General features: G+C 35.4%; 1 protein-coding gene, 1 long non-coding RNA gene and 1 pseudogene across 4 annotated transcripts; 1 reads left to right on the top strand and 2 right to left on the bottom strand.

Moving 5' to 3' along the window:
• Nucleotides 1-271: 271 nt before the first annotated feature.
• On the bottom strand, nt 272-4,327 carry LOC124089884 (uncharacterized). 2 transcript variants are annotated; one of them, XR_009226420.1, is made up of 4 exons: nt 4,143-4,327; nt 3,734-3,855; nt 2,659-2,791; nt 272-1,844 (listed from the first exon to the last, which is right to left on the bottom strand). It is a non-coding gene; the product is annotated as an uncharacterized LOC124089884 (long non-coding RNA). The 2 variants fall into 2 exon arrangements; XR_006850878.2 differs by lacking the exon at nt 2,659-2,791.
• Nucleotides 4,328-4,416: 89 nt separating this feature from the next.
• Nucleotides 4,417-144,976, top strand: Dtwd2 (DTW domain containing 2). Of its 2 annotated transcripts, XM_046440101.2 has the most exons (6): nt 4,417-4,634; nt 32,494-32,584; nt 36,079-36,173; nt 36,506-36,698; nt 131,609-131,737; nt 141,822-144,976. In XM_046440101.2, exons 1-6 carry the CDS (start codon nt 4,417-4,419, stop codon nt 141,978-141,980), a joined length of 885 nt encoding a protein of 294 aa, XP_046296057.1. In that variant the 3' UTR covers nt 141,981-144,976. The 2 variants fall into 2 exon arrangements, with proteins under 2 accessions (XP_046296057.1, XP_046296062.1); XM_046440106.2 differs by lacking the exons at nt 131,609-131,737; nt 141,822-144,976 and adding an exon at nt 120,648-122,743.
• Nucleotides 144,977-183,820: 38,844 nt separating this feature from the next.
• LOC124089912 (L-lactate dehydrogenase A chain-like) lies at nt 183,821-184,830 on the bottom strand (annotated as a pseudogene).
• Between the last annotated feature and the right edge of the window lie 58,963 nt (nt 184,831-243,793).

Raw genomic sequence — 243,793 nt, 5'->3', positions numbered from 1 at the left:
TGAGAACTTGTATTAAATACAAGCATCACTAGACTCACTACTAGACTCACTACTAATTCACATAAGACTAGAAAGTTCATCCAAGAAACCAGGGAATGGTGCTGGGGTTTCTGTTCTCACGACTAAAAGGCTCAGGGGTCACTCTAGTTAAACTGGGCTAACTGGGCTGCATGAAATAACCACACAAGAGACACAAATACCTTTTTCTTTGGGGTTGCTGTGACGGCTCCTCTGACCTTAAGGGTCCACAGAAAGAGACAGAGCGAGAGCATGCGCTGACCCCTTTTATTGAGAAGCTATTCAAATGAGGCAAGGAGTCAGGTTTCAGGGGGCTGAGTGTATCTTCATGATGTCCACTGTCAGCAGGTTGACTGACACCTGGGTAGGCCACACCCAAGGGCACAGTAAGAGGAGGGGACACACACAAGGCACTTCCATGGAAGATTCTATCCTAAACAAGGCAAGGGGTTATATTATAAAGGAACAGGTCAGCATAGTTTCACCCATGGGGCTGTAGCAAGACACACCCATTTCTGTGACTGAGCGCCTCAGCACCCAGCTGGGGAGTGTAACTCAGTCACCCGGAAGGTTGGCCTCCCACACAATGGAATTAATGAAACTGTTTCTACTTGTATTACTTGGAACTAGTCAGATAATTGGATTTATTTATTTATTTATGGTACCAGGGACAGAACCTAGGGGACCCTTAACCACTGGGCCACATCTCTGCCCTTTTTGTTTTGATACATAGCCTCACTAAATTGCTTAAGGCTTTGTTAAATTGCTGAGGCTGGCCTCCAACTTGTAATCCCTTTGCTTTATCCTTCCAAGTTGCTGGGATTTCAGGCATGCCACCATACCCACTGTAGATGATTAATTTTGATATCTAATATTCCACATTTTTCTAAAAATACTGCTTACATGTTCATTGTGTAGAATATAAGGGAAAAAAAATGAAAATAGACCCCAACCTCAGCATCTTGATAGAAATTTGATATTCTGTATACAATTTTCCATATGTAGTTTGTATGAATTTGCATCATAAATTTAGTTGAACAAATTTATGGTGGGCAGAGGCATGATTTTTACCTCAGGTGAACATATTACTTTATAAAGTAAAAGGGAATTAAAGCTGCTGCTGGGGCTGGGGTTATGGCTCAGCGGTAGAGAGCTCTCCTCGATGTGCAAGGCCCTGGGTTCGATCCTCAGCACCACATAAAAATAAATAAATAAAACATTATATATATATAAAGCTGCTGCTGATTTGACTATCCTGTCTTAGCTATGTGCAAATGGAAGTGGTACAGAAAGAGACGGTTGGTCAGAGAAAGGTATTGGAAGAAGCAGAAGAGTTTTGAAAAATGAGAGGACTCAGTCTACCATTGCTGGCCTTTTAAGATGGAGTAAGGGGACAATGAGACAAAGAACATGGGTGACATTTAGAAGCTGGATATAGTCCTCAGGTGATAAGCCAGAAAGAAAATAACAAGGAACTGAATTTTGCCAACAACCTAAATGAAAAAGGAAATGGATTCTTAGAGTCTCCAAGGGAATACAGTCTAATATCTAGATTGCAGTTCTGTGCAATCCATTATCACATTCCTGACATATAAAACTGTGTGTTGTTTTAAGTCACTAAACCTGTGGTAATTTGTTACAACAGTAATAGAAAATGTACATAGCAAAAAAAAAAAAAATATCATCTTTGTTTCGTTTAAATCAAGGTTTATCCAGTGCTGAATTCACATTTTCTTGGATTTGCAGGATATTCAATCCTTATCATTATCATTATTTCTTCTCCCACTGAAGTATCCTCTTCTTCCCATAAGACCAGGCAAGGTTGTCTTCAAACCACACAAAGACCCATGGAAAGAAGTATAATGGTTAGGTTATCTACTTGAAAGATAAACAAAATATAAGTTAACATCTTACTAAAATGTCTTGCCACAGGTAAATTGGTTATATCTCATCAATGATATTTTATTCCCCTTCCTAGTGCCTTGGAATTTTCCAGAAGGTGGGTCACTGATAATCTTTATTCTGAAACCAAGTATGCCACTGGTAACATCACATTTTCTCAGTTTTTTCAAGATCAAAGCTCATAAATCTGGATAGTGGGTGATTTTCCTGCCTCCGAGAGGGGAAACTGACTCTCTTTTCTGACTATATCTTTTTTTTGTTGTTGTTACTAGGGATCTGGAGATTGAAGCCAGGGGTGCTTTACTACTGAGCTACATCCCCAGTCCTTTGTATTTTTTGTTTTAAGACAGGTTATTTTTTGTTTTAAATACAAAGGTATTTTTTGCTGATGCTGGCCTCAAACTTTTGATCCTCTTGCCTGAGTTGCTGGGATCACAGAGGTGAGCCACCAGGCCCAGATTAGGGGTTGTTCTTTAAACAGACCACATATATAACAATGGAAATAGACTATGCAAGATGAGAAAAACACGAACAAGGGAAAAAGTAGTGGGAGAGCTAAATGGCTGGATTTTAAATCCTTTGCAGGGTAGTCAATGATCTGATATGGATGTTAAAGAGAAAGCCAAAGATGACTCATTTGCTGTCTCACAGCAATGTTGGGAGCTTAGAGAAATCTTAAATGACTTAAGAGAATATTTCTTTTTTTTGATACTAGGGATCGAACCCAGGGACACTTACCATGGAGCCACATTCCCAGCCCTTTTTAAAATTTTGAGACTGGATCTTGTTGAGTTGCTATTGCTGGCCTCTAGCTTGCAGTCTCTGGCCTCAGCCCCCAAATCATTGGGATTACAGGTGTATGCTACGGTACCTGGAGAGAGCACATTTATGGAAACTAGAGAGGAGCAGATTCCTTTGGTTTAGATAGTCACACAAAAGTGTACTTATGCAGTTAACAAGTTGTTTCCCCACCAGGACATAATGGCATGTGTCTGTAATCCCAATGGCTCAGGAGGCTGAGGCAAGTGTATTGAAAGTGGGAAGCCAGCCCAGCAATTTAGTGAAACTCTCAACAACTTAGAGACCCTGTCTCAAAATACAAAATAAGAACCAGGGACACAGTTCAGTAATAATGCAATGCACCCCTGGGTTCAGTCTCCAGTACTAGGAAAAAAAAAAGGAAAGAAAAATTTAAAGCTCATTCTCCTAAATCTGTAGCCAGGGTTTATTTAAATTTTGGTTCATCTTCTTTCCTATAGTCTCTGTGTTTAATTTATCTCCCAATTCCAACTGGTTTAAGTGTCAATTCTTTTTCTCATCCTACTACCATCAAATGTGGCTTTTCCAGACATTTTCTAACCTTATATACGGTACTCCAAAAGAAAAGAGGGGTGTTGTTTCCAAGGGAAAATAGTGCAGAATAGCTGAAAACAACAACCCTGTATTCTATTCACAAATATTATTTTAAGATGACTGAGAAAACTGACAGAGAAACATTTTAAGAATTATAATATTACTCCATTATATTATTGGTAGTCCGTTTTATTAATTCTTCTTGACAAAAAAATTAATATAATTGTGTTCATAAAACAACTCACATGATTGATGAAAACCAAGTTTAATTCTTTAAATGTTGTATATTAGCAGAAATAACAGGAAACATTACAAATGAAAAGAAATCAGCACTCATTTTGGGCAAGAAGCATTTCTAACCTCATTCTAAGTAAGATTACATTTTGATTTTTTAAAAAACTGAGCTACCTGGCTATTTCAGTTAACCAGAAGCTATAAAACATTGGGGTAAGGTAGTTACCTTTTATGGTTTTTTTTCAACCATAAAACCCATATATACTCCAGTCCACGGCTCCTGTTGCATCTTGATCCCAAGGGTCTCGGACAATTTAAAAACTTCATTTAACAACTATTTGGTGTGTACTGTGGAAGAGTATGAAGAAATATCAAAGGATGGGGAACAGGACATAGTATGAAACAGAGCAGCAGAAGAGTTCTGTTTTCAGTAGGCCTTTGTTGGCCATTTAGCTACCAAGTACTTCAACTAGCTGCTAAAACTACTCTGGATGCACCTTACCCTGGGAATTCAGTAAATTCTTATAAACTGTAGCCAGAAGGTAGGAAATGCAGAATTCCATCTTATCCTTAGTTTTATGGGTATTACATTCAAATCTGGTTATCTGGAGTGCTTTGGGAGAGGACGCCCTTACCTGTCTTAGGGATGCGGCCTAATTTCACCTACAGTGCCACACAACTCATGCTTTCCTACCTGGTGGCACGTCCCAAAGGGCCCTGGCCAATAGGCTCGTTCCTTCCCCGCAGCAGGGCGGGACTCCAAGCCCTGGCACCGGAGACCCGCCCCCATACGTGGCGTGCGTGAATGCGTGCTGCGTGGCGCCAGCGGCGTAGGCTGGTTTTTATAGTGCGTAGCGCCCTCCAGCGTCAGTAAGTCCTCAATGCGACGGCCTGACCAGAGCACTGGCCATGGAGCCGCAGAAAGAGGCGCGAACACCCCCGGACCTCATCGTGAGGCCGTCAGGGGCCTTGAGGTCTCAGACGCTTAGTGAGGAGGAGCGGCAGGAGGGCGGTGCATCGCTGGTAGCGTCCACCTTGGGCGCAGAGGCCGATAGCGCGAGTGCGGATGGCCTGTGGGAGTTGCCTGTGGAGCCGGCTGAGCGGAGGCCCGAGTGCAGCCGCTGCAGGTGACCGCGGGGCCGGGGGGCGGGGACTACAGCAGGTGGCGGCCTTCAGAGGTGCAGCGCTCCCTGTCGGGTAGGAGGACTCTGGCAGCGCGGTGCTTGGTGCGGCAGTTTACCTTGGTGGACCTGGAGTCACTGAAAACGCCTAACATAGCTCTTTAGTAAGAAGCCACTTATTAGGTTCGATTATTTAGCCTGACGTCCAGCAAGATATTGGCGTATCATGGGATCATCAGGCATAAGTTCCGTTTCCAAGAAACTTGAGAGTCTGAGAGGGAGCTCTTAAAGGTGTAATGACAATACTTGCAGTGCTTAAGTAGCATAGTCTTCTTACAAAAAGCAAAGTAAAGCAAAACAAAACAACAACAACAAAATGGATTGGAGGAGAGGGACAAGCAAGAAGGCTACTACAATAATTAAGGTTGTTATTCAGAATTCTGTATTTATTTAGAAATACTTACTGAGCACCTGAAGTATGCAGGCTCTATTTTGGGTCCCAAGAAAGCAGTGATGAATAAAGTATAGTCCCTACTCTGCCTGGGGGTACTTAGAGTTTAATGGAGAGAAAGTTTTTTAGACAAGCAAAATAGCAACAACATTGAATGCTCATAAAATGTCTGTTTACATAGTTTTTGGGGTTACCTCCGTGGTCTGGTGTATTTTGGGATTGTGAAATTTGCTTCCTCTGCTTGGTTATTTTCAATATTTTCAGATATACCAGTCTTTTTACCTCCTGTGTGTACCTACAAGTCATCTCTTTCCCTGATTACAGCAGATCTCTATCAGTCATCAGCAACCTCCATGTGGATCCTTTCCTTTTTTTTTTTTTTGTCTGCTTTCCCTTACTTTGACAAAATACCTGAGATAATCAACTTAAAAGGAGGAAAGGTTTATTTTGGCTTATGGTTTCAGCTCATGGTCACTTGGCCCTGTTCCTTTGAGCTTGTGGCAGCACAGTACATTATGGTGGGGAACACTTGGAAGTGGAGGAGTCCTGTTCACTCCTGGCAGACCAGGAAGTAGAGAGAAAGAAAGTGGCCTGAGGTCCCAATATCCCTTTCAAGGTCATGTTCCCATTAATCTAATTTCCTTCCACTAGGTCCCATCTTATTTCCACTAGCCCCACTTCTTAAAGATTCCACCATCTCCCAGTAGTGCCATGGCCAGTAGCCAAGCCTTCAACACATGGACCAAACTAAATTAAACCAAACATTTCAGATCCAGACTAAACCATGCCTCTATTTCCTCACCTTGGAATCAAAATTGTGCAGTTTGCCATTAGATATAACACTGCCCCAAAATAGCTCTCACTAAAGACATCAGCAACATCCTTAGGGAACTTTTCCTTTATTTACCCCATGTTAGGGATTGAATATAGGGCTTTGTGCTTGCTAGGCAAGAGATCTGTAACTGAGCTACATCCCCAGCCTTTAATTATTATTATTATTTTTTTTAAGACTGGTCTCACTATGTTGCCTAGGCTGGGCTCATACTTGGTGATCCTTCTGTTTCTCAGCCTCTTGAGGAGCTGGTTTTACTGCACCTGGCTCACTTTTTACTCACTCTTTTGGCAGCATTCTGGAGTTGAATACTCACTTCTTGAAAACTTACTTCTTTGGTTTCCCTTTGATTTTATTTGGCTTTTCTAACTTAGTCTCCTTTGCCTATTCTATTCAAACTCTAAATATTTGGTTTCCTGAGATCTGAGTTCTAAGGTTTATTACTCTTCTAACCCTACACAGTTTCAACTTGTGATCTTACCAGGTTTCATGGTTAGGGATTGCCCATATCTCAGTTTTTCTAGCCCAGACCTTTTTATCTGAGCACCAGACCTACACATTCATATTTTATTGTCTTCTTTGCTAATCACTGACAATACAGTGGAATCCATGTCCATGTGAGTGTTTATTCTCTTACTGGATACAGACAATTAAACAGCAAATAATCATCCAAATGTGTAATTACAGACTGGGAAAAAAAAGCAATGATGGAAGAGAATGGGAAGCTATGATAGAAAATACCTAAGTGGTGTCAGAAGAGATCTCTGAAGAGATAACATTTCAGTGGTTCTGAATAGTGGTTCTGAATAGTAGTTCTGAATAGACTAAAGAGTACATGATAAAGCTTGCATAAAATCTTTAACCAAAGAGTCTTCCTTTCACCATTCTATTGAGTCCTCTTCCAAGATTTCTAAATGGTATCCTCTAACCCCCTTAGACAACTGGTTCAAATGAGCTTCATTCACATACTTCTTTGTGCAAAACATGGTCCTTTCTAGTCACAAATTATCCATTTGAAAACAGAGGTTTGGAGAAAAGCATTCTAAGATGAGCAGAAGGACAGAATGTGGTTGAATGTCTTTAAGAAGTACTTTACTTTGGACATTTTAACCTTTTCCCCGGACTAGATTGTATGACGTCAGAGGAAGGTATTGTGAATGTAAGGATAGTTGTATATTTTCTAGATGTACTCTGTACAGATGACCCTTCATTTAATGATGGTTTGGTTTACAGTTTTTCAACTTGGTAAGAGTGCAAAAGCCATATGCATTTAGTAGAAACTGTGCTTCAAATTTGAACTTTGGTCTTCTGCTGGGCTAGGGATATGTGGAACTTTTCTTTAGATTCTGGCTGCAACAGCTCCCGGTCAGTCTGTGGTCATGACCAATACTCTATGTATACTGTGTTCCTAAGTTATTGTGTTCTTTAGGTTACGCTTATTAAACACATTTTTGACTACAGTATTTTCAGTGTAATATGGGTTTATCAGACCTAATCATATTGTAAGTCAAGGAGCATCTCTGTATAATCAGGAGGATGGAAAATTTGTGACTAGAAGGGACCATGTTTTGCACAAAGAGGTATGTGAATGCAACTCATTTAAACAAGTTGTGTAAGGGGGTCAGAGGATACCATTTAGAAATCTTTGAAGAGGACTCAATAGGATGGTGAAAGGAAGAATCCATGGTTAAATTTTTTGCAAGCTTTATCATGTACTCTTTAGTCTATTCAGTCTATTATGAATGCTGTTTATAGTTTTTTTTTTTTAAAATTAATCGCATATGGTTAGTAGATATTTATTTTTTTTTAAATAAAAATGACTTGCTGGATTTTGTTTCCATTGACTTTCAGTTAATACTTTAGTATTATAATTCATCCTAACATTTCTTTACTTTGCTTATTTCTCATGAAATTTCTTTTAAAAGATTTTCTCCTCCTTGGCATACATTTTATTTGCTTTGATTGAATAGAAGAGAACATAGTTCTAGAAAAAAAATACAATTCTAGAATTAGGGAGAATGTTTAGGTGCTATCAATAATGTATAAATGAATTGATGGCTACTTATATTTTATTTGATTGGCCTGCTAGAATTCTACTAGTTTCCTGGATGATCTTTATATTTGTGCTTACAGTATTTTAAAAAATGTATTCTTAGAGTTGAGCAATCAGTAAATCTCCATTATTTGGCCATCAACTTACATAGTATTCATTTTGCTAAATACATTACTATAATTGTCACTGCCTAGGGAGTCCTAGAAATTAGGTTTGTTTGGGAAATACAAACTCAATTTAACTTCTCAGCATAATCTTGCTCATTAGAAATATAACACATCTTAAACATGAGTGGAATATTCTTTAAAAAAATCCCAAACTTATTTATTATTACATAGTATAGATTCTATAAATGTATTCTTTTCTTTATGTGTTTCTTGTTTATAGTTCATTATAATATAAATGCTATTATACATGCTGATCACTCTGCCAGGAACATACTGTTCCCTCCCTCAACTTCTAGTTTCTTCCCTAGTTAACCATAAATATTAGAAGCCAGATTAAATATTTTTATATTTAATGAACTACAATAAGATTTTTGTTCCTCACATACACATGTATGTACTACAGAATGCATTTGGAAAGAGTTTGAAAATCATTGAGGTCCCAAGGCTCTGAATAAAATAGGAAAAAGACTCTTTTGAATTTTTCAGAGCAAAAATCTTTATGATTTTGCTTAGATTAAAATCCTTTTGCAGCTGGGCTCAGTGGTACCTGACTATAATCCCAGTGGCTCAGAGGCTGAGGCAGGAGGATGATGAGTTTAAAGCCAGGCTCAGCAAAAGTGAGGTGTTAAGCAACTCAGTGAGACCCTGTCTCTAAATATACAAAATAGGGTTGGGTATGTGGCTCAGTGGTTCAGTGCCCCTGAGTTCAATCCCTGGTTAACCACCCGTCCCCCCCCCCCCCAAAAAAAAAATTCTTTTGCAGACTTTTAAAATCTTACTTAAATTATATAAGACTAGAATGGGAAGTTTTAAATTCTTTTATAAGAATATGATATCCTTTTGCAGTCTTTAAAATCAGGACATCATGGGAATAAGAGCCAGAAGATAAGAGTACACATATTCAAGTTATTAGTGCTTCACAAATATTGATAGTCTTTAATTTTGTTAGAAAATCACATGTAGTATCTGTGTTAAGTATGTTGTCCTTTTCTTGTTGGATTCCGCAAAATTAGCTTCTTTCACAGATGATATATGCAGTATGTTTTAGGAACACATAAGGACATGTACCAAATTATGGTTATTTTGAGTTGGGATATGGGGAAAAAGTCATGGAAATCTTGGAATTGATATCTAAGCTGAAACAGAAGGACATAGGGAAAATATTTAATCTGGCTTCTAATATTTATGGTTAACTAGGGAAGAAACTAGAGGTTGAGGGAGGGAACAGTATGTTCCTGGCAGAGTGATCAGCATGTATAATAGTATTTAGAGAATTTTACAGAAATGAGGCTACAGAGATTAGTGACAGTTGGACTAGAAAGGGCCAAATAAGCTCTGTCAGGATGTTTGGGTCTAATGCTGTAGAACCTGCCAAACCAGCCACTGAAATAACTACTATTTTGAATGGTGATGGCAATTTTGACTTTTTAAAAAATATATATATGTTAAAGATGTTGATGGATCTTTCTTTTATTCATTTATTTATATGTGGTTCTGAGAATTGAACCTAGTCTCTCACACATGCTGGGCAAGTATGCTACCACTGCGCCACAACCCCAGCCCAAGTTTGGCTTTTATAGGGGACTTTTAGCTATATAATTTATACTTTAATTAATTAATTAAAAAATATTTTATTTTACGTGGTGCTGAGGATTGAACCCAGTGCCTCATGCATACTAAGCGAAACACTCTACCTCCAAGCCACAACCCCAGCCCATTTACTTTATTTTATAGAAACATGAAACTGAATGATGATGTAATGGTAAAAGGCTTCACTAGAAGAGTTATTCCAGAAAGACAGGAATCCTAATTACGCATCTTCTGTGGCTATTGCTGTGAGTTTGAGGAGAAGTCATATACCACTTAGAAATCATCATTCAGAATAATAATTTCTAAAAACTGTGTTAAAATCTGTTCAAGTGAAGAAACAGCAAGGAAAGTGTTCATTCATATTGATTCAGACCTTGAAACAAGTTTTTCTTTCTCAAAGCCTTTCTTCTCAAGAAAAGTACAAAGTTTTCAGGATTATAATAAACCACATCTATGAATTTAGCACCCATTTATGAACCATCAGCCATCTTCTAGGGACACACCAGACCTCCATACTTTGCATACTATATTTTATTACTTCTTGTAACAACTTTTTGGAATTGATGATGCTGTTCACTTTATTATACTTTCTTACTGTATTTTTTCCCCTGTGCTGGATATTGAACTCAGGGTTTACTGTTCACTTTTTAATACTCAGGAGGTAGAGGTAATAGGCGAATTGCAGAGTTGAATCTTTAGCTTCAGGCAACTTGGCTTCCAAGCTCATACAAGTACCTAATTTCACACTCCTGTGGAAGAGGTCTTAGAATTTTATTTGCACAGTAGGTATAGTTACTAGCGAAAGTGGGTCACTAAGGCTGCAAGAGTAGTTGTGATTTTTCATACTTTTTACCCCCTTACTGGGTATTGAACCTAGGGGTGGTCTATCACTGAGCCACGATCTCTAGCTCTCTTAATTTTTATTTTGAGACAGGGTTTCACTGAGTTTCTCAGGCTGGCCTCAAGCTTGTCTTGCTTCAGTCTTCTTAGTCACTGGGATTATGGGTGTGTGCCATCTTGCCTAGCAGTTTTCATACTTTTAAAGTTAGTAACAAATGCCTGAACTTTAATATTTTCTCTAGTTCTTTTACTTAATGTATCTTAACTTTTCCCTATTCTTTATGCATGAGTAATCTGGAGAAAAAAGTGATGTGGATACCAGTGTTGTGGGGGTAGGGAGGTAAGGATGAAGGTGAAGAGGAGGAGAGAGAGAAGGGAGAGGGGAAAGAGAAAGGACTGCAAATGGTTAGGAAGAATGCAGGAGCCACAAACTGCCATCCTACAGATGTTTTACACTGTATTTTTACAGCTTTTATGTTAGTTGCTAACAATTAAAGAAAATAAGATTTTTATATAAAAAAATCTATTTTCTGGCTTCCAAGAAAGTAGGAAGATCTGGCAACTCAGGGACTACTTCCCTGAATAGTAGTTTGTTGAGCTGAATATTGACTGTGCCTGTAGATTGGGCATGATCTGTCCAGGTCCTCTTAGCTCTCAAATCATTCCTGCCTAACTCATTTGTGTCCCCAATAGACATTTTTGTTTTGTTTCTGGGTCTCATGTATATCTTTGTGCCTAGTTTGACTGAGCAGTAGTGTATATCTGTTTGTATGTTTGGGTGGGAAAAGTGAAAAATGGCAATTTTAAGGGTAATTGATTTAGAATAATTGAAACTGTTCACTTGGCATCAACACTTGGGGGAAAAACTACTTTGGCATGCTTAAAGACAACTGGATTATTAAGGATAATTTTTAGGATAAAAATTAGGGATTCTAAACAGCATACTACAGGGACAAAGCCACATCAATGTGTATAGCAGCACAATTCACAATAGTTAAACTGTGGAGCCAACCTAGATGCCCTTCAGTGGATGAATGGATAAAAAAAATGTGGCATATATACACAATGGAATTTTACTCATCAATAAAAGAGAATAAAATCATGGCATTTGCAGGTAAATGGATGGAGTTAGAGAAGATAATGCTAAGTGAAGTTAGCCAATCCCCCCAAACCAAATGCTGAATGTTTTCTCTGATACAAGGAGGCTGATTCATAGTGGATAGGGATGGGGAGCATGGGAGGAATAGAGGAACTCTAGATAGGGCAGAGGGGTGGGAGGGAAGGGGAGGGGGCAGGGGATTAGCAAGGATGGTGGAATGTAGTAGACATCATTATCCAAAGAACAGGTATGAAGATGTGAATTGGTGTGAACATACTTTATAGAGGTATGAAAAATTGTTCTATATGTGTAATAAGAATTGTGATGCATTCTGCTGTCATGTATTTAACAAATAAAACTCACAAAAAACAAAAACAAAGACAAAACAAAAAAATTAAGAGATTCTGAAAATTTGACCTTTTGTATACATCAGAATATCATATTCCCAAAAGAAAATCATCAGCAATTTGTTCTTTCCTGTTATATAGAAAATAATATTTATTCTTTGAAGTAGTTTATTCATAATACATGTGCAAAGCTAACTGATTTTATAAATTACTGTGGAAGCTAATCATATGTTCAAAGTTGAGCAAAGATGATATGTGTCAAGAGAGAATTTTTTCCTAAATCTTAATTAAGTCTCCACAGGGGAGTGACTAGTTTTAAAAAACACATTAGAGCTTTCTAAATGTTTATTTTCCCTAAGAAAACTAAGAATTATATTAGAACCCTCAAATAGTTTTCTTCAAACAACATCAGAACACATAAATTCCTTAAGTTCATTTGAAATTTGGTATTGTTTAAAAGGAGTTCACAAGTTACAAAGTGCTTTTGCATGTACATTTTTATTTAATCCATGAGACAACCTTGTGATTAAAATAGCATTTTTCCCTTTTATAGAAGATGGTCAAGGTCAGGCGACTAATAGGAGGCACAACTGCTTTAGTTTTCATGTTTTTATTGCCATGCTACATAATAATAAATTATGCTTAAATGAATAGTATGACAGCCTTTATTTTCCTATTGACTACGATAAGTATTTGCAGTGAGGTGTTTCTTGGTCATCTTCTACATAGAATCCTTTTTCCTTTGGCTATGGCTGCTTTTAATAATTTGAAATGAACAGTTTTTAATTCTTCTCCCCTTTAAGATCCAATCTGTATCTCTTCAATCTCGTACTTGCCTATGATCAGGTTCTCATTTCTTTTGATGGTTTCTCAGTTTGCAGTTAGAAAAACATGTTTGAAGATATTATTGATAGGAATTGATTATTTACCTTCTGCTGAATTTTCATTTGCTTGATTTTTGTTTTTCTCTGTTGAAAGCTTAGTAAAAAGATTATGGGGAAAGAGGGAGCATGAAATGAAATAAGTGGAAGAAATGTTCCAGTGCTACTCAAGGAAAACAAAAATGAAAAGGCATGCAATAACCTGTTGACCTTGTGAAAGGTTACAGGGATTGACCCAGTGGTAAATCTCTGATCTGTTTGTTTGTGTAAACAAGTTATTTGTCAGGCTAATCTTTCATTTTTTTGAATTGTGGTATTGACATGGCTCCCTGGTTGCCAAGCTGCACAATCAGTCCAGTCAATCCAATAATCCCTGCTGAGAAGCGGTAGTGGAACATTGGAATGCCAGAGCAGCAGCCACAGTCTGGGTGGAGTCCAAGAATGATCACCGACTGCTGCAACATAGAGTCGGCCATGTTGGTGCAGTGTGCCAGGGCATGCTGACTTGCCACCCCGTGGGCTCTGAGCTGGTGAGAACACCTGCTGCATAATCTGACTCCACACAGCACCAAAGCTCTGAATCCTGAGCATTCCCGATTCTTGATCTCAATCTCCTGGGAAGCTGTGATTGCAGGCCAGCACAAGAAAATAGAAGTGGGACAGACCTGAATGAATGTTCAGACTCAAGGGTTAATTAATAGCATAGTACTTTTCCAAACCCTGATTAGCATAAATTTGGATCAATAGGTACTTTTCTAAACACGGATTAACAGACATTTGGACCAGTAGTGTTGACCCAAGTGCTATATAAACCCCTAGACCAGCACCCTCAAGCAGCAACCTTCTTGAGTCCACTCTTACCCTGTAGGAATTCTGTTTCTATTCACACTTAAATAAATCCTACTCTTACACTCATTCTTGTCTGTGATTTCATTATTTGAATTCTCAAGAGAAGAACCCAGAAAGATGAAGTTGGTGGTGAGCTGCTGTGGTCTGCTGCAACATTGCAGGGCATGGAGCTACAGTATGTTCCTGCACTCTGCAGAGGACAAAGCTGTGGAAAAACTCTGGTTTCAGTATCATATTCATAATATATATATTTTATTTTAACCATCTGTAAGTTTACAATTCAGTAACATTAGACACATAATATTCTTTTTTTTTTAAATTTTTTTTATTGGTTGTTCAAAACATTATAAAGCTCTTGACATATCATATTTCATACATTAGATTCAAGTTGGTTATGAACTCCCAATTTTACCCCAAATACAGATTGCAGAATTACATCGGTTACACATCCACATTTTTACATAATGCCCTATTAGTAACTGTTGTATTCTGCTACCTTTCCTATCCTCTACCATCCCCCCTCCCTCCCCTCCCATCTTCTCTCTCTACCCCATCCACTGTAATTCATATCTCTCCTTGTTTATTTTCCCATTCCCCTCACAACCTCTTATATGTAATTTTGTATAACAGTGAGGGTCTCCCTCCATTACCATGCAATTTCCCTTTTCTCTCCCTTTCCATCCCATCTCATGTATCTGTTTAATGTTAATCTTTTCTTCCTGCTCTTCCTCCCTGCTCTGTTCTTAGTTGCTCTCATTATATCAAAGAAGACATTTGGTATTTGTTTTTTAGGGATTGGCTAGCTTCACTAAGCATAATCTGCTCTAGTGCCATCGATTTCCCTGCAAATTCTATGATTTTGTCATTTTTTAGTGCTGCGTAATACTCCATGGTGTATAAATGCCACATTTTTTTTATCCATTCATCTATTGAAGGGCATCTGGGTTGGTTCCACAGTCTAGCAATTGTGAATTGTGCTGCTATGAACATCGATGTAGCAGTGTCCCTGTAGTACGCTCTTTTAAGGTCTTCAGGGAAAAGTCCAAGAAGGGCAATAGCTGGGTCAAATGGTGGTTCCATTCCCAGCTTTCCCAGCAGTCTCCATACTGTTTTCCAGATTGGCCGCACCAGTTTGCAGTCCCACCAGCAATGTACAAGAGTACCCTTTTCCCCACATCCTCTCCAGCACTTGTTGTTGTTTGACTTCATAATGGCTGCCAATCTTACTGGAGTGAGATGGTATCTTAGGGTGGTTTTGATTTGCATTTCTCTGACTGCTAGAGATGGTGAGCATTTTTTCATGTACTTGTTGATTGATTGTATGTCCTCCTCTGAGAAGTGTCTGTTCAGGTCTTTGGCCCATTTGTTGATTGGGTTATTTGTTTTCTTATTGTTTAATTTTTTGAGTTCTTTGTATACTCTGGATATTAGGGCTCTATCTGAAGTGTGAGGAGTAAAAATTTGTTCCCATGATGTAGGCTCCCTATTTACCTCTTTTATTGTTTCTCTTGCTGAGAGAAAACTTTTCAGTTTAAGTAAGTCCCATTTGTTGATTTTTGTTATCAACTTTTGTGCTATGGGTGTCCTATTAAGGAATTTGGAGCCCGACCCTACAATATGTAGATCGGAGCCAACTTTTTCTTCTATCAGACGCAGAGTCTCTGATTTGATATCTAGCTCCTTGATCCACTTTGAGTTAACTTTTGTGCATGGCGAGAGGAGGGGATTCAGTTTCATTTTGTTGCATATGGATTTCCAGTTTTCCCAGCACCATTTGTTGAAGATGCTATCCTCCCTCCATTGCATGCTTTTAGCTCCTTTATCAAATATAAGATAGTTGTAGCTTTGTGGATTAGTCTCTGTGTCCTCTATTCTGTACCATTGGTCCACCCTCCTGTTTTGGTACCAGTACCATGCTGTTTTTGTTACTATTGCTCTGTAATATAGTTTTAAGTCTGGTATCGCTATACCGCCTGATTCGCACTTCCTGCTTAGAATTGCTTTTGCTATTCTGGGTAGACACATAATATTCAGTAATCACCACTCTGTACCCCAATTTTTTTTATCATCCTAACATAAACTTTACCCCCAGTCACTTAGCACTTTCTCAGCCCTTGGTAACTTCTATTTTTTTTTTAATAATTTTTTTTCTTACTGCTGCTGCTAAGAAAGGATTATATGTATTTATGTGGTACCATGTGGTGTTTATACATTGTATAATATATATACATTGTGTAATGCTTAAATCAGGGTAAAAAATACCTATCTTGATTTTTTAAATGATGAAAACATTCAAAATCCTTTATTCTAGCTTTTTGAAATGTATAATACATTCTCCTTACCTGTAGCTATTGTACTGTACAATTGTAACCTACTACCCATTGATCAAGTTTTTATTCCTCCCTCCGTGTGCTGTCTCTGTCTTCTGTTAACCTCCATTCTACTCTCAACTTCTAGGTTACTTTTTGTTTCTGTGAATTCACCTATTCTAGATATCCCATATAAGTGGAATCATATAATATTGTTCATCTGTTTTTGCTTATTTTATTTAACATAATTTTTTCAAGTCTACCCATTGAAGTATGTATCAAAATTTCATTACTTTTGTATGTGCAGTCCATATTTTGTCTACTATTATTCACCCATTTGTTCATAAACACTAGTTGTTTCTACTTTTTGACTTCTGTGAACAGTGTTGCTTCAATATCTGTTCTAGTGCCAACATTTAATTCTTTTGGATATGTACCTAGGAATTTCTGGGTCACATGTTCTGTGCATAATTTTTTGAGGAATTGCTAAATTGTTTTTCATAATAGCTGCACCACTTTATATTTCTACCAATAATGTATGAGGTTTCTGATTCTCATATCCTTGCCAGCGCTTATTGTTTTTAACCAGGAATTCACACATTCCAGGAAAGTGCTGTACCCCTGATCCACAGCCCTGTCCTCCTTTTTTTTTCAATAGTTATTTTAGTAGTTGTAAAGTGATAGCTCATTGTGATTTGATTTGCATTACTTCAATTATATTGAACATCCTTTCATATTTTTACTGGCTATTTGCATATCTTCTTTGAAGAAATGTCTATTCAAATCTTTTCTACAGAAAAATTGTAATGAATGGGCTCTTAACTAAAGTTTGACTAACTGGGTTTGAATCCTCACTCTCTGACATTAAAGAAGTCACCAGATATTGTGTACTTCAGCTTCACCAACTGTAAAGCTGAGATAATCATAGTTGTCTACTTCATAGTGTCCTTAGGGGAATCACATAACTTAAGATGGCCAGAGTGCATTTTGTATAATAAATACTCAAGAAATGTTAAATATATTTTTAGGAAGCTGCTTTAGCTTAAAAGAAAGGTGAATTATAGTCAATGTAGAAAAAATTTTTTGAGCTTCAAAAACCTTTTTTTGTTGTAAAATATGCAAATCACATAAACTTTGCCATTTTTATCATTAGAAAATGTAATAAGACATTGTTATATAGTGGTAAGAGCACTGAACTGAATTCATTTTTCTTTACTAAGGAGAAAGGAGAACCTGATCATAATAATATCATAATGATGAAGTCATCATTGCTATTCTAGAATGGGTATATGTTAGATCAGGTTATAACTTTTAATTTTTTTTAAAGAGAGAGAGAGAGAGGGAGAGAGAGAGAGAGAGGAGAGAATTTTAATATTTATTTTTTAGTTTTCGGCGGACAGAACATCTTTGTTTGTATGTGGTGCTGAGGATCGAACCTGGGCCGCACGCATGCCAGGCGAGCACGCTACCACTTGAGCCACATCCCCAGCCCTATAACTTTTAATTTTGAAATAATTTTATTTTTAGATGTTATTTTGAGACAAGGTCAAGCAGAGGCTGGCTTTGAACTTGCCAGTCCTCCTGCTTCATCCTCCCAAGTAGCTAGGGTAAAAGGTGTGGGCTATTACACCTGGTTGAAATTATTTTAGACTTACTGAAAAGTTGCAGAAATAGAAGTTACCAGGGGCTGAGGAAGTGGGAAGTGACTAGGGGTAAAGTTTATGTTAGGATGATGAAAAAGTTTTGGGTACTGAGTAGTAATTACTGAACTCTGTATACCTTTCACCTAATAACAGAGTAATTGCACATAACTAGGGTAATATTATTAGGGGACAGATAGATGAGAATGGTGGGAATACAAGGTTAAGAGAATAATTCTATAAAATGGACCCACTGTGCTGATCCCCACATACTTTCTTTGCCAAAAAGCAATTTGCCTGCCGCCCTACCTGGTCTAAGTACACAGGATATATCACATTCCTCAGCAGACTACCTGTTATCTGCAAGGAAATGAAGGAAGGAAATAATGTTGATAAGAAGAACCCAGATTATTTTGAAAGGAGAGACTTTTGTGAACAGTGCTGCTTGAGTATCTTTTCTAGTGCCAACATTTAATTCTTTTGGATATGTACCTAGGAATTTCTGGGTCTTTCTTTTCACAGACTAGATTCTGGGAGATAAGGATAGTTCTTTCTAGCCATAAACTTTGTAAGAATGTATGGTTAAGAATCCAATTAGTACTGGTCAGCATGGGCCAAGGTGACCCAGAGTTGCCATGACAGTGGGGACTTGAATGTCTGATGTTATACTGCTGTCAGTCAAAACTCAAGAGGTGTGGGCTGGGGATATAGCTCAGTTGGTAGAGTGCTTGCCTTACATACACAAGGCCATGGGTTCAATCCCTAGCACCAAAGTCAAGAGGTGTACCTGGGTGGGACTCTCTGGAAACTTCTCTGGGATCCCCAATAAAACTGAAGTTCAGGTAGCATGAGCTTTATGTTTGTGTCAGTTCTCCTTTGTTCTGAGAAGACTCACTCTCTCCCTTGAGAGTATCTTCTTTTTCTTTTCCTATTCATTCAATAAACTCATAACTCTTTCTCTGAGCGACATGTCTGAAATCTTCTTTCTGACTTGGTTACAAGAATAGGGGTTTGAAGAGGGGGTCTTCATGCTGCCTCAGTTTCTCAGAAGGCCCTAGTTCTGTAATAATATCAAAAACTGTAAAAGATCTGAGATTTTATCCTGTTTGCAAGTGGAAAAGTTAATGTGCTTATTTTTAAAATGTGAAATTCCTGGGTCAAAGATGAAGGCTTTAATAACTCATGACACGACAGGTAGCATGAACTTTCTGTTTGTGTTATTTCTTCCTTGCTCTCCCTTTCCACTCCAGGTCCTATAGGGGTTTCACAGAGAATACAAGTTGGATGATGGGCGCACAGTGGGTTTGCATCACAGCTGCATTTATGGTTCCTGAATCTTTTATAATGGATCGCAAGGAAAACCTGTCCTTTGCTCCAGAAGAACAATTTACCTGTGTATTCTGAGGCTGTTCACATAAAGACATCTTTGAAAAGATACTCCAGAACAAAATCTAGTGTCTGACTCAAACATACAGAAATGTAAGAGACTCATGGAGTAATCAAAATTAAGAAAAGAGCATTGGTACACTACTAACTATGTTCAGAATTCACCAGTTTCTCCACTGAAGTTCATTTTTCTCTTGTTTAAAATATAAATCAAAATCCCACATTTATATTCTTTTTTTTGAGGTTTACCTTTGTAAATTTGCTAGAATAGTAGAGAAACAGTGATAGTCTGCTGTATGTCTAGGAAACTGATATAGATGTTCAGAGACATTGTGGAATTTTGATAGTATCAATATAGCTTTCTGGCCAGGATACCCAGGAGTGTCAGTGATATCAATTTCCTCACAGGAGACATTACTAGATGAATAAGGCACAGTAGCAACTGAGAAGATATTAGGAGATACCATCCTTGGGTCTAATGTTTTCTTAGAGCTACCAGTACAAATTATTACAACCTGGTAGCTGAAAACAAAAGAAATTTGTTCTCACAATTCTGGAAGGCACAAGACTAAAATTAGTGGCTACTTGGTAATTCTTGATGTTTCTTGACTTATAGACTCATTGCTGCATTCTCTGCCTCTTTTTCAATTTGATCTCTCCTCTGTTTATAAGTTCTCTCTTCTTTTTTTTTTTTTATAACAATCACTCTATTGAATATCACCCTAAATGCTGAGATACTTAATTACATTTACAAACACGTGATTTCCAAATAAGGTCACATTTACAGATACTAAGGATTAGGACTTAGACATCTTTTTGGGTGATACTGCTCAATTCATACAGTCTTGTATGTCTACACCATCATTTGAGTTTGCTACAAATTCAAGACCAAGGATGTGTTTACTTGGGCCATTTTTTTAAGATTGTATTGTTACTGAGCAACCTTGAAAGATAAGATCTTTAAGAGGAGAAATACATATCAGGCAATAATTGTACTATAATATGAAAAATGTGATTTAGGAGCACAGAGGTAAAAGGAGGGAATCACTACTTTGAGTTTCACAGGAGAGTACTATTTAAACTCCTCTTTAGAATCTGGTTTTTCTCAGTGCTGTTGTTCCATCATGAATTTTTATGATTCTGTACTTATTGTCATAGATTCCCAAGCTCCATTCTGTCATCTATCCAATTCCCTTTCACAAAGTTTATTCTAAACATCTGGGCCTGCTCATTTTATTCCTTTCTTGGAGACCTTCCATGCTTATATATTATGTAAAGAAAAGAGTTCAGACACTCTGTGTGACATCTAGTCTTGTAGGTTAATCCTTAGCCTGTCCACTTGTCCCTTTCTTTGCCATACTTTCACATACCCCATTGTCCATTGAACTGCTCTTGAAAGTTATTTTTTTTTTCTTTTTTTTTTAAATGTTTGGGTCTATACCTTTGTTCTGTATTTTTTTTTCTATATGAAAAGCTCCTTCCTCATTTCTTTGTGTGAAAACCTACTCTAGTTCAAGATCCAACTCTGATGCCACTTGCTGTCTTTTAACCTTTGAATATTTCTTTTCTCTACTGTAAGCTTCCTGTGGGATTGCCTCTATGTAGTTCTTTTGGTATCTAATCACATATATTTAATTATTTTTAGCCATTTTGTTCTGGAGAATTTTATAAATGTTTGGACTTTGACATTTTCCTTCTAGATTCCCTTTCAAACTAAAAGGATATTTTTTAAATTTTTTATTTATCTTATCTCCAAATGTTTTAATTCTAATGGTAGGCATTCTGGGGCCTGAGGTTGGAGACTAGAGTTATGTGTTAAAATATTTCATTGAGGATCCAAAATGATGGGCCAGAGGGAGGCAGCATTCTGTGTTGCTCCCTGACCTGGGACTCAAGTAGTGAAAATACTGCTTCTCTGCCAATGATATTCCTGCTCCCATGTGGGAATCATAGTCACTGTGCCCGTTTAGGGCTACAGGCCACAGCATCAGAGTAGGTCTCCCAGCTACTCGCCCATGCAGGACTACTGGGTAACTGAGAGGGCACCATCAACATCCTCACAGAACTTTTGGCCACCCACCTGAGCAGAAATCACCAACACCACTCCCACTCAGGACACCCGGCAGCATCCCACATGCAGGAACTCTGGCCTCCACTCCCATGTGGACCCCCATCTACCATTGTGGGGCTCCCCTGGTTGCTACCATCTTGGGACTCTGCAGCAGCAGAACTTCATGCAGTAGCCTACCTGCAACCTCTCATAGGCTCCGACGTCAGCTGACAGCCACACATTGTACACCACAGAGCTCGTCTCTGAACTCATCGTCCAATGCCATTGCTCGGCTCCCCCAACATGACCTGACAGCCCACTGCTGAAAGCAGGCACCTCTATCTTGGGTCACCTTCATCACCATCTTCGGGGGGGGGACACCCAGTTTGGAACTCCAGCTGGCCAGGTACCCAGTTTCTAACTCCCCTCTCCTCAGCAGTCTTGCTACACCAGCACAATGACACCCTGGTTACCTTCACCATTCTGAGGGCGGAGACCAGCTAACAACAGACAACCCCACCTATTGGATGAGAAGGGAAGCAGGAAAGATATAGATTTCCAAACAAAATAATCCTGTTTTTTCCTTCAAGATTTTTTTCTCCTCTCTCTCTCTCTATTCTCTCGCCCTCACATCCCCAACATATGCAAAACCAAGTATTTTGCATGAATTAAGATTTTGAGGACTGGGACTTCTGAATAGTATATTACAGCTGTGTTGTATATTCTTTTTTTTCTTTTATCCCACCAATTTCTACTATTTTAACATTTTTTCTTAATATATAGTATGTGTTTGTTTTATGTACTCTACTGTCTTCCCACTTTCTTGTAAACCCAAAATTACTTCCATTCCCTTCTTCTGCTACTAATCTTCCTCTCTAGATTTCTCTTTCACACTTCCTAAGATACATTAACTCTATGTCCTCATCTCCTATCTCCTCAGCATTTCATCCTACTCCTTACCCCTAGTCCTTTGTCCACCATCAGGAACTGTAAACCCTTTTGCAAACCTGATGTATTGTAGATGGTAATTCAGTTCACCATTTCTATATACTGTGCCTAAACTATAAACATCTTAATAGCAAACATTTGTTTTTAGGGTGTATACTGTTATATTAGGATCTGATAATATTGTCCTTCACCTGAAAGGCGAGGTATTGGATCCCTACAAGGGCACTATAAGCCTCTAAGGTATAAACAGTAACACCTCAGATCCACAGTGCTAGAAGGGAAGACATACAAGCAATATGAAAAGACAAGGGAAGAAAGTGCCCCAAACATATTAAGATGCCACATTATTAGAATCCATGGCCAGCTAAGCAGAAGAAATTACAGAGAAGGAGTTCAGGATGTACATGTTTAAAATGTTCTGCGAATTAAAGGATGATATAAGAGAGCAAATACAGGCTGAAAAAGATCATTTTGACAAAGAGCTACATAAACAAAGCAAAAGATTGCATCAATACGGAGATAGAGGTTCTAAAACAAACAAACAAACACATCCTTGAAATGAAAGAAACAATAAACCAAATTAAAAGTTTAATTGAAAGCATCACCAACAGATTAGGCCAGTTGGAAGACAGGACCTCAGACCACGAAGTCAATATAATCTTGAAAAGAATGTAGACTACACAGTGAAAATGGTAAGAAACCATGAGCAGAACATTAAAAAAATATGGTATATCATGAAAAAGACCAAATTTAAGAGTTATTGGATAGAGGAAGGCATAGAGTTCCAAACCAAAGGAATAGGCAATCTATTCAATGAAAGAATTTCAGAAAATTTTCCAAACATGAAGAATGAATTGGAAAACCAAATTCAAGAGGCTTACAGGATGCCAAATGTACAAAATCACAACAGATCCACACCAAAATACATTATAATGAAAATGTCTATAGAATAAAGAGAGAATATTAAAAGCCACGAGAGAAAGGAATCAGATTACATATAGGGGGCATATGAATTTATTATTGTTATGTTAAGGAATCAGGTTACATATACACATACAATTAGATTGTATGCAGATTTTTTAACCCAGACCCTGTAAGCTGGAAGATCCTGGAACAACTTATATCAAGTCCTGAAAGAAAATGGATGCCAACCAAGAATCTTATATTTAGCAAAATTAAGCTTTAGATTTGATGATGAAATGAAAACTTTCCATGATAAATAATAGTTAAAATAATTTACACTATTGAAGGAGAAACCAAGTTAAGTAAAATATCAAAAGTAAACAAAAATGGCTGGGAATACAAATCATATCTCAATAATAACCCTGAATGTTAATGGCCTAAACTCACCAATCAAAAGACATAGACTGGCAGATTGGATTAAAACAAAAGACCCAACAATATGCTGCCTCCAAGAGACTTATCTCATAGGAAAAGACATCCACAGACTGAGGGTGAAAGGTTGGGAAAAATCATACCACTCACATGGACTGCAGAAGCAAGCAGGGGTTTCCATCCTCATATCAAATAAAGTAGACGTCAAGCCAAAGTTAATCAAAAGGGATAAACAAGGACATTTCATACTGCTTAAGGGAACCATTCACCAACAAGACATAACAGTAATAAATTTATACGCCCCAAACAGTGGAGCCTCTATCTATGTTGATCAAACAAACTCTTTTCAAGTACAAGAGTCAAATAGACCAGAACACAATAATTCTCGGTGACTTTAACACACCTCTTTCACACTGGATAATCATCCAAACCAAAACTCAATAAAGAAACTATAGAACTCAATAATACAACCAATAATTTAGACTGATAGGTATAGAATATATCATACTTCAATGAATGAATACACATTTTTTTCTCAGCATCACATGATCCTTCTCTAAAATAGACCATATATTATGTCACAAAACAACTCTTAGTAAATATAAAAAAGTAGAGATACTACCTTTCATCCTATCCCATCATAATGGAATGAAATTAGAAATAACTGAGCAATTGGACAGATGAAAGAAAGTAAAGGGATACACATAGGAAAAGAAGAGCTCAAACTAGCAGTATTTGCCGATGATATGATTCTATACCTATTAGACCCAAAAAATTCTACTAGAAAACTGCTAGAACTAGTAAATGAATTCGGCAAAGTAGCAGGATACAAAATTAACACCCATAAATCAAAGGAATTTCTTTATATCAGGGACAAATTCTCTGAAAGGGAAACTAGGAAAACTGCCCCATTTATAATAGCCTCAAAAAAAAAAAAAAAGAAAAAAGAAAAAACTTGTGAATCAATCTAACAAAAGAGATGAAAGACCTCTACAGCAAAAATTACAGAATGCTAAAGAAAGAAATTAAAGAAGACATGGAAAGATCTCTCTTGTTCTTGCATGGGCAGAATTAATATTGTAAAATGACCATACTACCCAAAGCATTATACAAATTTAATGCAATTCTAATCAAAATCCCAATAACATTCCTCATAGAAATAGAAAAAGCAGTCATGAAATTCATCTGGAAAAATAAGAGACCCAGAATAGCTAAAGCAATCCTTAGTAAGAAAGAGCGAAGCAGGTGGCATCACTATACCAGACCTTAAACTATTCTACAGTGCAGTCATAACAAAAACAGCATGGTATTGGTACCCAAGTAGACTGATAGACCAATGGTACAGAATAGAGGACACAGAGACTAACCCACATAATTATACTTATCTTATATTAGACAGAGGCACCAAAAACATACACTGGAGAAAAGATAGCCTCTTCAACAAATGGTGCTTGGAAAACTGGAAATCCATATGCAACAAAATGAAATGAAACCCCTCTCTCTCAAGGACCTAGGAATTAAGTCAGAGACGTTGCATCTAATAGAACAAAAAGTAGGTCCCAAACCTCCATCATATCAGATTAGGCCCCTACTTCCTTAATAAGACTCCTAAAGCACAAGAATTAAAATCAAGAATTAATAAGTTGGATGATTCAAACTAAAAAGCTTCTTCTCAGCAAAAGAAACAATCAGTGAGGTGAATAGAGAACCTAAAGCTTGGAAGCAAATTTTTACCACTTTCACATCAGGTGGAGTACTAATATCTAGGGTATATAAAGTACTCAAAAAGCTACCCCCCCCCCAAATAACCCAATCAATAAATGGGCCAAGGAACTGAACAGACACTTCTCAGAAGGTGATATACAGTCAATCAACAAATATATGAAAAAATGTTCAACATCTCTAGCAATTAGAGAAATGCAAATCAAAACTGCTTTAAGATTTCATCTCACTCCAGTCAGAATGGCAGCTATTAAGAATACTAACAAACAATAAGTGTTCTCAAGGATGTGGGGGAAAAGGTACACTCATACATTGCTAGTGGGAGTGCAAAATGGTGCAGCCAATATGGAAAGCAGTTTGGAGATTCTTTAGAAAACTGGGAATAGAACCACCATTTGATCCAGCTATCTCACTCCTCAGTCTATACCCAAAGGACTTAAAAACAGCATTCTACAGGGACACAGCCGCATCAATATTTGTTGCAGCACAATTCACAATAGCTAAATTGTGGAAGCAACCTAGATGCCCTTCAGTAGAAGAATGAATAAAGAAAATGTGGTATATATACACAATGGAATATTACTCAGCAATAATCGAGATTAAAATCATGGCATTTTCAGGTAAATGGATGGAGTTGGAGAATATATTGCTAAGTGAAGTTAGCCAATCCCCCCAAAACAAATACTGAACGTTTTCTCTGATAGAAGGAGGCTGATTGATAGTGGGGTTGGGAGGGGTAGCATGGGCAGATTAGATGAACACTAGATAGGCAAAGGGGAGAGAGGGGAAAGGAGGGGGCAAGGCTGTAAAATAGATGGTGGAATGATATGGACATTATAACCCTAAGTACATTTATGAAGACATGAATGGTGTTAATGTACTTTGTATACAACCCAAAATATGAAAAATTGTTCTTTATATGTGAATTGTAATGCATTCTGCTTTCTATATAACAAATTAGAATAAAATATTAAAATAATATTTCATTGAACATTAAGTGTGTATGTGATGTGGAATTAATAAAATGTATTGTAAAGGCATGTTCTATAAACAACTGTATTCCAGCTCTATCTTTTTTTTTTTTTTTGGAGGGAAAATTATTTAACCTCTCTAAGTCTTAGTTTCTTCATCTGTAAAGTAGGACAATGATACTATCCCCCTTTGACAGAGAATTAAATGAAGATAAAGCATTTAGCATAGTTTGTCACCTAAAAGTATATAATAAATGTTAAGATCTTCCTCTTTACTTTTTCTCCTGCCAGTCTTCCTCCTCCTCCTTTTCTCCTTTCCTTGCCTTTTTCCTCTTCTTTTCCCTTCTGTGAAATATCATGACTATTTATGAAGTTGGTGTGTTTTTTAATAATCCAACTTCTTCACTATTAGGGTAGTTTTTCTATAGGCAAGTTAATAATTTTATATGTGTTAATGCTGCAGGTCACCAGAAATAAATTGCCTCATGATGGAGATTTTTTTCATCCTGAGACTTTCAGTAATATTCACTTATCAGCTGTACATAAATATTGGATTGGTGAAATTCGCTTTTTTTTGCGGGGGGGGGGAGGCCATCAAAATCCATGGATTATTCATAGCAATATTATATTCTTTTATGTATATACTAACCCCAACCTAAATCTTAATATATTTTCTCTATCTTGATGCCAAGGAAAATTCTCAATTCTTTTTATATTCTTTTGTGGGAATGGACATTTATATAACATTAAGCTAAATGCTCTCCCAATAAATTATCCACATAAATCTATATTTTAAAACACAGATAGTTCTTAGATATGGGAAGGGGATGAAATAATGAGCAAAATGAAAATGTTTATTAGTGTTATTTTCTGTAAAATACCTTTTTGATTTCTTGCTTATAAATATGTATATTCATGTTGTTCCCTTTCGCTGGCCAGTGGGTAAGCAGCATAGATTTCTGCTGTAGATCTTAATTTATAAACAAGCAAACAAACAAATAAATAAAGTTATAAAAGAAAGGCAATGTATATAATTAGGGTAAGATTTATAATTTATATGTAACTCAGTAGCAGAGCAAAAGGTTTAATCCTCAGCACTGCAAACAAAACAAAAACAAGGTAGTAAATCATGTGGGTATTCTTTATCCATTCACTCATTATTTATTCCATATCTAGTTCCCAGTAATGTACAGTTAGGATCGCATGGAATGATGAAGAAATTGTTTCTGCTGGGATTATAGTGAATTAAATGTTAGAGAAAAATTACTAAGTAGTAAATCATAGGATAAATGAATATACCTGATGATGGTAAGATTCTCAGTTGATTTGTCATTTTTCATTACAGTTTTTTTAGCTGCTGAATATGGTCATCTCTCTGGATGCAAGAATTTTGGTCAGCAGACATCTGGCATCTCTGAAGATTTCTTTAATTAGAATAACACTCACAGAAACTTTCCTTAATTATAGATCCAGTATAAGAACAAGCTTATTTCCAGGCCAGTAGTAAAGATTATTTTGATGACATACCACAATTGAATAAAAATAGTAGGCTACATTTCTAATATGTATACTTGTATTTATAATTACATGCATTTATTACATACTGATGATGTGGCTTATATAAAAAAATAGATACTAAGAAGGAATAAATGATGATGAAATAAATGATTTAAAGTGCTAAATAATCATAGTATTATGTATTATTATTATTATTCTTAGTGACTTCAAAGCACTGTGAAGGTAGTGGCATAAAGCACTGGTTTTGATTCTCAGCACCACATAAAAATAAATAAACAAATAAATACATAAAGTTATAAAAAAAAGCACTATATATAATCAGGGTAAGATTCATTGTTAGCAGCAGAAAGATATGAATCTACAGTTTAGATGATCTTGCTGATTTCTCCACTGCTCTAGTCATGCTTTCTAGGGCACAGGTCTCTGAAACTCTCATCTAAAGATATTTATTGTTATAAAATTACTACCTATTTTACAACAGTGATTTTTTTTCCTTTTAAGTCTGTCTTTCCTTCACTCCTGAAGTCAGTTGTAAGATAAATTTATGAATCTAATTTAAAATAAATTGGGAGTGGTATATTGTTATTTTTACATGAAGCAGTCAAACATGGAAGATGTTACCTACTTTTCTTTGACTTGTGAAATGAAAATTCATTATAATATTATATTAACAATTTATGAAGATCTTTCTTTTTTCATTGGTTATGATGAGTAAGTAATTTCAGAAATTTAAAAATTAGCATTTATCTTAAGGATCATCTTGGTTTCTTTAAAAGACAGCAGAGGGCACTGTGGTATTTTCTTTTCCAAAGCCTATTAAAAATAGAAAGCTGTTGCCATTTTTATGTGTAATGCAGTGTAGATATTCAACTAACCCAATGAAAAAGCATACACCTTTTTGTTCTTTGTCTTTTCACTTTGTTGGGATTATAAAAATTTATTGCATCCTGGAAAATTTGAGATGCACTATTTTTCTGGGTTCTACATTTGCTTTTGTTGAGTGGATAAAAGAAATCCTTTAAAGTAGTAATTATGCATCTAATTACTAATCTTTAAAGTTTATTTATGTGAGATTATCTTGGCTAAAATCAGTACTTATGAGGAAAAATCTTTCAGTGAATATTATGTATGAAATTTAAGCTTTACAAAGATGATTTATTTTATATATATATATTTTTAGTTGTTGATGGACCTTCATTTTATTCATTTATTTATAAGTGGTGCTGAGAATTGAACCCAGTGCCTCACACATGCTAGATAAGCACTCTACTACTGAGCCACAACCCCAGTCCACAAAGATGATTTTGTGGGTCCCAGCATCTCTAGTTGTATGTCAGATATAATTTTATTATCCCACAGGCTGTCATAGAGTGCATGCTCAGAGTGACAGATTACCCTTGTATTGGGTACAAGGCAAGTCAATCTTATTCATTTCTACATATTTAATGAGAAAAGAAGAAAAAAACTTACTTTATAAAATTCCCTTAGGGAAATTGTTTGAAGCTTCCATTATATTTTAAGAATATAATTAGCATTAATTGTGTTGTATAGATTTTGAATAACATAAACTCTAGTGAGTAGAAAAACATTATTTAAAATACATTTATAACCCTGTAAATGTAGTGGATGGAAAACCTCAGTTCTTATTTTGGCCATTCTGTTATAAATTAGCTCAAAAACTAGACATTGATGATTACATTTTTATATTTGCTTGTATTCAGTAATTATTCCCTAGAACGTTCTTGGTGTCTCATTGTTAGTAGTTTTATCAAGAAGTACTTTGGAAATGTGGGACATGCCCAAGACAATGACATTGTCAGTGACACATTTTGGTAGTTATTCATCAACCCTCTATCTACTGACCAGTTTTTGTTTCTTTAGATTTCTTTTTAACTCCTTAGAACTATAGAAAATTTAAAAAAAAAAAAAAAGAAATCCTAGAAGTAACTTGATTTTTATTTTAGAATGAATGCTCTTTATTTACTGATAGTCTGTTTAGGTGTGAAGTTTGTGATTGTTAGTTACCTGTCAAATATAATAGTTCATAGGAGGCAAAGAGTGTTCAGAAAATTCTTTCTGGCAGAGTGAGAACAAATAAGCTCCATAATAGCAGGAGTCTTTGCTTATTGTCTCAAGCACTTAATGTCAGGCATGTGGTTAGATGTATAGTAAATATTAGAATAAAAATTTGTTGCATTTAAAGTCATTTAGTCTGTTTTCCATTTGTAATATTTAAAACTTTGAGTTGTGTTTGGGTGTTGGGTGATATTTTTGTTCTTTGAAAAAAGATTCTAGAATGAGGTTAGCAATTACTCTGCACTTATTTACTAGTTTAGTAAGAGATGGTTTAATAGTTGGAGACCTGTTCACTATGATAATGCATGCAGAGCATGTAGAGGAGGAAAGCATGAGAAGGATTAATATTAAGGTAACAAGCACAAGTTCTGGTTATAAAGTAACTTGCTAAATATGAAGTTAGTTGAAAAAAATAAAGTGTTTTAAAGAATTATAATTTTATTATAGTAATTTTAATTAAAATTAGGTTAATAAAAGAGATATGCTTTAGAGAAAATAGGTAATGATATTTTATGAAAATATCAAAACATTAGCCAAAGCTATTAATTTTAGCTTAAATCACATTTAACACTGTTACACATAAAGTGCTTGTGTTTTTCTTTAGTAAATATTTTCTTCAGCAAATAATTTTGCCTCTTATAGACTGTCACTTGTTAAAATGATTACGAAATATAATAGGGAAACCTTACAGTCTGGATTTCATTTATATTACAAACTAATTGCGCAAGTGCTATAGAGGACATGGAAGAGAGATCAAAATTTGTTATGGAAGAAAATAAAAGTATAGGATAGGAAATTGTGTTGTAGGAGAAATGCATCCCAATGTGAAGGTAAGAGGGAATGTAGAGATATTCCTTCCTGTGTTCAACAATGTTTTTGAGAGCCTACTCTACTAATGCTAGGAATATAGCAGTGAGAAAGGTAGGCCAATTTCTTGTTCTCCTGTAACATACATTGCAGGAAAGAGAACATACATCCTGATGATATAATGCCAAATAATGATAACATTATGAAGAAAAATCAGGGTAAGGAGATTGAGGGTAATAGTGGGAGAAGAGACACTATTTTAGAAAGGGGCATTGGTGCAAAGACCACAAAATGCATTAAACTCTGTAGATATCTGGGATAGGATGCCAAGCAAAGCACCTGGCAGCAGGTGCTTAACAAAACTATAGACCACATATGTTGCCAGAAATATAACATATAGGACAAAAGCAACAGCTTGCATTGGAGCAGCCTTGGTTCTTTTCTCTTGTGGCAGTCTAGCATAGAGGTCCATGAGTTGGAAGATGATTTTCCACACTGATTAGTAATGGGAACCTACATTGCTATTTTCCAGGAGCCAATATCTCCTGTAACTCTCTAGCAAATTTCTAGGGTCCTAATTTAGGGAAGCTTAAAGTAAGGTATCCCCATCACTTTATAATTCTCCAGTTTATATGCTGTCTACCAGTTGGATCATTTTAATCACATACAGTGTTGCTTAGCAATACAGTTGTCAGATAGCCAGGGTAACAGAACTAGTTAATTAGTGAAGGTCATATTTTCAAGTAGAGGAAAATGGTCTGGTTAATTTCTTTGCCCACAGCTTTGTAGTTTGTTTTTCTTTCACTACTGCTCACAAAAATTTATCAGGCTTTGCCAGTCCTCAGGTGCATGTATAGGTAAGTTGGAAGGATTTAGATACGAATGAATTCAAAGTTACTTAAATTAAAAAAAAATTCACTTGGGTGGACACCTCTAGTGACTTGCATTTCAAACTGGTCTTTTTGTCTTTCATGACCTTATTCTTCCCCCATAGGCAACATCAGCACCATCCAGGAACTTATTAGAGATGTAAATTCCCAGACTTACTGTATTTGAAGCTCTAAAGGTGTGAGACTCAGCAGTCTAATGTGCCCTCTAGGTGATTCTGATATAAGCTGAAGTTTGAGAAAGACTACCCTGGATGATACAAACTTAAATGAAAAGCATGTTCTTAGAGGGTTCATTGTCTGAAAGAGAAAAGCATATATGAAAATAAAATAAATCATAAGGGTAGTCAAGTTTTAAAATAGAAATATAAGTAGAAGCATAAAGGAAATATATATGACTATAATTAAAGTGAATTCAAAAATTCTGGGAGTAAGAGAAATTTGTAAATAAGAGGAGAGAGGAATGTTTTACAGCATGAACAGAATTGTTCTGCTTAGATACTGTACTTAAAAATGTTCTAAATATTGCAGAGATTTGTGGATTAAATCAGTGTTAGTGGTGTGGGCTAAGAATTTAACCAACTTCAGACAATCAACTTTTAATAGAATTTTAGAGCACAGTTGGTAAATATTAATGGTTTTAAGATATTGAGATAACTTGATTTCTATAGAGTTATATTTAATTATTTAGATTTTTCAAAACTACATTTTAAAAGGCCATAATGTTTCAATTCAATTTATTATTTAAAAAATTAGTCTCATTGGACCTTTTTACTGAGGCCATTAAAGGTAAATTTAGCGTGAAAGTTAGAAAAAGTGTTTCTTCATAAATAAAAGTCCATGGTGACTTAAAAGTATTCGTTCAGTAAGAAGACTCTTTGAGGTACTTTAATTTGTATGAATGATAAAGAATTTACGTAAATCTCTTCCCAATTTTCATGTCTAAAGACTGAGTAATTAAGTTTATTCTTGGTGTTTCATTTTGAAAAGACTACAGCTTTAGCAAACCTCTTTATATAACATAGTGGGATTATGTTTAAGTATTAGGATATCGTCATATCATTATATTTTACAAATTTACAGGTTGTTTTCTTTTTTGCTCTTTAGCCGACCTCAGAAAGTATGTTTGTGTCCATTTCTACCAGTACACCCTCTGCACATCTCTACCCATTTGTACATAATTCAGCATCCAGCAGAGGTAAGATTTTATAAACCATACTATTTCAGATAGAATATGAGTGCACAAGAGGAAACACAGAGATAAATACTCATCCCTCCCAGCTTTTTAGCATTTCAAGAAGAAGTAGTTGATAAATGCTTACTTTTTTTGAAGAAATTTTTTTATGTATTATATGATAATATAGAATCAAGTGCTTTAGAAACATGTTTCATAAAATGGTTTTATTAGTGTGCCGCAGTCTGGCTGGGCACAATCAGGAGCCACTTGTCAAAAGAAACTAACTTTATTTTTAGAACCACACACGCCAAACAAAACAGCCTCTCAGGAAAAACCTTCAGAGCCTCAACTGCCACCACCGGCTTTCCACAAGCCTCTCTCTCCCACACAAGCTTCTCTCCACCTCCCACAATCCTCCTGCTCTTGAGGCCGATTGGCTGGGTCACGTGGGCGGAGCCAAAAAAGTCCCCCAATGAGCAGCTCCGTGGTCTGAAAGGGCAGGGAAACAGTCCAATGAGCATCACCGCAGAGGAGCCAATCAGCTAGATGTTGCTGGGGCTGCTGTGAGCCAATCATCAGCCGGCAGCTGGAAGTTTGCTGGCAGCTGGAAGTTTGCTGGGGCCCCTTAGGCTGTGGCTCTCAACATTAGTGTATACATTTAGAACTCCAACAACTTTTGTATGAAGAAAAATGTAATTTTGTAAGTAAAGAGCTAAGAAAATCTTTCCTTTAAAAATTTTGGTCATAGCTTATGTTTCTTCATGTCTTTTCTTGCTAAAGTAGAAGTAGCTTTGGCATTCTAGTCATACAAAGTAAAAAAGTAGAAGTAGCTTTGGCATTTTAGTCATACAGAGTAAAAAAGTAAAAAAAATCTTTAGTTTCTTCAAGATGAATAGAGCAAATTTATATTTTATAATATGTGTGATATATTTAAAGATGTTTAATTAATTTTTTTATTCTGGTTACAATTATATTGTGCCATTGTATATATATGTTTTTAACCTTTGATTAACTACAGTAATGAGAGGGGAGGGAAGGAGATTATAGGAAGCTTTTAATTAGTTAATACAAAATTACTCATTGCATAGTATGAATGAATTTAATATAAACTGAAGCTTAAACTGAGTTTGTAGGAAGTCAGGACATCTTAAATTCAATCTGGCTTTTACAGAAGGAATTATTATGTAGTTCTAGACATAAGATGGCTTTTAAAATGTAGGTGTTTTCATTAACTGGTGGAAATTTTAATATATTTCAAATCTCTTAAATTTTTTTTAACCATAGTTAATCCACAGTTTAGATGATCCATCCAAAATAGTGCATGCTACATATGTATTGTATGCATACACAAATATCCCCATATTGCTTTTCTTTATCAACAAAGTAACTTTTCAGTCTTTCTGTAATTTAGTAATTCCGGGCTGCCTATGTTTATCTTCAGGACACTATTTTTGGTAAAAAGATGTCAATTTGATGAATGTCCCATAAAAAAGTGAGTAAAAAGCATTTGGATAGGCTCAGAAGGGGGCTTTGGGAAAAGAAGACTTGTTGGAGATTATATAGAGGTGATAGGATAGAGCATTTTTAAGAGCAGGTATATATGTATGTAGAAAATGACTTTAGAAAGTGACTAAATCTATGTCAAAAACTCACAGTGATGTTAAGGAGGAAAGTGTGTTATGAAATAACATAGTTAAACATCTGTCTTAACAGGATTTAAGATAGAATTCTTGTGGTAACAAGACAGGTGGTTCCCAATGTTGAAGGCTAGAATATTGGAAAAAAATCACTGATGATGGCTAAATGAATGGAATTTTCAGAATCAGTCACTAGATTTCTCCTCTTCAAAGTTATTTGGTTCTGTTTCCATTCTCTCTATTCTTTGGAAGCAAGGCTATAATTCTAGTCCACATTGAAATGGGAGGGAGACAGCTTCACTTTTTGGAGTGGGGAGTATTTACATTTATTATTTGGAATTGTACTGTAAGGAAGATTTGTTTTTTTCTCCCCTATTTACTTATTTATTCAATCATTTATATCATTCTAGTCCATATTATACTTTGCTTTATAGTCGAATACTATGTTATTTATTTATTTTTTCAAATTGTTCCATTTTGAGCATCAGGAGCTCTTTTTTTTAAACTTTTTTATTTATATATGACAGTGGAATGCATCATAATTCTTATTATACATATAGAGCACATTTTTTTCATGCCTCTAGTTGTATACAAAGTATATTCACACCAATTTGTGTCTTCATACATGTACTTTGGATAATAATGATCATCACATTCCACCATCATTTTTAACCCCATGCCCCCTCCATTCCCCTCCAACCCCTCTGCCCTATCTAGAGTTTGTCTATTTCTCCCATGCTCCCTCTCCCTATTCCACTATGAATCAGTCTCCTTATATCAAAGAAAACATTCGGCATTTGGTGTTTTGGACTTGGCTAACTTCACTTAGTGTTATCTTCTCTAACTCCATCCATTTACCATGATTTTATTCTCTTTTATTGCTGAGTAATATTCCATTGTGTATATATGCCACATTTTTTTATCCATTCATCTAATTTAAGGGCATCTAAGTTGGTTCCACAGTTTAGCTATTGTGAATTGTGCTGCTATAAACATTGATGTGGCTATGTCCCTGTAGTATGTTGTTTTTAAGTCCTTTGTGTATAGACCAAGGAGACGGATAGCTGGGTCAAATGGTGGTTCCATTCCCAATTGTCCAAGAAATCTCCATACTGCTTTCTATATTGGCTGCACCAATTTGCAGTCAGAGCATCTGGAACTCTTTAAGATGGGCTTCTGTGACCATTTGGTATGCCCCATTGTTTTGTTTTTTGAGTATTTTCTTGCTGTCCAGTCATAAAGATCTGGGCGGTTATGTTCAAGCTGATATAGTACAGAATGTAGTTATTATTGAAATTAAATCCTTGCCAAAAAAAAATTCAGTTTATCTAAACACAAATTTATGTTTTTCATAATCCTATTATATAGATTGATATTATTTTATTGGATAAGTAAACCTATGAACATATCTACATAGAATAAAAACATATCTACATACATTAAAAAGATATACTTATATTATGCTAAGTGCTGATATATCAGAGAAATTTTTACCTCTTATTAAACTGTGGTCTGTAGTAAAAGATTTATGAAAATTATATGTAAAGTTATAAATCAAATGTTCATAATTAAAAAAAACTTTTTTTGTTATTTTAGTTATAGATGGACATATTACCTTTATTTTTATTTATTTATTCTTATGTGGTACTGAGCTCAAACCCAGGGCCTCATGTGTGTTAGGTAAGCACTCTACCATTGAGCTACAATCCAGACCATAGTTTTTTTTTTGTAGTACTGGGAATAGAAACCAGGGCCTTATGCATACTAAGCAAGTTTTCTACCATTGAGCTCTAGCCTCAGCCCCTGCCTCATTATAAATGTTTTAAAAGTGTGTTTAAGTAAAAAAATCTATGTCTCCATTAATTTTTTTCATTAAAGGAAAACAAAGTGTTGCGGACAGTTCCTCTCCTAGCAGCATGCCTCCCCCAGGACAAGTGTAAAGTAAAGATTGGTCGTCGCTTTAGTGAAGAAAGGTAAATGAATTTTAGGGCAATTTAAGATGTTTCTTTTCTACACAGATCTTTCTTTGGGAGGGTTAAAATTATGCCCTTGGCAATTGGATAGAAAAGTCTAGATGGAGAAGAGTAGTGAAGACTGGGAGGCTGGTAGAATTGTGGCTAACGAATCAGTAGAGTACACAAAATTGTGAGACACTTAACCTATATTTTATGAACTAATTAGTATTTTTATTTGATTAGATAAATAACTAGGTAGAGAGGAACTTTTATTAGGAATTCAATGAATATCATAAAACTTTTGTTTTCCCCACAGCTAATAAAGATAATTTAAATATATTGTTTTTTAGAGATGTTGAACTTTCAACTGTCTGCCGGAAGTCTAGTACATTAATATTATATCCAGGGGCTGAAGCTACAGATTTGGAAGAATTTATATTAGATTCTCCTGTTTATCCTTCTACAATCATCATCATTGATGGTACATGGAGCCAGGCTAAGGATATTTTCTATAAAAATTCCTTGTTCCGACTTCCTAAACAGGTAAAACTAGTGTTTTGACAGAAAATAAATACAAATGTATAATTATGTATATTATTTATATTTTCTGTGAAGCAATACATACATTTTAATATATTAATTTAGTGGCATTTATATGTGTTAATCTAGAGGAAAGTGGTAGAATTGATTACATGTGCTTTGTGTATTTGAATACGTTTATGTGTGTGTATATATGCATGTATATATACATATATATGATTCCAAATTTGTCATCCCTTTTCAATTCCTATAGTCATATAGGAATATAGGCATTTGTATATTAAGAGTCTCGTATAATGACACATACCTGTAATCCCAGCAATTTGGGCTGCTGAGATAGGAGGATTGCAAGTTTGAGGCCAGCCTGGCAGTTTAGTGAGACGCTGTTTCTAAACAAAAAGGGTTAGGGATAAAGGTTAGTGGCCTAGTGCTTGGCTAGCATGCATGAGGCCCTAGATTTGATCCTCATTACTAGGGGAAAAAAAAAAGTCTCTTAGACATTTAATCAGAGAAGTATTCCAGGATTATTTTTATGTATATATAATGTTTTTCATTAAGATTATACTTAAATACTTTAATTTACTCACTAAATTACCTAGTTCTCATTAGGAATGATTGAATTTTTTAATAGTGCTATTGTATTTTTTTATACTTTTATTTTATTTATTTTTTTGTGGTGCTGAGGATTGAACCCAGTGCTTCACATGTGCTAGGCAAGCACTCTACCACTGAGCCATAACAGCAGCCCAGGAATGACTAAATTTTTTAACAAAATACTTTTTGTTACTCATTATTATAATCACATGGTTTATTCTTTAATTTTTCGATGTAATTATTTATGATGATATATTTTCTAATATTGAGCCATTCAATTGTTCTTGGAATGAACTCTTTTGAGCTCATACTTTTTTGTGGTAATTATTCAAGCTTTTTACTTGTATTTGGATCTGTTTTCTTAATAACTTTTATATTTCTCTAAGGAATTCTGTTTTTCTTCTAAGTTAGTACATTAGTTGCTGTATACTAACATATATTCTTAAATAATTATTTTAATTTCTCTGGAATCTGTTTTTTGTTTTTAATCACACACACATACACTTGTGTGCACACACATACGAATAATTTTTCCATGAAGAGTTAGGAGAGGTTTCTTTATTTTTTGAGTTTTAAAAAGTGTAAGATTTCGGCTGGGGTTGTGGCTCAGTGTTAGAGCTCTTGCCTAGCACATGTGAGGCACTGGGTTCCATCCTCAGCACCAAATAAATAAATAAATAAAATAAAATAAAATAAAGTTATTATGTTCATCTACAATTAAAAAGTAAAATAAAAAGTAAGATTTTAGATAGTTTATAATGGCTACTTTATTTTCATTTCATTAATTTTTTTCTTTTTTTATTTGTTCCTTTTAGATATATATGATGGTAGAGAGTATTTTGACATATTATATACACATGGAGTATAACTTTTTCTAATTAGGATTCTGTTCTTGTGGTTGAACATGATGGGAATTACACTGATGGTATATTCATATATGAATGTAGGAAAGTTATGCCTGATTCATTCCACTGTCTTTCCTGTTGTTATTCTCCCCTCCCTTCCCTTCATTCCCCTTCATTTAATCCACTGAACTTCTCTTCTCCCCATACCCTTTGTTGTTAACATTTGTATATCAGACAGAACATTTAGCCTTTGGTTTTTTGGGATTGGCTTATTATTAATTTCTATCTTGGTCAGTTTTATTTTTAATTTTTAGTTTTATTTTTAATTGGCACAAAATAATTGTACATATTTATGTATTACATGTGATGTATTGATACATGTATACATTGTGTAATATTTAAACCAAGGTATTTAGCATATCCTTTACCTCAAACATTTGTTATTTTATTTCTTTGTGGTGAGAACATTCAAATCATTGTTATAGCTATTTTGAAATATACCATTCATTATTGTTGATTATTGTGCAATAAAGACCAGAATGTATTTCTGCTAACTGTAAATTTATTCACTGACATCTCTTCTCCCTCCTTCCATCTCTCTTTTCTTCCCCAGTCTCTGGTGACCACTACTTTACTGTCTGCTTCTATGAGTTCAGCTGTTTTTAGATTCCATAGAGGAGTGTGATCATGTGGTATTTTCTCTCTGTGCCTGGCTTATATTGCTTATTTACCATGATTTCCACGGTCATTCATGTTGCTGCAAATTACACAATTTTGTTCTTTTTTTTTAATGGCTGAACAGTATCCCAAGAAACACACACACACACACACACACACACCATTTTCTTTATCCATTCATCTAATGATGGACTCTTTTATTACTTCCATATTTTGGCTATTATGAATAGTACTGCAGTGAACCTGGGAGTACAGATAACTTTCCAACATACAGATTTCCTTTCCTTTGGTTATAATAGGTAGTGGTGGTATTGCTGGATCACATGATAATTCTAATTTTAGTTTTTTTGCAGAGCCTCCATACTGTTTTCCATAATGGCTCTAGTAATTACATTTCCACCTAGTGTATAGGAGTAGCCTTCCCCCCATATACATACCAACATTTGTTACTTTTTGTCTTTTTGATAATAGCCATTCTAATTGAGGTGAGGTTACATCTGTTGTGATTTGCTGTTCTCCAGTTAGTGATCTTGGGCTTTTTTTCATGTACTTATTGTTCATTTGTACATCTTCTTTTCACAAATGTTATTTGGGAATTTTGACTGGATTCTTTTTTTTTCCCCATGGAGTTGCTTAGTTTCCTTATATACTCTGGATATTAACTCCTTTTGTTAGATGCACCATTTGCAAATATTGTTTCTCATTGTATAGGTTATTTCTTCACTCTGTTGTTTCCTTTGTTGTACAGAAGCTTTTCAGTTTGATGTAATCCTATTTGTCTATTTTTGCCTCTGTTTGTGCTTTTGAAATCTTATTCAGAAAATCTTTGTCCAGACCAATTTTGTGAAACATTTCCCCTGTTTTCATCTAGTAGTAGTTTTATAATTTTGGATCTTATATTTAAGTCTTTAATTCATTTTGAATTGCTTTTTGTATATGGCAAGAGATAGGGCATATTTTTATTTTTAATTTATAGGATGTACAGTTTTCCCAGCATCATTTAAGATTTGAACTTCAGGTATTGCTGTGGTCTGAATTTTGATCCTCCCTTATCACACTCATAAGTTGGAACCCCAACTCCCAATGTGATAGCATTTGGAAATGGGGCTTTTGTGAGATAGTTAGGTCGTGAGCATGGAGCCCTCATGATGGAATTAGTGCCCTTAAAATAAGAGACATAAAATATGTATCTCTTTACCCTGTCCCTCTCTTTCTCTCTTCCATAAGAGGATGCAGCAAGAAGACTTCATCTGCAAACTAGAAAGACAGCTCTCACTAGGACCTGGAGCATACTGGTACCCCAATCAGATTTTCCAGCCTCCAGCACTGTGAGAAATAAATGTCTGTTGTTTAAGCCATCCAACTTTTTCTTTTTTTGGTGGTGGTTTTGGGGCCTGAACATGAGGTGCTTCACCAATGAGCTATATCCCCATCCCTTTTTATTTTGAAACCGGGTCTCACTAAGTTGCCCAGGCTGGCCTCAAACTCAAGATCCTCCTGCCTCCCAAGCAATTGGTATTTCAGGCATGTGCCTACCTCCAGCAAATCTGATCTTTTTATAATAATTAAGTTCCTTTGTTAAAGTTTCTAGTTCCTTCTTTAATGATAAAGAGAAGGAAGGCTGCAATATTTCTTCTTAGTTTAACTTTTCATTGCATCCTATCATTTTGGGTTGAACTGTTCTATCTATAGCATTGAAATAATTTATTATCTTGATTTCTTTTAATCTGTGGATTATCAATGAGTTCTTAATCACCAAGTATAATAATATTTTTTCTTTTATTTTTATTTCTGATTTTGTTAAATTATGATCAAGAACTTTGGATGCAGTATTTTGAATAAGTTTATGATTTCTGTGTGGAAAAATACATGATAGATTTTTGTTCATGTTCTATGAATATAAAAATATATAGTCTCTAGTCAATAAATATTTCATTATTGTTTTTAATTTTATTAACTGCATTTTATGCATTCTTTTTGGTATACTTGAGCTGTATATGCTGAAAAAATATGAATGAAAAACTTCGGTCCTTATGTATTTTTAATGATGTTATCTTTGAATTCCCAGTAGTTTTCATCTGCTCTGCTGTTGGTGCATACAAGCTATGCACTTAGTGAATAACAATGAAACCCTGACTTCTGAAGTTTTTATCTCAAGTTCTTTGATTCCCTTTGACCAAAATGCTGACATAGTTTTTAGATAATACTTAAATAAGTTCTAAACAGTTTTAGAAAGTAGCTGCTGAACTGAGTGCTTTGAATGGGCCACTCCCAATTCCAAGTGCTTTATATATATTAATTAATTTACTGTTTCTTCAGATCCTATGAACTAATATCTGTTGAGGAAACATAGATAACAGCTGAGAAAACTGAGACACAGAGATCTTAAAACTTACTTTTTATTTTGTGTCTCTTTTATAGCTGCAATGTAAACTTGCTTAGTTTAGACCAAGGCTTGTGTTCTTAACCATACCAAGTTGTAAACTTTTATGTTGAAATAACTTGAAACTTACAGAAAAGTTTCAAGAATAGTAATTAAGTACCCTTGAATGTCAATGACAGACTGTATATAGAACAGCAGTCTTATAAGATTGTATCAGCCTAGTGACATCATGGCTGTCTTATGTGCATTCTTTGATGTTTATGCAGTGTTTACATTGATTTTTTTCTGTACTGAGGATTGAATGTAGGGCCTTGTGCATGCTAGGCAGGAGCTCACCACTGGGTATCTCACATATGCCAGCCTTCACACAGTGTTTATAAACAAAATAGTCTAATGATTCATTTTTAAGAATGAATTCCTATTGGTTAAGTGATGTATGAATGTATATAAATGGAAAAATAGATAAATTGAGTTGAAAAAGGTATTGGTTTTTGAAGTAAGTGTAGACTTATTTTTAGACATCGATACAATTGTAAAATGATACTGATAATTGTTATGGTTTTTACAGTGAGTTCTGAACTATCTTGTGTAACACTTAAAATTAGTTCATTTTAAACATTGTCTAAGTTTTGAAACATTACTCATTTATATGTGATGATTTTTAGTGTATGACAATATTCAGTTCATTAGTAGCCCTGTTTTCCAATTTTTTAGGAAGAAAAATTAATTTATTTTATTACATAATAGACATTGTTAGGGCCCTGCTTTAATAGACACAAATAAGTAAAAAAAAATGACTATTTCATGTGTAATTGACAGAAATTCAACTTTAACTAACTGAAACATGAAAGGAAGTATTATATAGGTCATATACCTGGGAAGCTCCAAGTAGCTAGAAATGTCTCAAGCTGTGCTAGATCTGGTTATCAAACAGCTCTGTTTTTGAGGTTTGCTTTCTTTTGTGTTAATCTGTTTTTCTCTTATGAATGGACTTCTCACCTTATATTGGAAGTTGTCTGTAGGATGCAGCAGATTAATCCTGTTTTAATTTGGCCTAATCCAAAGATGATTTCTCTTTCCCACAGTAGAATCCTGGATATCCCTGCAGTTAGGGTTGATGGAGAATGATATTAACAGAACTGCCTGAATTAGGAAGTTCCTCAGAGTACATGAGCTGTTGTTATCAGAAAGGTGACTTAAACAGGTGTCTGGGCAGACAACAGACTCTCTAGATACTATAGTCTGCTACATATTAATTGTTTATTTGAAATCAAGGTATATGCTTGCTTATACATTCCTTGGTTGAATTAAAGTTAGTGCTCCATATAAATTTTAAAATAATTATTTTATAGTGTTACAAAGCAAGAAATAAAATGAATTTTTGTCTAATTTTTCAAAATTTATAAACATTGTAGTAAAAATCAATTAGATTTTATTCCTAAATGCGATTTGTTATCTTTTTATCCCATTTTCAGTGCACATATAACCTTACATCTGTTTTTTCATAGATTGGTCTTAGCTGTTGCTCTTAATTTAATTGACTCATTTGTTTCCATAATAGGATAAAAATTTTACTCCAAATACATAAGTGAAAAATGTTGGAAAGAAAACAAAAATTAGCATCAAATATTAAAGTCTAGAGTGTTGTTCTTGTTTTAGGGGAGGGGATTGAATTGAGGGTCTTGGGCATGCTGGGTAAATGCTGTACCACTGAGGTACACCCTAGCCCTTCTTAATAAATTTTGTTTTGACAAAGGGTCTCACTGAAGTTGCCTAGGCTGGCCTTAAATTTGAAATCCTCCTGCTTCAGCCTTTCAAGTAGCGGGGATTATAGGGCCGTGCCACCACAGCTTGCTGTATTGCTTTCTTTATAGAAAAAAAAATATTTTTTTTCTTCTAATAAGCAAGTAACCATATGTGAACTTCATACTTACATAATTAAGGAATGAAAGAATTGTAATTCAAACCTATTAATTTAGCCTCCTTTTAATCTGGACTTTGAACATATTCAGACCATTTGTCAGTGAATCTCTTCCCTCAGAGGAATGTAACACACGAGACTTTTGACATTTGCTAGAAATAAATCCAAGGTGAGTATGGAAATGTTTGCAGAGTCCCTGGCTTTCTTCATGAACATATTTCCACGGAGTATTTGCATATCCTTGCTTTGCTGCCTTAACGACATCTACTAAAGCGTAATTTCTCACTTGCTAAGCAGAGTACTATTGGGAGCACACATTGGATAAGGGATTTTCATGACAACTTTTTCTTTTGTCCACATATAGTTATTATGGACTAGTTTATGTTACATATTTGATCTCTTGCCAAATTCATTATTGTCCTTTTTGTTTCATACAAAACTATTTTCTTTTAATATTTCTATCAGCATTGGGGGGTTGGTTTACTTTTTAATACCCCTTTTTCCACATCAAAAGAAGGTTTTTATATTTTTTTCCCACTTCAACTGAGTTGATAATGTAAAAGATTCTGGAAAAGTAGAGAGCAGTGCTGCCTCATTGACATATAGATTTTGAGTAGCCTGTTGTACTAGGTGTTTGTTAAATGACTTCTGTATTGTAGTTTCCAGTATCATCCTTATATTAGTGCCATGGCAAAATACGTAATTGTAAAACTTTAGTGACCTTGTGATACAGCTAGAACAGTTGAATGTTAAATCCATAATACCAAAGGCCTCCCATATCAGTGATTTACTTTATAATTTATATACCATTGTTAAATTTGTTGACATATTTGTACTTTCTAGAGTTTTCTGGTTCATTTGTTATAGTGTTTTGTATTCTTCATAGGCAATCAGGGCGATTTCTGAACCTGTAGGTAGTATTTACATATAGAAGTGGAGTTAGCTTGAACACATTTGCGTTTATTTTGTTGTATGTGTCTAGGTGATAAATAGGATGTGGTAGGCACTATGGTATATATATATAAATAAAAATTTAAAAATGGTTATCAGAATTCTAGGCATGGAATTTCCTGTGCTTCTTCCATTTGTTCTTTATTCAGTTCTTAACTGTGATCTTACTTCTCTTATTGGGAGAAATTCTCAAATCCCTTGGCAAGTAATAATATAATTATATTAATTTTTGAACTGGAAGGAATCTTAAAGATTACTCCTCAGATTTCAAAAATGTGGAAGCTACCGACCAGCAATAAATGACCCAGTTAAATGGAGAATTTGTAGTAGAATCTGTATCTTCTGCATTCTAATTCAATATATTATGCTTAATCTAGCATATTCTAATTTAAAAATCTGTATTTAATTTTATTTTAGAATTTACTGAAATTTGCGATTATATGTCACAAATCATTTGTTCTAATGTAGTTCCTTAAATTTAGGAATTTTTATTTTGAAATATAATAAATTGTGTAGAGATAAGTGTACAGTAGCAGAATGTGAAAGGATGTGCTCTGCTTTCCTTCTCAAACTGTGGTCCGTGGACCAGCAGTAGCATTGTATCATTCGGGAGCTTAGAAATGTATAATCTCAGTTCCCACCTCAGAACTACTAAAAAATTTCATTTTAACAAGATCACTAGGTGATGCTTTGAAGTAGGAAAGGAAACTGCACATTCCTGGTATGTGTGGTAATTTAGGAACTGTTAACTGTATAGGTATACCTAATGCCTGAACAGTTATTGTCTAACCTGAATATATGTGCCTGTTCTGATATCCAGGTAAGTAAATATTATGTGTGTTTTGGGTCTTAGTGTGTATATTTTCCTTTGCTCAACATACCTTTTATACAAACAGAGATATGATAAATTGTGGTATAAAGGTGTATTAAGAATTGTAATGCAAAAAAAAAATCAATAAGAGAGCTCAGGTATAATGGCATAATTTGCCATGAACATACTTTATATACAGAGTAATGAAAAATTGTGCTGTGAATGGATAATTATGAATGTAATGCATTCCACTATTGTCATGTATGAAATAAATAAATTAAAAAAAGGTAGGCTGCAGAAACTTCTAGAGTTTTGATGCAAAATCTTGGAGTTATAACTGTTTTGTATTTCTACAAAAGGACCTGCAATTCCAGGGCTGAAAGACCCATTTTGTATTGTGCTATTGTATAAGGCATAAAACACATCAACCATTTAAAAAAAAGGATTGATGCTTTTAATTTTTGGAAAAATACTTTTTGTTTAAGACTGTGTTGAGTATTTTTCTTTGCCCTTTACATTTTGAAAATGTGAAAAAATATAGAATAACTATAATATAGGAATTTTTTCTCTACATTGCAAATGATTTGAGATAAATTCTGCATTTTTTGTTTTTTAAAACATTAGCTTTATTGATATACAACTTATATACAATAAATTATCCATTTTAAACATGATTTGATGAATTCTGGCAAATGAATACAATTGAATCATTGTCATAATTGAGATATAGAGAATATTTCTATCTTGAAAAGTTCCCTTCATATAAAGCCAGTATTTTTTTCTGCAAAGAGGCATGTGTACCTATACAGTATTTGGATATATTAGCACTTAGAAAAGTAATTAACAGAGCAATATAAAATTTATTCTCTCTACATAAATGAAAAAAGAAAATAAACTCACATTGGATCAACTCTAACCATTTAAGACAGTATAAATTGTTTGCCTTATTCCTTGATATAGTTAAGAGTTCAGTGAATATGGTTATAAATTGTATCCTGGCTCATAAAACCTATTAGTATATAAAACCATAATATTTCTTGAATTTTCACTTTTATTGAAATACACAGTTCAGTAATTAATGAAATCATGTGATATCATTTTTTGATGCTAAAGAAGATAAAATTCAAAATACCTTTTTTTGGGGAGTACCGGGGATTGAACTCAGGGACACTTGACCACTGAGCCATATCCCCAGGCTATTTTGTATTTTTTGTTACAAACAGGGTCTCACTGAGTTGCTTGGTGCCTTACTTTTTGCTGAGGCTGGCTTTGAACTCGTGATCCTCTCGCCTCAGCCTCCGAAGCCGCTGCGATTATAGGCCTGTGCCACTGCACCCAGCTCAAAATATATTTTAAATTTAAAAATATCTTCTCAGATTTAGAAGGATGTGCATTTGCTTGACTTATTATTTATTTTTTGAATTTTTTTAATATTTATTTTTCAGTTTTGGCAGACACAACATCTTTATTTTATTTGTATGTGGTGCTGAGGATTGAACCCAGCGCCATGCGCATGCCAGGTGAGCGCGCTACCGCTTGAGCCACATCCCCAGCCCACTTATTATTTTTTTAATATATTTTTTAGTTGTAGATGGACATAATACCTTTATTTTATTTATTTATTTTTACATGGTGCTGAGTATCAATCCCAGTGTTTCACATGTGCTAGGTGAGGGCTCTACCCCTGAGTCACAACCACAGCCCCAGCTTAACTTGTTTTTTGAAGCAAAGTAAAAGTAATTATCTCTGCTATCCTTCTAGATAGCATTCCACTGCCTGCCCCATATCTTTAGGTGTTGAGTTACAAGTATGTTATGTTTGCTTTTAACTTTTTCCCTGTATTCATGTGTACTGTATCAACATATATTAACAGATAGAGGATCTTTGATTTATTTCTTGAAATAAAAAAAATAAACAAGAAATAAGATGATAATACAATGTAAATTTATTCCCATATTTCCTTTCCATGGGAGTGTTTCTCCAGATGGATGCATATAGCTCTGTCTTAGTTGGCTTTTAGTCCTTTTGGGTTGCTCTGACTAGACTGGATGGTTTAAACAACAGAAATTAATTTCTCACAGTTCTAGTGGCTTGGAAATTCAGATCCAGATGCCAGTTAATTTGGTTTCTGGTGAAGGCTCTCTTTCTGACTTGCACATGTCCTTGAATGGAAAAGAAAGAGAACTCTGGTGTTTCTTTTTCTAATTAAGCCTTATGAGATAGAGCCCCACCCTTAACACCTCATTTAATCTTTATTACCTCTGCACAGGCCCGGTCTCCAAGTAAGGTCACATTGTGGGTTAGGACTTAATGAATTTTGGAAGGATCTTATTCAATCCACAGAAATATCTGATTTACGTTTCATAATATTCTATAACATGAATCTACCTAGTGGATTAAGTTATCAGTGATTTCCCTAAAGAGATGTATGTTTGTGTTTTCTCAAATAGTATAGATTATAAATTATAAATCTCCCTCTGATGAAATAAACACTTTTGACATTTGTTCTCAGTCAAGATTTACTGTGATATTTATTTTTATAGGATACTATCCTAAAAGTACGATTATAAAATCAAAAGGAATACACATTTAAACTTTCAAGTAAGGGATATTATGAATATTTGCTGGTTTGATGAGTAATTGATAGCTCATTAATTGAATTTTCATTTCCATTCTTTTACTGAGGCTGAAGACCTTTTTAGTCTTACACACTGTGTTAGCCTTTCATCATTGTGACCAAAACACCTGACCAGAACAACTTAAACGAGGAAAAATTTATTCTGAGCTCATGATTTCACAGGTTCAGTCTGTGGTTTGCACACTCTATCCATTTGGGCCTGAGGTGAGGTAGAACATAATGGCAGAAAAGTTTGACAGAGGACATCTGCTTACTTCATGGCAGCTAGGAAGCACGAAGAGAAAGGAGGATCCAGGGAATAATGTATAATTTCTGAAGGCATGCCCCAGTGGCATACTTCCTTTAACTACTGCCTGCCTATCTGCACTTACCACCCAGTTAGTCCTTTCTAATTACTAATCCATCAAATGGCTTAATCCACTGGTTAGTTTACAGCTCTCACACCTCTTGTATTAACATAGGAGCTTTTGGGTAACACCTCGTATCCAAACCATAAGACAGACTATTTATATTTCTTCTGTGAATCATTTAGTTATATATTTTGCCAATTTTTTTGTGATGGTTAGGAAGGGTTTATTTATCATTTTTTACCAGTTTATAGCCCTCTTTCAAAGAAGATAAACCATTTTCTCTTGTCTCATGCATTTCACATACTTTGTCTTATAAAGGTTAAAGTCCTTTGACTTTGTTTCTAGTTTATTTTGTCCTGTAGAAATAATCTAAATATATGTGGTTAGATTTTTCAGTTTACTTCTTTATGGAGACTGGCATTTCTCTCTTACTTGGTTCTTCCACATCCAAAATTTACATTAATATTTTCCTAATTTTTTAATTTTTAGTTTTTCATTTTTTATGTACATTTTGATGTTAAACCATCTATAATATATCTGCTAAATGATATGAAGTAGGTGGTACTGTTATTAAAGACTTTCATGTGAGGAAGATGAGATTTCAAATAGTTGAGGAATGTTATTAATTAAATGCTGTTGGGACAATTGTGGTACTTTTTGGAAAAAATAGATTTGTACTTGACATGATATTTGGGAATAAATTGCTAATGGGTTCATGTTCATAGCAGCACAATTCACAATAGCTAGACTGTGGAACCAACCCAGATGCCCTTTAATAGATGAATGGATAAAAAAAATATGGCATTTATACACAATGGAATATTACTCAGCACTAAAAAATAATAAGATCATGGCATTTGCAGGGAAATGGATGGCATTAGAGCAGATTATGCTAAGTGAAGCTAGCCAATCCCTAAAAAACAAATGCAGAATGTCTTCTTTGATATAAGGGGGGCGACTCAAAACAGAGCAGGGAGGAAGAGCATGAGAAGAAGATTACCATTAAATAGGGACAAGAGGTGTGTGGCAATTGGAGAGAGAAGGGGAATTGCAGGGAAGATGGTAGGAGACCCTCATTGTTATGCAAAATTACATATAAGATGGTGTGAGGGGGAAGAAAAAAGAGAGAGAGAGAAATGTGTCACAGTAGATTGGGTAGAAAGAGGGGAGGGAAGGGGGGGGATTGGAAGGGCAGCACAATACAATAGACACTAGTATGGCCCTATGTATAAACGTGGCTGAATAACCAATGTGATCCTGCAATCTGTACACGTGGAAAAATAAGATTAAGATTACGTACCCCATTTGAATCAAATGTATGATATATCAAGATCATTGTAATGTTTTGAGCAACTAATAAAAAAATTAAAAAAGATTGCTAATGGGTTCAAGAGTACAATGTCTTTTAATATGATGAAATAATTAACAATGAGATAGTTATCAAATAAGTGGGAAAAGATAGTGGCTTAATTAATTATAGTAATTCAATTTAATATTAGATTTAAAAATCATGGTCTTGAGTGGTGGTTTTTAAGCTCCCTGAGTCTTAGACATGTTGTGAAAACCATTCCAAGCTGCCTTTTAGGATAAGTGTAAAGTGGGGATTTATTGTTGGGGCTCCTTGTTTCCTACCATCATTTCAAACAGTATAGCTTCAAATAAATATAATTCCATTGTTTGTTAGAGACTTAAATTACATGAGAATATGTTCAACAGAGGCAAAGCATACTATGAGATGATCTTTAGTTCAATATAAGTATAGATGCTGTAAGAAAAATAAATAGGAATGATAAAAACATGAAATTTTAAATAGTGATGTAGTTACCATCAATAATGCTATCATCATCTTCTGGGAATTCCCTTTTGGTGGATTTTATATATGAAACTTAGAGCTTAAAGTTTAAAGTTTAATTCTCCAGTATTTGGAAACAGCCCACTGTGTGTGTGTGTGTGTGTGTGTGTGTGTGTGTATTTATATATATTCATTTTCAGGTCTTTTTGAGCACAAAGCACTGGCACCTCCCTTTAAGGTCATTTGGATGTTGTATGTTTTGGAAGTTGGAGATGATGTTTTGACCCAGTATCATTTGCTTGCATTCTAAAGGTGATATACTTAAAAGACCCTTGTCATTTATTTTCACTTTAAGGGTTTTAAAACCCATAGCCATTTTCTTATATTTCATAGGTTGTCCATGCCTTCTTCCTCACATAGACAATTTGTTTACATCCTACAGGAAAAGAGGAATAGATGTGCCAGCAGTTCCTGTATAACCTCTGAGATTCATAGTTTTGGAGTTCCTCTTCTTTCAGGCTCCTTCTACATGAGCACATGACCTCTGCTTTCATTGAGTTGCTCCATAGTGTGTTGGGGGAACTGATAGAAGATGTTTTGTGAGTAATTATAAATCTCTCTGTGATCTAGAAACCCATGTTTTCTGTCAGGATAATTAAATAAATATAAATTATGAGTACATTATCCAGTCTCTTTTAGTAGTCAGACAAATTATCTTTACTTATCAGGTCAGAGCCCCCTGTGAGTAAGATTTTGGCAAGTGAGAGGAAGGGCCCTTATGTGAAATCTCCATTTTTAAGGTATGGGTGAGTGGTGGCGAATATGTCTTGCTTTTGAGAAAGACAGAAGCAGTTGCAATGGTAGTTTCTCACTGTCATATTCTTGATGCAAGAGTGACATTGGCATTGGAGACAGTAGTAGTTACAGTAACCTTGGGTTCCTGGCATTTGATAATAACAGAGAAAAGATAATGTCTACATCATGCCATTTCTGTGGTGGCCTTGGGTATTTGCTTCTGGAAGTTTAACTTTGAGTCTGTCTTTCTAATTCTCTCAATGATGTTTGAATTGTCTAGTGGCTTGTAATAAGATCTGGTTCTATTTACATATGTCAGATTGGTTGGTGTTTTTATAAATAAGAAATCTGATTGATACTGTTGTCATCTTTTGGTGGTGAGATTGTCCATTTGATGTTTCTTGCCTTTTAAAGTTTTCCAGACAGCTTCAGTGAGCAGTATATACTTGTGTATTTAGGAAAAGGATGAAAAGACTAAAAGGATTCGTAACATCTGTGCTACATCTGTGGAAAATCTCAATAATTAATAGATTAATCACTGAAATAGCTTTTATTCTTGAATTCAAACATAGCTGTACTTATTTTAATAAGTCTTTAATGTAACTCAAAAGGATTGCTCTGAATCTTTCTCAATATTATTGTTAGTGACAAAAAGTTGAACATTTAATGTGACTAAGTTGAGAAGACAAATTTTATTATAATATAATTTCCTAAACTTTTTAAATTGTACATATATGAGGAAAGGTTTATCTATATGAAACTTAAAGAAAAATAATTTCTGGTATTTATTGGATTTAATTTTTCAAAATATATTTTAGTAGACTAGTGGTATGTTATAAATTATGGTGTGGAATTTCTTATTAACAGTAATTGAAAAAATAATGATCATGAATACACATCCTTTTTATTTCTAATTTTAAAGAAAATGTGAGCGTAAACATTGAAAGGTAACTGCCAAGTCAGAAAGGCAACAGAATTAGCATTTTTATACACTTAAAACATTTTTATCCAACAATCTTTATATATAATGTGTGGATCTGGGTCTGAATACAGCTTTGAGGTATCAGCCTTGAGGTATGTCTTTCTTTATTCCTGTTGGCTGAAATCTTCCTTTCAACCAATTTCTTATGTATTTAGGACTTGAGTGGCTTCATCTGCCAGTGTTATGCTTCTCTCAACCTCAGTCCCTTAGAGGGAATTTACTTTTTCATTGTCGTCTACCCAACATCATCTTTGTGAGAATGAGGATGTTCATATTGTAATACTGTTTGTGAAATTACTTCCATTGGATATAAGAACTTCCTTTAAACATTTAAAACTATTTTTCATATGTATAAACAGTCCATAGTAAAAGAGAGGGTGACCAACTCAGATTCGACAATGCCTAGAAAAGCCATCAGCTGCTTTCCTTTTAACTCACACCTGTAGTTGGAATTCCTAGTGATTAGTTAAAATTCCAGTCCCCAAAAGTCAAAGGTAGAATGTTTTCTCTGATATGAAGAAGCTAATTGAAATAAGGAGGACAGGATTTTAAAAAAAGGAATAGAAGACTTTCATTACTTCTGTTCAACATACTTCTTGAAACTCTAGCCAGAGCAATCAAGCAATCAGGGATACAGATAGGAAAAGAAGATCTCAAACTATCTCTGTTTACCAACAACATGATCCTGTGTGTGTGTGTGTATGTGTGTGTGTGTATGTGTGTATTTTAATGTGTGTGTGTGTGTATGTGTGTATATATATATATATATATATATATATATTTAGTTGTACATGGACACAATATTTTAATTATTTATTTTTATGTGGTGCTGAGGATCAAACCCAGTGCCTCACATGTGCAAGGCAAGCACTCTACCACTGAGCTACAACCCCAGCCCAATATGATCCTATATTTAGAAGACCTAAGAAACTGTACCAGAAAACTTCTAGAACTCATAAATGAATTCAGCAAAGTAGCAGGATACAAAATTAACACCCACAAATCAATTGGATTTCTGTATACCAATGATGTATCAGTTGAAAGAGAAATTAGGAAAACTATCCCAATCACAACAGCCTCAAAAAGAATACTTGGGAATCAATCTAACAAGAGAGGTGAAAGACCTCTAAATGAAAACTATAGAACACTAAAGAAGGAAATTGAAGAAGACCTTGAAGATGGAAAGATATCCCATGTTCTTGGATAGGCAGAATTAATATTGTCAAAATGACCACACTACCAAAAGCCCTATACAGATTTAATTCAATTCATATTAAAATTCTTCATCCTTCATAGAAATAGAAAAAGCATGAAATTTATTTGGAAAAACAGGAGGCCCAGAATAGCCAAAGCAGTCCTTAATGAGAAAAATGAAGCAGGAGGCATTACAATACCGGACCCTAAATTATAGTACAGAGCTATCATAACAAAAACAGCATGGTATTGGCAGCAAAACAGACATGAAGACCAATGGAATAGAAGAGAAGATACGGAGACAAACCCACATAAATACAGTTATGTCAGACAAAGGCACCAAAAACATAATTGTAGAAAAGATAGCCTTTTCAACAAATAGTGCTGGGAAAACTGGAAATCCATATTTAGTAGAAAAAAATTTAACCCTTTTTTTCTTACCCTTTACAAAACTCAACTGAAAGTAGATTAAAGACTTAGGTAGACCAGAAACCATGCACCTGGGCCCAACTTTCCATCATGTGGGCTTGGGAACCAGCTTTCTCAACAAGACTCCTAAAGTGCAAGCAGTAAAATAAAAACATCAATAAATGGAATGGTATCAAACTAAAAAGCTTCTTCATAGTAAAGGAATCAATCAAGGGTGTGAAGAGAGAGCCTCGAGAATGGGAGAAAATCTTTGCCACCTGCACCTCAGATAAGGCATTGATCTCCAGGATATACAAAGAACTCAAAAAGCCTAACTCTGGGGCAGGGAATATATGTCAGTTGGTAGAGTGCTTGCCTCACATGCATTAGGTCCCGGGTTCAATGCCCAGCGCCACCACCAAAAAAAAAAAAAAAAAAAAAAATCAAAAAACAACTCCATCCATAAAAGGGCCAAGGAACTAAGTAGACACTTCTCAGAAAGAAATACAATCAGTCATCAAATATATAAAAAAAAAGTCCAACATCTCTAGCAATTAGAAAATTGCAAATTGAAACCACCCTGAGATTTCACCTCACTCCAGTCAGAATGGCAACTATCAAGAACACAAGTAACAACCTGGGTGTGGTTGGTGCATGCCTTGAATCCCAGCAGCTCAGGAGACTGAGGCAGGAGGATCACAAGTTCAAAGCCAGTCTCAGCAAAAGCAAGGCATTAAGCACTTAGACCCTGTCTCTAAATAGAATACAAAATAAGGCTAGAGATGTGGGCCAGGGAGGTAGTTCAGTGGTCGAGTGCCCCTGAGTTCAATCCCTGATATCCACCCATCCCTCCACTGCAATAAAAAAAAAGAATACTAGTAACAATAAATGTTGGTGAGAATGTGAGGAAAAGGGTACCCTCATATATTCTGGAGGGACTGCAAATTGGTGCAGCTAATATGGAAAGCAGTATGGAGATTTCTTAGAAAACTTGGAAAGGAACCACCATATGACCCAGTTATCCCACTCCTCAGTGTATGTCTAAAGGACTTAAAATCAGCATTCTACAATGATGCAGTCACATCAGTGTTTATAGCAGCACAATTCACAATAGCTAAGTAATGGAACCAACCTAGGTGCCTATCAACAGATGAATGGATAAAGAAAATTTGCTATATATACACAATGGATTATTATTCAGCCACAAAGAAGAATGACTTTATGACATTCATCAATAAATTGATGGATCTGGAGATTTTCACGCTAAGTGAAATAAGCCAATTCCAAAACACCGAAGGTTGAATGTCCTCTCTGATATGTCGACACTAACACACAACAAGGGTGGGGAGGGGAAGAATAGAAGTTAAGTGGATTATGCAAGGGAATGAAGAAAGGGAGTGGGGATAGGAATAGGAAAGACAGTGAAATCAATGGGACATAACTTTCCTATGTACATATATGAATACACCACAATGCATCTCAATATTGTGTACATACAAAAGACTGGGATCCTAATTAGAATAAGATATACTCCATATTTGTGTAAATATGTCTAAATAGACTCTGCAGTCATATGTAACTAAAAAGAAGAAGAACAACAACAATAACAACAACAAAAACAAATAGAAGAAAAATCAGTGGAGTAGACAAAGGGGAATGAAGGGTAGGGAAGAGAGATGGGATAGGGAAAGACAGTGAAATGAATGTGGCCTAAATTTCATATATTTATATATATATTACAGTGAATGTTACCATTGTGAACATCCATAAGACACTAATTAAAAAATAAGTAAATAGCAGAAAGATCGGCTGAATAGAGGGAAGGGAACAGGAGGAGGAAGAAGGGAAGGGGAAATGCTGGGGGACTGAATTAGAACAGATTATATTCCACTCTTTTATAAAATTATGTTAAATGAATCCTCTTGTCATGTATAACTAAAAAGAACCAATAAAAAACTTCAAAAAATCCTACTTATTACACATGAAAAAGTTTAATAAAATTCAGTTAAATTTTGAAGATTATATTTGTGTATATTGGGAGTCTTTATTTCATTTCTGATTTTATTGGAAAGTGTTCTTGTTTCTGTTACTAAATATGATCTAGGCTTTTTTGCACTAGATCATTTATATGTTTGTTTATATATTCACTCATTTATTTGATCATTAAGTAATTCACATATCTGTTTTATAATTCTTTAAAAATCCAGGAATAATAATAAAATTTATAAAATGTATATATGCAGCATCCATGGTGATAAGCTGTATGACCTTAGTCCTTTGATTGAATGAGTTAGTGAATTTTGTGACTATTTGCTAATGTTGAGCTGTGTCTGCATTCCTGGAAGGAAACTTCCTCCAGTTGTTCTATATCATCTTTTTAGTATATTGCTGGATTCTTTTGATTAAATTTCACTATATTTATTTCCTATGATATTGTAAGTTCTAGGAAAGCAGGAATTGTGTCTGTTATATTTATTGTTGCAGCCAAGGGTTTTACATCATGCTATGCTCTATAAATATTTAAAGAAGTGACTAATATCACTGATATTGGTGTGTCGTAGTCCATTTCTGTTGTAACAAAATTCCACAGACTAGGTAATTTATAATGAACAGAAACTCATTGGTTCATAGTTCTGGAGACTGTGAAGTCCAATATCAAGGCACGAGCAAGTTTGGTGATTCTAAGTTGGTACCTTAAACACTTGCTCCTCACTTTGTCCATTTTCAGCTAATATTTGTTTATTTGGAGTTTGATAAGGCCTAAACATTTTCTGTTTGCATGTGGATGTCTGGTTTTCTCATCATTATTGAAGAAACTTTTTAAAATTTGAATGATTTTTCTCATGCCTCATTTATGTTTTTCTTCAGTTTCAGTTCTGCTTTTTAGAAAATGATACTTTTAGTCCTTATTTTTGTCATAATTTCAGGTAATTTAATTCCTTACATATTCTTTTATCTTACTGATTGTTTCATAGGTTAATATTTATTTTTTTTGAACGGGCAGAGAAGTTGTAGTATAAATTTTTTTCCTCTGCATTAAGTCTTACAATGTGTTTTTATTTATTATTTATGTTTGTTTATATATTCACTCATTTATTTGATCATTAAGTAATTCATTTAAGAATTGATTTTTGAATGCTTACCTGTATTCTGTCATCTACTTGGATTGTTCACTGTTTTATTGGTGAACTAGAGTAGAGTTGATATCTGTCTTCATATAGCTTACATTATAGACAGAAAACAATATGAGTACCCTCAGTAACAAACAATTACAAATGTGGTGTTCTTGCCCTCTTTCATGTATTTTGTGTTCTTCCTTCAACCTGGCCAATGGCCCTATTCGTGGTGGGGTAAGAAGGTGAAATCCTTAATAGCTATAGTTTTGGAGCTTTGTTCCCTTGCTTTCTTCCTAGATTTCTTGACCACTGCTCTTGAACTAATTCCAGTAGATTTGTTTGCTATTCTTTCTTGTAGAATAGTGCACTCTACATTTTTCTTTGTTACTTCATTTCAGGTACATAGTTTTTTTTTCTGTGAGAAGTTGAGCTAGAATGATGATTCTTGGCTCATATGTATATATTTTTTCCTCATGGATCCTAACATGTTTAAGACAAATATGTTAGTTCTATGACTGTGAAATATATTTGCCAATTCTAAATCCCCAGAATAGGAAATTGGTCAGAAAAGTGAACCACTGTTTTGGCATCAGATTTTCCTTAAACCTTACTTTCCTTGCTCATCTGCCATTGCAGAGAGGACTCCAACTGGCAATACTTTCATCCTTCCCTAGTGTTATGATTTGTCCTCCACAGTCTAATGTGTTTGAAGCCTTTATCACCAATGCAACAGTATTCTGAGGTTGGGTTTTGGGAAGTGATCAGATTATGGAGGCTCTGACCACATCCAATGCATTAATCCATTGGTAGCTGAATAAACTACTGGGATGTGGTGGAAATTGTAGGTGTTGAGTCATGGTTGGAGGAAGTAGGTAGCTAGGAATGTACCCTGGAAGGGTATTTCTTGTAGTGGCCCCCTTCTGCCCCTCTTTCTCTGCTTATTGGCTACCATGATCAGAGTACCTATGATATTTTGCCTTCTGCTATGATATTTTGCCTCTCTTCAGACCCCATGGAGCTAGCCAACCTCAGACTGAACCCTCTGAAACCAGGGGTCAAAATAAACCTTTCCTCTCCTCAGTTGTTCTTTTTTTTAAATTTTTATTGTTGGTTGTTCAAAACATTACATAGTTCTTGACATATCATATTTCACACATTTGATTCAAGTGGGTTATGAACTCCCATTTTTACCCCGTATACAGATTGCAGAATCACATCGGTTACACATCCACTGTTTTACATATTGCCATACTAGTGTCTGTTGTATTCTGCTGCCTTTCCTATCCTCTACTATTCCCCCTCTCCTCCCCTCCCCTCCCATCTTCTCTCTCTACCCCCTCTACTGTCATTCATTTCTCCCCCTTGTTTTTTTTCCCTTTCCCCTCACTTCCTCTTGTATGTAATTTTGTATAACAATGAGGGTCTCCTTCCATTTCCATGCAATTTCCCTTCTCTCTCCCTTTCCCTTCCACCTCTTGTCCCTGTTTAATGTTAATCTTCTTCTCATGCTCTTCCTCCCTACTCTGTTCTTAGTTGCTCTCCTTATATCAAAGAAGACATTTGGCATTTGTTTTTTAGGGATTGGCTAGCTTCACTTAGCATAATCTGCTCTAATGCCATCCATTTCCCTGCAAATTCCATGATTTTGTCGTTTTTTAATGCAGAGTAATACTCCATTGTGTATAAATGCCACATTTTTTTTTATCCATTCATCTATTGAAGGGCATCTAGGTTGGTTCCACAGTCTTGCTATTGTGAATTGTGCTGCTATGAACATCAATGTAGCAGTGTCCCTGTAGCATGCTCTTCTTAGGTCTTTAGGGAATAGACCAAGAAGGGGAATATCTGGGTCAAATGGTGGTTCCATTCCCAGCTTTCCAAGAAATCTCCATACTGCTTTCCAAATTGGCCGCACCAATTTGCAGTCCTACCAGCAATGTACAAGTGTACCCTTTTCCCCACATCCTCACCAGCACTTGTTGTTGTTAGACTTCATAATGGCTGCCAATCTTACTGGAGTGAGATGGTATCTTAGGGTGGTTTTGATTTTCATTTCTCTGACTGCTAGAGATGGTGAGCATTTTTTCATGTACTTGTTGATTGATTGTATGTCCTCCTCTGAGAAGTGTCTGTTCAGGTCCTTGGCCCATTTGTTGATTGGGTTATTTGTTATCTTATTGTCTAATTTTTTGAGTTCTTTGTATACTCTAGATATTAGGGCTCTATCTGAAGTGTGAGGAGTAAAGATTTGTTCCCAGGATGTAGGCTCCCTATTTACCTCTCTTATTGTTTCTTTTGCTGAGAAAAAACTTTTTAGTTTGAGTAAGTCCCATTTGTTGATTCTAGTTATTAACTCTTGTGCTATGGGTGTCCTATTGAGGAATTTGGAGCCCGACCCCACAGTATGTAGATCGTAGCCAACTTTTTCTTCTATCAGACGGCGTGTCTCTGATTTGATATCAAGCTCCTTGATCCATTTTGAGTTAACTTTGTGCATGGCGAGAGAAAGGGATTCAGTTTCATTTTGTTGCATATGGATTTCCAGTTTTCCCAGCACCATTTGTTGAAGATGCTATCCTTCCTCCATTGCATGCTTTTAGCCCCTTTATCAAATATAAGATAGTTGTAGTTTTGTGGATTGGTTTCTGTGTCCTCTATTCTATACCATTGGTCCACCCGCCTGTTTTGGTACCAGTACCATGCTGTTTTGTTACTATTGCGCTGTAGTATAGTTTGAAGTCTGGTATCGCTATACCGCCTGATTCACACTTCCTGCTTAGAACTATTTTTGCTATTCTGGGTCTTTTATTTTTCCATATGAATTTCATGATTGCTTTATCTATTTCTACAAGAAATGCCATTGGGATTTTGATCGCGTTGCATTAAACCTATAGAGAACTTTTGGTAATATCGCCATTTTGATGATGTTAGTTCTGCCTATCCATGAACAGGGTATATTTTTCCATCTTCTAAGATCTTCTTCTATTTCTCTCTTTAGGGTTCTGTAGTTTTCATTGTATAACTCTTTCACCTCTTTTGTTAGGTTGATTCCCAAGTATTTTATTTTTTTGAGGATTTTGTGAATGGAGTGGTTGTCCTCATTTCCATTTCAGAAGATTTGTCGCTGATATACAGGAATGCCTTTGATTTATGCGTGTTGATTTTATATCCTGCCACTTTGCTGAATTCATTTATTAGCTCTAATAGTTTCTTTGTAGACCCTTTTGGTTCTGCTAAGTATAGAATCATGTCACCTGCAAATAGTGCTAATTTAAGTTCTTCTTTTCCTATTTTTATGCCTTTAATTTCTTTCGTCTGTCTAATTGCTCTGGCCAGTGTTTCGAGAACTATGTTGAACAGAAGTGGTGAGAGAGGGCATCCCTGTCTTGTTCCAGATTTTAGAGGGAATGCCTTCAATTTTTCTCCGTTTAGAATGATGCTAGCCTGAGGCTTAGCATACATAGCTTTTACAATATTGAGGTATGTTCCTGTTATCCCTAGTTTTTCTAGAGTTTTGAACATAAAGGGATGCTGTACTTTGTCGAATGCTTTTTCTGCATCTATCGAGATGATCATATGGTTCTTATCTTTAAGTCTATTGATGTGGTGCATAAAATTTATTGATTTCCGTATATTGAACCATCCTTGCATCCCAGGGATGAATCCTACTTGGTCATGATGCACGATCTTTTTGATATGTTTATGTATCCGATTTGCCAGAATTTTACTGAGGAATTTTGCATCTATGTTCATTAGAGATATTGGTCTGTAGTTTTCTTTCTTTGAAGTGTCTTTGTCTGGTTTAGGAATCAGGGTGATGTTGGCCTTGTAGAATGAATTTGGAAGTACTCCCTCTTTTTCTATTTCCTGAAGTAGCTTGAAAAGTATTGGTATTAGTTCTTCTTTAAAGGTTTTGTAAAACTCTGCTCTATATTCATCCGTTCCTGGGCTTTTCTTAGTTGGTAGTCTTTTGATGGCTTTTTCTATTTCCTCAATTGATATTGGTCTGTTTAGGTTGTGTATATCCTCCTGACTCAATCTGGGCAGATCATATGACTTAAGAAATTTATCGATGCCTTCACTATCTTCTATTTTATTGGAGTATAAGGATTCAAAATAATTTCTAATTATCTTCTGTATTTCTGAAGTGTCTGTTGTGATATTGCCTTTTTCATCCCGTATGCTTGTAATTTGAGTTCTCTCTCCTCTTCGTTAGCATGGCTAAGGGTCTGTTGATCTTATTTATTTTTTCAAAGAACCAACTTTTAGTTTTGTCAATTTTTTCTTTTGTTTCGATTTCATTGATTTCAGCTCTGATTTTAATTATTTCTTGCCTTCTACTTCTTTTGCTGTTGTTTTGCTCTTCTTTTTCTAGGATTTTGAGATGAAGTGTGAGATCATTTATTTGTTGTTTTTTTCTTGTTTTAAGGAATGAACTCCAAGCAATGAATTTTCCTCTTAGAACTGCTTTCATTGTGTCCCATAGATTCCGATATGTTGTGTCTGTGTTTTCATTTATCTCTAAGAATTTTTAAATTTCCTCTTTGATGTTTTCTATAACCCATTGATCATTCAGTAACCTATTGTTCATTCTCCAAGTGATGCATGATTTTTCCTTCCTTCTTTTATCGTTGATTTCCAGTGTCATTCCATTATGATCAGATAGGATGCATGGTATTATCTCTACTCCTTTTTAATTTCTAAGAGTTTCCCTGTGACATAATATATGATCTATTTTTGAGAAGGATCCATGTGCTGCTGAGAAAAAAGTGTAACTGCTTGATGTTAGGTGGTATATTCTATATATGTTAATTAAGTCTAGGTTATTAATTGTATTATTGAGTTGTATAGTTTCTTTATTCAACTTTGTTTGGAAGATCTGTCCAGTGGTGAGAGAGGTGTGTTGAAGTCTCCCATGATTATTGTATGGTGGTCTATTAGACTCTTGAACTAGAGAAGAGTTTGTTTGATGAACATAGCTGCACCATTGTTTGGGGCATATATATTTATGTTTGTTATGTCTTGTTGGTGTATGGTTCCCTTGAGCAGTATGTAGTGTCCTTCTTTATCCCTTTTGATTATCTTTGACTTGAAATCTATTTTATTTGATATGAGTATGGACACTCCTGCTTGTTTCCGAAGTCCATATGAGTGATATGATTTTTCCCAACCTTTCACCTTCAGCCTATGTATGTCTTTTCCTATCAAATGCGTCTCCTGTAGGCAGCATATTGTTGGGTCTTGTTTTGTGATCCATTCTACTAGCCTGTGTCTCTTAATTGGTGAGTTTAAGCCATTAACATTTAGGGTTATTATTGAGATATGGGTTGTTCTTCCAGCCATATTTGTTTATTTATGTTACTAAACATGGTTTGTTTTCCTCTTTGATTATTTTCCCCCCTTTAGTGTCCTACCTCCCACTGTTGGTTTTCATTGTTATTTTCCATTTCCTTTTCCTGTAATGTTTTGCCTAGGATGTTTTGAAGAGATGGTTTTCTAGCTGCAAATTCTTTTAACTTTTGTTTATCGTGGAAGGTTTTAATTTCATCTTTCATCCTGAAGCTTAGTTTCACTGGATACACAATTCTTGGTTGGAACCCATTTTCTTTCAGCATTTGAAATATGTTGTTCCAGGATCTTCTAGCTCTCAGAGTCTGTGTTGAAAGATCAGCTGTTATCCTGATTGGTTTACCCCTAAATGTAATCTGCTTCCTTTCTCTTGTAGCTTTTCAGATTCTCTCCTTATTCTGTATGTCGGGCATCTTCATTATAATGTGTCTAGTTGTAGATCTCTTATGATTTTGCACATTTGGCGTCCTGTAGGCTTCTAGGATTTGGGATTCTGTCTCATTCTTCAAGTCTGGGAAGTTTTCTTGTATTATTTTTTTGAACAGATTGCTCATTCCTTTGGTTTGGACCTCTATACCTTCCTGTATCCCAGTGACTCTTTAGTTTGGTCTCTTTATGTTATCCCATATTTCTTGGATGTTCTGCTCATTGTTTCTTAACAATCTCGCTGAGCTGTTTATGTTCTTTTCAAGTTGAAATACTTTGTCTTCATTGTCTGATGTTCTATCTTCTAAGTGTTCTACTCTGCTGGTAGTACTCTCATTTGAGTTTTTATTTTGGTTTATTGCTTCCTGCATTTCTAGGATTTCTGTTTGTTTTTTATAACCTCTATCTCCCTGTATAGTTGATCTTTTGCTTCTTGGATTTGTTTATGTAATTCATTGTCGAAGTGATCTTTCATTGTCTGATTTTGCTGTCTAATGTCTTCCTTGAGACTCCAGATCATCTGAAGCATGTATATCCTGAATTCTTTATCTGACATTCCATCTGCTGCAGATATTACCTCTTCTAAAGTTGAGTTGACCTGCATTGCTTGTGGTCCTTTCTTTCCTTGTCTTTTCATACTGCTCGCATTTCTTACTGCTTGGTGAAACTGTTGTGTTATTGAATTTTCCCCCTATATATTCATATTGCTCTTGTATAGTTGCAAAGTCTCTTTTTGTGGAGAGAGACAATGTTAACAGTTTTCAATATCAATAGTACATCATCTAAGCACACGTTTTCCTTATTGCTACATTTATAGCTAGACTCTATGTCTACAAATATTGGTTTCGATTATCGTTTACAAATATAGTCATTAGTTTCATGAAAGGCATACCGTTTCTGGTAGCTTTAAGAAAACTGAATTTCAGGTGTAGGATGTTATGTTTAAGGGGAAAAGAGTGAGGGTATGGGGTTAATCTAACTTAGTTACTTTGGAGAGCTCTAACCAATAGATGGGTAATTACTGAAGAATGTGTAGATTCAAATTCCTATCTGTATTTATAAGATTACCTTACTTATGAATAGTAAAATTTAGGGGGTTGCAAGTGGGATAGAGGGAGTAAGAGGGAGGAAAAGAAATAACAAGAAAGGAAGAGAAAAAAGAGATTGAAAAAAAGAAAATATGAGAAAAAACAAAAGAAATAAAAAGGGGGAAGGGAGGTGGGGCATATGCAATTCCTCTATAGTTTATTATTCTGGTGATTCAGTTGTTAAAGACCTTTTTTGTGCACAATTTTTGGTTTCATATATGTTTAGTTTGCGAAGACCCGAGGGTGAAGGGTAGAGGAGACTGGGTGAATGGCTGAAAAGAGAGAGAGAAGAGAGTAAAAGAAAGAATAAAGAAAGAAAAAACATGTCTCTCAGAACTCTGTTTTCATTTCTTCCAGCTGGTGGTGTTGTCTATTCCTAGCTTGAGTCTCTGGGTTCAGAATGGTGGTGGTAGTCAGTGTGAGAGGACTTGAGCTTCCACTTGTGGCCTCTCTACTCTTATTCTCTGAGATGTAAACCAGGTGCCTGATCCGCTGCAGAACCGCACTGGTAGCCACGCCAGCCAACCGGTTGGTGGGTTTTAAGGGTTGGTGGGATTTTCCTAGATGAGTTCCATAAGTTTTTCTCATAAGGTTTTTGATGAGATGGGGGTGTTGGGGAAACCTTATGTTTGTCAAGAGCTCAGTCAGGTGACCGCACAGGCGGGCGACAGGGCCCCTCCTCCAGTTGGAGTGGTCTGTCTACCCCACCGGCGGGAGGCTGGGCTCCTCCAACTGGGGAGGTCTGTCTGCCGTGCAGGCGAGCCACTGGGCCTGTTCTCCAGGTCGCAGGTCTGCCTACCGTGCAGGCGCGGGCGGTGGCTGGGCCCGTCCTCCAATTGGGGTGATCTGTCTACTGCACTGGCGGGCCACTGGGCCTGTTCTCTAGGTCGCAGGTCTGCATACCGTGCAGGCGCGGGCGGCGGCTGGGCCCTTCCTCCAAATGGGGTGATCTGTCTACCACGCAGGCGGGCCGCTGGGCCCCTTCACCTCCTCAGTTGTTCTTGACAGGTCACAGTGATGAAAAACTGATCAACACACCTAGTCAGTATGTCTCTGCCTGCTACCCTTTTAAACTAGGGATATTAGAATATACCCATTAGTGGTTTCTTCCCCATAGTAAATATAGTCTTGATTTATGCTTTCAAACTAGTTCTTATCACCAAGCAGCCACTTTGATTTTTGATCAAATTAAGTTGCATCTTATTAATAATTTTAGTATGTTTAATTTGTGTTTATTACTTTTGTTTTCATTATAGATGATTTATTTACTTTAAAAAATATTTTTAAAGTTGTAGATGGACACAGTACCTTTATTGATTTATTTATATGGTGCTGAGGCTCAAACCCAGTGTTTCACACATGCTAGGTGAGAGTTCTACCACTGAGCCACAACCCCAGCCCCCTTATTCACTTTTTAATCTGTACATTTATCCAAATCATTTGAGCTCCATCTAGAGCCTTCTAATGACATAAGTTGCAAATGAATTCTTTTTTTTCCCTCATGGACTTGGAAAAGAAAGACAAAAATTAACAGGTGATAAATGAAATATTGTTATATATATTTCTAAGGAAATCTCAAAGTACTGAAATGGAGAATACATGGAAAGGAGACGACCTCTCAGAGGAGGTGACACTTGTTCTGAATCCTAAAAGATGAGGAGGGATTATCCATGAAGTAAGTTGTGAAAAATATTCCAGTAGAATAATATGGTCAAAGCCCCTGAGGTAGAAAAAAGGCATATTTGAGGAACTGAATTAAGACCAGGGTGGTTGGAACTTAGTGAGATACAGACAAAATCAGTCAAGATGGACTTGTAGGGATAGATGTGAGCTAGATGCAGGGCCTTGCAGCCATTGTAAGAAGTTTTTTTTTTTCCCCCTAGGTATTGGCATTTGTTGTTTTTTGCTATGCTCTCTATATCCCCCTGTCCTTTACTAAACCCTGCTGAGCTTGATTTGGGTGGGGAACACTGTTGTCACTTTCAGTCCAACTACTTCAGCTGAGCTTGTTTCATCCAGACTTTTTAGTATGTGGTGATTAGTTCAGAGATAAATCTGTGTCCTAAATGAAAGCAGTTATATTTAATGGAAGCAAGTCCTGGAACTGTGAGCAAAACCTCTGCTAGCTTACTTATATTCTGTCTGTATGAGAGCAGTTACCAATTAGTGCCCTCTGGATGATTGAATTTGAGAAAGGTGCCCTCTTCTGTATAAGTTGCTAACAGTGTCTTATTGTGAAGAAAAAATATGCATCCTTCTCTGAAGATGCAGCTCTATGCCAGGATTACCTGGGATTTTGGTTAGACTTGGTTCCCCTTACTCCCTTGGTCCAGCACCTTGTGCAATACATTAAATGCACACTTACACATGGACTCCTGATAAATATTTGGAGTTGCTGGTAGCCAACTTGCCACCATAGATAGTTGGTCTGTGAGAGTGGCGCTAAGAACAGAGATAATAATTGGAGGAAGACAATATCCTATGTTATTGCAAATGGCAGTACATTTCATTTTTACAGTTGAATAATATTACATGGTATGTAGTCACCACACTTTCTTTATTCACTCTTCTGTTGAAGGACATTTAGGTTGTTTCCATATGGTGGCTATCAGGTTCATAATGCTGCTATGAACCTGGAAGTGTAGATTTCTCTTTGTGACCATGTTTTCAATTCTTTTGGATATATAATCAGTAGTGCATTGATGGGAAGTTCTGTGTTTTTTCTTTTCTTTCTGAGGAACTTCCATACTGCTTTCCACACGTGTAACAATTTACATTCCTACCAACAATGTGCAAGTATTCCCGTATCCTCACCAACATTTCTTATCTTTCTTTGTTTTTGGATGACACCATTTTAACAGGTGTAAAATGTTATCTTTGTGATTTTGACTCACATTTCCTAAAAAAGAAAAAAAAAGAAATGTTGTGTACCGTTTCATTTGAGAAGTGTCTGATTAGGTCCTTTACCTGTTGTTTATTGGGTTATTTGTATTTTTGATAATTGGGTTGTGTAAGTAATTAGGTCATGAGGGTTCTGCTTTCATGAGTAGAATTTGTGCTCTTAAAAAAGAGATCTGAGGTACCTTGTTTGTCCTGTCCGCTCTGGGAATGTATAGAAGGTGCTATCTATAGTACCTATATCTATCTGACACTGCATCTACTAGTTCCTTGATCTTGGACTTGCCAGCTTTTGGAACTGTGAGCAATAAATTCCTTTTTAAAAATACACTTATTTTTAAAATTCAGTCAGGTACATTGGTGCATGCCTGTAATCCCAGACGCTGGGGAGGCTGAGGCAAGAGGATCACAAGTTCAAAGCCAGCCTTAGCAAAAGTGGGGCACTAAGCAACTCAGTGAGACCTTGTCGTTAAATAAAATCTGAAATAGGTGATGTGGCTCAGTGATCGAGCACCCCTGAGTTCAATCCCTGGTACCAAAAAAATAAAACAAACAAACAAAAAAACACATGATTCAGTCTAAGGTATTTTGTCTTAGTAACCTGAATGGACTGAACAGATACTGGTACTGAGAGGTGGGGTATTGCTGTAAGAAATACCTTTAAGAATGTGGAAAGAGCTTTGGAATGGGGAGAGGTTGGAAGAATTTGGATGTGCTTGCTAGGAAAAAAAAAAAAAAAAAAACCTCTGTTGCCATGAGTGGAGCACGGAGGATGATTCTGGAGAGGGCTCTGAAGAAGAGGAGAACCATAGAGAAAGTCTCTGTCATACCTGAGTAGTCATGGTCAGAATGTGGGTAAAAATATGGAGAGTAAAAGCCATTATGATGAGGACTCAGTTAAAACGAGGAATACTATTAGACACTGGAGAAAAGATCATCCTTGTTATAAAATGACAATTCAGATAAATTGTGCTCAGGTCCTAGTGCTTTGTGAAAGGTAGAACTTCTGAGTAATGAAAAAGGATGTTTTGTTTTGTTTTGTTTTTAATGCTGGGGATTAAAACTAGGGCTAAGCATGCACTCTATTACTGAGCTACATCCACAGTCTCAGCTGAGTGAGGATATTTGGTAGAAGAAGTCTCCAAGTCAAGTGTTGAGGGTGTAGCATGGCTTCTCTTGACTATTTATAGTAAAACATGAGAATAGAGAAATGAATTAAATGTGAAATTTATAATAAAAAGGGAAGCAGAACTTAAAAGATTTGGGCAATTATTAGCTTTAATATGCTTTAAAAAATGAAAGTGTGTTTGGGAGGGAACTTCAGTAGTGCAGCCAAGGAATTTTTTGTTTGATAAGGACTAGTGTGGATAAACAGAAGCCAGGTGCTATTCACTAAAACAATGGGAGAATGATTCTGAAGGCATTTCAGAGATGATTGCATCTGCCACTTCCACCACAGGCCCAGAGTGCCAAGGCCTGGGGGGTGCTGAGCAGAGTGTCTGATACCACTTTGGGTATCTAAGGGACTGCTGTACTTATTGCCTTGTGCTACCTAAAGTCTTAGCTCTGTGTGTTCTGGCACAGTACTCCTCAGCTGCCCCAGGTGTGGCTCAAATGGGCCCAGGTGTGACTCAGACAACACCTCTGAAGAGAACAAGTGGTAAACTTTGGTCTTATCCTAATATGCTGTCTTTACCAGTGTGCAGAGTATCTGAGCTATGGGGGGTATAGCTACCTCTACTTAGCTTTCCGAGGTTTCCTAGGAAAGCCTGAGGGCCCAGGCAGAGGACTACCACAAGGTGGGGTCACCACAGAAATCCCCTACTAAGGCTATGCCTAGTGGAGCCATGGGAATGGAGCCACTCCCAGCAGCCACAATTGTTAGAGCCACCAGTGTGCAGCCTAGGAGAGCCATGGCACAGGTCTCTAATCTCTGAGAGTTGCAGCATGAGCCACATCTAGCAAAACCATTAGAGAAGTTCTGCCTAGAGGATTGAGGTCCTAATTCCTGCCCCAGTGTTTGCAGAAGGTGGAATATTGGGTCAAAGGAGATTGTTTTCTATCCTTAAGATTTAATATTGTTGCCATGTGGGGTTGTAGACTTACCACCCCTTTATTTTCTCCATTGCTCTCTTTGGAATGAGAATGTCTGTCCTTTGCTTGTCCCTCCATTGCATTTTTGGAAATAGATAACTTGTTGAAAGGAATTTTACCTCAGAATGAATCATAACTGAAGTGTCACCCAAATCTGATTTAGATGATATTTAAATGATACTTTCAACTTGAAACTTTTGAATTGATGCTGAAACAAATAAATAATACATTTTGGGGGTTATTGAAGGCATCTGTTTTGCATTTTAGGGCATGACTTTTTTGGGGTGCAGAAATTTATTACAGTTCTAGAGCTTGGGAAGTCCAAGATCAAGGCACCAATAGTTTCAGTGTCTGCTGAGGTCATTGTTACTCTTCTACAGCGTCTTCCTTGTGCCCTCATGTGTCAGAAAGGGTGAATAAATCGCTAGGCCTCTTAGAAGTACACTAATCTCATCCATGGAGCAAAGCCCCTCATGATACAATAACCCATTAAAGGCCCTACCTCTTAATACCATCACTTATAGGAGTAAAGTTTTAATATATGTACATTTTTTAAATTATTAGTTTTTACTTATATACGACAGCGGAATGCATTACAATTCTTATTACACATATAAAGCACATTTTTTCATATCTCTGGTTGTATACATAGTATATTCATACCAATTCGTGTTTTCATACACGTACTTTGGATAATAATGACCATCACATTCCACTATCATTAATAACCCCATGCCCCCTCCCTTCCCCTCCAACCCCTCTGGCCTATCTAGAGTTTGTCTGTTCCTCCCATGCTCCCTCTCCCTATCCCAGTATGAATCAGCCTCCTTATATCAGAGAAAACGTTCAGCATTTGGTATTTTGGGATTGGCTAACTTCACTTAGCATTATCTTCTCTAACTCCATCCATTTACCAGCAAATGTCATGATTTTATTCTCTTTTATTTCTGAGTACTATTCTATTGTGTATATATGCCACATTTTTTTTTATCCATTCATCAATTGAAGGGCATCTAGGTTGGTTCCACAATTTAGCTATTGTGAATTGTGCTGCTATAAACATTGATGTGGCTGTGTTTCTGTAGTATGTTGTTTTAAGTCCTTTGTGTATAGACCGAGGAGAGGAATAGCTGGGTCAAATGGTGGTTCCATTCCCAATTGTCCAAGAAATCTCCATACTGCTTTCCATATTGGCTGTACCAATTTGCAGTACCACAAGCAGTGTATGAGTGTACCTATTTCCCTACATCCTCACCAACACTTATTGTTGTTTGTCTTCATAACAGCTGCCATTCTGACTGGAGAGACATGAAATCTTAGAGTGGTTTTGATTTGCATTTCTCTAATTGCTAGCGACGATGAACATTTTTTCATATGTTTATTGATTGATTGTATATCATCATCTGAGAAGTGTCTCTTCAGGTCCTTGGCCCATTTATTGATTGGGTTATTTGTTTCTTAGGTGTTTAACTTTTTGAGTTCTTTATATACCCTAGAGATTAGTACTCTATCTGATGTGTGAGGGGTAAAGATTTGCTCCTAAGATGTAGACTCTCTATTTACCTCACAGATTGTTTCTTTTGCTGAGAAGAAACTTTTTAGTTTGAGTTCATCCCATTTATTGATTCTTGATTTTAATTCTTGCACCAAAGAAATCTTATTAAGGAAGTTGAGGACTAATCCCACATGATGGAGATTAGGACCTGTTTTTTCTTCTACTAGACACAGGGTCTCTGATTTTATTCCTAAGTCCTTGATCCATTTTGAGTTGAGTTTTGTGCATGGTGAGAGATAGGGGTTTCATTTCATTTTGTTGCATATGGATTTCCAGTTTTCCCAGCATCATTTGTTGAAGAGGCTGTCTTTTCTCCAATCCATGTTTTTGGCTCCTTTGTCTAATATAAGATAATTGTAATTATGTGGGTTAGTCTCAGTGTCCTCAATTCTTTACCATTAGTCTGTCAGTCTGTTTTTGTGCCATACCATGCTGTTTTTGTTACTATTACTCTGTAGTATAATTTAAGGTCTGGATAGTGATGCCACATGCTTCACTCTTCTTGCTAAGGATTGCTTTAGCTATTCTGGGTCTCTTATTTTCCCAGATGAATTTCATGATTGCTTTTCTATTTCTATGAGTAATGCCATTGGGATTTTGATTGGAATTGCATTAAATCTGTGTAGTGCTTTTAGTAGTATGGTCATTTTGATAATATTAATTTGGCCTATCCAAGAACAAGGTAGATCATTCCATCTTCTAAGGTCTTCTTTGATTTCTTTCTTTAGGGTTCTGTAATTTTCATTATATAGATCTTTCACCTCTTTCATTAAGTTGATTCCCAAATATTTTTTTTTTTTGAGGCTATGGTAAATGGGGTACCTTTCCTCATTTCCCTTTCTGAGGATTTGTCACTGATATACAGAAATGCCTTTGATTTATGGGTATTGGTTTTATATTCTGCTACTTTGCTGAATTCATTTACTACTTCTAGAAGTTTTCTGGTGGAACTTTTAGTGTCTGCTAAGTAAAGAATCATATCATCAGCAAATAGTGCCAGTTTGAGTTCTTTTCCTATATGTATTGCTTTACTTTCTTTCATCTAATTGCTCTGGCCAGTGTTTCAAGAACTATGTTAAATAGAAGTGGTGAAAGAGGGCATTCTTGTCTTGTTCCAGTTTTTAGAGGAAATACCTTCAGTTTTTCTCCATTTAGAATGATGTTGGCCTGGGGCTTATCATAGATAGCCTTTATGATGTTGAGATATGTTCCTGTTATCCCTAGTTTTTCTAGTGTTTTGAACATAAAGAGGTGCTGTATTTTGTCAAATGTTTTTTTTTCTGCATCTCATGAGATGATCATATGATGATTACCTTTAAGTCTATTGATCTGATGATTATATTTATTGATTTCCGTATATTGAATCAATCTTGCATCCCTAGGATGAATCCCACTTGATCGTGGTGCACGATCTTCTTGATATGTTTTTGTATTCAATTTGCCAAAATTTTATTGAGAATTTCTTCATCTATGTTCATTAGAGATATTGGTCTGAAGGTTTCTTTCTTTGATGTGTCTTTGCCTGGTTTTGGAATCAGGGTGATATTGGCCTCATAGAATGAGTTTGGAAGTGCTGCCTCTTTTTCTATTTCCTGAAATAAATGAAAGAGTATTGGTGTTAGTTCTTCTTTAAAGGTCTTGTAGAATTTAGCTGTGTATAGTTCTAGTCCTGGGCTTTACTTCATTGGTAGGATTCTGATGGGGTCTTCTATTTCACTGCTTGAAATTGATCTTTTTAACATTGTGTATATCATCCTGATTCAATTTGGGCAAATCATATGACTCTAGAAATTTGTTGATGCCTTTGATATTTTCTATTTTATTGGAGTACAAGTTTTCAGAATAATTTCTGATTATCATCTGTATTTCTGTAGTGTCTGTCGTCATTTTTTTAATCACATATGTTAGTATGTTATTTTTAAGTCCTTTGTGTATAGACCGAGTTTTCTAGTTTTCTGTCTCCTTCTCTTCGTTAGCATGGCTAAGGGTCTGTAAATTGTATTTATTTTTTCAAAGAATAATTGTTCTGTTAATTTTTTAAATTGTTTCTTTTGTTTCAATTTCATTGATTTCAACTCTGATTTTAATTATTTCCTGTCTTCTACTGCTTTTGGTGTTGATTTGTTCTTCTTTTCCTAGGGCTTTGAGATGTAATGTTAAGTCATTTATTTGTTGACTTTTTCTTCTTTTAAGGAATGAACTTCATGTAATGAACTTTCCTCTTAGAATTGCTTTCATAGTGTCCCAGAGATTTTGATATATCTGTGTTCTCATTCACCTCTAAAAATTTTTTAATCTCTTTGATGTCTTCTGTAACCCATTGTCATTCAGTACCATATTATTTAGTCTCCAGGTGTTGGAGTGCATTTTATTTCTTATTTTATCATTGATTTCTAATTTCATTCCATTATGATATGATAGAATTCAGGGTAGTATCTCTACTTTTTTACATTTTCTAAGAGTTGCTTTGTGGCATAGTATATTGTCTATTTTAGAGAAGGATCCATGTGCTGCTGAGAAGAAAGTATATTCTCTCATTGAAGGATGGAATATTCTATATTTGTCAGTTAAGTCTAAGTTATTGATTGTATTATTGAGTTCTATAGTTTCTTTGTTCAGCTTTTATTTGGAAGATCTATCTAGTGATGAAAGAGGTGTGTTAAGTCACCACACAATTACTGTGTTGTGGTCTATTTGACTCTTGAAGTTCAGAAGAGCTTTTTTTGATGAACATAACTGTTCCATTGTTTGGGGCATTTATATTTATAATTGTTAAGTCTTGTTGGTGTATGGTTCCCTTGAGCAATATGTCATGTCTTTCTTTATCCTGATTAACTTTAGTTTGAAGTCTACTTTATTTGATATGAGGATGGAAACCCCTGCTTGCTTCTGCAGTCCATGTGAGTGGTATGATTTTTCCCAACCCTTCACCTTCAGTCTGTGGATGTCTTTTCCTATGAGATGAGTCTCCTGGAGGCAGCATATTTTTTTTTTTTAAGAGAGAGAGAGGAGAGAGAGAGAGAGAGAGAGAGAGAGAGAGAGAGAGAGAGAGAGAGAATTTTAATATTTATTTTTTAGTTTTCGGCAGATACAACATCTTTGTTTTTGTATGTGGTGCTGAGGATTGAACCCGGGCCGCACGCAAGCCAGGCGAGCGCGCTACCACTTGAGCCACATCCCCAGCCCGAGGCAGCATATTTTTGGGTCTTTTTTTTTTTTTTTGATCCACTCTGCTTGTCTATGTCTTTTGATTGGTGAGTTTAAGCCAGTAACATTCACGGTTATTATTGAGACATGATTTGTATTTCCAGCCATTTTTTGTTTATTTTTGGTATTTTACATGACTTGGTTTCTCCTTTGATTAGATTTTCCTTTAGTGTAATCCCTCCCTCTGCTGATTTTCATCATTGTTTTTCATTTCCTCTTCGTGGTATATTTTGCTGAGGATATTCTGTAGTGCAGGCTTTCTAGTTGTAAATTCTTTTAAATTTTGTTTATCATGGAAGATTTTTATTTCATCATCGAATCTAAAGCTTAGTTTTGCTGGCTATAAGATTTTTGATTGGAATCCATTTTCTTTCCCAGCTTGGTATATATTGTTCCACGATCTCCTGGCTTTGAGTGTCTGGTTTGAAAAATCTGCTGAGATAAGAATTGATCTCTCCATATATGTGATCTGATTCCTCTGTCTTGCGGCTTTTAAGATTCTATCCTTATTCTGTAGGCTAGGCATTTTTATTATAATGTGCCTTGGTGTAGATCTGTTGTAATTTTGTACATTTGGTGTCCTAATAAGTCTCTTGTATTTGGTTTTCTAATTCGTTCTTCTTGCTTGGGAAATTTTCTGATATTATCTCATTGAAGAGATTGTACATTCCTTTGGTTTGTAACTCTGTGCCTTCCTCTATCCCAATAACTCTTATATTTGGTCTTTTGATGCTGTTCCATAATTCTTGGATGTTCCGTTCATGGTTTTTTACTATCTTCACTGTGTGATCAACTTTATTTTCCAAATTGTATACTTTGTCTTTATCATCTGACGTTCTTTCTTTTAAGTGATCTAGTCTGTTGTTTATGTTTTCTATTGAGTTTTTTATTTGACTTATTGTATTCTTCATTTCAAGAATTTCTGATTCTTTTTTCAGAGTCTCTATCTCTCTCTTGAAGTACTTTTTTTGCTACCTGTTTTTGCTCTCTTATTTCTTTGTTGGAGTGATCAGTTTTTGCCTGTATTTGCTCATTTCGGTCATTCTTTAATTCACAGATCATTTTAATTATGAACCTTCTGAACTCCTTCTCTGACATTTCATTAATTTCGCTGTCCATGGGTTCTGTTATTTATTTTGGGTTTATTTGGGGCACTTTCCTCCCTTGTTTTTTCATATTGTCTATGTGTCTTCCTTTCTTGCAGTGTGGATCTGAGATATTACAGTTTCTTCCCTATATTCTTGAAGTATCTGTGCAGATTGTCAGTACCTCACCTTGATGTTGGGCTTCCAGACCCTGCTGGTGACCCTCAATGTATGCTACTATATCTAAAGGTGGTGGTGGCAATAGCTGAGGTAACTTCCCCAAAATGGAAGCAATGTCTTACAGAGATGGGGCTGAAAGGGTGGGCCTCAATCTCCCTTTGAGATGCCTGCTCTGAGATGTAGCTGCTCCTAGGCCCTGTCTCTTGTCAAAAAGTTGGGGGCTACTGTGTGGGGAAGGCTATGGCAATGACTGCAGTGTCCCAAGATGGGAGTGGGTTAGGCTTAGGCTCCCAGTTGTGTGTGGGGGTGAAAACTTGGCCCTACCCTGGACCTGGGTCCTGTGCAAGTTGGTGTGGACTGGACCACTGGATCTGGGCTGGGCCTGGGCTCCCGTGGTAGTCTGCTGGTCGGAAGAGGTAGTCCTGTGCCAGAGGCTGGGCTCCAGTGGGTGCCTGCCAGTGGAGGGGTGGACCCAGGCCTACTGTGAGCCTGGCTCCCCGACAGGCTTGTATGGGTGGTCTCAATACAGTACATTGATGTGGATACAAACATTCAGGCTGTAGCACTGTTTTGTGTAATTGTTCAAGTGTGTTATTTAGTTTCCACAATCGCCTATCTTAAATGTGCTTATGGAACATGAACAGAACATGAATATAAAGTTGTGTAAAATCATTGAATATACAGCCTGCTTTATAATAAAGTGTTGTATGTCTCATATAATTCATTGAATATCTGTATCCAGAGAACATTTGGCAGTAAACTGCAGAGTATAATTTTTTTTTTTTTACCTTGTGGACATATGACTGACTAGGAGCTGTGGCTCACTGCCACTGTCCAGACACATAAGAGAGTATTGTACCATGCAAATTTCAAAATTTAAAAAGCTTTTGCACATTTATAAAGTAAGTAAAAAACTAAGTCAAATGATTGTAAATTAGGAAATATCTGTAATTGTTTTTATATATTTAAATGTAATTGTTTTTATATATTTCATGTTGGGTGCATAAATACTTAAAAATTGTTATATCTTCCTTTTGTGTTGAGCTTTTTATCATTATATAATGATAGTATATTGCTAATGACAGTTTTTAATTAAAACCAATTTTGTCTATTATAAGTATAGCCACCTCTACTTTTTTTTCATTGCTTATTGTATGAAATATCTTTTTCTCCATCTCTTCACTTTTAGTATATGTCTATTCTTATATTGAAAGTGAGTATCCTGTAGGCAGTCTTCTGTTGGATCTTACTTTCTAATGAGTCAGCCACTCTTCATCTTTGAATTTGTAATTTTTAATCCCTTTACATTTAAAGTGATTATTGATAGATAAGGACTTACTTTTGTCATTTTGTTATTTTTTGTTCTTTTTTCAATTTATTTGATTTTTTAATTTGTTCTAATTAGTTATTCATGACAATAGAATGCATTTTGACACATTGTACAGAAATGGAGCACAACTTATCATTCCTCTGGTAGAATATGGTGCAGAGTCATACCAATAGTGTAACCATACACATATATAGGGTAATAATGTCCATCTCATTCCACCGTCCTTGCCATCCACATACCCCCTCCCCTCCTCTCATTCTCCTTTGCACAATACAAAGTTTCTTCATCCCTGTCCCCATTATGGATTAGTCTCTGCTTAGCAGAGAAAACATTTGGCCTTTGTTTTTTTGGGTTTGGCTTATTTTGCTTAGCATAATGCATGATATTCTCTAGTTCCATCCATTTACCTGCAAAGGCCATAATTTCATTCTTCTTTCATGCTGAGTAATACTCCATTGTGTACGTGTACCACATTTTCTTTATCTATTCATCTGTTGATAGGCATCTAGGTTGGTTCCATAGTTTAGCTATTGTGAATTGAACTTCTATAAACACTGATGTGGCCTTTTTGCAATTTTTTTGTTCCTCTCTTCCCTTCTTGTTCTCTTTTTTTGTTACTTGATCAATTTTTGTAGTAGTTTTGTTAAATTCCTTTTTCTTTACCTTTTTGCATATTTATTACAGGTTTTCCTTTTATGGTTATCATGAAACTTGTATAAGTATTGTATTTATAATGATGTATTTTAATTTGATAACAACTTCAGTTGCATATAAAATCTCTACATTTTATTATTCTACTCCCATATATGTTCTTGAAATCAGAGTTTACTTCTTTTTATTTTATTGATCAAATTTTAGTAGTTATGTTTATTCTTAATACTTTTTTATTATAATTTTATATTAGCTATGAATAATTGCCATGCCATCATTGTAATGTGTAATGATGTGTAACACAGTCAGATTATTCTGTATTCTATCATATATTTAGCTTTACCTGTGAGCTTTATATTTTCATATGCTATACATTGCTGTGCAGAATGTTTTTTAGTTTCATTTGAAGAACTTCCTGAACATTTCTTGTAAGGCAGGTTTAGTGGTAACAAACTGTATTTGGGAAGGAAGGCCTTTATTGATAAAGCACATCTTTGCAGAATACAGGTTCTTTGTGGGATTTTTTTTCCATTCCTTTGAATATATATCCTACCTTTTTTGGTGTGCAGGGTTTAGGGTTTCTGTCCCTGAAATTTACCAATGGTTTTAAGGAGGTTCCCTTGAAAAATTAGTTTTCTCTTGTTGCTTTTAAGTTTCTCCATTTGCATTGATTTTTAAAAGTTCAATTATAATACATCTGAGTGTAATAAACCTCTTTAGGTTCAGTCTACTTGGGGTAGGTTATGATTTGGATATAAGGTATTCCCCAAAAGCTCCAGTTAATGCAGGTATCTTCAGAGGTGAAATGATTAGATTATTAGAACCATAATCTAATCAATCCAACCTAGTTTGAGTGGACTTTTTTAATGTCTGTAAGCAGATGTGGTATAGCTAGAGGAGGGATGTTTTAGGAGGTGTGCCCTGGAAGAGAATATCTTTGGCCCCTTTCTTGTTGTTGTTGTTCTCCTCCTCTTCCTCTGCCTCTTCTACCTCCTCTTCCCTCCCGCCTCTCTGCTTCCTGACCCTGCTATGAGCTGAGAAGCTTTCCTCTGATGAGCCCTTCCCCCATGATGTACTGCCTCATCTGGGGCTCAGAGCAGTGGAACTGGCTATCCGTAGACTGAGACTTCTGAAACTGTGAGCCCCAGATAAATGTTTCCTTCTCTAAGTTGTTCTTGTTGGGTGTTTTGGTCACAGTGATAAAAAAGCTAACTAAAATAGCCCTATAGGCTTACTGAGTCTGGCTCTTCTTTCTTCCAATTTGGAAAGTTTTCAATTATTATTTCTTCTGTCACTATATCATCTCTCTCTTCTGAATCTTCCATCTTATATGTGATAGCTTGATAATATCTTATAAATCCTGTAGGTTTTCTTTACTTTTTGCATTCTTTTTTTCCCCCTGAAACTGGATAATTTTAAGTGATCTATCTTCTAATTCACTGATTCATTCTTCTAATTCATCTAGTTGGCCATTGAAGTTCTCTGTTGGATTTTTCAGTTCAATCATTGTTTTTTTCACATCCAAAATTTCTGTTTCTTGTTTTTGATCTCTTTATTAAATGTAGGATTTTGCTTCTTTATTGTTTTCTTGATTTTGGTAAATTATTTATCTGCATTCTCTTATAGCTTGCTGGGATAGTTTACAACAATTATTTTGAATTCTTTGGCAATGTGTAAATCTCCATTTCTTTGGAATTGCTTACTAGACATTTATTTCTTTAGTGGTGGTGTATGTCTTTGATTCTTCTTGATCTTTGAAGCTTTGGGTGTTGGTGCATTTGAAGACGTAGTTACATTTTCCAGACTTTATGGACTGGATTCAATAAGGTAAAACCTTTACTTCTGTTGAGGAAGGGATGATGGGAACATTGAGAGGGAAACATTGTAGTATACTTTGGTACTGGGACTAGTGGCATGGGGGGCTAAGTGTAAGACAGATGTTGGCTCCAGTCCAAGGCAAGGATGTCTTATGTCTTAGGCAAGGATGTCTTATGTCCTTGTCATTGTCTATCACCTGATTATTTGTGGCAAGAACTGTGTGTGTGTTGGTGGGAGGGGAGTGTCTGGAAGGCTGTGAGGGTTGTTGTGGCTCTTATCAGTATCCTTGAGTCCAACAGTGGGTATAGGGCCAGAGTATATTTGCATAGCTGCAGGCTTTAGCTGTGGGAGTGTGCATTTTTGTGGTTGCCCAAGCTGGTTGTAGGGCTCTGGATTGCACATGTTAGCATGTGTGCTGTGGATGCCTGGGTATCGAGACTGGGTCATTGTGGTGGCATTGTCTGGGGGTGGCTCAGCTACTGAAGGTGAAAGTTACAAACTACTAGGCCCTCAGTGGCAAAATCTTCTGTTGATTTTCTCTGTGGTGAAGGGTCTCAGTAATGAATGGTGCTGGGATCATCTGCTGAGCTGACCACTGGAGACCCTAGTAGCACCTGCCCTGTGACTGATGCTGATAGCTCATTCACTTTTTGTTTATGTTGTTGTTTCTAGTTGTCTACACATCACTTAGTTATTCCAGTCCGTCCAGTGATCACTCTGTTGGAGTAAAACCTATCTAAGTCCTTCCGATAGTAACCCCAACTGGTAGGGAAGTTGATTGATCACCCTATTCTACTTTTCTCTGCAGCGAGATCTTATTGGCCAAAGAACTTTCTATTATTGCTGAGCAATGCTAGCCTCAGAGATGAGATGATATAAACAAAATGAGAGTTTTTCCACCTTTTTGGGGACGGTTATTCTTAGGTTTTTGTTTCACTGTGTTGTATTTCTTCATTTGACTTCTGAGCTCTTGTAGAGATTTTTTTTTTTAAATGGATAGCTACCTAACTACTATTTTTTTTTTTCCTGGATGGAAAAAAAGGCTTGCCTCTCTTATTCTGCCATCTTGCTGATATTCTCCTTCAATTCTGTTTTTGCTGAAGTGATCTGAATTGAATTTTCTGTCATCTTCAGTGGAAAGATTTCAAGTGCAGAAATGATAATGTCTTTGGATAACATTTTCTACTCTTTTTTCCATTTTGAGGGATATCAATGAATAATTATTTTAATCAAATTTTAATTACTATAACAAAATATTTGAGGCAGATTAACTTTATAAAGAAATGAGGTTTGTTTAGCTCACAGTTCAGGAGATAACAAGGGTATGACACTGGCATCAGTTCAGGTCTATAGAGGGCCTTCCTGGCTGTGTCACATCAGGGGAGAGGCATGTATAAGGGAGAGATTTTATCTTGAAGCGGGAAGCCAGAGAAGTTAGGTGGGGACAAGCTTGGACTTTTATTACCACCCTATTATAAGAATTAGCCAGAATCCCATGACCTTTCTAAGAAGATGCCCCTGAATAACCTCAGGATCTCCCACTTTCAAAGGCCCCATCTTTCAAAGGTTTGGGACTACCTCCTAATACCACTAACCTGGAACTAAGCTTCTCATACATGACCTTGATGGATAAACCACATTCAAACCATAGCAGTGATTTTTTTTATTTGATGCCGATGGTTGTGATATAGGATGCATTGTTCTGCTATTTTCCTTTGAGATTGGTTTACCTTGCACTAATAATTCAATCTCTTCAAGTTAGACCTTACACATTTTTTTTTGTCTCTTTTGTTCTGTTTTGATTTGGTACTGGAGATTTTATCCAGGGAAGATTTACCACTGAGCTACATCCCTAGTCCTTTTTATTTTGAAATAGGGTCTTGCTAAGTTGATGAGGCTGGCCTTGAACTTGATGATCCTTGTGCCTCAGTTGCTGGGATTATAGGTGTGTGCCACCATGCCCAACTACTCAACTCATGTTATTTGCCATAGGCTATATAATATATAGTCAGTATAATAGCTTTGACATAAAAATATGAATTTAAGTTCTATCTTTTTAATTATTAGGTCTTTGTATTGTCCTCCAAATCTCAAGAGCTATATTATAAGTAGTTTGTGTATACATGGTAGAAGATATCTGGAAAATTACTATAGACTGATGAGTTCCAGTAATTATTGAATCTACTGTGAATAAAGTATTGATTACCATAAAAATAATAAGCGTATTTTTCAAAATATATGTTTGCAGGGATGATTGTGATTGTAGAAATGTATTTCTTGTTTTTATCATCTGCATTGATCAGAAACTTTTAAAACATATATATTCTCTTAAACATGAATAGAACCCAGTGAGAATTTTATATTGGAGAAGAATTATGATAAATGTTTAGATGTAACTAAATTTTAAGTGTAAAAGTTCAGTCTTAGATTAAAATATAATTTTTTGGTTTATAGAAATCTAGATACTCTATTAGTTTATGATCTATTATTTTTCTTTTTAAAGGTATAAATGGGTTATGGTCATTATATATTCAAGTGCCTTATAATTTAAGTTATACATTGCACAGGCATACCTACATACATTTCATTTATCCTATAAATATATGTTGAATTTCTACTGTGTTCAAGTAACACAAAAGAATTTTTTCTTTATGCCTTTGAATATGTGACAAATGATATTTCAAGTAGCATATTTGTAGCTCTCCAAGTTTACTAGTTATAGTTTTGTAAATTTTGTTTCTCAGCTGATCACTAGGTACAGTGATCTATGAGAAAAAGCGTGTTATGTGATCAAATAGGCATATCATCAGATCCTCTTTTAAAAGTTCTATCAGCTCCCTGGGGCCCATGTCTTTAACACATGGGCCTTTGAGGTACATTTAAGATTCAAACTATAGCACATCTGATTTAATTTTGAATTTAGCTTGGATTAAAAATAAACATTTCTAGATAAGTCATTTTAATCTCTTGATGATCAGAGGTGATCTACTTTCTGAATAGTTAGGGCATATTTAAAGAACTTTCTGCCAGATACGGTGGCACATGACTGTAATCCCAGTGACTTGGAAGGCTGAGGCAGGAGGATTGCAAGTTTGATGCCAGCCTCTACAACTTAGTGAGACCATATCTCAAAATAAAATATCAAAAGGCCTGGGATATAGCTCAGTGGTAAAGCACCCTGGGTTCAACCTCCCATGTCTTACAGGCATGCAAAAAGAACTTTTAAATTAAATTTATAATGACAGATCTTAGATATAACATGTGGTCCATGGTAATACTTACTATGTACAATAAATTTCCTTCTTTAAATACAGAAATGTACTCTTATACAATGTATACTAATATATAACATTTTTTTCAGTTACATAAAAGGCATGGCTTAGGCAAGATAGCAAGCTTTAGAGAAAGAATCATCAAAAGCATTCCAGTATCTGCATTTTAATTTGATTCTTTTTAAAAACTACAAAATTGTTAAAAAATAACTGATAAGGATTGTGAAACTCTAGTGTCTGGTTTCCCTCAAATTTGATTGTTTCAATGTTGTTTTTTATTATTTTGTGAATTTATAGATAGAAAGGCAAACATTGTATGATGTACTCGTGAATTTGGAATCCTCATTTTTACTCTTTTGAATTTTGTCACTTAAAGGGCAATCATAATTGATTGTCTTATGGCTACTAAAAAAATATAGGTATAGTTTTTAGTATTAGAATAACAAACTTTAATATAAGTAACTATAAATTTAAATATATTCACATGCTTTATAGTGTAGTTGAATCCTGTGATCCCGCCCATCCCATGGGGGGTGGTGGGAATGAGGTTGTCCTCAGTGGAATGGGCTGGCTGAGAAATAAAAGCTAGGAAAAAATAGAATGGTGAAAAAAACCACAGAATACAGAAAATAGTTTCAAAAGTGGGGGCAGGATGGGCAAGCTGATCAGACTGATGAAGCTTTTGGCAAAATAGTGCTGACACTTAAATTATTTATATCAGGAGACAACAAAGGCCTTCAATAGAACATTCTTCTCCAAAAAAGGTTAAAGTTGGACTGTTCAGTTCCTAACGGTTTATGCCCATCTTCCGAACTACTATGAGGAACCTTCCTAGCAGAGTGGAGGGAAAGGTCACGTGCATTGGTCAATCTGTTGCCATGGGAGAGCCACAGAAAGTTCTCAATGCCAGGTCTATCTCTCCCTGGTTACCATGCCAAGAGAAGGTCCTCATGTATTTCATGGATGGCTTCCTGAACTGTGATAATATAAAATATATGTGAACACAGAAATTCTGAGGTAGTGGTATTGATTTGAAAATAATTGTCATTGATAACTTCTGCTTATAAGTACAGTAGGAAATATAATTGGGAGTAGTTTTTCCTTTGTTGATTCTAAGTTTTTTTTAATCTGTTAATTCTGTAATCTAGTACATTTTAAAATAAAATATTTTATGTTGTTTATATATCTGTATTATGTCTATAGTTTTTAGATGAATAAATTTTTTTCTTTCTATAAAGTGAACTATTTTTGTGCAATTTATTGCCACAAATTTGCCCTCTTTATGTTCATTCTCACTCTGTCTCTGCTAACTTGTATACAGTTTCATGTTTTTCAGTTGTTGATTTAGCAACATTCACAACAATAAGTACTTCTTTTATGTTTTCATATAAAAGTGGAAACTTTTAAAAAATATTGGGTGAACAAGTACAAGAATATTCATATTAACACTATATGAGAGACCCTTTCCCATTAATAATAGAAAAGACAAACTTTTCTATTATTTACATTTAATGGAATAATCTAGAATGGTAAAGATTAAATTGCACATAAAAACATGAGTGAGGGCTGGGGATGTGGCTCAAGTGGTTACACGCTCACCTGGCATGTGCAGGGCGCTGGGTTCGATCCTCAGCACCACATAAAAATAAAATAAAGATGTTGTGTCCACCGGAAACTGAAAAATAAATATTTAAAAATTCTCTCTCTCTCTTTCTCTTCTCTCTCTCCCTCTTAAAAAAACATGAATGAATTACATAAACACAACGTTGATGTAAAAAGCCAAACATAAGGGAATATGTCATATGATTCCAGTTTAAAGTTTTAAACTGGCAAAACAATGGTTTTAGATGGCAGAGTTGTGGTTTCTTTTGCTGGGCATAATGACAAAAAACAGAACATGAATTGGTTTCTGGATTCTGGTTATATTCTGTTTCTTTCTCTTTTTTTAATATTTATTTTTTAGTTGTAGGTGGACACAATCCTTTTATTTATTTATTTTTATGTGGTCCTGAGGAGCAAACCCAGGGCCTTACGTGTGCTAGGCGAGTGCTCTACCACTGAGCCCCAGCTCCAGCCCATGATTATATTCTGTTTCTTGATTTGGGTATTGTTTAGACTTTGTGAAGATTCATGGAACTAAACACTTATGATTCAGGCACTTGAATGTATATGTTCAGCTTCCAGAAAAAGTTTACATAAGTAGTTGATTCTTTTATTTATTTATTTTTTTAGTAGTTGATTCTTGTTATTTGTGATAGTTGTGTTCTATAAAGTTGCTATAAACACTGAACTGGTGAACCATTGCCCCCAGGAGAAATACAGGAAAAAGTTCTGCAGGCCGTTGATTGTAACAATTTTGTCAATTGATCAATACATAAATCCGTTTTATGTGTATTTCTGTTTACATACACCCTTTTTATATGTACCATTGATTCATTAGCATTGAACTCACAACCAACAGTACTCTAATTCATGCCTAAATAAAGCTTATCTAACACATATGCTCTTTGTAAGATATATCACAGCTTTTAAAAAATTGATGCATACACAATAGTGCATACATAATAGTGGGATTCATTATGCTATATTTGAAAATGTACATAACAAAATTTGATCAATCTTCTTCCCCAGTTCCTTCTTTCTCTTCCCTCTTTACTTCCCTGATCTGCTTACTCTACTGAACTCCTTTCTATTATTATTATTATTATTATTTCACATTAGTGCATTATAATTATATACATAAGAAGTATTCATTGTAATATTTATACATAGACATAACATAATTTAATAGATTTTGTTTTTCAGTACTTTTCCATCCCCTCCCTACTCCCTCTCTCTCAATCCTTTTCCTCTTCTATTGGACTTCCTTCCATTCATGAGATCCCCCCACCCTTTTTCCTCTCTCTAGCCTCCATGTGTGAGAGACGACAATTGACCCTTGTCTCAGTCTGGCTTATTCAAATCAGTACAATGTTCTCCAGTTGCAACTGTTTATCAGCAAATGACATAATTTTATTCTTCTTTTTGACTGAGTAAAACTCCATTTATTATAGTCTTCTTGAACTTAAAAGCATTAGATAACACTTCAGCACTACACTTGGGGTTTAAACCATAAAATCATGAAAGAACAAAAAGCACAAAATGCAAACATGTGGCACTAATAGGCTGTGAAAATGATGCATTTACGGTATGAGAGCTGAAAAAAGAAGGTAAATCATGGCTGATTTCTACTTCAGCTGAGAATGTGTGTATTGAATCATTCATTTTTCCCCTCTTATTTGTACATTATAGTTGTATCAACAGTTGGGTTCATTTTGACATAATCATACATGCATGGAATTTAATTTATTTCAGTCCCTGGTACCTCCCCTTCCCATTTTCCTCCCCTCCTTTCTTTCCTATTCCTCTTTTTCTATGATACTGGTCTATCTTCCACTCTTTTATATATTTTTAATTTGGGCTTTATAGATATACATAAAGGTGGAATTTATGTGTCATATTTGTATATACACATAGCATATTTTGGTCAAATTCTTTCTGGTCCCTCCTGCCCCCCGCCCCCAGCCTCCATCTACTTTGCTGATTTTCCCTCTGTCTTTATGATATCTGACCTTGCATCCTGCTACTTTGATGATTTTTTTTAATTGAATTTATTTATTCTCTAGTGCAGTTTTTTTTTTTTTTGGTGTGTGTGTGTGTGTGGGGGGGTCTTCTAGGTATAGGGTCATGCCACCAGCAAACAGAGATAATTTGATTTCTTATTTTCCTTTTAATGTCCTTTTAATTTCCTTTTCTTGCCTGGTGGCTGTGCCTAGAGTTTCAAGGACTGTATTGAATAGGAGTGGTGAGAGTGGACATCCTTGTGTTGTTCCCAATTTCAGAGGAAATGCTTTCAGTTTTTCCCCATTTAATATGATATTGACTTTGGGTTTCTCATATTATAGCCTTTATAATGTTGAGGTAAGTTCCTTATGTCCCTAGTTTTTCAAGACTTTTTAACATGAGTGGATGTGGGATTTTATCAAAGGCCTTTTCTGCATATATCAAGATCATCATTTGATTATTTTCTTTAATTCTATTTACATGATGAATTCCATTTATTGATTTGTGTATGTTGAAGCAACCTTGTATCCATGAGATGAAACCCTCCTGATCGTGGTGTACTATCTTCTTGATGAGTTTTCAAATGCTAATATTTTATTAATGATTTTTGCATCATGTTCATCAGGGATATTGGCCTGTAGTTTTCTCTCCTTGATGTGACTCTGTATACTGGCTTCATAGAGTATATTGGAGAGTAGTTCCTTCTTTTAAATTTCATGGAATAATTTCAGGAAGACTAGAGTTAGTTTTTTTTTTCTTTTCTTTTTTAAGGTCTGGTAGAACTCAACTTAGAATGCATCTGACCTGGGCTTTTCTTCATTGGACACTTTTAATTTCTGTTTAATTTCATTGTTTGGTATTCATCTGTTTAGATTTTCTTAATCTTCTGGTTCAATTTGTATAGGTTATGTATATCTAGAAATTTGTCATTATCTCCTAGATTTTCCAGTTTATTGGAGTTTACTTCTAAACTTATAAATAGCTTCTAATAATCCTTTGGATTTCATTAGTGAATGTAGTAATATTTCCTTTTTCATCTCTAGTTGTCTTAATTTGGATCTTCTCCCTCTTTCTCTTGGTTAGTTTGGCTAGGGGTTTAATCAATCTTGTTTATTTTTTCAAAGAATCAGCTCTTTATTGCATTGAGCCCATGTGTTGTTTTTATAGTCTCAGTGTCATTAATTTCAGCTCTGATCTTAATTATTTTCTGTCTTCTACTGATTTTGACATTAGTCTGTTTTCCCTTTACTAAGGCTGTAAGGTGTAGCATTTCATTATTTACTTGGGATCTTTCTATTTGTTAAATGTAGGCTCTTAGTGTTATAAAATTTTCTGTTAGAACTGCCTTCATTGCTGTTCCTCAAACTTTGATATGTTATACCTGTTCTCATTTGTTTCTAAGAATTTCTTCTCTCATTTCTTTTATGATTTATTCCTCATTTAAAACCCTAACCCCTAAAAGAGTATTTTTCAATCTCCATGTTTGTGTGTTTATGGTTTCTATAATTTTTCTTATTGTTGATTTCTAGTTTCATTCCATCATGATCTGATAGGATGCGTGGGATTATATCAGTGCTTTGGTATTTGGTAAGACTTGCATTGTGACCTAGAATATGATCTGATTTTGAAAAGGTTTCATGAATTGCTGAGAGGAAAGCAAAGACAGCTGTTTGGGGTGAAATATTCTATAGATGTGTTAGGTTCACTGACATTTGTGACATAAGCATTTACTATTGTTATATTTTCTTTTTTGGATTGTTCTTTTTACCAGAAAGTAGTGGCCATCTTTGTCTCTTCTGATTAATTTTTGCTTGAAATCTGGTTTTTCAGATATGAGAATAGTTACTCCTATTTGTTTTTGGACTCCTTTTGCATCTTTTAACTTTTAGCTTATAAATTTCTTTGCTTAAGAGATGAGTCTCTTGTTAACAGCATATAGTTTTATGTTGTTTTTTGATTCATTCTGCTGATTTATGTCTTTTAATTGGAGAGTTGAAACCTTTTATATTCAGTGTTGTTATGCATAGATGTTATTTCCTGCCATTTTGTTTTGTTTGCTACATTTAATTCTGTCTTGATTTTCATTTTGTTCGTTGCTCTTCTAGTGAACTTCGTCTGTTGGGAGCTTTGGGTTTTGCTTTTTGGTTCCTCTGTATACAGTATATCTTTCAGTTTTCTTTATAGTGCTGACTTGATGGTCATGAATTCTTTATTCATATCATGGTTAGTTTTTGTTTCCTCATTTATTCTGAAAGATAGGTTTGCTAGATACAGTAATCTTTGCTGGCAATTGTTTTCTTTTAAAGCTTGACATCTCATTTCAGGGCCTCCTTTGTTTTAGGGTCTAGTTGAGAAGTCAGAAATGAACCTTATTGTTTTGCCACTAAATGTGGGCTGACATTTTTTTGTAGCTTTTAATTTAATGTTCTTTCCTTTTTTATATATTAGGCTTTTGATTATTATGTGTCCTGTGAAGGTTCTTTTTTGATCTTATCTATTTGGGCTTCTATATGTATCCTATATGTGGATGTGTATCTCATTTTTAAGGTGAGGCAGATTTTCTGCTATTATTTTTATGCATTAGTTTGTATCTCCATATTCTCTTCTGTCCCAGTGACTTTCAGGTTTATTCTCTTGGTGCTGTCTCAGAGTTCTTGCATATTCTAATCATGGTCTTTTATCCCCACCCCCTTATTATACCCTCTTTTCAAGGCCCAAGGTTTTGTCTTTGAGGCTTGAAGTTCTTTTTTTTATGCAATCTGTTCTGTTGATGATACTTTCAAATGATGTTTTATTTATTTATTTTTTTTAAGAGAGGGGAACTAGGTTCCTTTATTTTATTTTTATACAGAGTTGAGGATTGAACCCAGTGCTTCACAGGTGGTAGGCAAATGCTATGCCACTGAGCTGTAGCCCCAGCCCCTCAAATGAATTTTTAATTTGATTCATGTGTTTCTTTCATTTTCTGGAGTTCTAATTGTTTTCAATATCTCTTTTCTTTATCGAAATGGTCTTTCACCTACTGTACTTATTCTTAATTTCTTAGATCATTTACTTGTTTGATATTTGAATAATCAGGTTTTTTTTTTTGTAGTCTTTCTCTGGAAATTTGTTCACTTCCATATCTGTGGTTTTCTTTACTATAGGTTTTGAGAGGAAATTTGCTGATTTCCTCATATCTTGGACTTGTATGTCAGTTGTGTTGGATTCCTCATTCTCTTTTATAAGTGTTTCCTGTGGTATGTAGTTATCTTTTTGTTCTAGGAACTTCTCTCTTGTTTTAGCAGTATGAGTAGATGTCCAGGAGTGTTGCTTGGTAGCAGCATCTGTACTCTGTGAGCTTGAAGTGTCCCAGTTACTTCCCCTCTCAAAGAAAGACAGAACAAGGACTAGGAACAATGTTAACAACTGATGTAAAGTCTTAAAATAAAGATTTGATGTCTAAAGATTTGCATCTATAATACTAACTACCACCCTGTAGAGGAATGGTGTGTCAGCATTTTACATCTGTGTCAACAATAAACTGTGAACTAGATCACACATTAACTAGCAGGTGTCCACTATGTCATACACTATATTAAAAAGCACAACAGTATGAATGGGGTAGGGGTTACATAAGCTATACAATGCTGATAGTGGAACTGCAGTTCCTTAAGTGAACAGAAAATATGGTAGGAAGGCAAGAGAAAGTTTGAAATATTTAAAAAATGAACAGAGGAAAAGCAGGAGATAAATAGCAGATGATGGCTATAAAGAGGGAGGAAAAAATATAACTAGAAGTCATAAAATAAAGACAGAAAAGGGAATAGAAAAAATTTGGTCCTTTGTGGGGGAATATAGTGAAGAGAGGTAATAAGAAGAATAAAAACCAAGGTATAAGCAAATAAATAAAAGATCAAAACAAAACAAACCCATGTAAAATTTTACTCCACCAAAGTCAAACCAAGGCTAAATAATAAATGGGTAAAGAAGGGAGCAATTAAAATAAAAGGAAAATAATGTGAATCTATACTATAGTTTTTTAAATCTATCTGCAAAAATAACACACATGAACACACGTACTCTCCCATACACACACACATACACACAAATCACACAGAATCAAAGGAAAAAGTCAATTAAAATAATAATAATAAAATGTAAAATTTTCAAAAGAGAGGAAAAAGGTTGGAGGGCAGGGAAAAAATTCTTAATGAGAAAACAAAGGGCCAGGGGCAATGGCGCATGCCTATAATCCCAGCAGCTCAGGAGGCTGAGGCAGAAGGATGGCAAATTCAAAGTGAGCTTCAGCAAAAGCAAGGCTCAGTGAGACTGTATCTCTAAATAAAAATACAAAATAGAGCTGGGGATGTATCTCAGTGGTTGAGTGCTTCCGAGTTCACTCCTTGGTCCCCCCTCCCCCACCACTCTGCCACCCGCCAAAAAAGAGCTTGTTTCCACTGAGGTGGTCCAACTTTCTGAAAAGATGTTCATTGCTTATGCTGTTGTGCCACTCTTTGTATTTATTTTTGGGGGGGCTCTGCAACCTTTAGATCAGAGATGGGGGTTTATGTTTCTCCCCAAGCTGCCAGTCATTGTGGCCAGGAGCTAAAATTGGTTGTAGTTGCTGTTTTCCCATCTCCCAGTATAGGATGGGATAGGCTGGGGAGAGTTGACAACAGGTGTTTTCCTATAGTGGGGCTGATGTGGTATTCTCAGAAGTCTGGTAGCTGGTGTTTGGACTTGACTGACTCTTGTAATACTGTTGGTGGGTATTTGAGATTTGGTCAACACCTTGCTGTTGCTGAGGAGATGCTGATCTCTGCTGGATGTCTGGGTCTCAGGGGTTTCCTGAAATTTCCACTTTTAGGGTGAGGAGTATAATCCTTGACAGGCTTCACATATTCCATCTTCATAGTTGTGAATTATCCAGGATCAGTCCTAGAATATAGATATCCCTGACTGTCAGGTTACTGGCATCTTCCCAGATGCTTATATGGGATGACAGCCATGAAGTGAAACTCTCTCTTAGGTATCCCCACCCTGTGTTGCTTTAGGCACAGTCCTCTCTGTGCCTGTTTCAGTCACACTGTTCCAGACATACTCTAGACCCCACAATAGGCAACTGCTTGGTCAGGCTGGCAACTTCCTTTATGATTTCCCAAACTCCATCCTCTGCTTGTTGCCTCTTGTCCACTCAAAAATGTTCCCCTCTGTCATGACACTGATTGTGGTTGAACTTGCCCTGCTTTTCATCAAACAACTTCCCCTACCATCTCTGTCAGTTAAGATCATCCTCCCTCTCATACCACAGGTTCCTTCAGGCCAATTTTATTTGCCAAGCCTTCCTCTCTCTCTCAGCCTGTGCTTCCTATCTCTTCTGTGATGGGCTGGTGGTGTTGATGCTGCTGCAGCCACCAGCCAAGCTGGAGTGTCTCTAATGTACTGTTTCTTATGTTCTAAGTTTCTGACTTTCTGGGTCTCTGTGATTATTTTGTTATTCAATGTTGAATTTCAGTGAATTCCCTTAGTCACTTGTCTCATTGAGGAGCAGTCCTCCTGCTTTTTAAATCTTGAGCTGAGAAACTGCTGGGAAATGCACCCTTCATTTCATCCGCTGTCTTTAGCCCTGACTCAAAATTTACTGCTCTCTTCATGCACATATTGGTGTTACAAATAAATTATAGCAAGTAGGAAGTTTTGCAAATATGCAATCTGCTAATAATGATATATTTATAGATCTATTAGGACCTGAAATATTTATTTCTAAATTGTGTTTACAAATGGGCTACATATCACTTTATCCTCTTAAATATCTTTAAAATGACAATTTTTTGTGATTAAAATTAGAAAAGTAGTAGATAACCAATGTAAATTTTTTTGTACTAGACTATAATTTCAAAAATTACTAATTTTAAAATTTCTATTTTTTAAGGTGAAGGGGATACAGTCTAGTGGTTTGCACATGCTAAGGAAGTGTCCTACTTGAATTATACTCTCAGCCTTACTCCAGTAATTTTTGGCCAGGGCGGGGGAACCAGGGATTAAACTCAGGGATACTTGGCTACTGATCCACAGCCCTATTTTGTATTTTATTTAGATACAGGGTCTCACTGACTTGCTTAGTGCCATTGCTGAGGCTGGCTTTGAATTCATAATGCTCCTGTCTCAGCCTCCCGAGCTGCTGGGATTACAGGGGTGCGCCACTGCGCCTGGCTACTCCTGTAATTTTTTATGTCAAACCTTATTGGATTTAAAATTTTATCTAATGATTCTTTGCTGATCAGGGATTCATTGTAACATTGCACATTGATTTTTTCCTCCTGGTAGCAAATGATCATTAGGTGATTGCATTTCAAATAGTGTTATGTTTTCTTCAAAATAAATTTGTATCAAGGTTCACCCTAGGCAGCTTGAAATGTACTAGCATAAAAGACTGAGGTTGAATTAATTTTCAAATATTAATTTTACTTTGGGATAATTTGTAATGATGCATATTTAAAAATAAATATTTATTATATTTTGTTTTAATACTGTTTATTTTGTAGTACTTTAACTTAATTTTCTCACAGGAACAGGAGTTAGGCCATTTTAGGTCAGGTTAGATTAGTGATTTTTATAGCCTACATTGTTTTTAACAATGATATGTGGCTGTTGTTCCAGTTTTCCGTTGCTGCAAGTACAGAACAATTAACATAGCAGGTCTGAGTGTGCTCTCCTTAGAAACATGCTTTTAAGGGTGATCCTTCATTGGCATCTGGGGATGTGAATGGTAAAGTTTTCTGCTTTACTATAAAACCTTTTTCTAAGTGATTTGAGTGACTCACTGTACCTGAGGTGTTTGTGGAAGCATTGTTGTATAAGATGAACACTGGCTTTCTTCTGGGAATCTGAAATTTTTATATGTGCTGAGCAGAGAGAACCTACATGACTAACCTCCAATAAAAACTGTAGGCACTGTGTTTCTAATGAGCTTCTCTGCAGACCACACTACCCATTTTGTCACCATTTACTTCCAGAGGATTTAAGTATATCTGCTATGATTCCACTGGGAGGGGATTCTTGTAATCTTGTTTCTTTTTTATCCAAACTGTCATGTGTCTTTTTCTCTTTTCTGATTTTGCTTTGTTTTCTTTTGCTGCGATAAATTGTAGTCATGACTTTGACTGTATCCTGAGTTCTTGACTCCTAGCAAATCACAGATCATTGTGGGTGGTCATGGGAACCCCAGACATATTTCATAACAAATTTCCATAAAATTTAATTTCTTGAAGCAATAAGCATTTTAGCAATCTAATGAATTTTTGTTTTTTTTTAAGTCAAGAATTTGACTTGCTAAACTAAAGTTTGACTTGGTGTTGACAGAGCTTTCTTAGTGATTTTCATATAATGGTTGACCTGCGCTAGAGGGTCCGAGACATCTATGACAGGGATTGAGGGAAGGCTGCACACAGCTGGGACTATTGACTGGAATGTCTACATGTGGTCTCTGCGATATTAGGGCTATGAAATGTCAGTTCAGAAATCAGATTACCCTGACTAGAGAGATTATTCTTTCATCTGTACTTCTGGAATAGCTTGTATTTTTATTATTAGCTAGAATAATTGGAGTAACAAGTTCCCTATATTACCACATGTTTTATAAAGTTGTTAATTCCTTCCTTCCCCAAACTGTCTTTTCCAAATGTTAGCCATTTCTTTTCATTCTTTGAATAATTGTGTTCATGTTATTCATGCCTTCTGTGGTTTTATTAACATGTATTTGGCTCTTATGTTTCTAAGAGAATTAATGTTTTTATTATATCCTCCATAGGAAGTGTCTATTCTTTTTCAGGTTCATTTTTAAAAAATTGAAAATGAAAAATCTGACCTACATATAGTATTATGGGATCAGATTCACCATAGTTTTTGTTCTCTAGAATATATATGGAGGCAAAATTCTCTTTGCAGAAAATACTATTGCTTTTTGTGACTAGAAATTTTTCTTAATATGGAATTTTTTCTAATGTGATTAGAAATGCTTCTTGTTTACTCACTGGTTTGTAGCTTCTACAAGCCCTTGGGAACTTCTTTTTGAATAACATGAAAACTCCTTGAATCTTGTCAGTAGCTATTACATACTTTAGGTTATAGTGTGATATTTTTACATTTGAGTTCATTCATAACTCTTGAGTGTTATTCAATCTTTATTTATATTTAATAATTATGTCTGTTTTCAATATTAACAGTAAATCACATCTTATGGGATATTATTGTGTTTTAGCAAAAAAATTTGCATGCATTATATAATTTCTTTAAACAAATTCTAAGATGATTTACATAAGTATTGTTAATGGTTACATGTCATAAATGAATAATTGAGGCTTTCTGGGTAACCCCCACTTACCATTAATAATACTTCCTTGAAAAAGAAAGAACTAGAATGAAAACAGAGGTGTTATGATTCCAAATTCCACTGCTGGTCTTTACCATTTATAAGTATCTATTTAGTTTTAAGAGCACCAGAATTGGTTTTGTTTTTTGTTAGTTTTGATCAAGGCAGTCAAGAGGATATTAGGCACTTTGTTATTAGAATTTGGAATATTTCTTATTTTAAAAATTTTAATGTATTTTTAACTGATACATAAAAACATCACTTGGACATATTAGTGGAGTCACATGTAATGCTTACTGTGTACATTCTGTAATGTTTACATCAGGTTAAACATTTATCTCAGCCAATAGTTATCATTTCTTTACAGTGAAAACTTTCAATATCCTTTCTTCTGCCCTTTTTTTAAAAAATATTTTTTCATTATCAATGAACCTTTATTTTATTTCTTTATATGTGGTACTGAGAATTGAACCGAGTGCCTCACACACTCATTAGGCAAGCATTCTTCCACCGAGCTACAATCCCAGCCCTCTTCTGCCTTTTTGAAATGTAGAATACATTATTGTTATGCGTTAGGAATATTTTGATGCCCTTAGCTTTGTGTTTGAAGAGGGGATGAACCTATAGCACTTGCAATCATAGTGAGCCACCCTTCTGCTTTCCTTCACTGGGAATGCTCACTCCAGATTAATGACTTTCAGCCTTAATTTCTGATTTTACATTCCATTTTACCCACTGGGACTTGAATTCTACTTAGTGTAATATTTTCTAGTGCTTTCTTTTACAAATTGTATCACTAAAATTTCATCCACTGTCTTGGATCTTGTCCTAGATATACAGCAATGATGGCATCTACCTCTGGATTCTACTTACTTGCCCTGTACACTAGATGGAGTAATTTTGTCTAATAAGCACTATTTTGATGCCACTGAAAACATGGTAATTTGCAGTGTTAGTACCTGTTTTTGTGGCAACTGTACATTCTGAACTCATTTATACCTACCTTCTTCCCTTTTCTCATTGGTATACATTGAAATTAAGGCCACAAAAAGAATTCTTAAGCTCTTTCCATTAGGGCATACCACTTCCTTATGAGAAACCTAAAGTATTAACCAGGTGTAGAGTGTTTGTGCTTACCATATTTTCATTTGTGTTTTCTGAGCTATTCCCAGTTAAAAGACATTGAGAATTCAGAATCTCTTTAAAGTAATAATTCTCTGTTTTGAGTTCAAAGGAGTGGTTACAGCTTGTCAGTTTTTTCCAGCTAGGTGCTAAGGGTAGCCAGGGTATGAATGATATTAACTGGAATGAGAATATAAAGTAAAAAGAAAAGAGTATTTAAGATGGACTTTGAGTAACTTTGATATTTAATGGCCAGGGGAGAAGGATAAAATCCTAAAGGAAAATCCTAAAGGAGAGAGAATAAATAACCAGAGAGATAAAAGGAAAACCAAGGGAGGCTGGTGCCTTGGGAACAAGGGCAGAGAGTGTAACTAGAGGTGAATGTTTTTTGAGATGAGTTAAAATGAGGACTGAGAAGTGTCCGTTACTTTTAGTGACATGATGGTTGTTGCATTGTTGTTTTAAGTAAGACTATTTTAATGGGGTGATAGAATGGATACTGGGCATTCTGACTTAAGGAACAAGTAAAGGTGAGGGAATTATTCCAGTTAGTGTAGAAAACTGTTTTGACTGGTTTGGAAAGAAAAGAAGTGAGGTGAAAGCTGGATGTAATTGTGAGATTCGTAGTACGTGTTTATTTTTTCCAAATAGGGGAGACTTGTACATGTTTAAAAGTAACAAGAATGATTTAGTTGAGAGGGAGAGGCCAAGTATAGCATAGATAGAAGGGATATGTAATGTTTCTAAGAATGCAAAAAGAATGGATGGAACTGCTTTGAGCATTCATTTATAAGTCCTTTTATGTCATAGGTTTTAATTTATCTCAAATACATTTAGGAGTGGAATTTCTGTGTCTTTTGTTTATAAGAAACTGCAGTTATCCAAAGTAGTTATACCATTTTATTTCCTGTTAGCATTGTATACATCTTACAGTTATTCTACATCCTTGCCAATGCTTGTCACTGTTTTTAATTTTAACCCTGATATCTCCTGGTTTTAATTTGCATTTGCATCATTATGATAAATGATGTTAAGCATCTTTTTGTGTTTTTATTTTCCATCTGTATTTTTAATTTAGTGAACTGTCTATTCCATTTCTATTTGGGGGAGATTATTTATTACTGAGATGAAAGAGTTTAAAATATATCCTGCAAAAAATTCTTTATCAGATTTATGTATTGCAAATATTTTTATTCTAATCTGTCTTGCCTTTGTATTCTTTAATGTTGGATTTTGAAGAACAGATGTTTTTAATTTTAATGAAGTTCAATTTCTCTATTGCTTTGTATTTTAACAAGATATTTTTTATTAGCACTAACAAAGATTAATTTTTTATATAAAATTTGTGGGTGTGTTCATGATGTGTAAAGTTAAGAGATGCTTGCTTGTGTCTTAATTCAATCACTAGTAATTTCTTGGTAATTCTGACTGCTTCAACCATCCTGTTAGGTTTATAATACATTTTTTGTATTTATTAATTAGTAGCCGTGATTCAGTAAATCTTACTGGGTTGCATCATATCTGAAAGCATCATTACATGAGATGACTTTGTGTTTGTATATATCCATATCTATGACTTCTGGTATATACTAATGTTTTTTAAAAATAAAAAAAATATGCATACACACACACAGACACATACACATATTAGTTGCAGACGGACACAATACCTTTATTTATTTTTTTGTGATGCTGAGGATTGAACCCAGGCCCTCATGTGTTCTAGTCAAGTGCTATATCACTGAGCTACAACCACAGCCCTGCTGATGATGTTTAAACCTCTGATTACTTACATTTTTTGGAGGAGTACATTAGTTAGAGATGTTTTGCATAACCATAGTTCAGAGTACACTGTGAGCAGCAATGTATGCATTGTAGACTTTTGTGCAACAGCTGTCACGGTTGGCAAAGGTAATGCTGGAGAAGCACTGTATTAAATTGATCCAGTGGGCACAATTAATTCAGAAAAAGAAGAGCTGTGTGCATGGCAGCCATGCTTGGCATAGTTAGGCAGCTGGTATGATTATGTGCCTCAATTATAGGGTATGAGGGTAATATTGCCTCTGTTTATGAAGTGATAAGCATTGCATAGTGGGAACAGATGACTAAAAAAATACTTGACCTTCTAATACCTTGCCATACGCATCATGAAATTATTTTTTACAGTATCAGGAAAAACTTTTATATAGGTATTGAAAACAACCTGAATACAAAGGGAAGAAATTTAGCCAAATTTAAAAAGAAGAAAGAAAACATATTTTTAAACACTCTCATTATTTTTAGAGGTTACTAATGAAATCTCATTGATTGTAAATGTTACATAAATATTAGGTATTATTTAACCAGCAGAATTTCACAGCTCTCCATGTATTTCTGCTCTGTTCTTTTACCCACTTACTAATTACCTATGCACATTTTATTTATTTATTTAATAAGTACCATGGTTTCAACCCAGGGGTGTTTAACCACTGATCTACATCTCTAGCCCCCCCACTTTTAAAAAAATATATTTTTAGTTATCAATGGACGTTTATATATATATATGTGGTGCTGAGAATTGAACCCAGTGTCTCACACATGGTAGGCAAGTGCTCTATTGCTGATCTATAACCCGAGCCCTCCCCAGTCTTTTTTATTTTTTATTTTGAAACAGGGTCTTGCCAGGTTCCTTAGGGCCTCACTAAGTTTCTGAGGCTGACTTGGAACTTGTGATCCTCTTGTCTCAGCCTGCTGAGCCACTAGGATTACAGGTGTATGCCACTGTACCCAGCCCTACGCACATTTTCCACACATTTTTTTAATCTATACATTTATTTGAGTTCTGAATTAAAGATAGTAATTCATATATTTAGGGCATAAAACTTAGGTTATCAAGATTTTGTGTTTTGATGATTGCCTTAATTTACATCCTTAATGTTACATTGTCTAAAATTAAGGTCTGCCTGTTTTCAAAGATATATGTGCTTAAATAATTAATTAAAAATCTAAAATCTTCAGAGTTTATACAGTGTGAATTATTGATATGTATACAATGTTATCTGATTAGAACTCTATTATCCTATTATAATGAAATGTGTAGGACAAGCCATATGGCATAATGCTTAGGAGCCCAGGCCCTGAAGGCAGACTGACTTTCTTTATATTTGTCTTCACAATTAATTTGTAGTTTAAGAAAAATTGTCTCTCTGCCCTTTGTTTCCTCATTTGTAAAATGGTAATCATAATAGCATTTACTTAATAAATGTTTGTGAGATTTAAATATGGTAATAAACCCTCATGTCCTTTAGAGTTTCTTTGAGAAATATGCTGTTATTTTGATGGGTTTACCTTTGTAAGTGACTTGGTATTTCTTTCTTGCAGCTTTTAATATCTTCATTTATTCTGATTTTTTGTCATCTTAATTATAATGTGTTATGGCAAGGTTCTTTTCTGTTTGGGTCTTTTTGGGGTCCTAAATGCCTATAATACCAGAGTGTCCATCTCATTCCCAAGATTTGGGAAATCTGCTAGTGTTTTACTGAATAGGTTTCTTATGCTGTTAACCTGTATTGCTATTACTCCTTTAAGATTTGACTCTTAAGGTAGCTCTTTTAATGTTGTCCCAAAGATCTTGTATATTCTTTTCATAGTTACCTATTTTTTTTTAAATTACTCTCTGCATGTTCTAGTTCATTTATCTTGTCTTCAAGTCCTGAAATTCTCTTCTGTTGAATTCTATGTTAGGCTTTTTACTGATTTTTTTTCTTATTTTTTCATTTCTAAGATTTCTGTATTGTTCTTTTTAGTATCTCTATCTCATTATTGGATTTTCATTCATATCTTGCATTGTCTTCCTTAATTTGGTCATTTGCTTTTTTGTATTCTCTTGGAATATATTGAGTTTTAAAAATCATTCTTTTGAATTCCCTATCAGGTGGTTCATCCACTGCAATATCTTTAGAATTAGTTGCTAGTGAATTATGAACTTTGGATTGTGCCATATTGCCTTGTTTGTTTGTATTTCTTTTATTTCTATGTTGAGGTTTGCACATCTCTTGGGTCGGATTTCTCTTCCATTTTTATGTTAGGGCCTGTTTAATGCACAGCCTTCTCTGGATGATAATGTGTCTTGGGAAATCCAATTGTTGGGATTTGCTGAATATCTTTCCAAATGGATTTTGTACTATTTCCCTGCTGCTGCTTTGGTGGCAGCTAGTGTACTTTGACACATTGTACATTGTTGTAGACCTTCAGGATTCCACTTTCCCTGTAAGTCTCACAGAGGTGGGTCCTTATAGCATATAAGAAAATTGTATGGTGGACAGTGGAGTAAATGGGATACACCCTCTGATTACTCTTTTAGTTTTATCTACACTGTATATTCTAAAAGAGGATAGGAGTAAAAATCTCTGTGTTGTTTCTCTCTGCTGTTTCTGTAGGAGCAGATGTCCAGGATGAGGTCTTTAGCCACTCCCTCCCCTGCTGCAAGCCATAATCTACTGCAGGCCTGCTCATCAGCTGGGGATTTTATCTTCCTTTTTTTTGTTAAAGTGTTTGCCAGTGTTTGAAAAGGGTGGGGTTATGAGCGTAGCAGTGTGTACTGTCTCTTAACTCATCTATGAATGAAACTCAGTGACAGAGCATCTACCCTACAAGCTGAAAATGTCATATTAGATCCCCAGTACCTTGCAAAAAGGGAGGAATGAAAATCAGTAACAATAATAAATAGCAGTGAACCAGATATAGCATTAAGATAAATACCAGGTGCCAATGAAGACATATACAACATTAACAACAACACCAAGGGGAATGATGGGGGCAGACATTATGTAAACCAAACCATTTTTAAATGATGAAAATACAATTAAGAGAGAGGACATGGGAAGAGGAAGACAAAAGAAAAGTTATGATACTAAAAAAAATGGAAAGAGAAAGCAGAGAAAGGTAGAAAGTGAAGGTTATTAATAAATAAAAATTAAAAATTTTAAGTTAAAAAATGAAATGAAGTTAAAAAAGATGGAGAGAACAAGAAAATCTGAGTACTGGAAGGAGAAGAAAAAAAAAGAATAACAAAAAACTGAAAAAAAAACCCCACAAGTAAAGATTACAAGAAAAACATGTATGTGTACACATGAATGAGTAAGCAAATATAAAAAAGATATTAATGAAAAATGAAAGAATTTTCTTTACTGAAATGATTGAAAATGTGAACAAGAATGGATATTTACTACTTATGCCAATCTCTTCTTCTTTCTATATCTTTCTGGGCTGTGTACCTCCTAGAGAAAACATGGGCTGGGGGTATTAACCCCTTCCTCTTTTTGCATTGCTTGCTAGTCTGCCAGGTAGAGTGGCCTTGAATCAAAGCAGGTTGAAATCGCTCTTAACTTCCATGCTCACCAGCACAAGGTGGCATGGATTGGGAAGTACTATGCTCTGGAGTTTACTCCAAAAAGATTAGAACCTTACACTCTCAGGGACAAGCTAATGATGAACTCTGAACTGATTATTCCCTTGGTTGGAGTCTACTCTGGACAGATTAAATCCATATACCCCCAGGGTTGGGCTAATGCTAATCGCTCTTGTGTGATTGGGTCTTGGCTAGATCTCCTTCCCATAGAATCTTTCTCAAAAAGGCCTTTCAAGGCCCAATCCATGCATGCAATCACGTATGCCTGTGCAGTTTCCCAACTCTCTTCAACTGGCCTGAGCCATTAGACTCAAAAGGAATGTGATCTGCACTCCCTTTCATATTTCCAACCTGAATTTCACTTCATATATTCTCTTTGCCTGCTTCAGTGGTATTCTACCAGGGCCTCATTTAGTCACAGGTAGATGCTGGCTAAGACAGTGTGGCAGTATTTGCTGTTATCTCCAAGGTTTCCAAAGTAGCAAGCCCTAGTGTGACTTCCACAAGATGGTTCCCTGCCACAGCCCTCCGCCTATAAATTAACAAATGCTGGGCACTTTACAAGCTCTACCCTGCTATGCAGCTCCTGGATCAGTTAAATTCAGACAGCCTATCTGTTCTGCAGCTGTTTCTATACCAAACTTCTTCACTGTGCTTTTCTGTCTTTCCCTTTGTGTTACTCCTCCTCTCCGTGATCACTACAAACTCTGCATTGATGCATTCTTTTTTACCTTCTGTACCAAAGACCAACATTTCCTAATCTTTCCAAGTCTCTGAATGTTCAGTATTGAATGTCCATGAATTCCCTCGGTCACCTCACTGAGTAGCTGTTATCCAGATGTTTGGATGCTGGGCCATGGAGAGCTAGTTAGCCTCTCTTCAGCCATATCCACCCCCCCACCACTTAAATACTTGTTATAAGGCTATAATTAGCATACAGTTGATTAAATTTGTAAAATTTGATTTAATTTATAGAAGTAATACATTTATATGGCAAAAAATTCAAAAGATAAGAAAACATGCAGTGAAAAGTATTCTTCCCACTTCCATGCCCCATTTAAGTAGAGTCCTTCTAGAGGCAACCAATACATTAAGACTCTTGTGTATTTTTCCAAAGTCATTTTACTTCCATGCAACTTAATATATATGTACATGCTTACTACCTTAGATATGTGGTAAGTACTTGCTGTTACATGGGTTGCTTTTTTCATTTAACAATGCATTTTAGGACCTGTTCTTTATCTGTATGTGAAGAGCTTATTAATTTTTATTGTTATTTTTAATTTCACGTATGGATGAACTGTAATTTATTGCTTGATGTTAAATTATTTGTCCTTTATCATTTGTTTTTCCTATTCAATTTTCTACTTATTTTTTCTGGTAATAGCTTTGTATAGATCCTGTACTGATTAGTTGACTGATTACTCATTTTTATGTTAGGTGAATTTTTCTTGGATTGGTTTTTGCAAGAGGTACCTGTGAGTGAAAAGACAGGACCCTAGGAAGAATTTTCTTTATGACCTTGGGTTTGTCTAAGATTTAAAAACAACAACAACAACAACATGATCCATAAAAGAACAAATAGACTTGTACTTTTATCAAAATTAAAACTTCTTCAAAAGACACAAAACATATATACTTATTTTAAGAGAATGGAAAGACAAGACACAGATGAAGAGAAAATATTTGTCCAGAATAATCTGAGAAGAAATTTGCATTCACACTATATAACGGACTTTGAATAGTTTTCAGTAAGAAACATTTCTGTTAAAAAATAGATAAAAATTGTGAACATTCACTTTACCAAAGAAGATATATAAATGTCAAAGACGTACATGAAAGAATGCTTAACAACACCAACAAGAGAGCTTAACATCATTAGTTATTAGAGAAATGCAGATAAAACCCAATAAGATATCATTGTACACCTGTGAGAATGACTAAAATTAAAAAGACTCTATACTATGTATTGGCAAAACTGTAGAGCAATTGAAATGCTCACACACTGTTGGTGGCAATGTGGATGATATTACTCTCTGGAAAATGTTTGGTCACCTTCTTAAAAAGTTAAATAGACACATAACATATGAGCTAGCCAATTTACTCCTGGATATTTGACAAAGAGAAATGAAAATATATGTCCAAATAAAGAATTGCATATGAATGTTCATATCTGTTTTAATTGTCATAGTCTTAGGAACAGCCTAAGTGTCTATTAACAAGTGATTGCATAAAGTGTGATATTTCATTTAATGAAAAGCTATTGATTAGAAAAAAGCAATTAATTATTGATACACTCTATAACATGGGTGAATTTGAAAATATTATTTTGATTCAAAGAAGCTATATAAATATGAATATACATTGTGCAATTCCACTTACATAAAACTAGTGAATTTAAACTAGTGTCAGAAAGCAAATCATTGCTCGCTTTGATAGGGTGAAGAGGAGGGGAGAGAAAGGAGAGGTAAGAAGAGATTATAAAAGGTTAAGAGAGTTAGGACTATGTTTATTATTATGATTGTGCCGATGGTTTTACAGTATATGTGTAAGTCAAAACTTAGAAGATTGAATACTCTAAATTTATGCAGTTTATTCTATATCAATGTTAAATTCAGCGAAGTTCTAAAAGAAAAACAAGAAACACAAAATGAAGCAGTTGAAAGGTCAGCAATATAGTGCCAGACCTCAGAATTTTTGCTAGGATGTACATAGTTGCAGATGATATTGTCCCATGAGTAACTGTCACTTTAGAACTTTTGGAAGTTCAACCATTCGCCTTCAGGCCTAGTCTTTTATATATAAAAGGCTAGAGCAGCATGCTGATCTGGATGTGTGGAAGGCACCATTTCATGTGGCCAAGGCTACTCCATGTGTCTCATAGTTAAACAGTATGTATCCTTATAGTGCAAATATTCACACTGGAATGTGAACAGTATTCATTGATCACCTTTGGTCTTCCCAAATAATCAGAAGTGGTGCAAATATATCATAAGTCTCTATGACTGGAATAAGTTTTGTGTGCTATGGAAACAGTACCTGGTTTGTCTGAACTTAGTGTCAGTCATCCAGAACAAGAGTCAAATTAACTGAACATCTCTTTAAATCATGCTTTAGGCCTTTGGATCAATTTTATTAAAGCTCATTCCTACATATCATATTTTCATACAGACTTTTAAAGGATAGACTATTTTCAAAAATTTAAGATTGAAAGATGTACTGAAAGATTAGGTAAGTGGCAGATCTAGGTTGAAACCCACCTAAAGCTCTCATTCATTCAACCATACCATTCAGTCACACAAACTGGCCAGAAATTTTTTTTTTATTAATAACAGCAATTTCAATTTTTTTCTTTACTAATAACAGCAATTTCAAATTGCTTTTTCTTAACTTCTTCCTTTTGGGAGGATGTCCAGAATAAATAAATTAGACTTTATTTTTCCTACTGTCAAGTTGGATTTCTTGAATTAATATTAATGACTTACATAAAATTCTCACCCTTATAAAATTATTAGAACCAGGAAATCAAAGGATTATATTTCCTTACTAAAATTGTTCTAAAATGTAATTCTAATTAATTTTTTAAATCACTACCTAGCTTTTTAAAATAAAACTTTTTGTGGGAGATAATTAGAGAATCACATGTAGTTGTAAGACATACTTCTGAGAAAATTCACCTATTTAATCAAAATAATTTCAATATAAACTGAATATTCATGAAATAATATTGGACAGAAATATATCATGTAGTATACAGCATCATCTCTGTCCATTAGCTGTTTGAACTCCATTTTTATTACTAAGAGACTCTGTGGTTCTGTCACTTCTACTTGAATTCTCTTCTTGATTTTACATGCCATTCCTTGTTTTTGAAAGTCCTAAACACATTACTCAGATTAACTTACATTTTTTTCTATAGGCTCAATACTTGTCTATCATTTTCCCCCAAATTGCTTTCCTTTATATGCATTAGTGGAGATAGGCATTTCCTCCTATTTGTTTCCATAGTGCCCACAACATATTCCTGTCACAGGGATTTACAATATGCTGTGATAACTCTCTATTTATTTGACCGTATGTCTTTCTAGACCACAGGATAATTGAGAAAGAGATTTTCTTCTTGTACACTCGGAATCTTCAATGACTGCAAACATTTTAAAGGCAAATATTTCAGTTATTTTTTCCAGTGAGCTAGTACAGTGCCTGCTACATAAAGTAGCTCAGTAAATATTAGAGGATGAATGGATGGATGGGTGGATGAGAAATTATGGAACAGAGACAATGATTATTTGATCACTAATTTCATTGAATAAACATAGTCTGTGATAAAATATGGTAAAATAAAACATAAACCAGATTAGATTGTGGTTGTGTGTGGATCTGGCTTATTGGGAATTTTTTTTTCCTGTACTGGAATCTGAACCCAGGGTCTTGCATGATAGGCAAGCACTCTACCACTGAGCTACACCCCAGCTCTTTTAAATTTTATTTTGATATAAGGTCTTGCTAAGTTTCTTAGACTAGCCCTGAACCTATAATCCTCCTACCTCAGCCTCCTGTGTAACTGGGATCACAGTCATGTGTCACTGCACTCAGCCTCGTTAGGAATTTTTTTTTAAAGCAATGATTTTTAAAAAATTCTTTTTTAGTTATAGACAACACTAGGATACACCTTGATATAATCACAAAAGCATGGAACATAACCAGCTCCAGTTCAGACCCTAGCACTCCCCACTTCCTCCAGTGATCCCTCTTCAATCCATTAATAATTTACTTTTTTTTTTTTTTTAATAAGTGGCCTGGGAATAGCACTTATGCTGGGACTCACTGTGCCACATCCATGCATGAACATATGGAAGTTCTGTCAGAATCATTCTACTATTCTTTTTCCTATCCTGTGCCTTCTTCCTTCTCCTCAATCCCCTTCATCTACTCTACTGGTCTTTCCTCTATTTTGTTTTTTAAAGTGTATTTTAACAGCCTGCAGATATGGTATAGGAAGTGTTAGGGGATATTTGAAACAGTAGTTTTTGTGAAGAGGAAAAGCTAAATGATTTTTAAAAAGTTTTAATTGGCTGGAGTAGAAAGTGGTGAATTATTTTCTGGAAACAAATTTTTTCAAGTTTGGCAAAATAGTAGAGTCCACTATACCAAAATAAATTTCAATATGTATTTGATGAAATTTGTATATAAGTATACAAAAAAGTATACTAACTAAAGTAGTTCAACTTTAGCTAATGCAAAACTTGCATAACATGGAACTATTTTTTAGAGTTATTGTTGTGATTCCTAGACATCAGTTTCTGAAGAACAGATTAATAATATATCACACAGTTAATGTTTCTTGACTTCATATTAAGGGAAATAGCATAAAATTTCTTGAAATAGTTAACAAAAATAAAGAATTTAGTATTCTGGTTTTGTGGGTGAGTTTTTGAAATGCATACAAAGGGATCTGTGGTGGGGTATATGCATATAGATTAAGAAATCTGCTAGTGAAGTGAGGTGTACATTCTGTCAAATGTTAATGCTTTGGAAAAATCTTAGAACATTATAGGTTTGACTAAACAGAGATGATATTTACCATAGTCTCCATATTTCCCTTGCCTGTACCTTTCTTATCTGGTAACTACAAAATCATCTACAGAAAAAGATACTATACATTTACAAAAATGTGATATGTATTCTGAAACTATAACTATTCTAGCTCTTCCACTTTTAAGTACTACAAGTATTTGTAAAGTTCATATCATAACCATAAGTCTCATTTTTATTAGCTTTATTTTCTACCTGTTTACTATAAATTTTTTTTCAGGTGGTTTTATTCTCTAAACTAGTCATGTTTGATCTTTTGTCCTTTTTGAAGAGAAATATTGAGTTTCTAGAAAAAATATGAGTTTCATATTATGTTGGTAGTCATTAGAAGAAATATTTTCAAATTATTAATATGCTTATAAACCATGCTATTTATTAGGTTTATGAACGTTTTAAGTACTCAAATCTCATTCTTTTTTTAAAAAAGAATTTAATCTTGATTTTTTTTATTTGTTTGTTTTTTATGTGGTACTGAAGAGTGAATCCAGTGCTTCACCTGTGCTAGGCAAGGGCTCTACACTGAGCTACAACCCCAACCTTCAATTCTCATTCTTTTAAATAAGCAACTCATTTTTTAAAAAATGGCATCTTAGATTATGGTATTTAGAGTCATATAAATCTCTTGTAGAAGAGAAGGCAAAACTAGCATACTAGCACTTGAATTATATCCTTGTAAAATTCGTGTGATTTAACTGATATTTAAAAAGTGGTTTTTAAGCTGGGTTTAGTGGCATATACTAGTAGTTCCAGCTCCTTGGGAGGCTGTGGTAGGAAGATTACTTGTTATTTTCTTTAGAGCATTTTCTATTCAAGATCTGTGCCCATTTTTAATCAGGCTGTTTTTTTTTGTTGTTGTTGTTGTTGTATCAGAGATGTTCTTACATATTTTGTATATAACATTTTATTAGATATATGATTTGCAAATATTTTCCCCACTCTAAATAAAATACAAAAATGAGTTGGGGATGTGGCTTAGTGGTTAAACCCCCTGGTTCACAGTATATTAAAAAAAATTCTCTACAATACATAATGAAAATTTCAATGAATATCTTGCATTTTCTTATATAATCTTCTAAACAGAGCTGTATATTTAAATTGTAATTGGAACATACAGAAACTTCCTTTTTGGACAGATTCAGCTAAAGTTTTTTCCACATTTAATTATTCTAGTTTAAGACTTCTGTTTAGCCCAAGAACTAAAATACATTTATATTTTCCAAGTTTTCTTTACTATATTTCAGTGTATTCATGCACAGAGTTTATTAACAAATAATATTTGTATCTCCCAGTGTCTTTTATTCATTAACTAGGTAAAATAGGATAAATATTTTAATTTTAACTATTTATGGCATATAATTTTGACCTAAATGTTTCTTATCTTCTCAGATTCAAATACTTGCAAATTCTAATCCTTGGCAATTGACAAGTCTACATTTTATTAGTCCCCAGACATTTGCCTACTTGCTTTATGAGATTCAGGAAAATATTTATTTTCCCTAATTGGGGTGATTTTTGTTTGTAGCCAAAAGGTTACAAAGAAACCTTTTTGCACCTTGTTTACATACTTAATAATGTGGGAAAGGTATCAAAGACATCACTTGAGATTTGAATATTTTTGTTTTAGTGTTAATATTTTAAAGTAATGTTTATTAAACTCCTTTGGTTATTGCTGACATATAATTATTTTTTTTGTATAAGTGAATTCCTTCCCATCTCTGTGTCCTTTTTCCGGTTAAACCATATTTTATTTTGAACAATCATTTCAATAATTGAAGCATATAATCAATAGAAGTATTTAATATAGTTGACAGTTATTAAAAGTCTTAGAAGTATCCCAAAGCTATAATGTAAGTGGAAAAAAAGCCCTTCTCCACAAAAGTTTGCAGAATAGTATATATAGGATAGTACCATTTAGGTAAAAATCATATTTGCTTTCAGCACAAAATATCCAAGTATTATTAAATTAAAATATATGTCAGAAGAAAACTACTGTAGGAGAAGATAGGAAATACTATTTAGGCTTCAGAAAACAGTGTCAGTGCATAGATTTAATTGACATTGAAATAGTCCACTTTTCTTATGGATTTTAATTTTTTTGCAGCTTGGTAGAGTGTGCAGTTATACTTTCTTTTAAATTGTAAGCCTTTATTCTTATTTTTCACTGATTTCTTATGTAGGTTTAAAAAGAGCTTATTTTGGAACAGTTTTATGGAAAAGTTGCAAGGACAGTATGTGGAGTTTCTGTACCTGTCATTTGACTTTCCTTAATATTAACATAGTAAATAACCACAGTGTATTTGTCATAGTTAACAATTTAACATTTGTACAGTATTATTAGCCAAACTGCAGACTTCTTCAGATATCACCAGTGTTTCCTGTGAATATCTTTTTTCTGTTCTAGGGCCAGTTCAGTATACCGTGTTATTTAGTCATGTCTCTTTAGTCTCCTCTAATTTTTAACACTTTCATAGTCATTGTTTTTCATGATCCATGTCTTATTTGACCTTAACATTTATGAGAAATCCTAATGAAGTACTTTTTGCTTAATTTGGGTTAATCTGATATAGTTTCACAATTCCAGTGTTACAAATTTTGATAAAGAATAGAACAGAGGTGAAGTACCCTTCTCATCATACCAGAGTACATGATATCAACTTGTCTCTGGTGTTGTTAACTTGGATCATTTGTTTAAGGTGGTATCTGCTGTTTTTCTCTGAAAATTTACACTTCTATTCCTGATTCATTAGAATCAAATCAGTAAATCCAGCTCACATTGAAGGAAAAGGGAATTAAGATCCATCTTCTGGAAAGAGGACTATCTAAATATATTATGTGGGATTCTCCATAAGGGAGTATCTGAAAGAATCTTCTGTTCTTATTCCAATGTTTAATTATTTATTCTTTTCCACATTGACTCATGGGTATTTGTTTTATTCTTTGGGATATAACCCAAATCTACAATATTTTGTTGCTCAACTTGTTTTAGCTTTGGCCATTGGCAACTCCTTTAGGTTGGTTCCTCTGTCCTTTTAACATATCCTCCCTCCCTTCCTCCTTCCTCTCCTTCCTTCCTTCCTTCCTGGGATTAAACCCAGGGGTGCTTGACCATTTAGCCACATACCAAGCTCTTTTTATTTCTTTTTTATTTTGAGACAAGGGCTTACTAAGTTGCTGAGACTGACTTTCAACTTGTGATCCTCCTGCCTCAGCCTCCCAAGCTGCTGGGATTTCAGGCTGTGCCACCACATGTGGCTTACATCCTCTTTTTTAAGCACTTCCTTATTTTCTGTTACTACAACACGGTACAGGCTCATCTGGTATTTTCCTGCCTCAGTCCTAAAATCAGTCAAGGAACACAGGTTCCTTTTATTGATAAATTGTATTTGGAAACCAAGGTATGGGATCTAGGTATGTTTGTTGCTACTTAGGGTATTACTACTTCTAGGTTCACTTAGTTGATAGCTCTGGAAAATATATCAATGTGTGCTGTCCCATGTATACACACATCTTTAATTATTTTGTTATCTAGTTGTACATATGTATTAAATATTAATGTATTGAGTTAATAAAATTTAAAAATATTGATATACTAATATTAATTTTTAGTATATTTTAATTAATAGTTACTACACACATGAAGATAAATGAGTTCAATATCTCCAACTCTAATCCAGCACCACAAGGTTCATTTTAGCCTTTCCCCTTTGATATTTTATATCACTTTTAATTATTAAAAGTTTGGTGCTACATAAAATAATACATTACATGATAAACTCTGAAATATAAGCAGAAAAGTATATAAGAAGGAAACTTTTTCTAGCTCTCATTTAAAACAATGTTTTAACACAGACCCATTATAAGATTTTCATGGCATATGTATATTTAGTTTGTTTCTCTGAGTAGCAGTTTTTTTAAAAAAAAATATTTATTTTTTAATTGTAGTTGTCAATACCTTTATTTTACTTATTTATTTTTATGTGGTACTGAGAATTGAATCCAGGGCTTTGCACGTGCTAGGCAAGCACTCTACCACTGAGCCACAACCTCAGCCCCTCTGAGTAGCAATTTTTAAAATGAAATTATTGTTTTATGTATACCAACTTTAATACTCTTTTGAAGTATAGGTATGAACAGGAGTCTGAAAGATATCTCTGATTGTAATAGATATTTTTTTCTAAAATAGAATATCATGTAATTTTCAGATGATTATTTTGTAGAGTGATAGCACATTAAGAATGAATAAACCCATTCTGTGTTTTTTGTCTGTTTAATCTTATCTAGTTTGTCATTATTTATAGTATCACTGTAGAAAGCAGTTCTTTAACATGCATATTTATTTTAAGATTCTTTTGATGTTAAAAATGTTTTTAAGCAAATCTTCTTACTGATGTTGGATTTTAGTATTTACATAATGGTTGTTATGGTGAGATTCCTTGCCCTTTCCTTACTTTGCACAGCAGCTCTCATAACACCTGGAAAATCTATTTGGAGCCATGCAGTAGTTTATAATTAAAAGCACTTCTGTGGACCTGTGTTATTTTGTATACATTTCACCCCTCTAATTATCATGAAGTATCTTAGTTCAGAATCCACTTCTTTGTCTGATGTAATTTTCATAAATATTAGATATTTTTCTGTTGGTATAAATGAAATCCTATTCCAGGATACTTTTCTCTGTGATTGGGAGAAAAGGATTCAAAGAATTAAAAGGTAAAGCTCCTGCCTTCCTTGTGAATGGAATGTGACTGATTGGCTAGGCTGTTTGTTCGCTTGCACATGTGTTTATTCACCATGTTCATGTCTGTTCCCTTTGTTTGGCACCACAAGTGCAAAGATAGAGAGAAAGTAACATTTCTGTACTTGAAGGAACATGCGGAGCAGAGAGGAAGTAGATAACTGCATGAATATGATTATCAAGCAGTATTCCAAGAAAAATGATAGTAGGTATTTTGGGAGAAGAGAAATATCACATATCCTGACAGGAGAAATTACAGTGTGTTTCCTAAAGAAGGGATATTACCTAAGGAACATGTAAAAGTCACCCAGGGGAAGAGGAGAAAGGAAAGGAAAGAACACTTATAAAAGAAAGGGAGGATATAAGTAAACTCTTGTAGGTGAGAAGGAACATCATGTATAAAAGAAACTATAGGCAGGTCAAGGTCCTTGGGAAATGAGGAGCAAGTAAAGAAATGGCAAGAGAAGAGGCCACAGGGTTGGATAGGACCCATATTGTAAAGGACTTTTTAATGTGATCTTTGGTAATAATTTCTGACATTATATAATGAACAGATCCTTGTCTGGACAGAAACTGTTATAATCTTTTCTGTTTCATTAGCTAATTGCCTTGAACATTCTGTATAATTATGTTTTTGAGCTTTAGTTTCTTAATTTGGAAATAGGAGCAAATGTGTATATATATATATATATATATATATATATATATATATATACATACATACATATATATATTTCAACTATATATATAGTTATTCAACTATATATTATATATATATTATTGTATGTGTATATATATGTATACACACAAACTATATATATATATATACACACACATCCACCTTCATTAATCAAATCATTGAAGCTAGTTAAATGGTAGAATATTTATAAAAGGCAAAGTACATATTAGTTGCTTTGTAAATGTATAATGTCATGGCTTTGGATCTGCTTCTCATGTGAAAGTGCCTAAAATTAACTTTCTCCTTTCAAACTTCATGTCTTCTAAGTATAATGTACAATAACACAATTACTCCAAACCTTTTTGAAATTAAAATTTCTTTATTAACTTGAAATTATAATCATAGTTGTCCCTCCTGTATGAAGTCTCACACACATAACTACTCACAAAAAATTACAGTAGTTTGGAGCTGGGGTTATAGCTCAGCGATAGTGCTCGCATATGTGAGGCACTGGATTCTATCCTTAGCACCACATAAAAATAAAATAAATAAAGATAATGTGTCCATCTTTAAAAAAATTTACAGTAGTTCTATTAAGAATTTCTTTATACAATAACTATGTGATTGACTCAAAAGAGTAAAGTACTATTAAATGTATATTTCCTTTTATAGGAAAGGACTTGTTGAATAAGATGTATTTCCCTGTAATTTGGTGCTGGAGTGACTGGAAGAAGTAGGTCACTTCGGTGTGTCTTTGGGGTTTATATTTTGTCCCTGATGAGCAGAGCTCTCTCTTTGCTTTCTGTCATGTTCCAAGCTGCTTTTCTCTGCTATTCCCTTTTGCCTAAATGTTCTGCCTCACCTTTGACCCAGAGTTATATAGATGGCTGACCATAGATGAACCTCTGAAACTGTGAGTTAAAATACTTTTTTCATTCTCTAAGTTGTTCTTGTAGGGTATTTTGATCATAGCAACATTAAGCTGACTAAAACATTGCCCTTAGACATATGAAAAAGAGGCTGAAGCTCAGTCCTAACAATGATAATGCGTATTAAAATGCATATTAAATATGGGTTAAAATTATCCAGATACCATTTCTAAACTGTCAACTCATCAAAAATCCCAAACAGCATACTCCATTATTAAGCCTGTAGGTAAACCTGGGCTTTCATGTATCATTTGAAGGAATACAGAATGTTACAATACTGTTAAGGGTAATTTGATGATATTTAGCAAATACTCATATATATATTTCCTCTTTGATTCAGTGATTGCTAGGAATCCAGGGAAAAGATTAATGCAATACTACTTATTGTGTTTTTTTTCTTTGTAAATAGCAATGACTGTACAAACAATTCATTCATCAAAGGTGGACTGGTTGCATAAACTATAGTATAGCCACATGATCAGTTTGTATTTAGTTGCAAAAAAGGAATATAAGGAAGAATAACATGTAGATATTTTTAAGAATAAAGGGGAAAGTGTGAGGTGTTAAACAATGTTTATAATATGCTACATTTGGTGTAAAAAAAGGAAAGTGTGTATTATATTCATTTAAGGTTATAGTATATTAAAATTGATATATATTATAAACAAAGTATTCCTTTACATAACATAGTACATAGTAATATAGCTAGTATAACATATGAATACAAAATATATATTTCTACATAATACACATTGTTTATATTTTCATATAAAGCAAGAGAAGGATAAATCCAAAATATTTACTTATGAGTGAGGGAAGGAATAGGTAGAGGGGCAGATGTTGAAGCAAAATTTCTGTAAGCATGTCTTGTTATACATATAGACTGGAACTGTGTAAATATTTTACATGAACAGATAATTATATCAAGAAGAAAAAAATGACAGTCATTAAAAATGAAAGAAAACAAATGAACCCAAATATTGGTGTCAAGAACAAAGGTAGCATCAAAACTAATGACATTATATTAAAAAGATACAGAAGCCAATTAAAGTGGCCCAGAAGATGGGAGAATCTAAGTATCTAAAATACTAATTTCTGGATCACAACATTTAAAAATGTTTATTATCTGAAACCTGCAAAACATATGCCATGAATTCATGATACTAAAAATGCAAATGATAAATCAAATATTATTCTTTATTGACATTCATTAGATTGTCAACTCATTATTCTGAAAATCTGTAAATACTCTATTCTTTCCCTTTATCCCATCTTTCTTATGGACGACTGTATTTCAGGGTTACTAAATAGTTAATAGGAAAAGGTTTTCTTTATATACAAATTCTAACTAATAAATGTGAGGAAATCTAGACGTAGATAAATTACAGTCTTGCAACTCTCCACTGAGATAATGGTTCTAGGTAGTGATTACTAATGGATGCTAAATGAGTAGATGAGTAGAAACTCTCTGATGGAGAAATCAGAATGTTGACATTTAATTAGTGATGAATTTCTATTCCCATTGTTGACTGTGGGGTGATGAGATATTGTGTGTCTCATAATGGGAAACAATGGAAAATACTGGCTTACTATCTTTGAAATAGTCTTACTTAAAAGGAGGAATTGGACCTTAAATGTGTGGACCTTATTTATATCATAATTTGAAAAAAGTAATTATAAACATATTTTTGAGACAATTAAGAAATATAAATAAAAATTGGTTATTTGATAATATGAAAGTATATTTAGTAATTCTGTTAAGTATAATAAAGGTATGGTAATGATTTTAAGTCTTAATCACCTATAGTTCCACATGGAAATGTTTAAGAATAGAATAGCACAAAATTTGTAATTTGGTTTAGCATTTTAAAAAATGGGAGGAGGAGAAAAAGAGAGGATAGACTGAAAAAATTTGGCAAAATGTTGATAATTGTGGTGTCTGAATATTGCAAAAGTATATGATTCATTGTATTATTTTCCTTTTGGGCATATTTTAAAAGTTGAGGTTTTTTTTTTTTTAAATAGTTGAGGAGCCTCTAACATACACAATTTTGAAGAACACACTGGGAAGACAATCACATATTTCTCCAGAGAAACTATTCTCACCAGCTCCAACAGTCTTAAATCTCTGTTGAAATTAGTAACCTGTATAGGGAAATCTGTTTTTGAAATTAGCTTATCTAACTTCAGTTTTCTTTTCTGAAACCCTAAGTACTTTATCTTTAAGTCTTCTTTCTTTCTTTAAATGGCAGAAAAAAAGATCTCATTTTGAAATATCACAAGGCTTTACAATCTCTCTAAGGCCAAACTCTTTCATGTCATATGAATGTTTATTTGGTTTTATATTGCCTCAATAATGCTGTGTATGCACAAAATCAAAGTAGCATATAGCAGTAATTTATTGTGCACACATAGTGGATCCGTGAGATATCTTTTAGGTGAAGTCTGTTGATATTGATTGAGCTTACTCTTATAATTAGCATAGGCTGGCTGGACCACTGATGTGATTCAACTATTCACTTGCTTCTCATCCTCCTGTAGGCTATACAGGGCATATTCTTGATGAATAACAGGGTAGAAAAGGAAGCAAGCAACTCGAGTTGCTCACTTTTCAAGTGCTTACTCTAGACCTATTTATTCTTGATTATAAGATAATAAGGCCCTTCTGTATATCAAATTCAATACCCTGTGCATCATGAGATTTTTTATTCTGGCTGGTGGGAAAAGAAAAATGCTCAGCACTGTGTCTGCCAGTCAGTGTTTAGATGTTTGCCTCTCATCACTTTAGGTAACTTCAGTATGTGAGGTTTCTTAAACAAAAAACAAAAGATTTATAAATTAATTTCATTAAAATTATCTTCTAGATATAAAAAGATGTTAGAGTGAAAAATGTAATTCACAGTGATATCTATAATACATAAGAGATTCTACAAATTAATAAGAAGGTAGAAAACCTAATATTGCAAAAATTGGCAAAAACTTGAATAGTTGCTTATCACCGCCCCTCCCACAATGACCACATGGTCGTTGACCACAATGGTGAATGAACATATGACAAGATTCATAAAAGTGTTTGTTAATAGGAAAGTAGAAATAAGCCACCAGATGGCCAAAATAAAATCTCATTTTGTAAAAATATATTAAGTCCTATACATATTAAGACTTTGCATTATATATGTTTACATACATAACATACCAATTATATTTCATTAAAAAGAGAAAAGCAGGCTTGGGATATAGCTCAGTTGGTAGAGATTTTGCCTTACATGCACAAGGCCCTGGGTTCAATCCCCAGCACCACACACAAACCAAAAAAAAAAAAAAAAGAAAGAAAGAAAAAGAAAAGCTATCAACACATGCACAAATAGGAAGTACAGTCACCTAGTTAGTGGCAGGTAGAGACTATTATTAAGGTCTCCTAAATTAAAAAAAAAAGTTTTAATGAAAAGAAAAATGCATGCATCCACATTTCTTTGTTAAAAAATAATAAAAATCTCTCCTTGGCTTCACTGGAATGAAAGAAAGAACATTCAGGAGTTTCATAAGCTGAAGAATAATGTAGAAAAAAGGAAAAATACAAAATACCCACAAAGATAATTTTATGACCCAGATTGGCAAAACATTATTAAAAGTCTAATAATATCAAATACAGGAGATGTTATGAAGCAAAGGGAACTCTTTATTCCCTACTAAAAGGCATATAAAATCTTACTACTTTGGAACACAATTTGTCAGTATTTCATGAAGTTGCAGATTTTTATAGACCAGTACTTACCAGTTCTACTCTGAGGCATGTACTTCAGTGATTTTCCTGCACTCCTAGACCAAGGTACATGAATTTTTATTACTTTTCTTATAAAAACAAGTAACTTTAAAAATCCCAAATGTTTCAGGGACTATATAGGAATACTGAGAGACAGAAATGAAAATATATAGAATACTGCTAAAAAGAGAAGACACAGAAGAATACCTGCTGTTTTCAAAAAAAATAAAGATTAAAAATAGGCAAAATTGAATGATATTTTATGTGTGATACCTAAAAGTAAGAGAATTATAAAAAATGTAGAGTAGTGTTTATCTTCTCCCTCTCCCCTTTTCTCTTTCTCTCAGTATGTGGAGCATGTAGTAATAAGCATCCTGAGAGTGGCAGTCATTTTGATTTATTCTATTTCTTAAATTAGTTATTAGAGTTTCCAGAGGTATCAGTTTTAGCCTTATACTTCATAACTCAAATATTACCTATTCTTTTTTGTAGATGTTAAAATTTTCATAATTATATTTTAAATTGAAGTGTTAGAAGCATAAATTCCATAAAGTAAATAGTTGTTATCTCTAGATGGCTTTTCAACTTTTATGCTATATATTTCTATATCTTGTAAGTCTTTTATAATTAACACAATTAGGATTTTCATTCATTTTTTACATTAACATGCAGCGCGATCAGTAATTCCCTGTGGATTCAAGAGTTTCCAAGGGTATTTTCCTACAGCTTCTATAATACATGCATAATGTTCTTGGCCAAGGTAATCCTGCTGCATTCTCCATAAGCTCACTTTTAACAAAATATTCCATGTTCAAGAGGTCTAGGACCAACCTGCTGCAGTCACACAGAGAGGTACCCAACATGGTTCTTTATGTTGAGAAAAAAAAGTTGCTTATGTTTAGAAAATACAATGATGATAGAAAATACAGTGATAATTATAGGAATTAAAAGCACAAATGCAAAATTTTCCAATTGTTTACCATGTAAGGAGGGTGCTAACCTTGAGTTATATGCTATCCTATTAAGCCATCATGTCAGACTTAATACCAAGAATATTATTTTGAAAATCACCAAATATTTACTCTTATTTCAGACTTTGAGATAAGCATCTTTATTTTCATTAGTATCTTAGTAAGTTAAATTAGGATTAGTATTTTCTCTATGAGTATAATGTGCTTATTCACTTGTACACAATATTATTAAGTAATTCCAAATTGTGCATCTTTAGTAAAAGTTTATTTTTAAAGTTGTACAGTAAATATCCTTTGTCAGCAAGATACTTCCTCTTTTTTAAAATAAATTTTTATCATCTACAACAAAATGTAAATATGTTATTGTAAGAAATTTGGATAAAATATTACCAACATTTTAATGTTTTTAAGAAGTTTTTCACAATACCTTCATTTTATTTATTTATTTTTATGTGGTGCTGAGAATTGACCCCATTGCCTCACACATGCTAGGCAAGGGCTCTACCACTGAGCTACAGACCCAGCCCCAACATTTTAATTTTAAAGGAACAAAAATGTAACTACTGTGGTTATTAAAATAAGATATTTATAGTTAAATGTTTATTTAGCAAAGATGGCTCAATATATGCAAATCAATAAATATAATATCATACATAAATAGAGTGAAGGATAAAAATCACATAATTATCTCAATAGGTATAGAAAAAGTCTTTGATAAAATTCACTAGCCCTCATAATAAAAGCCATGAACAAATTATGTATGGAAGGATCATATCTCAACATAATAAAGGTTGTATAAGACACACTTCTAGCTAGCCTCATACTGAATGGGGAAAAACTGGAAGTGTTTCCTCTGAGATCAGGAAGAAGTAAGGGGTGTTCACTTGTACCGTTTCTTCTTCAGTATAGTAGTGGAAATTCTAGCCAGAGTAATCAGGCAAGAGAAAAAAAACAAATAAAAGGGATACAAATAGAAAAAGTTATCCCTGTTTGTAGACTATGTGAAATCCTAAAGACTTACCAAAGGATGTTAGAACTGATAAATTAAGTAAAATAGCAGGATACAAAAATCAATATCTAGAAGTTTTCTAGATACGAATGATGAACTTTCTGAGAAAGAAATCAGGAATACAATCCCATGCACAATATCCCACACACACAAAAATAAATAAACCTTACTAAGAATTATAAAACACTAAAGAAACTGAGGATACCAGAAAGGGGAAAGACTTCATGGATTGGGTGAATTAATATTGTTAAAAATAATGATATTGCAGATTAATTACAGTCTCCATTAAAATACCAGTTGCATTCTTCACAGACCCAGAAATAACAACCCTAAAACTCTTATGGAAACATGAAGATTCCAAATAGCCAAAGCAATCCTGAAAGCATCACAATACCTGATTTCAAAGCATGTTACAGAGCCATAGTAACAAAAACACAATCGTATTCACTCTAAAAGAGACCAATGGAACAGAAGATCAAGAAAAATCCATGGGTCTTCAGCCAACTGACTGTCAAACAAAGATATTAAAAAGATGTTGAAGGACAGCCTCTTCAACAAACAGTGCTGAGAAAACTGGACATTCACCTGTAGAAGATTGACACCAGACCCCTGTCTCTCTATGCAAAAGTCAACTCAAAATGGGCCAAAGACCTTAATATAAAACATGAAACTACTAGAAGAAAACAGGGAGGAAAAATTTAAGATATGGCACAGACCATGATTTCCTGGATATGATTCCAATAGCCCAGGAAACAAAAGAAAGAATTGACAAATGGGATTAAATAAATCAAATTAAAAGTGTCTGCTCAGCAAAGGAAATAATCAGCAGAGTGAAGAGACAGTCTATACAATGGGAAAAAATCTTTGCCGACTATACATCTGACAGAAAAGTGATATCTAAATTAAATAAAAAACCAACAGCCCACCAGACGATCCAATCAATCAATGGGAAAATGATCTAAATAGATGCCTCATAAAAGAGGAATTTCAGAAGGTCAGTAAACATGTGAAAAAAAAAAAAATCAACATCTTTATCAGGGAAGTTCAAATCAAAACTACCATGAGGGGGCGCTGGGGATGTGGCTCAAGCGGTAGTGCGCTCACCTGGCATGTGCGGGGCGCTGAGTTCAATCCTCAGCTCCACATAAAAATAAAATAAAGATGTTGTGTCCACCGAAAACTAAAAAATAAATATTAAAAAATTCTCTCTGTCTTAAAACAAAACAAAAGAAAACAAAACAAAAACACTACCATGAGGGCTGGGGTTGTAGATCAGTGGTAGAGCATTTGCCTAGCATGTGGGGCACTAGGTTCAATCCTCAGCACCACATAAAAATAAATAAATAAATAAATAAATAAAATAAAGGTAGTGTGTCTATCTACAACTAAAACAAAACAAAACAAAACAAAAATTCTACCTTGAAATACTATCTTATCTCAGAGTAGCTATTTTTTAAAAAGTAAAGGCTGATGAAGGTGTGGAGAAAAAAGGACTCTAATATACTGTCAGTAGGGATGCAAATTACTATAAGCACTATGAAAAACAGTGTAGAGGTTCCTAAAATAAAATAAATAAATAAAACTAAAACACCATATGATCCAGTATATAGGGCATTGGTATAAAAATAATCTGTAGAAGAGTGGAACAGAATCAGAATCAAAGACCCAGAAATAAATCCAAGCATCTTAGTCAACTGACTCCTTACAGTGATGTCAGATGCCACTTCTGAGTATATGTATATCTGAAGGTAATGAAGTCAGCATACAAAAGACATACTTGCATACACAGTTTTGTTGCAGCAACAGCTAAGATTTGGAATCAGCATAGGTGCCCATCAGCAGATGAATGGGTAAAGAAAATATGACATATATACAAGTGGAGTATTATTCAGCCATAAATAAGAATGGTATCTTGCCTTTTGCAGGAAAATGATGGAACTGGAAGACATGTTCAGTGAAATTAGCTAGACACATAAAGACAAATATTGCATGTATTCTTTTATGTGGAAACTAAAAGAAAAGAACAACAAAAAAGACAATCTGATAGTAGAAAAGGAACTCTTAGGGTCTGGAAATAGGGTCAAAGGGAGAGAGAAGAGAGAAAGTAGATGATAGGAGAAGGGAGGGAATACATAATCAAAATTCAGTATACGTTTGTATGGAAATGCCACAGTAAAACTCATTAAGTTGTCTAATGTGTTAATAATAATAGTAAAACTTCATATAGAATGTGAAATGTCTTAAAAATCTATGAATAATATGTTTGTGATCATATAACTCTAATGTCCCATCATATCAAATCTATTCTTATTTGATAATCTAGAAAACTTTGGTATCTCCATTTTGATGGAAGAATATCCTCCCTCCCTGGGAGAATATAATGGTTATAGAAAAACTTTTTGTGTCATCTAGTTTTCTTAGGACTATACATTAAAAAATGTTCCATGTTTATTTCCTTAAGATTTTTTCTCCTTATGTGTGCTCTAAATTAAATCATAATGTTTAGTAAAGATTACTTATATTCTCAATGTAGATTTTAATAACCTCCTAAGTTTGCTTTGAGTGAGTTTTTCCAGTATACCAAAAGAAATTGATGAAAAATGTGTGTAAAAATTAGAATTTATAGAGTAAGAGAAAGCAAGTTTTAAAATATTTCTAGGAAAGAATTAGATAAGCATGACATATTTGTAATTAAACATAGTTCATATTTGGATCATAAATTCTAGCACTTTTAATAGATTCCTTAGCTTAAATAGAAATGTATTTTTTTATTTAATTGAGCAAGTGTTCAAATTTCTAATTCTTGAAGGAATTTGGTACAGTTTGTTAGCCTACATTATAAACTTAATTAGTCCCCCAATAGATAAAAATTATGACTATTACTTGTTTTCCAATTTTCAATTTTCTATGTAAAATTTACTAATTATTTAAAGTAGCTGTTTATCAATTTTTAAAGTTTTAATTCAGATACAAATCCCTGAACTCTTTAAACAGACCCTTTTTCCACTTTCATTGTCATAATTCCTTCCCCAATAAAGTCACCAAAAGCCTTAAATTTAGGTATTCATGGCTGGATTTGGCATTGATAATTCATAACTATAGTTATTTGTGACTGTGATCAAAGTTTGTTAGTTTGACATATTTATTGAGTAGCAGCTACTATTTTGGGGCACTGTTCTAGATATGAGAACACAGAGTAAGAACAGTAAATAGCCACTGAGATTAGTATGTAATTACAATTCCATAGAATTTAATTCCATCTATATTAATTATTTCTCTATTAGACAAGGTTAAAATTCTAATACAGGGACACAAAGCCACAGAATCTTTTCAACTATTAGCATGGCTTCTATCTTAAATAACTCTCTCCCCGATTTCTGTATTTAATTTCAGGTCATCATCATCTCTAACCTGGATTTCTGCAAACAGGATTTATATTCTGAAACTGCTATAAATAAGGCATGCTTTAAAATGCAGATTTTATTGAGGTTGGAGATTCAGGAAGAACTCTCTAGCATTTGAGAACTGAAGAATAAATAGTAATTATCCAGGCAAAATGCAGGATAAAAAAACTTGTAGACCACTACCCTTAATCTGAATGGTATGTAGTAAGGGACTGAGAAGAATGTGGTATTGATAAAATAGATGAATAATAAACCATGATTTGTTAAAAATTTTTCTATATTATCTTAGTGATAACTTTTCTTGTAATTAATTCTTTCTATAAATAATGGTGGAGGTAACACACTACTATTTTGATTAAGTATATAATAGAATTTTTATTTAAATAATTTCAAAAGATGAATGATAATCTTTACAAAAATTCAGTTTTAATTTGAAATCAGAATCCCTCTGTCACTGAATGGAAAAGAATTCCCTGTAATTTAGTAAGAATTTTTTTTTTATCTCACATACTTTTCCACATTCTTTTTACTCTCTATTGTGGTTATCAGTGTGTCAGGGTGGCAGTTCCTCAGTCACTAAAAATTAATTCATTTATCAAATTCAATATCTGGCATTTTTCATACTGGAAAGTTGATGGAACTATGCCATCTTTCAGAGGGGGGATATATTGTATGTCTTTAATGGTTAATAAAATTAAATAAAATTTAATTTAATTAATAAAATTAAATTTCACAACTTTATATTTATATTTTATAAATATAAAGCATAATTTCTTTTTCAAACATTTTCAGCTCTCAGAAAGAAGGCTTATTATATATTTGAATTCTAAAACTTTATTAACCAGTCAGCTTCTATTTATATCCCGGCACTCTGTTGTAATGAGAAGAAGATAGTATTTCATGCTCACAATGTGACTAATTGTTGTTCTTTAAATAATAATGGAAAAGTCAGCGGAGCACAACAGACACTAGTATGGCAATATGTAAATCAATGGATGTGTAACTGATGTGATTCTGCAATCTGTGTATGGGGTGAAGGTGGGAGTTCATAACCCACTTGAATCAAAGTGTGGAATATGATATGTCAAGAAATTTGTAATGTTTTGAACAACCCACAATAAAAAATTAAAAAAAAATAATAATGAAATATATTTTCATGTATTTAAACTTGAATTTGTGCATACATTTTCTTCCATTTTGCTGAATGAAGGAGGGTGGAAAAAACATATAGGGGCTGGGATTGTGGCTCAGTGGTAGAGCACTTGCCTAGCATGTGTAAGGCATTGGGTTTGATTCTCAGCACTGCATATAAAATAAAATAAATAAAATAAAGGTCCATCAACAACTAAAAAAAAATGTAAAAAAACCCATAAGAAGCACATGCGAGATTTAATCAGAGCCCTATTAAATGTTCAATTGACTGATGGGAACTCAAGAGAATCCAAGAATTTAAAAACCGGTAGGACTCTTAAGGATTCAGAGGGGAATATATTTATAATTTCATATGTTAGGAAAATTAAACCCTGAAAAATAAGTAACCTATCCAAAATCACACAGCTGATTACAGACAATTATCTTCTCTTTGCATTTGATTTCAGTGTTTTGCATAGTAGAAAAAAACTTCTAATTGGAAGGCACATTTATTGAGCTAATACTTATGAGAGTTTCTTTTCTTTTCTTTTTGTGCTGGGGATTGAACCCAGGGGTACTTAACCACTGAGCCACATCCCTAACCCTTTTCATATTTTCTTTAGAGACAGGGTCTCGCTAAGTTGCCTAAAGCCTTCATATGTTGTTGAGCCTGGCTTTGAACTCGCAATCCTCCTGCCTCGGCCTCCCCAGCTCCTGGGATTACAGGTGTACACCACTGCTCCCAGCTGCTTATAAGAATTTCTAAAAATGTGTTATTAGATCTGCATAAAAATACATGTTGAGTAAGAAATACTTAAAGAGTTAACATTCTTGTAGCCACTGTTCAGGTCAAGAAATAGAACATTGCTGAAATGTTATACATTCCTAAAAGGCTCCTTTTGCCACCATAAGTTATATCTATCCATCTCACTACTAGTTCTCTTATTCCCATATCCTGACCTTTATTGTAATCTTTTTTTAAAAAAAAAATAAATTAGTTTTTTCTATTTTGTTAAGAAATTCATTCTTATCTCAAATGAATAACCTCATAACCTTTTTATGTTATATTTTAAAAGTTTCAGTTTTATATTTGTCTTTAATCTACTCACAACTGAGTTTTTTGTTTGGTATGAGCCAAGTCCAGTTTCACCCTCCCCTTTGTATGGCTGCCCAGTTGTTTCAGCACTTACTGAAAAGGTCACTGAAAAGTGTTATCTCCATCATTCATCATTTGTGCATATATGTGAAAATTTACTTCTGTGCTTTAAATGCTATTCTAACTGTACAAGTTCCATGGTATCTTAATTAGTTACTTTATAATAAGTCTAACTGGTAGGAAAAACCCTACTGTTTTTCTTCAAGGTTATCTTGATATTTTTGTACTTTTCATTAACATAATTTCAGAATCAGCTTTATAAAATTCTGCAAAAATATTTTTTGAGATTCTTATTGAGCTTCCATTAACTAGTAGAGCAAATTTCAAGACTTCTGTATAATATTGTATTTATTCCATGAATATTGTATATGTTTCCTTTTATTTATGTTTTCTATAAAAATGTTTAGTGAATAACAAACCATTGGTGTGAGTGTAGACTGGTGCAGCCATCATGGTAAGCAGTATTGAAGTTTCTCAAGAAATTAAAAATAAAATTACAAATGTCCCAGCAATCCCATTTATGGGTCATTTCCCATGTCCAAAGGAAATGAATCACCACATCATCAGGATATCTGTAGTCCCATGTTTGTTACATCATGCAAAATAATCAAGATATGGAAACAACCCAAGTGTCTGTCAGCAGACAAAGGCATAAAGAAACAGTGGTATGCACATACAATGGAATATTATTCAGCTGAGAAAAGGACACAATTTTGCCATTTGCCATAACATGAATTAGTCTGGAGGATATTATGCAAAGTAAAAGAAGACAGACACAGAAAGAAAAGTATTATGTGATCTCACAGATCTGTGGAATCTTTAAAATATTAAGTATATAGGTAGAGAATTAAATGGTTTTATTCAGGTTGGGATGGGGGAGTAGGAATTGGGGAGATGTAGGTAAGAGTAAACCAAGTGGCAGATATGTAATTCTAGAAATTCCAGAAATCTAAGATACAATATGAAGACCACAAATTGTACTGTATGTGGAATTCATGTTGAGTAGATTTTATCTGCTTTTGCCACAAAAACAAAACCAAAACAAAAAAAGAGTAGCTGAAATGATGAATATGTTCATTTGTTTCACTATAATAGCCCTTTTTACTATCTCTCTGTGTCTCATAATAGCATATTGAATACTTTAAGTGTATACAGTAAAATTTACTAGAAAAATATAGACCATAATTATTGAGAAAGACATGAAGGCTTTTGCAATTTTACATACTTGGTTCAGTTGTAAATGAAGTCAAACTATTTGTTATCAATAAGCACAGTCTTAAAAGTTTTGATGCTTTTCATTTTATAATTTTCTTTTTTTGAAGATTATAAACCACAGTGTCTTCTCTATGTGTTCTGTGCTGTGTGTTGTTCAAAGAAACATGGCAACCTATTGCTAATCAACACTTTCTTATGTCTCTCTGCTACTTTTATTATCATAAAATCAAGTATGTTTAAATGTGTAGAGGTAGAGGAATACAAGATAATGCATTGAAAACAATGGATAGATAAGACAAACTTTTAATCAGTCATCTAAGAAATAAATTTAACGTAAAAAGTGATTTTCAAAAATGATTGTTAATTCTTAGTCTGCCTTTTATGTTTATATAGTGTTGTTTGGGGGATGTCTTAAAGAAATGATTGAAAGATATACAGTCTATTTATTTTGGTAATCATTGCAAATTGTTTTAAAGAATTTTTTAAAAATATTTTTTAGTTGTAGATGGACATAATACCTTTATTTTATTTATTTATTTTTATGTGGTTCTGAGGATCGAACCCAGTGCCTCACATGTGCCCGGAAATCACTCCACCACTGAGCCACAACCTCAGCCCAATTATTGCAAATTTTAGTGGTGCTCATACCTTGTACTTAAAGGGTAAAAGAATAAAAATCTAGGGGCTAGGGTTGTGGCTCAGTGGTAGAGCGCTTGCCTCAAATGTATGAGTACCACATACAAATAAAAAATAAAGGTCCATCAACAAAGAAAATGAAAAAATTAATAAAATTTTAAAAAATAATAAAAATCTAAATTTTTCTTTGTCTCTAAATATATCTTTAATGCAAATATTTATGCCATATATATGTGTGTATATGTAAATTAATTTAAGTACACAGAACCTTGAACACGCTAATCAAGCACTCTACCATTGAACTATATCCCTAGCCCAAACTTTTACTCTAGTGATGTTAATCTGGCAGAATAATCCTTTCCCCTCTTTCAGTAAAACCTCTCTCTTCTGTTTCTTTTGCCTGCTTCTTACATTGCCATTTCTCTATGTATTTATAGCTTTCCTTTTTCCATCTTTATTTAAAAGTTAATGTTCTTTAGGGTGTCCTGAGTCCTGTGTCACCTTTGACTTCACCCTTGACTAGACCATCTCCCCAGGCATTCTATAGTAGAGCTGAATTACTTAACATTTATTCATTGGATTGCAAAGGTAGCACTGGGAATCACCATCACCATCACCATCCTCCTCCTTAACATCATCAGCAGCAGTACCTTCCTCATCAACCACCTGGCCAGTATTGAATGCTTGTGCCAGACATTGCTGAACATTTCATGTGTGATAGCTTTTTAAGATGTAATCACCCTTTAAGGTTGTTAATTTAACAAAGTCTTATTTTTGTATTTGTTAATAACTGTTAATCCACAATTATTTTGTCAGTTTAAACTTAGTGTGTCTAACTTCAGAGCTCATGCTCTTAGTTGCTGTGCTTTTCTGCCTCCAAATTCATGCATGTAAATTTTGTTCAAAGTTATAGAAGAGACAGATGCTTTCAGCCAAATGAAATTGCATACAATTTAACTCAGAGTAAATTTTAAATAAAAGTTGTATTTGGCACATGAACTTCTGATGTAATTGTTTAATGTTGTATTTCACACTTAGGCTAATTTACAATTCATTTTTTCAGAAGCTGTTAATGATGCCATGACAGTTTTTGAAACTGATAGAGCTGCTAATTGTTAAATGAAGTTTCTCTTTGGGTGAAAATATTTGACTTGTAAGACATTTTAAATTGGCTATTACATTGGCATGCTGGTAGATCAAGAAGAAGATTTGAATCTAAATAAAATATAATTTTAGGTTATTATGGGAAATTCATTAATATATATATATATTTTTTTTTGCAGTGCTGGAGATCAAGCCTAGGGCCTTGTACATGCTAGGCAAGTGCTTTACACGTTGAGCTGCATTTCCACCCTTATATTTCAATATTATGAAAAAAATAAACAAGTACCCCAACTTGTTTTTTGGGGGTACTGGGGTTTGAAGTTGGTGGTGCTTTAGTGTTGAGCCACATCCCCAGCCCTCTTTTTAATTTTTTTTTATTTTAAGACCAGGTCTCACTATTTGCTGAGGGCCTTGCTAAATTGCTAAGGCTAGTCTCAAACTTGTGATCCTTCTGCCTCAACCTCCTGAGTTGCTGGGATTATTGGCAAGCACCACTGTGCCCGGCTAAAACTTTTAATTCTGTGAATACAATTTTTTTTTAAAGAAAAATCATACCTAGCAGAAGAAGCTGGATTATTTATTTTTTTCCTATTTATTTATTTATACTGGGATTGAACTCAGGGGTACTCAACCACTGAGCCATTCCCAGCCCTATTTTGTATTTTATTTAGAGACTGGTTCTTATTGAGTTGCTTAGTGCCTTACTTTTGCTAAGACTGGCTTTGAACTTGCATCCTCCTTCCTCAGCTTCCTGAGCTGTGGGATTGATTATAGGCATGTGCCACCATGCCTAGCTTATTTATTTATTTTTTATTTGGTGGTAAAGATTGAACCTAGTGCCTCACACATGCTAGGTAAGCGCTGTACCACTTAGCCAAAACCCGAGCCCCTCTGGATTATTTAATTTCTAAAGATTATATTCAGTCCTGTGATCTTACGAATCTATGTGGATGTTTTTCCTTTGAATATATTCTCATACTGATAGTTCCTAGGGTCTTCAGATACGAGGTATATTGGAGTTTAGTGGAAGACTGTGAAGATAAAATATTATTCTTAAGAGGAAAATCCAGTAATCACGATGTTTGGCTGTCACTCAGTAAACAAAGTCTTATTTTTGTATTAGTATTTAGATTGCTGAAACTGAAGAATTTTAAGTGCTTAATGTTTAGACTCTTTAACTATATATTTGTGTTTTTAACATCAAAAGTAACATATAGTGTTCTTACTGATGTGTTAGCATGAAAAATTCTGTAGAAAAGAGCTAAATTTTAAATCAAACATATTCTATAAATACACATATACACATAAAATTTTGGACACAGGCTTTCTTATATAAACTGTTGTGAATTGTAGATTTTCAAACAAGCCTAGAAAAGTAAATAATTTAAGTGATAATGTGTTTGAGGAGTAGCACTGATATTTTCATTTTATCTACAACTGATGTCCCTTTGAACTTTATTTTTATCATATTTTCTGAGTTTCCATGTTAATTCATAGAATTTCTACTTTTTGTAAAAACTTTGCAGGCTTTATAATAGGTCAGAGCTGGAGTAAGGCAGGGACAGGCTTTGTGGTATGTCAGAACTGGAGCAAGGCAGAGACACTGATATTTGCAAGTAACTTTTATACTTGTGTAAAAGACCCTTCCCTCCTTATCATTTTAAAAAAATGATTAAGTTCAGAAGATTATACAGGGTATTCTTCAGGGTACCCAGCCTTGTTTTCCAATAGAAAAACTTTGTTTTTATTTGTTTACTATACTGGGATTTGCCTACAAATTTATCCACTTAAGATATTAACCTGGTTGTTTCACTCAGGCTCTTGAATAAGCCTCTGTTTCTGCTCTGACATGACAAATTTTGGAACCTTGAGCATGTTACTTCATGTCTCTCTGCTTTGGTTTCCTTTTTTATAAAGTGAAGATAATGAAGGTACCTACTTCATAGGGTCTTTATGAGAATTAAATGAAGCAATTTATTATTTATAACTGCATGAAATCTTATACATAAATGACTAAATCTGTTTTAGATCTGGCATCTGTCTGATGCCAAAGCTGGACTTTTACCACTATTAGGTCATATAGTTGAACTAAATCAAGGGAGTGAAAAGAGTGAAATGAATTGAGGGATTGGGGCTAGAAGAAAAAGTTAAGTGCTTCTCTTTCAAGGGGCAGCTCATGAACTCAGATAATGAATCTAGCCTGGGAAAGATCATAGAAATAAGTCTGCTACAGAAAGGAGGTTTTTATATGTGTCTCTCAATGGTAAGACTTCAGGATGTTACTAAAAAGAAGTTTGTTTAAGCCTATTCTAGTCTAGAATTGTTTCAGACGGCGTGGAAAATAGGTTGATTTTCCTAGAAACCTGTAAGTAATTTGATCAAGTGATTAGAAAGTCTTAATAATTGAGACACACAATAATTTTGAATAGTAATGAACTTGACTTAAGATTGCCTGATTATAGAGAAAAAGTGATTACCATCAGATTATTAAAATGCAGTATTATCAGGAGTTGAATTAAAATTCTAATTTAAATTTTAAGGTGTTTGTTAGTTTTGCCCAACAAAAGAATTAATTATTGTTTATAGCAATAAGTTATTTTTAAAAATCTTTAATAATATGCAAACATATTCCACAACCTGTTATTTCCTTGAATATTTGTTTTAGTCCTAAAGGTCACTACTAAACCACTGAGTATGTATGTTATTTAAACTTTTAATGGCAAAAATCACTTGTAACAAAAAGAGCTAAATGTATAAATAGGAAGGAGAAATTTGTAAAAACATTTTTAAAAAGGCACCTGAACAGCGATCATAGTCATCCATACTGTTATCTGGTATTTTTTTTGAACCTGGAGGTGCTGAACCAGTGAGCTACCTCCTCAGCCCTTTTTATTTTATATTTTAAAACAGGCTAGGGCCTTCCTAATTGCTGCAGCTAGCTTTGAACTTGCAATCCTCCTGCCTTAGTCTCCCAAAAATTTATCTAATGTAATGGAAGAGAAAAAAGGAAGGTATTATAACAACAAAAGAATTTCTAGAAATTGAACTTTTAGCTGATTCAGAGAATCAATGGAAAAGGTCTGAAGCTTAAGTTTCTAAAATAAAAACTTTATTATAAGCCCACAAACTATACCAATAGAATTTGAACCAACCAGTGATTTTCCTGTTTCTCATTAAGAGTATTCAGCTTATATCATAGAGAACCAGGTTTCAAAAATAGAAAATTAGGGGCTGGGGATGTGGCTCAAGCGGTAGCACGCTCGCCTGGCATGCGTGTGGCCGGGTTCGATCCTCAGCAGCACATAAAAACAAAGATGTTGTGTCCGCCAAAAACCAACAAATAAATAAATAAATAAATATTTTTAAAAAGAGAAAATTACTGAGGCATTCTTTGAGTCAGCATGACTTCAAAACTTGCAAATATATCTACCTCTGTCTGTATTTATAAAATCTTAGGGTTCATACCTACGAGATAAATTCAGCTGTCAGAATTGACACCATCACATCTAGCTATCTGATTTTATAGGTGAGGAGGAGGTAAGGGAAACTAAGAAACTAATGATATGGGTGAGATTGATTTGTTATTGTCAGGTTCGATAAAATTATCATGATTTTTCAACCAGCCCACTTTCTATGTATCCTGCTTTTGTCTATGCTAATTCTCCTCACCCCTGTTTCTTTTAAAGTAGTGCTTGAGATAGAATGCAGGGTGTGCACTCTGTCACTGAGCTACTGGGATTTGCCTAAAAGTTTATCCACTTCTTTCTCCTCTTGTTCATTTGCTAATTGAATAGAGTATGTGATGAAGATGGAATAGCACAAAAACATGAAAGGAGAAGCTATGAGACCACATTTAACATGCTATCATCTAATAACATGTATGTCATCACTATGATACAGATTAGCTATCTGGTCTTTTAGTTTTAATTCCTGGAAAGATGATTTGTGAAGGATATTCTGAAGTATTTTTTTAACTTTTTAAAATATGTATCTTTTAGTTGTAGTTCGACCCAATACCTTTATTTTATTTTTATGTGGTGCTGAGGATTGAACCCAGGGCCTTGCACCTGCTAGGTGAATGCTATACCGCTGAGCCACAACCCCAGCCCTGAAGTCTTTTAACATATGAAATTTCAAATTCTGAATTTTCTTACAATAGGAAATAAAATTACTCCCTGTAATAACAAATGTCTTTTAAAAAGTAAAATTCATTCCAGTAAGTAAAATTGACTGAATTTTGCCTGTGTCCCAATTATTTTGTGATAATGGGATGTCTATTATAAATTCATCCAAGGAAAACTTGGGGATTAAGTATTGAGAGCAGTAGTTGGCTATTCTCTGTTCATCTTTGATGAATTATTAAAACTGTTAGTAATTACAGTTAATCAACATTGTGAATATTCTTGCAGTTATTTAATCATAGGCTTTCTTTTATCACTGTATATATTTCTTAACCATTTTCATCCTTCCTTTCCCTGAATCTCCTTCACATCTTTCCATTTGGAGAAATATAAATTAATTTTAATATAATCATACTCCAAATATTATTAGTCAGCTTATAAAGTATGTATTCCAAAATCAAATATATACTCATAGTGTCCATTAAGCTGCAACCATAGTATCCCACTCTTTCCTGTTCCCTTTCTGAGAAATAAAAGCCATAGAGAAAAATTGTTTTAAACAAAGAGCCAAACTAGAAGAATTATATTTCTCATTATGAGGGACTGCATAAGACACAGAAGAGGGAAGGAATTGAAGGATAAGATGTCATGGATTTGAAGTGATCTCATACTACTTTGAGAATACTAACAAAACGAGAGAGAACACCTGAAGAAGTAAAAATTGAAATTATCTTCTATCTGCATATCCTAACATGTGATTCTGTTTAGAATGTGGGCTAGGAATGTGACTTTATAAGATTGTTTGAATTTTATTTACTTAAAATAGGAGACAAAAATCCCAAGTGTTGACTATTGGTTTTCTGCTGATGTTTTTCATGTCTGACTCTATCTTCAGGTTTCAGATAAAAAAATATATCCATGGAGAAATGTATATATAAAGTATGTATAGCATACTATTTCTTACCTAAGAGAGGATTACATATATTTGTGTGTATTTGTGTATATCTTTATACACCATCTACACAGGTATACCTATGACACTTTAAATAACACTTTATACTATACTAAGAAATAATGGGGATAAAGCATGATTTTAAAAAATTGTGAAGTAATATCATTTTAAATTCTACAGTCTGTGAGAGTTTAATTTGCTGTATATCTTTATTTATTTTATTTTAACTATTTCTAATGAGTGTGAAATGTTATTCCACTGTGGTTTTAATTTACATTAGATCATTTGAGCTCTTTTTCATATACTCGTGTACCTTTCTTATATCTGTCTTCATGAAGTGTATACTTTTTTCCCCACTGAGAGGGAGTTATTAGTCTGTATTTTGGATATGTAGGACTTTGTATATATTTTAGATGTATCATCTTTGTCAGATAAATGTGTAACCATCATCTTCCTTCTACTATTTAACAGTGAAAAGAAGAAAAGAATATTATATATGAAATAATTGATACATTCAGTTATTTCTTAAACTACTAGCAATTTTATATGGAAAGTAATTAATATTTAAAGCACAAACGTTATAGTTTTAAATTTAAGACCAAAATTTCATTTTGTTATTTTGTTTTTGGTTTTAGGTGCAGTTAAAAACGAACATTTCCAGTCAGTATGTCATTCGGATGCAGCCAACCAATAGATGCCTTTCTACACTGGAATGTGCTGCTGTTGCTCTTTCCATCTTGGAGAAGAATAATCACATACAGGAGGTATGAGAAAAGTCATAGTTTTTGAAAGTAGGAGTTCAGTTATATTTTATTTTAAAAATTTAGATGTTTAATTTGCTCAATTTGACAAATTGAATGTATCTGTGATAGGAATTTATGTACTTTTATAACCCTCTTTCCCCCTCTGGTGTTTTTCTGTGTTAGTATTCCAGATTGCATTATTTAAATATTCATACTTAACTGTGCAAACAACATTTGTAATATGCTAACTTGCATTTAAGTAGCACAACATTAAATAGCTTTTTAGCTAGATTTTTCTTTAGTATTTTCTATTTCTTTTTTTCTTAGTAGTTTGTATTCTTTTGTGTTCAACTTTTTTCTTTAATTAAAATAACTTTCTGTAGCAACATCATTATTTTTTGCATTGGTGCCTTTACTTGAAGAGATATGCTAACATCCTCTTTATCTTATTATACTTGCTTCAAGTTTAAAAATGATACTTTTTTTAAAAAAAGAAACACCTACAGAATATGAAAAGGATATAACCTATAATCATCATTCTGTTTAATTTCCATTAAAGTCTGAAATTGCACATATAAATAATAATCATCAGCAAAGAGTAATGTTTCAATGAGCTTATTAACATCTCAATATTTAGAATATGTAAGAAATTTTGCATTTATAGTAAAAGAAAAATATATGTAAGTAAAACTTAAGTTGTTAGGGTTTTTAATAATTGAAATATCTTGATAATTATAACTGAAGAAAAAAAGTCAGAGGATAATGTTTATAACTCCTCCTGCTACACGCTGCCCGCCACCATACACCATGACACAGGCATGCTAAGGTACTCTTTCTCCCTCTTTATACACTATAGTTACTACTGTAAGATTTACATCAACTATGAAGGAAATTTCAATAATGGATAAAAGCTTGGCTCAGAGTAACTGGATTAGTTACCAAGATATTAATCCGAAAGAGAACAACAGTGTCTCAAGAGCAAGGAGTGTTAAAAAGTGCTAGAAGCATGCACTGAATTGCCTTTTTCTCTAACCGATCCTAAACTATAAAAAATGTCAAAAGTTGGAGACTTTCCTTCTTTTGAAAGAAGCAGGCTTTCATTAGTGGGCTTTTTTGGGGGTGTGCATATGTGTAAGTAGTCTTAGTTTGAGATCTAGGCAATTTTATTTTCCTTTGAGGAAAAAAAAAATTCACCAAGGACACTTGACTAGGGAGACTTTTCTGCCTTTTCTTTAACTTTATTACCTACTTCCCAACCATCAACATAGCACTTTATATTCCCCTGTACTTATTTTTCTTTCGTTTATTCAACATCATCTTTTTGTACTTTGTATCCTTGTAAAAAACAAGCAAGCAAACAAACAAAAAACAACAACAAAGCCAACACACACTTTTTTAGCTATCTTTACAGAAAGACGTAACCTAGTGCTACTTTTTAAAGTTGCTTTCTGTGTAATGTCTGTATTTCCCTTTTTGTCAGTGTAAAATTCTAGGCTCAGATATCAAACCAAAGTCTTGTTAAAAGTTCATATCTTTAGAAAAATGAAATATTCTTTGAATATAGACTTAAAACTTGATTTTCCCTCTCCTTCTAGGCTCCTTTTGAGCCTAGAAACAGCCTTCTATGAAGTTTCTTCTCCTTTTCCCACAGTTGAAATTGGATCTTTACTGCAATCTTAACTGGAAACTTCTTTGTTGGTAATGATGGTATTTATAGTAATAGTAGATATAGTTAAAACAAGGTTAGGATTAGGGATAGGGGTTGTATTATTGCTACAAATGCTGCTGCTGCTGTTCCCCTTCCCAGTTTTATAGGTATAATATCTGGTATTAATTAGTCTACCATTATGGCAACAAAGCCATTAGCCAAGAATGTTTCACATTCTATTTTACAAATATTCTCGATTCTGATCCACAATGAGTTGTTTCAAAATTGAGAAGGAACTTTATCAAAAATTGATGTTATATATTTAGAACAACTTTCTTGATATTGTTTCAGGGTTTCTTCTTCATCAACATATCATATTTTCAACATTTTACCACTTTGACTGTTGATGTCATTAAAAGCATTCATTGATGATATAAGCCAAAAGCTGACTTTGACTCTTGCTAAGTTACATGTGCTTTGTGATATGATATCTTAAAAGCAAAAAAAAAAAAAAAAAAAAAAAAAAAAAAAAACACAACTTTATCATACAACTTGAAACTTGGAAAATAGCTTATGTTCTTAATATAATATCTAAGAACAACCAAAGTTTAAGATACAGAATGTGGATAATTTTTTTGATCTCTTCAGTTTTTGTTACTATATGTGGATTAAATTTAACATAAAATCCCACAGTAAACCAAGGTTCTGGAGCCCTCATTTTGCTTACTTTGGTCTCTAAGAGTAATTGTACTGTATGGCCAGGAGCAGAAAAACAAGGTTTGACAATCACCTGTGATTTTGTGGGGGTTGATAATATGGTTGGTGTTAGCATGAGCAGAAGAGATGTACAAGGAAAGATTTCAAGTTGCTTATTATTACAGATGGCAAAAATTGACCCCCAGTTTATAGTAAAAGCCACTTTATTAGGTGGAGGAACTCTAAGTCCAACTCTTAAAATCAATTTCAGTAAAAAATTAGCCTGTCTGTTCTAAATGTAGGTGCAGAAAAAATTATAGTCTGCTCTGAACACCTGGAGAGGAAAGCTATGAAATACATTTTTTAACATGTAAATTTTTCTTTACATTGTAAGTTATAAGGGAGAAATAAATTCAAACAATAGTATTACAATTACATTTTACTGTACTCAATAGATAAAAAGTATTGAACATGCCCAATATTGGCATTTATGGAACAACAGAAACTTTCATACATTGCAGGGAGTTGTATGCAGTGGAATCAACAGCTATGTGGCAATTTCTTGTGAAGTTAAGCACGTACCTACTCTGCAAGTCAGCAATTCTATTCACAGATACAGTACTAAGAGAAATGATAGCTTTTAATCACAAATTTTTATAAAACTTTTCATAGTTTGTATAATAGATAGAGTGGAGACAATGCAGATATCTAAACAGCAGAATAGACAGACACACAACTTTATCATATAAAATACTGAAAAATAGAACAATGCTGTTAAATCTGAAAAACACTGTATTGAAGATAAAAAGCTAGATTCACAAAAGCACAAATTGCATGATTTCATTTATATGAACCTTTAAAATCAGTCATACTAATCTAAGAAGATAGAAATTTGTATAGTGCATGCTTCTCCAGGAGTGTGAGAATTGAGTGAGGGCCAGAGGGAACTTTCTAAGGTGATGGAGTTGATTTTTATCTTGATTACAATGTGTATTTCAGGAGTTATACTTTTGTCAAAACACAGAAATTCTACTTTAGATATGCTTGTTTTGACAGTTGTCCCCAAATACCTGTGGGGTATTGGTTTCAGGACCCCAAGGATATTTGCATATGTCCTACACATATCCTCCCATATACTCTACATATGAAATACATTTTTGCTCAATAACTTTTAATTAGGGACATTTTAATAAAACCTTAAGATGATGGGAAAGAGTGATAAATTTTCATGGTTTTATTCTGTTGCCATAGGACCCCTCAAAATTAAGAACTCAGTATGGAATAGCTTTGTTAGTCTTTTGATTCTTCTTCCTTTATTCTAAAGCAGTTTTTGAGCATGTAGAAGTAGCATGACTTGAAAACATAGTTCCCAAAAGTAGCTTGACATGGGCTTTAAAGTAGGTTTGATTTAAAACTTCATCACTTAGTATTACCACTTTAGTGAGCAGTTCACTTAATCTTTGTGCTTGTTTCCTACCTATAATGTGTATGTTTGTGTGTGTGTATGTTTACATCACAGTACTTTGAGAACTGAGTGACATAATGTTTGTTAATTGCCACAGTTGTCAACATAGGCAGTCAAGAGTTAAACCTTTTACCCTTTCTTGTCCCTCTGAATCTTACCTGTAGATTGATAAAAGAAATTTCAAACTAAAATTTGGTGTATTTTATTCATCTGCTGTATTACTTACCTGGGCTTAGGGGATTGTGCTTAGTGATTTTTTTTTCATTGCAGGATTTCTTTTACTTATTAATTTTTACCTTCTGAACTTTCAAAAGGAAATGTGAAAAAAGCTTTGAAGCTGGTGATAATGGTCCCTTAAAAATAGACTCTGCATATATAGGCAAAAAGATTTATAAAGCAATTGTTTCCCCAAATAAACATTTAGAAATTAAATTATTTTTAAGTGGAGGATTTTCTTTGTTCCTCTAAATCAGTCAGACTCTTATACTTTCATATTGCCTCAGATATGATGATCTTTTTATATAAAAATGTTATCATTTATTATCAGTATGCACAATGCTTTGTATCATCTCAGTACTATGATAAAAGCCTTGTGAGATGGATATTATTTTTTCATTTTAGAGATGAAAAAAATGAGACAGAGGTTATATAACTTAAAATACATACCTAGTGATAGTGATCAGTCTAGGTTAGACTGCAGTGACTTAAAATGGCATCATTGACAACAGCCTATTTGATGCTTTTTATCCAGTGGTGTTGACTATAGGACCTCTGCTCATTGCAGTCAGTGGGGAACATGGATTGATGGAGAAAATATCTAGATACATCATTCCATTTTCATCAAGGAAGATGCAGGAAACGTGGTGAATCCTACACCACTTTTAACACTTCTGGCTAGAGGTGACACACATTACTTTTGTTCACATTTCATTAGGTCATGCCTAACTTCTAAAGGGTGATTAATGCAATCTGATCATTTACCAGTAAGGACGACTGGCATATTTGTTAGTAACCCAGGTGACTATTACCTAGAAGGAGGGGGGCGTATTCTAGATCTAGCTCCAAAATTCATTCCCTTAATTACCTTAGTTGGATGAAATCTTATATTTAAGATGGAAAAGTTCCAGGCTCTTGACTAAAAGAATATTAGTATTCTCCTATACATGAAGAATGTAATAAATGTCTTAAAATACCAATAGAGTCTTCAGTTTTCTCAATCTGTATGTAGTCCAGTTATGTTTCCTATGTATTGTAAGATATTTCACAATTTAATCTGTCCACTGTGCTCACTCTGTAAAGTAATATATACTTCCCCATTTCCTCTCCTGCTTTATTTTTAAAAATTATGAGAATATACCTGAGGGACTTTCAACAATTATATTTTGTAAAGCTTTTGCAAAATATTAATTGTTTTTTCCGTTGGTGTACATTGATTAGGAATTATGTTTGACTGCATGTAAACAGAGTCTTTATTGCAGCAGTTAAATTCAGTGGGGTTTCATACTGCTTAAGGGAATTATACATCAACAAGACATAACAATTGTAAATATTTATGCCCCAAACAATGGAAGATATACTTATATCAAACAAACCCTTCTCAATATTAAGAATCAAATAAACTACAACACGATAATACTGGGTGACTTTAACATGCTCATCAAACAAAGACTAAATGAAGAAGCTATAGAACTAAAAAGTATAATTAATAATTTAGACTTAACAGACATATATAGAATATTTCATCCATGAATGACTGAATAAACTTTCTTATCAGTAACACAGATCTTTCTCTAAGGTAGACCATATATTAGGCCACAAAGCAACTCAGCAAATACAAAAAAAAAAAAAAAGAGAGAGAGAGAGAGAGATAATACCTTTCATTCTATCTGGTCAAAATGGAATGAAATTAAAAATCAATAATAATAGAAGCTACTCTAACACCTGGAGACCAAATAATACACTATTAAAAGACCAATGGATAGCAGAAATAGGGATGAATTTAAAAAAAATACTTAGAGGTAAATATTAACAGCAATACAACTTGTGAAAATCTCTGAGATTTTGAAGGCGGTTCTGAGAAGAAAGTTCATTGCATTGAGCTCATTCATTAAAATAATAGAAAGCCGCCAAACAACCTAACATTACATCTAAAAGCCCTAGGAGAAGAAAAACAAATCAACATCAAAAGCAGAAGACAGAAAAATAGTTAAAACCAGAGCCTAAATTGATGAAATTGAAACAAACAATCAAAAGATCAATGAGACAAAAAGTTGGTTCTTTGAAATAAATAAATTCATAAATCCCTAGCCACGCTAACAAAGAGAAAGAGAGAAAACTCAAATTACAAAAATTTGCAATGAAAAAGGAAATATCACAATGGACACTACTGAAATCCAATAATAATGAGAAGCTATTTTGAAAATTTATACTCCAGTAGAATAGAAAATCTTGAAGACATAAACAAATATCTAGAGGCATAGGACCTACCGAAATGGAATCAGGAAGGCGTAGAAAATTTAAACAAACCAATTTCAAGAATGAAATAGAAGATGCTATCAAAAGCCTATCAATAAAGGAAATCCCAGGATTAGATGGATTCTATAAGACCTTCAAAGAAGAACTAATACAAATCCTCCTCAAATTATTCCATGAAAGAGAAAAGGGGGAGAACCCTTTAAAACTCATTCTATGAAGCTAGTATCACCCTGATATGAAAACCAAACAAAGACACATCAAAGAAAGAAAACTTCAGACCAATATCCCTGATGAACATACATGCAAAAATTCTTAATAAAATACTGGCAAATTGCATACAAAAACATTAAAAACAGTGCACCGCGATCAAGTGGAGTCCATCCCAGGGATGCAAGGCTGGTTCAACATACAGAAATCAATAAATGTAATTCGTCACATCAATAGACTTAAGGTCAAGATTCACATGATTATCTCAACAGATGCAGAAAAAGCATTTGACAAAATACAGCATCCATTCATGAGCAAAACACTAGAAAAACTAGTGATAGTCGGAACTTATCTCAACATTATAACAGTTTTATATGCTAAACTCAAGGCCAACATCATTCTAAATGGAGAAAAATTGAAAGCATTCCCTCTAAAAGCTGGAATAGACAGGGATGCCCTCTTTCACCACTTCTATGCAACATAGTCCTTGAAATTCTAGCCAGAGAAATTATAAGAAATTAAAGGATACAAATAGGAAAAGAAGAGCTCAAACTATTACTATTTGCCAGTGACATGATTATATATTTAGAAGATCCAAAAACTTTCACTAGAAAACTTCTAGAACTCATAAATGAATTCAGCAAAGTAACAGGATATAAAATTAACACTTATAAATCAATTGCATTCCTATACATCAATGATGAATCAACTGAAAGAGAAATTAGGAAAACTATACCATTCATAATAGCCTCAAAAAATAAAATATTTGGGAATCAATCTAACAAAAGAGGTAAAAGACCTCTACAATGAAAACTACAGAACTCTAAAGAGAGAAATTGAAGAATACCTTAGAATATGGAAATATCTATGTTCTTTCATAGGCAGAATTAATACTGTCAAAATGTCCATACTACCAAAAGCACTATATAGATTTAATGCAGTTCCTATTAAGGTTCTGATGACTTTCTTCATAGAAATAGAAAAAGCAAGTCTTGAAATTCATTTGGAAATATTAGAGGTACAGAATAGCCAAAGAAATCCTCAGCAAGAAAAGTGCTATAGCAGGCATCACAATATCAGACCTTAAACTATAATACAGAGCTGTATTAACAAAAACATCATGGTACTGGCACCAAAACAGACATGAAGACCAGTGGAATAAAAGACACGGAGACAAACCCATATATATACAGTTATCTCATACTAGACAAAGGCACCATGAACATACACTGGAGAAAAGATAGCCTCTTCAACAAATGGTGCTGGAAAAACTGGAAATCCATATGTAACAAAATGAAATTAGATCCCTATCTCTCACCCTGCACAAAAATCAACTCAACGTGGACGTAGGCATTAGACAAGAGATCCTGCTCCTGCACTTACTAGAAGAAAATGTAGATCTAATTTTTCATCATGTTGGCTTAGGAACTGACTTCCTCAACAAAACTCCTAAAGTGTGAGAAGTAAATCAAGAATCAATAACTTGAAATGTGATGGTATGGGATAGTATCAAACTAAATAGATTCTTCATAGCAGAGGAAACAATCAATAACATGAAGAGAGAGCCTACAGAATGGGAGAAAATCTTTACCACCAGCACCTCAGAGCATTAATCTCCAGGATATACAAAGAACTTAAAAAATGTAACACACACACACACACACACACAAATCCAGTCAATAAATGGACAAAGGAACTGAATAAGTACTTCACAGAAGAAATATGAATGGTCAACAAATATATGAAATGAAAAAGTGTTCAACATCTCTAGCAATTAGAGAAATTCAAATTAAAACTACACTGAGATTTTATCTCACTCCAGTCAGAAAGACAATTATCAAGAATACAAGTAACAATTTTGTGAAGGCTGTGGGGGAAAAAGTTTAACTCATATGTTGCTGGTGGGAATGCAGATGGTGCAACTACTCTGGAAAGCAGTACGGAGATTCCTCAGAAAACTTGGAAAGGAACCACCATTTGACCCAGTTATATACCATTTGGTATATACACAAAGGACTTAAAATCAGCGTACTCCAGTGACACAGCCACATCAATATTTATAGCAGTTTAATTCACAATAGCAAAACTTTGGAACCAACCTAGGTTCCCTTCAACAGGTGAATGGATAAAGAAAATGTGGTATATATACACAATGGAATATTACTCAGCCATAAAGAAGAATAAATTTTGATATTTACCAGTAAGTTGATGGAACTGGAGATTATCATACTAAGTGAAATAAGCCAATCCCAATGGGTAGAGTTAGAGAAGATAATGCTAAGTAAAGTTAGCCAATCCCAAATAACCCAATGCCAAATGTTTTCTTGGATATAAGGAGGCTGATTCATAGTGGGATAGGGAGAGAGGGAGCATGGGAGGAATAGATGAATTCTAGATAGGGCAGAGAGGTTGGAGGGGAAAGGATGTTGCATGGGGTTAGAAATGATGGTGGAACATGATGATCATTATCATCCAAAGTACATGTATGAAGACACAAATTGGTGTGAATATACTTTGTATACAACCAGAGATATGAAAAATTGTACTCTATATATGTAATAAGAATTGTAGGGCTGAGGTTGTGACTCAGTGGCAGAGCGCTTGCCTCGCACATGTGAGGCACCGAGTTTGATCTTCAGCACCACATAAAAGATAAATAAACAAAATAAAGATATTCTGTCCATGTATAACTAAAAAAATATTTAAAAAGAATTGTAGTGCATTCTGTTGTCATATATAAATTTTAAAAAGAGAGAGAGAGAAAAGAAAAATAAGCCAATTTCAAAAAAACAAGGCTGAATGTTCTCTCCAATGTGTGGATGATAATATACAATAAGAGGGGACAAGGGAAGAATAGAAGTTCATTGGTTTAGACAAGAGAAATGAAGTTTAAACTATGTTTTATTCAAACATAGTAAAAAAATTGTTGCTATTACTATTTACATAGTAAAAAAAAAATTTGCTATTACTATTTCAAAGGTTTAAGGCAGGAGTTTCAAGACCAAGAAAACAATCCAATCCAAAATGTATTTAAAACCCTGACATAGTGTTTTTAAAATTTCTTTTTAAATTTAAATAACTTTCAGTAGAGTGTGTACTATAGTTATATTACAACCCCGTCCTTCACTGTTAGCTTCTAAATCCACTCAGTTTATGTGTTTATATTACATGCTAGGCCCTATAGGGTAATTTAGACAGATACACACGTGTAGTTAGGATGATTTCATATGCATTAAAGCCCAGGTATCTAATTTGTATGTAGTCCTAGACTCTGGGGAGAAAAGAAGTAAACCACTTAACCTCCTGCTGCCACCCTTTAATTGTCATTGTCAGTAAGTTTGCATTTCTTTGTTACTGAAACTGACTTAACTAATTCAATGTACTTATCTTTGTATCTAAAAGTTTCTTTTAGTCTGCTTTTTATAGATTAAATTAGTATTAGAGCAACAATTTTTTTACTATGTTTGAATAAAACATAGTTTAAACTTAGTTTAAACTTTGTTTTCCATATAGAAATATGGGCAATATTCCCTCTGTTTTTGAAAGAAAAAAGTAGGGTATCATGATTTGTCACAGATAAATTTTCAGTGTCTTTTTTTTTCTTCCCTTAACAGACTTTGCTTCGTCCTCTTCAAGCTTTATGCTCTTTCCAACTTCAGCATGGTGCTCAAATTCGCCTCAGCAAGGAATATCTTCTGAAAAGATGGATTATATCCCAAGCCAATGCCAAGGAACAAACGCAAACTCAGGAAAATGGAACTGTTAATGAATAGTGTTAAAATTTAGTACAAATTGTTCTTATGGTGCTAGATTACCTGACTTTACCAGGCAATACCATGTTATGTTTTGATACAGTTTAGGCCTGTGTGTTTCTAACTGTAAAGAATGAAGATTGATATTAATCTTGTTGGAAAGAAGGAAGTAAAGCAAATAGCCATAAAAACAACATAAAAAAATTTCACTGACTCTGAAAATTAAAATTTCATACTGTATTTGTTTAAAAAAATATGCCTCTACTACATTTTTTAAATCCAAATTTAAAATATGACTAGTTATAGAACTAGGCTTCGAAGTCCTCATTTTTAAAGTGGAAGAAATTGTGCCTAATTGAAACAGTATTGTTCCATTAATATTTCTGGGTAACTAGGTGTAGGCCAATAATGGAATGCATCCTGTACAAGGCAAAAGAAAGTAATTATAATCAAGTAGTTTAAATCAAATTTTTATTTCACGAAAGAGTATAAAACAATAAAAAAACTTTATTCTATAGAAACTAAACCTCAACTCAGCCAACGTGATTTAAGTATTCTGAAAATTGCCTGAATTTTTAAAGAGATGCATGTTATTTTGAAATAGCATGTATTCTCATTTGTTATTCTGGATAAATTTAGATTTATTAGTATTCATTGAACAGGTTTATTGACTAACTGATAAACTAGGTTTTACTAAGTTCCCATATAGAAATAACTGAAGTAGAATATTACACAACCATTATTTTAAGAACACATATCTGTAAGTAAGGTTATTTAAAACTGTTTTAATGAGTGAAACTTTCTATTTGAGACATCAAATTGCTCCCCCCCCCCCAGGGAAATATTTTCTGAGATTTTTGAATAGCATTAAGAGAAATATATACAATGTTTATTTACATCCACCTTAAATCTACTACAGTTAGATTGACATTTTAGCAAAAATAAGGGACTTGGTTTTGGTCTCTATTTATGACTTCTAGAGTTCCCTTTAATCCTGAGTTAAGTTGGAAGGAAAAACTAAACATACAATTTAAGGAAAGCTTGATAAAGATGTGTGTGTGCATAAAATGAGTATATATCATAGAATTAGTACATACAGTTTTCATGCTCATTTACTTGCTTATCGTTGACCTAGATTAGATCCTTACTAGAAGCTATAAGACTGGTCACAATTAGAATTATAATTAATGTTTGGGAAAACCATGCAGAAAATACTTTAAAACAATGAACGAAAGTTAGATTCCTATTTTTCATTGTTGGCTTATTTTTGGATTTAAGAAACAGATTAGCTCATTTACCTAAAATACCTAATTTAAATTAGGTATTAACATTAATACCTAATTAGCATTATTTGGTATTAAAGAAGAAATAATAATGTGTAATTGTTTCTTAACAACTGGGTTAAAATAATCTTGCAGTAAATTTTTATGTTAAAATTAAACTTCACAAATTACCTTTAGTATTATTACTGATTTAAAAAAACTCCTACATAAGATACCATTTATATTTTCAAAACTTCAATTTATGTTGACTTTTAAAAATATACTTTTATCTTTTAAATGCATTTGAGAGTATTTTTTGAGCACTTGAAAAGCATAAATTTCACTGTTTGGGAAATGTATAAATGTTTTTTTCAAGAAAGTTTATGTAGTTTTCCAAATTATTTACTGATTTCTTAATTGATTTTAATTATTTTTTACAATTGTTTTTATTGACATGTTAACATGGTAATTCCATTTAATCTAATAATAAGGTGATTCCATTTGATCTTCTTTGGCATGCCATCTTTCTCTTAAGTCACCTGTTCTTATGAAGCTTTTTAAATGTTATTAATTTTATCATTTTTTTTTATACCGAGGATTGAACTCAGGGGTATTTGACCACTGAGCCACATCCCAGCCCTATTTTGTATTTTATTTAGAGACAGGATCTCACTGAGTTGCTTAGGGCCTCCCTAAGTTGCTGAGGCTGGCTTTGAACCCATGATCCTCCTGCCTCAGCCTCCCGAGCCACTGGTATTACAGGTGTGTGCCACCAGACCTGGCTAATTTTATTGTTTTTAATTACTAAAAATTCTCAAAGTATGTAGAATTGTGTGCATATTTTAACTACAAATTTAATTTGGCTTTTAAAAATTGTTACATTTTTGTTGTATTAGTTGGTCTTTGAATCCACATGCTTTATGTTTACTGGAGTTTCCCAAATTAGTTTCATGTTTTTGGATTTGTTGCTGATAGCTGGCTTTATGTGTACACTTTAACTGCACTCTGATATAGTATAGATTATTTTGTGAGTTGTGATTTGAATCATGTTAACTCAGAGAATAGTATTTCCTCATGCACAAGATGACTATGCTCTTAACCCATTTATGATAGGTTTAAAATCACTATGTGTACTGAGGGATGTTTTTGAGAGGTTCTCACACATATAAGGGTTGAAAACTAGAGTATACAAACTAAATCTCAGTATGTGGCAATTTTCTATACCTAGAGTTGTGATCAATTGTATGTGGACTTCGGTAGTTATATTAGGGAAAATTCTCCTCCTGAACTTTAAGATTCCAAACACAGCTTTCCTTAAATAAGACTGCTCATATTTTAGGTTTTGTTTTGAAGATTTTAGAAGAAACACACGCCTTACTAACATTGTTTGTTAATTATATAGAAAAGTACTTAACTTCCTGTTTCTTTATCAGATTTTCTATCTTATGGATAAATTTTTGACCGTTGGATATATTTGTTTATTAGTATAGAAGTAAATTTTATTGATATTACAGTCAAAGATTGGATCAGAGTAGTAAACTCAAAAGTTTCTTGTTTTTTTCCTTTTTAATTTGTTCTGGGAATTGAACCCAGGGCATTCTATGTGCTGGGAAAATGCTCAACCAGCAAGCTAAATTCCCAGCCTAGTGAATTAAAAACTTTCATATAACTGTAGTTTATTATGCAGATTTACTTCTTTAAAACAGGTATGAATGGATATTTTTATAAATAAATAATACTATGTTTTAGATGTAATGAGACTTTGCATTTAATTGTATCCTATAAGTAGGCTTTTACAAAAAGAATGAATAGTAAGTTCTTAATTCACCCAATCTAAATTTGGATTTCCTGGATTGGTTCAAAGCATATTTTCCCTCTTTTTTCTTCATACTTTGTTTCCTAGAATCCTCTTTCCTCTTTCTCTCTCATCACCCTCATTGTTTCTTTTCCCACTAAACTTATCATGTATGTTAGGTCTTTTTGTTTTTATAAATTATTCATGTACCTTGAATAAGTATTTTTCTTTGCTAAAGGTCCTAAGGAGGTCTGAATAGATTATAACTCTGTATTTAAAATTTATGTAGGAATCACAGAATACTCCATGACTTTTTATGCCACACTGATTATTTCCTTCCTGTCTTAATTGATTCTGCTCTAATAGAATACCAAACTGAGTAGTTTATAAACTACGGGTGTGTCTTTCTCACAGTTTTGAAGCCTGAGAAGTACAAGATCAATATGCCAGCAGATTCAGTGTCTGGAGAAGTCTCACTTTCTGGTTCAGAGATGTTGCCTTCTGCTGCATCCTCACCTGGTGGTGGGGGAGAGCTCACTCTTTAAAGTCTCTTTTACACTTATACTAATCATGAAGGCTTACTCTTATTACCAGATCATCTCCCAAAGGTCCCATTCCTAATAACATTATCTTTGGGGGTTAAAGTTTCAGGCTGTAAATTTTGGGGGGACACAAATATTCAAACCATAGCATCTTTCTTACTGTTTTAAAAAAGCATTGGTACCCCTCTCCTAGGACTGTTCCCCATTCTGGAGCTCACTTTTCCTCTTTTTTCCCTCCTTCCCTCCCTTCCTTCTAGTCTAATAAATCCTGTTACTTTGCTCTCAAAAAATTTTTTTTGAGAAATAAACAATTATTTGTTAATTTTTCAGTTTTTAACAATTATTCACTTGAACTAAGAACATAGTTATTTTTTTAAAAAAAATTTAATTTAAGATTTTGTATAAAACTGAAGTAGATACCCTTTGATATGAATATACTTTGATAAGATAACATTTTCAATATGAAATTATACTGTTTTTCTTCTTTAGAGGTATATTAAGGAATTAAAACAGTTTTTAAAAAGTATATCTGCGTAAGGATTATTTTCTTTACAAGTATATTTTTCATTGATTTTGCATGCTAATAGCAGTTACCCATTTTTACTTTCAAGTTTATTATTTAAAGGGGGGAAAACTCTTTCTTTTTATGTGTGTGTGTGTATGTGTATGTAATGTCATCTTATGGGAAACATGAGTTGATATGAAAAATGATAGTGATTTCCAATATGGTCATCAAATTTTATAAGCATATTTGTTTACTATTTTGGTTTTATTAAGAGTTTTACTTCTAAAATTGCTTCTTCCTTAGTAAAATATATGAAGAAACATTTAAAATTATATATTAAAAACCTCAATTTGGGGTCTAAAATATAAATATCCTGTTTTCCAGTTTTTATAATATTATGGTTTAGATGTGAGGTGTCCCCCAAAGGCTCATGTGTGAGACAGTACAAAATTTAGAGGAGACACGATTGGGTTATGAGAGTTTTTTTTTTTTTTAATTTTTTTATTGTTGGTTGTTCAAAATATTACATAGTTCTTGATATATCACATTTCACACTTTGATTCAAGTGGGTTATGTACTCCCATTTTTACCCCGTATACAAATTGCAGAATCACATCAGTTACACATCCATTGATTTACATATTTCCATACTAGTGTCTGTTGTATTCTGCTGCCTTTCCTATCCTCTACTATCCCCCCTCCCCTCCCCTCCCCTTTTCTCTCTCTACCCCCTCTACTGTCATTCATTTCTCCCCCTTGTATTATTTTCCCCTTTCCCCTCACTTCCTCTTGTATGAAATTTTGTATAACCCTGAGGGTCTCCTTCCATTTCCATGCAATTTCCCTTCTCTCTCCCTTTCCCTCCCACCTCTCATCACAGTTTAATGTTAATCTTCTTATCATGCTCTTTGTCCCTACTCTGTTCTTAGTTACTCTCCTTATATCAAAGAAGACATTTGTCATTTGTTTTTTAGGGATTGGCTAGCTTCACTTAGCATAATCTGCTCTAATGCCATCCATTTCCCTGTAAATTCTATGATTTTGTCATTTTTTAATGCAGAGTAATACTCCATTGTGTATAAATGCCACATTTTTTTTATCCATTCGTCTATTGAAGGGCATCTAGGTTGGTTCCACAGTCTTGCTATTGTGAATTGTGCTGCTATGAACATCGATGTAGCAGTGTCCCTGTAGCATGCTCTTTTTAGGTCTTTAGGGAATAGACCGAGAAGGGGAATAGCTGGGTCAAATGGTGGTTCCATTCCCAGCTTTCCAAGAAATCTCCATACTGCTTTCCAAATTGGCTGCACCAATCTGCAGTCCCACCAGCAATGTACAAGTGTACCCTTTTCCCCACATCCTCGCCAGCACTTGTTGTTGTTTGACTTCATAATAGCTGCCAATCTAACTGGAGTGAGATGGTATCTTAGGGTGGTTTTGATTTGCATTTCTCTGACTGCTAGAGATGGTGAGCATTTTTTCATGTACTTGTTGATTGATTGTATGTCCTCCTCTGAGAAGTGTCTGTTCAGGTCCTTGGCCCATTTGTTGATTGGGTTATTTGTTATCTTATTGTCTAATTTTTTGAGTTCTTTGTATACTCTAGATATTAGGGCTCTATCTGAAGTGTGAGGAGTAAAGATTTGTTCCCAGGATGTAGGCTCCCTATTTACCTCTCTTATTGTTTCTTTTGCTGAGAAAAAACTTTTTAGTTTGAGTCAGTCCCATTTGTTGATTCTAGTTATTAACTCTTGTGCTATGGGTGTCCTATTGAGGAATTTGGAGCCCGACCCCACAGTATGTAGATCGTAGCCAACTTTTTCTTCTATCAGACGGCGTGTCTCTGATTTGATATCAAGCTCCTTGATCCATTTTGAGTTAACTTTTGTGCATGGCGAGAGAAAGGAATTCAGTTTCATTTTGTTGCATATGGATTTCCAGTTTTCCCAGCACCATTTGTTGAAGATGCTATCCTTCCTCCATTGCATGCTTTTAGCCCCTTTATCAAATATAAGATAGTTGTAGTTTTGTGGATTGGTTTCTGTGTCCTCTATTCTGTACCATTGGTCCACCCGCCTGTTTTGGTACCAGTACCATGCTGTTTTGTTACTATTGCTCTGTAGTATAGTTTGAAGTCTGGTATCGCTATACAGCCTGATTCACACTTCCTGCTTAGAATTGTTTTTGCTATTCTGGGTCTTTTATTTTTCCATATGAATTTCATGATTGCTTTCTCTATTTCTACAAGAAATGCCGTTGGGATTTTGATTGGCATTGCATTAAACCTATAGAGAACTTTTGGTAATATCGCCATTTTGATGATGTTAGTTCTGCCTATCCATGAACAGGGTATATTTTTCCATCTTCTAAGATCTTCTTCTATTTCTCTCTTTAGGGTTCTGTAGTTTTCATTGTATAAGTCTTTCACCTCTTTTGTTAGGTTGATTCCCAAGTATTTTATTTTTTTTGAAGATATTGTGAATGGAGTGGTTGTCCTCATTTCCATTTCAGAGGATTTGTCACTGATATACAGGAATGCCTTTGTTTTATGCATGTTGATTTTATATGCTGCCACTTTGCTGAATTCATTTATTAGCTCTAATAGTTTCTTTGTAGACCCTTTTGGGTCTGCTAGGTATAGAATCATGTCACCTGCAAATAGTGATAATTTAAGTTCTTCTTTTCCTATTTTTGTGCCTTTAATTTCTTTCGTCTGTCTAATTGCTCTGGCCAGTGTTTCCAGAACTATGTTGAACAGAAGTGGAGAGAGAGGGCATCCCTGTCTTGTTCCAGATTTTAGAGGGAATGCCTTCAGTTTTTCTCCATTCAGAATGATGCTAGCCTGAGGCTTAGCATAGATAGCTTTTACAATATTGAGGTATGTTCCTGTTATCCCTAGTTTTTCTAGAGTTTTGAACATAAAGGGATGCTGTACTTTGTCGAATGCTTTTTCCGCAACTATCGAGATGATCATATGGTTCTTATTTTTAAGTCTATTGATGTGGTGAATAACATATATTGATTTCCGTATATTGAACCAGCCTTGCATCCCAGGGATGAATCCTACTTGATCATGGTGCACAATTGTTTTGATATGTTTTTGTATCCGATTCGCCAGAATTTTATTGAGGATTTTTGCATCTAGGTTCATTAGAGATATTGGTCTGTAGTTTTCTTTCTTTGAAGTGTCTTTGTCTGGTTTAGGAATCAGGGTGATGTTGGCCTCATAGAATGAATTTGGAAGTCCTCCCTCTTTTTCTATTTCCTGAAGTAGCTTGAAAAGTATTGGTATTAGTTCCTCTTTAAAGGTTTTGTAAAACTCTGCTGTATACCCATCCGGTCCTGGGCTTTTCTTAGTTGGTAGTCTTTTGATGGTTTAATCTATTTCCTCAATTGATATTGGTCTGTTTAGGTTGTCTATATCCTCCTGACTCAATCTGGGCAGATCATATGACTTAAGAAATTTATCGATGCCTTCACTATCTTCTAATTTATTGAAGTATAAGGATTCAAAATAATTTCTAATTATCTTCTGTATTTCTAAAGTGTCTGTTGTGATATTGCCTGTTTCATCCCGTATGCTAGTAATTTGAGTTCTCTCTCTTCTTCTCTTCGTTAGCATGGCTAAGGGTCTGTTGATTTTATTTATTTTTTCAAAGAACCAACTTTTAGTTTTGTCAATTTTTTCAGTTGTTTCTTTTGTTTCGATTTCATTAATTTCAGCTCTGATTTTCATTATTTCTTGCCTTCTACTTCTTTTGCTGTTGTTTTGCTCTTCTTTTTCTAGGATTTTGAGATGAAGTATGAGATCATTTATTTGTTGGTTTTTCCTTTTTTTAAGGAATGAACTCCAAGCAATGAATTTTCCTCTTAGAACTGCTTTCATTGTGTCCCATAGATTCCGATATGTTGTGTCTGTGTTTTCATTAATCTCTAAGAATTTTTCAATTTCCTCCTTGATGTCTTCTATAACCCATTGATCATTCAGTAACCTATTGTTCCTTCTCCAAGTGATGCATGATTTTTCCTTCCTTCTTTTATCGTTGATTTTCAGTTTCATTCCATTATGATCAGATAAGATGCATGGTATTATCTCTACTCCTTTATATTGTCTAAGAGTTGCCCTGTGACATAATATATTTTCTATTTTTGAGAAGGATCCATGTGCTGCTGAGAAAAAAGTGTAACTGCTTGATGTTGGGTAGTATATTCTATATATGTCAATTAAGTCTAGGTTATTAATTGTGTTATTGAGTTCTATAGGTTCCTTATTCAACTTTTGTTTGGAAGATCTGTCCAGTGGTGATAGAGGTGTGTTGAAGTCTCCCATGATTATTGTATGGTGGTCTATTAGACTCTTGAACTTGAGAAGAGTTTGTTTGATGAACATAGCTGCACCATTGTTTGGGGCATATATATTTATGATTGTTATGTCTTGTTGGTGTATGGTTCCTTTGAGCAGTATGTAGTGTCCTTCTTTATCCCTTTTGATTATCTTTGGCTTGAAATATATTTTATTTGATATGAGTATGGACACTCCTGCTTGTTTCTGAAGTCCATATGAGTGATATGATTTTTCCCAACCTTTCACCTTCAGCCTATGTATGTCTTTTCCTATCAAATGCGTCTCCTGTAGGCAGCATATTGTTGGGTCTTGTTTTGTGATCCATTCTACTAGCCTGTGTCTCTTAATTGGTGAGTTTAAGCCATTAACATTTAGGGTTATTATTGAGATATGGGTTGTTCTTCCAGCCATATTTGTTTATTTATGTTACTAATCATGGTTTGTTTTCCTCTTTGATTATTTTTCCCCCCTTTAGTGTCCTACCTCCCACTGTTGGTTTTCATTGTTATTTTCCATTTCCTCTTCCTGTAATGTTTTGCCGAGGATGTTTTGAAGAGATGGTTTTCTAGCTGCAAATTCTTTTAACTTTTGTTTATCGTGGAAGGTTTTAATTTCATCTTCCATCCTGAAGCTTAATTTCGCTGGATACACAATTCTTGGTTGGAACTCATTTTCTTTCAGTGTTTGAAATATGTTATTCCAGGATCTTCTAGCTTTCAGAGTCTGTGTTGAAAGATCAGCTGTTATCCTGATTGGCTTACCCCTAAATGTAATCTGCTTACTTTCTCTTGTAGCTTTTAAAATCTCTCCTTATTCTGTATGTCGGGCATCTTCATTATAATGTGTCTAGGTGTGGATCTCTTATGATTTTGCACCTTCGGCGTTCTGTAGGCTTCTAGGATTTGGGATTCTGTCTCATTCTTCAAGTCTGGGAAGTTTTCTCGTATTATTTCATTGAATAGATTGCTCATTCCTTTGGTTTGAACCTCTATCCCTTCCTGTATCCCAATGACTCTTAAGTTTGGTCTCTTTATGTTATCCCATATTTCTTGGATGTTCTGCTCATGGTTTCTTAACAGTCTTGCTGAGCTGTCCATGTTCTTTTCAAGTTGAAATACTTTGTCTTCATTGTCTAATGTTCTATATTCTAAGTGTTCTACTCTGCTGGTAGTATTCTCAATTGAGTTTTTAAGTTGGTTTATTGCTTTCTGCATTTCTAGGATTTCTGTTTGTTTTCTATAACCTCTATCTCCCTGTATAGTTGATCTTTTGCTTCTTGGATTTATTTATGTAATTCATTGTTGAAGTGATCTTTCATTGTCTGATTTTGCTGTCTAATGTCTTCCTTGAGACTCCAGATCATCTGAAGCATGTATATCCTGAATTCTTTATCTGACATTCCATCTGCTGCAGATATTACCTCTTCTAACGTTGAGTTGACCTGCATTGCTTGTGGTCCTTTCTTTCCTTGTCTCTTCATACTGTTCACGTTTCTTTCTGCTTGGTGAAACTGTTGTGTTATTGAATTTTCCCCCTATATATTTATATTGCTCTTATATAGTTGCAAAGTCTCCCTCGCAGGCGCAGGCGGCGGCTCTGCCCCTCCTCCAACTGGGGCAATGTGCCTACCACGCTGCCAGACCGCTGGGCCTGTTGTGCTGGTCGGTAGCAGGTCCGCCTACCTTGCAGGCGTGGGCGGCGGCTCTGCCCCTCTGCGGGCCGCTGGGCTTGTTCTGTCGGTGGTCGCAGTTCTGCCTACTTTGCAGGCGCGGGCAGTGGCACTGCCCCTTTGCAGGCCGCTGGGCTTGTTCTGCCAGTGGGTCGCAGGTCCGCCTACCTTGCAGGCGCGGTGGGGGGGGGGCGGCTCTACCCTTCCGCAGGCCACTGGGCCTGCTCTGTCTGTCGGTTGCAGGTCTGGCCAGTTCTGTTGGTGGTCGCAGGTCCGCCTACCTTGCAGGCGCGTGGGGCAGCTCTGCCCCTCCAGGGGATGCTGGGCCTGTTCTGCCGGTAGGTCACAGGTCCGCCTACCTTGCAGGCGCAGGGCATGGCTGTGCCCCTCCGCGGGGCAGCTGGGCCTGTTCTGTCGGTGGTCACAGTTCCGCCTACCTTGCAGGCGCGGGGGGAGGGGGCGGCTCTGCCCCTCAGCAGGCCGCTGTGCCTGTTCTGCAGGTGGGTCGCAGGTCCGCCTACCTTGCAGGCCTGGTTGGCAGCTCTGCCCCACCGCAGGCCACTAGGTCTGTTCTGTCGGTGGTCACAGTTCCGCCTACCTTGCAGGCGCGGGGGGAGGGGGCGGCTCTGCCCCTCAGCAGGCCGCTGGGCCTGTTCTGTGGGTGGTCACAGTTCCGCCTACCTTGCAGGCGTGGGGGGAGGGGGCGGCTCTGCCCCTCAGCAGGCTGCTGCGCCTGTTCTGCCGGTGGTTCGCAGGTCCTCCTCGGGTTATGAGAGTTTTAACCCAATCAATGAATTAATCCCCTGATGAGATTAGCTGGATAGTAACTGAAAGTGGGTAAGGTGTGGCTGGAGGAGGTGGGTCCTAGATGACATGCCTTTAAGGTTTATGTGTTGTATCTGTTCAGTGGAGTCTTTCTGCTCTCTGATCATCATGTGAGCTGTTTCCCCTTGCCATACTCTTCCAGTATGATGTTCAGCCTCACTGGAGCCCCAAGGAAGAGCTATCTGTCTATAGACTGAGACCTCTGAAACCATGAACCCTCAAATATGCTTTTTCTTCCCTAAAATTGTTCTTGTCAGATCTTTTATTTCTAACCATGAAAAAGCTGACTAAAACGTGTAGTTATCAAAGATTATAGAAACAAAACTAATGTTTTGACATCGTATTTTAATACTTAGTTTTTTAGTAACTCTTAGGATTTGCAAATTCAAATTCTGTGTGGCAAACAACACCACCCAAGACTTTCGCTCAAAACATATGTAGTCTATAAAAATAATCCATTTAGTAAATATGGTAAAAATAGACAAGTACGAAGTAAAACATATTAAAAAGTGGCTAATTCTTTAATTCAAAAAGTGTTTATTTCATAAGTTGCAATAGTAATAAAAGTGAATTATAATGTCAGGTTTTGGTTTTTCATTTATACTAAATGATTTCATTTCTTTTAAGGGTACTGGTCTTTAATTTAGTCTAGTTTATTAAAGCCTTCACTGATAGAACAGAATAATAGTTTTTACTTAGAACTAAGCATTTCCGATTTGTTATATCCAATGTTCAATAAATTATTAATATAATGTCAAACTTTTATTTTAATTTTAAAATAAATAGTTACATTGCTAATAATAAAGTTATTTGGGACAATGCCTTTGTTATTTTTTGTTGGTAACAAAAGTTACCTGAATGATTTTTTTAAAAATATAATTATGGGGCTCGGGTTGTGGCTCTGAGGTAGAGCGCTTGTCTAGCATGTATGAGGCACTGGGTTCAATCCTCAGCACCACATAAAAATAAATAAAATAAAGGCATTGTGTCCACCTACAACCAAAAATAATTTTTAAAAATATAATTACTATGTTTTATTTTGCTGATAACTCTCAATAATCCCATTACTAAAATAACATAAATATTTAATATGAAATATATGAATCATTTCTAGTATTTAGCAGCAGAAACAGAGTTTCTTGGGTATTATATATATTCTCCTGCATCTATCGTTATTTTGGATAATGGATATGTGAAATAGACTTGAATATCCATATAAAAATCAGACTTCAAGCAGTTTCTGTAAAATCTTTTATGTCTCCTATTAAATAGATCTTGATTTACTTAATTACTAGTTCTTAATAATCAGTTCAATAAACCATCCAATATCTATATTTAGATATTTTTATTTAGCATTTACTATATATTAGGTACTATTTTAAGTACTAGAGAATTAACTGAAGTAGAAGACAGAATTCTTGTGTTCAACAAGTTGAAATTCTGGTGACTGGAGTTTGACCATAATAAAATAATTCCAAATATACATAACTGACAGAAAAAGAATCCTATAGTAGGATGTGATGAGAGTTAGTCACAAGTTAGGAAAGGCGTTTCAGAGGAACAATAGTTCAAAGAGATCAAAGGAGAGGATTTTTTTTTAAAGGACATGATATTAAGACTGGCACTCTGGGTAGGTTTGTAGATATTAAAAGTATAACAAAGTTTATTACAAAAGAAAGAAGAAGGTCAGGGAAGCATCCTCAAGAGAGAGAGAGGGTCCTCTCAGAGAAGAGAGCAACACCTTCCTTCTTTGTGCTCCAGATTTTATTGGGGATTGTAGGGGAAATTCCAGAAGGTCTTGCCTGAGCACCACCTCCTAGCTCTTAACTGGCAGTTGGATTGCATCAGGTTTCTAAATCCCTGTTTTGTATGTCTTACTCATGAGTGTCTAAGTGAAATCCAAAGGAGTGAAAATTTATAATTGTAATAAGATTTAAAAATATGCCAAGTAACCTAAAGCAACTTTGACCATTTTGGTCCATGGCAGCTGATTTTGTCTAGAACTTGATATAACAGACCTTGAAACCACTGAGCTCTGTAGTCTTCAGTCAGTGCAATTTGTTTTCCTCTTATCAAAGGAGGAATCTTGGACAAACACTTCTCAATCCTATGAAAAATATGTTGTTACAGGGATATTAAGGACCAGAAATACTATGTGTAAGTTTTTTCTTTAAGAACATGTTAAGTGCTGACACATAGGCTCAGTCTATAGAATTAAGTCATTTTCCACGTTCCCATTGCTTATGTCTACCTTTCTTTATCATTTTTTTTTCCTTTGCTGGAGAAAGTAACAAGTTATCAGATAAGTGTAAAGAGAAATACTGAGATGTATGTATGGAGAGCAAGGGGACATAAACTAGTTAATCTAGAAGAAGTGGGGGAACTTACTGGAAGGAGAGTAGTATTTGACATTGTTGTTTGCCCCTTTGAAAGTGAAGCAGTTATGGCCACCATGGTGATGTGATTTGTGTGTGTGCATGTTTGCATATGAGTGCCATATTCTCCAGTAAGGAAACAATTAGATTGGGGTGTTGATAGGGAGTAAATTGTTATGGTGCTAGACTTAGGAATCTAGGCTGGGTAAGGAGGGAAAAGGACAGCCGGACTGTAGTTAGTGAAATATTGGTGTGGTCATTGACTAGAAGTCAATATTAATGAAGTCAGAAAATTATTGGAATGAGTATTGTATAGTAAATAAGTTGTATGGTGAGGGTCAGAGAACAGAAAGTTTAAAATTGGGATTTCAAGGTTTTATACAGTTATTAATAATAATGATATGCAGACCATAGACATGATGCTGAGGTTTAGAGAAATAGATGTTTAGAGCTATGGATGTTAGAAAATCAAGAGGGAATGGAATTGGAAGGTTTACTTTTGAGATGTGGAAGTTCTCAAGAATAAAAAGAGTAGTGGTAGAAAGTAGATTCTAAATTTGTCAATGAATGAGCAGAGATGACTGGAAAGCAACAGGTAATATTAACAAGGTGGGGAAGGTGTAATAACACCTGGTAATGTATTTCAAAGGGAGCTGAGGTTTTTAATGGAATGGGAAGAGACTGTGGGGTGGGAAATGATATTGGCCATCTCTGTGGAAATATGCCTTGTCTCTAGGTTTTGAGATATGAGGGAAATAAGAGGAAAGTAGCATCCATTTGAGAAGGCTACAGAGGATGCAATATCCTCAGGGGACATCAGATTTCTCTTATGGTAAGGGAAATATCCAGAGGAAGGGGAGTTTACTGATAATTAGATTTGTCATATAAATTAGGACACTTTTTTCAATTGGATGGGGACTAGAAAAACAGTAAAATGATATAGTATTTGCTAAACAGGGTAACATAATTACACTGTTGATGACCATGAGTTATAAAAAATAGAGTGGAAGGATTTGTAAGAATATGAAGGAGGTAGGAAATGGATTGTATAGAAAAACCTAGAGGTCAGTCGATATAAAGAAAACTAGACTAGAAGATTTGTACTTCTGATTGCGTGGCGATGACTTGCTGTGTAAGATAAAGGATTCACCCTGAGGTGAGAACATGCAGTGTTTAAATCCTCCAGATGATTGTTTATGGGGAAGTAACTGATGTGGAGATATAAAGTGATGAAGATTATATGACACATTTAATATACTGGAGGTGTGAATTAGTCTAAAGGATATATAAAGACATTTTTCATATGAGAGTATAAAGTTTGATTATATGACTACCTTATTTATTTATTATCATTTTCCAAAGTCTTTGACACAGTTTTATTATTACTAGTTTATTGGATTGAATTTTTTAGGTGCTTATATATACCTGCCTCACTTAATTTACCCTTGTGCTTTTAATAGACACTTGGTAAAGTATTTTTAATCACGTGACCTGCTAAAGGCTCAAAACAGAGCACATTCTGGGAATTCTGTAGAGATTTAGGGAGAGGAAAATTAAGCCAAACCACATGTTCTTGAATTTAAAAAGCTAATATGACAGATTATAGTTCAAGTTAAGAGGCCTAAGGAGGCATCATGTGAAAGTTCCTTTCTAGTGAATCATAGGGTACAGGAGCTAGAGAGTTATGTTTTAAAATAATCAATATGCTATGTGAAAATAAATGATAGTATGCAAATCAATGAAAGACTGGAGGTGAACCATAAACAAAAAGCAATATTTTAGGTTGGCAGCTTGACTCATATCAGAAAAAAAAAAGTCTTGCAAATACAACAATTAAAAATTCTCAGTAAAAATTCCCCAAGCAATAATAAAAAATGTGTGAGATCATTTGAAACTAAGATCTTAACCTTCAAGAAAGGACTCCACCTTGAATGACATTTATTTTATGCAGCTTTTATCCTGAGAACCCTTTCCGGTCCACACAGCAGAGGAAGAGTAGAACTAAGGACAGAGTTTGTTACTGTAGAGAGAATGGAAATTGAGTGTGTGTGAGGGGGGCGATGGGGACAATGGGTACCCTAAAATTTGCATAGAGCCTGCTGTTAAATTATTGGCTGACCTATGAATTTTGCCTGAGTGAGTGAGATTCCAAGCATCAAGGGAAAATAAAGTGTAAGACAAGAGAGCTGGGCAGAGATTTCAGCAGGTTGCCAACCTCAATGGAGACAGTGTTGGAAGGTCTGAATTTTTCCAAGTTAGAGAGATCTGGTATAGACCTAATGCTTCCCATCCATTGAAACCACATTTTTAGAAAAAAAAAAAAAAACCTGAATTTCAGGACTAAGTGATTAGTTCTAGGACTAATAGCAAAACAGATATAGATCTCACCTTAACAGTGTAAATCAAGCCTGCAAAAATTCAAGGTGATTAACTATTAGAACAAAAATCAACACTCTTCAGAAGAAGACAGTAGGTACAGAGTTTCTACAATGTTCATAGAAAATAATCCCTAATAGATTATAGGAAAGTCTGAATATAATTGGAAGAAAGGTGGAAGAATTTAAAGGGAGATTTGTTAAAATCCTATTTATGTATCTGTGTATATAACCAAATTCTAGAACTGAAAAGTATAATATCTGCAATGGGAAATTTATTGGATAGAATTAAGAACAAAACAGACAGAACAGGAAAAACAATTATTAAATTTGAAGATACGTTTACAGAAATATCCAAACTTGAGCATAGAAAGCATACAATTAAAAGAAAAAACAAAAAATTAGTACACCAATGATTTATGGAACAATATTAAATGACTGAATATGTTTAATTGCAGGGAAAGACTATATCAGGAAAAACATTTGAAGAAGTAACAGACTATAGGTCCAGAAAGCTCCACAAGCAGGATAAATCCAAAGAAAGTCATAATTAGACATCAGACTGAGAAGAGAAAATAATCTTAAAAGCATACAGATATAAAGAATACATTATATACAGGGAATAATCATAAAAGTTATATCTAACCCCATCAGAAATAAAAGAGGCCAGAAGACTACAGAAGATATTTTAAATGTTCTGGGGTGGGAGATGGCTATCAGACTAGAATTATATCCTACAAAAATATCTTTTAAAAGAAAAGACAGAGGGCTGGGGTTGTGGCTTAAAGGTAGAGTGCTTGCCTAGCCTGTATGAGGTACTGGGTTCTATCCTCAGCACCACATAAGAATAAAATGAAGGTACTGTGTCTACCAACAACTAAAAAATAAATATAAAAAAAAAGTAAAGACATTTCTGCAAGGGGTTATGGCTCAGTGGTAGAGCTCTTGCCTAGCACATGTGAAGCGCTGGGTTCAATCTTCAGCACCAGACAAAAATAAATTTTAAAAAAAAGTATAAAGAAAAAAGTAAAGATATTTCTAATGAACCAAATCCAAGAGAATTCATGCCTAGCAGTCGTGTACAAGAAATTCTAAAGGATATTCTTGAAAATTTTTGAAGGGAAATGAAGGGAAATAATACAAGATGGAAATTGGATCTACAAAAGGAAATGGCATTATTTTTTTTTATTAGCTACGCATGACATTGCAATGATCTTGGCAGTTCATACATTTGAATCAATTGGGGTATAATTTTTCATTTGTCTGATTGTACAGATTGCAGAATCACATTGGTCATACAGTCACCTATATACATACAGCAATCATAATGTCTATTTTATTCTGCTGTCCTTCCTATCCCCCCTTCCCCTCCCCTCCCCTCCCATCACTTCTCTCTATCCAATCTAATGTGACACACTTTTTTTTTTTTCTTTTTCTCCTCACAACATCATACATGTATTCTGTATAACGATGAGGGTCTCCTTCCATCTTCTGTGCAATTCCCCTTCTCCCTCCTTTTCCCTCCCACCTCTCTTCCCTATTTAGTGGTAATCATCTTCTCATGCTCTTCCTCCCTGCTCTGTTCTTAGTTGCTCTCCTTATATCAAAGAAGACATTCAGCATTTGTTTTTTAGGGATTGGCTAATTTCACTTAGCATAATCTCCTCTAATGCCATCCATTTCCCTGCAAATGCCATGATCTTGTTATTTTTTAGTGCTGACTAATATTCCATTATGTATAAATGCCACATTTTTAAATCCATTCATCTATTGAAGGTCATCTAGGTTGGTTCCACAGTCTAGCTATTGTGAATTGTGCTGCTATAAACATTGAAGTGGCTGTGTCCCTGTAGTATACTATTTTTAGGTCTTTTGGGTATAGTCCGAGAAGGGGAATAGCTGGGTCAAATGGTGTTTCCATTCCCAGATTTCCAAGGAATCTCCATACTGCTTTCCAAATTGGCTGCACCAATTTGTAATCCCACCAGCAATGTATGAGTGTACGTTTTCCCCCGCATCCTTGCCAGCACTTATTGTTGTTTGACTTCATAATGGCTGCCATTCTTATTGGAGTGAGATGGTATCTTAGAGTGGTTTTAATTTGCATGTCTCTGATTGCTAGAGATGGTGAGCCTTTTTTCATGTATTTGTTGATTGATTGTATATCCTCCTCTGAGAAGTGTCTGTTCAGATCCTTGGCCCATTTGTTGATTGGGTTATTTGTTTTCTTGTTGTTTAATTTTTGGAGTTCTTTGTATACTCTGGATATTAGGGCTCTACCTGAAGTGTGAGGGGTAAATATTTGTTCCCAGGATGTAGGCTCCCTATTTACCTCTCTTATTGTTTCTCTTGCTGAGAAAAGACTTTTTAGTTTGAGTATGTCCCATTTGTTGATTCTTGATTTTAACTCTTGTGCTATAGGTGTCCTATTAAGGAATTTGGAGCCCGACCCCACGAGATGGAGATTAGAGCCAACTTTTTTTCTATCAGACGCAGAGTCTCTGGTTTGATTCCTAGCTCCTTGATCCATTTTGAGTTGACTTTTGTGCATGGTGAGAGAAAGGGATTCAATTTCATTTTGTTGCATATGGATTTCCAGTTCTCCCAGCACCATTTGTTGAAGATGCTATCCTTTCTCCATTGCATGGTTTTAGCACCTTTGCCTAATATAAGGTAGTTGTAATTTTGTGGATTTGTCTCTGTGTCCTCTATTCTGTACCATTGGTCTACCAGCCTGTTTTGGTGCCAGTACCATGCTGTTTTTGTTACTAATGCTCTGTAGTATAGTTTAAAATCTGAAATCGCAATACCACCAGTTTCACTCTTCCTGCTTAGAATTACTTTAACTATTCTGTGTCTCTTATTTTTCCAGATGAATTTCATGATTGCTTTTTCTATTTCTGCAAGGAATGCCATTGGGGTTTTGATGGGAATTGCATTGAATCTGTAAAGTGCTTTTGGTAATATGGCCAATTTAATAATATTAATTCTGCCTATCCAGGAGCAAGGTATATCCTTCCATCTTCTAAGATCTTCTTCTATTTCTTTCTTTAGGGTTCTGTAGTTTTCATTGTATAGATCTTTCACCTCTTTTGTTAGATTGATTCCCAGGAATATTACTTTTTTTGAGGATATTGTGAATGGGGTAGTTGTCCTCATTTCCATTTCAGAGAATTTGTCACTGATATACAGTAATGCCTTTGATTTATGGGTATTAATTTTATATCCTGCCACTTTGCTGAATTCATTTACCAGTTCTAGGAGTTTCTTGGTTGAACTTTTGGGGTCTTCTAGGTATAGGATCATGTCATCAGCAAATAGTGCTAATTTAAGTTCTTCTTTTCCTATATTTATGCCTTTATTTCTTTTGTCTGTCTAATTGCTCTGGCTAGTGTTTCAGGAACTATGTTGAATAGAAGTGGTGAGAGAGGGCATCTCTGTCTTGTTCCAGATTTTAGAGGGAATGCCTTTAATTTTTCTCCATTTAGAATGATGCTGGCCTGAGTCTTAGTGTATATAGCTTTTTCGATGTTGAGGTAATTTCCTGTTATCCCTAATTTTTCTAGTGTTTTGAACATAAAGGGATGCTGTATTTTGTTGAATGCTTTTTCTGCATCTATTGAGATGATCTTTAAGTCTATGGTGTGGTGAATTACATTTATTGATTTCCGTATATTGAACCAGCCTTGCATCCCAGGGATGAATCCCACTTGGTCATGGTGCAAGATCTTTTTGATATGTTTTTGTATCTGATTTGCCAGAATTTTATTGAGGATTTTTGCATCTATATTCATTAGGGATATTGGTCTGAAGTTTTCTTTCTTTGAAGTGTCTTTATCAGGTTTTGGAATTAGGATGATGTTGGCCTTGTAGAATGAATTTGGAAGTACTCCCTCTTTTTCTATTTCCTGAAATAGATTGAAGAATATTGGTATTAGTTCTTCTTTAAAGGTCTTGTAAAACTTTGCTGTATATCCCTCCTGTCCTGGGCTTTTCTTGGTTGGTAGTCTTTTGATGGCTTCTTCTATTTCCTCAATTGATATTGGTCCATTTAGGTTGTATATATCATCCTGATTCAATCTGGGTAGATCGTATGCCTTAAGGAATTTATTGATGCCTTCACTATCCTCTATTTTATTAGGGTATAGGGTTTCAAAATAATTTCTAATTATCTTCTGTATTTCTGAAGTGTCTGTTGTGATGTTGCCTTTTTCATCCCGTAAGCTAGTAATTTGGGTTCTCTCTCTTCTTCTTTTTGTTAGCATGGCTAGTGGTCTATCAATCTTATTTATTTTTTCAAAGAACCAACTTTTAGTTTTGTTAATTTTTTCAATTGTTTCTTTTGTTTCAATTTCATTGATTTCAGCTCTGATTTTAATTATTTCTTGCCTTCTACTGTATTTGCTGCTGATTTATTCTTCTTTTTCTAGGGCTTCGAGATGTAGTGTGAGGTCATTTATTTGTTGGCTTTTCCTTCTTTTAAGGAATGAACTCCATGAAATGAATTTTCCTCTTAGTACTGCTTTCATAGTGTCCCAGAGATTTCGATATGTTGTGTCTTTCATTTACCTCTAAGAATATTTTAATTTCCTCTTTGATGTCTTCTGTAACCCTTTGTTCATTCAGTAGCATATTGTTTATTCTCCATGTGATGTACAGATTTTTCTTCCTTATTTTATCATTGATTTCCAATTTCATTCATTGTGATCAGATAAAATGCATGGTAGTATCTCTACTCCTTTGTATTTGCTAAGATTTGCCATGTGACATAATATATGGTCTATTTTTGAGAATGATCCATGTGCTGCTGAGAAAAAAGTGTATCCACTTGATGTTGGGTTGTATATTCTATATATGTCAATTAAGTCTAATATTATTGAGCTCTATAGTTTCTTTTTTCAACTTTTGTTTGGAAGATCTGTCCAGTGGTTAGAAAGGTGTGTTAAAATCTCCCATGATTATAGTGTTGTGGTCTATTTGACTCTTGAACTTGAGAAGAGTTTGTTTGATGAACATAGCTGCACCATTGTTTGGGGCATATATATTAATGATCATTAAGTCTTGTTGGTGTATGGTTCCCTTGAGCAGTATGTAGAGTCCTTCTTTATTCCTTTTGATTAACTTTGGCTTGAAGTCTATTTTGTTTAATATGAGTTTGGACACCCCTACTTGCTTCCGAGGTCCATGTGAGTGGTATGATTTTTCCCAACCTTTCACCTTCAGTCTGTGTATGTCTTTTCCTATCAGATGAGTCTCCTGTAGGCAGCATATTGTTGGATCTTTTTTTTAAAATCCAGTCTATTAGCCTATTTAAGCCATTAACATTTAGGGTTACTATTGAGATATGGTTTGTACTTCTAGCCATATTTGTTTATTTATGTAACTTAACATGATTTGTTTTTCCTCTTTGATTAGTTTTTCCTTTACTGTACTACCTCCCGCTGTTGGTTTTCATTGTTATTTTTCATTTCCTCTTCCTGTAATATTTTGCAAAGGATGTTTTGAAGAGATGGTTTTCTAGCTGCAAATTCTTTTAACTTTTGTTTATTGTGGAAGATTTTTATTTCATCTTCAATCCTGAAGTTTATTTCACTGGATACATGATTCTTGGTTGGAACCCATTTTCTTTCAGCGTTTGAAATATGTTGTTCCAGGATCTTCTAGCTTTCAGAGTCTGTGTTGAAAGATCAGCTGTTATCCTGACTGGCTTACCCCTAAATGTAATCTGCTTACTTTCTCTTGTGGCTTTTAAGATTCTCTCCTTATTCTGTATGTTGGGCATCTTCATTATAATGTGTCTAGGTGTGGATCTCTTATGATTTTGCACATTCGGCGTCCTGTAGGCTTCTAGGATTTGGAATTCTGTTTCATTCTTCAAGTCTGGGAAGTTTTCTCGTATTATTTTATTGAACGGATTGCTCATTCCTTTGGTTTGGACCTCTTATATCCTCTTAAGTTTGGTCTCTTTATGTTATCCCATATTTCTTGGATGTTCTGCTCATGGTTTCTTAACATTCTCGCTGAGCTGTCTATGTTCTTTTCAAGTTGAAATACTTTGTCTTCGTTGTCTGATGTTCTATCTTCTAAGTGTTATACTCTGCTGGTAATACTCTCATTTGAACTTTTAATTTGGTTCATTGTTTCCTTCATTTCCAAGATTTCTGTTTGTTTGTTATTTTTTTTAAATAATCTATCTCCCTGTAGAGTTGATCTTTTGCTTCTTGGATTTGTTTATGTAATTCATTGTCAAAGTGATCTTTCATTGTCTGATTTTGCTGTCTAATGTCTTCCTTGAGACTCCAGATCATCTGAAGCATGTATATCCTGAACTCTTTATCTGACATTCCATCTGCTGCAGATATTACCCCTTCTAATATTGAATTGACCTGCATTGTTTGTGGTTCTTTCTTTCCTTGTCTTTTCATACTGCTCATGTTTCTTTCCAGCTTTGTGAAACTGTTGTGTTAATGATTTCCCCCTTATATATTTATATTGCTCTTGTATAGCTCCAAATCTCTATTTTGTTGAGAAAGACAATGTTGACAATTCCCAATATCAATAGTACATCATCTAAGCACAAATTTTCATTATTAATACATTTATAGTTAGACTCTAAGTCTACAGATATTGGCTTCAAATATTATTTAAAAATATAGTCATTAGTTTCATAAAAGGCATACCATTTCTGGTGGCATATAAAAAACTGAATTTCAGACGTAGGATGTTTTGCTTAGGGGGAAAGGAGTGAGGGTATGAGGTTAATCTAACTTAGCAACTTTGGAGAACTCTAACCAATAGACTGGTAATTTATGGAAGAATGTATAGATTCAACCTCCTATCTGTATTTAGTAAGTTACCCTACGTATAGATAGTAAAAGGGGGTTGAAAGTGGGATAGAGGGAGTAAGAATGAAGAAAAAAATATCAAGGAAGAAAAGAGAAAAAAGAGAGAGGGAAAAAGAAAATAAGAAAGAAAAAAGAAAAAGAAAAAAGGGGGGGAGGTGGGGCATATGCAATTTCTCTATATTATATTATTCTGGTGATTCAGTTGTTAAAAGTCCTATTTCATGCACAGTTCTTGGTTTCACATATGTTGAGGTTGTGAAAGAGAGAGAAGAAAAGGTAGAAAAAAAAGTCTCTCAGAACACTGTTTTCCTTTCTTCTAGTAGGTGGGGTTGTCTATTCCTAGCTTGAGCCTCTGTGTTCGTGGTGGTGGATGTAGCCAGTGTGAAAGGACATGAGCTTCCACCTGTAGCCTCCCTACTCTACTCTCTGAGATGGAAACCAGGTGCCTATACAGTTTTTGTTTTGCGTTGATAGCTACACTCCCCCCAAAAGCTTGTGGGAAAAATTTTGAGTTATTGCAGCTAAGGGCGGCGGAGTTGGAAACTGGGTACCTGGATCAGCCGCAGAACCGTGCTGGTAGCCACACCCCCGGTTGATAGGTTTTAAGGGTTGATGGGCTTCCTCCCATCTGGCGGGCGGGGGCCAGGGCTGGGCTTCCTCCTCCAGTCTCGGCATTATGTTTTACTACTGAAAATGCTAAATAATACTATTATAAAACTATAAAATAATGATATAAAGACAAATTTTGTCTATTTTTCTGCCATTTAAAAGTTCTTTAAAAGCAATTGTTTAAAGCAAAAATAGTAAAAACATTATGGGATTTATATTAAATATGTAGAAGTAAAATATATGACAGTAATAAATAATTCAAAGGAATGTAATTTTGCTTTCAAAGTGATATGATATTAATTTACAAGATAAGGAAGCATATTGTAATTCCTATATTTTCTGTGTTTATTATGGTAGTCATTAACCACACCTGACTATTTTCATTCATTTAAAACTTAATTAACTTAATATATACAGTTCCTCAGTTGCTCTGGCCATATTTAAGCTGTTCCACAGCCATATATGATCAGTGATTATTGTGTTTAACAAAGATATAGAATATTTCTATTGTCAGAGGAAGTTTTATTATATAGTACCTCCTTGGAACAGCTGCTAAAAATCAATAATTCAAGAAGGCATAAAGTAAAAAGTCAATAAGGGAAATAAAATGAAACACCATGAAAAAGTAAACATATATTCAATTAATCCTAAGTAAGGTAGGAAAAAAAGAATAGTAATAAAGAACAGAGGTGAGAAATAGAAAACAAAAGTAATATTGGATTTAAATCTATCTATATTATTAATTACATTACATATAAATGGACTAAACATTCAAATTGAAAGACATAATTACTCACACTGAATAAATGTGAGAAACAAATGTATGCCATTTATAACAGGTACCAGACATGAATATTTAAAAAAAAATCTTGAAGGTAAAAGCAGAAAAAAGATATACTGTGCCAATCAAAAAACTAGTGTATCTATCTTAATCTCATATAAAATGGACTGCATGCAAAGATTATCAGAGTTAAAGAGGATCAGTTCATTAGGATAAAACAATTCTAAATGTGTGCGTACCAATATCAGAGTTTATAAATACATGAAGCAAAATATGACAGAACTAAGGGAGAAATACAAAATCCATAATCATTGGTGGAATTTTAAATGATCTTCTCTTAGTATTTTGTAAACAAATAGTAAAGATGTAGAAAATTTTGAACAATTGTCAACCTATTTGACCTAATTGACATTTGTAGAGCATTATGCTGCAAAACTCAGGATATATTAGGTTTTTTAAGTGCAAATAGAACATTCAGGACAGACTATCTTCTGGATCTTAAACAAGTCTTAACATAAAACTACAAAGGATGGAAAGCCAACAGAGCATGTTCCCTGATACAGTGGAAATTAATTTGAAATCAATAACTGACAATTTTAAATAACTTCTGGGTCAAAAAAGTTATGATGTAAATTAATAAATATTTTGAAAGTAGTTATAATGACAATTTGTGAGATACATTTAAAGCAGTTGATAAAGGGAAATTTTGTAGCTTAAATATTTCATATTAGAAAAGGAGATAGTTTTAAAAATTATCTACTATGATTTGCATGTCCTCTCCAAAACTTTTTTTTATGTTGAAATGAATTGCCACTATAACATTATTAAGAGGTGAGAACTTTAAGAGGGATTAGGCCATGAGGGTTTCTGCCTCCTAAGTGGGATTGGTATCCTTATATAATATGGCAAGCTTGTCTCCTTGCTCTGTTGCACTTTTTCCTTCCATCATGTGATGATGCAAAAAGAAGGCCCTTACCAGATGTCAAGCTGTCAATCTTGAATTTCTAATTTTTCAGATCTGTAAGAAAATCAATTTCTATTTTTTTAAGAGGCCCAACCTGTGGTATTCTGTTATAGCAGCACAAAACTGAGTAATACATATTTGTGATTTGACCTTATATTAGGGTTAAGTTTGAGAAGCAGAATCAATATTGTTACGAAAAAAGAATTTCTTATAGTAAGACCTTATACAATTATGGGTGGAACTGAAAAAGCTTCCTGAGGCACTGGTAGAGGTGGGCAAGTGAGATCTTGAAGGGAAGTATCTGAGAAGTGAAGCACTATTTGCACCAAAGTGAGAATGTCAGGGGAATTTTGTGAAGGGTGTGTGTGTTATCAGTCAGGCATCTGCTAGGGGCCCAGGGCCCCTGTTGTTTAGATAGGGTAGCAGGGAGAAAAAGAGAAAAGGAGATTTAGAAGACAGAAGCTACCAGGCTTCTCTTTATTTGCCTGGCATATTAATTGACTTTCACAGAGTAATGGATGCTGATTTATTTCCACCTCTCAAATCTCAAGCACCTTCCTCTTCAGACCAACTTAAACCCCTGGATTCTAAAATGAAATAGAATAATTATGGGAAATAGAGTTTCCATTTTAATCAAGTTTACAATGCAGTGACCACATACAATCTGCCCTTTACTTCATCTTTTAACTATATCTAATATCCAATTAAGGACAGTAATAAAATGTGCTTTTATTTACTGTGATGTATTTATCTATGGAACAACTGAAAACATGGTAATTTCTCCCTGGAAAAGGATATACAAAGTACAAATTCATTTGATCTATCTTTGGATGAAGTTTATTTCTCTTACAACTGGATCTCACACCACCTTTTATATTTCTAACTTAAATATGGAAATGTAAGAGTATATAATTAACTATTATTAAGATAGCTTCTGTTAGAAGGAAATGGGAGAGAGGAGACTCACACACACACACACACACACACATATCAAAATAACAATCACAACTCATTATTTCTGTAACTGGGCAAGTAGTTTTATTTACTTTCCTCTTCTACTACCCCTTCAACATTTCCTTTGCCTTCAGCAATTAGTGATTGTGGTTCTTTGCATGGTGAGGTGATCTTAAAAATCACCTGAAGTACTGGTGACAAAAGAAGACTGGCTTCTGGGTTCTTTTAGATTTTCATTAATCTATCACAGAACATGTGAGAACTAATAGATGTACCATAAAATCTTCATCCTAGACAAACTTCTCCTCATCCTTTTTTGTTCTTGAAAACACAGTTTTTCTCTGGTAAGAAGCATCTTATTTTCCTGTTGGTTTTCTGGCACAAAGAATCAAAATATGAATGCAGAAATCTCAGCTTCCACCTTAATGAAACCACTATTGTATTTCTTTTCTTTTTTTAATATTTATTTATTTATTTTAGTTGTAGATGGATACAATACCTTTATTTTATTTATTTATTCATTTTTCTGTGGTGCTGAGGATCGAACCAAGGGCTTTGCTCGTGCTAAGTGAGCGCTCTACCATTGAACCACAACCCCCACCCCCACTATTATATTTCTTGATGGAAATATTCTTCCCTTGGAAACTGAGATATCTAAACCAGCTGATTTTAGAGGTGCAGGGACAGGAAACAAAAATTGTGCTAGATCATTAGAGTTGAAGGAGTCATTCCCGTTTCTGCTTCTTTATTTCTGGAGCCAAGAATCTTGACTGTAGAAAAAAAATGGTACCATATATTAATTGCTGGCTCAGAGTATGTATCCATCTTGGAAGATATTACCCAGCCTTACATATTCCACTTTGTGCCAGAACTGAGTCTTTTAATGGTCATTCCATATTTTATTAGACCAGCTGCTTCTGGTTGTTAGAAAATGAGGCAGTATCAGTAAATTCCTATATGCAAGCACCCATACCCAGGCTTCATTTGCTATAAAAGGAGTTCCCTGCTCAGAAACAATGCTGTGTGTAACATCATGATGGTGAATAAGAATTTTTTCAAGTCCTCAAATGTAGTTTTGGCACAAGCATTGTGGGCAGAGAAGACAAATCAGTATCCATGGTAAATGTTTATTCCACTGAAAATGAAGCCCTGCTTTTTCCATGATGAAAATAGTCCCGTGTCGTCAAGCTGGCGCTAAGTGCCTGGCTGTTCCAGCCATGGAATAGCACTGGACTCTGTTATTTTCTGAATTTTGGGCACTTGGCAATGATATAGTCAGATAAGGCTTGACAAGTGGAAAGCCATGCTGTTGAGCCCACATGTAACTTTCATCCTTGTCTTCATGATCACAGTGTTCATGAACTAAGGGTAGGGGCTGGGGTTAAGGCAGGGAAAGATGACTAACACCTACAGATGGTGTTACATTGTCTATTTAATTATTAAGATCCTTTTCTACTGAAGTTGCTTTTGGTGATTATTTGCATAGATCACAAATGTCTTCGCACTGAGTTTTCTATAGCTCTATAACAAACCACCTCAAACTTAGGGCTTTAAGGCAACCACCATTTACTTGCTCAGTATTTGGATACCTGGTTTGGTCTCAGGTAGAATGGCCCCCCAATGCCCATGTGGTACATTGGTCAGTAGTGGTCAATCCCAGTAGCTACTCTCCTGGGATTGCATGTGGAGCTATAGTCATATGGAATCTCAACCAGGACTAGATGATCCAAGATAGCTTCATTTGCATGGCTTTTGCCTCAGCTAGAATGGCAGCAGCACACTCTCTTGGTCTCTTTCCAATCTAGCCTATTCAGTAGGTTGGCCAGACTACTTGACATGCTGTCTCAGTCTCAAAAGAGAGTGAGAGCAGTAGTTTACAAGAGCAGGCCCTAACAGACCAAGGACCTCCCTTCTGATCCTTTTAATGGTCCACATCACCTCCCAATAGCACCACCCAGGACTTTACAAATGCTAAGCAAGTGATCTACTACTGAGCTAAATGCCCAGCCACAAGACTGTTGTTTTTTATTATCAATTCTTATACTCTTTCAAAGTATACACACACACACACACACACACACACACACACAAAAGGTAAATGATGTAGTTTGAATCTGGAATGGCCCCGAAATGCCCATATATTTAAGGGTTGGTCAGTAGTGGCACCTTTAAGAGGTGTGGATGTTGGAAGAAAGGTAATTGGGGGGTGTTTCCTTGAAGGGATTATAGGATGCTGGTCTCTTTCTCTTTCCAGTTGCTACCAGGTGAGCAGCTTATTCCATCACTCATAGGCTTAAGCAACGGTGCCACATCTGACTTTTCTCTCTATTTTTTTTTTTGGGGGGGGGTACCAGGGATTGAACCCAAAGAAACTTAGCCACTGAGCCACATCCTCAGCCAGTTTTACTTTTTATTTTGAGACAGTGTCTCACTAAATTGCTTAGTGCCTTGCTAAGTTGCTGAGGGTTTGTACTTAGAATCTTCCTGTCTCAGGCTCCAGAGCTACTGGAATTACAGGTTGCACCACTATACCCAGCTCTTTTTTCTCAAAGTTGATTATTTCAAGTAGTTTGTTACAGTAGTGGAAAGCTAACACAGTACATACAGATATATTTGTACTAAACTATTACTTTTGTATTATGATACTACTTTTGTATTACTTTCTTGTAAAAATATGTTAAATTTTGTAAAACCAAACAATAATAAGTATTTACTATGTATTTGAATCCTAAAAATTATGAAAATAAAATATTTGACTTCATAATAAACCCTGTAAAGTATGTTCTAATATAATTTATATGTATAATTTATGTATGTATAAAATAAATTATATATATATAAATATAATAAATTATATATATATATTATATATGTCACAAATAAGGAAGCTGAGGCTTTCAAAATTTTTTTCTAAATAAAATGGCAAATAACAGCAAACTGTGGCATAACAAACTTTGAACTTGAGTTTTTATTATTACTGAGCTCTTCCTGTTAACTATCACTCTGCACTTCCTACATGAGAAACTGTCCTTAATATACCTCAGTATAGCATAGGGAAACTTATTTTAGTATACGTTTGAAAGAAAAAGCAAGTCCATGTTTATTGCTGCAAAGATAATTATATGAAAGAATTTCATTCTGCTGGATAGAAGTCCTTTTTTTGCACCTTAGATAAAGATACAGAAGAGACTAACCTGCCTGCATAATAAAACAAATTGGCTCCCTTTGCACATCTCATAAGATGAATTTTTCTCTAGTTCATCTCTTGGGAACCATCAAAACAAATCTTGCAAAAGAAAAATTCCTTGAGTTTTTACTCTTAAAGATTTATTAACAACTCTAAAAGAACAGTAGAACTCAGATTTATATAGAATGGTTGGAGAATGTATTGTTCTTTCTAATTGTGTATTATAATTATTTGTGAGTTAAGATAAAATATATCTACTTTCCAATAATTTATATTTAACATTAAAATGACATTGAATACGATTAATATCTTTGCAACTCAAATTGCATTTCAGAAAGACAAGCACACTGTTTTAGGGTCATCAGAATAGTTATGTTTACAATTCATCTATGTATTTGGGGTTTTAGATAGGAAAAATTGATGATGCAAAGATATTTTTACATAGATGCTGTCCCTAAAATAAATTCTATTCTTAAAAGAAAAAAGCCAACTTGTACAACTGATCACACAATTAATATTCTTTATATATTTATTAGTCTAGTAGAAATAAATGGATGTTAATCCTAGGCACATGATCTGTTACTTTCCTTTAACTTTTAATCAGAGTAGTAGGCATCAGTAATCTAGTAAATATTTTAATCCTATTCAGGTCTTTATAAGGTAGAATAGAACAACAATAATATTTTATGTACTTGTTTTATTACAATTCTCATCTCACTCTTTGTGATCTAGTCATTAATTCCTTAATTTATCACTTTAGAAATCATGTCACAAGCACTTCCTTTTTGAGTGGGGAACAGAATTTGATATTTTCTTTTAAGCACAGGATGTTGCTCTCAACATCTGGTGAATCTCTGCCAGAAGTGAATCAAAGCTTCATTGGATGTTTTTTATAAAGAAAATTAATTTTCCTTTCTTAACCTACTTCACTTTATTATCATCAGAGTATAATTCAGAAAAAGAAGCATAATATATGTTGACAGGGCCTTACTGCAGAGAGGTTGTTCCAGTTCACTTGCTGATTTCTGCAGGAAAATGTCATGCCTTGTGCATAATTCAGGTAAGATAGTAGCAAGGGACTGGATTGACCAATGATTCCAGTGAGGAAGTCATGTTGGAACCAAAATATTCTATGTAAAATGTATGATATTCTTAATGCTCATATTTAATATTTAATAAATCCAGTCCTGAGGGTTAGTCTTTGAAACACAAGTTCAGCTACCTGACTGGCATTTCTGTTTGCCATAATTAGAGCTGTCAAAACAATCTTTTAAAAAATAGAACCAGAAGGAGGTTGAGTGCTTGTTGTCTGGCATTGTAGCAGCATTACTTGATGTGAATATAGAGTTTCCCCAAAAGGTAAAGCTTAAAAAAAATGCTTTCTGGTTATAAGTACAGCAGTATACGTAAACACACGTGCACCCCAGCGCACATGCAACAAAGGAAGTGACATGTTTCAAGGCTAATGTTGAGATCTCTTTTCTTCAATTATTTAGGTATTTATGAATAAGCAGGCATAACCAAAAATCTATGAAGAAATATAGAAAAACATTTCTGAAATTATATTATAGCATAAATATAGGTCTCCCGTATATTCTTGTAATATGGAAAAGAAAATTGAGTGATATGTGAAAAACATCCTAAAATAATTATTCATTAATGGACATTATGCATCTGATAGAACTGTTTTAACTTTTTATCTTAGAGCTTCATAAAGTATGCAATGGAAGTAAGGTAAAAGATGGCTCATAGATCTCTAATCTCTTTTTTTCTATAAAGTATGTACTTAAGTGATCTAATTTGAAATCTGAGTTTTCTATTTTCACAAATAAAAATTCTTATTATGCATTGCTGTGATCTCACCAATCAGCCATGCACAATTACAGTGTTTTATAAGCCATAGGTTTTACATCAGAAGAATTTCTCCTATTTCAACTTTTATTTATTATAAAATTTATTTTATATTTTATTTTTATTTTATATAGTTTATTCCTATATTAGAAAAAATAATTCTCAAAATTCTCTTCTCAATTCTTAGAGTGACAGTCTGATTTTGTTATGAGCCAGGCTTCTGATTATCAGCTTTTAAGATTTCAATAGAAATTCTGCAACCAATTCCAAGACAGCATTTCAAACACAATGTCAATGGTGGACCTTCCCGCTCCTTTGAAGAAGGAAATGAATGACAAAATCTATACTATAATACCAAAAAATGTGCTCTCAAACTGTCTGACTCACTCAAAAAACAGCAAGAGCAAAAAGAAATATTGGTCCCTGCAATATACTGAATTTTAGACTGTGTATGTTGCCTTTTGAGGAAAAAGGCCAAAGTTATTACTTAAGGGCTTTACACTTAAAATCTCACTGTTTGCTCTGGATTACTCTCCCTTGACTTTATATTATAACTGTCTCCTGCTGAGTGCTGAAGATGGACCAGCTAATGGTTTGTCATTGCCTTAGAGAGCAAGTTGTCAACCCAGCCCAGGAGAACTATTTAAGAAAGAAACTCTCAGGACCAGCAGTAGAAGAGCCCTCCCTGAAGGCCAGTTGACAGTCACATTCTCAGTTATGCTACACAAAGGAAATGCAATACAGCCTTAGAAGGTGACTGGTGTGATCCTCCTGGTGCAGAGAGGTTGCTCTGGATTGTGACATGCTGCTGTGGATCCTAACATTCTTTGGTCTGTATCTAGATGTGGGAATTTCCTCCAGAGATATCTGGAGCTCTTGTGAATGTTCACTGGTCTATAGGACCCTCACAAACAGGAGGTAGCAGGAGAGAAGAGAGGCATAGAGGTAGTTCATAAGAGGAAGGGTTATAGCCATGTAAAATGCTTTATCTATTGCCAACAGTCTCAAGAATATCCAGTCTCTACCTGAATCAGATTCCTTTATGAAATATTCATGGTAGAAATTTTATCATAAAATTATTAAAGTGTTTTTTTTAAGCAAATACACTTGCTTTTACATCCCAAGCAGCAGTGTAATCAGATCAGGGGTTTATACTTTCAGAAACTTTATCCAGAACCCACATTACATTTCTTCCATATTATTATTTTAAAAAAATCTTCATGTTCCTTTATTGGAGCAAGTTTTCTGACAGGTATACAGTGATGTATTTACTAAACAGAGACCTGTGCACAAATTACTTATTATCCATCTAGACAGGTTTTAATTAGGCTTTGCCTCTTGATGGAATAGTTCCATATATAAAGTTTTACACAACAAAAAGCTTTGAATTTGACCAGGCTATCCACTAATTCACCTCTGAAAAAGTATCATTTAATTTCAGCTATATTTTACAGCATTAAAAAGCTTATGCATTAGGTAGCTTTTCAAAGTGCTGCCCTCTGGACAGCAGCATTGAGCAGACAGAGCAGGACATCATCCTACCAAGATCCACACGTTGGTGCTGGAGAATTGTATGCCAGATACCTGGGACTTAAAGAGACCAAAATGTCTTCCTGACCACCAATCCGGACTTCTTACTCTGAGAGCCCATTTTCTTGGCCACACTTTATAGAGCCAATGAAGATATGCCAGCAACTGTCCCATGTCATTAGAGCATCAGGTCTGTTTGATGGTGGCAGCAAGCACTACTATATCCAGGTAAATGAAAGCCCACTTTAAAAACTGCCAATTTGAGACAAAAAATCAAGGGTATCACTCAGAACTCACTTTTGAGTTCTAGTATCCCAAATGACATTTATGTTTTCAGAAACCAATAGCAAATTGTATCCACGTTTCCCAGCTATGGAGAAATTAAGACATTGATTCAAATATCTTCACCCAATCCACGTTGCCCTGAGGTCATCATGCAAAGTGCATATCCAAATATATACTATATATCCTATATAAAGTTAGGGTGACAAAGTTTGACAATGGTGTTATTATATAAGTCAAACTTGGAATGTCATATTAAAAATATATTTATTCTGAGAGAAAAGCATCAAGTCCTTTGTGTACACGTTTAGTTTTATTGTAACAAAGCAACTTGTACAGTTTTATCATTTAAAACTGAGCATCATTTTTTCTTTCCAGTAAAAACAAAAAAAGAAAATTTAAAAATAAATAAACAAGATTACAATAGAGAATGTCAATTTCAAATAAGATCCTACTGATTCCCCTGTCGAGTGGCAGAGCTCATATAATCATTAGGAGAGAATTTTATTTTAAAAGTGTCATCTTAAACTGCAAGGATGTCCATTAAACATCACAATTAAACATGCTGAAGGAGAAGCCATGTTGTCAAAATGCCCACTTAACCCACCCAAACATCTCAAACCCATCCTTTGGTGACCTTCTATAACCCCATTTTTTAAAACTTTTTTTTTCTTTTTTTAAACAAGAAAAAAGTAGGCAGATACATGTTGGTTAATGCTAACTATCCGTATTCACATAGAGACACAGTGTAATCTCTGAGCCCAATATACAGAGAAAGGAGAAAAAAATCTAGAATTCTGTGCACTCCTACACAGGGGCCCAGCACCCTCCACTCCCAGCAGAGTGAGGAAGCAGAAGGGTTTCCCTTTTTCCCACAGAGCATGGTGGTGCTGATTCCATACAGATTTTTGTTTTTTTTTTGTTTTGTTTTGAGACAGGAAGAAATAAAAATGAATTTAGAATATTAGGGTGTAGAGATTCTTTTCCCTTTGTACTTTGCTCAAGGTATTTGAGCACCCTGGTTTGAGAAAAGAGATCTCAAGAACAGAGCAACTAAGCACAAGGCAGGGAGAGGGATGGAATGCAACTTGCTCCCAGGGATTGAATTAAAAATCAAAAAAGAAAAAAAAGATTGCAATCCATTAGTGTTCAATTAATCATCTTCTCCTTCATCCTCCTCTCCTTTCTTCCCTTCATAATCTTCATCTTCTTCACCTTCATCCTCCTCTTCATCAATATCTTCCAATCCTTCTTCTTCTTCATTATCATTTTCTTCTTCTTCTACTTTCACTTCTCCATCATCCATAACAGAAACCAAGTAGTACTGCAATAGATTTGGCCAAATATCATCTTTGATGACCTCTCCTAACTCATCTGCACCTGCAGCAGAATGGTCAGTAAGCCAGGTAAAGAAGCTCTCTGGTTCTTCATGCTCCCTCTTCCTGCTGGCATGACAAGGAGCTGGGATCCCAGCCTTAGGGTTACAGCTGTATGATATGGTAGAACCTAGTCCTCCAGCTCTGTTTTTATCACCTTAACCTTCTATACAGATGTTTGCTAGTTTGCTAAGTCACCTGTCTGCAGAAGGCCTGACACTTTCTATAGAGGCTCTCTGCATTCTCAGCCCACTTCACTTTTAGCTCTCACATACTAAGGTAGTCATTGATAGAAGAGAGTTAGCATTACCCTAGTTCACGTCTAACATGATCCCATGTTTCTCTGACCAAAGAACCCAATGTTTAGCCCTAGGAAAGGTAGTAATGAAGCATAATTTTGTGGTACTTCTTTTCTCAGTTTTGTCACATACTCATCCAAGGAGTTGCTCCATCTGATACCTTCCCCCCAAAACAAACAAACAAACAAAAACCAAAAACCAGGATTACTAAAGAGTTGCCCTATGATGATAGAGTAGGAGGGACTATGATAATTTCTCTAGAGTATATATGACAGACTAGGAGCTCATAGACTTGATGTTTTTTTCATGACTTGCACCTAGTTTAATTTTTTAAAAATAGCTACTAGAATTTCACATTGGGGAATCTTACTTAAAAATCAAGATTTCTACCTTATTTAAAAATAATTAAAAGATTTAGTCTCTCTCACAACACTCAGATGGAAATCAGTGTTGCCATCCCCATTTAGACAACATTCTTATTCCCACTTCTCCCCAGCCTACCACATCATTTATACTACCTGTCTTCTGTTGTCATTTGAACCTGCAGCTTTTATTTTAGTGTTGCATTGTGTACTTACATTAAACCTCCTTTTAGTCAAAGAAGATGCTAAGAAAGGCATTTCCATGCTTCCAACAGTGTACTTTGGGTCGTTTATTATAGTTGGGGCTGCTAACATTGCTCTCACTGTATCTATCTGATCTTATGGTTCAAAAAATCAACTTAAAATGTTGCATTTGTTCTGTTTAAGATTATTTCAGGTTTTGCTATGCATGTGGAAGTTTTCCAGATGTATTAGTGTAAGTCCTTTGGTGGAAAATGATCATATTTTAATATGCACTGAGCTGTATGGCTTGGTCTTTGTTCCTTGTGGTAGAGACAAGGACAATCCATGAGGGCATATCCTATGGCTTCTGTCTGCACTTGAAACATTTTATCCATTTTTAATTTTAACAGCAGTCCTTGAGGACAAATTATATAGGAATGATGAACAAATTGCCTTGAAGGGATGTGTAGCAATCAGCTTTAGAATGGACAGACTCTTTAAAAGTTCATTAGGTGCGTCATAAGGAACAACAGAGAGAAGCAGCAGGTTAGTGAAAAACCTAGTTTCAAAGGCTATTCACCTTCCATTTTTCTTTTAATCTCTCTAGCATGTTTATAGCTAGAAGGGAGCAGGGGATATTGAAGATTTATACCAGAGAGTAAAGCAAGCATTCTGATTTTAGAAAATGAATGTTAAATTATTGAGGTCAACTAGTTTTTCTGGAGAGTGTCAAGAGTGGGGTGAATGTGGAGAAGAAAATGGGAGGAGAGAGGTTAGTGTGTGTGTGTGTGTGTGTGGTGTAATTTTAGGGAAGAATTCAGACCAATTTGGAAATAACAGAGGTACCTGTGAGATTAAACAGAGTATAGAGTTAAAATGCCAAAACTTTCTTCTCTCGTCTACATTTTTACACATCTGCTTTCTTGGCTGCTGCTAATATTTGCATTTTTTTAATGTCTAAGGAATTTCAATGTTGAATAATTGATCGGATTAGTAACAATGAAAGGATTGGACAAATCACAGTTTCATTTACTTTTTGAAAACTATTTGTCTGAATGTGAAGTGGCAACTAAGATGTAAATGGGACAGAGCTGCTAATAGATTGTAGACAATTCATTTTCAAGGCCATGTGATTATTAGTGTTCACTAAGTCTGGAGACCCTGCACAGAAGTATGTTTCCTTTTTATTTTCAATTTCTAACAGACCATTAAATTGTACTGCATTTTGGAATCATTAATTGCCTTTCATGATAAAATCAAAGATATACAACTTGAACACTTAATATGTGAGTTTTATTTTTGAATTGTCTCAAATGACTATATTATTGCAAAGCCCCCTCATTTATAACTTGAAAATATAAGAAGATATACTGATTGGTTTATTTGTCTAGTAATTATTGGATTATTTATTTTATAAAATCTAAAATAATGACAACAAATTGATGATAAAAATATGCATTAGCCTGGTGTATGTATTTTTATTCTAAATATTAAATGAGAAAACCTTAATTACAAGCTAATATTTAATTGAAATAGTTTCTATCTAAATGTGAGTGCTTGAAAATGAAAATTCAAGACAGGTAAAACCTCAGAGATGTCAGACTATCTTTAATGGAAGCCTGAAACCTAAGAAAAATATCATCCTGATTTTCTGGTCAAGGGACTAGTCTGAAACCCTAACAACTGACATCAAAATGATCATATTTATGATCCCAAATTCAAGTTAGGGATCCATTACTCTAAACCAGATTTAGTTATATACTGTTATTAATCCTTATATCCTGTATTATTATTCATAAATATCATCAAATAAGTGACAATAAGAATGAGTGATTTATTGGGATACAAAAGTCTTGTCTAGTATGACGGACAATAGTTAGCAATTCAGACAAATTTAAACTTTTTGGTGTATCAGTGGATGTCCCGAATTCAGAATTACTTTTACAACTTCAGAATGTATATGGATAAGTTAAGAAGGTAATTTTAAGTCCTGCAGAAAGCCTGATTCTTGACGGGAATCCTAATCTAAAAGAAAACTATTTGGAGGAGAGCATGCTGTGCTTCACCTTTCCTATCAGTATCTTTATGTGAGTGAAATCAGATTAAAATAATCATCAAAGAAAGTTCTAAAAGAATGGGGTAAGACTAGAGGATGAAAGGAAGTCACAAATCATTCTTCCTGATAGAATACGTGGGGAAGAGAGGAAGGACCAATTTTACAGTTAGTTTCATTGGTATTAAGAGTTAGATGGTTGATTTATGGTGAGTCACAGATCTCTTTTAGTTTTGGTTTCTAGAGCCTCCTTCTCTCCATGTGCTCTGTGAGTCTGTGCTTACTTAGTGGTTGTGTTAGGCAGCTTTCATTGCTGTGACCAAAATAACTGACAAGAACAACAGAGAAGGAAAGTTTATGTTGGCTTACAGTTTCAGAGGTCCAGTGATGGTTGAGTGATTCCATTACTCTGGGCCCAAGGTGAGGCAGAGCATCGTGGAAGAAGGGTGAGGTGAAGGAAAGCTACTTGTTAGAGTCTGTAAACAAGTCAGGATGGCGCCTGGCATTTTGCCAGAGAAATGTTAGAGTCTGTAAACAAGTCTGGATGGCGCCTGGCAAAATGCCAGAGGGAGTGGTTTGTGAAGTAACACCAGCGAGCCATTAAGTGTGGAGATTCTTTATTGGTTGACTGATGTATCTTAGATAAGCTGTGTGGAATGTATAAATACTGCTCCTGTCCTGTGATAAACGGCTTCCACTCCTGCTGTATCAACATACACAAGTTATTCGTCACCCCCCGGTTATTTTGCCCAGCCAGCCGGGCTGCGGCAGCTACACAACTCATGGCAGTCAGGAAGCAGAAACAGAGCACCAGGGAAATAAAATCCCAAGGACAGATGGCAGTGACCTACTTCCTCCAGCCAAACCTTGCATGTTTGCAGTTACCACCCAGTTAGTAGTTCTTTCAAATTATTAGTCCACCAAATGGTTTAATCCACTGATTTGGTCACATTTCTCACAATGTAATCATTGCATCACCTGCATTAACACAGGAATTTTAGGGGAACAACCTCATACCCAAACCATAACTGGCCGCGGAGTACCCGAAATCTGGAGTCAGTAAACTATTGCCTGATAGCAAATAAGGCCCACCCCTGTTTTCACAAGACCCTGGAATTAAGAATGGTTTTTACTGTTGCTTGTAGGAAGATTCCTTAGAAAACTTGGAATGGAACCACCATTTGACCCAGCTCTTCGACTCCCCAGTTTATATCTAAAGGACTTAAAGTCAGCATACTACAGTGACGTAGCCACATCAATGTTTATAGCAGTTCATTTCACAATAGTTAAACTGTGGAACTAACCTAAATGACCTTCAATGTATGAATGGAAAAGAAACTGTGGTATATATACACAGTGGAATATTACTCAGCCTTAAAGAAGAGTGAAATTATGGCATTTGCAGGTAAATGGATGGAGTTGAAGAATATCATGCTAAGCGAAATAAGCCAATCCAATCCCAAAAAATTTAAGGCCAAATGTTTTCTCTGATATGTAGCTGTTGATTCATAATGGGAGGCGGAGGCAAGGGAAAAATGGAGGAACTTTGGATTGGACAGAGGAAAGTGAGAAGGATGGTGGAATGAGATGGATATTATTACCTTATGTACATGTATAATTGCACATATGGTGTGACTCTGCATCCTTTACAACCAGAGAAATGAAAAGCTGTGTTCCATTTGTGTACAATGAGTCAAAATACATTCTGCTGTTATGTATAACTAATTAAAACAAATTATAAAAAAAGAATGGTTTTTTCAATTTTAAATGGTAGAAAGAAATCAAAAGAATAATAATATTTAGTAAAAATTACATGAAAGTCAAATTTCTATGTCAATTACTACATCTTTATTGGAACATAGCTACATTCATTTCTTTACATATTATTTATAACTATTTTTATACCATAACAGTGCAATACAGACTTTATTGCTGGTAGAGCCTAAAATACCAACTATTTAGCCCCTTATAGAAAAAGATTACCAACCCTTGACTGTAATAAATGGAATTTAAGAAGAGCACCTTTATGGTTTTTTTTTTTTTTCTTAAGATCTAGTCATCAATGACATAAAATCATTTGTGGCAATAGTAAAAATGCAGATTCCTAGGTCCTAGTATAGTTTTTACTGAAGAGAAATGCACTGAGCTATGCAGAACATGGAATCTGTGTTTTTTATATATGGTCCAGGTGATTTTTCTGAACACTGTGGTGCGAGAATCTTTCTGTGCAGGAAAAGGATATAGGGCTCCTGAACCCTTAGGAATGACTTAGGCAGATACTTGGCTCTATATGAAATGTCTTTTATGAATTATTTGAGATAACTAGAGTGGTCTCTGCATATTACTTACCTGCAAAATTTCTATAAAGGATTGATTAAAATAACATTGTATCATATTATATAAAATTATGGTCTCCAAAGTAGAGAATACACACAACTTGATTCACAATCCACTGAGTTCTAGGAAGAAAATAGTAGACTTATTAAATTTTCCCTATAACTTAACTTTGTGTGTGTGTGTGAATGATATATGTACATGTGTATGTGTATATAGACATATATTTGTATATATACCAAGTATAAAAATGAAAAAAAAATGTTTACAATGTTTTTATTATAAAAATGTTTATAATAAAAAGTGTTTTCTAGTTAATGCATTGCTGCTCTTCCCCCCAAAGGCTGTTTCATTTGCAGTTTATCTCTACCTTTCTAAATAATACCCCAATACTACTATTTCTAGATGTTTCTGGTTTAAATATGATCTGTTATTTTAAAAGATTAAGGATCTTGTTCTGTATTTTGCATATTCATACTCTTGCCTTACTGCCAATGTCTTGGTATAATCATATAAATTTTTTTTAAAAATAGTGTTTCTATAATTGTGACAATCATATTACTATCTAGATCTGCTAACTTGATTTGATATATAGCTATCATTCTTTGTTTTCCTTTCCCATCATTCTTGGAATTTCCTTTGCCTCCTTTCTTTGTTTATTTCCCAGTTTGCTCTACGTCATACTTTCTTTTTTCTTGATTTAATCTCTCATTTTGCTAGAGATGGCTTCCTGATAAAATGCATGTCTAAGGGAAGTTTTTTGAGAACTTGTTTATCTGAAAAGGCCTGGATTGTTAGTTCTGATGTGGATTGTACTTTAGAAATCTTTTTCTTCCTAAGATATTTCATCCTTTAACTTTATTTAATTTTTAATTGACTAATGATAATCCTATATGTTTATGTGGTACAATGTGATGTTTCAATATATGTACATGTTGTGGAATGATTAAATAAATCTAATTAACATATTCATCATATTTATCACCTTATTAATTCTTATGGTAGAAACATTTAAATCTATTCTTTGAGCAACTTTAAAATTACATTATTGCTTTAAATAAACTCCATTGTTTATATTTAAGGATATAACATGTTATAAAATGGATACTTTAGTGAAACAAATTGGCATATCCATTATTTGCCCTAATTCCCCCATCCCCATCATGGCAAAAGCAGCTCTAAATGTATTCATTTAACAAAATCTTAAGATACAATGTATGAACTATGGTACTCATATTATATATTAGATCTTTAGATTTTTTCATTTTATATATTGCTACTTTGTATCCTCTGATCTAGCCTCTTTATTTTCTCCACCTATCCACCTACCACTGGTAACCACTCTTTTATTCTCTATCTCTGTACTCTGTATGGCGATTCCACATATGTGTGATATGCAATACTTTTTGTCTTTGATTTCTCTTATTTAATATAGTGTCCTCTAGACCCGAGCATTATTTATTTAATTACTTAATTTAATAGTAATAAGCAGAATCTCCTGTTTTAAAAATATTCCACTGTATATATTTACCAAAGTTTCTTATCCATTCATTTGTTGACAGATTTATTTCTGTCAATTGGTTATTATGAATAATTCTGGAATGAATGTGGGAGCCTGCAGATATCTTTATAAGGTAGTGATTTAATTTCTTTTGAGTGTAAGAGGGATGCTAGATCATATAGTTGTTTTATTTTTATTTTTAAAGGAACTTCCATATTATTTTTCATAATGGTTGCACTAATCTATATTCTTACCCAGTGTTAAAAGTGTTCACATCCTTGACAACACTTGATATTTCTTGTCTTTTTCAAAATAGCCACCCTAATGGGTGTGAGGAGATATCTCATAGTGGGTTTGATTAGCATTTCTCTGATTAGTGATGATGTTGAGTACCTCTCCAAAGACCTGTTAGCCATTTTTAAGTCATTTTTGAAGAAGTGTCTACCCAGATCATTTCTTCACTTTTGAATCGAATGTTGTGTTTTCTTCTTATTAAGTTATATGAGCTCTTTTTTTCACTGTTCAAGGTTTATTTGATATTTCAGTTGGTGTGACACTTGGATAGCTGGTTGCAATGTTCATTTGTAGATCTTTCTTTTACATTATATGGAAATGTACACTACAAGATACATATAATACACAAAATAAAATCCTTTAGAACAGTTATACATAAGACATGCGATATTGGATTTAACATTGGATCCCAGGATGTGACTGAATGAAAAAAAAAGTTGGACTAGGCATGTCTGATAAAGGTATATCACACAACATACACAATGTTGTGTAACATTGGCAGTGGAATCTCAGAGATGGTGGAACTATTTTACACTAACTATTTTAGGACTACACAAGTTAAGTACTACCCAGCATCAGGATATCTGTAAGGTTTTATGCGCCATTCCTATTTCTAACTTTAGAAAATTGATGTTTTTCCCAGGCCATCTAAAGGACAACATGCATGAGCTTGGAGTTTGCAGTCACAATATAGTCTTTGCCAGAGACAAACTAAAATCCTGTTGTGTCCTAGACAGTGAAGTGGTATGACATTAGAAGCCTTTAAAACTGAAGCTTTTTTTTGGATTCCCCAAAGTGTATCTGCACTCTTCTTCAAATGTGCCTCTTCCTCAGGAGTCAGATCACCTTCACAACATCTGAAATTCCATTTTGTCCCAAGATGCAAGGCACACTTAGAAAAACATCATCCTTTATTCCATAGAGACCCTAAATCATAGTGGAAATTGGATGCACCTGTCTAAAATTCTTTATTATACTTTCTGCCCAATCTGCCACAGACAGTCCAATGGTCCAGGATGTATAGCCTTTTAGTTTGATCACCTCATGAGCGCTGTCAACCACCTGCTTATGAACCTCTTTCCAATGTTCCTTATCTGCATCAGTGCCCAAATCTGGGAGCAGATTCTTCAAGGAGACACCAGCAACATTCACTCCACTCCACACAGGTACACTAAGGTCTCCATGCTCCCCAAGGACCCACCCATGACAGCTTAATGGGTGAACTCTCAGCCTTTCCCCCATCAGGTAACGGAACCGTGCTGAATCCAGATTGCAACCACTTCCAGTAAAATGGTTTTTTGGGAAAGCCACTTATCTTCCGAGCCACATAGGTCAAGATATCCACTGGATTGGAAACAATAAGCAACTTGCAATGTGGGCTGTATTTTACAACACTGGGAATGATGAACTTGAAGATGTTCACATTACACTGGACCAAATTAAGACAGCTTTCTCCCTCTTGCTGATGTGCCCCAGCTGTGATAATAACGAGTTTGGAGTTTGCAGTCACATTATAGTTTTTGCAGAGACAATTTTTGGTGTTCTAAGAAAAAGGCTGCCATGCTGGAGATCCATCATCTCTCCCTTCAATTTATCTTCCATGAAAATAAGAGCAAGTTCATTTGCCAAGTCCTTCATTAAGATACTGATAGCACAGGCCATGCCAACAGCACCAACCCCAACAAATGTAATCTTATTCTGGGGGACCTATTCTTCCTTAAGAAGATTCTCAATTAGCTGATCCATGAGACTTGCCATCTTGGACTTGGAACCAAAAGGAATCGGGAGTGCACGTTGAGAAGGCGTTGGGGGTGCGCAGCAATAGAATCCGCACTTAGCAGCAGTCTCCAGCACCCTATATGAGCTCTTTATAAATTTTGGATAAATTATGAGACATATGGTGTGCAAACATTTTTTTTTCTATAAACATAGGCTGCCTTTTAATTTTTAAAAAATTGTTTTCCTTGATTGCACAGAAACTTTTGAGTTGGAAGTAATTCCATTTATTAATTTGGGTTTCATAGACTGAGATTTGATGTTATATATAAAAGTCATTGATAAGACCTATGGAAAGGAGATGGTCCCCTATGCTTTCTTGTAGGAGCATTATGGCTCCCATTCTTATGTTTAAGCCATCCAGTTTGAGTTGCTTTTGTATATAATCTTCATTTTCCTATATATGAAAATCCAGTTTTTCCAACATTTATTGAAGAGACTCTCCTTCCTCTATTATGTCTTCTGGGTGCCCTTGTTAAGATTATTTATGTATTCCTGTTCTGTTCCACTGTTCTGTTCACTGCTTTGATGGTAGTACTATACCATTTTGATTATCCTAGCTTTGTAAAATATTTTAAATTGGTGATGTTGCCAATTTTGTTTTTCTGTCTCAGAATTGCTTTTTATATTTGAAGTCTTCTGTGGCTCCATACAAATTTAAAGATTGTTTTTTTCCCTCCCGTTTTTTGTAAATAATGTGGGATTTGAAAGGGATTGTATTTAACCTGTATATTGCATTGGGTGTCATGAACATTTAAAAAAAATACTAATTCTTCTGATCATTAACATGAAATATTTCCCCATTATTTGTGTTGTCTCCAATTTCTTTCATCAGTTTGTTTTTATAGCTTTTTGTGTGCCAATTTTCCACCTCCTTGATCAATTTTATTTCTAGGAATTTTAGTTATTTTTTGATGCTATAATAAAAGAAACTGTTTACTTAATTTCTTTTTGCAAGGTTATTATTTATATACAAAAATGCCACAGATTTTGTATTTTGATTTTATAAACTGAAACTTAATTCCCTTTTTTGAAATTTTCTACATATAGGATTATGTCATCTGCAAATACAGATTATTTTACTTCTTCCTTTCCAATATAATATCTTTAACTTCTTTTTCTTATCTGTCCTTCCTCCTCCTCCTCCTCCTCCCCCTCCCCGTCCCCCTCCCCGTCCCCCTCCCCCTCCCCCTCCTCCTCCTCCTCCTTCTCCTTCTCCTTCTCCTTCTTCTTCTTCTTCGTACAAGGGATTGAACCCAAGGGCACTTAACCACTGAGTCACATCCCCAGCCCTTTTTTATTTTTTTGCATTATATTTAGAGACAGAGTCTCACTGGATTACTTAGGGCCTCGATAAGTTGCTGGGGCTGTCTTTGAACTCATGATCCTCCTCTTTTAGCTTTCTTAGCCACTGGGATTATAGGTGTGCACCCCTGCACCTGGCCTGATTATTGTATTGTTAAAAATATTTTTTAGTTGTTGCTGGACTTTTATTTATATGCAGTGCTGAGAATCAAACCCAGCACCTCACACATGCAAGGCAAGTGTTCTGCCACTGAACTATAAACCCAGCCCTGGCCTGATTACTCTAGATAGTCCTTCCGTGTTGAATTGAAGTGAGGAGAGTGGGCATACACTTGCCTTGTTCCAGATCTTAGAGAAAAACTTTCATTTTTCCCCCATTGATTATATTAGTTGGGTTTTTCACAAGTGGCCTTTATTAAGTTGAGGAACTTCCTTCTATACCTAAGCTGTTGAGTTTTTATCAAAGACAGGATATTTAACTTTGTTGAATTCTTTTTCTGAAACAATCATGTGATTTTTGTCTCTTACTGATTGATGTTAATTTCATCCTGTTATTTGTGAAAATTTCTGTCATTATTTATCTAATTAAGCTTTTTCTCCTTCCAATCTCTGTTTCTCCAGGATCCCTACAATGTGTACATTGGTTCACTTGATCATATTCCATAAATTCCATAGGCTTTTGTTACTCTCTTTTTTTTTCTCATGAAAGTTTATTTTTTTCACTTTTTATTGGTGCGTTATAGTTATATATAATGGTGGGGTTTATTTTTACATATTTGCATGTTCACACAATGGAATGATATAATTTGATCAATATTATTCCCCAGTATTTTTCCTTTCCATCCCTCCCTTCTTCCCTTTATTCTACTGATCTCCCTTTGATTTTCATGAGACACTCCTGCTCCTGCAATACACACCTTTTTTCTTTTTACCTCTCTAATTTCCACATATGAGAGAAGGATTCTTGACCTTCTGAGTTTAACTTATTTTGTGTAGTATATGGTCTCAAGTTCCATCCATTTTCCTCCAAATGTTTTGTCACTCTCTTTTTGTTGTTGTTGTTCCTGTGATTGGGTAATTTCAAATGATCTTTCTGAGCACTAATTCTATTTCTTAGAATTTGTGATTGAGTGCTCTTGGAATTTTAACTCCAGAATTTCCTGGGTTCTTTTTAAAATTATTTATTTATTCTAATTTGTTATATATGACGGCAGAATGCAAATCATTTCATAATACACATACAGAGTACAATTTTTCAAGTCACTGGTTGTACCCAAAGTATTTTCACACCATTTGTACCTTCATACATGTACTTAGGGTAATAATGTCTAATTCATTCCACTGTCTTTCCTACCCTTATGCCCATTCCCTATCTAAAGTTCCTCCATTCCTCCCATGCTCCCCCCACCCCCATAGCCATTATGAGTCAGCATCCTCATATCAAAGAAGACATTCTGCCTTTGGTTTGTGGAATTGGCTTACTTCGCCTGGCATTACATTCTCCAACTTCATCCATTTACCTGCAAATGCCATGATTTTAATCTCTTTTATTGCTGAGTAATATTCCATTGTGTATATATACCACAGTTTCTTTATCCATTCATCTACTGAAGGGCATTTAGGTTGGTTCCACAATTTAGCTATTGTGAATTGTGCTGCTATAAACATTGATGTGGCTGTGTCCCTGTAGTATGTTGTTTTTAAGTCCTTTGGGTATAAACTGAGGAGAGGAATAGCTGGGTCAAATGGGTAGTTCCATTCCAAATTTTCCAAGGAAACTTCTGAGGTTCTTTTTAACTTTTTTTTTCTCTTTCTCTGTTTGTTGAACTTCTCTTTTAATGTAAATATCATTTTCCCATTTTCATTTAGTTGTCTTTCTGTATTCTCTTGTAGTTCTCTGAGCTTCTTTAAGACATCTATTCTTAATTCTTTGTCAGGCAGTTCATAGATCTGCCTTTCTAGGGTCAGTGACTGGCACTTCATTTTGTTCCTTTGGTGGTGTTGTATTTGCCTGATTATTCACAATCTTTTTGGCCTTTTTGGGCATGTGAACATTTTAAGAAGTTGGTGCCTGTACTGTTCTTTATAGAGTGGATTCAGCAGGTAAAGCCCTTTACTAGTTAGCTGTGTTAGTCAGCATTTACTGACTGTGACCAAAGTACCTGAGAAGAACAAACTTGAGGAGGAAAAGTTTATTTTGCTTCATGATTGCGGAGGTTCAGTCCATGGCTGGCAAACTCTAATGCTCTGGGTGTAAGGTGAGGCAGAACATCATGACTGAGAAGGCGGCATGAGGGCGGGTGCGAGTACACAAGGAGCCCAGGACATGATATACATTCCTATATAATCCCCAAGGGAACACCCATAGTGTCCTTCCTCCTCTGGTCACACCCTGTCTGCTTATGGTTACCACCTAGTACAGTAGTCCTTTCAAATTATTAATCCATCAAATGGATAAATTCAATGATAGGTCATAGCTCTCATAATCATTCCACCTCTGAAAATATTCTTGCATCATCTCACACATGAGACTTTTTTGGACATCTCATATCCAAATCACAGCATAAACCTATCCAGAGATTCTTGATATGCTGGTGGGAGTACCTCTGTGGAAGTTTTACTGAAGCCCTGGGGCAGGATGGCCCTTGCCTGGCTCAGAAAAAGGTCAGCCCAAGGGTGGTTCTGGTACTTGGGTCCACGTCGTCTAACTTGTAAACTTGGGTGTCCTGGGGTGGTCCTGGATCCTAGGTCTGGAAGCAGGTTCCACCAGGTAGCCCTGGTTGCTCATTTTGTGGAGGTAGGCCTGGGACCTGGGTGCTGGTTTTGTCCCAGGGACTACTAGGGTGTCTATAACAGTACATGGGGATGGACTAGGATCCTGAATCTGTGGGGCTGTCCTGAAACCACATGGGTTGGCTTGGTACTGGAAAGGCCATGAAACTGGGTCTTTAGGGGTTGGTGTAAAGTTTGGTTCCACAATGTCAGTGTCTCGGTCTGTTTGTGTGTCTATAACAAAACATAGGATATTGAGTAATTTAAAAACAGTAGAATGTATTTCCTCATAACTTTGGAAGTTGGGAGTTCAAGATCAAGGTGTTGTGAGTTTCAATGTCTGGTGGGAGGCTCAGTGTCTACATCCTGTATGGTGGCTTATAGTTGTACCCAGAGGAATTGAATGCTATGTCCTTTCATGACAGAGGTTGAAAAGACAAGAAAAATTAAGGCTATTGGAAACCCATTTTTATAAGAGTCTTAATCTTATTCATGAGGGATAAACTTTTATGGCTTAATCGACCCTCAAAGGCCCCACCTCAGTACTATTATATTGACCATTAAGTTTCAACACCTGAATTTTGGAGTGCACACATTCAAACAATAGCAATTGACTTAGTACCAAGATCAGCTGAGGTAGGTCTGCATGCATTTTAAGGTGTTCCTATAAATATTTACAGATTGAGGTAATATATTAAACTGTGTGTGTGTGTGTGTGTGTGTGTGTGTGTGTGTGTGTGGTGTTGGGGATCAAAACCAGGGCCTTGTGCATGCGAGGCAAGGACTCTACCAACCGAGCTATATCCTCAGCCCACTTGAATAATTTTCTGTGATGCCTTTGTTTGGGATGCTATTTGGTCTTTGCTCCAGGAGTGTCTCTTGTTTTAGCTTATTGTATTTTGTAGAATTAAACACATTTTTTTTTAAATAGCAGTTTTCAATAATACAGCTTTGTATGCATACAAAAACAAATGTACTAGATTAATCACATGAATTCCCAGAATGTGCCACTGGAATAGAAATTTTGATAATCACATTTACCCCCAATTTATGGGAGAATTTTCTTATAATTAGAACTATTAAAAAATGATGTGTTGATTATATATATATGTATATATATATATATATATATATATATATATATATATATATTTTAATATATATATATATATATTAATAGGTTTTTCCCCCTTTCCTTTCTTCATGCACATTGTGGTCTGAACTCCAGAGATATTATACATGAAATTTCTCCTTAGGATGATTTATTGGTCTAAAAAAATTTCAACCCCCAACCCCTAAGTCTAATATTTGAATATTTAAAATAGAATCCTAAGTTATAAAATACCAGAGTGAAGTCAGTTTTGAATAAGCAAAACAGAAATTAGAGTAGTAGTTCTGTGTCTAATATGTTTTGCAGTTACAACTTCATCTCTTCTGCTGATAGCTGAATGTTTTTTTCTCAGCATGGTTTAAAGAAGGTGTTCCTTAGAAAGTTTATACAGTACTCCTTGGGCAGTTTCAAAACAAGGGCTTGTCTTGGTGGGAAAGACATCCATCTATTGCACTGGGCTATCTTTCATGTGGAATGAAAGTAATCAGATGTCTGGCTTTAATAGTATAGTTAGTCTTATCTTGAGGATACCTAAGGTTTATGTAATACTCAGGCATCAGTCAATTAGACCAAGAAAAAAAAATAAAGTCAATTTTATGAGACTACATGAGTCAGGCATTTGATTATCCTGAGAAAACAGGGGTCTGTCTCCTTTCACTGAAGCTTTCCTTTTGTAATCGATTAACTGCTGACTCTTGTTCTATTGACCCTCACTAATTTTGTTGCATGGTCTGTCATTCCTTATCTGAATTGAGAGGTAGACTTCTTCTGTAGATAGCAACAGCTAATGAGGTTAAAGGGGCTTAGTCTATTCTGGGGTCAGTTAATGTTCACAGTGTATATCTCTGTAGAGAGCCAGGTCTGGGACTTGCTGCCTTGCACATTTTCCAAGACCAAATTATACATTCCACAATAGTTGCACAGTCCATACCAGCATGAATATATACAAACTAAATTTTGATTTTGTCTTCCACTATTCTTTTTATTTGTCACATTTTATTCTTACTAATGTAAAATTCTGCCTCCATGTGGAAAAGGAGTTCAGAGACTTAGTCATTAAATTGCTCTTGCTAGCTAAACATCAGATGCTGCTGCTTGCTTCATTTGACTCTCAGTATCTTTATATTCAGTGACTTGCTTAAAATAACAACTTTGGATCTAATTCTTTAATTAGCATAAACAATTAATGTAACCTTTTAAAGGTTGTTGCTGCTAGTTTCATGGTTTTTTTTTTTTTAAATATCATTCAGATCTTTATATCCATTCCCCATATCTTGTTGAATTTGTTTGTAGGTTAAGTTATACCAGGTTGTATAATAATAGTGATAATTTTTCAAAAAGTTTTCTGAATTAAATGATGAGTTTGATATTGGACTGGAATAAACTTATTACTGAATGAGCTATACAAAGTGAGATATGACCTAACCCTGATGAGTACTTTTCCCCAGCCCAATTCCTTATCACCATGGTCAAACTGAAACATGACATTTATACATCAATGATATGTTCAGATCCTGCAGAAATATATTGGCATTCTAGAGAAACAGAATAGCGAAGACTCAAGAGCACACACTGACTTCTCTTCTGACTCTTCTACATAATGTCTATAAAATGCGGTACTAGGATTTTATTTCATCCTTCTCTGAGTCTAAAGAACCTCATTTTTTTTTTTTGCTTTTTTCCAGTAAGTATCTCTATTTTTACTGGGTAAAATCACATACAAGTTCCTGAAAATCCAGTTTGGCTTCTCACTTCTACAATTTCATCGTTTCCTCTAATTATTAGAATCTTTTTCTTAGTTTGTTGGGGTTATCCTTCAAGATAAAATTCATGTATTTTTTTTTCCTGTGAATCCTCTGACTAACCAAGGAAAGCACTCCCTCTTTTGTCCCACTACCTATCAAATACTGCAGCCCTTGTCACATCATCTAGTTACTTTCAAAAACATGCACATTTTCTCCTCAGAACAAGTCAAATGAATGCCATTTCTTATGCTTAGAATGTGTTGGATCAGTTATCAATTTCTGCACCACAAACCATTTAGAGTTATGGCTGAAAACAACATTATTTGTATGATTTTTCTGTTAGTTTAATTTGAGCTCACTCTTGTGGCGGCAGTCAGCTGCTTTGCTGGGGCTAGCTGGTCTAAAATGGCCGTACTTATATCCTGGTGTCTCCACTGGGATCATTGGGATGACTAGACTCTTCTCTGCTTGTGGTCTTTCAACTGGGCTTCTTCACATAATAGGAGAAAATTTCAGTGGAAAGATCCTTTATAGTTGCTGCCGGCTCATGTTTGCTAATGTTCCCTTGACCAAACAGACCAGGTTGGCCAGGCTCAGATTCAGTGTGGGAGGGGACTGTGCAAGGACTTGGATGTCAGGACACATGATTCATTGAAGACCACTAAGTTAAAAAACATTCATTCAAAGTCCTTTTGATTATTTTTTTTCTCCAAAAAGCCTTCTATGTTTTCTCCAGAGTTGTTTATGCTTGTTTCTGCTGCACATGGGGAAATCTTCTGTTATCTCTTCTAGAAGCAGCAGTGAGGTGCTCATCAAGAACTTAGAGAATGTATTCATTTATACTCTACTTTATTCCAAACAAATTTAAGGCATCAGCTTGGAAATAAAGGACAGTGGGTCACCTTGGAAACTTTAAATGTATAACTCATAGGATTTAATATGTGTTGCATCCCAGGTTAGGTCTGTGCTTCCTGAAGGTACTAATATATCCAGTAGAAATACATTGCTTTTCAATTTTCAGTTTTGAAAAGATAAAAACAAACATCAGTACTCTGTGCCTGCCATTAGGGTTCAGGGAAAAGGCTACTCTTACATGAATAAAATTGTTACAAGTATTCTGTAAAGCAATTTGGCAATGTGCATTAGACCCGATAAAGTTCATATTGAGTCAAGTCCAACAATTCCATTTTTAGAAAATTATTTTGAGGGATTAATCAGAGATAATTATGTACACTGCTGTTTTTTAAAATTTTAATTTGTTATATATGACAATAGAATGCATTACAATTCATAGTACACATATAGAACACAATTTTTCATATCTCTGGTTGTACACAAAGTAGACTCACATTCTTCATGTCTTCATACATGTACTTAGGATAATGATGACCATCGAATTCCACCATCTTTCCTATCCCCAACGCCCCCTCCCTTTCACTCCCTCTCCTTTCGCCCTATCTAGAATTCATTTAATCCTCTCACCCCACCCCCACAGCATATTATGAATTGGTATCCTTAAATCAGAGAAATCATTTAGTTCTTGTTTTTTTTTTTGGGATTTGTTAATTGATGCATTATTTACACAGATAAAGCAAAGAAATATATAGATAAGGAAATGATGAAACTATGAGACAGTTCTATAATGGGTCATTATAGAATCAATAAGATATGGTCTATAAGATGAGAGTATAACAACTTGGAAAATTACCCATCATGTAAAATGTGATTCAAAGGTATATAGAGGATTTATTTGATTCTATAAAACACTGTGTATAGGTGTGTGTGTGTGTGTGTGTGTGTGTGTTTGTACATTGATCAACAATAGTTCTGAGCACACCTGCTTGGCACTGGGACTCCATGGGAAAGAACGACATAATTGTCTCCCTTGATTTGCTTACAGATTGGTAGAGAAAATTCATACTAAACAGTGCTGATGCTGACTGGGATAATAGCCCGATTCACACTGGAAAATGACCAAGAAGAAAATGGAATGAGCAAAAGAGGTTGTTGGTTTGAAGAGACTGAATGAGAAGGGGTAAAGTGGTTTTTGGTGTTTGTGTGTGTGTGTGTGTGTGTGGAGGGGATTAAATTTGCTGAGAGATAAGAGAATAAGTTAAAATTAAAAAATTTAAAAAAAGAGAATGTAGAATTTTAAAAAATTTCTGCTCAATGTATTCTTGCATTATCTTTTTATTTGGCAAGAGACTGTTACATATATTTGAGTTACTTTCAGTTATTTTAGATGCTGAACTGAATATCTTTGGATCTTGACACTAACAAAATGAAACATTGAAGCGTCTCTAGTTTGTGGATATATATGTATACACCCACATGTATACATATATATCCATATATAAATGTATATATACACAAACATACACATATACATATATATGTTTGTGTGTATAGTAGTATCTATCTATAATATATATATATATATAATATATATAACTTTAGACTAATTATCTTAGCAGAATATATATGAGCAAATAATGATACATGAATTGTATATCATTTAGAACAAAGAGTTTGAGAGAACTTGATTTAGCAGCATGAACAGCAAACTCTTATAGACCAAACATAGAAGCAAGGTAGAGAAATCATCTGATTTACTATAGGTAGATGTTTGTCTTATCTGGACATGATCTGATCTGTTGCCTGCTTGTGATTGGCTGAAGCTGGGCTGTTTGTGATTGACTAAAACTCAGCTATTTCTTACAAAAAATATTGTTACATTAGGTTGTGGCTTATTAGGTAGGAAAGTATGGGGACAGTGTCAGGCTAATAGTCTTCTTCTTAGTTATTTTATGTGTCTACCTATCTATACACATACACACACATATCCATCCATTTATTTTTATAAACATGATAAAGATTGGGGGAGAATGTATTCTAAAATATAGGAGGTGATTATGGATAATTTTTATTTTGCTCATAATTTGCAGCTAGAAAAATGTACACACACTAAAATGAGATATATTAAAACTTACTGAAGATGTAGTTTGGTCAGCAGGAAAAGAATTCTGTTGCCTTGGTCAGGGATAGTGTCACTATTGTCTTAACTATCCAGGTATTCTCACCAGTATCTCTAGTGTGGAGATGGATGTCTCATGTCTTCATTGCCTGAAGTCATCAAATAATTCCCCTAGTTTTGATTCTGTAATCATTTAAACACTCTTCTGAATATAAATGAGATTGAGTGTATGGTAGATATGTCTTCAGAAGTAGAATAATGTGAAGTTTTATTGTAAACTGGTTAATTAGAGTTCTGGGTTATGCATTAGTGTTGATAAACTCAGTCAATATAAGCTGATGCACCAGAGATAGATTCATGCTCAGTGTGCTGACAAAATCAGATTGCTGTGCCTTCCAGGGAGCAGATCAGGCCATGTACATGGAAATTTACCAAGGTAAGGCCCCCAGAGAAGCTTCTTGGCAGTTAGCTGTGACCCATTTTGGTAGTACTTACATCTAAATACAAATACATTTTACATTTTCCTCAACAATATGCAACCTTTACTATAGAATCGTGCCTATTTTATTGTTTGCCTTACCCAAGGGAAAAACCTTTGAAGGCAGATATTTCTTTTTCATTATTGTGTGTATTTAGCATTGAGCTCAGTGCCTGGCAGAAAGCACACATTTAATTAATATTTATTGAATGAAAATGTATACTAACTGAGGCTAATTACTAACATATTTAAACATATAAACAAGGGCAAATGTAGTTAGATTTTGGAACATCCGCTCTTTAGGATTCTTTATACCTTACTTTTCACATGTTAGCCTAACAATCAAATAACTACATTTGTAAATTGCAGTTCAGGCTTCTTGTCTCCTGTGTGGTTATTTGTGAGCAGTGTTGCAGTATGACTAGAGGTTGGTGATATTTAGGGACCTATTAGGTCATAAATGCTCACCACTATTTTGTTCTGACAAAGTATCACTTGTACAGGTGACAGGACTGGGTGGACACAGTCCAGTGTAGCTAAGAGAAGAAATCTATTATAAGGCAAAACAAAGCTTAAATCTATTCCAATGACATTCCTTTTGTCATGAAAAATATCTGCAGTATGAATGTATTGAAGGCTGAAGAATGAGCACTGGCATTGGCATTTTCTCTCCTTCACAAAACGGATTGAAACAGATGGGGAAGAAAGGTAAATACCTGTGACCTCCTTCAAATAGGCCTCTGCTGAAGTCATTGGGAATGAAATGAGGCCTGCAGCAAAGAGTCCTCTGGGAGGCCCCTCAGGTTTCCTCTCATCAGATGGGGATTTCTTTTCACTTTCAGTAACTCTTTTGTGTGCTCACAAGGAAAACAGCTAATAAGCTTAGATACAAACAGTGGTCTCCATATATATATATATATATCATGCAAATGATTCGAATTTCATTTGCACAAAACCACTGAACCACATTTCTTCAGCTCCAGCTACCGTCCTTACCTCTGAGGAATGTGAGCAAGGTCTGAGGTCAGCCCCCCAAGGAGGAAGCTTCCTGGCTTTAGGTGACCATTTTATTCATATTCAAAAAGAAACACTTTGAAAGCTGTCTCTATCCCAGGGTGTGTGAGCACTACTGAGAGAAAGAGCCAGCCTGGGCTGGATCAGGGGAAATTAGGCTGACCTTGTGGAAGATCTGGCTGATACAGAGTGACTTGGGTTTGAAGATGACAAGTTAATATAAGTTCAGTTTGTAGTAACCCTTCACACTAGACTCACACTGATGGATGCAGAACATGTCTAAACTTTTATTGTGTTACTCACAGGCAATTATTTGTATTTTGGACTAATTCTACATATTGTGTATACAATTTAGTGTTATGTAGACCAAATACAATCTTTCCCTCTGAGAATAATCCCTAAGAATAATTTACAAATCATCTTTTCAAATGCAATCTTTTCACTCATTGCAATTTTCGGGGAAAATGTTTATGCCAGAGGAAATTTTACATAACAGATTTCAGCCAAAAAGAGTTAAGATTTTTTTTTAAATAGAAAATTTTAGTGAGAAAAAAATGTAAGGATAATTTAATGAGAAAAAAATAATCCCCATTTTGGGGTTATTAGATGACAAGAAGAAATAGCCCGTGTGCTTTAGGTTAGAGATGCAAAACACAGAAGTCTTGTGTTCAGGAAGAATTCATAATTCCTGAGGTTTAGCTGAAAAGGAAAACAGGATCTAGAGATGCAAGTGATAAGTCCATAATTATATTATATGTAATTATATTGGCTTTATAAATATTCATTGATATACAGTAACATCTCACTTATCTGAAATCTGTACAGCCTGTGATTTCAGTGGTTATTAACAAAAAACCAACCAAATTAGCCTAAGCAAAAGAGGAATTTAATGGTTATAGAAAGTGAAAGGTAAAAATAGGGCTGTTTAATGAAGGGGCTCAGGTGGGATTGTTAGGCCCCCATTTCTCTCCATGTCTTGTGTTTTGCTTCCTCTGGATTACGTTCCGGTGGTCAGCACTGTCATTCCTGCCCCATATACTCACTAGTTTCTGCCTCTTTTCCAGGTAGTCCTGTAAAGTTTGTGGGGTTTCATTCTGATTGAAATGAGTAAGGTCACACCCACCTCTGAACCTTCACTGTGATGTAGGGAAAAGCACTGGTTGGTTTAGGTCTGGGTTGGTGGCTCCAACTCTCCACGGGACTGACAAAGAGCAAGAATAAGTTCTTAAAAAAAAATCAGAAGCATATGAAGATACAATGGAAGTAGGAAAGTCAACAATTGTCTACCACATATACTAAAATTTACCTTATTAAAAACATGATTCTTCTGACTTTTAAAGTAGCTTATTAAAGAAAAAAAATTATATTTTATAAAAGCACTAGTTGTGTCAACAAAGTCCACTATTCTCAGTACTTGACGCATTTTCTAATTTTCATGCTGATCTGTGCAAGGCCAATCATGTTTAACATTGTTTACATGTAGCCCTTTTAAGGAATATATATTGATATGGAGTATATTAATTAGTAAATTCACTTTTGAGTCTGTCTTCTTCCCATCTGAGTCCTAGGGGTCCTAGTGAATTGTCACCAATAGTGTTTTGTTTGATGTATCTTTGACATGAAAATGCTGGATGGGGTGGAATGAACTCTTTTCAGACCTATGGCCGATTATTCCTCTATCTTAATCCATCTTGGCTGTTATAACAAAAACACCTTAAACTGGGTGGCTTGTAAAGACAAACATCTATTACTCAGAGTTCCAGAGACTGAGAAATCTTACAAGCAAGGCATCAGCAGACTTGCTGTCTGGTAAAGGCTCATTTTCATTGCTGGCACCTTCTGTGTCCTCACATGGCAGGAGATCCCCTGGAATATTTTAGAAGGGTAATCTCCCATTTCTGAAGGCAATGTCCTCATCATCGAATTGCCTTCCCAAAGGCCCCATCTGGTTAGGGGTCTATACCATTCCCTTGGGGGTTAGCAGATCAACATATGAATTCGGGGAAGATACAAATATTTAGACCATTGCTTCCTCCTTAGGGAATACCTAAGTCAGTGCCAGATCCTGGCAAGTGAGTTTGAATAAGAAGACCCTTACCCCATAGCCCTGACCACCTGACTTATAGGGTTGAGAGCCTCTGTGCTCTCTCTCCACCTCTTGGCTTCAGAAGTGAGGGACCATCATAGACAGGTCTGTCTGGTGATTCTCTAATCCTTTCCTGCTGGCATCTTTTTGTACTATGTTGTTTTGCAATAAATTCTTTTTTGTGTGTATTTGTTGAGAGATATTTTTGTCCCTTTCATATTTTAATTTATTGCTTATCTTAGCCCTTTCCCCATTTTTCCTAATGTGGCACCTTACCTCTCATCAGTTCAGGACCCGAATCCAGTAATTGTTTAACCTTTAACTCTGACATGCCCAGGGATACATTGAAGATATTAAATAATTTCAATTACTAGAAGGACACCACCATACAAGGACACAAGTAATAAAGGTTGCAAGACATGATTTGTGATAAGTATTCCTGAATCATTTAGTATTATTCCTTTCCTAACAACTGAGCCTTAACTGTGAACTTTGATCTTCCAATATCCTCAAGGGTTTTAAAACAACTAGAGCTCTTTCCTCTGTGTACTTGACCCCTGGTTGTTAGGCCTTCTACTTAGTTTTATTGTATGTATCTCTTTCTCTCTTTTTCCTGAAAACTGTCACTTCTAACTATGAGTGTACCTGCTTTTAGGAGATTCCTGGGCTTCCCTTTTCCTTATTGTTTCTAAGATAAGGAGGAATTGGCTGGCTTACAAATAAGTCAAGTTCATGTGTTCACAGACTATGTAGCATTAAATTTAGTTTCTTGCATGCTTTTCCACCATTCCTTATTTTCTGTTTATTTACTGGGCTTTGAGTATGAAAAATGGGCAGAGGGAGATTGCGCCTTTGCATTTTGCAAAAGGCAAAGGTCTACTAATTAGTTTCAAGGATCTCAGGTAAAACAATCTAATTTTGGCAAGGAATCTAATTTTATGAAGGAAAAAGCAGTTTTCTTTTAAGATTTTTTTTTTGGGGGGGAAAGATTGTAGAAATTCACTGAGCGAACACATGTGCATTTTTCTGTTGAAAAAGAGACAAGAAATAAAACAGCAGTGGGAAGGCCTGGCTCTCAGCTGAACTCTGATGTGGATGAGGTAGCCTTTGGAGTCTTCACACATCTTCCCCTGTTGTCTCATTCCTGTTTCCTGGGTCTCATATTCTACCTATCCTCACCTCCAGATACTCAGATACTCAGGGTTCTCAGGCCATCTTTCTGTTTGGTCTCCTCTCTGTTGTGTCTGCAAAGACATTCCAGCCCCAGGCAGTGCATCATTCTGGAATTTGGCTTTCCACCAGTCATCTAAACTAAACGAAGTAGATTTCTAATTTTGCAGCCTGGATCCCAGCTATCTGCCATTACTGGAAATGAATGCCATTATTGGAGTGAAGTATCACTAAAGTATTAATGAATTGAAATGGCTTAATATATTATTTTTCCCAAGGATGTAGGAATTTTGATAAGAAACACTTAAAGGTCAATTATATTTAAGTCAAATGATCATCCTAATGTGGGTAAAATTAGGCAATTTTATGGTTCAGGTATAGAAAGAGGGCAGTTTCTCTATCTTCTCTGGGACAGAATAATCCCCTTCTTTCTGGGCTTTCTCTGTGTCTTGCTTATTCAGTAGTTTTTTTTTTGGGGGGGTGGAGTGGGGGTGGGAAGGAATCTTCCTTGTAACGATGATGACTGAAGTTAGCTTTTAAGCTGTTTCTATTGGGTCTGCACTTGGCCATGTTACAACAATTGCCAACAGTTCCTGGAGCAATTTTCCTGGACACAGACCTGCTCCAGATTTTGCCCTCCTACCATCTCCACACTACTTGACAATTATGAAGCCACATTCCCTCTGCTTTGTGATAGAACCCTTTTGCCTTCCATTTGGACTTGCACCAGAGATATCGTGTGAGAATATGGACTTAGTGATGAACATTAGCTCCTCCCGGGGCTGCTGATTCTTCTCCCAGCATTCCTAGTTTTGCTATCTCCTCTCTACCTCTGGCTTTCTATCTCTCAGCATTCTGTACTATTTTACCCTGACCTGTAGATATTGTGGAAAACAACAGAGTCACAATATAGAGCACGGCAAATCACCTCCAGGTGATACTCATTCCACTTGAACACAGTGCATATGCCCTACTCTCCTTCTCCCAGAGTCTTGATTTTTCTAAGATAAAATATCCATCCTTCCTAGGATAGGATTACCAGATTCTTCATCATTTTGGTCCTTCTTTTACAGGAAAATCCTCTTTTGTTAATGTTTCCCTGAAAATTTGTTGTGCAAAAAAGGAACAAAATATAGGCAACATGAGAGTTCACATAAGCTCTCTGTGAGAGCTTATCATTTGTCCTGTACTTCTCCATCTTGACCACAAAGATGTCATGGGACACTTTTTAAAAAATGCCTTGCTGAAATCTGGATTAACTGTGTGAAAAGGAAATGAGGCTATTTAACATAAAGCAAACACACAAGCACACATGGGATAACATTTACATATAACAATTTAAGTGTACACAGAAAAAATAGTATTTGTTATTCTTATTAGTAATCTCATCGTGACCTCGATCCCATATTCCATTTGGTAGCAGAAAGAAATAAACAGAAATCATTCCAGTTCTTGGTATTTTGGTAACTTGGCCTCTTTTGTTTTTAAAGTTTCTGTTGGGTTTGTTTGTGTCCTTTGGATGAATATTCATTCAAATTCAAGGTCCAGACTTCTTACCTGAAAAGCATATTTCTTCTCTTTCAAAGATTTGCTCCTCTACTTCCTGCTCCCCATGGTGCCATGTGGATATTACTGAGTGCAACCTTGAGGAGGTCAGTGTAGGGTAGCCAGTCCTTTTCTGGGTCTGTGTGCTATCTTTGGGGTCTTCTCTAGTTATTGTGGACATGTTTCTTATCTGTGTTGATCATCAAGCAATTAGCATTTGCTATGAAAAGTCTGTGGCTGGTGAAACTTTCATGAATCAGGGTAAAACATCTACCTACCATACATCATAAGCCCTTCTCTCATCCGGGCAGGGTCCAGAGAAAGAGTGAAAGATGAAAAAGAGATGATGACTGTGTGGGGCTGAGGATGGGAAGTATATTTCAGGCTGTTGATTGGGTACAAAGGAATGATGTTTGTGTCCTTCTTAAACTGATGTTGAAATCTTAGCCTGTAGTGTATTAGAAGATGATGACGTTGGGAGGTAATTATGTCATGAGGGTGGAACACTCATGAGTGGGATAGGTGCCCTTATGAAAGGAAACTCAGGGAACTCTTTTGTCCTCTTTCTGCTGTGTGAGGATACAACAAGTCAGTAGTCTGCAACCTGGAAGAGGCCTTTCACCAGAAGCCATGATGGCAATCTTCCAGAGCATGAGAAATAAATTTTGTGTTGTTTATAGGTCAACTAGTCTATGGTGCTTTGCAGCAGCGGCCTGCACTAAGACACTGGGCAAGATTTGGAACATCTACTGTGGCTTTGGCTGCGAGAAGACCTGGTACTAGCACCAACTTCAAAGCTCCTGGCCCATTTTAGCAGGAATGTAAAGGCAGAAATGAGTTGTGCAGAGGAGCACCTCTGCATTATGATCCCAGTGTGAAAACTGCGTTTTGGGTCCTCATTTCAGAAATGCAGGCATTTCAGTATAAGTGCCACTTTGCAGAGTATTTTGTGAGAGAAAACCATTGGATATAATCGTGGAAGTATGGGTAGAGTGGACAGAGCACAGGCTTTGGGAATGGAAATGGGCTAATTTCTACCTGTTGACTCTGGAAAAGTCAATGAACTTACCTACACCTCAGTTTTGTTGTGAGTAAAACAGAGATAATAAATGCCTATACGTTTAAAGAAAATGATGTTCACCAATAAATCACAGCTATTATTAGACAGGATCTTCTCAGCACACAGATGTTTATCTAATATTCCATAGAGACAGCAGTTTGCTTCCTTTACCATGGGTTGGCTTCACAAAGTCTGACATTTCCCCCCAACACAATCATTTGTCTTCCAGACAAAGGCCTTTTCTCCTCAGAGGGATGCATTTCTCGCTCTTCCTGACACAGCCCAGAGGATCCCTATGAACATCCTTCCACTCCCTCCCTTTGGGATCCTGAGCCATCCTGGTCCTGTCTCACTGTCATCATTACAAGGTCCGGGAGGACTGGTAGAAACTCCCTTTGTGACTTGTTGACGTCAACTCAGTCTGTCCAAGATGGATTAAGAAAAGGCCTCAGATAGTTTTTACTTTTCAGGAAGGCAAATGTTTTTCAAATCAGAAGCAAAAGGATTTCATATAGGGAGGACAGCACCACATTTCTGTCAAGGGAGTGACAGCTAAACTCTCACTTTCCCCCCATGCCCTCATGTATTTCCCACTGGACCTTACCTCCCTGTCGTGTTTTAAGCCTTTCCTTCCTGGTCTCCCTCTTCAAAACCTTTCAGCTAGGCCCTGCTCTGTTCTCTATTCAGATGCGGTTGGGCCCAAAGACAGGGAAGGAAGAGGGCTCCTGGTCTGGGGAGAAGAAAATGTGTTCCATCCTTGTGACTGTGTAGGAGGACTTTGCCTGGCAATTTCTGGCAAAGTTTATTAATTTGTTTATTAATCTAATTTCTGAAGTGAGAGTTGCAAAACAGAAGAGCAATTAGCTCTCCTACCAATCTCTGGCTTCCGTAGCATTCCTTCAAGGAGCATGGAAGCCTGCTTAAGAAACCTGGTCTAATACCTAGGAATTGAGTGGGGCTTCCTTTACTCTTTGTCCAGGGAAAGTGACTCCAAGCACTGACATACCTGTTTTCTCTTGTGAATTGCCCTTCTCCTGGGATATCTTTAGGGAAGGGGAGAGCTTTGAGGTAGTCAAAGCTTAGTAATATAGCCATAGCTCTCTTGCTGATGAAGAGTTCTCAAGCTTTCGGAGCCAAGGAGTAGGAATTTCTCCTGGTCTTCCCAATGTGACTAAACAGTGAAATCAAAGGAACATATGGTCTTAAAAGTTAGTTCAAGGGCAACTTGGTCTGGGCTCCCTATAATCTATCTGGTTCTCTAGACATCCCTGAGGATCTCTTTTCCTAGCGGGTCCATGATTTACCATACACATTGTATGGCTTGGGGAAAACAAAGCTTTTTGACAAGAGGCATGCAATAGAATCAGATGACCAGAAGGTGGCACTAATAGTATTTACAAGGTGCATCTGCAGAACGAGGTAAATGATGTGGCACTTGCTGCCCTGCAACTGTCTAAACGTGAAACAACTGTGTTTTTGTTAACACCATGTTATACTGTGTGTGGTGTGTGTGTGTGTGTGTGTGTGTGTGTGTGTGTGTTTATGCTCTTATTCAAACCATTGTAGCCTACTTTCCTGCCGGGTTAGGAGTGTTGCTTACTGTGAATTCAAAGTCCAGAAGCTTTTGTTTGTTGAAGTTTGCTGCCTGTATTTATGATGCTTTCTATTCTTTGAAGCTCTAACAAAAACAGCCCCCAATTCTCTGGGAAATAAGAGAACTTGTTTGTTTAGCAACTATTCTCCCTGTTCCGTTCACCAACTTTGGGATTGTTCCAAGAGGCCTAGATGCAGGTTTGATATTATCTACCCTGTCAAGCTTTGCATGTGTCAAGGCTTTTGATAGTTTTGTATAAATCTAATGTAAAAAGGCACCAAGTTATTGCTTCCTTTACATGAAAAATAGACTGCTTCATGAATAAATAACTCTGTCTATGTATTCTTAACAGTAAAAGAACTTATTTACTTACTTGAAAGCTGTTAAGAAACTTGAGAGAAACTCAGCAAGAAGGTTTTTTGCCATTTTGTTTACTAGAGGAAGATTTTCCAGTGGAAGTAGTTGGAAGTAGTCTGACTGATGGTAACAAAACCTGTTGATAACTTTCTGATAAAAGGGGCTGAGTTATGACCCAAATAGTAAATCGTGTAGGCTTTGAAGGCCATAGGTCTCAGTTACAGCTATTCAACACTGCCTCTGCAGTTTGAAGGCAGCCATAGACAACATCAAAATGAATGGCATAGTTTTGTTCCAATAAAACTTTATTCGTGGAAACAGGCAGCAGTCTGTATTTGGTGTGTGGGCCATAGTATACAAATCCCTGAAGTGAAGGAAGAGAGATTTAATATTTTCTTTCTCTGATACAAACATTTCCTTTTTAATCCTCTTATTTTTCTTGGGTGGTGGCTGATGGCTGTTGAGAGGTGTTTGCTCTTGTCCTAAGGGACTTCCCACTTTATAGGAACACAAGGGGATGAGCAGTTTCTATTTCTGTTGTGGCCTCCAGATAGGGAAAATAACTGGTCAAAGCAGGGGACCTTGGCTGTGGGTTCCACTTTCTCCTTAGTTTTTACAAAATAAGGATTTGTGGGTATGCAGAGTAAGAGGGACTCTCATATGCTGTTGGTGGGAATGTAAATTAGTACAGCCACTATGAAAAACAGATGTAGGTTCTTAAAAAATGAGAAATAGAACTATCACAGGATCAAGCAATCCACACTGGAAGGAAAGGAAATCAGTATGCCGAAGAGATATCTGCACTACTGCATTTATTGCTGCACTATTTACAAAAGCCAAGATATGAAATAAACCTAGGTGCTCATACAGAGAAGAATGGAGGAGGAAAATATGATTTATATATACAATAGAATATTATTCAGCCATAAAAAGAATGAAATCCTGTCATTTTCAGCAAAACAGATAGGCCTGAGGATCTTATGTTAAGTGAAATAAACCAGGCACTGAAAGACAAGTACTGCACGTTCTCCCTCATATGAGGAAGTTAAAAAAGTTGGTCTCATAGAAGTTGAGAGTAGAAAAGAACTTCTCAAAGAAGTTGAGAGGCTGGAAAAGTCAGTGTGGAAGGGGAAAATGGAGAGAAGATGGTTAACCTGTACAGGTGTGCAGTTGGATAGGAGAGATAACTTCTAATGTTCTATATAGCACAGTGAGGTAGCTATGGTTTACAATAATTAATTATATATTTTTAAATAGCCAGTAGAGAGAATTTTGTGTGTTTCTAACACAAATAAATAATCAACATTTGAGGTGCTAGATATGCTAATTACACTGATCTGGGCATAACACATTGTATATATGTATTGAAATATTATTCTGTGCCCGCCAAAATATATATAATTATTATGTGTCACATAAATATACAAAAAGTGAAGGATTTTTTAACGCAGCACAATCTTCTGGTGGCATTATATTTGGGTAACACATAGCCTTTAAAACAAGAGTTGGCACAGATCTACCTATGGGCCAAATGTAGCCCTCTACCTATTTTATTAAATAAAGTTTTATTGAAATACAGCCACAGTCACTTGTTTATGTATTGTCCCTGTCACTGTATAGTGATGAAGTTGAACACTCATTACAGACACCTATAATCCACAGAGCCAAAGATATTCATTCCCTGGCCCTTTGAAGAAAAAAAAAGTTTGCTGATCCCTGCTTTAAAGTAATGCTTTTCATATGCTATGATAAAGGATTAATTTTTTAAAAATCCATTATGATATGATATGATCCTATACTTACAAGATCCAGAAAACTCCAGCAAGAGACTTCTAGACCTAATAAACAAATTCAGCAAAGTAGAATACTACGTCAACATACAAAAATCAGTAGCTTTCTGATACACCAATAATATATCTGCTGAAAAAGAAATCAGGAAGATAATTCCATTCAGAGTAGCCTCAAAACTAAAACAAAAACTTTAGCAATAAATCTAACCAAGGAGGTGAAACATTCTACAATGAAGATTATAGAACACTTAAGAACTTTAATAAGACACTAGAAGATGGAAAGATTTTCCATGTTTATAGATACATAGAATTAATATTGTTAAATAGCTATATTCCCAAAAGCTATCTACAGATTCAATGCTATCCCCAGAAAAGGATCAGTGGATTTCTTACAGCAATAGAAAAAATAGTCCTGAAATTCATATGGAAGAATAAAAGACCCAGAATAAACAAAGCAATTCTAAGCCAAAGAAAGCAAAACTAGAGGCATCAATATACCTGATATTGAATTATATACTACAGAGCTATAGTAGCAAAAACTGCATGGTACTGTCATAAAACAGACACATAGACAAATAGAACAGAATAGAAGACACAGAGACAAACCCACACAGATATAGTCATCTAATCCTTGATAAAGGCACCAAAAGCATACATTGAAGAAAAGACAGCCTTTTAAACAAATGATGCTGGGGAAACTGGTAGTCCATATATAGAAGAATGAGAATAGATTCTTTTCTCTCACCCTGCACCCAGGATTTAGGCCAGAAATTCTATAATTGTTGGAAGAAAGCATAGCTTCAACACTCCAACATGTAATCTCTTAGGGTTTGTTATGAGGTGTCCCTCAAAAGTTCACACATGAGACAATGTAGGAATATTCAAGAGATGATATAATTGGATTTGGAGAGCTATAGCCTAGTCAGTGTATTAAACCCTTTGATGAATTTAAAGTTTGAATGGGATATTGTCCTAGGTGGTGACTGGAGAAAGAGGGTCACAGGGGACATGCCTTTAAGGTTTATATTTTGTCCCTGGTGAGCAGAGCTCTCTCTGTTTCCTGAATGTCATGAACTAAACAGCTTTCCTCTGCCATGCCCTTCTGCCATGACACTGGGGGCAGAGGTAAGGAGTTGGCCAACCATGAACTGAACCTCTGAAACTGAGACAAATAAACCTTTCCTCCTCTAAGTTGTTCTTGTCAGGTCTTTCATAGTGACAAAAAGCTGACTAACTTGTAAGCACAGGCAACACCTCCTCAATAGGACCCCTAAAGCTGAGGAAACAATACCAAGAATTAACAAATGTGAGGGCATCAAATTAAAAAGCTTGTGCATAGCAAAGAAAACAATTAAGAGTGTGAAGAGAGAACTGTAGAATGGGAGAAAATCTTTGCTAGCTACTCTTCTGACAGAGAATTAATACCTAGAATATAAAAAGCATTTTAAAAACTTACTAACCAAACCCAAACAACCCAATTAATAAATGGGTATATGAACTAAACACTTTTCAAAAGAAGAAGTACATATTGCCAACAAATAATGTGAAAATATGTTCAACACCTTCAGCAATCAGGGTGATACAAATCAAACTATACTGAGTTTTCATCTTATTCTGGTTAGAATGACAGTCATCAAGAGCACAAATAATAAAAAGTACTAGTGAGGATATGGGGAAAAAGGAACTTTTAAACTGGTGGTGGGATTTTAAATTAGTACAGCACTATGGACATCAGTATGGAAGTTCATCAAAAGACTAGGATGGAACCACCTCATGACCCAGCTGTACAACTCTTTAGTATTAAATTAAAATCATCAGATTGTAGCAATACTTGAAAATCCATGTTCACAGTAGCACAATTCACAACAGTCAAATTATAAAACCTGTGTAGGTGTCCATTAACAATAAATGCATAAAGAAAATATTTTATATATATATAAAATACATATAAAATAAATATAATATATATATATATATATAAAATATATAATGGAGTTTTATTTAGCCATAAAGAAGAATGAAATTATGTCATTTGCAGGAAAATGGATAGAATGTGAGATCATTATGTTAAATGAAATAAGTAAATTCAGAAAGTCAAGGATCCTGTTTTCTCTCATACGTGGAAGCTAGAGAGGAAAAAGGGGGAAAAAAAGCACTGGGGGAGGGGGAAAGAAATCTCATGAAAAATAGAAGGGGACCAGAGAGAGAGGAGGGGAGGGATAATGAGATACTGAGTTATGAAACTGACCAGAATATTTTGTGTGCATATACAAACATGTCACAATGAATCCCACTATTATGTATAATTATAAAGCACTATTAAAATTTTAAAAAATCCATCATGACAAAACGTGATTCATTTGTCCATTATTGGTAGTTGCTTGTATCACATCCAACTTACCACATGAGACCTGAAACCCCCACTGGTCCATTCCTATTGAAAGAGATGAGCCCCCACTACTTAGGTGCTTAGATACAACCACGAGGTCAAATGACCATAAATATTTTAAATGCTTACATCCAAATTCTGTACTCAGCTAGTAGTGGACTACAGACAGTTTGCAGTTTTGCAGCATAGTTCTAGGGCAGTGCTAAAAGTGTGGTCCTTGAACAACGTACATCACTTGCACATCTTAATAAAAAGAAAATTGATTCATTCAGCAAATCTAAGTTGGAGCTTGTCACTGGTCCACGGACCATACTTTGAGTTGCACTGTTCTGGAGGTAATTCTAATGGGGTCAAAGTAGACATAAAAATGGCCTTTAGTCATAGAATATGTTGGATGCATCATTCCTGTTTTATTTACTAGGACTATGTTATGTAGAGGAGTAATTTGCAATGGGCAACCAAGAATGAAACACAGGTACTATTACCTAAGGGATGCCTAAGAAATATAGTCATTCTTGTCCTATCCCATATGTGATGTTTCAACCTGGAAGTTGGCTTTCCTAACACAGACACGTGCCTTGCAACTTATCTGAAATCCAGTAAATAGTGATATTGATTATAGTCAGTTAAACAAGCTTGGAACAAAGTGCAAAGTGCACTTTATTCTCCTCCTCTCCTTACCCCTATTTTCTTCGTTTCCTTCTTCCTCTCATTATGTTATTTGGAGAGTCTCCAAATCTTCATTTGGACCTGTAAGCCGTTGGTAATGAATATGTCCAGCAGGAAATGGAATCTTTTTTATGTTCTTGCAACATTAACTCATGGAAAAAAAAAATTGGGCAAATGCCCTTTTGTGTCATTTGGGGGCACTGTTGTAGCCTTGTGACAAGTTTTGGATTTGCATTTAGAGATTTATATCACTGGAGCTGAATTCTACCCCTTTCCTGTCCTCTCTTAAGCTGCTGTTTATCAGGAGTTTTTTTTTTTTTTTTTTTTTTTTTGTGGGGGGGTGCATGCATGTGTATGTGAAGTTTAGCTTCTGTATATCAGTTTAAATGATTTAGGCCACTGGAAAGAATGGAAAAAGAAGCTAATAAGGGGAGCTTAAACTGGCTAGGTTGCTTACCCCAAGAAGTTTGTTTAGAAGACAAATCTCGTTTAAAACATTTACTCCATATAGGACATTAAAAAATACTGATGCTATATGGCTGGTGATTTAACTAAGCAGTAGAGTGCTTGCCTAGGATGCATGAGGCCCTGGGTTCAATTCCCAGTTCTGCACCAAAAAAAAAAAAAAAAAAAAAAGGAGAAGAAGAAAAGAAAAATACCAATGGTGCTTGTTTATCAATGCTATAGCAGTATTGTTTTGCATATCTATTCTGTTGGTTCATAGTTTTCCTTTACAGAAATAAGATTGCACTGGAATTGATTTGTAATGTATCAAAGCAAGGTTGTAGCCCTGTTCTCTTCTAAGGAAAAGCGACAACCTAGGACAAAGTCATTAGTATTGAATCCTTTGTAAAGTGTTTCCTTTTTCTCTTTGTAGGTAGTACCTTGGCCTTAATAATTTTAAAAATTGTTTATTTTAGAGAGAATATTGAAACCCTGATAACTTTTCATTGGTAGTTTGACTCTTGCTGAAGTAATGTCAGAATAAGATTTGAAATGAGGGTTTCTAAAGTATTGACAAAGCCTAGCAGCTTGTTTGTGATACTTTGTGTGTTGAATAAGTTACTTAAAATGATCAGGGTCAAAAGATAAATATCTTTGTCACTTGAATTCTCAGAATGTTTCATCCTTGAAAAATTCAGAAAACTGTCAAAATGCAAGTAGGCTAAACTCTTAAATGCATCGACAAGAAAGCATCCACAACTCAACACTTCTAAGTTTTTTTCTCCTCCTAGCCAAGGAACGGGAAAGCCTATCCCTCCTGATTGATCCTCATGTCATCAGCTGTGGGACTGTTCCCCCAGGCTTCCTCCAGGCACCTCAATCTCCTTCTACTCCTGCAGCTCAGGTGATTTTCTTTGCCTCTTTGCCTGACTTCCAACAAAGCACCTGAGTGGTACACCCCGCTAAAGTCTTGCTCCTTCCACGGCCTCTTGTCTGCAGTTCAAATCCAGGTATGTCCTTCTGTTCTGTGGTTGGCTATCACCATAGGGAAGTCATTCCATCACATCTGCATGCCTTAACACCCTGCCCTTATCAGGTTCCCAGTTTTCTCATCCCTACACCTCAACACTTGCTGCATTGTAATTCATACTCCAGTAAGATAGAATTATACGACCAGAAGTGGCATGCTGTTTCATACCTAGTACTTTTGGCTATGATTTTCCCTCTGCCTTTAAGATTCTCCCCCAATGGTTTTCAACCAGGGTCAGTTTCAACCAATTAACAAAGTCTGGAGTCCTTTTTGTTTGTTATAACTTGAGGAAAGGAGCTACTGTTATCTAGTGTGCAGAGTCCAGAGATACATATAAAGCCTTACCTGATCAAGAACTATGTGGTCCAAATGTACATAATGCCAAGGCTGAGAAATCTTGCTCCACCTTTCTATTTCTACTAGAAAAATTCTACTTTTTCAATTTTAAACTAGGTAAGTCATTTGCTCCTCTAGCAAATTGTCCTCAATCCTCCCTCCTGCTTGGTGAACAGTCCCTTTGCTGTGTTCTGAAAGTGTTCTTTATGTATACCATTATTATCATTCACAGGGCATATATTATTACAAAAATCCTTATTTTTAATAAAGTTAACATAAATGTAACTGAAAAGCTGTCAGATTACTTCTGAATAATGGCAAAATTATACATTCTAAGTTCAGGGCAAAGCCAACAGGATACTCAGCTACCTTCCCGGAGGCTTAGGAATGGACACAAATTCAGAAAGCAGCTCTGCCACCAACCACTCTCTTTCCACATAGCCAACATAAGGGGAAGAGAGAGAGCCCCCATTCACATTCTGTGAAGGAGATGTTGGTTTTTCCTAAGACCAAATGTAGGTCCCAGATGAATTTTTTTTTTAAAGGGCAAACTTCCAAAAGGCTGAATGCCATTTTTGTTCCTTTTTGGGCTGTATGTTGTACCAGGGAATTGAGCTTTCTACTAGCGAATGATGTTGGAGCTGCCATCCACCAGTGCCAGCCCCTGAAGTGTATATACAGTAAGTGAGAAAGGCATTTACTCTAAACTCGGGAAAGATTACAGCTTGGCCCAGTCAACATGGTAATTTCTGTTCTTTTCTTGATCCCTCAGTCCCACTCTGATAGGGAGGAAGCAGCAGTGGGCAGAGGAAGGTTGGAAGAGAAGGTGGAAGTTAGACTGTGCCTGCCACCTACCCATCCACTTCAGTCAGTCAAGTCAAAGCCCTGGTCTTTTCTTAGGTTGGAGGGGGAATAGGGGCAGACAAAAAATTATCTGAATTAGATATCAGATTGAAGTTTTTTAGATTAATAGGACTGAGTATTAGAAATGGAAAGGGTACTGTTTGTGTAAGTCAGTATTATGGTTTAGATATGGTATCTCCCAAAAGTTCATGTGTGACACAATGCAAGAATGTTCAGAGAAGAAACGATCAGGTCAGGAGAGCCTTAATCCAATCAGTGAATTAATCACCTGATGGAATTAATTGAATGTAGCTGAAGGTAGTTGGGGTGTGGCTGGAGGAGGTGGGGCATTGGGGGGCATGGCTTTGGGTTATATGTTTTGTATCTGGAGAGTGGAGTCTCTGCTTCCAAATCATCATGTGAGTTGTTTCCCTCTGCCACACTCCTCTGCCATGATGTTCTGCCTCACCTGGAGCCCTGAGGAATGGAGCCTGCTGTCTAAGGATTGAGACCTCTGAAACCATGAGCTCCCCTTCACCACCTGGCCCCCAATAAACTTTTCCTCCTCTATAATTTTGCTGGTCATGTTTTTCAGTCACAGCAGTGAAAAAGCTGACTAAAAGAGTCAGAGTGTCTGAAAACTTGTGGAATTGGGTTGAGATGATATTAAGGGAGGTATTACTTATATAAGACAACTAGGGATAGCTACTAAAGAAAAAAAACAGGAAAAACAAAGATCAAATTTATATTCCAATGAGCTTACAGGCAGGCCTCAATAGGCCAGTTAATATATACATATATGATGAAAATTGGAGACAGTACAAAATAGATAAACATTATGTGATAATGACATAATGCATTTGCCAATACAACAGTGGGAATCCTGGGACCCTTCCTTCTCCATGTGGGGAGGTCTTCACCATGGGATGTGTAAGTCATGGGGTTTGGAGCTTCTTTGGCACCTCCTGGATTGTGGTGATCTCCATTATTGCAGAAAATCTGCAGGTCTGAGTGTGGGGTAATAGATCTGCATCAAGACCTTTCTTAGTGGGAGCTCAGAAGGAAAGGGACAAAGTGGACTTGCCTATCTTTGCTCTTGTCCCATAACCCTCTAGTGAGCCTATATGACTTACTTTAATGTCAATATATAGAGACATTTTTGAAAGCTTGAGTATTCTAAGAAAGGTTTTATGCAAGTGAAAGTTCTAGTAAACTCAGAAATTGCCTTGTGGTTCCTAAGAGAAGGCATTTTAAGCTTATAAGTTGCCTGAACTCTGGGTGCACATCTCATCCTGCTGCTACATATTCATGAAATCCCATTTTTTAAGTTTCTTGGCTGTTAAGACAACTCCTTTTCATCAGAGATTTTCCTTCTCAGTTTGGTTTGTTGTCTTACAATATAAGAAATGTTTTATGCTGCATTCTCCAGATAATAGCCCTTCTAGGGACTTCACAAGGTTCTGGAGGGGAAAAGAGCTGTATTTGCCTTCCTCTGCAGGACTTGCTGCCTCCCTACTTAACACATTCCTAAAAAATATAAGTTAAGAAATTTGAAGCTGGGCACGGTGGTGCACAGTTATATTTCCAGTGACTTGGGAAACTGAGGCAGGAGGTTTGCAAGTTTGAGGCTTAGTCTGGGCAAATGCTTAGTCAGTGTCTAAAATGTAGGTTTAGAAATAAAAGAGCCCACCCCCAAAGAAAGAAAGATATAAATTAATTCAAGATGTTCACAACAGAGCACTAACCCTAACACAGGAAGCCATTCTGAGCATGAAGTCCTCTGGGATTGCACTGGTTTCATGCCCAAGAAACTGGCCTTGCCTTTTGTGAAAGCTGGAGCAAGGTGCTGCCTTTATTGAGTAACTTCTTGTATTCATCAATTTTGTGTTACTATAATGGAATATTGGAGGCAGGCCAACTTTATAAAGAAAAGAGATTTACTTAAGCTCACAGTGTTGGAAGCTCAAAGTCCAAATAGTATGAAATAGCCCTCTGGAGTGGGTTATTTCATCTCATGGGAGCACATGGGAGGAAGAAACCACATCACCAGAGAGAAATCACATCAACCGAGAGAGTTAAGTGGGGACAGGCTCAGGTTTTCCTAACATCTCTCTCATGAGAATTAACCCGTGTTTCATGAGAAATACTTTGGAGGGTGCACCCCCAATGATCCAAGGTCCCTAGTCCCTAACTCTTAAAAGCTCCCATCAGCTTCCTTATCACCACAGAGTCACCAAACTCCTAGCACATGCACCTTTGAGGGGACACTCATTCCGTATCCATATCCAAATCATTGCACCTGTAAAGCAAGCACACTGTTCAAAGTCATTTGTTTTCCTCAGAGAAGTTATAGTGAGGCACATCTCCAGGAAGCAACCTTTTCCCCTGGCATGACTCTGATTTTGCAAAACACAGCCTGGATGGTGCTGAGGTACACAGTCTTTATCAGCTGCCTGGGCCTGACAGTGTCCCAAATAGAAAAAAAACATACACATCTTCTAATTCTTCCTCACTCAAGAAATAGTGCTAGTGCCAGTTGTTTTATTTTTATTTATTCTTCCTCTGACAGAAGAAGGAGAAGAGAGAGTTTCTAATTCCCTCTTTTTGTGTGGTAAAATATACATAACATAAAACATTCCATCTCAACCATTTTAAGTGCATAGTTCAGTGGCACTAAATACATTCCTACTATTGTGCAGCCCTCACCACTATCCATCTCTGGAGCTTTTTCATTATCCCAGATCTAATTCCCTTTGAGGCATCTATTTCTCCAGACCAGAAGCCCCTTGAAGCCTGAGAACATGACTTACTCATCTTTTAATTTCCACAGTCTTTTTACAGTAGAGATTCAAACTGCTTATAAAACTGCATTTACATTCAGCAGATGGAAGAGAAGAAAGCTGTTATATTATTACCTGTGGGAATGAAAGGAAGCCTGTGATACAGTTAGTACCGCTTGCCTCTGTTATCAATGCTACCTTTTTCTTTCCCAGGACATAATGTGAAGGGAGTTTTTTCATATACAGGTTGTTATATCTTTTATGATGTCCTGCTGCCTTCTAATTTATAGAATGCCCAGGAATTTCCAGTAAATTGAGTAACATGCACTTAAACATACAAAGTTTATGCATTAAATGGTTTCAGGAAAACACACACCCTTAAAAACAAAAGAAAGAAATAATCAATTGCCGGTCTTGCACTTATACCTCATCTTGACTTCTTCCATGCGTCCAATTATTTTTCAAATGAGCAAGAATCTACTATGCCTAAGGTTTTTATTGCTTAATGTAAAAACACTACTTTTATCAGATTGAAAACTGCTAAGTCAAACAGAGTCCAATCAGTGCTTACCTATTAAAGGGATCATCTCAAGGAATTCAATAAATATTTTATATGATTATTTGAAATTCTGGGGCTGGAGAGAAGTGTAGCAAATTGGTAAGATGAGATGTTGAAGAAATTTTCTGGCTGGAGGGAGATGAGCAGAGAGTGCTCATAGTCGTAACTTAATATGAGTACAGTAATTTGAAATAAAAAGTGCAAAGATGAAAATCAGACCAATGAAGGGAGGGATTTTGTGATTGCTAAATGGAGGGGTGTCGAAGACAATTACCCTGTTCTGATAAGTTTAAGCAGATAGGTACAGGACAACATAGAGCAGACAGTAGGCTTTCTGAAGCGAAGCTGTTCTGATGTATTGCTGTGATGTGTATTTCCTGGACACAGTTTTGATTGCTAGAAATGATTGAGGGGAAATATGGTTGGGTCTAGGAGAGTATTTTCAGTTGAACTGTTGGGAGCAAACTTTTATTTTCCCTCTTTCTCAAAAGAGGAGTCAATATTTCCTATAGGTCATTTTTTGATATCCACTATTATATCTGGGAATTTATCCTAGTTTTAAAGTGCGTGGAGGTAAAAAAAATAACCCATTTGTCGATAAGAATCACATTTTTGGGATCAGCAGATCATGATGCTCATATATAGAGCTTACTCAGAAATGTTTTAACATTGCCTTTGATTACCATTCCTTTACATCTTGCCTTAAATTGTAACTCTGTTAGGGAAAGATTTGTAATTATGTGTGAGTATTTAAACTGGAATTTTAATTTTTGTTTTGGTTAGGGTGATAGCCACTGTAACAAATTAGCCACAAAATTTCAGTTCTATAACACAGTGAGTTTCCCTGGTGAGTGGAAGAGAGCTTTCCTCAATGTGCTAATTTGGGACCCAGGGTTCTCCCATCTTGCAGGTCTACCTTGCCCTCAAATCACCAAGTCCTTGCTTTGAGAGAGAAGGCTATGAGGAGGAAGCAAACCAGAAATTGATGCACATTGCTCTTTGTCTAATTCCCATTCTAAAACCAAATCCAGAAATGATAGACATTACTTGTACTCACATTTCACTAGCAGGATCTAGTCAAATCTCTGAATACAAGGAAGGCTGGTAAACGCTTTTTTTTTTTTTTTTTTTTTTACCAGAATAACTTTCAATAACAACTGTGCAGTATGGAAGAATTTTTAATGGGCAGTTTTTCTTCTCTTTCATATTATTGTAAAAAGGTAACCCAATTACATTCCTTCTATGGCTAGTTGCCCAGCCAACCATTAAACAGGCCAGCCATACACCTAGATCCAAATTGCATTAATGGTCCTAGGGAAAATAAAACAACTTCCTAGGGACAATAGGTCTATATAAACCTAAAAGTAGATGGAATCACCACTCTCTAAAAGAGGAGCAAGGCAGCAAAGAAATAGTCCTTAGGTCAGAATTTTAATTCAGATAGTGCCATAATTAGACAAGGGTATTTGATTACCAGGAAGAGAAGACCACTTTTTTGTAGGGGGAGCTGCCAAATCTGTCTCATTCTGGGTAAACACGATTGTTATTGTAATTACTGGTAGCAATAGTAGTAAGAATAGGTAATATATTTTGAGCATTTGCTGTGTACTAAGCTAACTGCTTTGTAAGCGAATATTTTGTTTAATCTTCACATTGATTCCAAGAGGCATCACTGTTGTAATGAGGAGTTTTACAAATAATAGAAATAGTTTCTGGATAACTCAATGAAGAAAAGACTTTACTAGAAATATGGGGGATGGCCTAAATTAAAGGGAAAAACTGGATTAGCCTCAGATAAGCCAAGAATTAGGGAGGCCTCAGAGATGTAGATAGAAGGAACTAATGGACAGTTGGGAGGGATCTGCTTCCGCCTTCCTTGAGGTATCAGGAACTCTGAATATTTCACCAAGATCACACAAGATGAAGGAAGAGTGTGGCGCCACTGGAAAATCCACACCTGTTACTAATAAGGTTAATAAGTAGCAGAGACAGGGTTCAACTTCCAAGGGAATACCTGGGTTATGGAAAAAAGGTGTGGGCCTTGGAGACAGACCTTTGTGTGAATCCTACCTCTAACACTGTACCTACTATGCATTTTAAGGCTCAATCTCATCTATAAAAATTGGGTAGCAATAATTTGCTATAAAAGATAGCCAAAGGATTGAACAAATGCTGCATCCAAAGGAGGGGCTGATGACTGAAAGAGGAAGAAGAACTAAAAAAATGTATTTGATTTGCAAAACAGATAAACCGTTCTAGGTCCACTCATGAAGTATGTCACAGGTGATTTAAATTCAAACATTCTTAACACCAAAGTTTTCAGACCTATGTGCTCTTAAATAAGAGCACAGACAAGCTTATCTGACAGTAAATTTGCATGGACTTGTGTGTTCTAAATATATAATCACTGCCACTTTCAGCAGTATTGTTTATAAATTCTGAAAAATCTTTGCCAAGACCATTAAATATAAACACCCCCAGTCTGACAGTGCCTTTCCTTAATTCCTATTGCTTGAGTTGCTTCACAGATAGACCTGCTGTTGCAAGTTAATGAACCTCTTTGTGCTCCTACTGGTCTTTGGATACTGGGTCTTATCAGCTGTAGTTTTTACTGAGATTGGCTTAAAATTTTCTTCTGAGACTTCGCCTCAGTAACAGTGTGCATATTTGAGACCTCTTGGGTTAGTCTCCACCTACTAAAGGCCAGTCTGCCCATGGCTATGAGGTAAATTTAGCACTGAATTGATCTTGGATTATTTAGTTGAGCCCTTTAGCACCATGAGGTTTATCTTAACTTTCGTCCTTAGGACTTTGGTTATCTGATTAGATTTCTACACATTTTCCCTAGCTAAGGTCTCCCAAAGCATTGATTTGCTACTATCATCTAGCCTGCTGAATGTCTATATAGTGTTTATGTCTCTAAGGAGACCATAGGGCAGAGGACACAGAGATCTCATAAAATTGTCTCCAAGCAGGTCCCAGGATCTAATGAGTTTAGAAATTCTCATTGGATTTACATCATTGTGGCAAATTTGCCTTGGTGCATCTTATTCTTGTCTGAGTAAAGAAATTTTTTTCTTTTTATTTTATTTTATTTTATTTTTATTTTTTTTAAATTTTTTATTGTTGGTTGTTCAAAACATTACATAGTTCTTGATATTTCACACTTTGATTCAAGTGGGTTATGAACTCCCATTTTTACCCCGTATACAAATTGCAGAATCACATCAGTTACACATCCATTGATTTACATATTGCCATACTAGTGTCTGTTGTATTCTGCTGGGAGGGAGTAGAAGAAATTGTTTTCTATGGGGCTGGAGATGTAGCTCAGTGGCAGTGTATGCTTAATATGCACAAGGCCCTGGGCTCCATCCCCAGCACCACATAACAAACAAACAAACAACAAAAATAAATTGTCTTCTGCAGAGATTTCCTTCTCATATACTGTGTCTGTTGGGGGATATTGATTTTGATCTGAAAGTTATACAAGCAATATTTTCACTTGACCAGAGGGAGTCAGTTTCCCATTGCTATCCTTCTTGACCAACTTGGGCTACTTCTTGCAAGAACTCTGACTTGTGTATCTACATTCCTGTGTTTATCTTTTGAAAAGATAACGACTTTACCAATGAACGTTTGAAATAACCCTTCTGGGGAAACTTTTTCCCCTTATTTTCTGACATATTTATTGAGGTATAATGGTTATATAAAAAACTACACATATTTAATGATTGCAATATAATGAGTTTGAGCACATAGGAATATCCATGATACCGTCAGTTAAGACAATAAACATAAATAGTACCTCCCTCAGTTTCCTTGGATCTCCCCTCCCCTTTGTGATAATAACAGTTAACATGAGATCTACCCTCTTCACAAATTTTGAAATGTAAAATGTCATATAAGTATCATGTTATAAAACAGATTTCTAGAACTTATTCATCTGAAATAACTGAAACATTATACCCATTTCCAAATTTGGGGGAACTTTCGACTTTAACAAGCTTATTTACTTAGGAAGCACTTTATAATGAGAAAGGAATGAGTTAGGGTACAAGGTTTCTCAAACTCTATGGGAGTTCTTTGTTAATTGATCTATATAAAGAACATATTTAAATTTGAAATGAGAGAATAATTTTAAAAAGAAAAAAAGTTGACTTCTAATGCTTTAAAACTTTTAGCTTCTTTAAAAATGTTAAATTGTGATTATTAGTCCAAATTAATTTTACAAAATAATGGATTTCCTTGTTTATACATATTTGTAACATAGTTTGTGTCCATCTTCCTTATGACCCTCTCTTAGCTTCCTCTCCGCTTCTCATAGTCTCATTCTCCTTTCCTAGTAGTCCCTTTAAGCTCTTTTCAATAAAACTTTTCTTTTCGTATTTAAAGTTCTGCAGAAGAAAACTATTTAAATATGAGTTAAGCTAATGGCCTTAGTTACCAGATTACAAGAATAACTTAAGAATCTGACTTAAGAAAAACTAGATATTCTTACTCTTATCATAGTCTAAAAATATTCAAATTTTATAAGAAAAATGCTTAATTTCTCATGAAATGAGCATTTTAATTTTCTATGTTAATGTTAAAGACCTAATATATTATCAGGGTTTTATAAATTGTTTACCATTACAATCTACAAGATTGTTTAAATTAAAGTAAAAATCATTTTTAAAAAGTTTACTCTTGAAATTCTTATGAAAAAAAGCCTAAGAATTTATAATTTTAATGTATATTGATCACATGACATATAGTTATAGAATCAGAATTATACATGCAATCCTGGCAGCTTATCTTGATTTTGCCTTTCCCAATTTCAGAATAACAAAACTGCTAAGATATTTTGAAGTTTCAAGATTGTCATTAGGTAATTATAGGGTTAGGGACCAACCCTCTCCCCTAAAACAGGCTATAAAACCTGATCGACCATCTGTCTGCTGTAACAGTTCATCAGACCCTGTAGTGAGAGGGGCCTGCTCCATACCTTAAGGACAGGAAGGTCCTCATAGGTGAAGACAGGACAGAGAAGAATATAAACAAACAGGCCTTAAGTTTCCTCCTGCTTATTGCCATTAGATCGTACCCCTTCGGTTGGGTACCTCATTCTCTATAGCTATCCATTCCCTCATTAGATCTAAGCATAAAAACACAGGTTTCTGTTTCTTTCAGTTTTCCTTTCTGAAATCTCTCCTGTTATGCAAAACATCTTTAATAAATTTGTTATGCTTTTGTCTTGTTAATCTCTTTTTTGTTATAGGGGCCTTGGCTATGAAAGAGAAAAGAAATCTTTTCTCTTCGACAATAACATAAAGATTTGGTCTCTTACCTTATAAAATGAAGGATAATAGAAGTAATTAGCTTTGTTTGGCTTTCTCCAAATTTCAATTAACCCCAAACCATTTTGATTGATCCTTTGTTTACCAAACTTGGGGCCAAAAAAATCCAGACAAATATAAAGAGAATTTTAGCCTTCCAAAGTAACTACATATAAGTAAAATGTGTTAACATATGTTTCAGTGCTGGTATACCAGTCAAGTTAAAAAGTACTTGTGTTCAATACATCTGGCCATGGTGGCACATGACTGTAATACCGGGGATTTGGGAGGTTGAAGCAGGAGGATTGCAAGTTCAAGGCCAGGCTCAACAACTTATCTAGGAGGCCCTAAAGAGGCAACTTAGTGAGACCCTGTCTCAAAATTAAAAAGATAAATAAATAAAAAGGGCTGGGGATGTGGCTCAGTGGTAAAACATCCCTGGATTCAATCTCTAGTACCAAAACAAACAACAACAACAAAACCCTAAATATTGAAAAAATACTGTTGAGAAATTATGGTTTTGATTATATTTTTAGATTTCAAGAGCTTTGTCAACCCCAAACAACCATACCTTTATCATATAAATGAAAAGCCCCTTGGTTGTCATTATCCTCACTCTTCTTGACAACATGTTACCTATAATGCCTTAAGCTTCTGGAGGCCCTTGTGAGAAATCTGAGTGGACGGTTTCTACATCTTTCAGAAGATAAAGACAAAAAACAGAAACAACAGAACAACTAACCCTTGTAAAATGCTAACCACATTTCAGGTTCTGTACTAAGCAGTTCCCACATATTAACTTGCTAAAATAATTTTTTTTTTGTACTGGGGATTGAATCCATGGGTACTTTACCCCTAAGCCACATCCCCAGCTCTTTTTATTTTTATTTTGAGACAGGTTTTCACCAAGTTGCATAGGTCCTGTAAATTGCTGATATTAGCCTCAACCTTGTGATTCTCCTGTCTCAGCCTCCTGTATTGCTGGGATTACAGTTAAATCACTGATTTTTTTTTTTATAATAATCTAACAGCAGCCTGTGATTAGGGACTTTTAGGAGGTCACCTAGGCAGAGAAAGATGGAATGGATAGTTAAGTCGAAAGTCTTAAGATTTGAGTCTGAGTCTTGTTACATCTTGATTCTCATTTAGATCTTTTACTTATTTACTACCTGTACTATAAATCCCTTTTCTTCTTGAAAAACTAAATCTTGGCATTTGAATATACTTCAGACATCTTAATCTTAAAATGAGCCCTCTTTGGCCCTGCATTCATATTGTATAATAACTCTTTCTCTTTTACTGACTGTGAAGTCTCTGTTCCCCAAAGCTCTCTATGCCTGCGGCCTCCCTTACCCCCCTACGCAGTAACCTCTTAAGCCATTTTATTCTGGATGCAAAACTGTACTTTTTAAGATGAACAGTGACCTTGATGGCACTAAATCCTATGAACATTCTTCAATTTTCGTGCATTAAAACAGCTATAACAATACAATTTTTTGATGAGTGAGGCAGAGTTGACTTCTATGGCTCACAAACAAAGAATCCCAACTACACCCCAGCTCCCTCAACATTGTCTTGCTCTGCTTTCATCTTTGTTCTTCACGTTTCACTCAAACTGCTGTTCTTCCAGTTCCATGGATAGGTTTTGTCTTCTACTGCTGGGCCTTGGCATAGGCTGTTCTCTTGTCTGGACAACTCTTCCTCTTTCTCTTCATTTGATAATTTTAATTCTTCAACTTCAGATCAAATATTTCTTTGTTTGAATAACCTTCCCCAAACTTGATCAATTTCCCCTGTTACCTATTTTCAAGGCTGAGAGACATAGCTTAATATCCTCACAAAATAACTGACCAGTAGTAAAGATAGCCTCTGCCTCATTTATTAATAAGGTCTCAGTTTTAATTACAACCACATTGTGATTTTACGAAAGATATTGAATGGAATGCTTCAAGTGGGAAGTGTGTGACTGGTGTGTGTGAATGATGTTTGGATCATCTTTGCAAGTCAAGAGTGCTCATTTCCTGATGACTCCTGGGCTTTTCAAGGATGTCTGAGCACAGCTCTGCTCATTGTATCTATTATGATCAGAAAATGGATGGGAACTGGGTCAGAGGCTCTGAACCAAGGCAGAGAGGATCTAGCTGCTGCCATGCAGGTCTTTCCCCATGCAATTTGTGTTTGCTGTTTCTGGTCATTATTTTGAATGCTTCAGGGAGCTGTATTGGCAGGTTCCCCAATGCCCTGCAGCTTGGTGCTTCACCTCAATTTGGCTTCCTGCGTCCTTTTGTTTTGATTATCCCTCAAGTTGCAGATTCCGGATCTTGTGTACTTATTGTGCAGGTTTAGGAAGCACACAAGAAAGGAATATCCTTAAACCCTTTGTAAGTAACACTTATTTGTCACTAAAACCTGAAGGAGGATGGGAGGGGTAGAGTTAAAAATCTCCATTTTCACACAGTGGAACTGAGGTCAAATAAGCAATAACTACTGAAGACAGTTATAGAACCCAGGTGCATCGACTTTTGGTGCACTGCTCTTTTCTGAAATAGTATCAATTTCAAAATGTTTTCAACTCTGTATTGTCTTCTTTTCACAGAAGTTCATATGTCTGTTTACATTATTATCCATTTCAATTCAATGCAGCAAAGTTATGTGCTGGCTACATAGAAGATTCTGGGGGATATAAGCCAATAATGCAAATTCTTGAAGCATATAATTTGGTGGGAGAAGAGGTAAGAATGAAATAATATCACCTACTCTATTACCTCAATGCCTCATGCCCAACCTTCATAGAATTGAAATTAGGCCTGATTTTAGATTTTTGCTTCTCTTACATCCAATTCGGTTATAATCACATTTCTCATGAATATCTTTTCATCTATATGAGACCAAGTCTTATGAGAAGAGCCTGATGACAAATGACTTTGTCTCTATCCTTAACCTTGATCCAAAGTGAGGGGCAAGTGGCAATCGAAACATGATGTGCATCTTAAATTTGGAAGAGTGAAAGAATTACTTATTAACGTTCAAACACAACTTGATGTCCTATTGAGAAGTCTTTTGAGTTTTGCATTTCATTCCTGCCAACTTATCATGAAAGAGCACAATCAATGTTCAACCTCCACACTGTAGACGGCTAGTCGCCTTTCCTAATGTCTAATATGGCCATGTGAGTTAAAGATGACATTTTCCAGTTTCCATTTTAAATAGTCTGGCTGGGTAAGCAGGTACTGGCCAATGAGCTATAATGAAAGATTATAGCTGCCCAAGGGAATCTTAAAAGACATCTGGCACTCACCCTTACCCTTTTCTTTTCTGCTTATTAGCATATGGCCCATGCACAAGCCTTGAGACATGAAGTGGCATGCTAAGGTTCCTGGATCATTAGGATAGAAGTCTCCATTCCAGCTCTATGTGAGATAGAAGCTAAAGCAGATAAAAGTTGGTCTTTTTTTTTTTTTTAAGTCATTATTGTTTTGGAGTTTATGCCACAAGCAACTAAATTCAGTCCTACCTGAAATCCCACCTCTCTGCTACCGTCAGAAATATCCTAATGCCTGGATTATTTTGTTTCCTGAGAAAGACAGATCAGATCTTTCTGTGTTTCTGGGGTCCATCCACTTAAGCAGGATGCTTTACATCATCATGAGAGAAAATAACGTGTATGTGGATAACTGTTGTTGCTTGTTTGAAGGGAGAGGACTTAAGAGGCAACTGAGAGGAATCCGGGAATGCTGCATGTCACATGAGGACTGGGAAAGGAATCAGGGCTCATAGTTTTAGTTAGTGGTAGTGATCTGATGCCAGGGGAAGCAATGCCCTTTTGGATGTTGGAATGTCATGTTAAGTTGGCTATGCTTGTGCTCATGTCAAATAGCCAGTAAATGTCATCATCTTGGGAGCTTCACCAAGGGTCCCTATGGTCAATCATAGGATAGAGAGAGAGAATTGAGTGGAACCATTTCCTTCACCATAAATCAAGAATATCAGTGACCAAAATAGAATACCAACCCCCTAGTCTCACACTTTTGAACTCCATTGTTCTAGATTTTTTTTTGTTTGTTTGAAAGAATAGAAATGGGAAAGAACCCAAAGGTGACTTATATTCAATTTTTTGAAGAACTTTTTCTGTGGGGTCTTGAGCCAGACTTGATTCAGTTTGGAGTACAAAGGAATGTCATGTTTTTCATCCCTCATGGAATAATTCCTAACATTAGTGTGGAATGAAATGTTCATGATCTCCTTTTACTCTTTACTCAAAGCCAATGAGGTATTTTCAACTCATAATGTACATCTTGTTTCTACATAAGTGCCAAAACATTTAGGATAAACTTTTATAGCAGGAAATAAATCAAAAAGATATTTATTGAACTTATACTTTGTCCCAGGCACTGTTATTTATAGACCAATGCTATTGACCAGAGACCAAAGATAAATGCCTGCCTTCCTTGGAGCTTACCTTCTAGTTAACGAACAGACAATAAATGTAATACATTGTCTGCTAGTGGGGGTTGTTTAGTTGGAAGTTCAGAGGGAAGAGATACAACATACTTTTATTTTTGTTCTGGCTACACTAAAATTGGAAAGGCCATTTGTGAGTGTGTGTGTGTGTGTGTGTGTGTGTGTGTGTGTGTGTTAGAGTATATGTACCAAATAAGAATGTGAAACCCAGTGCATTTTAAGAGAATGGTCCTATGTAAGCTTACACAGAGAATTCCTGAAATTGTTCAAAATAGTACCCTAAGTTATTGCTGAAAACACTGCCAAAAGTAGCAGATTTGAGGAGCAGACATTTGATCCCAAACATTTTGCAGCTTATAAACAGAGCAGTGCACTGACAAGAGGTAAAGACATTAAAAATACAACAGATGAATGAATTACTTGCTTTCCTGAGGCTAAGTACCGTGGTGAACTGGGGTGCTAGTGACAGTCTCCAAGGACAGAAATTCATTTCTGTTGGACTTTGAAATTTTTCTTGCTACAGAAAACTTCCTGAAATATTTGTGAACACTTTTACCCAGTGGACTGAGAGTGATGATATTGTGTATCGGCTTTAATATAGATCAGTGTCTGCAGGGATTGAGGATCACTGGTTGAGACTGATCTGCTGCATATGGAGTGAGTGTAGGTCTTACTCAGCAGATGGTTCTGAGAGGAAGGACCTAAGAAGTAAATAATCAGATGTTTAAATGAAAAGGTGGAATCATTAAAAAGTGTAAGGGTGTAGGGCAAGATTTAATGACCTTTGACCATCATGGAAAATAGAATAAAGAATCTGGATAAGTGGAGAACCAAGGAGCCAATATTTAATGTTTTTAATGTCCCTGAGTGGGACCACATTGGGGGAATGTTCAAGGGGATTGTGGCAAAGAGAATGGAGAAAATGAAGATCTACTCGGAGTTGGGAGGAGGTGACTTTGGGTGAAAGAGTTTGGTTTGGAACCAAGATTTAAGTGTGAGGGCTAATAAAGGATATTTCAGAGATCCCGAGATTTACAGGTTGGCTCTGAACACTCCTACTAAAGTGCATTTTAACCCATGCATGCAGGGTGAAAAAATTAGCCCCTGAAGCATATGCCACACTTGGCTGTGGGCAGTGCTCTTCTAGAGAGAAAGATATTAACTATACTCTGAAATGGGTATCCCTGGATATAAATGATCTGGCATAGGATGGCTGTACCAAGTAGGCAGTGAAATGTTCCTGTATTTGGACTCTGTAGCCGTTCAATCAAAGCACGGTTCAGTAGTTCTCTCATCTTTTGGTTCTGTTGTCCTCCACTGAGAAATTGGAATATTTTCTCTTGGTGTAATGTACGAAAAGTTCAATTAGAATCCTCAAATGCTTTTCTTGTTTTTTTTTTTTTTGTATTTATTATTATATACATATTTCTAGTTTTACATATGTTACACATAAACATATGTAACTATATTTATAACTATATATGATTATATATTATTCTGTGTAATAAATATATGACTATAACTATACAGTGTCTGTAACTTTAAAACTTGCATATACTTTTTAAAAGATTCATTTTTACCCTTTAAAAAGTTAAACTTACAAATTGGAAATGCTATTACTAAGTGGCAGATGTCTGGAGATTGAACTATAGGATTTTATTTTTCCCAATTCGGATGAGCTTCTCTGTTCAAGCTCCAACAGTTTTAATTTCTCACTCTCCCTCAGTAAACAAATGCATATGTAAATATATGCACATACATAGACATAAAGATGTATGTATTAATACACATCCATATTCACCTAGGAATCTTTAAAAAAACGTTGAGCATTAGGAACATTGAAAATAATAGCCTCCTTATATTTAAATACAGTAATTTACAGCAATTTTCTAATGAAATAACTTGGCATATTTCCTATTAACCTCTTATCTGTCATCACTTTTTCTAATTTTAATATATTTCACACCCTGGCTTGAATTACAAAATGTAATTTAAAGTTTACCCTATTTCTCTTCCTGGGGTGATTTCATGAGCCTGGGACTTCAAGATCTTAGATCAAAGCTTTGCTACATCTCAGTGGTTGTCTTTACTACTCAAGAGAGAGCAGTTTGAGTCCTTCCGAGCTCATCAAAGAGAAGGTGTGAGCTTTCCTTTCTCACACCCCTGCTCTCAGAACATCTGCTTCCTGTCTCCCATATGCAGGAGCCTAAGGTGAAGAGAGTGCTGTAATAGAGGGAGATTCTGTTGAGAGGATAAGTGCCCTCTGACGAAGTTGTATTCAGTCCTCAAGGGCCTTCTTGTTATTTTGCTTTTGATATGTTTGAGAGCAGTTGCTAAATCATGGGGTACTAGGAAGAATGCTGGGCAAGGAGTCAGGTGAGCTCTATGACTGTCCAACTCTGCGGTGAGTGAGCTGTATCGCTGTGGGAAAATCATGGGTTCTCTGCTGCTTTGTCTATAAAATGAGACAATGGATTATTATGATCTAAATTTCTTTTCAAGTCTTTGATATTAATCCATTTTTGACCACTTTCTTGCTACACACACACACACACACACATTCACACACAGTGATTTTTCTTCAACTCATAGCTTAACTTCAATCCTCATGATTACTTTGATTACATACTTTTCTTTATAAAAATCAAAATTATAAGATTCCTGCATATAACAAAACAGAATCCTTTGAACAATTTAAACAAAAGATAGCTGAGTTTTATTATTTTATTGATTTAAATCTAGATTCTTTTACTAAAATGTGTTCCTCAGGTGTTTGCTGAAGGATGGTCTATATATATATAAACACCACAGTGTTGAGAACTTTATCCCGGCCTTTGTTAGAGTTAGAATCCACACTTAGAAATAAAAATGTAAAGTCATCGGACAAATACTGAGCAATTATTAACGGCAAATGTGATTTCCCAAAGAGGCATATTAGCTGGACAGAATAAAAAATGTTCAGAGAGCTTCCAGCTAGAGTAGAGTTGAGGACACGGGAATGGAAGGGTCTCTTGGGGAAACCCAGTATTCTTAACATTTGAAGGATTGGCAGAGGAAGAGGAGCCCTCTAAGGAGACTGAGAAGAAATAATAGGCAGAAGACAAAGTAGAGGAGACTCCTGTCAGAGAAGCGGGGAGCAAGAAACTTACAGAAGAGAGGGATTAGTCTCAAAATGTTAGAAGGAGGTCAAATAAGAACTTAAAAGGATCTCTTGATAGGAAGAAATTCACATGCAGGAAAGCCAGCAGAAACCACATTATTCCCTCCATGCTTTCCCAGAGGCCGTCTCTGAGTAGTGCTTAGTTATATGTTCTCAGCCAACACCTTTCTCTAAAGTTTTTACATCTAGCAATAGTGGCTGACCTAGTCTCAACTTTTCATGGATTCCAGGGTTCATTGCCTCCTCACCAACTGTCAACTTTTTTTTTGACTTTAGTTTAAATGAGATAGAGAAGGGTGGGGGGTCAGATACAAAGAGAAGCAGCTTTTCTCTTTGAACCTGTCCTTAAATCACAAATTTCTGGTCCATTGTTAGCCAGGTTTCTATAGAGGAACAGAACCAACATGATTTGTACATGTGTAATTATAAAAGAAGCTTTATTAGATTGGTTTATAGGATCATAAGCTGGATGGTCCCACAATGGTTGTCTATAGGTTGCAGAGCTGGAGGAACCAGTAGCTGTTCAGTCCAAGAAGCTGGAGCTTCAGAACAAGAGGGACCAAGGATGCAACCCCAATCTGAGACTGAAGGCCTTGGAGTCTCCCTGGAGTCTCCCTGGAGAATTGCTGGTGAAAATCCACATTGGAAGAGTGAAGGAGTCTGAGTCTGATGTTCACAGGTGATAGCAGTAACAACAGACATACTTGCTTAAGAATGATCAAGGTCACATCCATGAGACTTCCCCTTCTCCCACCTTTTTGTCCCATATGCCAGTCTCTGGAAACACTATCACAGACACAGCCAGGTGTCTCTTAATCCTAGACATCTCTCAGTCCAATCAAGTTGACAATCCAGATCAGCCATCACATCCACACTTTGGATTTTAGGTCAGGTGTCTTTTCCTGTTGTTAAATTGAACAGGCCCTGTACTGGACATGCTGGTCAATTTGTCAGTGTACATACTTCTCCTCACTTAAAGTGGCCAGTAGATACTCTGAGGATGTATCTTTTGTCCCGTGGCCTACAGCTCTCTTAAGAAGACTGGGGTGCAATCTCACCATGAGATTGTTCAAGAAACTCAATTCAGTCACAACTGATTAACGAGGAGAAGACATCCCTGATGTCAGGGGTAGAGGTGAAAGTTCTTTTTCCTTACATTTCCTTCTGTATCATAGAAGAAAATTCTTCTTTTATGTCATTGATCAGAAGTAGGGAACATGCCCAGTTGTAAGCAAATCACTAGCCAAGAGCATTAGGATTAACCGATTGATTTTAAAAGAATTACTGTTCATCCCATGTGGCTCTGTACAATGCTGCCTGAACAGAGCGGGGGTTCTGTTAATTCTATTGGGGAATTAGCAGTGACTGCAATAAATGGGATCTCTTTTCTCAATGAAGGATAAGACCACACGCCCACAATGTAAAATAGTTATCATTGTTTATTCAGATTTAAAAAAATACATAGATAAGAGCTTTGAGCCAGCTGAGAGATTTTCACCAAGGGGAAAGCATAACAACATCATGTAAAATTTAAATTCATCTTTATAGAAATTTGCTCTAGCCCCCCAGGATGCAATGTGCTTTAGATAAAGCCTGCTGGTGGGGAGAGCTGCTGACTTATCTAGGTCACTTTTCTCCTCTCTGGTTGTTCCTAGTTGAAATGGCTGCCACAAGTCTAGTAAAAGTCTGTGTCATTGTGGAACAAAAAAACATGAAAATAGTAAATGTTCACTAGTCTAGATTATCATTTAAAAAATCTAATATGTGAGTGTGTTTCCTTGCTTATTTTTGTTCACAAAAATTCTGTCTGCTCTGATAATATTCTCCCGACTCAGATTTTCTATAAGTTATTTGCATTTAGGTTCCCTGTTCTGTCAGATATTCCTTTACAAATTCAGTTGGTATATACGCAATTGGTAGAAAATCAGTTTGCTCTGTTTTAATTTGTTCCAATTTGAATAGGAAGAGTACAGAATTTACCAACACATTGTTCCATTTGGCTGTCATTCATCATTCAGTTTCAATAGGAAATGCAGTTTGTCAGTGCTTCCTGGGATGTAAACATGAAAGACACAGTCCCTGCTCTCAGGGAGGCAACATTGTGGCTAAAACTGCTGTGGAGGGTCCAGGTAATCATTTAGACACATCTCCTTTCACTGCTTGAAACACTTAAGTTATTCAAGACCTTATGTGCTCTTTCAGTCTACTGCCATATCTTTTTTATACTCTGTTTCAATGCTTGAGCTGACTTTATTTATTTGTCCTTAAAAACTGAACTGTTTTTCTTATCCAGGAACCTGTATCATATCAATCACTGTAAAATTGTTTGTTTTTTCATGGTTTGTTCTCTCTTCATGGGTTCCCAGTTATGAAACTGAATATTGATTTTTTAAAAATCTCACCCTGTACACTGAGTCAGTAACTTGCTTCTTTTAGGCCCCTGGTCTTTAAATACACGAATCTTCAGTTTCCCAAGTGTGAAGAGAGTGTGAAGGACTCTGGATCTTTACCCTGCATTACTCAGATACCCAGAGGGCATCCATCTCTTGGGAAGGGCCAACAGAGCTCATAAACAGTAGGTTCAACTTGAATTGATTATATTTAAGACTTCAAAAGTTAGATGCACGAATATAGGATCTTTCTTTGGACACCCACAGGACCAGGTACGTTGCTTTTTCCTTGTGGTCTATCTGCCCACTTCTATTTGTTCCCCAAGTCAATAATTTCTCATCAGCAGGTTCTATTTATTTTATTATTGTTAACTGGACACTGGCTATTGTCTCTTTTCTGAGAACTGCAGGTGCCATATTTAAATATTATGATTTGTTTACAGTGTGGGTTATGATCATGTTCTGCAATTGTTGCCATGTGAATTACTGCCCCAACTCATACCTTCTCCATCTCAACTCTAAGGCCAAGTTCAGGAGAACAGTCTTTTGATATCATTTGCTTGCTTTCCCCTGCCTCTTATATTCAGCTTTGGCCTTGCACATTGGCCAAATTTGCTGGTTACCCACTTGGTATAATAGAACAAATACTAATGGAGTAGCAAGATTCTCCGTTGGATCTCGGGGGTCTACAATGCCATCATGCAGATATGCTCAGCTAGGCCAAGGTACTGCCTTCATCCTCTGAAGAATAATTGTTGGTTTCATTGCTCCTGCTTTCCGCTGATGGTCTCCAGTCTTGAGGATGATGGCTCGTGAGTTGTCTTGGTCCTGCCCTCTGGCCAGTTTGTTCTGCTGTGCCAGACCACAGACTGTCAACCTAACCCTCAGCTGGCTAGAGGGGAAATTTTTTGCTTTTTCCCAGCTTAAGAAGATGTTGAGAGTTTTCTTTATGCTACACTTTTCTACTCTGCTATGAGTATGTATCTGGTCAGGACTTTTCCACCAACCCTCCCTCCAAGATGAACCATCCTTGTGAGAAAATGTGTCAGAATTTTAACACACCATTATCCGAGTGATATGGTTTGAAAGTAAACATATGTGAACATTTGCTTCCTTTTGTGCAACACCTGTTTATGTAAAATGATATTTGTCGCTTGACTCTTTGGAAATGTAAATCTATTTTAAAATCTCCAAGGGAAATTTTTACTTAAAGTTAGGAAACCAGCAGTGAGACTTTTAGAAAGAATCCCTTCTTTAGATACAAATAACCACAAATTTATTAGTTCTTATAAGTTTGGAGTTTAAAGTCTCTCTCTAATTATTATAAATCTGTGATTGTGTTTGCATGGGGTATTGGTAATTCTTTTCAAATTATGAGCTAATTGTTCAGAGCAAAAACTTGAATTAATTCAAAATTCTCAAAACCAATCAATAAATCTCTTTCTCTCTCACACACAAAAAGCTTATGCCCTAAAAATATACTTATAAGTTACAACGTGGGTGTAGAAAGAAGGCAGGGATGACTTAATTAATTTGGAGTATTGAAGGAGACTGAAACACAAATAATTTTGAAGAGTGGAAGTTGTAATTGACAAAATGATTTCAAACCTTGATAGGAATTTTCCCTTGAGACTGTTGAGTCTGTAGTTATGATAATAGCTAGTTTAATTTATTTTTAAATGAGAGCTCACATTTTTAAGTTGTAGTGATTTAAGATTCTTTTAGCACAGTTAGGAACATCACTTTGTGCTTAGAAATCTGTGTTTGATCTTCCCAGGGGATTTATCAGAAGGTCATAAACAATCTTTTAAATTGATCTTTCTGCCAGAGTGCAATGATATTTCTATTAAAAACAAAAAAAAAAGTGTGTGAGTAAACTCATTCTACATTCTGAGATTCCCTTTTCTTTTTGATATTCATTTTGTTTTCTTTAATAACTAATTTTTCAGACTGTTAAAAAAATGGGGACAGGAAGCATGGTTTTATATTCCAGGTCTTTAGATATCCTGCTACATTTTCATGGTCCCAGACAGCTGAAGGTCTTGGTGGGAGGATCTTGATAGATGACTATTGTCTGTCTAAACAAAATTAGTACCTTGTTGTGGCTGAGCACAAGTTTCCCTGACAGAGAATTTGATTTGTCTCCTGTAACCTGCAGATTGCAGAGACTTTGAATAATGCAAGGAAAACCTAAACTAAGGGGTTGGTTTTTTCATCTCCTGCAAAGAACACACCTGCAGCAGAATGAGGAGGATTCTCTCTGGTGTTGCTTCATCATCTTAGTTACTTGGATTTGAGTTCTTCATAAGGATGTAAAACCCAGGGACTGATGAGCAGGTTTAGATTTGTTCTGGATTCCATCTGTGGCAACCTGGATCTTTTGGTGTTGCTGAGAAAAACCCAAACTTTTCATGGGGATACCATTCTATATGAATTGTGCTAAGCACTAGTGACGAATCATATTAATTCTACAATGGTGACCACAGAGAAAGATCATAGGCTCCCTGAACTTCTCACTATTGTAAGCAATTAAGGGAAAGGGGCTTATTTTATGCCATTCTTTATTAGGATCTTAGTATGATACCAGTATACCCAAACTTAAAATATCATAAAGGAATAATTATAAATCAATAGGAAAGTCATGGATTAGTTCACAGTGTTGGGGGAATCAGTTAGTTTCCTCCCACCCCCTTGTCATTTATATCAAAATAAATCTCAAAAAGGTTAAACAACAAAATTTTAAACACATAAAACATGTAAAAGATATAGGTGGGTATTAAACTAAAGGGAAAATTTTCTAAGCTTGAAAGCCAACAGAAAAAATGAAGCAAGAAAGATTGTTTTATGTGAGGCTGACATTTCATCCCATTTGGAATTGTGGGAGGATGTTCTCTGAGGAGTGTGAGTGCCATGCAGTTTCCAGGCTGTGGATGGACTGCTGCTTTAACCCTTGAGGGTATGTTTCAGAGCATTGCTGGCGAACTAAGTAAAAGCCACGTGTCTTCCCTGGAAGGTGAGTTGGGAAGGAGTCCTGGAAACAGCCGGCAAATTTAACTTGATCTATTAGTTTAAAACATTGTATATAGGAAGAGTAGCACAAATCATATTCACTTCAACACCCTTAATCTGCCACTTATACAATTCTCCTTCTAGCCCTGCTGGAACAATTTGTCACAATTCCACAGAGATAAAATTATGGTAATGAAAAATGAGAGTGAAAGGAGAAGAAAGAGATAAAGGAATGGAAACACAAACAGTGAGGAAAGGAAAGAAGGGGAGGAAACCATGACAGGAAGGAGAGATGGGGAGATATTTAGAAGCCAGTATGAGTTATGAAAAGCAGACAGATGGGTAAAACAATGGGAGAGGTGGAGGGTAATAGAGTAGCCAGAGTGGAAACAGAACTTTTTTTTTTTCTTTCAATTTTTGACTTCAAGATTTGGGCTTAGAGCTAGAAGCCTTGGATTCCTCATCAACATGGAGGGTCTGTCTCTAGGGCCTGAAGACACTTGGTCCTATTCTTCGTTTCCAGTATCTTGCCTGTGTGCCCCCTCTCCCAGCATTCTTGGCAGGCCTCCCTTTCTCAATTCTTCAGGATTTAAGCTTCCCATATGTCAAGTTCTGAGTCTCCCCTAGCCATTCCCCTCCCTGGTTAAGCTGGAAAACCCTTCCTCTGTACAGACTCCACATTGTCCTGCTCTGGTTTGCAGTTGGCCTTTGCAGGAAGCTGATTTTCCTATTTCCCTTGTCAGATATTGGCTTAATTGTCTTGAATTGCAGGCTTTTTGTACTTTTCTCTTTGTTCTTATGTTGGCCTTTTGGAAAGCTTTCTCCAATGCTATATGCAGATTTCTTGGAGCAAAGGTGTTCCTGACCTGCAGGTGAACAGAAGGCTTTGACTGTCTGTGTCCACAGACCAGGCCCCTAGTTCTTTCTCAGCTGGCTTTGGATTTCCATTCCACCTCTTCCTCCTACAGTTCTGGCTATGATTACAATCAGCCTCACGAGGAGTAGAAAATACTTCACAATCTCTGAGAGCCTACTGTTTCCTCTGGTTACACCACTGACTCACCCTTGGTAGATGCCACCCTGAGAGGAGGCAGTAACCATGGCCAGTAGCAGATGGCATTTATAGAATTCTCTGTCTTATAAGTGATTACTGCCCATCAGGGCAGATTTAACAGTGCAAGACATGGAAGTAGCCAGTGGAGAGAAATGTGTTATCTGTTCAAATGGCTGATATATAATTCACTGGTAATTAGCATCGCTTAATTGCAAGGTTTTTACAATACTGCAGATTGTTCTAGCTAATTAAAAACTTTAGACTTTGGCTACCCTATCTGGTATGAACAAATGGTGCTTAAGAAGGTCCTGATTATATAGTGCAGAGGCATAGAGGCACTTCCTCTTGGGTGGAACTGGTGAAACTATAGGTAGAACTTAAGGCCTAATTCCAGTGCCAGTCTTACATACCTTTCCCCCCCGCCCCCCCCATATGTTTGTTAGTAGACAACCTTATACTTCAAACTGCTTTTTGTTCTGGCAAATAATTTCTTTATCCTCATTCTTCAAAAGACAAAAGCTGCCTGCCTAGGAAGTTCAGAATGCCTGAGAGAAGCAGAGGTGAGGGAAGATCCAGAGGCATTTCCTCTTAACAGTGCTAAGCATTCATCCTTGAACACTGCTAGATGATTGTGCAAAAATACTAGGGAGGCCAGTGAGGTCAGCTGAAGCTCTTCCTCCAGAATTGCATAACTGGTTCACATAAAAAGCCACCTAGTGGCTCTTCCTGCTTCTTTCTGGCCCTTTCCATGCAGTTTTGTTTTTACTTCCTCTAGCAGTCCGCCCCCTGACACTTTCTAACATGCTGTGTTCTCTCATGAATACCTCTCTCTCATGGTAGTCTTTTTGATTTCTTAAGCATGACTTGTTGTGAAACTTCAAGACTATGGGCCTTTAGTGATGCCTTTGCTTTTATCCTGGGCCAACACTTTTGAAAAAATCTTGTTGTGCAAATACATTAAAACCGCTGCGGGGATCCGCCCCACACTGACATGGCGAAGACAGAGAACTGCTCCATCCGGAAACTGATTCCCAAAGAACCCGGATTGGCCTCCTGCCCAGTAGATTGCTGTGGGTATTGAACCATATGACTCAAGAACCCACCTTTATTTAGTTAGCAAAGACAGGACTGGGCAGATCAGATGGATGAACTGTGTTGGGGTAAATCCCATAAAAGGCAAAAAGGTATAGAATAGGATGGGATCAAGGAACAGAAATTCAGGATATAATTTATGGCTCTTGGTATTTTTTTTTTTTATGGGAGGAAAAAAAAAACGTAACTGTGTTGGCTAGAAAATTAAAACATCTCATACTCAGAAAAGTCATCCAAATAGGCAACTGATTAGAATACACCCAATGTTTAATACTACTGAAAATGAAATATATAGGTTATAGTCATCCTCAAGGTTGAGGATTTTGAGATAACTTGTGGGGTTTATATTCTGAAAACGTACCAGTTGGTGTGCTCCTTCCTCCAGTCTCTTTTAAGATTTGTTTGTTAGTATCTCTGCTTTATAAATTATCAGCTAGCATACATGTGAAAAAGTAGAATTCTAAACAATATAAGCACATATTCACTAATCAAAGCTACCTAGTGCCATATTGTGATGTTAGTTGGCATCACTGTTGTATGACACAAACTAGTTTTTAAAAAGAGAAGTTAAACTAGGTATGAAGACTAGCGAATTTTTTTCTGGTATTTGATATGTATGAATGTATTGTAAATTCTTGGCAAAAACCTCATCATGTTTCTCCCTGATTTTCTATCAGTAGTTTCCCACCATAAAGTACAGAAATAGTATTGGCTCCTAAAACACATTTATTAAGACAAGTTGCAGCTCTAAGGTATGCTTATATATATTTATGACATTGAATTTATGTTTATGTTGTTTTTGCATCTTGGGACTATATTTCAAATTATCTATCACATTCTGATTCATTTGTGTTGTTCACATGCCAAATGTGACTCCACAATTGTAAATCTCTAGATAGTAATTTATGTATAAAGTTACTTCAAATATGTTTATATTATCAAAGCTCATTAAAACATTTACTAAAAAGAAACCAACTTTGATGTCAATTCTATTCTCTATCTCAGGCTAAATTGCTTTTTAGAGATTGCTCTTATTCACAGGAATAAATTCTCATTCATAGCAGTTGGAGAGTGACTTGAAGACAATAAAAGGATTTAAAGCTGGACTTGAGGGTAGGTCCCATGCCCCACCCTCCCACATAGCTAGTGAAAAAAATCTTCCCTTCCCATAATACTGACATTTTTCATCTTTCATTTTTTTTTGTGTGTTTTAATCAGGGCATAATTTCTTTGAAATTCCAAAGAAAAAATTAAATTAGAACTTGTTTTTAAAATTAGAAGATGCTAATTTACAAATAATATCCTCACAAATGAACATTTAATGTTGAACTTGGGTCTAAACTTGCCACTACTAAGCCCCAGCCAGATGGATGATCACTGTGGATAATCATATACGTTATTTTTTTGGCATGACCTTTAGTCAGAGACAGGGAGTGTATCAAATATCTCAAGAGTGGAAAATTCAATTTAAAACTAATTCTTAGAAAGTTCTCATTTTCCATAAAATCCCCTGTACTTTTGCCTTTGAGTCTAAGAAGGTGTTCTATATTCATCAGTTTTGTGAGGGAAGACTCATCTGTTAGGGTAAAGAATGATTTCTCTACCTATTTCTTCACCAGTTTTCATAATAACCATGGCAATGATTCTGTTGGCAGGCACCCTGCCCCCCACACACTCCTCCCAGTTCCATGAGTGGGCTTTACTTTTTAATTGGGGAACTTGTGATCCTTGACAGTTGGTCTCAAATGGCTTAGAGTTTGATGCATATACCTGTACTAAGAAAGCCCAGATTTTTGCCCACCAATGTGGAAGAAATATTCTCATCAGGGTCTTGTTGTGGACTGCTGTTCAGGAGGCTTCTAAGATGTTTTAGAACTGTTACCCACTTGCATACAGTAAAGGAAATGCATGTGTGTGAACTTAAAAGTTATGAGGGCAGAAAATGCAATGCACTTTCCTCCATTCTACCCATTACAGCAAGACCCAAATGAACCCTGATTATGACTATTCAAGATGTACAGGCACACTATAAAAGATATGCAATGTAAATTTATCTTTAAGAAAAGAGTCAGGGACAAGATTACTGAACCTGAAGAGCAAACCAATCCCAGCTCTATATTGAGGACACTTTGGTTGCAGAAGGATGGAGAAACTCAGGGTAGTTTGTTGAGGTGCATTTGCCAAGTGGGCTTGTGAATTAATAGAGTAAAATATCTACAGTGAAATTTTCTTGTTCCTCTGTTGTATAATTAGCAACCAGGTTTTCTCAAGGATCAGATCGGGTATGACTACAGCTACCACAGTGCTTCTGGTAGTGTTAGGCACGATCAGTGAGAGAGGATTTTAGAGCAGGACAGACATTAAATAACTTTGAACCACTTTCTATTTCATTTCAACTCTTTTAAAATTATTCTAGCTATTTTGAGGAGGAAGCCTCAGTTGAGGCTGATCTGAAGCCTTTTGTCAATAACATGTGCTGGCTTCCTAGTAGAGAGGGGGCTCAGAGCTTTCAGCAGGTCAATATCTAGTTAGAATTGATCAACCACCCCCACTCTTCATACAATGCATCTGTACAGTTTGAAAATACAAAGGGAGTGACTGCTAAAGGGGACTGGATTTCTTTTTGATGTGATGGACGTGTTCTGAAGTTGGTTGTGGTGATGGTTGCACAGCAATGAATGAATGTACTTAAAATCCCATTATCTTTTATATTCTAAATAAGCAAATTGTATGGTATGTGACATATCTCAACAAAACTGTTATAAAAACAATTGCAAATAAAAGGGAAATAAAATGATTAGGGAAATAAGCCTGAATGGAAAACAGTTGTGGTCAACACATGGCAAAATTTTCCTTTTCTTTCCTTCCCTGTCCTTCCTTCCTTCCTTCCCTCCCTCCTTCCTTCCTTATCTTTTTTTCCCTCTCTCCAGTAAGGAGCTGTCTGGATGGAACATATTTAATCCTCAATAAGGTTATTTTGGATTTTGTACTAATTTAAATAAATCCTATTTTAGCTAGGATTCTAAAAAGCTATACAAAACAGAAGGCCGAGAATTGTAGCCACCAAACCTATATTTACCACAGTTGGTAAAATCTAATGGTTCCTTGTTGGTAGTGTTTCTGGCTTCTAGCTTAAGCTTAGCTATTGAGCTGTAGACCAAATGCTTTTATTCTGGGATGCAAAGCATAGAGTTCAGAAATCCCTTCCTTCAATATTGAAAAGTGAATGTTTTTCTAGGCTTAGTGGTTTGTAGTTCTAGCTTTGCAGTGGCGTCTCTGTGTTCCAGGTGAAATCAATTATGTTCACTGACATTCCCACTAGACAAATGAGATCTTCTTGGATATTTCCAAGAGAATTAAAGTTAGAACAAAGGCCAAGTAGAAAATAGCTGTCTGTCTGATTTGGTTTTCTAAAATGATGGCTACATTTTTAAAATTCAAGTTAAAACATGTAAACATTTGGTCAAGAGATTATGATAGATCATAATGCAGATCTCTGAAACTTCATCTAGTCAGAGCCCAAACCTGTTTTCTTTCATCCGTGAATAAATATTGACTGAATATTAGGAAATGATCAATGTGTCAGAGCTGAGTTCATCTTCCTTACCTAGATTCTCTTTATTTTCCTATTTTTGCTGCCTTTTTTTCTGAAGGCTCACTCTGATTTGTGGAGCTATCCCTAGTAGTTATATTAATTTTAAATTCATAGTATTCCCTACACCTGGGAATCCCACTAGCTGTGTCCTTTTACTCTAGATCAGTTTCCCCTTCAATTGGGGGCAATTGTTCTAGCTTGCCTAATGGTATCTTTCTGTTGGAGTTGGAACTTGGGTACTGATAGGACAGGCAGTCCCCCTAGTGCTGGCATTAGAGTATGTTGGAGTATTAAAATAGTTCTGAAATATCTTAGAAGCAGGTAAGATGAGGAAGTCAGGGAAGAGAAATTGAATAGCAAGCTGAGGATCCTGGTCACTACAAGCCATGGTCAGAGAGGCAGATAGTGTCATAATATCTTGTCAGCAGATATTCTGGGCTGAAGTGCAGAGTCAGGACTTTAGCTTCAATGAGGACTGATGAGAGCAAGCTGTGGCATTATACAGCCCTTCTAAGTCCTTTCTAAATTAGATTAATCTTCAGTTCTATGCTCCAGCAATTGGATGCCCATACCTCTCTCTATATTTACTTTGTTTTTCTTCTTCTCTTTCTTTATATCTTTATTTATGATTTATTTTCAAAATTCTTTCCAGCTTCAAAATTAATTTTATTTCTAATTATTTCTTTAAGCTTTTTCTGATCAACTTAGCCATAAATATTTTCTTTGAGATTTACTATCCAAACAGGTACAGGAATGGGCATTTACCACCTATGTGTGCAAAGTATTTGATTTGTGCTTTCTTTGTTTAATCCTTATTAGAATGTTGTAGAAAAGGTATATATACTTTAAAGATGTAAAGACTAGTTATAAAGACCAATAGTTCTGTTTTATTACATAGTCATAACCTAACCATTAGCATTCTGAGGTAATATAAAAGTAAGGGGAGACTAGCGACATCTTGTAGAGAGCTTAGATTTTGTTGGCTCAACTTGCTGTGGGACTTAGGTAATATCCTGATAATATAACACGGCCGAGGGGAAGGGAACATTTGCCAGTTTATAAGTAAATACACTGAACTTCCCTAGCATCTCCCTGGTCCCACTCATTGTATCTATACACACAACAAAAAGGCACCAGAGGAGACATCCTTAGGATCATCAAGGGAGAGAAGAGAGGAGTACCTAGGACTGAACCTTGTGATGTCCTCACATATGGAGGGTTTTCAATTGTGGCAAAAGTTTCTCAGAGATTGACTGAAATGGGAACAGAAATAGGATCTAAGATGGAGGTTGGTGATGACGACAAAGCCCTTTCTGTGAAGTGGTACATACAACTTGATGAGTAGATAGAGGAGAGATATAGAAAGCTTTTCTGTGAAGGAAGGAGAGAAATGGGCAGAATATGGAGTGAGACTTGGGTCAAAGGGTTATTTTAAAGTAGAGAGGGGCACAGTGGCTCATGCCTATAATCCCAGTGATTTAGGAAGCTGAGACAGGAGAATTGCAAGCTCAAGGCCAGCCTCAGCAATTTAGTGGGGCTCTAAGCAACTTAGCAAGACTCTGTTTCAAAATCTTAAAAAGGGTGCGGGGAGCTGATGTAGCTCAGTGATAAAGCACCCCTGAGTTTCATCTCGAGTACCAAAAAAAAAAAAAAAAGGAAAATTTATGTGCTGGTAGAAATAATACAGAAACGAAAAATAAAAAACAACAGGGTCTTACTGCATCACCCAAGCTGGCCTAAAACTCACAATCCTCCTGCTGCCACCTCCTGAATTTACAGGTTTATAGGCATGTACCACTTTGTTGGTCTAATAACAATAAGATACCTACTTATTAAGACATAAGCAATATGGAATTAATATCTTTGATTGGAGTGGGGAATGAACTCTAGTATACATGTGGAGGAGATGGCTTTGGAAAGGGTCAGGGCACCTTAGGATCAGGGCCACGGTGCCCATTATAACAGAAGGAAAAGCAGGTGAGGAGTCATGAAAGCATGTTAGTAGATTTGATAGAGGTAAATAGGTGGCTCTCATCTGATTTATTCTATTTTCTCAGAAGGATAGAAAAGAAAAGAGAGGAGAAGTTGTGGGGAATGTGGTAGAATTGCTGGTTAATACTAGGGGTCATTTTGAAGGTCGTGGCATGCATTTAGAGAGGATTGTAATGAGTGATTTTCTCCTGACACATTTAGTGAGTAGAAATAGTCATGGGGTATGTCCAAGATTACTAGTTTTTCCCAATATATCGGCTGCTAGGAGAGGCAACAAGGAGCTAATAATATTCTAAGGGAGTTATTAAAGATCTAGACCATAGCATCTAAGCTAGTAGGAGGGAAGTGAGAGCATGAAGGGGTGATGGACATGGAGATGTAGTGTAGGGAGATGCATAGACTGGAAGTCTCTGCAAGAAGGAAGATGATTAGAATTGTCACATAAGTAAGTAATCTGAAAGGACAGGAGCTAATAGAGAGTGTGTTCTACATCAATTTTGGAGGTGGTGTGATGGCAATATTTGAAGCAAGTAGATAAAGGGTGAAAAAAAAATTGAAGTTAAGGGTCTAGAGAACCAGAGGCCAGGATAGAGAAAACCTAACAATGTCAAGATTGCTAACAATGTGGAAAGAGTTAGAGATAAAACCACAATCAAATGTTGTGGTCTGTCTCTGAGGGACTGCAAGGTCAGTAGATGACAGCACTAGTGACTGGTGATAAAGTTGAGTGTTATGAGCTTCAGAGGAACAGAGAAGAGGAGAAAGATATAGATCCTGGCATTAGTAGGTAGATAGGAATAAAAAATCTTCAACTTAGGCCAGTTCTGGTGGTAATTCCAGTGACTCGGGAGGCAGAGGTAGAAGGATCAAAAGTTAGAGGCCAGTTGCACAATATAGGGAGAACCTGACTGAAAACACAAAATAAAAAGAACTAGTGATGCAGCCCTGTGGTAGTCTGCTTGCCTAGCATGTGTGAGACCCTGGGTCTAGTACTGATTAAAAAAAAAACTTCAATTAAAGGGTAAATTAAAGGGTTAAATTTTTAGGAAAGGAAAAACACCCACTACTTGAGAAGGCACAGGAGAAGCAGTATCCTTAAGGTTTTACCATGTTTCAGTTGGAGCAAGAAGCAGGTGAAGATAATGAGGAGTTTTCCTGTAACTAACTATAGGGTACAGTGCAATGGTTGAAGGGTTTGGGGAAAGATAGAAAATGAGACTTTATTGGAGAATACATACATAAAGTGTGAGGATAAAAATGGGGGTAGGGTAGAAGAACTAGGAAGTTTTGGGGACAGGGTGGAATAATCATCCTATAGCTCCGATGGTATCCTAGCTTAGGGGGGGATTAGGAACCTCCCTCATGGGAAGAGTTTCCTCAGCAGCACCTGTGGCTGTGGTGGCCTAGAGGAGGCTGAGGTGCAAAGTGACTCTTCATGTGGTCCATTCTATGCCTTTCAGAACCCTTCTGCTGAGGGAAGTAACATGGGTCTTTGTCAGAGAAGCAGGTAATGGAAACATTGGATTTTTTTTGACCCTATATACTAGATGTTTTAGTCAGTTTTTGCATTGCTGTGACCAACATATCTGACAAGAACAACTTGGAGGAGGAAAAGTTCATTTATGGCTCAGTTTCAGGGTCTCATTCCATAGATGGTCAATTCTACTGCTCTGGGCTCAAGGTTAGGCAGCATATCATAGGAGGTGGGTCCAGCAGAGGAAAGCTGCTCAGCTCACGTCAAGGTCAGAAAGCAGAGAGAGTAAGAGGAAGGGGCTGCGGGAAGAACAACATTTCCAGGGTATGCCCCCCCAGGGACCCACCTCTTCCAGCTATGCCCTACTTGCCTATAGTTACCACCCAGTCAGTCCATTCAAACTAGGATGGATTGAATAGGTTACACCTTTTAAAAGCCAACCATTTGACCTCTAAATAATCCTTCATTAATAGGCGCTTTTGAGGGATACCTCATATCTGTGCCATAACACTATATATATATATTACACTAATATATGTCTCTTATGTTTCTCAGTTTTACCTATTAAAAGAATGGCACTCATGAGTAGCAAAACTGTTGAAATCAATATCAGTTGACTTATCTAACAAATAGTTCTTTTTTTGCATCCTGATTCCAAGTTTCTCCTTCTATACATCCTTGGGAAGCAGAGCTTCTTACATGTAAGCAATCTCTCTGCTCCATGGTCTGCTGTCCATCATTCTGCAGCTTCTGGTGGATGACCTCACTGCTATCTGTGCTGCTGCTTCCTAGTCATTGACCCCCGCCCCATGTTCTCTCTCTGACCAACCTACCAGCCCCTTCTGTTACTGTCTACATAAAGCTACAGGATCCCAAGGGACCTCAAAGATTTATAGACTGTGGCAGGAGCCATAGATTCCACTAATATGAAGGCTGGCTGCTCAGTCTAACCCACACTGCTCAGTCTAACCCCTCCTCTTCTCTTTGGTGATTCTCTTTGAAGAGTCCATTATCACACCTTCATCTACCTGAAACCCCATGGGAACTATGTTCTCATTCTCTTCCAGGAGCTCTGGACACTGTGTTAATTGATGCATGTGGTTAGGTATCTATTTTAGGGTTCCCCAATAACCAATAATTTGTTAAGAAACTCTTGAAAATTTAGTGCAATTTGGGAGGTTGGCTAGTATAAATTTTGACCTGTTTCAGAATCATTGGAGGGGGCAGTTAAATCCCAGATTGCACAAGGCTTTTTAATTCCCTGGGCCTGGGATGGAGCCAGAGAATGTGGCAAGTTATTAAGTGACGTTAATGTTGTTGGCTGAGGCACCACACTTATAGACCCCTGGTCTGGAATATTCTGC

Source organism: Marmota monax, unplaced genomic scaffold (assembly GCF_021218885.2).
Source record: "Marmota monax isolate L192 unplaced genomic scaffold, Marmota_monax_Labrador192_F-V1.1 WCK01_AAM20220418_F8-fsc00373, whole genome shotgun sequence".
Taxonomy (NCBI): domain Eukaryota; kingdom Metazoa; phylum Chordata; class Mammalia; order Rodentia; family Sciuridae; genus Marmota; species Marmota monax.
This window is presented reverse-complemented; position numbering and strand designations above follow the sequence as displayed.

Bases quoted from the DNA above. Each gene is read 5' to 3' on its own strand.
- Dtwd2 (XM_046440101.2), top strand. From the start codon at position 4,417: ATGGAGCCGCAGAAAGAGGCGCGAACACCCCCGGACCTCATCGTGAGG. The intron at 4,635-32,493 runs GTGACCGCGGGG...TTTGCTCTTTAG, and splicing joins CCCGAGTGCAGCCGCTGCAG to CCGACCTCAGAAAGTATGTT. The intron at 131,738-141,821 runs GTATGAGAAAAG...TTCCCTTAACAG, and splicing joins AGAATAATCACATACAGGAG to ACTTTGCTTCGTCCTCTTCA.